General features: G+C 40.0%; 1 protein-coding gene across 1 annotated transcript; it reads right to left on the bottom strand.

The window, feature by feature from the left end:
• Positions 1 to 47,075: 47,075 nt before the first annotated feature.
• On the bottom strand, positions 47,076 to 268,721 carry SLC35F1 (solute carrier family 35 member F1). Its single transcript, XM_062488755.1, has 8 exons — positions 268,519 to 268,721; positions 139,259 to 139,434; positions 90,974 to 91,101; positions 78,466 to 78,625; positions 73,045 to 73,201; positions 69,417 to 69,469; positions 64,760 to 64,914; positions 47,076 to 47,300 (listed from the first exon to the last, which is right to left on the bottom strand). Exons 1-8 carry the CDS (start codon positions 268,719 to 268,721, stop codon positions 47,076 to 47,078), a joined length of 1,257 nt encoding a protein of 418 aa, XP_062344739.1.
• Between the last annotated feature and the right edge of the window lie 7,131 nt (positions 268,722 to 275,852).

Here is a 275,852-nt window from a genome sequence, read left to right as displayed (position 1 = left end):
GTGGTAGCAATTACTATATATGCATCAGTTTACAGATGCCTCTAAATGGAATAAGCTTTGTCTAAGATATGCATGACTGTTTAATTGGTTAAAATGTAGTGTGTGTGGTCTCATTCAGCATATTTAATACAGAGGTGATTAACAAATGTTAACATTGGAATTGCTTCGATTTAGTCATGACAACTTTTTGCTGTAGCTATTAGACAATCCCAAGGGCTGAAAACAACTGCAGATGAATGGATACTGTACCATTCTGGCTGTCAGCAAACTGTACAGTAACGTTTTGTACAGTTTCAGATAGACTTTATATGATCCTCTAGAAGATACTTACAGTAACTTCTGTATTTACGAATGTATTTTGAAAAAGATGTGGAGAGTAATGTCTTCCAACAAGCTATAGATGATGTATTCACTATATAGAAATATTTGCTATATAGAGGTAACACAGCTCAGTCATGTGAACATGATTTAGGTTGCTGAACTCTGCTGTGCAGCTTTGTGGTGTGACAGGTGTGTGAAATTGTGGAGATTTGCTGTAACCACCCACTCAGGCTCCAGCATTTGAAACTCACGGTGGTCATGAAGTCATTCAAGAGCTGAAATTCCGTCCTTTTCACTTCAAAAGATTTCCTTCCTTCCTTTGCCCTTGCTGCCTGTCTTTTGTTTCAAGCATTTTTCTTTTTGTTTTTTTTTTTTTTTCCTTGGGAAGAGTAAGAGCACAAGGAAAGGAAGAAAGCAAACCCTTTCCTCATAGCATGGGCACAGCATGCTGCAGTCTCTCCAGAAGGGCATAATTTGCTCCAGTTTTCCTTGCCCTTCTCAGTGGTGTGATGCAGGTGGAGCTGGAAGTATAACTGTGCTCTTCTCATTGATAGGACGTTCTGCTATGAGTGGGGGAAAGATGTTCTGAACTAATCTGCATTCTTAGACTGCAAATGGATCAATGGTTGTTATCTAAAGGAATGATTTACTCTGGTAGCTCATTAGCAATATTAATTCCACAGCTGCATACCTTTGTGCCTTTTTATCCTGAAGTAAATGTATATTCCCCTGGAACTTCAGATAAGTTGTTAGCGTGCTGATGACTGCACCTTGTTTTCTTCTCACCTGCCATTACTTTGTTAATAAGCTTTTATAGTAAGAACTCTTGCATAATGTCTAGAAACAGAAGTACTGAAACTAGGTACTAGGTGTACACTTCGAATGTTAGGCTAGTTGTATGCAGCTTCTTTGAATACAATGTGTGAGCAGGAAACACAAATCGTAATGTGTTTTTTCTGTGTATATTAATTACAGTATATCATTAGTTCAGTGGGGAGGAGTGTCTGGAGCTCTCTTTTAAAAGCACAGCTGACATATGTACTGGATCAGTCCCTGAAGACTGGTAGTTTTGTAAATTGGGTTCAATTTTTGAACTGCTCAGAATACCTCATATGTAAATAGAGTTGTCATGACTTAATCACAATGTGTTCATTGTAAAAAGTAAAGGAGCCACTGGCTGGCTCAGCTTTAGGCTTGTTGTTCTTGCCTCTTTTTGTAAATTTTTTTTAAAGTAGGGTTTACAGCTAGAATTTTGAATGCCAAAGTTCTATTTATTAAATAATAATAAAAGTTTTCATTGTTGATAACTGGTATTTTTCCACTGGAATTCATTTGTTGATGTTTGGGATTTGTATCCACAGAGCATAAATAAATTTTGTTACAAAAGTGAGTTTTTCACAGTTCTCATTTGTCCAGTATCTGGCATGTAACAGAAGTGACTGAATCTGGAGGCAAGAAAGGAATCATGAAACATCTTCCCAACACCTACCTCATCTTTCCTTCAGTGGTCTCTTATGCTGGAATACCAGCTGAGCAAGATCTTTCTTCCTGGTCTTATGTTTTGGGTTTGCTTGTTTTTTTAAATCAGGGCCTTGATATAAAAAAAATATTACTTCTGTGTGATAAAATTATTTTTATTATTAGAGCAGCATTCTCTGATGCTTTTTTAGACAGACGCTTCTGTTGGCCATCTTGGATACTTGTTGGAGAGATCACAGGTAGGTCTGTTCAAAAGACTAAGCACAAAATTGTAGGCAGAAATCAGTAATCCCTGCTGCATGAAATACTGCAGCTCAGTACACAAGCCAAGCAGCACTGACTTCCATGTCAAGTTGCTCTGAGGAGACATCAAAGGTTAAGGATTTTAGTCAATCTGCACTGTCTTCACAAGTGTAGAGGGAAGTGGGGTCACCCAAGAAGGTTTTTTTTCTGTTCCCTGTGATAAATCTTGGAGCCTCAGGTACTGAATGAGTCTTACATGTAGAGTGGTCTTCTCCTCCCCTCCTCACACTCCATCGTGCAGAGTGCAAAAGCAGACACTAGCTTTTCTCTTCAAAGACACTGAGAAATGCATTCTAATTAGGCAGGCATCACTTGCTTTTCTCCAGCGTTGTGACTGAAGGTTGCATGATGGGCTTCTAACTCAATTAGAATTTATTCTGTGCCCTGTGTAACAGGCTGCACAGATGCCAGCTTTTCCTGGACTGCTGAGGCTGGCCTTTTGTGAGCTGCTGGAAGTCAGGTTTAGTTTCGAAGTACAACGACTACCAACATTGCTAACATCAGTAGTGGTAGAAAATATTCTGTTACCTTTTATTCCACAAACAAAATGTAACTCCACATGTGGATAAAAATGAAGTCTTCAACAACGCTGCAAATAACACTGCAGCATCTTAAATGAGTACAATTTGCAACAGGTAAATCTGCGGTAGATTGCCTTCCTTCTGTAAATGAGGTCTGCAGGATGTGCTAACGATGCTGGGTCGTTTGTTTTGCAAATGAATGTGTTTTGTATGGTTGGAAAATTTCCAAGTGGCAAGGGAAGTGGATAGTATGAAAGATGTTTTTTAATTACATTTTAATATGTGCATATTTCTTTTCCAGCTTTGTGTCAGTTACTCCCCCTTTGAGGGCAGCTGATGCTTTTCTCCTCCTTCTCTTGGTATCACAGGTCTGAATTTCATGGAGATAAAGGCACGCTTCAAGTCATGGAGCTGGAGACTGACTGCGGGAAACCTGATAGGTTCAGCTAATGTTTTGAGGTGTTTTGATGAGCAGTTTGGCAGCTTCCCTGAAGAATTCAGCCTGAATTCTTACAGCTGTTAATAGACCAGAAAACTGATTTAATGGCCTGTGTGCCTGTGAAAGTGTTTACCTGAAGGAAGGCAAAAGGAAACCATTGTCTAGTTCTGGTTGAGAAAAATGGTGTCTCCTGCTGAGACTGAATTTTAATCCTAAAGGTGGCTGTAAGAGTTTTCTGGCTGAAAACCCCTCCTCGCATGGGATTTGAACAGAATTTACTATCAAAAATGCTTGTCTCCCCTACATTAAAATATGGGAATACAGGTAACCCCTGACTGCTACCAGGGAGGAGCCAAAAACCCCTCCCAGACCGAATGGGTTGTGAATTGAGCTTTGAGGTGGCCCCAGGTGCCAAAGGAGGGTATTTCTGAGCCCCACTGCTGCCAGCCTGTGTTGGGGTGGCATATCCAGTCCCAGTGCTGGGCCAGCTCACTGCCAACCCAGCTCCCAGGGCAGAGCTGTACCCTGGGGGAGCATCAAGAGCCAGCTCCTGGCCCCAGAACTGGTCGCAGTGCTTCAGTGTTGGCTGGGTCAGAAGCCACTTTTTCCTGGTGCCAAAAAAGCTGCCTCACCCTTTGCAGGCTGCTGAGATGCATTCACAGGAGCCAGGCAATGTGGACAACAGGACTTAATGGACCGATGCGTTTTCTAACCTTCTGCTATTTTTTATCTCATAATGGTTAAATGAGATGATGCCTAATTTATTGTAAGTTAATTGGGGGCAATCCAGCAACAGGGAGGGAGAGAGCTCTGATCACAGTAAGTGATGACACAAACTTTAGGATGATCTATCTTACATCAATGCAGAGACACTGAGCTGTTCAAAAAGCACTGTTTTAAGGTGGCCTGAAAATAATGCTGGTGCCTGGGGCAAGTCCAGACTGCAGGGCAGCCTGCAGCAGGACAGGATGGTGAGGACCTTCTGTCCTGCTGCAAACACATCCTGCTATGAGACAGGCCCTGGAGTCTGGCACACCCCACACTGGTCCTTGAAAGCCCCGCTCAGGTGCTGTGGTGGTCGCACACTGCACAACCAACCAAACCTGCATTCAGCTGAGCTACTTGAAAGCTCCCAAGGGATTTTGAAGCTCAGCTTTCACCTCAGGAAACTCAGGTGTGCACAGCAAGTTGATGGTCATCACCCTCCTGTTAATCTGGACAACTGGTTATCCTCTACATTAGATTCTGGGGTGGCGGGACCCAGTTTCTGGAGCCTCCTTCGGTCAGTAACTTTTTCAATAAATGGTCTGCTGACAAGTTAATGCCACAAAGCAGCCACGTCCCAGCAAAACAATCCCTGAAACAGTATAACCATGTGCAGAAGATCGTCAGCAGTTTTCAACCCAGCTTCTGCACCCCCCCATAGGAGCTCCTCGCTTTGGGGAGAGACAATAAAGGTCACAGCTGGGAGGGAGCTGGCACAGGCATACACTGCTCTGCTGGAGGAGGGAGTGCTGCAAAGGGCCATGATTGATGGGATGATCCCATCAGCCCCCAGACATACCTCATTATGCAAGCCAGTGACAATCAGATCATTAGTTACATTATCACCCACTGACTTGGTGCCTGGGAAGCAGCGAAGATAAGTAATGGGATATTTTTGGTTTAAATTGTGGTTTGAACATTTTAATTAAAAGCCTGTTATAATCAATCTGTTTCTAACATCCTTTCCCTCACCCTCATTCATAAAAATTAATTATCACCGTGGAAGGCCAGCGATATCCTGCTCCTGGCCAGTGGCAGCTTCAGAGCCTGGGTTTGCCACTGCCTGGGTGGCTGTGTGCACTGAGCCAGCCTAATTGTGTGCAGTCACCAGGGCAGTTTGCCAGCCCAGTGCTGGCCCATATGAAGGGTGTTGCTAGCCACTCAAGCAAAAGTGATGATCTGCTCAGACTTGGCTCTCTCAGACATCCATTTATATCTTGGAGGTGAGCAGAGCTGAAAACACCTAGGCTTTAAAAAAAACACACAACTGTCTTCTCAAAGTGCTAGCATTTTTAAAATATCCCAAATCTTCCCCAAAGTTCTGATGCAGTGGCTATAAAGGTCAGCACAAAACATGACCCCCAAATGGCTGAGAGAGCAGTTAATAAAACAGGGTACCAGGCAGCTTAACACTATGTATTTGCAGTGTTGTTCCAAAACACATTGAGAGTGTAAGAATAAATATAAAATCGATCATTATTAAAATTTAAAAAAAAAAAAATTGACTAGACTTTGCCTTGACCTTCTCAAGACCCATCACTGATCACAGCCTGCAAAAACAAAAGGAAACTTAGGCCTTTAGACACCTCATTTGGGCGTAAACTTCTTCCAGCAGCTCTGGAGTCAAAGCAGAAATGCTTCCCCTACCAAAGAGAAATCAATAATTTTAACAGAGGACTTTTCTTATTTGTTAGGAAAAAAAAAATTTAGAAAGTGCTATTCTAATGTTATTATCTCCTGGGAAATCCACACAGTGTGATGTATCTATCAGCAGAGCTCATATACTTGCAAACTGTAAAGTTGTCTAAAATCTCAATAGATTGGTTTGTGCAACATGAAGTTGGCAACAAACTAGCTCCACAAATTAAATAAAATCAGTTGTTTGTGACATACATTGCAATTGGTGACTTTGCAAAGCAAAAAAAGTCAAAGACCTCAATCTCATAAAGTAAAAACATCTAGTTTGGTAAAGAAATACAATCTCTTCTCCAATAAGAAAACATCTACACTGTTAGAGGCTTCCAGATAAATTAACCAACAGCTGCAATAGGATCCATAATTCATCTGTCCATGAGGATACTACAGGAAACAGTGCTGGAAGGCTTCCTAAGCTCAAGGTGATATCATTCACTGCTTTCCCCTTCTCCACCAACCAAATGATTTTGTTGTAGAAAACTGTCAGGTTGGTCACATGTGATTTCTTCTTCATAAATCCATGCTGATTACTCCTAATCATTTATCTTTAATGTGTTCAGAAACAGTTTTCAGCATAACTTGTTCCATCCCCTCTGAGGATCAAGGTGAGACTGACCACCCTGTAGTCCCCTACAGCCCTCTTTCTTTTCCTCCTTGAAAATGCCAGTGGCATTTGCTTTCTTCCAGTCTTCAGAATCCTCAGAGTACAAAGAGGATCCACAAAGAGATCCTTTGGAGAGCGTACTCCACAAAACAGTGGCCTTGCAATGACATCAGGCAGCTCTCTCAGCACTCATGGGTACTTCCCATTGGACCCAAAGATTTGTGCATGCCCACTTTTTTTAAACACTTAACCTGAGCCTCCTCCACAGTGGGTAAATCTTCATGGCTCCATAATTCCAAATCTGGGAAATTATCTAATCTCTTCTGGCTACACCTTTAATTTACTCACAAGTAAGAGTCTTTCCCGAAGTCCTGAGAGTGGCAAACTCAATTAAGGGAGTTAAAACTTACATGCATTTAGCAGGTGACAATGCTAACCTGATTTTTTTCCATCTTTCAAACAACTCCCAAAAGTGAAGCACAACACTCTGAAACTTCACTGTTACTCTGAACATAAACACATGTCAAACAAAAAAACCTCTAAATTCAAAGAGCTGTGGAGGCTGGATGTGCTGTTTCTGCACTTACTCATTTTTCCCTCCCCGTTTTGCCAGCTGTCTGTTTGCCCCTCTGTTCACTGCTCAGTGCTGGAGCAAAGCCTTTCCGAACATGTGAAGGAGATGCCCCATGTTGTGGGACACTCCTGACAGAATTTTAAACAGATGGGTTTCTCCAAGGAACTTTTCATCCTTCTTTTAAGGTATAGGAGTTGTGCTTAGCGTACATGAGGCAGCATAATGACAAAACCAAAGCCCAGTGTCACCTTTCACTGCTGGGTGCTCTCACAGCAGCACGCCCAGCCTGCTAGGCTGGATTTACAGGGAAAAGGTGAATTGCTGCTTCTCTCCCCCAGCCTGGGGTGGAGTGATTAAGGAAGCAGTGAATCAAGTGTTCCAAGCACATTTGATTGCTTGTCATGACCTTGTTACACAGGTCCTTTTGGAACATCACTTGGTGACTAGAAGTCACACACACAGCTATACACACACACAGGGAGCCTGCTTTGCAGCTGCATTCACTACAGTATTCACATTATTTGCATTTTGTTGGTGCTTTAGCCAGCATTGCTCCATGGCCATCTGTGGTAGGCTGAGAGAAGTCCCTCACACTGTGTGGCAGGGAACAGGAGGCTTGGATGGATGCTGAAACACAGAGCCAGGGGAGCACAGAGGAGCTGGCAGGGTCCTCACCCAAGGAGAAAAGGGACAGGGAGGAGCCTTCAGCCATGATAGACAGGTTCCATGAGAAGAGCACGGCAAGAAGTCAAAGCTGAGCCCTGCCTTGGACGTTTGGAAACAAACCATTTATGTGGCAAGTCAGTCTCAAATGGTTAAAATGGGGATAAAAGGAGCTCTCACGGAGAAGAAGTCTGAGGCAGCAGTAGTGGCATTTTCTGTGTCTTAGGTCCAGGGTTTCACACAGATGTCCAGAAAGAGTATCTAAAAATATCACACCACCACAGTACAATTATTTATGTGCACATTAATACAGAACACAACATGGTCTCTGTCTAATTAAAGCAGAAAAATCTATTACATAACCTGACCTTCAACTAAATAGAAATGTATTAGCTCTGCACTTACATATTCTAAATCTGACTTTAGAATGCTTTGAACTGTTTCAGTGTACACAGAGAAGAATTTGTTTCTTCTTGACACAAACTAACTAAGAAGAGGTCAACTTTGCATCTGTGGCATGCCTGGAATGTATTTCAGAGGCACCATGTCCTGGAAAATAGGCACAAAATGTGCAAACACAGTTCTGGCTGTTCTGTTTGGGCTGAGCTGGAGAGTTCTGGTCAAATAGCTCCTCTCAGTGCCTCAGTGTATGTGTGTGTCAAGTGGCAATTACACAGGTTCCCTTGGAAAACATCTTGACGCCCCTGGATGAAAACCTCCATGGGAACTAGGCAGCACTTCCGTTAATGAGCATTCACACACTAGGCTGTCTAAGTGAAATGCTAAAATATTAGATGCTAAAAATATTAATGTTTTTCATCTGACCACAAAATGGAGATACATCTCCTCTCTTGAATCCCCTACCACCCCATCTCAGTAATCCAGGAAAACTGTCCCACTTAGAGAATTGAGATTATTGGCATTGCACTACGCTAAATCCATTCCTCACACAATGAGTGGCGGAAGAAACCCCAGGCTTTAAAAAGATTCCTGAAATGTTTTTAATATCTGAAAAAAAAAGTTTCATTTCATTTACATACAGCATGATTTTCCTTGATCCATGGGTTCTTTTGCAAGAAGGCCTGGGATTATTTTTTTTCTCTCCTGCTGCAGAGCTGGCACAATAGTCACATTTTCTTTCAAGCACCAGAACTGCCTGTTAGTCATTAAAATCTCTGCTGGATTCCCCACATTAGGGTCTGCTAAGCTGTTGTTCAAAGATTGTCACTCTGTGTTGTGCATCATGGTGGAGTGTCGCTGCCTCATGTGCCTCCAGAGGAATGGCCAAGGGAGTGGAAAAAACAGTGCTTTGCTCAGGCATCTGGCTTTTTTGGGAACTGGCCTGCTGGGAAGGGAGTGTTGAGGGAGTGCATCACTCAGCATCTCAGTGCTGTGTTTCAGGGATTTGCCTCCCGCCCACCACAGGCAGCTGACACTGCCTTGCCCACCCTCCCTTTCTCTCCATCCACCTCTGAATTTACAGAGCATCAGCTCCCAGCACCCCTTCAGAGTTGGATCACCATGGTGCTTTTCCTCCCCATCCTGCATCTCCCAGTGGCAATGCTCACTAAGGCACGGACAGAGCAGGGAGCACTACCACAGCCATGGCTGCTGCTGCCCACTGGTGTTGTCTGGGATTTAATTCTCCTGATTGAAAGCTCCCTGCTAACATGTTCCATGGTCTGACAGTGCTTCAGACCGTGTAGGTGTAAATGGAAAATTGTAGGTGTAGAGGAAGGGACTACAAGCAACCTTGCCCTGGTAAGTCACAGTTGTGCTAATTACCAATGGACAGGAATAGCCTTGACCTTAATGGGTCACAGTGGTGATTAATAAAGATAAGTGTGATATAAGGGGTGGGTTGGGTTGTCAGGGCAGGCCCTTGAGAAAGAGGAGCCCAGAGGAAGAAAGTACCATTCAGACAGACACAAAGAAGATGAAATGAGAAGAGAGTTGCTGCAGTAAAAGATCTGCTGTGGGGTCAGTCTGGGTCTGATGGAGTCAGAGCCTGCAGTCACAGCTGAGCTGGGTGAAACCTGCATTCAGAGTCTGCAGACCAATGCTTGCAGTCACAGTCCAGCAGGAAATAGCCACAGTCAGAGTCTGCAGCTGGACCCTGCAGTAGGAGCTTGCTGTAGCCAGAGTCAGGATGGCAAAGCTGTGGAGAAGAATGAACTGGGACCCTTTTCATGTTGTTGAATGAGAGTCTGTGTCTTGGCTCACTTCTACCCCTTAATGAGAGTTCTGCTGCAACAGAGAATGAACTATAAGATATTATGAACAGCTTCAAAAGCTCAGGCACAGCTGTTTGATCCCTGACAAAGAGTGCACAGATTATACTCTTTCATTAAACTTTCTAACCAGGAGAAGAAACATCAAGATTGCAGAAATACAGTAGCAGTTCTATGAGGAAGAGTTCAAGCCAAGCAGACAGAGATCTGCAGCACTGATGGGAACAGAACAAAATGTACAGGATTCAAGTGGATAGATCCTGGATGGCGACAATCAAAAGTGTTTTATTTGCACTTCTATTAATTTCCTTCAGATAAAAAAGGGCAAAAGCATTTGACTTTGCCCCTTTGTTTCACGCCTGAGCACCAGCTGTTTGGGATATTATCCCATTCCATGGGCACAAAAGATCTAGCAAGATGTCCTTCTACCTATGTCACTTACTCCATTTTAGGGTCCAGTCTTTAGCTGTGGTAGATGAAGAATTCTATCCCTGTTACAAGCTAGACTTCCTGCACTCCTCATGTGAATGGTGACTAATGCTCCTCAGCAGCAGCAGATGCTCCCATGCATCAGGGATTCCTCATTGTGCAGGAGCATCATGAAGATGGGGGTTTGGCCTCAGTGCAGATGGGTGACACCACTCATCTTAGTCCAGCAGCCACAGTAAAATATTCCTCAGCCATGACTCAAAGATTTTTATTACCACTTAGTAATGCTTCTCCTAAGAATTGACACCCTCTGACTCCTCACCCGTGCAATACATGGGAGCACAGCAAAGCCTGAGTGCCCATCCTGTGTCCCACCTGCTGCCATCCTCCTCGGTGCCTGCCTGGCCCTGGCTGTGCACACCAGGGTGTGTCCATTGCCTCTGCTGCACCCTCTGCAGGAGCTCTGGGGAGAGGGGAAGGGACACTTGACTCGATCTGGCTTGAGACAAGGAGTGCAAAGAAGCTGTGTGAGCTCTCAGTGCCCATACTTGGCACAAACAAACTGAAAGCAAGGGTTGAAACCAATCCTGACTTAAATCCCTGTGCATTTTGCTCTCCTGCACCTTTTACTTGTCCTGTCAATCACTCTTCCCACCACTTGACACTTTACAAGCTAATGAAAAATATGTCTGACCTTCTCCTAAGGCAGACTCAATAGCACAGCTTTCCAGCTGCTGTACCCAGAGGGAGAAGGTGACATTGTCACAGTCAATTTTAGAAACATCCAAGTGTCTCTGAGAGAGGTGTCCCTTCACAGAGGGGTAGTCTTGACGAGAACACCTTTTATTGGCCAATCTATCCATGAACTGTATCTTCAAAATGGGGATTTTTATTTTTGAATGCTTTTGGTTCAGCATTCAGCATGACGCTCTTCACTGTGCAGTCCAGCAAGGAGTCTGTCCTCACTGCACACCACACTTCTACCATTGCTTGTTCAAATGGTGTCAGATACTGACCAGGAAAAAGAAGACTTCCTCTGCAAGTGAACTATCAAGTTACTGCAAAACAGAATCTGTAGAAATGAAGTCTTCAAGACTCCTGTCAATTTGTTAGCATGTAAGCATCTGAAACTAACATGATCATTATGAACTGGTGGTACTGCTCTTTCAATCACTATTACAAAGTTTTTTAAAGCAAACCAAACAAAATTAGACTGAAGAAAAACATTCAACAGTATTACTAATAGAACACTGTATTGGATTCAAGAGGAAATAAAGCAAATTCACCTGAGGAATAAAGACTATCCACTCGTGCCAACAAAATTCTGTGCAGTACAGATTCCTCATTCAAAATGCAGGCAGTACATTTCTAAGAAGCAGATCCTATTCTTTCACTGAAGGGAGAAAGGGAGAAGCCTACAGACATTTCAACAAAAACATCACCAACACAGATGTAGCTGGTTCGGTGCATGTCAGAATTGCTTGTGCCTGGGTGCCTCAGGATGGCTCAGGGAGACCTTTGAAGCACAAGGGGCCTTTTTGAGATGTCCTCTGTCATTCAGGGAGTTCTCACCTGGAAATGAGCACAGTCCAGGACAGGAAGGGAGATCAAGCAAAGGGAAGAAAATCTCAAAACACCCAATTTCAAGAAAAACCTTGAAAATGAAAAACCTGAATATTATAAGTCTGGTGTTCAGAAAACCCCAGACTAAGGTTGAATGTGTGCATGTAGCTTCTTTTCTGCCCAGCAATTTTCTCTGAGTACCCAGTAAAAACAATTCAGAGGCCTGGACTCTGCAGGAGGAAAAATAGGGATTCGATCAACCCAGTCGCTTTTATTGTTTTTACTTAGTTTTGGATTTTTTCTCTTTTTTTTTTTTTTTTTCAATTGCATTTTATTTGATCATATCTCCTGCCAGAGCTTGTACCACTTCGTTCTCACCTTGTCCAATTGGGAAGTATTTCCTTTCAGGAAAGGGAATGGAATGTTGCCATTTCAATGAGGATCAGTTGGGATAACCTATTGTCTTGGGTGAACATTTCTCTTTATTAGGGATTTATCACCAGTCACCGTTTAATCAATAACATTTTCCCTAGCAATGGACACATCAGTTATTAATGTGGGAAGGAATTTGGTTCCCCCACCTGCTATTCTGTTTCTCTTGCAAAGACAAGGGAAAAAAGCGTTTAAGCCCAGTCTTCTGTCCTTTTATTTCTCCATAGCAACAGCTGCCAACTATTTATCCTGACAGCAGAGAGGGGTGCAGCTGGCCAGGCTGCTGTGCCCCATGCAGCTCCCAGGCCCCTGCTGGTGTCTGGTGGAGAGAGGGGATGGATACACGAATAAAGCTTTTTCATGATGACAGCAAATCAACACTTCAGGCCAACTGTCCCATTCCTGCTGGGAATTTCTCTTGGTTGAAGATGGGCAACACAAGAAGTTGGCATATTCCAGCCAAGTCGTATACAGGAGAATGGTGACGTCTCAGTTCTCCATGAGGAGCTGCAGTAGATTCTAGAGATGTTTGGCACCAACTATGATCTATTCCTGCCACGTACCACAACCTGTTTTCTGCAAGCAGGTTCAGGGACTGCCTTTGTTTAGTAGTGGTGCAAAAAAATCCACATTTAATTGCAGCAGGCTATTTATAAACCTGTTATTTTAAAGCCAAGCGTGCAGCAAAACAAACAATAGTGGTCACTGCTTGTTCCTGGGACGGTTCAATCCCTCCTACATTACACTTCTACAGACAAATATTTGGAAAGAAAGCCACACCAACCTTGGGAGACCTTGGAGAGGGCATGAGCTGAACATCCCACCTGTGGCTTGTGCAGCTTCCCTCATGCTTCCCTATTCCTCAGTGTCCCAGCTGTCCTGCCCATCCCTGGGCTGAAGGGCAGAGCCCAAGTGCCCACCACTCCCATCCACAAGAGCACTGTGCTCTGGCAGACACTGTACCTGGCTCTGGCAACAGCCTGCCTTTTGGCTTTTGTCAGGAGGGAGTGGGAAGAAGGGAAGAGAAGCAGCTTGAGAGAAGTAGGCACAGCTCATATACATTTGCATAGCAAACACTGCTTCTCCCTCACTCAATTTTTGACCCTTCTGATGAGGCAGGGGGTGAAGAAGGATGGTGAAGGACAGCAAATTGTTCCACCCATGGGGGCAAGCACAGTGCTTTCTAAAAAAGAAAAGAAAGAAAAGAAAAGAAAAGAAAAGAAAAGAAAAGAAAAGAAAAGAAAAGAAAAGAAAAGAAAAGAAAAGAAAAGAAAAGAAAAGAAAAGAAAAGAAAAGAAAAGAAAAGAAAAGAAAAGAAAAGAAGAAAAGAAAAGGAAAGGAAAGAAAAGAAAAAGAAATTCAACATTTGTGCAGGATGACCCAAATTTCTCTTTTTAAATATGCATGAAGCTTTAATCTTGTTCTTTCCCCTGACATATCATTTAAATTCAGAGCAATGAAGGTGTCTATATTCTGGCAGACACTCAGCCCATTTCATTTAAGGTATTCATAAAATATTTCACACACTAAGGATGGCTGACACTACAAAGAGCAATTCCTGCATAACTGTAGAAGGTATTATGATAGCATTGACATTTGTATATTATTTGGCAATAATTTTTTTTTACAGCCAGGGCAGAACATGATAAAAGAAAAAAAAAATAGCATCAAATATGAGTACAAACCAGTTCACGTGAAGTGCCTAAGCCTTCACCCTGTAAGCTACTGACAAAATATAATCTGTTTTCTCCACACATTCATGACATTTCTCTTTTACAGGCACCACTTGAATAGCACTAGAGGTAGGGACTGGGTTTGCAGTAGCCCACATTGCCTGTCTCAAAGTACCACCAAGGCCACAGGAAGAACTTGCCATAAGATAAGCTACCACACAGCAGGAATGTGAGATAAGCAGAGAAGGGAGGAATTTGGAAGAGAAAGGTTTTGATTCCAGGCCTGATGGTGAGATCTAAAGTGAGAACTCAGGCTCTCCATCACTCCTTGTAACTTTCAGGAACTCCTTAATTTTTCCACGTACTACACACTTTACCTGGGCAGCATCCACATTTTTAAAGCAGTGGAGAGAAGAGCTATGGACTGGTAAGCTCTGTCTTGGCAGGTCTACGTCCAGCCTGTCTAGACCCCATAACCCTGATCAAAAAAGGCATCTGAAATCCATTAATTAAAAATGTGCTGTCTTGCCTCAGTGTCATTGAAATGCAAATCTCAGCAAAACATCGAGGCTAAACTGATTATTTCCCCTTTCAATCACACAATGATGCCGTTCTTACAGAACAATTTGTTTGACACAAAGCACCCAGGCTCTGGAGACCTCAAAATCTACCAGCGCTTAAGCTTATGAATGTTAAAATTGTCACATCAAAACATGAGAAATTAATTGCTACTAACTGCAGGACTTATCTGATGCACTCAATTTAAATATCAAGAATTGCTCATTTAACAGAGTTTTACATGAGGTACAATTGTAGCAACACCTTTATGATGGCAAATATTTCAAAAAGCTTCCGTAAAATCACACCCATGCTGAAATAATGTTTGGGACAGCACAGAATTCATGAGATGGGTTAATTTTAAACAAAATTTCTAGTCCAAACAGAACCAGAAATAGCCAAGTATTTTATTTTTTAACACGACACCAAAAACTGAAGTGTCTGAATTGCTAAATATCAGCATTTCAAAAAGTTCACTGCAAACAAGAATAAAAAATTCTGGCATAGATAATACATTTACAAGTGTCATATATTATGTATAAACATGCAATGCAAGTGCATGTATATGTATACATATATAAGTAATAATGTAGGCACAAAAATGTCTAACTAAAAAAACCCAAATAAACAGCCAACAAATCAGCCACCTGGGACATGATTCAGAGATTCCTGGTGAAAAATATAAAGATTCTTGAGTACCTATACAGATGGCATATTCCAATTTGATCTTTGATCATTCTTCATTTACTATCTATATGCTTATATCTAATAGTCTTTTTCCTGTTTTAAGGCCAGCATTTCTAATGTTTTTGAGTTTCTTCAAGGCAAGTTCTTTGCACTTTGCCTTACGGAGAACTGAAACACGTGGATCAAAAAACTGAGAACAAAGGCCCTAACCCAGTGTGGTTCTTACCATTGTGCTTCTTGGAGTTTCCATAAGCTATTAGAGTGTTAGAAAGCACCACAAATGTGTCCTTACAAGCAGGCTGTCTGCTTAACCTAATGTTCACAGTCACTTTTTGTGGGGATGGGGATGAAGAAAACAGATAACAGTGATTCCAACCTCCCAGCAACAATCTGCTACAGCAAGAGAGAACTTCTGGGTGGAACTGTGTCAGTGCTAAAGAAATACTGAACAAGACTGGTGAAAAGTTGCCATAGAGTTCCCAGCCAACACCACCTCTGTTCCAAGAAAGACAGGACAGCTGTCAATCTCTGACTGATGAGATCTCACATCAGAGGCACAGTGCAATTCTTCAAGTTCTACATCAAGAACATTTTTTGACTTCTGAAAAGCAGGAATTAGATCAGGAGAAATTCACCTGTGGTGTAAACCTATTTATTTCACTCGATTCATGAGATTAGATATGAAATTGGTTCCTACCAGGATTTCAAATGATGATTAGATTTGAAATGTCACTATCAGGCATTACAAAAGCGAGTAGAAAGTAAGTGGTGCTGAGCCACCTGGAGAGCAGCCATCCATCTTCCTGAAAGAAAATCATTAAATTCTTCGACCAGAAACCAGTCAAGGTAGGACTTCTAACAGAAGGACTTCTAACCTTCTGGGTGTCATGCTTTCTCTCCCTAAGAGTGGCAGAACTTACCAAATTTCATCCTGGCCAGGATGCAAAAGCTGGGCCATGTGTCCAAATATCCGTGGTCTCTGCACGAGACCTATAACAGCCACTGCTTGGAGGAGGACAGTAATTTCTCTCTTCAGTGTTGCAGCTGGCTGACCAGTTTGTGATACTATTCCAGCTGTTGGCAGAAAGCTGCTCAGCAGCTCTCCAGGTAGTATTAAATGTGCAGAGGTTCTTTTGGCTTGAATATCTTAAACCCTCACATCAGCCTTTGTCCAGTCTCATCCAGGTAGCTCTTACCACTTCAGTGGTGCTCATCAGTGGCACTGGTGGGAAGGAAATGTAGTTTTGACTTATGTAGAGAGTTGCTCAGCATGATCTAGACCGAAGCTTTCTTCCTTGCGCTGTAAATGAATCACTGTGGGGGGAGGAAAATATTAAGACCTAGTGACTGTCTCCCTGTACTCCTGAAACAGCAAACAAAAACAATGATCAATCTTTAAAAACTTGATAAACCCCCCACCTTTAAAGTCCAGTGAAACCACTACACACCCTAAGCTTTTCTGACAGGCAATATTGGAGACTTAGTTTCAGCAACTCCTTTGACAAATATCAAAACTAATTGCCTTTCTTGTGCCAGCAGACTGCTAATTTTCCCTCCTACACTGAAGATTAGAGGTGTTTTGGTGTGGACACATTTCCCCCAGGTGATATCATTGTAGATTTGTGCTAAGCTCCATGTTTCATTACCAGTGCCCAGGCTCACTCAGAGCACCAAATACGCGAGTGCTCCGCTGTGATCCACCTTCCCTTTCCCACAGAATGACAGCGTGTGCTGCACAGCAAGTTAATGAACTATGGACTCAGATCTTAATGAACTGTGGACTCAGATCTAACCTTACTTACACCTGGCTTGTGAGCAACAGCAGAGATGTTTTCCTTGCCCGAATTCCATTCTAACCTTGCAGAGTGCTGTTCTGTGGGTTCATCTTCTCCAAGTTCTGGGTGGAGGGTAATGAAATGTTTTGGAGGCACAAACTTCCCCCAGTGCAAAATGGATTGTCTAGGAAAGAACGCACAGTGGACACATGGGAATGCTGGGGAATAGCAGTAAAAGAGGAAGCACTGTTCCATCAAAATTTGGGTAAGTTCTCAAAACATATTTAGGGACTGACAAATTATAGGATCAATATTTGGAATAGAGGTTTTTATAAATTGCTTCAATTTGGCCCTCATAAAAATGAAAGCTTTCCCATAATCCATGATAGGAGAAAATGTTGAGGTTAGTGCTTAGGTCTCTTTTGAAACAGTCCAGAAGTGATGTCTGAAACAGTATTATCACACTCTGTCAAAAAGAGTTATGAAGTAGGTAACAGCAAGGATAAGCTCATATCTGGAGTCATATGCAGCTTTCCAGGATGGCAAGAAGATCAGTGGAAAAGTTAAAATCAAATCCAGAGGCAAAAGGCAATACTATTCTATCTCATTACACTTAAATTTGAAGGATTAGAATACAGATATTCACCCAAAGAGTCAATCTTGTCAAGCAAATAAGGTGGAAATGGTAACCACAATGAGTTAAATTTTTAGAGGGCTATTGAGACTATTTAGATTTTACTCTTTGGGTACACAGAGAATAGAAGAGAATAGAAGAAAATCAGGAACATAGAAAGGAAATCAGCATGGCTATGTGCCAAAGTAAAAGATAGTAACAAAAGAAAGGAAATAGCTTTATGAACAAACAATATATAGTGTCCTAATGAGAACTGCAAACTGCAGCACACGCACAAAAAATGTGCAAGGAACAACTTGTAAACTGTATTAAAAACAAACAAAACCCCCCACTGACCTACCCAAAACTTTTTTGAACCTATTAAGGTTAGAACCTAGATGAGATATGGACGACCAACATGTGATAGAATTTTCTAGAGAAAATAAATCCTAGTCAAATACCTCAGTGAGTCTGCAATTATAATTAAGTAGCTTGAAGAAGCTCCAGTGCTAGACCTACTCCCTCTTTTTTAGTAGAAGACACAGGAAGTCTTTCTCCAAGTGCAAAATTTACAGAAGGATGAAGAATTGATAGCAGAATAACAGATGAAGGAAAGGGGAGATGAACATGTGGCAAAAGGACAGAACAAGCAGTAGCAAATGGCCAGGACCTAATTGTATTTACTCTGGAGCTCTCCAGAAACTCTGAGATACAGTAGCTGAACAGCTGTAAGTGGTGTGTACCCTCTCTTGGCACCAAAGGGAAGGGAAGGGGAAAGTGAAAGCATGACAATATTCCTTGGAAGGGACAGGGCTACCACGGAGCAAGCATTCCCAGCTAACAGGAAAATTATTCTGTGCTGTAAAGAAGAGCAGAGCTGATATTTCTCATCCTTTTCAATACAAGTAAACAGGGCATCAAGTGACGCTAATGAGTGTCAAATTCAAAACCAAAATAAAGGTGAAGAGGTTGATCCCCACAGAGGAAAGAAAGAAGATTATAAACTCCTGGTTGAATGGCACTATAGAGGCTAAAAATGTTATATGGGCTCAAAAGAGCACCTGGAAGATTTTATAGAAGAAAAATCCATCACAACCTATTTCATACAAGTTACTACCTCTGTCTTGAAGTTCTCCTATGGAATTTCTGCCTGTGGCTAAAAGTGTGGTTCTGGAATTATAGCTCTCAGCTTACCTTGACCTTATCCTCTCCTGTAGGCATCTGCTGCTAAAAGCAGGAAACCTGACTATGTGCATCTTTGTTCTGGCCAAGAAAAGCCTCTCTGATTAGTCTAGCCAGCAGGAAGCAAAGTACAGAACTGTCCTGAGAGGAAAATTAGGGAATGCTAAGTCAAGTTAAAGAAATATTTTATCCAAGAGCAAGACAAAAGCTCCTATTGCACCTGTGTAATAACACCATATAGGCAGTCTCTGTTTGCTTTTAATCAGACCCATTTTCATCTTTCACTTTGGAATCTCAGACCCATTACTAAATTTCAGACAGGGTGCTAATCACTGGAACCAGGCACCCGTGAGCCTTTTTTCCCAAAAGAGATCAGAAACAAGCACAAAGAAGGCTAAAAGTTGAGATGTATTAATTAGTCCTTCTAGTGGCAACCTTATCCAGAAGATGTCACCAAAGCACAAATAGTGCTCAGAGTCCCTAGTACAAGGAACATAAATGGAAGGACTTCGGACTTGTTCAAAAGCCACTGAAAAATCAAGAAGGATGTTGAGAGAACACCTCAAAACTGTGATGACTGACCCCACGCCACAGCAAAAACTAGGTGGTTGGGCAAGGTGAAATCAGTGCCTGGAGCAAAGACTCTCAGTGCCTTAGAGAGCTTGGTGTAGCATGGCAGCAATGTGGACACTGCTGCAACTTCAAGCAGATCAGCAATTACCAGATGATATCTGAGAGGTTTAATATCATCTCACTTCTTTGTGACAGCTGAGTGCAGGTATGAGCCAGCATGACCCATCCAGATTAATGCACTGTGATTCAGAACCGATCCTATTGAGGGAAAAAGTTCAACAAAGAGCACAGAGCAGGACATCAGCCAGCAGGAATTTTCCTGAGTCTTGAGCCTTGTGTCTGACGGTTTCCTTGACCCTCTCTCTCTGGCAGCTGGAGATGAGCCCCATTGCATCACATTTATCCTTCTCTAAGAAGAAACCAAAACAAATCCACCTGATAATGGTAAAATCCAGAGGTGCTCTAGGACTGACAATGTGTTAGAGTGTATCACCACCTGAGTACCACTCTCCACAGACCTCCCTGGCAGGTGTGTTCTGGGGGCAATTTGAGTATGAATAACAGGGCTTTTAAACTCAACAGACCTTTATTCAGATCTTGTTTGTCACTGCCCAATTTACAGAATTTTGACCAGAGACTTGTTCCAGTGGTATTTGTGCTGTTATGGGAAAAGATTTTGTAAGAGGTACTCCTAGGAAATTATAATAGTTATATAATATGAGAAATCACATGCTCATAATATCATTTGGCAGGTTTAGCCTTATTTCTAGGAAACACGCTAATGGAAATGGTGTCCTTTCAAATTCTGTATTAATCAAAACAATGTAAGGAGACCAGTTCTACACTAAAAAGTAATCTGAATGTATATCTATATGGATTTCCAGTGTTCTGGAAAATTCTGTTCACACTCTGTTAGGAATAATCCATTTCCATAATTGGACTTTCAATCTACCCTATGCAATAAGGAAGACTTCTGTAAAAATTAATGCTGCTTTTAAGTCTGTACATCTACCACCTGCTAAACAAAAACATTTTTCAGTTTCTAAAAATTTACAAAATACAAGTAATGAGGTAAAAAGAGAACTTCTGTAAAAGAAGAATTAATTTGGGTTTCAAAAAATGAACAGCATGCTTCTTAGCTGAAGAAGTTCGAATTACAGACAGGGGTGTTAAAAAAATCAATTTGTGTCATCTAGCCTTGCTGCTCATGTCTGAACAATCAAGCCACTGCTTTGTTTCAGATTAAAAAAACAACAAAAAAACCAACTGTTTCCTTAGCAATCTCAGAAAGTTAAAATACAGAGCAACAGAAGAAGAGGTTTAGCTGCAAGCACATGCTTAAAGCAGTAATAAAACTGCTGTTCTACTACAGTGCCAGATCCCTAGTCAAAACAAACAGACAAAATCAGCATCTGAGATTAGGACCACATATTCCTGAAGTCCCCTAAAGGGTATAAGCTCAACAAGGCAAGAGGGTCAGGAAGTTAAAAGCACTCCTGGGGATGTCAGATGTCTGGTAATTCTCCAGTTTTGAGGTGAGGACCTGCCCGGTTCAGAGAATCCTTTCCAGAAAGCTCCTCCGATTTGCCTCTCTCTGTAAAAAGGGGATTTGCTTTCTATTTCTCTAAGTGAGAATAAGCAGAAGTGGAAGGAGTGGAGAGAGCTGGGTTTTTTAGCATAAGCTAAAACTGGACATCAGGTCCAGTTATGAACAAAGATCCTTCTCTTTGTCATATATTAAGAAGGTCAAAAAGCTTTGCATAAGGGTAAACTGACATCAAAAGCTAATGCCTGATTAGGCATAATTTGGGAGATTAGGCAATGTAAACAGGCATCCAGCCTTTCTGTGTAGAGCAAAATCAGAATTTCAGCCTCTGGGAATCTGTGTCTGCAGGTCTACCAAGCAATAAATCACTGGAAATGCACAGGCTTTTTTATAACAGCAATCCTCCTCCATTACATAAACTAATTTCTCGTTCTCTTTGTCATAAACTGAAAGAAGATGCTTGACAATAAACACTCACAACTAATTAATTTGTTGCTGTTCATGCAAAACCTCCCTGGTTACATGCAGACCTGGACCACCAGGATGATTAGGAAGTAAGATGACATTAATCAAGAAGAACCAGCATGGTTCAACTATGTAACTGAGGAGATATTTAGAGTTTTCAATTCAATAAGATTTCATTGTATAATTCTGTGAGCAAATATACTTGCAGAGAAATAAGAACAAGTCAAGTGATGCTGAAATCCACTTCTCCCTCTTTTGGTAATTTGCAAATAGATCTAGATAGTATTCTGTGTAGACATCACAGTTGGCCTTGATGGTAGACCCCAAGATTAACTTTCTTCTAAGTACTTCCAAATGCAACTGGGAGCTACTTTAAACTATTAAACTACATGCAATTGAAAAGTCCCATTTTATTTCACATGTTGATCTGTATTTTCAACCCGTGCTTAGAAGTTTTTGCAGGTTGTCATACACATAGCAATTAAAAGGATGTCATAATGAAAACTACTAGCTCTTTACACCCATTTTTATATTCTGTTCTGTGTTGTTGTCTATATTCACAGAGGATACGACATTACATACTGCTCCTTTATGATATTTTATCACACATAGCTGCCTGTTCAGATTTCTCATACTTTAAGAAGTTACAGTCTTGGAGTTTCCATAGCTGGTATACCCACGGGATAGACTACTTAAAAATGGTGTGGGAAAATGTAACTAAATAAGTGTACCTTTGATTTAACCCGGAGCCTTCCTTCTTGAAGAGGATACATTCCAGCTGATCTCAGTTTCTTAGTTTCTTTTTGGATGTTTTCACTGCAGGCAGGAAGAGTTAGAAGCCACACTATGGTGGTCATGATGATCTACTGCGAAATTGGCACCAGTGCCAGGAACAGAGATTTGAGCCGACGCTAAGTCACAATGTCTTTTAAATTAATTTGGCATCAAACATCAGAAAGATTTGTCATCACTTTCCTGTAACACAAGTACAGCGGTCTGACAGACACAGCAAAGGCTGTGGTATTTTTCTCTGTCAACCTGGCTTCTCAGTGTTCATTTTTCAAACATACCTCCATTATCGATGTTGCTCTGTAGGAGCTCTTGGAGCAGAGAGTTCCTACTCAAAACTCAGAGAATATGAGGCTGGGTGAGCTCTGCCTCCTGGTCCTGGCTGTACTGTTTGCTCCCTTAGCTGAGACATCATAGCAGTGATCAGAAATAGCAGAATTGAGACTGATGTGAGAAGAATCTATCTTTCACTGGTGAAGTACTTTGGCAGTGTCTCTGATGAGCTGTGACTCTGGCAATTGTCACCCCAGCAGTAGCAGTACTTCTTACTCCAGCCTTTTGTCCCTAAATCAGGAATTTCTCAGGGACAGGTAGGTATTTTGTCTCAAACTGCAGAGAGGAAAAAGAATTCTGAGCAGCACCATAACTAATTAGAAACTACTATTAGGAAAAATGGAAAAGAAGGTTAACAGAGCTCCTGTGACCATTCAGATGCTTAAGGAGTGATAATTAGGATAAGCTGTGGATAACTCACAGGCTTGACCTGAAGTGTGTAGTTAAGTACACGACTGCATGGAAGCCTGTATTGTCAGTCACCAAGACACTGGAGCATCCTGGTATTTCAAACATGCTGTGGTACAAAATCCTGTCTACTAAAAACTAGTCTGAACCTGTAATTTACTTTATAAGCAAATCAATGAAGTAATCTAGATTTCAGTAATTTTCTCTTAGCATAAGTGTAAGATGGTTTGAAATAAATCACAGTGAGCAGGAACATACTGGACAACCTGTAAACTTTGACATCTCAACTTACATGTCTGGCTTTAAAAAAAAATAACAAACAACAAAGCAGAAATACACATGATCACTCCTTTTTATTTGGTAAATGACAGCATCATTTCATATAAAACAGAAAAAGAACCATGCTGATCAGCTACCCACACACTTTCTTTAAAGCTCTCATGAATTGGATCAACATTTAGAAAGCACAGCAAGTACTGGCATTTAAATGATATTATAAAAACAGTCAAGCTGTGATAGTGAATATGTATCCAGCCTTTGTACATTAGTTTCCCTATGCACACACAATGTTACGAAACACTGTTCTGAAATACAAATATATGATTTTCATGGGAATTTCACAATTAGAAATCACCTCTTCCTTTACACACATGAGCGAGACAGTTAAGCTCCCCCTCTCCCCAGCACCAGCTATTCACAGAGCTGGTCCCTCATCCTGCCTCTGATTACACAGTTATGCTCCAAGCCCAGCATCTGCATCTTCCAAAGCAAAGGGCTGGCCCCAAGCTCCTGTGCACAATCTGCTTGGCCCTCCCACACCTGAATTTAAACTGAATTCGATCCTGACATAACTTGGGAGCAGCTACAGCTTTAGTCATGCTGTGTCCCTGTCTCAGCCAAGGTTCACTGCTTTATTTGTGATATCCTCTGCTTACAAAAAAAAAAAAAAAAAAGACAAATTAAATATTGTAAATCTTTGCAGAATTTGCTCAACACCAAAACATACAGTCGCCATTTCATCCTTTTTAATGTACAAGGCAGCTGCCTGAAAGCAAGCTTGGGTTGGTTTTATATTCCAGGTATTTGTAGAGCCATTGTGAACGAGGCAGTCGTAGTTTCTCATTCTGCTGGTCTGTCTCTTATGTAAAATTTGTGTAGTGTTTACATTCTTCTACACAGACTTTTAATGTAGTTGTATCTTGAAACACATACATACACACAAACTCAGCTTTCAGGCTAGTCGAGATGCATTGTTATCCTTTGAAAGACCACCGACTGTTTAATGTTTACCCTTTTAATTGCCAATTCCTCTTTAGCACCAGTCTGATCTTTTCCATTCTATAGGATGTTGTGGAGGGAAAGGGGAGGTGGTTTTGCCTTGAATTTTCAATAGAGAATAAATTTACTAAATTAACACACACACACACCCACACACACCCACACCAGCATTAGCATATGCAATCAGCTTGAATCTTCAACCCCTCATATTTCAAAGCTGGGATACTCACCTTAAAAAATGGACCTACTGCAATTGTTTGGGTGGTCAGCTTCCCGCTGACATCCTTGTGGTCCCCTCCAGGGCACATTGGCTCCTAGAGCAAGGTATGAGACTTTTCAGTGAAATCAATATTACTTTCAGTTTGCATCCCAGTGTTATCAGCATCAAAGCTGTTGGTGAGCTGTAATTCTGATTTCTTTGATCTGCATTGTTTGCCTGCATAACCAAGAGACAGGCAAACACATGCTTGGTGAATGAGCAATTGCAACATGCAAAACTTTTATTTTTTTTTTTAATTTTTTTTATTCCTTCAGGGAATGCTGTGGCAGGAAGCAAGGTCTTTGTAGCTCCTCATGCCTCCAGGACATGGGAATAGCACACCCTTGGCTGGCTGAGGAAGGAAGATGAACCCACCTGATACTTCGAGAAGAATGCAAGGACTGCAAGGCTTCCCACGGGGCAGAAAGGAACCCCCTCTCCACACTCCCCAAGGGTGCCAGTGTGTCTGGGCAAGAAGATTTTTCCTCCCCACCAACCAAAGAGGTGCACAAAGGCTTATGTGTCTTATAAAGCACATCTCATGGGAGCTAAGAAATGGCTGTGGCCATGGCATCTTCTCTCTTTAAATAGAAGAGATGATGCCTCCAGTGGGATGTTAGATTCTATCTTCTGCACTCAGGGCAACATACAATCACTCATTAGGTGACCCAGCAGCTTTGATCTACTTGGGCTAAGCAGGGACCATGCAATTCATTTTGCTCAGAAGCAGAATTTAAAGCAGAGTTTAAAACTGCAGACCCAGAAAATTGATCTTAAAAAACCACTCAACTCTGTGAAGAGCTCATAAACCTAAAATTAAAGCTTTAAAATAAATGCAAAAGCCATCATCTACTGCATTATGTTTCTCAGTTATACCAATTTAAAATTTTCACACCGAGATAATCTGAGTAGCCCCATTCCATGTCGGTAATATCACCTACACTAACACCCTGCAAGCACAGCAACAAACTCTCCCAGGCAGGAGGCCAGGTGCCAGCACCAGCCACTGAACTTGAAATCAATTTTGTCTCTCAAGTGTAACTTTATCCTTGTACTCTATGAATATATCACTGTGCACAGGGACAGCTATACACATATTTTCCAGAGATAAGTAAGATGAAACACTGACTTAATAAATTCATTTTTTTATAAACGTGTGCAGCTGTGTAACACAGAGTGGGACTGAAGCAAAGCACTGCAAAGCAGGAAGAAAGAAAAAATAAGGAGAGCTTTAAGACCTTTTAGTTTCTTTCTCTGAAAAGGAAATCTCATTTCTGTCATGTGAGCTTTACTATCTCATTGGGTGGCTGCTTTGAGGGTTTTAACCATTACTGCCTGAAGGGGGGTGGCTACAGGCTTCATTTCTCATGTCCTGTCCTCTTTGAAGGCAAACCATTACTTGCATCCCCAGTTCTTCCATGTCACAAAAATTTAGATTTACCTGATCTTTAAAGTGTCCCAAGAAAAGCGGAATTTGGAATACTCTTTGCAGCTTCCACAAACAGGGAAAACTGCATTAGCCTCCTGAGTTAATAGATGTAAATAATTGTTTTGAATATTCAACAATGGCATGTACATTCACTGAAATATTTACTTGGAATTGAAAAAAATAAAGACAATAAGGAGTTAAAACTATTTTCAGAATAAAGATATCTGACTGCAGAAGCCAGAAAATACTACTCAGGTTGGAGCAGGCTGAGGTATCTGCAGTTATTCTAAAAATTAGCAAAATGGGAGCTGCAAGTGTAACATAGCATTGAAGTAGTAGAAAATGCCCTCTTATAGCCTTCTGTTTACAATCACACTGTATATAATATGAACACCTATTTTTTTCACCCATTTTCTGTTTCACCACGAGAGCTGGTTAATGGCTCCTTCTTACCCTGGAGTCACACATCCCAGCTCGAGATCACGCTTTCAGCAGAGGCATCCCTCACAGCAGGCAGATCCCTCAGCACCTGCTGTGACCATTTGATGCTTTCAGAACAAGCAGAAGCGTTGTTTAGGCAGAGGTGCTGTGGCTGTCCTGCTCTGATGGCACTGTCATCTGGCACAGTGCCTGGCATCTTTTGATGTCTCCTTATCTTGTAAAAGCAGAGCAGCTGCACACGTGGTACAGTTTTTCCAATGAACAAGTCACAAGACTTTCAGAGGTACAACTGGTGAAAGGCTGTTGAAATGCTCTTAGAATTATAATGACAACTTATCAATGCTTGGAACAAAATCATCCTTTTACTGATTAATTTGCAGGCCCCAGGAAGAGTGTTTGCAAAATCTCTTCTGCCTTTTTAGTGTAATTTCTTCTTTATTTTCTACTGGTGATCTGTAAAAGAGGAATGTTAATAACAGCAGAGTGCAGACTCTTCTCAATTTAGCTTGTTGTCAGATAGCTTTCTTGGGAGACTAATGGATAAGAGCAAAACATTACTTTTCTCACCAAATACCAACTACTTTGACGTGAACAGTTTGAGAGATAAGCTGTCTGTGCATGTCATCCTCTGCAGACCTGTGATCTTTCTACTACAACTCTGCTGCCCACCTGGAAGCCAACTGTAAAATGCAAAATCAGCCCCTCTGTGACCACAAAGAAAAGGAACCTCTTTAGTATCTTCAGATGAGTAGACATTCCCTCATGTGAGACCTGGTAGTAAAGGAGAGCTCCAGATAAAACTGCACCCAGCTTTTATCTGCAAGGAATAGGGAAAGCCTGTATTTCAACCAGTTGCCATTAATTAGAGATCCCTTACTCAGTGCACTCTACCTCAGTAAAAAAATGAGGTCCTACCTGTGCTGCTTGTTAGCAGATACATCAGCTGATGGGCTACTACCTCCAAAAATTACATTCTAAGCAAAAAGACATGACGAGCAGAGGACACTCAGTATTAGACAAATTTACACAAGGAAAAGGACTTTTCTGACAGGCTGGAGTCACACTGTCTGAGAAAAACTCCACATCTTTTTCCAAACAAGCTGCAACACAGCTTGTTTCAAGCAGAGGAAAGACACAGAGGGTGCCACTGTCACCACGTCTGGCTGTGAGTCCTTCAGAAGTCACAGTGACACCCTCCCTGGCTTTGAACACTGGATGTTGAAAGCCAGAGAGAGCTTCACACTTCAGGGTGCTGGACAGCAAGTGGTTTTCATATGTATTTAACCCAAGAGGTACAACCGCAGGGTTCATATATGTTAATTAAAAGGTCCTCTATGGTAAACCAAAAATTGCCCAGAAGCCACACCTCTCTGTTCAAACCCAGGATAGGAGGTTGTTGCAGAATAACTCACTTGTTAGAAAAGTCCTGTATTCTGAGACATGGCCAGTGCCCAGGCTTGTTCTGTTTGCAAACAAATCATTGACAGAAGAAAAGGACACAGTGACATGTTTCTGAGAAGTCAGATTGGATGCTGGGAGCACTTGAAGCAGTGTTTGCCTCGGATGGAAGAGGAGGTGTGCCTTAAATGCAAGTGGCCAAGTTTTATCTGTGGCACTTGTGTCCTGCTAGGGGGAGTCCCTCAGGCCCACACTATATGACAACACTACGGTGACCAGGAGGTTATCAGAAGTTTCTTGTTTTCAGGAGTGCTTTTCTCTTCAGGTTTGGCTACAAGAGAGGGTGAGGGCTGGCAAGAGATCACAGCATCTAGAGGAACTCCTACCTCCTTGAGGAAAGAAGCCCAGTACACATTTGCCAGCCTTTTGAAGATACATTTCTAGATGGAGACAGAAAGCACTTTGCACTGTCTCCCCAGGACAGGGAGGAGCATTTCTCAGTGTTGAAAACTTTGTATTTCTCACTGCTCGGGTTACAGCTTTCACATTTTACCATATCTGAATCTGAAATCATCTATCGTCTTCATTGTCCTTCCAGTTACAAATATTGAACCTTATATTTTGGTTTCTTTGCAGAATACCCTCTGCTTGCTGACCATTATTTATCAATGGTAAATTGTCTGCAGATACCCAATATGCAATTATGATGGATTAAGCAGTGTGGGCACAGCTTGCTGAATCCCAAATGCCAGTGCTGATGATGCACACCGTCATGGGCTTATCATTGAAGAGGACACATCAGTAATGCAGCTGGTACTACTCTACTTAAAAATGTTCTGGTAATTAACAAATCCTGGAGGCATCTTGGAAGCTTTGGAAAATTAAAAAAAAAAAACTTTTTAAAAATCTTTCTTGAGGATACCATTCCTTAAATGTAAAGGCTTGTTTAATTTCTAAATTACCACTAACCTTAAATAAAGCCAACATCTTCCTCAAAATCCAAACCATGTCCCTAAAACTTGAATAACATTCTCAAAAAAACCCAAAAAACAAAAAACAAAACAACTCCAGTCGTGTATAAAAAAGTAAGCAAGCAAACAGCTCTCCCATCTCTAGGATGAAGGACAGAAGTTTCTCCCTAAATGGTTTGATCATTATCTTTCCTGACAGCCAAGTAGGATGGGAAGCACAATCAGTGCTGCTTTGTGCTGAGCTCTGCAGCAGTGAAGGTGAGTGTTGCTCACCTTCCACTGTTTTTTTTCTGTTTATTTTGAGATTTTTTGGGTTTGTTTGTTTTTTGTTTTTTTTTTTTTTTTTGCCTCCCTCCTCCTTAATCTTCCTTATCCAGCCTTTGGAAAGGCTATGATAGAATGATACCACACTGGTAACAACTACTCTGTAGTTGTTAGATGCAGTGAGCTCATTCATCTCAAAGCTGTTTCCAAGAACTGAGGTACATATTGATTAAGAACATCAATTGTACACTCTCATTTGAACACTGACTGTGCAGTCAAGAAGACAGAGGAAGTACTTTATCTTTATATACTGAAGATTGATTTTGTTCACTCACACTGCAAAATACTTTAAAGGATGTCACACTAGTACCAGTAGGATACTTAGGTTTTTAGTCCCATTAGATAAGGCACTGGCTTCTTTCTAAAGAGAGAGTGTTGGAAGAGTCCAGAATGAAAGGACTCAAGTGTGTAGTTCCAGAAGAAGCTCCACACGTTGGACTGATGCTCAGTAGAGTCCAAGCCTTTTTTTTCTTTTCAGCAATAATTGACCTCAATTAACTGCAAGAGTTTTCCAACTTGGAAAAACCCAGAAAAAGTGAGGTGGCATTACTGATACAGGAAGGCAAATATTATATTAAGATATGAAATATAGTGAGCACCATGTACATAATCTGAAAATCACAGCTCAGTGCTGACTTCTAATGAGATTTTGCAATTGTGCCAGAAGAGGCTTCCCCAGCAAGGGAGTAAAAATCTGAGCTGTTTATCATTTACTAATGCATACTGTTAGAGACAGCTTCTTCAAAATTTAATATTGCCATATCTATTTTGACAGCCATAATCTTGGGTGAACAACACTGAACATAATGTGATTAGCAGTTATAATTTCCGTTTGATGTGAATGTAATAACCCTAATTCAAATCTAAACCAGAAAATGAGGAACTATGGAATTTTCACCCTGACAGCTCTGGAAATAAAGAGGTAAACTATGTCCATGCTGGGAATTCTCTAGGGCTCTTGAGACTGGATTACTTGAACCTCAAGAAATACCACTTCCAACAAAGCCAATATAATATCTAATATAGATTTAACTGTAAATTATAAAGGGTGCTTGTGTTAACAGAGTAATGTAACTTTTTTACACTGCATTAGTTATCATAAGAAGAACTGACTCTGAGTAACAAATGTGTCATTATTGCCAAGCACCATTCTTGGAAATCAGAAACAACAAGCAACTGGTAGTTGATTGACAGTGTGGTCTAATCAAAGAGGTTTTCTTATTCTTTCTTTTTTATCAATTTCTGGTTTTGATGGTTTTTCTTGTGTTGCTTTAAACAACCTACCTAAGTAATGCATCTTTTTCATCACATTTTAGGAAACCATTCTAATTTGGTATGTAATAATTACATATTTACCTGTAGGCTAAATTTTTTGCAAATTAGTTTACTGCTACTGATTTCAGAATCTCTCCCCTTTTTGACAGTCAAGCTTTTCAGGCACATTTATGGGCAGATAATTTTATATTACCTATTTGTATAAAGACTTTTTTTTTTTTTCACAGAGCCAATCTCCCCCCATATCAGACATTCCTAGCAGTCCCTCAAAACTTCTTACCCTTCCTGAAATTACACAAATTTACCAGAACCAGTTCTTTTTAAGTCAGAGATCAGAGCCCAGTCTTAGTGTAGCAGTGCATACATAAACCAGCCCTGGCTGAACTCTTCTTAATCAAAGAAAGAACCACACATCTGAGGAAGACAGAAACCTTTTCAGAGATTTTTTTTTGCTAGTATTCTTTTTCCAACACAAATAACATTTTTCCTCTCCCTAGTTTTTCACACAATCTGAAATTAAAGAGGAAATTTTGCTCTCTGAAAGATGTAGTTGCTATTGGAGAGTGAAATAAAATAAGCCCCAAATCTGAAGGGTGTGTACTAGAAAAGAAGATAAAAAGTATGTGCAAAGGTTTTCCAGTGGTCTTATATGATGCACTATGCATGTAATATAAGATTGCAGATAGACATTCAACCTTCAGCTTCAGAGGTCCTATGAGAGCATCAGCAAAAGATAACTCCTCCATGTTCTGAAGATGCACTATGGGAAAGTGACAGCAATGGCTATGACAAATTATTATCTAAGGAGACTGTCAAAAACCCTGACTGAGGACCAAAGCCCTACACAACCCTGAAAGTTACCCTGTAGACATAGGATAAATTAATGTTTATTTAATAAAGTCAAGCAGACAACTCCACTAACACCTCATTCCTATGTGTCAGTCACTGACCTTGGCTGCAAGCCACAAGCATAGTTAATTAAAAGAAAAAGAGCAGTATAAACATTTAGGAAAAGTCCCATTGAGCAGCTCAGGTAGCAGATGTGATGTTCTAGCTCCTGCCACTGTACCCAGAGCACACATCATCTATCTCTTGCTAACAGTCGTATGCATGTACCTACAACTTCTGCATTGTACATTATGTCCAGTTCCTTCACTCATTGTATTGTGTTCTGCATATCCCACTCCTTGTGACTAAGGAGCAGCTGGAGTATGATAGGTGGAAACCACAGCCAGAGAAGAGTGGTGCATCCCACATCTTATATTGGTGTGGAGTTGATGTGTAGGAAGGGCATAAATGTAGCCAAAGTCCTTCTGACTTCCAGGTTAGATGTAGCTTCTATACCTTCCACAGCTTCTTCCCTTCCATTTCTTTTTCCATAGCATGCACTCCTTCTCTCCTCCTGTTGTTGTTCCTGCCCCTACATAAACAGTTATGTAGTGCTGGAAGTGTACAAGTTGGCATGTGGGCTGCTTCACATCCCTGCACGACTGCAGCGGAAGAAGGATACACACACCCTCTTGTATAAAGAATATACTTGTCTTATCCTATAAGAGCCAGATTAAAAGCTGGACTCAGAAGGTTGCATCACATATAAGTATGCAAGAGGCTACATTTTCAAGAGGTTCTGTGTAGGTCTCAGGTTTTCATACATATTTAATGCTTAAAGTCAGTCAGATAAACTTTTCTTTTGACTCTTATAAAATGTCAGTTGTCAGAAAGGCCCTAGCCAGAAATTATTCTGCATCTCAGTACTTCAGTTTTCTGTTGCATTTTTATTAAAACAGAGTAATGTCTATAGTGCACTGACACTCATTCATGAACTTCTTAAGGAGCAAATCCTCTGTTTGAATAATTGCAAATGAAAAATTAAATCCTGAAATTCAATTGCAATCTGAGTTTTTACTGCAGGCCACAATGTACTAATAACCTAAACATTAGAAAAATGGAAAATCTACGTAGCAATATAATCTCCATGGAGAAAGAAAACTCCAGATTTAGAACAAGTGCTTTTCTCATAATATTGAGCATACCTTATTGGAATTTGTAATCCCCCATAGTAACCCTATGTTTACAATTTTGGCAGAATGGTGTTTTCAAGCCATCTAACTTCGATGTCAAAACAAAATTATTCAAAAACTACAACAAATAGAAAGCAGATAAAAAGCCACCATTTGATCTCATAGTGAAGAATGCTGCGCTCATAGCCTCTGTATGGTAAACAATTAGAAGTGAACAGAGACAAATGCAGATTTAACCCTCACCTGTCTGCCTTTAATCACAGGCAATGTGAAAATATTTCAGGCCGAACATCTGGACAGAAGATTACAGAATGCTTTCATTAACCCACGACAATGTCCTCAAACTACCTGTTTTCCCAAAGTGAGGTAAGGAAATGAATAGATATAAAATCAGGGAACTGGAAGCTGTTTTTTGTAGCAGAAGCAGGAAAAGTGTTTTGGATGGAGTAACTGCAAGAAATTTAAAAATTCAGTTTTGTTGTAGAAAATATCCAAAAGTAACTGCATAGTAAGAGCCCCACACATCATGGCAATTTCTCCCCGACCTTTTTTTTTTTTTTTTTTTTTTTTTTTAACCCCCAAGCAGATAGTTCAGGTGGAAATAGAGAGTTCTGAGAAGAGAGGAAAACATGTAGAAATTTCCTGGGGTAATGACTTTTGTTTTTAATTGTTGGAGTCTAAAATAAAGATGTTTTATTGCTGTTAGGACTGGAGTCCAATTCTTTCCTATAAGAACTCCAAAATCGGTGCAGTAAGTCGTAAGTTTGTTGGTTTGTTTGTTTGTTTGTTTGTTTTAATTTGTAACCCCCAGATTAGTCTAGTGGAAATGGGCAGATAGTGCTCTAAACTCATGAAATGAAGGTGTAAAGGAATTATGATGCAAGGGACCTTAAATGCTTATGCTTTTAATATTTCACTAATATTTTGCTGATGTGTTAACAGCTGAAACTTCAGGTTTGCAATTTATTACAAAGTAAGGATAAAAAAAACCCAGGTCTTAAGACTCATGCAAACAGAATTATTCTAAGTCTTGGAACATTTAGAACTAAGGCACACAAGCGTGAGGGCTTTAAATGATCTTTCAATCACTGCTTTTCATATCTTAAGAGCAATATTAGAAGTTTTGGGTCTGAGGGGAAGACTGTACTGTCCTTGCAAAAGGATTGCTTAAGGAAGCCAAGCTGGAGAGAGACCCAGAATATATATTCTCCACCAAAATCAGCAATCAAATTATTTCTTTATTGTGGAAAGTAATGTCAGAACCAGACTTTCTTTGTTGGAGGGAATAGGGGAGAAACCCTGCACAGAACTGGACACTGGGTAAGGAATGTCTTCCTCTTTGCCATGTGTGAATGAATGCCTGTGGTACACAAATCCCTTTGAAACAATACCAGCTTTGAAACAGCCAGAAAAGGCAGTTCCTGGGGAGACCTCCCTCTGCTCAGCACTAAGAGTATGGTCCTTTTCTCCAGGCAGACTCACTGCTGTGCAACTCCTGCATGCAGACAATTGCACCTGACCTGCTGTCAAGGGATACCAAGGACTTCATTTCCAAATTAGCTATCTTCATTAATGTCTCTTTGCTTTTATATTTCAGGGGAAAAAAAGAAAATTAATAGTTATATCAGAAAATTGTGAAACAAATGTTATAATTATTTCTGCTCAAGAAATAACTTCCAGTGTTTCAAGTTTCTTGGCTGTGGTGATTTGTTTCATGTTCATATTTCCATCCTAAAATTTTCTGTAGGTCTTTGTAACAGGGGAAGTATAACCCAGTCATTTAAAAACCCAAACAGAACTGAAACCCTGCACGTCTGGTTTATGTCCTATGGTTTAAATATTCATATACCAGCAAAAGGCTAAGTGACCAAAATCAATCACCATAATTGCAAAATTTAGCTCTATTTCTCCATTTAGACTTTAGGTACAGAAATATTTGTAGCAGAAATACCAAGATTTGTCTGAATGTGTCAGCCCACATGAGGGCACCAGAAGAAAGTGAAGGGTTAAAGCAATAGGACATAGCACTCAATAACCAAGTACACAGGCATGCACAGAGCAGCCAGCCTTGTAAACACAGAGAAATGTGTTTTTGTCGGGATACAGGTCTTCTCATCTAGATATAAACAAGATGATGGCAAAAAGGCTGTATCCCATGTGCCATTCTCACCCCTCTCACACAACCAGAAATCAAGTTACAGACAGAAAGACAACCAAAATATGAAATAAAGGCAATGGGTAGCAATAGTGCCTAAGATTAATAGAAGACAAGATAAGCAAGGTTCAGAGGCAAAAGCTCATCCCACAGTCATTGTTGAGTTCTCAGAGGCACATCAAGTCCATCCAGAAATGAGAGAGAGAGAGATCTGTTGGAGAAACTGAAATATTAGTTTTTGGTGTTGTTCAGTTATGATTGTGGGCAGCTTGTGAACACTAAGTTCAGCCCATGAGACAGTGAGTGAGGCAGGTGACAGCTGTTATTTAAGGAATCTCTTTCTCTTTCTGTACAGTCTTACACAGACTTCTCTTCCATGAATTTACTACAGGGTTTCAGGGACTAGAAAGGGACTTTCTCTATTTGAAAGGAAATAAGTGACTACCTTGCTTTAAAAACGAACCCAAAACAACATCCATTCATCTGATGCCAGTTGAATACACAACACTTCAATGATACACAGCAGGAGCCTCTGCTGCTGGAGACATTTGTGCTAATTACTTTCTCCCCTTCTTATCTGCAGAGGAGAAAGTGAAAAAGAAGTGGAATTGATCACTTAAGTGCTGTGCCCAAATAACAACCTTTAAGGAGAAACTACTTTAATTAAAGCAAGATGAGCAGCAGCACTTCAGGACAAAACTGCACAGCCATCAACCAGGGCAGTGGCTTCAGGACTGCAGAGCTCACAGTAATTAAGAACAGAGATGAGCAGCTCCAGTGGGAAGAGCCTGAGCAAGGCTTAAGTCACATTGCAACCCACAAAATATGTTAGAGGGACTCACAGACAGTTTAGTCTGGACAAACAAAGCTGACCAGCACTTGAGAGAAAGGATTAGGATATTAAGTTGGCAGACAGTATATGAAAAAGTTTACTCATGGATAAGGTCCAGAAGGAAGAGAGAAAGTGACCAAGGAATTAAATTCTCCAAGACTTACAGGAGAGCTGGAGGGAGCACAGTTAAGAGCATTCAGAGGATAAGTTGTAAAGCTGAAAAGGGCCAAAGCAGAAAGACAGACTTCTAGATCTCAGGGGAGCATGCAACTGCCAGGCTGACAGATTTTCAAGGTGTCTGCCAGTTAATTGAAAAGGGTAGGTGCAGGATCAGAGATATGTTCATGAAGATCTCCCCAAGGGCTGAGCAGGAGCCATCCAGAAGCTTCAGCAACATTTGGCAGCTGGGAAGAAGACAAGGGGATTTGCTATTGCCCAGCCAACATTTGCCCAACATACCTCCAGGAAAGGCCAACATTTGAAGCTGTTATCTAGTATCTTTCTGTGGAACTTATTCCAGGTGTACAGATGCCTGAAGGCATAGTCCATCAGGGAATCGAAATGGGAGGGAGGAATCCAAAATAAAAGAGCTCATTTAAAGAGAAACATCACTTGACAGCTCAAGAGAGCAGTGCATTTCAAGAATAATTTGTCTCTTCATATTTGCCACAGTTCTCTTTTCTGCCTAAATGCAAAATCTATCAGGTTGTTCCTATTTTTAAATACAATACACAGAACATCATATATTGATTGGAGAAACAGGCAAAGATGTGGAGACCTCAGTGAGAGCAATGCACTTTTGGCATTAGTTTGTACCTCAGCAGCATGTTTAAATTTTCTATGTCATATAAAATAAAGAAAAAAACAAACATATTTAAAACACTCCCACATTTTCAGTTGTGTCCTTTAAGGGCTTTTAAAAAGGTAGGGCTTTTATATCTCAAGTATATTCCAAGCAGAGATGTAAATATACAGAAGAAAAAAAAAAGGTTGTTAAATCATGGCAGGTTAAATTATTAAATCATCTCAGTGACAAGACCCAGAAACAAGACTAGGCCCTGCCATCACCCAGAATTAGAACTGATCACTTGCATCAGCAAAAAGATGTATGAAGGCCAAATGAGCACACTACCAGTGTCACCCAAAAGATACATGGAGCAGCACTTTATTTACAGATCTGCAAGCATAATAGAAATATTTGGATCTAGTTTGATGTTTCTCCATGAGAAAATTCTAAGTCTTAGTCTTTATAAGAAACAAAGAAAATATTTTCTCTCTTGAAGACCTGCTGGAAAGCCCCAACATCTGCAGAATGCAAATGAGCACCACCTGCTGCAGCCTCAACAGGCTGAAAAAAAATTCTGCTTGTCTCTAGATAATATAAATCCAGGTAGTTGTATGTTAAATTGTTAAAGTGAAAATCACTTCTGTGTATAGAAAAGCCAGGTTCAGGTCACCAGGTGTAAGCAAGACCCCTACATAAAGATTTGCTCTGTGGGCCTGTGGGTAAATGCCACTGCCTCAGAACTGCAGCAGCTCCCAAGGTAGATGTGCTATCCCAGTAGGTGTTTTGCAACCTGAGGACAGTTCTGCATAAACATCTTCCATTTGGGGATTACATCTACTACCCTCTTCAGTGGATGGTGAGACCATCTGGGTCATTTTCTGTGCACCACACCTTTTATTTTAATGGAAATCAGAATGCCTGAGCATTTCAACAGTGTTTTTTTCTTTTCAAAGCACATTAGTGACATTTGCTGATTGGAGTAGTTCCTGCTCAGTGGCTAAAAGCTTTTGTTCAATGTACTCTAACATTTCTGCTTCACTCTTTTTTCTTTATTTGCTTTATCAAATATAAGCATCCTTAGACTCTGGTGTTAAACACTCTGATGCATCACTAGGCAAATGGAAAGGAAGAGACGAGAGCAATTGAAGCTTTACTGTTTTATGAACACACAATTACAGGGGTTAAGCCACCATACAAGATGCCCACAGAGCACCAACAGGTTTTTTTCCCCTTTTTTTCTTTCCCTCCATCTTTTCTCCTTCCTGATAAATGAGCAGTGAAAGAAGTGACATGTTTATGTCCCAGCTCTGATGCAAGCCAACTATGAGGAAAGCAGAGGAGAAAACATTGAGCATAAGAACTGGGAGTTGTTTTTGTCCAGAAATGTTGATATAACAAGACTGATTTATTTTATAAGTCTTAAAATTCTTCCAAACAAAATATTTTGAAACAACCAACAGAAGATCCCTGGCAATTCTCATTAGATTAAAGTGTCAGTGGCAAATTCCAGACACTGCTCTTACAGTGCCTCAAACACATTTTCCAATTGCCATTCAGCTTGTGCAAAGAACAGTCAGAACACAGCCAATATCTACACAGGAAAATACAGAAAAAACAAACTAGGTTGGGTTATTTTCTCTCTGCTCTGACAAATTAACCATCTTTCATGTTCACAGATTGCAAAAACCCCATGCAGCAAAAATGTTCCCTCATGAACTTTTTAAGTCAGTGTGGGGCAGGGGCTGTTTGGGGGGAAAAAAAGCCCAAAAAGCAAGACAACAGCAATATCTTGTCTGACAACACAAATGAAGCCCTTTTTCACACTATCCTTCTTGCTTGAGGAGTTTTTCTTCCATCTTGAATATCTGGGAATGGTTGTTCATTAATGGGCTTTAGCAGTGTTTGCTTTAGGTTCACACACACCCAACACAAGCAGCCCAAGGAGAAGCCACCTATTATTTTTTCACTGTGCTGTCAGAACATGTTTCCCTTTCAGACCCCGCTGAGGAGGAGGAGAGCTTGGGCTTTGCAGTGTTTTGGCAGCAGGTGAGGTGATGGACCCCTCTCCCACCCCTCTCTTTAAGCAACCCTCCCAGGCCATGGTCCCCCTGCCCCAGCCTTTCTTTCCTTTACAACTCATGTTCCTTCTCCAGCCCTTCTCCATCCCACGAGAACTCCTCTCTCTTTCTCTCCCTCTGTCCAAAATCACCCTGTTTCTCTCTTTCCCACTGCCACACCTTTACCTTTCACAACTGTGAGTCTTCTCCCTCGCCATCCCAGGGGGAAGCAGGAGACTGGACCTGGCCTTGTAGACACCTTCTTGCCTAGAACACTTCCATGTGAGCAGGGTGTAAGGTGAATTTCACGTGACTGAAAATCTCTTGGGCTATCAAAGCCTTTTTTTGGCCTTTCTTTATCTGCATTTTGCTCCAAGGCTCAGATGCTGATGAAAAAAGCTCTTGGCACCATGTATGGGCAAAAAGAATGGAAAACTCCCAAGGAAAATGCACAAGCTAAACTGGGAGTGCTAGGAGATTTTTAAATGAATGTGTAACAGCTCCCTGGTGTTTCATGATGCACACTCAGAGCAAAGTCCATCAATTTTCCTTTGCCATAATGAAGTACCCATGCTGTAGCTGACAGGGATGTTTCCCCCTTTGAAGCCTTTGCTAGTGCAGCTGCTGTGATTACCTTCTTCAGATCAGCAGCTTCCCACAGTAACTCCAATTAAAATAAACCTGTGGAAGGTGCCAGGCTGCCAGCTCTGCAGAGCACAGCCCTGTATCTAGCAACAAAATCTGAACTCAATTAGCTGTAGCAGGACGAGCTTTCTCGTGCTGTCTTGAGCACAAATCCTGCCTCCTACACCCGGGGGAAATAAAAGGAGCTCAGCTGAATCTCTCCATCGTCCCACAGAAATGAAAGTCTGTGGTAGAAGTGAAGATTGAGGTTTGGAGGCTGAGGACTCACAGTCTTCCTGTCAGTCTGTGAAGACAAATGCCAGCTCAGCCAGAGTTTGTGTTTGCACCAAATGCAGCTCAAAGGAGGCATTTGTACAAGGAGAAAGAGAAGCAGTTATACCTTGGATAAACAAGTCCCTTTATTTTTCTCTCTTTTCTTATGTTTTTAGTGGAATTAAGGCTTTCCTTGGTGAGACCAGACACAGACAAGCTGGAGAGGAAAACAAGAGCTGCAGGAGAGGAAGCCAATCTATACATATGTAAATGGATCATTAATGCCATCTCTGTTAATAATTTAAATAATTACAAGCTGGAGAGGCATTTTGCTTTTTACGTTTGTCTTTTCCATGAGGACAGAATGATGTGGATTACCCTCACTTACTCAGTCCAAATAATACAACTATTTTAGTTGCTGAATTGTTAGAGTCAGTGACCTGAAGAGTATCTGTAGCTCATTCTTCTGCCACTTTTCTTACACCTTCACTGTAAATCAAATGGCAGGCAAATGTGCATTGTTTTTCGAATCTCCTATGACTGGTTTCATACCATATTATTATGCCATTAGCTGAATATCATATAGTAGAAGAGGGGGCATTTTATTTTAATTTTAATTTTTTTAATGCCTCCAGTTGTAACGGAGTGGGGCTGAAATCTGACATTTGTAGAGAAAGTGAAAGAAACTCCTGTTCAAATATTCTGTGACCAGTAGCCTCTGTGTTGAGGCCAGTAGCCCCTTTGGCTGGATGACACTAGCAATAAAGCAGCAAGATGTTTGTATGCAAGGTCAGTGAGTAGGCAGGGGACTCACTCTATGAGCCAGACTGGGAGGTAGAGGCAGGATAGCTAAGGAATTGGAAGCTGTGAATTAATTCATTTAGGTCAGAGATTCAGAAGGGAGTGTGAGTAAATTAGACCAAAAAAGGTAAAAATCAGCTTAGCAGTTGTTTTGGCCACATGGATTTTGGTGGATGGTGACTTGGGGAAAAAAATTGTCAGACAAACTGGATAACAGAGGAGTAGGAAGCTAAGTGCTATCCTCTTCTTAATATATATCTGTTTCACTTTACTTTTTCACTGTTTACTTTTGTTTTATGTTGTATTAAAGTTAAAGGCTAAAATAAAGACTCAAATTCTGCATTTTCCAAATGCTTTGCTGGCTGGTCTCGCAGTACAGATCATCCAAAGAGGTGGTGTCACCTGAGGATACAAAGTCAAAGCAGGCCCTGCAGCACCCATACTCCTGGTCAAATTAGTCATGAAATCAATCCTGCTGCAATAGTTTTAAATGAACAAAATTTTGGGTATAATTTTGTGGGTAGTCTCCTACTCTCCTTTCTGTTTAATTGCAGTGTAGGCTCACAGACAGTGTATGGGGACATAAAGACTCATGAAATTCATTCCAATGGCTGCATACCTGGGTGACCTATTCAGCATCCAGAAATCTGTTTAATGCCAAGAACTACACTAGATAGCTCAAGCCACAGCTCACAGTGAGCCACGTAATGAGGTTCTTCAGATTACTGTTGTCATTCTTTCCCCTTCTCACTTAGGAAGTTCGTTTAGGCAAGCAGTCATTTTAAGAACATGTAAATGCTGATTGCTGATTTCTACGGACCTGGCAAGCAGCCAGGCTTCTGTGATGCTGGCTACTATAGGCAGTGGGAAGTTAAATATGCATGACCTCACATAATGTTGATCCGTGGGCTTGCAGGCATTCTGCACCTGTAAAAATCCCAGCTATTCTGCATGCAAAGTGTCTCTGGTGTTGTCATTGAATCACCTAGTTCTTCAGTGCTCAGTGATCAGATGAACTCAACACATGTTCATTATCTTTCTCTGCTTTGATAAGGTCTAGGATAAAAGAAGTCATTATTTAACCATGGTAAATCCAATATTTTGCTCTTGACAAGCATGTACATATTGCACATGGGGAGGAGGAGCTGAATTGTCATACTTTGCAGTTATGTTAAAATCTGATGAGTTCGCTACTATCAAGATGTAGGGAATAAAATGCAGTAGTTAATATAAATAATGTATTCAGCAGTGATGAATTAATAATGTATTATTAAGGTCAGGGTAGCACTGGGAAATTGCCTGAGGACATCGTACACAATAATGAGTCACAAAAAAAGTCAACGATAGCTCAAGGTTATAAATCAGAATCTAAGTAGAATAAAATTTATAAATCCAATAAAATCAGCATCAGCTAGTCTCAACCTACAAATATTTGAATAGTATGTAGGATTGACAATATTTGTATTCTTAGAGAGATTCCATACATTAGACTATTCATAAAGGGCCAAATTTTGACCTCATGAATACCAGAGGAACTTGGGGCATAATTTCCAATTAAAAATGGAACTTCTAGGATATGAAAAAAACCCCAAACCAAACAAAGAAAAGGACAAACCCAAATAGTAGCTAATTTGTGGTTTTACAGATGAAAGGATTGCACAGAATGCTGACTTTTCAGATCTCAAGATTTGCTTTGAGCCAGTTTCTTTCCTTCATCTGGTTGCTGTATCATAGCAGTGATAGCAGGGGCTCTTCTTCACAGAGGGAAATGCTTCTATGAGAGGCAGCACAGTGGTGGTTGTTCCTTCCTGCACCCAGCCAAGTGGCATCACTGGGACCACTGGGCACCTGTGGTGTTTTCTAAGGCTCTAGAAGATGCTCTGAGCATCAGAATGATGTGGCCTGAGGAAACACTGTGGGCCTTTTAGTGAAATTGAAATATCAACTGCAAGTTATCTGAGGGTTACCACTGGGTTTGGTGGTCAATTTATAGGGTTTTGTCTCCTGTTGCTGGCTCACAGCCAGTCCATTACTAATTACTGATTAGTGATCCCAGCCCTATAGAAGTAATATCTTCCATATAGCAGGATTTTTAACAATAAATACCCAGGGCATGAGCCTGCACTTCAGACTGGAGGAGGAGGATGACAAGGACAACGCTCTACTTCAATATTGTCATTACTGCTGCACTGTTGGCATTTGGCACCCACTTTGCAATTGCTGAGGAAACAGATCTAGGGCTGAACAAGCAGAGGTGCTCCCTTTCACAGAGCTTTGGCTTAGTTATTGTTTATTTGACAATTATTGTGTTTATAATTGCAGAGCAGACATAACAAAACTTTTCTAACTACAAAAGCACTGCTTCCTTGTTTGTATGCTACAACATATTGCTGGTAAGCATTCAGCCTTGGGTTTGTAATGTTTTGGAGAACTTGTTCTAAATAAACAAAAACAAAGGGAGACTGGCAGCTTTAAGCTGGTTGAGCGTCCTTTAGTGTTAAAACGTGTTTGATTTAAGAACAGAAAGATTAATGAATGCCTATTTATGATCTATTTTTAGGGTAATTCTATGCAATTACTATTCATATGACTCAAGCACCCAGGCTGAATTCTAGCCAGGCAATAAAAAGATAATTTTGTAATGCCAGAGAGTCTCTTGAGAGGATTTGGAGGAAAATGCAAATCAACTGTTAGTATGATAAAGCTGTGCACACTAACTCAGTTTCTGGAGCTCTGCATAACTTAGGAAACATTCACAGTGGAATATCAGACATCAACCAGCACATGGGTGCAGCACTGCTGGCTTTGTAGCATCTGGGCTCTGTGCAGTTGCAGTGCAGGGAGTGGCTGGAAATGAGCTCACCACTCTCCCTTCCCTTTTATACTCCCAGCAGTGAAGTATGTGAGAAATACTGATGCAAAGTTTCCCAGGGAGACATCAGGCAAAGAGGGATGGAGAGGTGCATTTGCTGGCAAACACTCTTAGAAGTGAATGAATACATGTTTATAAAATCTCTTGCTCTCACACACTAAGGATCTTCCTTTCCTGTCCATGTGAACTTTCAATGACTCAAGGTCTTATTTGTTTTCTTATCTTAATACTGCTCCTCCTGACACTCCTTTTCCCTCAATGCCTCAATTTTGTCTCCATCCTTTCTTTTCAGGACTCAGCTGGGTGTAGTGTTGCAGTGTAGGGCAGCCTGGGAGGGAGGGCTGGGAAAGGCAGCTGCAGGCACTCAGTAACCTCTGCCAGAGAAGCCCTTCAATACCATGCACTTGTCAGATTAATTCTACATTGATTAATTTCCCCAGATTAATTCTAGACTAATTAATAATTTCTGAAAGGAAGTAGAGAGAGTGGTTTTGACCCCAAATGAGTGACTATCAGGATACATGAGCTAGCCTTAGAGAAATGGCAGGTTAAGACAGAGGGTATGCAGAAGTACTCTTATCCTTCTGGACCAGTGCTCTGGGGGCTCTGGAGCCAGGTAAAACACTTGAGGATGCCTGATGGCATCTATTCTTAGACACCTCGGAAAGAGTTCTAGGTTAACCACCTCAAAAGGGGAAGAAGCCCTGAGCACAGCAGAAAAATTATTCCCTGGAATTCAAGATTTGCACCTCTGAAAAATAGTTTTAGGCTAAAATAGCAGATGGAAAACAGTCACGGAACCAGTAACCCCGCTTTCATAAAGCATTTATTTTTTTTTATTTGAAAACATTATACAGGCATTACATTGCCACAGCCAGTCCATATAGGTGCATGCAAATATCAAAATGGAGAAAGGTTTATTCAGCTTCTCAATGCAGGATTTGGGGTTGGGATTTTGTTTGCCTGGTTTTGGTTTTGGTTCATACTTCCATCTGCAGTGTCAAGATTAGTGTGCTTTATTATGGCATTTAACAATAAAATCCTACCCATGGGGTAAAATTTATATTTGTAGCTAGCTCAGGAATACTAAATGGTTTTCAAAAAAAAAAAAAGAAAGGAAAGAAAAAAGATACTACACACTTGTCTAAATGTTAATAGCACAAGTTAGCAATCTCTACACTATACATTGAAACTTCTTATGACACAGTGGTGCAAAATTTTCAATTGCTTGGTCTATTGTTGTGTGTTTTGAAACCTTATAGCTGGAACAAAGACAAGGTCTGTCTCTCAGTGAGGGTTTTCATCCGGTTTTAGAAAATGACATCAGTCTTGCTAAGGGCTGCCCAGGGCCAGCAGTATCAGAGAGTCTCAGTTTGTTCAGGCAAGGAGCTATGCAGAGCTAGAGACGTCCTACGCAACACGGAGAGTAGCTGCCGTTAGAGAGCTGAGCCTTTGCTGGTGCACTGAGGGCTCCAAGTGCCAAACACAAGCAGGCAGAAGGAACGTTTTCCTTCACTAGACCTCAGTTTTTCAGTCAACACAGTTATTTGTAAAGCTATACCACTGCTTTCCTTCGATGTCCATCCAGGACTAATGCACAGGTGCTAATCTGAGCATCAACCTTGTTTATCAGGTGTAAACACAGGCAGCAAAGCAGCCTCGCTTTGCACATCAAACTCCTCCTGCACGAGAAGCACAGGGGGTGGTGGCTGGTTGCAGTGTACTCACCAAAACATTCATCTCTTATTCCTGTCCAAGAGAGCCTTTTAGAATAGCCTGGTAAAATTGCTCCAGGTGGCACCTCTCAGCCACCCATGGATGGCAACCCCTTGTAAGGACAAACTCCCAGCCCCATGACCTGGCCAGGAGCTGCCTCCTGCCCAGCTGTTTCACAGAAGACTAACAAACATCTAGAGTTAGTGTCAGAAAAATGAGGAGGGGGAGGCTGAAGGACTACAAACATTTGGCTTAAAAATAAATACTAATAAGGAAATTAATCAAAACAGTTATGCAAAAGGAAGGAACTGTAAACATGAAACACACACTCACACAAATCCTCAAGGTTCTCAGACCAACACAGGGACTAACATTCAGAGAAAGGTATTTAATTGGTACAAAAGGTAGCAAAAAAGACTGAGACGACAGGTGCCCACCAGTGTGCCACTGGGTACCTGAGGGAGTCGTGATTGCAATCAGACCCCTTGTCCTGGGGAATGTACAAAATCCATCTTAAGTTGAAGCTCTCACAGGGCTTGACCCAAGGATCTTACCCTGCAGTGTCAGGTAATCTTCTTTGTTTTTTGTTTTTTTTTTTTTAGACTTTCCTTAATATCCCCAGAATACAGACTGTTGTGAATCTAGTGGGGTTTTTTTTTTTTTTAATCCTCAATAGTTTAAGAAAAAAAAAAGTTCAGAAACATGAGTGCTAAAAGGATTAAAAAACCAGAAGGCAGGGGGAAAATAATCATACATTTGTTAGTTTAGTACCAAGGCATCTTAGCCAAAGCTTTTGGGCTAGTTTTGGGCATGATTTGGCAATACTGCAGAACGTTCCCTCAGGTGCAACAGGATTGTGGTGGACAGCCTAAACACAGCAGGAAAGAAATCACCTCTTCTCCACAGTAAGAATAAGATACAGCGTTCTTCTGCTGTTCAAAAGCATTTTGACATTTGCCACTTCATGTCTATTATGCATATATACACTTCTCTCAGTCTGCTTCAGGGAAGTTCCTTCTGTATTAAAGCAGAACAGGACTATAAAAAATGAATGTTGCCTCAGCAGAAATTCATCCTGCTTGGTTGAACTGTGTGACCTTTCTAATCTCCAGTGTATAGATTGATTTTTTTCTTCTTTTTAAAATAGAAATAGGTAAGGTGTATTTTTCAAAAATGAAGGCCTACATTTTTGCTTGAAACAGTCTTTTTCAGCAGAATAACATTCAAATCAAATTCACCTTCTGTGCCCACAAGCAAAATATTCATCAGCCATGCCATAAACTCCATTTTCAAATACAGTGAATGTATACACACTTTTACAGCACTGTTATGTGCTTCTTAAACGCCTTCTTTCTGAAGATCCTGAAGTGTTTTAAGATAACTTGGTCCCATAGCACCTCTGTGAGGTAGGTAAAATGTCATTATTCCTGTATATAATGACTGGTAAACTCAGCCACACAGAAGGTAAGTCATGCCCAAGGATTCATGCAAAGATGTGGCAGATTGGTGAATAAAACTGAGATCTCTCCTGTATTCCTCGCCTATTGTTAGACACAGGAACGCTTAGTCTTCCTTAATTTTAAATTACAAATAGATAAAGGATATTGAAATAATTATTTCCTTTTACTGGGCTCTCAGAAATGCAAACATACAGGCAAAATGGATTTTTCATGGTGGGGACTAACATTTCTCCCATCCTGGTAAGGCTCCTGAGGCAGAAGTACAGTTGTATACAGAAGCATGGAGCACACCCTTACTATTTTCACACATCCCCAGGAATGTAAGAAAACTGCTGAATTCTTCTGCTTGCTTCACAGTTAATGAAAAAAAAAAAAAAGGCTGCACCCTGCCAGTAAAATGCCTTTGTGCTACTGTGGCAACACCAGCAGATGGTCCAGTCTTTTTGCTTGTGAATTCCTCCCTTAATCTTCCTGATTTTTACAATCTGTGGGTTTTGGTGAAAAACTGACACATTTCTAAATAACTATTGTTAGAATAATGAACCATGGGAGACTATGCAAACTGGAACAGTAGAAGGCACCCTTGATGCACTGAGTATCTAAAATAAGTGCCCTGATCCACATGATATGTCATCTTTTTGGAGGGGTACAATACATAGGAAACTAGAAAATGTGTTTTTCTTTCTACAGGTTAAAATTTTAAAAGTAAGAAATCTGTGTTGAATCATGACTACAGAGAAACTAATTCCCTGTCACCTGATGCAGAACCTTGGCCACCAGGAAATCTGCCACGGATCATAGAGAGGTCAATGCTTGAGTACTTCACTTCTGCAAATATAGAAAGGCTAAAATGCTCACCTTACACCTATTCCTAGAATAGAGACAGATATTGTAAGTTGTCCCTTCTCTGGACTGATGGATCAGATTACCTAGAAAGGGCAACTAGACAGATAGCACAGAAGAACTCATTGTATTTCCCTCACCAAATCCAAGGTGCTAGCAAAAATGTGTCAGGGTGTTGTTACCACGACTAACCCATCTGTTTTGTGCAAACAAACAAACTTTAGAGAGAAATTAACAGTGACTGCTCAAAGTGTATTTGCTGTAAAAAGGCGTTCTTTCCACAACTGGTGTGGCTTAGGCATACTATCACCCTGTGTGTGTAAAACACCCCTCTATGAATTTATTTTTTTGTAATTTCATCTTACATATTGAATATCTTTCGCAGGTAGTCTGACGTTAACTGATACCTAAACAGCAGTTTGTATTGCAAACATGCTGCTCATTTAGTAAATGAGGGACTGGCACCTCCTTGCAAGGAACACCCCAGAACAATTAATTTGTGTTTGTATGAGCTTTCCTTATTTGCTACCTTGCAGCTCACCAGTGTACTGCACCTGGTAAATACCTTTCTCTATGTACAATACAGAGATAATGGATATACGAGCTCCACTGTCAAGAGGTGATCAACAGCCCTGGGTTTAAGCAACTCTAACATGAGGCTCCTCTTCTGTCTCCTGCCCCAGGCTGGTGTATGTCACCGAAGGCTCCATCTGGCTGGTGGCTGGCAGGTCTACAACAGGTCCGGAAGGGTTTCGAAACTGCTTGTACACCCGAGGATCCTGGGCTACGTAGGTGGATGTAGAGGAGTAGAGCATCAGCCCAACAAGGATCGTGAAGAATGACAACAAGTAAAGTCCTGAAAACTGAGCAGAAATAACAGTAGAGTCATTAGACACGGCACCAATTACCCCAAGTTCGTGAAGACCCAAAGACAGGGTTAGGCATAAATCCTTGTTTTGGCGTACACTGCACAAACAAACTCCTTGTCATTTGGATGTTGAATTTTTATGGGAATGACTCTTTGAAAGTTGATTTACTCCCACCAATTCCCCTATCCTCCCTAGCCAAGAGGTAACTAGTGCCTTCCCCTGGGCCAGGCAGGTTAAGTATTGACAGGCTGGGACTTGGGAAAGCTGAGTTTTGGTCACAGATCCAAAGATGATTTTTTCATGCTTTTAGACAAGTCAGCTACTCCTCGGAGTCAAAGTTTCTCCAGCGCCAGTGTGAGGTACCATCATCTACAGCTGTCAGACAGGCAGTGGACAAATCTGAAGTTAGTTACAGCTAAACCACATGTCTGTGAAGTTAGCATGCTGTTGGAAGTGTAAAAATATTATTAACTAATATTTTCAATAAGAATTTAAAAAATACATATATACTTAAAAATATATTTTAATAAAGGCACCGAAAAACCACACTGTCTGCAGCTTGTCTTCCTTGTGAACAGAAAGAAGGTGCTAGAAGATCTAATGTGAGTTTGGACAGGATGAACTTGAGCTGTGAAACATGCTATGGGTCAACATCATGAGGTTTGAAAGTACACATGAAGGGCAGTTAACTGAAAGCTCAAGTCCACATATTTTGGCACACAGCTTCACTAGATCAGAGGTCAGCCTGAATTTTTTGACATATACAGACTTGTGTCTGAACTAAAAATACAACACAAAGAGCCTTTCTGGCAACTTGTTAGCCCTTGCAGATAAAGCTAAAGGCAACGGCAAGGTTTCAAAAGCACAGACCATTGGCTACTAGCTTTAGATACTAGGTTCTGGCTCCAGGGGGACAAAAAAATGGCTTTAAATCCATATGACCTGTCTGCTGATCCTAAACTACAAGTTATTTCTTCATGCATGCCGTGTGTGAGACACCATGAAGGACAAATTGCACAGCCACCTTGTAAAGGATATAAATTATTTGTATTCAGTGGAACTTCCAGGAGTGCCTGTCAGGAATCTGCATCTGAAAATCATCAACTACCTGCAACCTGCTATTAGCTGCTCCATGAGGTACTTCAGGATTTTATGTAAAGGTGTCTGCAAGTCTGTTTGTTAATCCTGACTGACTCTGCTTTGATGGATGCCCCATTTGTCTTTAGCACAGTACAAAATAGACAGAACAGACTATATTATCTTGGAGGATTTTGAGCAATTCTGCTTTATATGCTTAAGGAAATGATCATTGTGGAGAAAACGAATTTTACTTAAGCTAAATTTGTAGTGATGTTAATTGGTTGAAGACCTACATCCAGCCTCCTGCCTGAGGAAGCATTTGGTCATTTTACAGAATCCTCAGTATCTCTGAAAGCTTTGGTCATATAACCCATGGTGATATGTCTGGGTGTGTGTTTCCCACATCCAGTATGCATGCTCAACAGGAAAAATACCATAATGGGGAAAGTTTTAAAAGCATGTCAGAAGGATTAAAGAGTAGGAAGAGTTTTACTTTTCATCAACTTTTAATTGTTTTTTAACATGTACATCACCAGGGCCTCACGTGTCATCTGCCAGCACAATTTGATGAAACCAGCCAGCTTAGTCACAGAGACACTGTCGAGCCTCACCCTGCATTTACTGAAGGATTCCTCCCCTGTGACACAGCTCATATTGGACTGTTTAAGCTAAGATCTCCCCCACGTGGCAATCAAACACAAGTCAATTAATTTCAAAGAAATTCTGGTTGATTTCCCCCCCTCCATTTTCAGTACAATTTTTTTCTCAGCACTTTCTTCCCCTCTTTCATTTTGTGTTTGAACTTGAGTATCACTTGGCAGCAGTGAAGTAGTCTAAGCTCAAGCAAATCTCAGAAGCCAAAGGCATCTAGTTCCCATCCCTAGTTTCTCACTGTCATTCTCACTAATTTCCACCTTATGCTTGAATTTCTCACCCCAGCCAGCCAACTGGCTTGGCCCACTGCATAGCCAGAGTGCCAGCCAGATCTGTGACTGCCTTGTGTCCGGCTGTGAGGAATCTGTGGGGCTTTCAGCAGCTAAATGTGCTTTTTTTTTCTTGTTCTAGGAGCTGCCCAGACAAAATCAATTCATTTTTTACTATGGTTCATGGCTCCAGCTCTACCATGTCCCCCTCCTCCTGGCCATACCTCTCATTCCTCTCTCAGGGGCTTCCTGCCAGTGGGTTCTTTTGGCTGATAATATTCTTTCCATGGTAGTGTCCTCCCTTGTGGCAGCTCTCCAGCCTGGGAGAAAGGGTTTGGGCATAGCTTGGGGAAATCTAAACAAAGGTCTGTGAAACATTTGTCTTTGGTATCTGTGTACAGCCAGTTCAAGGAGACCTGGACTATGACAATTCCTTCCGTTTTGCCTTCCTTAGAAACAAGTTCAGGATGAATTCATTTGTGAAGCAGCTCTTGGCAACACTGAAGCAGAAGGGTAGTTAGTGAGGGTAATATAGGAATTTATACTGAAGTATATGGCAAATCTCTGTTTCTGTCAATACCCTATCAGACTGATCCAAACCCCTTTGAGATAAATGGGCATTTTGCACCTATTAAAACAGCAGTGAATTCACCAGAGCAATGGGAAGATGCAAACTTAGTTCCCCAAATAAAAAAATTGTTCACAGTACTATCCTACTCAGACTCTAGCTGAAGTCTGTAACTTATGGAAGATAAGATTTCCAGGCACACTCTACTGCTATGCAGGTTTTGGAGGTTTTTTTAATCTTGATCTGCAAACCTCATCTACTGAGATTTGCTATTAATAGGCAGGAGAAAGAAACACATTCAAAACCAGCAGAAAGAGTTAATCTTAAGAAATGAAGTGAGAGAAGACCACTTTTCACTGCCACTCTCTAAGCAATTGCAGTACCAAACTGTAGGTTCTTGGGAAGTGTGTAATTGCCCTCTCTGCCTAAAAAGCTACTTGAGAATTATATTGTGCTTCATTTTACTGAATTATCTCTTTTTACAGAAACATATTTCCCCTAAGAAAAAATATTTTAAAAATATCCTTCCCTCCATGCTAAGCAGGATAACGAGGTTGTTCAAAGAGTAACACGGTCAAGAGAAACTGGTTATCTCAGATTAGCTAATGAGTGTCACACCCCCTAAAAAGACTAAAAGTCAACTCATTTTTCTGTATTATTAAACAGTTTTACTAAGGATTTTTCATCTATACATATAGGTACATATGTATATAAACTTGCTTATCTGTGAAGCTTATTGAGAGACTGGATGACTTTGGGGTCAGCACTAACGCTCTTGAGTCCTTGGATTTGATTTTCAACCTGTGAATTTATCTTGTGAATCACAATTATTAGATGATACTCAGTTTCCCACCAATTTAAAAGAGATAATAACACTTGGTTACTGAATAAAGATGAGTTTACAGAATAGAAATGGGGAATAGGGATCCTCTGAGGAGAAGAGAGATCTCCTTCGCAGGGAAAGTGCCTCACTTACAACATTTCAGATTTCATCACTGACATGAAAGGCATCTGCCAAAGCTTTTTAAGCAGTCAAATCAAACAGTTAAATCAGCTCTACAAATCTCACCTTGTCTGCTCTTCTCTGACATCTGTGTGCCTACAAATGCTTCCTCAATCATTAGTATTCAATATGGATCATACAATGATATTCATAAATGTTAAAAAACTAAGAGAACACACACAAAAATATCTCTAGACACCATTTAGTACCTGTGGTGAAAATAACCTACAATAAACTAACATTACCTTTCAGCATGTAAAAGGCACATCTTTTGTGCCTGTCAATTTGAAGACAAACACACAAAGCAAAACCGAGACAAATACAAGATAACACGCTTAACAAGATTTGGTCAGCCTATCAATTAGAAGCACTGATTCTGGTGAGTGGACATTTCTGGTATTTATCTAGTTGTTCATTAAGAACCCAGTACTTGAATGGACCTGATTAGTCAGGTTCAGCAGATGAGTGTGGAAAATGGTGGCTTGGCTGCAGGAATAGGGGCCTTACTCCAGTATTTGCAACTGCAGAACCCCACCAGGAGAGCTACTGCAGCAGCAAGGTCCAGCTGATCACAGCAAATGTAAGGTGAAATTACTCTTTCTATTATCTATGCACAAAGTCTTTGACACTAAAAAAGAAAAGAACTCAAACATATCCCCAGTGCTGCAAGTGTAGACAAAATTTACAAAACAAATTTTAGCTTATATATGTAGCATTTTTGTTGCAAGTGAGTCAAAATTACAAGTCAAGCATCACAAGGTTCCTAAAGAAGATGAGTATAAAGGCACCAGAAAATTTAGTATTTTTAAAAATCCAGAATAAACTATTAAAACTTTTAAAATTTGCTCCCTGCTAGTTTTTATCCTCTACTTTTTACTGTCTGTCCATGTGAAACTTGCATTTCATATATCCTTAAATCACTATGGGTAAAACACTTCTACTGTTTCCTCTTGAGACTCTTATGCTTTAAAGTAATCTGCTTGGAAAGGTGGGAGAAAAGGAAGCTTCTTAATGCGGAAACGAGTGCATCACATGTAATTACACAGTAACAGAAGAATAAAAAAAAGAAAGGTAGTAGATTCATGCCTTGGTCTGGAGAGAGCGAGCCATTCTTCAGTACACAGGTCATGAATTTAGAAGGGAAAGCCCAAGGAAACGGCATGGAAAAATCACATCTAGAAAAGGCTGTGCTCACTGACTCCTGCCGAGGGAATCTGCAGACAAGTAGTTCTGGTTGTCACAGATGTCCATGTCCATGTTAGCACTGACGCCATTAGCAAAACAATATCGAAAGTGACAAAATGAGACAGATGTGAGTCTGCAGAAAAGCCCACGCAGACAAAGAACAACGATTTGCTAATTTTGGGTTTTCGCTCAGCCATCATGATAATGATCTTGAACATTATTACAACGGTTATGAAAATGCAAATTCTGTTTTATTCAGTCCATTGAACTGGAAATAGTTGTAGGAGCAGACTATTTGAGCTGCAGCATTCCAGCACTCCATTTGTATTTCAAAACAGCAGCCACACACTGAATCTCTTGGTAGGTAGTATGAATCACAACTCCTAGCCTATGGCAACCCAACTGCGCTTTTCAAGTCTTTAAAAAGGATTTTTTGTTAAAGTACTAACAGAAAATTTATAATTATCATGTTTCACAAATTTAGTGATAAAGTATGAAATGGAATAACTACATTTTTCTCTATCTCATCTGGCAGTTCTCCACATTTTGGCATAAATGAAGAAATCGGGTCCATTAATTCAAGTTTTAAATCTCAAAGAAAAGTGAGAATCACACTGATGAAGAGGGGTAAAAATGCACATATCAGGTGGAATTCATCTATTTCCATATTTCTGCTGGCACCATCCATGCTCCCCAGACAGGCAGTTCCCATCAGCTTTTTCCTTCCCATCATCAGTGGGTCTGTGCAGTGCAGTGAACTCTGCTTTCCAGACTAATTCAGTTTGTAGCATACGCTGCACAGCCCATCAAAGCTAAGGCCAATAGGTGTTCTTTCACTGACTTATGGCTTTTTCCCCTGGGTAATTTCACACATGAATACCTGAGCAGGCTGAGTGAAGGGAGTTAAAACCAAATTTCTCTCATTATCTTTTATATAGCAAACAGACATTTCCACTCTGTTTGATAAATTGATCGAGAGGCTGAGCTTCTTTCCACAGTTTTCTATTTTCACCTCCAACATAGCAAATGAAGCTCACTCTGACCAAATGCAGAAGTTGCATTGTGGGATGCACACACTCTCCAGCCATCAACAGTACCAGAAGGCTGAGGACTCTGAGAGCTAAGAATTCACACAGTGTTTTCACTTGCCTGGCTGGATGCTACAGCCATGTTACTTTATTAATGGTAACAGGAGACAGCATCCTAGTCACAGCTAGCAGCGCTCTGTGGTGACTGCCTTGGATCACAATCACACCCACAAGGATCTGACTGAGTCTGTCTTGCAGCAGCACTGTGACTTAAACTATTGCTGACTATTTTTGTCCCAGCCTACAAGGAAGATAACCTCTTTGGGATTCAGAGCTTGATCTTCTCTTCAACAGAAACTGAAGTAACCCCCAACAATGAAACACTGCATTTTGAAATCCCATATGGCGCCACACACTAGAAGGGCTGGTTTGAAACAGACAAAACAAATCCACCTGAACCTGTATGTGTCCTGCCAGATCTCTCCATTTTTAAGAAAGCTCCAAAGGGACCCAAACCACTGAAGTAGGGTTTAGAGTGCCTTCCCTGCTCACCAACTGCAGAAGCTGGAATGTCTGAGCAGAAATGTTGGATGTCTTGCTGATAAGGGCACCAAGGGGTGCTGGACATCTTCAGTAATGATCATAACTTCTGGACAGCAAGTCTGTCCTCTACCAGCAGGATTGCATTATCTTCACACTTCAGTGATCTCCAGGTATTTCTTAGGCAAACCATGAGGATAAAGTCTTAATTGATGACTTAAAGTCACTCACTCTGAACACAGCTGGGATGAAAATTGAAGTGTGTAGCTAGTTCCTCCACATCTTTGATCATCACTGAATGGAGGAGGTTTGTCTTAACACATCTCTCCTGCCAGCAGAACCCAAAGCAAGAAGTTTCTGATCTGACTGAACGACAGTGAAAACCTGACACTGCCCTTGCTGCCATTTGGTGAAAACAAAGAAGCCAAAGGAAGTTTTTTCTATCATTTCATGCATGGCAGAAAGGCCATACTTCCCAATTGTGGATGCTTGCTTGCACCCTCAATATGATCTAACTCAGATGAAATGCTGTCCATTACTATGGTTTATGCTGAATTGCAAATGTTGCACAGAAACCGTGATGACAAGGAATCCGATGAGACATTTTCTCTATTTTCCAGTTGATTCTGTTCTACTGCTTGCATATTTTACTCCATCTAAAATATCTATGCTTTCTGTCATACAGCAGCACCTTCTTTTTCAGTTCTTGTGTGATATTTACTGGTGGGCACAGCTTAATTGGTAAAACAGTGGTCAGTGGGAAACTCCTAAGCTTTCTTACCTTTTAGATGCTGAGGGTATCTACAAGGGAGAAAAATGAGGAGGGTTTACTGGCAAACTGTCATGAATTCTGTTAAAATTTAGGAAACTTAGTAGACTTCCTGGAATTCATTGGCGGAATGAAACAAACTTATGGAGAAAGTGGATAGTGTTTTGGGAAAAATCTCTGAGCTTGACATAGGCAACTGTAAGGCAAATACTGATTTTGCACAAAGCTGCATGATTTCACACTTCTCAAATGGCATCCTTCGAAAAAATTAATAATAGCCTGTCCTTTCTAAACACATGTCTGATAGGGCAAAATGTTTGTGTGAAATGGCTTATCTTCCTTTCCTGAGTGCCAGGAGAGATGGGAACGCTGCTTTCTCTTCTGTTACCCTTTGTTGCCTCTGACATCAGACACGGAGAAAAAAAATGAGCCTGTGTTCAGTACCCCTGTGGTACCAGCAGTCTGTCTAATTAAAAAGTGCAAGGTAGAATGAGTCCTGCAATCTGTTTTAATCTTATCTATCTAGAAAAGAGATTTTCATGTGAAGTTAAAACACTGCTATTGCATTGCTCTAATTTCCTCTGAGTATCCTTATTGTGGCATAAGGGGGCTTCATGTCTGGTTATTTTGTGTCAATTACTAGGCAAGAAAGTGGTAAAGGACCTATCCTTTTAAATGCTCTTAGTACAGAAAGGAGGAGCACAACATAAAAGCTTATAAAAGCAATTTCCCCTCCCCACTTTTACCTTTCGCTATTCTTTGTTGGTATTCTTTATTCTTTCACTATTCACTATTTTACTTTTCAGTATTCTTTGTTGGTTTGCTCTGTCAGCTGCCAGTTGCCGTGTGTCTTTTTGGGTTTGTGTGCAAGTGTTTAATATAGTAGCAGCTGTCTGCTGTAACTGATTCTCTATTACTGTACATTAGGCTAATTGTGCTCAGTGTGTTCAAAACCACAGTTACAGTAACTGTTTCATCTTGGATTCTTTTGTTTATATTTTTCTGCTGAATCTAACAATACATTCCTGTAGAAATCCCTTCCCAAATGGTGTTCTTTTCTCCTGGCCATACAAATGGGGAGCACTCCTATCCTGAGAAACAAGAACTATGCAGCTGCAGTGACTCTTACCATGAGTGACCACGCCAGCTGTCTGGAGGGAGTGTGACATGGCTGTCTCACGTCAGGGTTCTCTGGAGTGTGACACATTTGCTGCTGGCAAGGAGAGGCCAAACTTCAGGAACTCCAAGAGCCCTCAATTGAATCGTCTCACAGGACAGGTGCATGAGGGAATCAGAATGGAGAGCATGTCCTACGCTGTCAAGTCCAACCCCCCATTACTGCTTACAGACAGATCACATATTGCATCTGGCAAATCCTTCTTATGCAAGCATTATTAGGCCTTTTTTTTCCCATTTCCCACTAACCTATTTGAAATTATTCTGGAACCTCCTTGCTATGATAGCCAAAAAATCCGCCTGATTTCTATACATTCTCAGTTTCCACTCATATGTTCTTGTATCATTAGATCAAATAATTCTCATTTTCTCCTTGTGAATTTATAGATTAATTAATGTATGTTAAGGTTCCATAGTCCCTCCCAACCCATCAAAGCTATGTTACATACAATAAAGATTTTTTTAGGGATCTGCATATTCAGTACATTGTTAGGGGACACATGGTTACTCTGTCAAGGCTTTGGAGCAGATAAGAGAAAAAGCTGTTCGACGCTCTTGAGCTGACAGAAAAAAAGCCTGTAGCTAGAGACAGAAAAGTGCTGCCCCTGAGATGGTAAGTTGTCCTGTCCCATGGCATTAGCACTTCTCCATCAATACCAGAAATACCTAGATAAACTCATTTGGAAACAGCTTTGTCACAACCGTGCTCAAATTCTTCCCATCTGTTGCCACAGACACTGCTTCGCACTTTGTGCTTCACAGCATTTCTCAATGTCAGCCAGTTCTAGTTGCCTGATTATTCTAATTCTTCTTCCTACTGAGGGTGCCAAACCTATTACTACAGTCACTACACAAGACTGGTCTTCAGACCAACTCTTTGGGACCTCCATCAGTGAGATCCTTTGAGCACGCTGTTTCTCTCTCAGCACATTGCCTTGTCCTTTATCCTCATTAGCCAGTTTCTCACCTGGCTTCAAATCTTTTCATCACTAATCCTGTTCTTTTGCTTAACTGATAATTTTCTGTGCTGCACTGTTCAAAAACCTTGCACATTAGATCTACCTTTTGACTTTTCCCTATAAAAATCTGTTATCAGACAGACATCAGATTTAGAGGGGATTATCTATCTTCTGTGAACCAGCTTGCATTTCATCCAATTTTCCATTTATCTCCATGCCCCTAATTATGTCTACTTCTGATGTTATTTTCTACTCCATATCAAATTTGAAGTATTCAGATTATTGTGTTCTGTTTCTACCTCTGACATAGTAATTTCCATTTCTATTAAAGATGGTGCATTGTCTTCCTATTTAACACTCATCCTTCCTGAATATGACAAAAGGTCCCAATTTTGTTTTAGTGCCAAGTGAAAGGTTGTTTAATTTTGGCCTTCACTGTCCTTGCACAGCAAAACTCTTTCTTCTCTTAATATTCAAGAAGGACTTGTTTAACTTCATTCTCCCTTGCCAAGTTTGGTTTATCTTTTACAGTAATTAGATTCTACTCCTTCTCTTTTTTACCTGCACAGTATTAGTTTTCTTCTGTGATTCCTTGTTTTCTGTTTATTTCTAACATTTTTTTAAACAGATGGTTTGTCCAGTTGCATCTGGAGTTCTCCCCTATAAGTTGTGCTATTGTCTTTAAGATATAAAATTCAGATTGCTATTAGTTAAAGTATCAAAAATCTCCTTCAGATCCATTAAGAGCCTTTTTAACAGTGTTCCTTGCTAAACTTAACTCATGTAGGCAGTGGGAATAATTCCAGAAGTTTAGTCCAGCTAATAAAATTGCGTGTCAGCAGTGCTGATGTCAAGCACCTATCCCATATCATGGGTTTGAAAGCTTCCAGTTTAGTGGGAAGGGGGAGCTTAGACAAAAAGAAGATGTTTTTTGTAGATGTTCTAGAAGCTAATAAAATACTTCACTGCTTAGATTGAAACCATGTTAGAGAGATGTTTTCTAAGTGATGTTTTGTTTGTGTGTTGATCTATTCCTCCATTGTGGTAGGAAAGAGAAGCTGATGTGGGAGTTTTAGCCCTGTATGTCTGTAGCATTCAACTGATTTGGCTGGCAGAGGGAGCAACTGGAATAAGCACTTCAACCCAGTTGTACACCAAAACAGATTTAATGTATGTTCCTTCCTGGCAGCCCATAGACCATGGCATAAATTGTAGGTCACATATAATTCTTTTCACATTTCCTAGATATTCTACCTTCTCTTCCAGTCACTTCTTGACATTAAGTTTACTCAGTTCCATAACAAATCTCCAAATTTATAATAAAATTATTGCATTTAACCATTAGCATTTCTTTCAAAGATGATTCTGTCTACATCTCTGAGTAACTACTAGTCTTTGTTTCCCTATGCAAAGGTGAAAATAGCATCCAATTCAAAGAACTGTAATTTCAAAATCTTGTAGATTTTCAGTAGCTGAACCTTGTTTAAGCTTTTGAATGCAACTGCTGCCTTGCTAATTCATGACTCTTTTTTTCCCTTTCTCTCCTGTGTTGCAAATCGTTGTTGAGATATGTAACTCAGCACGTTCATTGTGCTCCCTTGTCTTCAAAAATATGCTTGTCTTGGGAAATGCTGAGGTTTTTATTTATGCTGATATTTTCCTCCACAAGTAATTACAAAACTTAGCCTCTTGGTCTTTGCTTTCATAGTCATTGAGCATCATTTAGAAAAAGTATGTTGTCAGTAAGATCCATCTCTTTAGATAGGATGACTTCATTATGTTTTTTCTGTCTGCACTCTTTTCTTGTGCAAAAGAAAAAGATAGTTATTTGCTGCAATATTTTCTGCTGTCTGCAGTTTGCAATCCATTTTTTTGTTCTTTGATATTACTCATCTTTATTGCTGTTATCCCCCAGATTTCCTTTTCCAGCTCATATTCACCAGCACCTTTAAAATCAATAAGGTTTTGTTACAGATTTATCATCCAAGAGTTGAGTCCAATAACAGGAAGAGTTCACTTAATATGTTTGAACTCCCATACTGGGTAGAAATTAAAATCTATTTACTTCCTTCAGATTGTAACAATTGCACTTTACAGTGTACTCTTGTTGTATACTTAATAGATCTCTGTACAATTCCCAACAATTTCTTCGCTAATTCCATAAATTTTACATTGTAATACTTGAAAGGTGTGACACTTAGACATAGAAAGATGTGATTCAGAAGTTACCCACCATAAAATGGGGGCGGTGGTGGTGTTTGCTTTGGAGTATTCTAAGATCAAGATGTGTTCACTTAGCATCTCTGTTTTTATAATTAGGCTTTTCCAACAAAAATTCATTTTCCTAGAAAGATTCAAATCATTTCCGTTGTGTGCAGTCTTTTAACGTGAGACCAAATTAAAAAAATCTCAAGCTGAAAGCACTGAAAACATCTAAAAAAATTGAAATTTATGATGAGCTAGTGTCTGAAAAAGTATATTTGAAATAGAAACTTTTATCATAACTTCTGCAATATGAATGCCACATCATTTACACCCTTCTTGACAGCTTCCAAAGAGCAAGTGTCCATGTTTCACTGTTCATGCTTTGCAACTAATGAATCTATTGCAAGATAGCACTGTGAAAGGAAGACATCCTTTTAAAAATGCAGTATTTTGAAAAAGCTGCCATATCTGTGCTGTGTTTTTAAAAATCTGTCAGGCTGCGCAACATCTTGGTGGGAGGCATTTCGTTTTTCCAGCTTGTACTGTCTTCTGTAATTTTACTTCATAACTTTTTTATTATATGCCATCCTGTGCCATCACATAAAGGGCGAGTGGATGGGGCCCCCTCTGTCACAGATCAAAGACACACCTAACTCCTTTCCACCTCAAGGCAGCTCTTTAAATATAGACACCTAACTATTATCTAATTGTCTATAATTTGGTGGAGGAAATTCCAATAGCTAACCAATGAAATAAATAAATTTAAAGAAATTTGAAAACTATGCTGCTTAGATGAAAGGCATGTGGACAGTACAGCTTCATGGGAGCAGAGCTGTTGAGAGGGATTCCCACTGTAAGAAATCTAGTAGTTTGGAAAAGGAAACATGAACACAGGTTTTTTGCACATTACCAGTGACATAAAGAATTAACTAGTAATATAACTTACCCTCATTATTATCAAAAGCTTAGGAGTATTCACAAGGATAAAAGCCCTGCGCAATTAAATTCCATTAAAATAGAAAGTTTATGGATCAAGCAGCTTGCATACCCAGTTTCATCAGGAAAATACCTTTAAGTATATGACTGAGAAAGAGATAGCGTAAAAAGTTTTTTTAGCCTGCACTGCCTGCTTCACTAGAAATAATGATGCACTGCTGACAGCAGCACTGACAACACCACTGTCAAAGTTTAAAATAGGTAGGTGTGAGTTCCCTAACAAGTACAAGCAAAGAATAGGGTCTTACTGACCTCAGCTTACACTTTCAGGGAAGTTTAAAAAGAAGAAGCGAGAATGTAATCTGAAGTATTTTCTCAGTTATGTCAGTGGATTGGGAAATGTCTCTCAGACACTTATGGAGGGCTGCCAAATAAAAATCAAAGTAATAAACAGTCCTCCCCCAAACCAAACCAATTTTATTTAACTCCTGCTGTCAAACCACAGACTTTGTATCCATCCTGCTCCAACAAAATCCAGGACTGCCTGAAGCATATAGAGTCAAGGTCGAAAATAAAGTTTCATCTGCAGTCATGAAACTGCAAATTCTTTAAAAGATTATTCCTTGAGTGGCAAGCTTTCGTAATTCAGGAAAATGAACTGAAGCTCACCAAAAAACAGCAGAAAAACTCACACAGGCTTCAACACATATTTTTAGCAAGGGTCAAGTTTTCACTACAGTAAAGACTATGTAAATTCCAAATTTACAGGCATTGCTTAGGATCTGTGCTGACAAAAAAGAACTTGGAACCCCCTTCCCCCAACCTTCACCCTCTCTTCTCCATCCAGAAAAACCTCAGTTTTCATGGCTTGTTTCTTGATGTAAAGGGTAGAGACTGTAATCTGCTTTCTTCCATTGGATGGATACTGTTAACATTGAAAAGTAATTTTTAGAAACATCACTGAATATCAGCAAATAAGGTTTCAACTAGTATTATTTCAGATTTCCAGTTCTGGAAGGTTTTGAGTATCATGTTTATCTGTGTATCCAAATTCTTTGTCACAGATACTCTCCAAGATTCTAAACCAAGATACATGACTTCCCTGATTCATTATGAAATACATGCATTTCCTTCATTTGGGAGTTGCTACTATATCCAAAAATTCTGAATTTTTATAGCTGCATCTTGGATAAAGTCATGAATGAATTTGTCAAGGCATAATATAATTGATTGTGCTTGGCTTGCTAGGTAATGATATAATAGAGTGTATAACCTGCTGGTACAAAACACAGTCAGTATTCATGCTCTAGCTGCTGGAAAATATAAAATAAAATAAACTGCTTAGATTATTTAGTGAGAACATAATTTGCTTAGAAAGACTAAAGACAACACAGAGCTTGCAAAGGAAAAGTAATAACTCTAAAAGTTCACATAACAAAAGAGATAAGCTGAGACTAAAATATAAAAAAGAATACTCCTAAGAAAAAATGCCCCTGTATTTATACAAAAGTTTTAACTCTGTGCACTGAGAGAGGTGGCCCTGAATGTTTTAGCACCACTGGTGTCCACATATCCATAACAAAGAATGGCCAAGGACAGTCCTGTTACTTGTGCTAAAGAAGGTGGTAAAATGAAAACAGCCAGGAAAGCTTTGAACATAAAAATTGTCTAACACATATAAAAATGGTGAGAATTTAAAAAAAAAATATTGAAGATATGGTTTTGTGTACTTAAATGCAATGGCAGTGATGGCTATTCAGCTACCAAAGAGGCCTGACACATTTCTTCATCCGCTGGAATATCTGAAATAAATTACTGATTACAGAAGAACTAAAAAGACAGCAGGGGGATGCAAGAACTTTTAAGAATGATGTATTACAATCTAGAAATCTATCTCCAATTGAAAGCTACATAGTTTTACATTTTAATGCAATAAAATCTTGAACAATTAACATCTTGAATCACACATATAACGCCAGAATTGTGTCAAGTTAACAGACTGAATTTCCAGCTTCCATGGGCCTGGGAAGTGTTCAGTGTGTTAAGAAGATGCCTGCATGTGGGGTAAGACCAGAGATGCAGCTGTTTATAAACTCAATCATGTCCTGCATGACATGTATTATATAAGAATGAAATGCTAATGAATCAAAACACTTTAAAGACAATCTTCTCTTCAGTTTGGTTTCAAAAGCTCTAAAGCTCAGTTAAACTAATTTCCTGCATTTTCCATGGATTTTCATAGATCTACTGCTAAAGGTGCAATAAACCTGTCTGGTGACAAAAGTAGCAGCACAGGGAAAAATCACAACTGTTTCTTGAAAGCCTAATAAAATTATATTCTGCAAGGGACACTAAACCACTGAGTTGATCCTACTTCAGCATAAACCCATTTGCTTCCCAGTGAAGTGGAGCTGTGTCCATTGGCCACAGCAGAACGAAAGCAGAAGGAGCTGCAGGAGATGTGCAGCTGGGCTAGGAATGAAAGCTCTTTAAAAGCTAGGAAGCAAGCAAGGCCACACAGTCCTAGGAGGGGAATTAATTCAGATCACTTCATGCCAACATATTAGACTTTGTTATTGAGTGCAAGTCACACATTTCACAGTTATGCTTCCTCAGATAAAATGATACCTGATAGCAAACCATAAAGAAAAGAAGGAGGTCATCTGACTGCAGATAAAAACATGGTAACTAAAGAAGAAACCAAATAATTGAGTGGACTTTTAAATCTACATGATCATTGCATATAGCTTCTCTCTTCAATTTTCATCGGCAATGTAAGTTTGAAGGGTGTGAAAGGAGACACTGACAGCTTGAGAAGTTGATGCTGCATTTTGGGTAAAGGTCCTTTCACAAAGCCCTGATAAAGGTCTTCTCCTTATCAACACTTCAGCTGAGAAGAACAAAGGAGAGACACATGAGTTGTATGGATTGCAGGATAAGTATAAACTACAAAAGAAATGCAGTGATGAAAAATGCCAATGACAGCTTGCTATCTACGGGGTAACTAAAGAAACAGAGTTAAAAGCATTGCACCAGGTGCTGGAGGAACCAGGACCTTGAGCTGAAGGGGCTGTCTCAGGGAGGATGAAATCTGACCAGACAAGGTGCAGAGAAGGGCTTGCTCTGAACTAAGGGCTGAGAGACAATATGATTCCTCTCTACTCACGTAGTAGATGTTGCCAATGAGTAAAAGGCCATAGAGATGCTAATAGATACTCTTGGTAGGAAGATGAATGGACAAAAACCAGGCACAAGTAGTTTTATGCTGGAAATAAGGAGGTTTGGAACTGTTGGAAAAGTAATGCTCTGAAAGTCTTCCAAGGACAGCAGTGGAGGTAAAAACCTGAATAAGTTTAAGTAACTGTCTGGTAAGTGTTTATGAAAGGAACAGCATGATACATACAGTATCCACAGGAGAATGAGATTTTCAGTTTCCTAACAATTAGAGCAAGGGGTAGAGGGGACCATCAGTTACTTCAGATATGGAACTCAACCAGTTTACCAAGACACGTGTTGAGATGGATGCTTTCCACCAGAAAAGTTTTCAGTTCTGAGCCTTCCTTATCCTTTCTTGAGCACTTTTTGCATACAGGTCTTGAAAGGAGACCAAGGTGCCATTATGGATGGGAGCTGACAGGCACTTACTGTAGAAAGTTGGGGGTCAGAGAAGCTGAAAATTCTGCCTTTCTGGCTCTGCTAATGTATCCAGCAATTAGAGACACAGGGAAGAAATTAAACCTTTAATGCACCTTTTGCCTTTCAAGTCTCTGAAGTTTAAAGTTTGTGTTTGCAAAATTGCTTTTTTTTGTTCGGTTTGAGCAATGCAGAGCACGGAGCTGTCCAACCTCTGCTGCCTTTTGGGTCTTTCCCTCTATTGAAGCTTGATTTTGCTAGTACACTGCCACCACCATTTTCAGAATAACATTTATCTTTCACTGTGTAATTTAGTAACTTAGAAACAGTGGACTAACACCACTAAATATATTTATCTATGGATATCAAATAATATTATTAACAGGAGAGAACAGTTTTCAAGTAACACCTAATTTCAAACACTTTAGGTTTGAAGCATGAGGCAGAAAGGAGAAACAATATCACCATGAGATGGAGCGGCAAAGCAGCTCGCAACCCCTACATTGTTTTCAGTCAAATTTTTGTTTCTATGCTTGCTTTTCTTCTGCCTGCAAAATTCTCAAAGCCACAAAACCAAAATAAAAGACAATAGTGATAAACAATTTTGTGTTGGATTCTGAAGATTTGAACTTCCACTGTCTCTTTCAGATTCATTCAGGTACTATTACTGTAACAAAATCTGATTTGAGTTGATTACACACTCAGAATTTTAAGGCTTTCTTTTGCCTAACACTTCTAACACAATTTAGCTATCAAGTAGCCTCCCTCCTATGAATAAATTATGGTAGAAAGCAGTTGCTTCCAGCACTGCAATGTTATTTTCACAGGATGGACACTGGGGGGGATACTTGTGAATAATGAAGTGCCATTCCTTGTAACTGGAGGTCAAATGTGGTCCTGTACAACATGGTGTTTTAAATATTAGGGGACCTGGAGGATCAAAATTTAACTTCAACAAAAATATGCTGAACATTCTGGCATTTACAGTAAGAGGTAAGCCACTGGTATGGCCAAGAGAAAGGTGTAATTTATGAACAATTTGGTTATAAATTCAGAATCAGTATGAATGAAACATCTTTGTTTCCAGGAAAAAAAAGGCTGTGGGGATTTTGGAAGAGTCCTTCCCTTCATGCTGCCACCTTAGGTCCATTCACAGCAGTTGAAAGTAACCTTTGATAAGTAAGATGAAATTAATGATAGAGTGGCTGATGAAAAGGTACTCAAATCTTAAAACTTGTAACAAAAAGATCAAATGAAGTCTCTTAGGAAACAAGAAATCATAAAATAAAATTAGTTTTACTGTAGGAAGCCTGAAGTGAAAAAATCAGCTTGCACTTTCATTGTTTAGATCTAGTAAAGCTTGGAGGCTTCTTTTGTTTCCTTGCTCTGCACTGACATTTCTTCAAGCACACTGTTACTACCCAAATACATCCCTCATTTCCACATACCTTGTAGTGGAAGAGGAATAATCCACAGAAGAGGCTGTACAGATCAGCTGTGAGCAGGGAGAGGTTGACAGCAGTAGCACTGGTTTTCTTTATGACCACTGGCATAAAGCTGTAGAGGCCAAACATACAGGCACTAAAGCCAACATACAGCAAGCCTGCAGAAGAGAAACAAGAGGCAAAGTGACCTTACAGCCTGCAGAAATTACCTCGCTGGGAGGAAGAAGGTTGTGTTTTTAGGAGAAAAAAGAATAATGCTTTTTCAAAGAAAAAAATCAAATTAATAATATGCACATATCTAGAGAGTGAAAACCATATCAACACTGGACACGAGGTCCTTTGGGATGTCCTTAATAGCAGAGTTGTTTCACATTGATGTCTTATACTACTAGTGACTACCTCATGTCCAGCACAGCTGTGGACATAATGATGCATTTGAACATATATCTAGTCTTTTTAGGACCTGAATGCTCCCAAAACCAAGCGAGTTTAGCTGAGATGGATGGAGTACACAGGATTTTCTGGGAATGGACCTAAAATATGAAATGCAGATGAGTCAGTGAGCAAATGGATGAATGAGTGAGGACAGCACTCCAGTGTCAGAGGTCCTAGTTATATTTTGCCACCAAAACTGACAAATCACAGTTTTGCACCTCTGTTCCTCTACTCCTTTCTGTCTGCCTTCCTTAATAAAACTTCTGTGAGCTAAAACTCTTTCCTTCTACATGTTTACAAAGGGCTTCACACAAATTAGATTGTTAGACACTAATATAATAAAAATACATTACAGTAAAAATCTAAATTAATTAAAAAACCTAAATAACTTACTGGGAAAGAATTCATTGCTTCAGTTATTGCTTGATAAATCCCAAGGCAAATTAATCAATATGAAGTTAAAAAACAAGCAAGCACTTTACTCATCTGCTCTCATGCAAATGATATTTCTTAAGCTGCTGTATGCTACAGAATTCCCAGCTGATATGTGCATGAGCCTAAATTTAGACTCATGCCAGCTCTTCAGAACATGTTATTGACTAAAATTTGTAGAAAATCTGACTGCCAAATTCCCAAAAGGGACTTTTTTATTAGAAAGGATAAAAAAAAGGCCATATAATGGCGATATGCATGTGGATCCATTTAGTTAAAAATACTTTAGAAAAGCTATCTAAAGGACAAAATCAGCTGTGACAGATTGAGTCCTTATGAGCATATGAACTGAAGTGTATATTCAACTGAAACAAATGCAGCAGACATAAACTATCAGTGTCCAAACATTTTATGGCATGATAAGGAATTTGAGTTTATGTTCAGAATATGGACAATCATGGTAAAAACTGTTTTTACCCATAGGTAGCCAATTTATAAGGTGTACATTGTATACTGGTAACAGAATTAAGTTTTAGGCAGTGCTTGAAAATTGATTTATTTAAACTTTCAGTCTTTTCTGCAGCAGGCAGATAATTTCACCAAATGGAGTGTAGTTTTTTGGGAAATGGGAAATTGTTTTGCATACAGGAGCATTAAGCCAACTTTTCTTTCAGGCTTAAGAAGAACAGGTCAGGCACTGAAGCCATTCTGGATCAGAAGTCAGAATTGTCAAAGAACAGCCTGCGAATCACCAGCTGGTCCACCAAGCCTTTGCCATAACACAGCTTTGCTGGTTTATGCAATCAACTTACAGTATAATTTTATGGCGCTGCCTTGGTGTTCACATTATTTGACAGCCAGCTTCACAGACTGCTTTTCCAAAGGGCATTTCGGATCTAGTGAAAAATTGCTTAAACTGTAGCTGTCCCTAGCAGAGGTCAATATAAAGTGGCATTTCATTTACAGCTTAAAAATACATGTAATATCCACCAGATGGGTGGCATTTAGTGGTGATAATAAACAAGTGAAATTAAAATAATATGATTTTCAGATATTGCTTTTTAGAGGGACAGTTTTGAGACTGAAAATATGTATTAAACCAACAGCTGATTCTCAGCCTCCTCAGGTACCCATGCAGTGCAAACAACAGCTTTGGGAATCGCCACTAGTGCTGCAGTCCCAGCAGACTCCAGAACCTCTCTGGGCAGCCCGCTCTGCTGCCTGCCTGTCCTTACCATGAAGAATATTTTCCTTTTATCCAGTCTGAATCCATCATTTGAGCTTCTGTCTGTTTTCTGTCATCCTCCTGCCATGCAACTCTATGAAGACCTCAGCTCTGTCCTTTTGATAACCTCCTTGTTTTTGATAACCTCCTTTCCACAAGCTGAATGAGCCCCAGTCCCTCAGTATTTCTCAATTTCGCTTTACACTTGGTGTCTTCACACAAATGGGCAGGATTTGTCACTAGGGACTGCTCTAAAATAGCCCAAGTATGACCAAGACCAACATGACTTGAGAACTTCTGGTCTTGTTCCTGAGCAAGCTGGTTGCACAGTGCAATGATGCACAAATGTTGCCTTTGTGCTTTTACTCCAAAAGCAAATGTTTAATTGGCATGAAATGGAATCAGTTATGATCTTCCATACTGCTTTGGAGCAAAGACCATTCAGAAATATTCAAACCCCCGGTAACAAAGGACACTTCCTTGGAGCTACACACTGTTTTTTCTCTTAAGTAAAACTGATGTGAGTTTATTTGCTACTATTTCACCTATTGCTATAAAACTTGTCATAGTCTCACATGAAACCACTCTGTCAAAACTGTAAAATCATTCTCCTTTTAGTCTGGTTGTCAGCAAGTATTCATACTTAAAGCTTCAAGGATTCAAACAGAGCTACACTGATTCACACTAAGTGTGAAGATGATGATATGTATCAGGGCAATTTCCAAAATTAACACCAGGAGGGCCACAGCCTGTTTTAAACATGATAGACATAACAGATTGGCGTTAGATCTTTATATTCAAAAATCATTTGCATCAGTTAAAAGGTAGCTCATTTGATCTTAAAAGCACAATATGGCAGATGGCAACAGGCCACCTTGAGTTATTTATTAGGTTGCCTGCTGTGACTTTATCACCACTATTCGGAAGGCTGATGATTTAACTCTGCAGGACTGCAGGTCTGAGTCTGTCACAGTGGATAACTACCCAGGACAAAGCTGTGAACTCCCTGACACAGATTTGTCAATCATTTTTGACAACCTTGTATCACTGCCAAAGCAATGGAAAGTACACCACGTGCAGTGGAAGCCAGGGAAGAACTACAGAACTGTCACCATTTAATCCGTGTTCAACTAGACCACATTTCCAATTATTTCTCTAACAAAACAAGTACATATCTATGATGCTTTCGCTAAGATGATCTCAGCCTTGTGAAGCATAAGGACTCTTCAGAACTAGCAATCAACTCTAAGGGGCATTTTGGCAGCATCACAGATGAAGTAAGACCTTATTTGAACAGCATATTTCACTGATACTGAATTTGAACAGAAATCTCATGGAAGTATATTTGACATTTACATGGATAATAGATTAATTCACTATGACCACTGATAATTCCATCAGTACCCGATTAATTGTGTTCCTAAGGTCCTTCACATGTAATGTAAACAAACACTGATGCAATTATGCTAATTATCTCAGATTAAAGGTGGCCAATACACTTATAGTACACAGTCGAGTATGTTTCTCCATGGATACTTTCAGTTCATCTGTCATTTAGTTTTACAGCTCAACCACCAAATTTCCAAGATTTCTAGGTGCAATGTTTTGTGAAAAATGTGCTGTATTTAGCACGATTTAGGATGATGAAAGGAAATTGCGAACCAAGTTTAAAGAAACCAACTGTATTCCAAAATTTGTATCCCCTCTCCTCAGGGATTCTCCACATAATCAGTTGTTTTTGAACAATTCTGAGTTGTCATTTTGGTGTTCAGTCTGAAACTAGGTAAAGAGCTATTGTCAATGGGTTGCCAAACCTTGAACCCTCTGCAATCAATCAGCTTTCTGCTACTAGTATTATTTTACTTCTATTGTCATAAATACTGAAAGAGTATTTATGACATTATAGGGACTGCCCTAAATATTGATTTGTTTTCAAAACAAATAATTCATTGGACTAATTAGAAGGGAGTCATAAACTCAGCTTCCAAACTGAAATGGGAAAATGCAATGCCCTGCTTGGCAGAACACCATTACAGCTTCATTGGGCATGAAGCTCCCAAAACTTGTCTGAAGGACGCATCTGCTACATTCCACCAAGACTATCTGGAAAGCAATTAAACACTTCCATACAGAAATGCTCCCCCTGGAAGTGAATTAATGATGCTGTAATATGCACTGCAATTACTTTTTTATTTTGTAAGGTTCCATTTTCTTTCTTTGGCTTTCATGGAAAAGCTTTGGCTCTTAATGACTACCTCATTTACTGCCCCAAAGTTGCATTGAATCTCAGAACTGGCATCCCATTATTGTTTTACTTCACGGCTGTCTGAAGGATTACCGTATAGCATTCATATACTTAACCTAATCGTGTAAGGAAGGCACAACACCGTGATGGAGGACAGATCATTTCAGATCTGGCATGAGGCATGTAGCTCAACCTTTGGTAGAAATCAGCCGAAAAGTCACAAACATTGGCTCCCCTGAAACTCTGTGCCTGCCTCCCCAAACACAGGCTGTCCCCACACCTCCTTCAGTAACCACCTTCAATGAGGTAAAGTGTGTTCTTACCTATTTGCCAGTCCCAGGGGACTTTCAACAGCTCTTTGTGTTCCATGATTGCACTAGAAGAGAAGAAGAGAAGAAGAGAAGAGAAGAGAAGAGAAGAGAAGAGAAGAGAAGAGAAGAGAAGAGAAGAGAAGAGAAGAGAAGAGAAGAGAAGAGAAGAGAAGAGAAGAGAAGAGAAGAGAAGAGAAGGCAAAATTTGATGGAAGAGAACAGAAGTTAAATTATTTCCACTCATTCAATTCAAATGCTGGACAAAACAACATAAATAACCTCATAACAAAAAATCTCTGTAGGAATCAAATGCAATCAAGAATCTGTTAATCTACTCTGGCATTATCCCTGTGCCTGTGTATTTGAAAGATCTTCAGGGCAGTAATCAGATGTGATAGCATACAATTTCCCCTGGTTTCTTTCCAGCTCTCTATATACCTGCTCTACATGCCCATTCCCCTTAATGTTCAAACCTCTTGTACTTTTCTGACTTAATATTCAGAAAGCTTTTGAATGTTAATTATTAATAATGCATCTATCTGGGTTACTCATACTTCAGAGTAGCTCTGCAGTGTAAAATAAATAGATATCACAGGCTGGTTTGGGAAGCATACTGTGAATTGTTACACACTGAGAGAAACCAAATAGTCACAGCAGTGGAAGTCAGGATAATAAGCAAAGGATGGGCAAACTTGCAAAACTCCACTCTCAGTATCTTGTAAATCTTGCACTGTACATTAACATCAAAGTCACAGATCCATAAGATCCTAAGGTTGCAACAAGTCAGCTCTTCCCAATCCAGGCAAATAGACTCTTGGAGATAAGATATCTCCCAAGCTAGGTCTTCACTTTCCCTATCTGTGTGATTTCCAGATAAATCCTGCTGTGCAGAACTCTGCATGCTGATCGGAACCCTATTTTAAACAAGTATAAAACATGGAATTATACAGATTGAAAAACAAAGTACCTGGTAGAAAAGGTAGAAGGCCAAGTCTAATAGTAAAACTACAGAAGCTCAGCACCTTCCATATTAATCTAATCTAAAGAGTTGTGTCCTGGGAATTTTAATTTGCTTGCTGCTGATGTGAGGAAAATCTAACATTGTGTACAGAATAGTAAGATGATATTCTTATAGGTGCCTTTGCATGCACAAGATATATGTCTCCTTTATCAGTAATTCCTGAAGAATAGAATGAAAACAAACTGCAATGACTCTTAGTCTGGAAAAAAAAATCACATAACTTAAACATAGGAACATTGTGTTCATCTTATTGCTTAGCCAATACAAAAGATGTATAAAACAATATGCTATGGCTTGTGATTCCTTATGATCTGTGAAACAAAGAGGGGTAAGAGAAACTTTGCCAGAAGTGGCCATTTAGTGATGCCAGAGGCACTGAAGAATTGGAATCACAATGATTTTGAAAGGTTGTGGTAGTTGGAGGAGGTCCCTGATGACTGAAAAGAGACAAATGCAACATTCTGTTTAACATAGAACAAAGAGAATAGCCTGGCCAGCCTTATGCTAACCTTTGGAAGATTATGGAACAAAGCTACCCAGAATCCATTTGCAGGAAATGAAGAAGACAAAAGGATGAATGACAATGCATACAAGCTGCAATGTGGAAAACTGATTAAATGTCAAGAGAAAAAAACTTGTCAAAAATTGGAACCAGTTGCCCAGCATGACTGGCAGTCCCATTCTTGGAGATACCAAGAAATCAACTGAACAAGGTTCCTAAGCAACCTTTGAAGCTAGCTTTGAGTAGGAGCTTGAACCAGATGTCCTTCAGGGGGCCATTAGAAAATACGCCATGTTCTGATTATGTGATTCCATCAGATTACCTTGTCTCCATTTGCTGGGTAATTGTGACATCCACAGGTCTTGTAAACTAATCTCTTATTCTTACACCCTTCTTTAATCATATTCAGCATACTTTCCACCATGTCTGGATAATCAGCCAAGTCATTAATTCCTTGTTTCCCCTGACACCTTCGTTCTTCCTCCTTTGCTGCACAACAGGCATTATGTGTGTTTATTTTATGTTACAGTCTAAGACTCCTACAGTTTAGAGGATCTGAAGGTCCTACATTGCACCAAAGTGGCCAGTAGTTTTTCAAAGAAAGAGCCTGCAAATTTAATGTGAGGAACCGGCTTCTCTTTGAAGTAAGTGTTACATTTAGTTAGATTAAATCTCTGTGAACACATAACTGTGACTTCTGCTATTCATCACAGGTAAAGGTAGGAAAAAGGCACAAGTATGAACTAAGTGTTGTTGGGTCTCCAGAAGGTGCCCAAAAAGCACCATCAGCAAAAAGCTGCAGAGGCTGTTGGAGAAAAACCTGTTGGAGGAACTTTTGGGCCAAAGGTTAAATTGAAAAACCTTAGGGCTTTCAGCAAAAAGATGGTTTCTTATTGTTTCCTTCCAGTTGTGTCTTCCTTATACAAAGATGTCTTCTTCCAAAACCAGATCCGCACCAGCAGAACACCTCACAGACCCTGAATTGTAACTAACTGCTTGGGTCAAGAGGAAGTAATGGTACTACAACTGAATTCTGGAATACAAGACATTTACGTGACAGTTTACACACACAGAATGAGATAAGGGCACTGCTTTGATGTCCTCAGAATGTTAATATCTACTTAATCACAAACATATTTAAAAAATGGTTTTGCCAAAGATAGTAGGAACATTTACATGCTCTTAAATTGCATATTTTTTAAAAGGGAACTTCTTGCATGGCAGTTAGTTAATATAAATAATGTTACGACACTTGTTCAGATCCCAAATAAACATATTAAGCTTTCTAGCTAAAAAAAATAGAACTATCGAAGTAGGAATTGTTAGGCTGTATTTTTTTTTCATCAGTCTCTGTTCTTAGAAGCAGAGTAGCTTAGATCTGTAGAGAAGAAACTTGTTTTGGACTAATAATCAAAAGCCATTCTGTGTTACAAGCACCAGTGACAGACTTACACAAAATGCAGCAATCTTGCAGGGCTACTTTGACATCAGTCACAGTACTGCAACATTGGAAGCCACCTTCCAACTATTAGGCTTGCACTGAGATGCTCATTAGGTACATGTGGATATAGGCCAGACTCTGTAGATCCTGAAATCATGCAACAATCTCCTATGTGCTAAATATTTCTTATGTGAAAAGGCCATTTTCTTAATGGCTTTTTCATGATTTCTGACATATCATAAAGTAGTTACACAGAACAAGTGAACCAGTAAAATACCTTCTGACTGGATGTGTTTTTTACCTCTTTAGAAATCAAAACAACTTTTTAAAAGTATAAAACAGAACCAGAAGAAGCTGTAGATTTTGTTATTCACAGCTCACACTAACACATGAAGTAGTCACTTGTCTTCCATCAGCAAGATGGTGGAATGTGTCTTCTCCCTCTTCATGTGACTACTCAAGGACACTGGCCCTTGAATTAGAGTACTTGGGTAAAAAGTGTGTGTTATTATTCAAATCACCAATTTGAAATATGAAAACCAATGCAAATTCCAAGATTAGAGGACACCTGCTCTCCACAGGAAGGGGTGAATTTTGAAGAAGTGGTTAGTGTGTCTCAACAGAGGCCACAGCTGCACTAATTTGAGCCTTTGTGGGCTCACACCTGCCCACTTACAGCTGAATTCCACTGAAGAAGGAGCCAAACAGTCCGATCATGCCCAGGAATTCCACTCTACTCAGATTTCGGACGATGTACTCTTCACAGACGTTTGAGATGCCATAGAGCGTTGCTCCACCAAGTACTAAGAGGTCCCCTATCAGTTTGTTTTCACCTAGGGATAAAGAGAAAAAAATCAGAATGCCTCCAAATGACCACCTTTTGTCCAAAACCATTGCATGTTCTTCCCTACCAATTTAATTCCTCAGTCACTATGTAGCCTTATCTGGGTTAATAAAATGAATGCAAATGTTCTGTCATTTCAACAGTTTTCATTCAATACATCAGCCAAGCCTAGCAGAGATAAAGGGAGAGCATATTCCTTGCTGTAGAAAAAAGAAGCGAAAAAATTCTGAAAATCTTATAGGAAAAAGTATAGAATCCAAGTGACACTTTTCAGAGACTGGTCCTTTTTACTTTATTATTACTACCTATTTTTTTCTTTGCAGAGAGAATGTGCCTCAGCTCTATAGAGCAGTTTGCATCTCATCTTGAAATTTAACTAGTCTAAAACATGTTCAGTACTTAGATCTGAGGACAACTGAAAAATTCTGTGTACCTGTGAAATGAGTGAGGAAATAATTACAACCTAATGTTGACCTCATTTTCACATGGAGCTGTTTGAAAAGAAAGGGAAGAGGAAAGATGGGGTGTAGACAGGGTGATGATAATGACAGATTTTTAAAAAAGGTTCAATTAACATAGCAGTACCTAATGCATGCAAATGACAACAAGATGTATTTTCAATACCTGCAGGTATACAGAATTACTAAAACATTTTGTCATCAAAGACTGCTTGAAAACTTTTTAAGTCTTGGATGATTTTATTATTGGGTGTTGGGGAGAGCTGCAGTGACATTTGATCAAGATCAAGTTCCAGCTTGAAAACCGAGGCCCCAGCTTTGCAAACTGGTGCATGCAATTCCCTCTGCACATATGGCTTGTTAAATTATTTCTACAAGAGCTACAGCTTCACAAAGCTGTCAGATACTGCTGTAGAACCATATTCTGAAAGGCTGATATAATGGATTTTTCTTTGAAAAGTTTCAGCAGAAATGCTGAAGTACTAAACTGCATTTTTTTTGAAAAGAAACCTCGTTTTCTTTTAAAATACCATGGTTTATTTTTTTATAACCTTTCCTTTTAAAGTTTTATTTCAATTGATTCATAAAATATAAAATGCAGTAAATAAAAATGGAAACCAAACATTCTGACTGGTTCAAAATTATCTTTTAAACGTTTTTCTTTACTGAGTTCTTTTAAGCCTTCAGTTATCATTCCAAACTGAAGTGCTGAAATTTCTACGAAGAAATCTATGATAATAAAAATGTTCATAAGAGGACAGACCAAGGGTTCATTAATCCTGTCTCCAGCACTGGCTATAAGCATCAGAAAAGTGTAAGTTGTTTAAGGACAATAGGAATGGAGTAAAGTGTAAAATATTCCCAGTAATAAACCCTTAGTTTCCAACTAAGTTTCCAACAAAGTTTCCAACATTTTTCAGGTCAGATTAGATGTGGCTTCTGTGTATTTAACAAGCATTACTAGATTTGCTTTTCATAGACTCAACCAGCCTTTCACTGAATTTCTATTTTGAATGCTCCTTGACATTTATATTTGACCATTTACCATTTTATGATTTGGTAGTTTTGTTGTTGGTATTTTGTTGGGTTTTTTCATCATTTTAGACTTCTTTTGCAATCAGTAATGGAAGATGTTCTTAATTTAAAATAACCATCAACACTTTACAAAACTTCTTCATACCCCTGATGCATTCCATGTTTCATAGTGGCTCCATTTATTCCTCATTGAGCTCACTTGTTTGGTATTTATTACAGATACTCGCTGACACTTCAGGGAAGTATTGCTGAAAAAGCTTTTGACCTTAGAGCTTCTGCTGGGACAAAAATATCATCCTTTTGCATCTGTGAAACAAAAGCAGCTCAAAGGCTGAGCATTTTCACACAGATGGGATGGCCTCAAGCATCACACCCTGATAGCTCTTCCCAACTCATGCTGAGTGTGAGCCTCAGCCTTCAGGGCTTTCCCAGAAGAGGGAGCCCAGATCTCTTCAGAGCACCAGATTCTGACAGTGGAACCTCCTCTGGTGCTCAGCAGCACAGGGTGGCTGAGGAGAGCATAAACAAATAGGGAAGTACAGAGGGACTTTTATCAGCCAGTTCTCAGTAGATTAGGCATTTTCTGAGATAGAAGTCTCATTAGACCATCAAATTTAATAAACCTTTAGGGATTCTTCATCAATTAGTGCAAAATCTGCATATTTTTGGCCTATTAAGAACTACTTCATGCTTTTAACTTTCACCCTGGATACCTCTAAATCATATCAGTCAACCCATAATTTTCTCAGAAATGTTTAAAAATCACTCTGCATTGACCCTCTCCATATCACTGAAGACTTCATATACCTTTACAGTATTGGTCTCTTTTTTGCCTTTTCTGAGAGATGGATTGTCCCAGTCTGGCTACAGTCTCTTCATCTGAATTCATTTTATGCCCTTGAACAACTTTCTCACCTTTCTCTATAGCTTATACAGGCTTATTTTCTGATGACTTCTTTTTTTGAGATGCAGTGACTAGAGTCATCCATGGTACCCAAGGTGTTAGTGCATCAAAACTTTATATACTGGTGCAAAAATGTTGTAAAATATGTTTTTGCTTTCCTTCCTAGCAATTACTATTCCAGTTGTCAAATGCCTTATCTTTGCTTCCCCAAGAGGCTGAGAATTTGGAACTTTCTCCCAAGACTGACACAACCTTATAGGCTTGTTTTCATGGACATAATATTCACTGGTTTCATTGCTAAGGAATGTGTGTCAACTAGAGGCATTCTAAAGACTTTTAGGATAATAAAGTTGTATTTGACCAATTTAATGGTGTAATGGTCATTCTTCAGAAGATACACAAGGCATAGCCTGGCAAAACAAGTTTTACATTAATGATTATTACCATATTTAATATTCTGTGGAGAAGTCATACAGCCCAGAGCAGAGTTAGTGTTTTGGGGAGCAGTTATAGCATTATAGTGTAACACAAATCTTTTAAATGTGAATTGTGTTCTAACACAATTTCTTTTCACACTCCCAACAGGCTTCTTTGTCACATTTTTTCCCTAGCCCCTGCCATTAAGAGGTGCTTCTCTTTGCTTTTGATTGTAGTTACCAATGAACATGATCACTCTCAGTACGTCCCATTTGAAATTGAACACTGATACATGTATTAGCAGGATTGATGTGACTGGTTTTCAGAGACTGTTGTAAGTTAAAGCTATGAAGTACTTTGAAAAACCTGGATGAAACATTTAGACCTGTGTGGCTTAGACCCCTGTGTCTGGCAGGAGCAGAAGTATGAAAGTAACTCATGGGTATTAGCTCAGAACAATGTTATTTTCAGGTATACTTGGCATGTAAGATGATAGAGCTCTTAAACACTTAAGAGTAACAGTTTCTCCATTGAGTAACGTGCAAAATATAAGTAAGGATACAGTTAATAATTGAAAGCATGTGTGCACACTGCACCTAATTCCTGCAGATAGTTTGAAAAATACCTACTGATCTCTCAGTAATATAAAATCATGTTCCCTGTAAGAGCTGACAGACTAAATTACCTTATGCTGTGGGTACCTAGCAGAGCCTTATGGCTCTTCTAATACAGTAAGCAGTGTGGTCAACAGGGGCACACAGATATCAATAGTTCTTGTCCCCTAAAATGTGAGATAAACAGAGACATTTACTGAGGACTAACAAAGCATCATTGCTTTTGGTGTCTTCCTTACTTTAGTTTGTCTAGTCCTAGGAAACATTCTACAAATGGTGTACAACCCCTTAATGAAGAGTTCTAAGAATTTTGGGGTTTTTTCTGCCACTAATTCTTTTTGTTTGTACATTTTAATGTGCAGTTTTAGCCTTTCAAACAAATTAAACTAAACTATTTTACTTTGTTAAAGATAGCATCATTAGTAACATCATTATGCCACTAAAAAAAGTAAAAAAGCTGGTCTTTCTGCATCACAATAAGCATGGACACAGTTTTTCATGTGTAGGTCCAAATAAAAAGGCAATAATGAATGTTAACAGATTTTTCTAGACAAATTTACTTAACAGCTATATGCATGCTTTAGTAATGAACATGGAAAAATAACATCTAATTACTGCAGTTGGATGGCAAAGTGTCAGCGTTCTTCAGTCTGTTCCTTGTCTGCTTCCACTGCCCCACATGCTCCTGCTGATCCATAGCTGACCCACTCAAGCATGTTACTCTCTAGACTGCTGGGACACAGGATGTTTCTTCTGGAACCCTGGTTTGAAATTTCAATCCCTCAGAAATCAGCCATTCCCAGTACATCTTTGGCTGGCAGATTACATAGTATAGAGTATACTATTTCTTTTTTAGCTGGGGCAAGGTTACTTCTGGAGGAGACCAGTAACTAATAGTTTCCTTTCAGGATTAAGGACAGAGATAAAAGGGGGCAGGGAGATATGGCAAGCACTGTCAAATTCTCCATTGTTTTATTTAGTAGCATTCTGGCAAATGCAGTTTTTACAGAACTTGCATTTGTATTCAGAAAGCTGAGTCAAGAATTTCAAATCCCAGTGCATTATGCTCTGCTCACAATTCAGTGCTCTTAATTAAGAATGAAAACTGTGCCTAATTGACAATCTTTGAAAAGAATTTCCAGCCTTCCCACATCATTTGGCTTGGCGCTAGAGAAATCAATGTGACAGGGGAAGTTGATCGATGAAATCTAACTCTGTTTAGTCTGCATTAATAGATACACACACATTATTCATATGATGCCACATGTAAAAAAAGAACATTTTACACATAAGGATGCTCTTTTCCAAACTGCTAGTCCAGTCCCAAAGCTTTAGTATGAGACTGTGTGCAAAACCCAACTGGTAGTATATAGGTTCAGTATCTTTTAGCACCTACCAAATGACCCCACCTCTATAGAAAAACAAGCAAAGTTGAGGAGAAGTAAGAGCACACAGTGGATGTGAGAGGTGCTTATGACCCAGAAATGTAGCCAATTTAAAAAGGAAGCTATTGAGGTGCGCAGTCCAACAGCTAAGCCAAAAGAGAACGAAACTACAAATATTTAGCTTGTTCCCCCAGCTCACAGAAGGTGACGTGTTATAAGACACAGGGCCCAAGAAACCTGTTCGCAACACTGTTGACTTGTAACCATTGACCCCTTTTTGCCCTTCTGACAAAGAAACTCTGAATGGTGCAGTGCTTTGGATCCATGAAGGTACAGAATTTCTTGCCAATCTTCCCTCCTTTTGGCCCCAGTCTGACACACACTGGTCAATGGCTTCTCTGAACAGAGCTTGGCCATACAACCCATTCATTCTCACTTACCTGCTCCTTGCTGTCTCCCAACGAGGACATCTGCTCCTGCCATGCAGCCCATGCCCAGAATGCAGACCACAATCCCAATGAAATGTACTGCCTTGTATCGTACCAGTAAGAAGAACCAGGAGAGGAGTATCACCACTGGGATGACAAAACAGTCTAGGAGCTGTCAATAAAGAGAAGAAAAATCAAGAACACATTGACGTGCCAAAACTTTGCCCCAAAGAACTAGATTTGCCCCAAGAACAAATTCTAGCAGAGGGAAGCAGGGCTATTTAGTTTGTGATGGAACTATTTAGTAAATGCACTTTCAAGAGAAACACTTTCAGACACAGGGTAAGACTGTCCATGACAATTCCAAGAATTCAGGAGAGCTCCTGCTCTACGATAACACTCACATGCACTGCTCTTGGACTCAGATGCATATATCAAAGCCATGGGAAGAAAACCTGGGCCAAAAGAGAGTCACACCACTCCATCTGGTTCTCACCTCTGGTGATTAATAGACAAGGACTGAAGGTAGTTTTCCTGCAGTCTAGACATATGCTTTGATTCAGTCATTTCAGGTCGAGATATTAGGAATGCTCATAACACACAAGTTAACCAGATTTATTAAATCTGTCTATATAAATCAGGGGGGCTCTGCATGCAGAATGCTTATGAAAATCTGGCCCCTGTGGTGACTGTTATCTCTGTGAAAATAGAGTCCCATATGCCTTTGATGGAAAAAAAACCAACCAAAATCCCATTTTGCGTGCAGTGCAAGAAGCTCAGTCTTCTTACCAATATACCCTTGGAAAGAGCTTTCTCAAAGAAGTGCTATGAAACACAATTTTTAATTGTTAGGGGGTTTTTTCAGAGACATCAAACTATAGGCCCAGAGAAGATGTGATAAAAAAAATTAAAGGCACCAATTGTTTGTGAGAGGACCTTCAGATTTTCAAATTAAAATGTATTTTAGAAACTAAACCAACTACATGCCACCAGGAAAAAAAAATCCTGTGTAAGAAACACACAAACAAACTTGACTTTAATCCCACTTCCTAAAAGGATATAGGTAATGAAGGGTTGCAATTCTGTGGACTAATGATGGGATTTAATGAATTGTGCAGGATACACTACTGTTCAATGCCAATTGATACAGCATGCACCAAAGCTATATGACATGCATCTTCTTCCTAATGAAAATGCCTGGCACAACTAAAGAAGGAGAACTGTGAACTGTTTCTATAGTTCTGAAAAAAACACTCCAGATACCTTTATTTTAACAGTGTGTTACCTTTATTTTAATGACGTTTAATTTTTCTTCCCTTTGAACCCATCATCATATTACCTGCTTTTTCAGTGTGATTTAGCACTAAGGACACCGTTATCAAATAAAGATCAAACCCCCTTTAACTTCTTTGTCCATCCATGTGTTATTTGAAGAAAGAAAGATTTTTGGATTATTCCAAGAATTTTATTGCTCAGAAAGCTATTTTTTGCATGTGAGATACATACATAATAAACACTATATTTGTGGGATGAGCAAAAAAAAAAAAAAAATTTAGACTGAGAATCATTCCCCTGCAACTTTCTTTGAAAAACAGGAGCGTGCAGTGAAAACCCACCCATTTCAAAGATTTCCCAGACAGTGAGAGGCAAAAGGCTTCAGAGGAAAACCAGTTTATCAGTGGGACTATGCTGTTCTTGGCAGACTTAAACAGTCCTAAAGAGCTGCAGAACAGATGAGGGAAATTACAAATGGGAATGGTTGATGCAAAAAGCAGGTTCTGCACTTAAAATGAGAGCTAATCATCTAAAAGTCATGGTCAGGCCTCTCTACTGACAGAACACAAAAAGCTCACAGCTATCCCTGAAGGTCTGAATGTGTCTAGCACATTCCCTCCCAGTGTGGCATTGAACACATGAATATAACTTATTGTTTTTTGACCTCACCACAGTTTTCCATCACATAATGTGTGGCTAAAAGAATATGGAGGCTCTTTCTTTAACAGAAATCACATGGAGAATCATAGAATCATAAAATTAAAGAAGGATTTGGGCTGGAAGGGACCTTGAAGATGACCCAATTCCAAGCCCCCTGCCATAGACAGAAACAGCTTCCACTAGACCAGGTTGTTCAAAGCTCCATCCAACATGGCCTGGAAACCTTCCAGGGATGGAGCATCCACGGCTTCTCTGAGCAACCTGCTCCAGTGCTTTACTGTCCTTTCAGGGAAGAATTTCTTCCTACTGTCTAAGCCAATACTGCACTCCTCCAGTTTAAAGCCCTTACCCCTTGTCCTGTCACTACACGCCCTTATGAAAAGTCCCTCTCCAGCTCTCCTGTAGACCTCTTTAGGCACTGAAATGCTGCTACAAGGTGACCTCAGAGTTTTCTCCATTCTGAGCAAGCCAAATTTTCTCAGCCTTTCCTCAGAGGAGGGGTGTTTCACCCCTCTAATCATCTTTGTGGCCACCTCTGGACTTGTTTCAACAATTCTATGGACTTCCAGCGATGTGGGCCCCAGAGCCGGATACAGTATTCCAGGTAGTGTCTCATCAGAGTGGAGCAGAGGGAAGACAAGGGGCAAGGAACACAGGTTCCACCAGGAAAGGTTTCATCTCAATAAAGAAAGAGGGTTTTTTTACAGTGGGAACGAATTCCACAGAGACATGGTAGGTTTACCAGAGATTTCAAGATGTGACTGGACATGGTGCTAAATAATCTCATCTAGGCTCCCTTTCCCACAAAAGGCTGGACCAGTTTGGAGGGCTGTCTCAAGCTGGGCTGTTCTATGAGGCTAAATTATTCTATGGTTTCAAAAATTGATTGTACCCCCTGCATGTGTACTTCAACATGCAAATCCCACTAACAGTCTTCTAGAGGAAGATTTTAAAAATTCCTCTCATTCCATAAATATTTAAACTTACCTATGCTTTTGAGTATGTGAATGGGTGTCTTTTAAGCAGTAACATGAAAGGACTTGTGAACAGAACCTTTCACAAATAAACAATGCTGATAACAGCTAGAAAATGCCTCCTTGGGCTGGCAGTCCAAAGTCTAATTCACAAATTGTTATTTGGAATCCTGCAACATCAATAGATACAAACATGAAATGTAGGTAATGTTCACTGATATTATACAGTTCTTAAGTGGTGCTTAGTTTATACCTTTAATTAAACAATGAGGTAGACAGAAATAAATTAGATTACTACAATGTAAACAATAAGATAACCTAGAGAATATTACCTAACTCTTTTTCAGGTATTGCTTTAAATTTCACTTCCCCAGGACTAAATTTGCCCTGCCTTTTTCTCCTCAGATTATCCTGTCTAGTACAAGAAAAAATGCACATGTATTCCACAGACAAAAGATGTGACATTGAGGATTACCTCACCTGCAACACAGCTTTTTTTATTGATGGGGGGGTTTGCCTTTTTTTTCTTTGTTATTAATTATTTCAACTATTAAGAAAAAATATTATAGCTAATTGTAATTTTTCTGTCTATAAAGCTTTTACAATAACAAAGACAGATTATACTTAGCTGAATTTCATTTATAGTACATAAAGGTCTGTTGTTTATCAGTGTTTCTCAAATAATTACCTAGATATTATCCTTACTTTTAATTGTTTATTTAAAAGGGACTACCTATACCCTGTCATTAAGGTAAATTAATGACTCATCTGATATTAATCAATATTCCTGTTAATCACAGAAGTTATTATGTCTCACTAACCTAAAAGAAAACATATTTCTCCTATGTTGCCATAGGGTGCTGCAGACCACGCTCTTTGACACTGTTGTTGTTTTTCTGTGTCTTTCTTTAGTCACAGTTCTGAATGGGGCTGATTTAGAAGGCAGGATACAAAAATATGCAATCTATTGATATACTGTCCTATAAGAAACTTATTTTTATTATAAGAATGTTATGTTGTTGTAGAAACTGAAGATTATTATTTTATTATTATTATTATTTGACTCCAAAAGATAACACACTGCATGCAAGTCTGTTGATGAAACACAATGTTGAAATCTATTTCCTCTGATTATGTGTTTGTTAAATTATACTTGTGAATCAAAGACAAATACTCTTTTGCTAACAGTAAAAATCCAGTCTCTGGTCTCACAAATTCAGCATGTGGGGAAATCCGACATGTCTCTGCATATCTACAGCAAGAATTTTCTGTTAAATCATTGGAAGGGAGAGCTGGCAAGCTTTAGAAGAAAGGTCTGTAATACAGAGTGTGAACTGCTGATCTGCAGTGATATCAAAAAGAAAAAAGCTGGTCAGCAAAGTCCCTATGGGAACAGCTGAGCTGAATCTTCCTTTTTACACATTCATTGGATATTTTTCCCCCCAGTTATAAGCCCTTTTTTTTTTTTTCACATTAGAGGTTTCTCATTAGCGCTGCCCTCCAGCAAATCATGCGGAGCATCAGCTGCACCACCTACTTACCCTGCTCTCCAGAGCAGAGGGATCAGTAAAATCAGAGGGACCATCAAACATTGTATGGTCAAGTGCACATGATGCCTACAGAATTTCAGCATCTGACCTGGAAATTTTAATATAACAGCAAGGGCTACATCCAGTAAGAGACATAGCTTCTGTTACTTACTTACTGTGTTTTTTTCAAAGGAAGAATGGGTTTGCAACCTGTTCAAGGGCTTTTCCTCCTCCAGTTCTCACACCACCTTTACAATATCACACACCCTTGATTCAACAAAAGCAGCTGAGATGTGAACCCTCACAGAGCTGGATGCCAGCTGCCAGGGGAGCTGTGTTGCAATTATGCTGCCCTGCGACCAAAACCTGCAGGAAAGTTGTGGATGCTGGCAGCATCTCTAACAGGATTATTTCAAGCAATTCAAATACAAAAAGGAGCATTGTTTTTATATTTCATGTTTCTATTTGCTATCTCATCACAAATTTACCACTTTCTTGCATAGCTTTTATTTAATCACAAAATTTATGTGAAATGATTGACTTTTTGTTCAGCCAAAATGTACAGTACTTCAGGTATGGAGACTGGTGAAAGAACCAGGGATGTAATTTGGTTTAAAAAAATGCACAAACATGTATTTCCACAATGTGGGAAGAACAAAAGCCAGAAGACTGCTCCCAGTTTTCTCCACTTTTCCCACAAGATCTCCATTTTTTTCTTGATGCTTCTAAAACTGTTCCTATCAGTTTCTTTAATCTTTAATTCTTTAATCTGTTCTTAGTGTTCTCTTTTCCCCTGTGGACAAAGAAACTCACTTAAAACTTTGATTAATGAAAGGTCTTCACCTCTATTTGATTTGTATGTATTAAAACCTGAGATGAGGAATCTCACAGCTTCAGCTTTCTGTGTATACAGAAGGAGTTTAGTGGCTTCTTGAAGTTATGTTAAATGAAAGGTGGTGGTCACCAACTGTGGTGATCCAACCTACAGCTCCTCTGCTCTAAATTCTCTACACAAGGACATGCTTTACTACCAATATGAATAATCACATCTTGTCTCCTTCAAAAAAAAAACCTCTTAATCTCTTCTCTGTACACGAACTCCAGCTGTACTTATACAGATCTGCTCAGCTACCAGGAAAACTTAACAAAAAACTGACCATGGAAACAGTCTTTCCTTTAATCGACTTCTTCCTCTGATTCTACATACCACTGTCACAAAAAGATCATTGTAAGACAGCTCTGCCAGCAGTCGTGTTTCTGCAGAATCGCCCCCCACCCCCATTTTTTGTTCAGCTTCTCTCAAAGGATCAGCACTGGATCAGATCATTTTCTCAAGGTTACTCATTAGAAACTTCTCCATGTCATCACCTGCTGTAACCTGTGTGGGGGATGAGATCCCAGCCTAAGAAAATTCATGGATCTGTCCGACAGGAAAACCATGCTTTTGCATGTCACCTGCCAGAATATGCAAAATGGGCACAGGAGGCCAGGACCTCTGCTCTTATAATGGGCACAGCTCCACTGAAATTAATGAGATTTTGCATATTTACGTTAGTAAAAAGTTTGGCTCTGGGTGAATTTTGCCAGTGGAGGCAGGAGCTCTGGATACCAAGAGCTCTGTTGACTTCAAACTCAGATGCAGAGACCCATGGATACTGTAGGGTCTAGCTGGCACAGCACAGGTATGTAACAAGTTAAAAAACAACAGTAACTCAAAGTCTGATAATAAATCAGATGCTAGATAAATGAATCTCACGGCATAAATGCACACTTCTGAAAGCAACACTTCTGAAAAATGCTGATCTGCAAACTTTACTAACATTGCACTATCTCCTCACTGCCCTGAAGCAGAACAGGAAAGTATGGTCAACTTTACATTCATAGGGTGGGAGGAGGAAGTGAAGGAGTGGAATTTATCTCTGCTTTTGGGATAATTCACATCAGCAGTCACCAGACAAAGTGGATCAACAACTTCAACATTGCACATCCCCTGCTCCCCACCTCCCAGATTTGCTTCAAAACCATCTCAAAGCTTCTGCTTGAATGTACTTTGAGTCCACAGGGACCAAGAACAAAGTGAAGTCTATTGCCATCCAGCTCTCCTATAATAAGCACTTACTGCTGACTCCTTTCCTTTTCTGGTGGCAGTTGTTGAGATATGAGAACTGCCAGAGGTAATTGGAAGTGTGATGTACTGCTGAGCCTCGCAGTGATCTAAGAGTAGTTGAGAACATCAGCATCCTAGCTTTATAGCCTGTCTCCTGGTGTCTATAAATCCCAGCTTTTACTAGCTTTGTTTTCATCATGCCAATCAAAGGCTTGATTGCCCAAGGAATAAATTACCGGATAAATCGCTATTTGGAAACATCTGTCTCTTCTTGACAGTGCCTCTCTTCTTGTGACATTGAGTGTATACTCTGCAGTACTACTATGCAAGGTGTTGTAGAAATAATCCAGATTTCTGTGTGATGTCCTAACATAGAAAAAGGATAGAGAGTGCAACATGAGTGTAATATGGAGATGGTTAGAAAAATGTATTGGAGCAAGGAGAGCTAACTGATTTGTGGAGAAGGGTGAGGGCAGTCTGCCTCATAACAACTTGATATGATGAGAAAGATTGTACTGGAAGAAAAGGTTACAACTGTTAGTATATAACAGGCTTAGTGGAAGATGCTATAGATTTGGAAGGATGTATGTGTGTGGTACACTGTAAATGCAGTACAGGCAAGTTGAAGTTAAAACATAGTTTCAAGGAAATTTAATATCTAGATCTAAATAACTGCAGTAACTTCGGAATCTTTTAATTCCCTCTGGGGAAAGCAGTTTCATCTGTTGGGTAAAACTGTCTCTAACAGTATTTAAAACATCCTTCTTTGAATAGTTATTAAACCTTCCACTGGCCTACACCAGGGTTGTTCTAAAACCCATTAGGATAAATACGACACACATTACCACAGGCAATCCTGAAAGTTAGGTACATAGCTTTTAAAACAAATCCATGGGACCAGGTGCTAGTGTACAAGGGAGTGCTCAGTGTATGTTCTGTATCTGGTACAGCTGACATGCAAGAAGGCTGAAAAATGTCAGAGTAATACAGTAAACAGAAACTAAAGATCATTTCACAAGTTTGGACCATCTGGGGAATCAAGACACATCTGTCTGATAACATTAAGTGTGACTGATCTCTGGCACATCTTGAAATAGGTGGGTTTGGATATCAAATTGATCCACTTACAAACTCCTGTGCCTTTTAATTTATGTATACTCACTTTAAGAGTACCCTCTAAGGGACAGTTTTCATGCACTGGCCTGAGCATTTTAATGGGCATAGGAAGCTTGAGTTTCCATCCCTCAGCCGACTTGGAGTTAACTCAAGTTGTTTCTTTAGGGCCATTGCTTTAAAAGCTATGACTTTATGAAAAAAGTAGCTCCACAATTACTATTTGGAAAGCACTCTAGGCTTTCTGCAAGCACTTGAGGCATGCTAAGATCATATATAACAAACTGAGTTCCTTGGGGTACTTTGATGTAGGAATACTGAGCTTTCAAGTTTTTTAATGGAGGCAGGTATTTAGGTATCTGTCTGCATCAATACAGAATCACTCTGGGCAAGCAAAGAACCAGAGCTTAAAGTTACCAAAGGAGCAACCTGCTAGGTTCAAACATGTTTTCATGCCCTGGGATCGTGCTCTGAGCAGCAAGGGAAGGCATAATACACATCCACGACATTTTAGATTTGTAGACAATTAGATGTGAGTTTCTTGCATTGTTCCATTGAACCCAGTTGTCTTTGCATTGCATTGCTGATGTGTAAAAGGGGTAACTTGGATTTTATCCCTAGCAAATGACCTACACCTTGATGACTGAAATATAAGTAGTGCATCGATTTTCAATCTAAATTCTATGTTACCGAAGGGAGGTATTTTAGTAGTTTGTTGGGGGGTTTTTTAAGAGGAAAATTATGTGTTTCTAGGCTTCACAGTACTTTGCTTTCATCTTATGATGAAACTGACTGCCACATTCTCAGATAGTAATTATAGAGTACATGAGGATTTGAAATAATCAGAAGCATGTCCAAAAGTAAAGGTTAGGTACCACATTCATTTCTGATTTGTGCCTACGTGTTCTCACTCACTGTGATTCTGAAGCCATTTGGAGTAAGATATGTAGGAAGGTTTATTAGAAAATCCTGTTTTTCCCAGATCAAAGCCAAAGGAGAATCCTAAAATATAGGAAAATTTGTGTGTGAAACACTGAGCAAAAGTAGGGCACCATTTTCAGTCTTTTTGTGGAACCATGATGAAATAATACCAAATATTAAAAAACAAAAAGATGGAGTAAAAACTAGAAACTCTGAAAGTCCCAAGAGTTTAAAGCTACTTGGCAAACAAAGCTGTTGAATGTTATGAGTTTTTTGGTGAAGCTGAAATCAAAGCATTTGCAAAAAAGGTGTATATTTACTTTGTAAAAATTTACTTTAAATTTGTATTTAAGCTTTGGCTTTCTGATGGGACCAGTGTGATGTGTTTTTTGCGTAAAAGCACCACAAGCACTCTACACTTGAATGTTAGTTTTGCATGAGGGAGCAGAGATGCCATGTGGAAAAAAGGATATGCTCTAAAACTGATTTCCTACCAAAATGGTCCATGTAGCAACATTATAAATATACTGCAAAACTTATCATTTACTCAAGTGACAATTTCAAAAACTCTTACATTTTATCCATCAGAAAAGCCTTGATGTACATCCTGTTGAGTATAAAATCCCCCAGAATTGACTTGAAGGGCTCAATTCTAAGCCCAATATATACACAAGCGCAGCTCCCACAGCCTTCAGTCAAAGCATGCTGATTTGTGGCAGGTAGCAATAGCTTCTTGGGTCTCAGTCCTGAAAGGATTTGAACATTTTTTGCTATGTGCCAGCAAGCATTTATGGCCTCACAAGTAGAGCTCCTGCAGGATTAGGGCTTTTGGGACAAAGAGTTCCTTTCTCTCGAGAGTTCTCCTGTTTGCTTCTTCAAAAATCAGATTCTAGAAAAAGATTTATTTTCTTCATCTTCTATTTTCCACTCTTTCAGTCTTCACTTCATACCAGGACACACTTAGACCAATAATGAATAATTTCCTGAGCTTCTTCTGTTTCTTCTTTAAATGAAATAGAGTGCTTGGCTACATCTCAGAAAATGTAGCCATTTCATTTGATTCAACATCTTAATGCATTACCTCATACTTGTCCCATTCTCATCCTCTCTTTGGGCTTGTCACTTAGAAGCTCATTCATATTAGGGCAAGAAATTAATTTAAAATGCAGCAGGTATTCCCAGACACCCCACATGTAACCTAGCAAATAAGGACAACTATGGGAAAAGGTGACCCTGCATTCACACCAGGCCTGGAAAAAAGCTTGACAGCATTTGAGTTCCTATTCCTTCTTTCAAGCTACATGGGAAAGAAACCTGAACTCTGTTGTAATTTTTATGTGGAAGAGGTCTAAAAATGGACATGACATTGTTTGTGCCCTCTGAGAGTTCTCCTCTGACACTCCTCTCTCTCTCTCTCTCTCTCTCTCTCTCTCTCTCTCTCTCTCTCTCTCTTTCTCTCTCTCTGTTTAAAAAAACATGGATGATTTTAGCTAACAGATTCCTTGTTGAGGAACAGGCAATGCCCTTGTACTCTCCTGCCTGCTTCCCCATCACACTGTAACTTTTGATCTCTTGACACAATACACTAAAGGCCATGCTCATTGCATTGCTGGCTCAAGGATCTGCATCTTCTGGAAGATGGGGTTCACAGGTGGTCTGGCCAGATGGACCTTTGATATGTGCTTGTTGGTGGCTTTGAGAGATGGGATTTAATGACCTGAATCACCCTGCTTATTTATACTTGCTGTGAGTGAATCGCACGAAAGAAGCAATTCAGTTTGCTTTTCTCTTCGAGGCTTTTAGTGGCAGTAAAATCAGAGAATATGAGGTTTATATGGATTTAAGCTTTATTCTATACTAAGTAATCAGATTTGGAAAAGTGTTAAAAACAATATTACAATGTCTGGGCATGTTTCAAAAAATCCTCAAACCCAGATTCTGATGCCAGAGGCACTTGTGAGTATTTAGCATAAACCTCACATTCAAATTCCTTTAATTCATAGTTTACTTCTATCTTCGCTTCATATTCAGTTAAAAAAGCTCAGGATTTTCCAACACTGCTTTGCAGCTATGGAAGAAATGTACTCTTAATTAGCTCTGATCCTGCAAAACATTAACTGGTGCTCCTTTATTTTATTAGCTCTAATGCAAACTTCAGGCAAGTAAGGTGTAAAATACATGCAACACTGCCTAGTGTTGCTCAGTTAGTTAAAAATAATGTAAAGAGGCACTAGGCTTGTTTTAGAACAAGTAGCAATGAAGTATTTGATGATTTCCCAAGACAGAAAATTTCCAGCATCTTAAAAATGTTTCTATTATTCACTTTTCCATAGAAATGGGAAGATGCCTGATTCTTTTGTGTTTTTATATATAAAATATCCAGATTGCATCTTTGAAGAAATCTGTACCCTAGCTTTTGTCCACTGCACATATAATCCTTTAGCAGGGACTATACTTTTTGATAGCTGCAGTTAAGCTGTTATATAACACATCTGACGGCCTGCATTGAAACAGGACTTCCTCAGAAAAACTGCATTCATTTTATTTAATGAAAACTTTTGCACTCTGATCTAATTACGGGATCCTAAACATCCTCTGTTTGGTTTGCTTGGCAAGGCTGTGACAGCAGGAGGGGGCCACAGGGGTGGCTTCTCTGAGAAGCAACTAGAAGTTGACAGAGATAATGCCAGTTTTCTTCAAGATGAAGCCACTGCTGGCCAAGGCTGAGCCCATCAATGGCAGTGGTAGCACCTGTGGGATAACACAGCTAAGCAGGGAGAAAAAAAGCTCAACCCTGCGCAACAGAGACTGCAGTCAGAGAGAGGAGTGAGAATATGTGGGGGTAGCAACTCTGCAGACACCAAGAGCAGTGAAGAAGGAAGGGAGAAGGTGCTCCAGGTGCCAGAACAGAGATTCCCTTGCAGCTCGTGGTGCAGACCACGGATAAGACAGAATGTCCCTCTGCAGCCCATGGAGGTTCATGGTGGAGCAGAGATTTACCTGCAGGCTGTGCAGAGCCCCATGCTGGAGCAGATCACTGCCCAAAGGAGGCTGTGATCCCATAGAAACACTCTGTTGAAGCAGGCTCCAGGCAGGACCTGTGGACCCATGGAAAAAGAATCCCACGCTGGAGCAGGTTTGCTGGCAAGACTTGTAACCCTCCCCCTCTGAAGCTGCCTGTTCCTGAAGGGCTGCACCCTGTGAAAGGGTCCCGTGCTGGGGTAGTTTGTGAAGAACTGCAGCCTGCAGAAAGGACTTACATTGGAGAACTTGGTGGAGAAGTGACTCCTGATAGAGGGATCCCACACCGGAGCTGGGGAAGAATGCAAGGGATTTGGCTGGTGACAAATTAAACTAATTTGCCCAAGTTTAGTATGTTTTACTTGTGATGGTAACTGGTGAATGATCTGTCCCCATCCTTATCTTGACCCACAAACCTTCCCTTATATTTCCTCTTCTCTGGTCCAGCCGTGGAGGACAGTAATAGACTGGTGGTGAGTAATAGAGCTTTGGTGGTCACCTGGTGTCCAGGCAGGGTCAACCCACCACAGACCTTTAGAAACTCAGATCTATTAAGGAATCCTAAAAGAAGTGCTTGTGTTTTCTCCAAGTACAATACAAAGTGAGAAAAACATTTCAGCATTCTGAAAATATTTCTTCAAAGGACAAAATTATGTAGATAATGACAAGAATGTGATTATGAATGGTCTAGCACAGAGAAATAAAATGAAAGTCAGAATGCTTTTGTAGAGTTTGGAAGATATTGAGTAATAAAAACAGTCCAATATGAAAAAATGTGTCTTACAAGTCAGCATTAAAAAGTACACAGAAGTCAGAGGCAGCAATAAGCTGTTGGTTTACTGAAGCCAATGGATACTACATCACTGACCCCACTGGACCTATTATGTTACTTCCAAAGAGGAAATCCTTTGAGTCCTTACCTGTACACTGGTAAGAGTCGTGTATTGATAAGCTTTGACTACCAGGTAGTTGGCTTCTATATCTATTATCCCCAGGATCATGTACTTCCACCATCTCCTCTTCAAAATTGCCAGCAAGTTTTCTTCTCCTGTGGTAGAAAATAAGAACAATTATGTAAGAGTTAGGTTTACATGCCCCAAATACATGCCTGTCCAGAAAAATTATCTAGATCTCTCGCATTTACACTAAGCAGTTGAAAGCCATCATATACAAAGAGGTACTGCAAGGAAATGAAAACTAACACACCCTATTTGTCTAGCAGATATTAAAAGAGCCGTCCTGGCAAAGTAATATGTGAGGGTCAGGCTGACACTTCACTTAAGATGTAAATTCCAGCAAGAAAAACAAGTTCAGGTCGAGCAAACCAGGTATGTGTTCTTACCTTTAATTTTATATATACACATATATGTGCACATATGAAGTCCTAAAGAATGGAGCAGTTTATACATTTATACTTTCCATAAACACTGATAAAATGTTGTGTGTTGCACATATCATGCAAGAGGTTTTTTGCCAGGGTGGGAGATTATTAGTATTTTTAAATATGATGGAATATTAGAGCAGGAAAGTAACAGCATCACATTTGGGAATACAGCAGATCCTGTTCCACGGATGGTTATTCTGATCCTAGAGGTTCAAAGTATCAGACTTGTTTAGAGAAAGGCTGCACTGAGACCTATATTGGGTGACAGCTACTCTGCTCCCAGAATCTTTTTTCTGAAGTAGGCAGGCTTGCTGCCTTCTGTGGGAACCCTGTCAATCACCCAGTATTTATCTTCAATCACTTGAAAACTGACACTAGAATACAGCCTGCAGATCAAACCCACAACTTTCAAAAGGTCAAAGCATTCCTCATGGTAGACTAGGGATTATTATTGTTCCCCATTCAAAAGCAAACAGCTCATTAATGAGGGTGAGCAAACCTGTAACTTATATGCATTACAGTAAGTTCCACACATGATGAGACTTCACTGTGAAAGGGGCAGACTGTGACTGAACACTCTATGACTGGAAGTCTTTCAGAGTCTGTAGCCTAAAAAGGGACCTAAGTAGGGTTTACTTGTACTGCCAAAGTACTATAAATGGTATTTCAACTGTCTTGAAACTTTCAAAGCAAACCCCACCATCCTGAGATTTTTCATATTGTTGTAGCTTTTCTAAGTGCCTGTGATCACCAAAATGGATGATGGAAAACACAGAAGAAAAGGATCATTATTGTCCATTGCCAGAACTTGCTCAAGCTTCCCAATTCTCCTTCATCATTTTCCTTCATGTGTGTTCACTTTCTGGTTCAAATGGAACCAGTGATACGTGGGCTGCTATACCATGGCAGAAAAAACAGGTTCTCTGTAACGTAGGTATCTCAGACCTTCTAAGACCCAAACACAGAAAAAACCAGATAGTTATCTAATAATTATAATAATAATAACTTCAAAAGTAAATTGAAAAGTCATAGCTGTTCAAGCTTGGACATGATGGGTGACATTAACAGGTGCTCACACATATGCTCTTTCAGTGAATATTATTAGGCAACAGCCTAATTATTTGTTACAGTGATAATGATATTGACTGCAAAACTGTAAATGCTAAAAGTCTTCTTTTCCCTTTCTTCCTTCTTTCCTTCCTCCCCCCTCTTCTTCCTTGCCTCCCTCCCTTCTCCTCTTTCTCTCTCTTTCTCTCAGTAAGAAGCAGAAAAAATTGCAGAAATAAGGTGGTGAGTAGTATAATACTTAAAACAATGAATAAAAAGTACATTTAATCATATCGCACTTCCCTGTCATACTTCCTAAATCCCATCCTTCAGACGTAATTATGACTACATCTATGTACTTTTGTGATGATTTGAGCATGCAGAACTATTTCCATTATTTTTAGATATATTTAGGGAGATGTTTCTAAATGAGAATTTGAGATTAGGTGTCCTAATTTCTACTGAAATCAGAGTAAACCACACAGATAAGTCCTTTACATGTACTGAAACTGTATCTCAAGTTTTTATGCTGCCTAGACAATGCCTTTAAAGCATCAAGTGGAAAACAACAATGCAATGGAAAGATGTGGTTAACATTGCAGAGTAATTTTTCATTCTAATTGTAAAGATGAAACTAAAAAACTCAAATATGTAAAACTGCAGTCTCTATTTCAAGAGTGGAAATCCCATCTGAATCCATTTTTGTTACAACTGGACTTTGATGAATCCAGTTTTCTCTACAAAAGCAGAGAGAAGCAGCAGGCTCAGGAACTGCACTGGCAATAGGTTGCCTGAGCCAGGACTATGGACACAACTTAAAACCTGTTTGTGCCTGTAATTTGCCAGTGCTTTCTTCAATTTCCAGCCACAGATCACTGTATTGCTCAGATGTGGCCAACTAAGCTAGCTTTAAAAATAAATGCATGGCCATGACTTCTGGCTAATGGGTAAAGTTAGAGTTTACAGCAATGGGAATTAAAATGGGAATTTAAATCTGCAATTTAAACTGGCACATGCAGTTCTCTCTTTTTGGTTTCTTGATTCTTTCTTTGCTCTTGATGAAAATAAGAAAAATACTTGATATATCTTTAATACAGATCTCTGAGATATTCCAAACTGCAAAAGGGCAGTTTCTGCTGAGAATGCTGGGCAGAGCAAAAGGCTCATCAATCACTTCCAAAGTGGGAGACCATTTGGGGAGATAGGCAGAAGGAAGATGATCCTCTGCAGTGACTGTCAGTCTACTGCTATGGACAAATCAAGGCAGAGGCAGTGGAGTCCTGATTTTGACAGGTGGCTGAAATGAAGTCACCATACTCAAATGTACCAGTTTAGCAAAAAACACCCAACAAAAGTCAACAGTGGAAATAACCTGGAGAAGGTGTGGGGCTGCCAGTAGGACAATTCTGGCACCCTCAGTGAATTCAGACAGAAAAGAGAATGGAAATGTGGGAGTTAAGGAGATAAGTGGGAAGCCTTGACTTGTGAAGACTAAAAGGAGAAGCAGAGAGAATCAAGAGTTTTATTCAAAGATTCACATCCTGAATAGAAATAAACATTGTCTTTGCGTAAAAACAATGATAGGAACAAAAACATAACACTTTATTAAAAACAAAGCAAAAAGAGATAACTTTTTTTTTTTTTTAATTTATCTTCCTCAATGACAACTCAGAGCAAACTAATTATTCAGGTCTTTTGAGCTGTAAGCATAGTAGACCAGAAGACATAGATAATTACACCTGAACCAACTGGTAAAGCATTTTAAAGGATTTTCTTCAGTTAACTTTTTTTTTAACATGATTTGATTAGAATGAGATACAGTAGGAAGAGAGATTATTTCAGATGGTGCCTTTTTGTTATTATTGCAATACATCTGTGACTAGGACTTTCAGCCAGTCATATCAACAAATATTAAACCATAAAGTGTGCAGGTTAGCTTAAGGGCAACATTTCCCGGGAGACAGAGCACATATTGATGCCAGTGAACATGCATTTATGTAAGGGCATACAGGAACACTGTCTTCAGACACTGCCTTCTTTTGATGGAGGTCCTCCTTCAAAAAACAAACCTCCTGACTTCATTCAACACTTGAGCTTCTGAAAATTAGGTCTTCATATTCAGTCTAATCCAAATGTAATGTAGGTTTAAAATAAGTTGCCTATTAAGAATGTATCAAGTTTCAGAAGTCTAGCCTTGTCTTAATATAGAGAAATAAAATCCTTATCTTCTTGCTCTTTCTACAAGGATATTTTAAGTTTCAATTTTTTTACTAATTTTGCAGTGAGAAACACTTGATAGTTATATATACAGAGGAGGTCTCAGTGTTTGGAAAAAAAGCTAAAGCTTTGCATCTGCTGGCTTGAATTAAAAATCAACAAATAAGCTGCTTTGTAGAAGAGATGGTTTTACATCTTGTAATAAGGATTTACCCCTGGGGGGTTACAAAATTAAAAATAAATTAGAGAGAAAATTGAAAGAGGCTTTAGCTGTGCAGTGTCTACCAAATATACAAATATACATGTACAAAACCCTTTTTACATTCACCCACACAGCCACAGAAGTACAATAAAAAAACCCAACAACCATTAAGACAGCAAATTCCCAATTATTTTGTATGGGCTTGGGACACATGTAGAATAACAGCACTGCTAGACAAAAAAAAAATAAATCAGCATATCGCTTCTCTTTCATCTACTGCAGTCTCTCTCTTTTAGTTGAGATGACAACTTGCTTTTTAGATCAAGATCATGAAAGGAGCTGTGCTCTCCTTCTTCCTTACAGAGTTTAGCAGAGAGATCTAAATGAGTGCAGGAGAAGGGGGAAGGCAGACTGGGGAGAGCTGCCAGGCATGCTGCTCCTCCCCTGCCTCTCTCAAGAGTGGCAGAGTCAAGTGCTGTGTGGTAAAGAAGCAAAAGTCTCACAAAGGATGAAGATTATAGTAGGATTTGCTTATTACCTCTCTGTTTGAAAAAGAATCTCAATTACAAATCAAAATTACAGGATAATTGTCTATTTTTGATTTTTCACCCATTATAGCCAGTCTTGCAGATACAGAGCTTCACCAGCACCAATGTTGTTTCTCTACAGCCTTTGCAGACATCCAGCCCTGCTGCAGGACTGCAGAAGGAGGCAGTCAAACGGGGTTACACTGTGTAGGGGTAACACAGGCTTTTTTACAAAGCCAAAAGGCTCCCATGCCTGAACAACAGAACTTTGCTTGTTTTCTACTTGGTCAAGCACCTGGTTCAGGAGACTGAAGGCCTTCTGTAGGAGACTTCTATCTCTGCACAGAAGCTTAAAAGCGCTGTTCGTCTACTGTGTGACTTTACATACTCTGACCCAAAAAGGTTTCTTATTTCCTCATATTCACTTGTATTACTGATGACTGCTTTATGGGAATACTGTTGCCTGAAGGCAAAACACCAACACTGCTAAATTATTTACACAATAGAGAAAATTTACTCTTGCAGGAATACTCTACCAGTCCGGCTTCCCAGAACTCATGAAAACACTCTGTTCCCCTCACAAACTGCTTACAGGCTGCACTGCTTTTTGTCCTATACCATGTTTTCAGCAAGTCTTTGGGAGATTGCTTCCTTTTGCCTTCTCAGAGCATCTCATCTTATCCAACCTGTTCCATTCACAGCTCCCTCCGGCTTCCTCTATCAGAGTGGGAAAACTGCGTTGGTGTCACAGCCCTGAGTTGCTGCTGCAACTGGCTCTCACATGTTCCTGTTCTTTGCCCTGCTCCAGCTGGAGCTTGTGGGGCCTGCACAGTGAGCCAGGGCAAAGATATGCCTAAAACCAAAGATTTAGAATTTTCAGATTAAGTTTTAGACTGTGCCCTGAGCAGTCTGCGACCAAATCCATATTACTCTTTGTGGGAAGCAAGCACCAAGTAAGCAGATCCAGGCAAGGGATGAGTTTCTTCTTCTCTGATACAGGGCAGGCTTAGACTATTAACACGACCCAACACAGCATTCCCTCTACTAGGTTATAAACTCAACTGAAGTGTTTAGACTTGTTATTTCCTTTCAGAGATTTTGCAGAGCAGTCTGTTTTGACCATGAATGTAAATCATAATAGTTATAGGATCTAGGAATTTGAACATGCATTTTCATAAAACATGAAAGGATTAACTTTTCCTGCCTTGATTTTGATCCAGCATAAGCTCTGTTGTTAGATCTTACAATCTTCAAGTGTCTTATTTCATGAGATTACTGGTCATTACTTTAAGGGTAATTTACAATTTAAATTATACAAATAAAGTAGCTGATAATTTTATTCATGCCTCAGTTTCTCTCCTCCTGCCCACCCACTAAACTACATACGGTTTTCACTTCGGTGGCAGAGACAAGGTTTCGTGTCACTACCACAGGTTACTGCAATGTCCATGTCCAGAACCACGTAAGACCTGAAGAAAGCTTGGAACAGTGCACTGTTTCAAAAAACAAACTGATAAACTGTAGTCTGTCTGGTTTTGTCTTATTCTCACACAAAACTGCTTCAAAATAGGCTGCTGGACAGATGATCATTGTAGATTCCTTCCAACTGCAATCTCTCCTCTCCTCTCCTCTCCTCTCCTCTCCTCTCCTCTCCTCTCCTCTCCTCTCCTCTCCTCTCCTCTCCTCTCCTCTCCTCTCCTCTCCTCTCCTCTCCTCTCCTCTCCTCTCCTCTCCTCTCCTCTCCTCTCCTCTCCTCTCCTCTCCTCTCCTCTCCTCTCCTCTCCTCTCCTCTCCTCTCCTCTCCTCTCCTCTCCTCTCCTCTCCTCTCCTCTCCTCTCCTCTCCTCTCCTCTCCTCTCCTCTCCCCTCCCCTCCCCTCCCCTCCCCTCCCCTCCCCTCCCCTCCTCCTCCCCTCCCCTCCCCTCCTCCTCCCCTCCCCTCCCCTCCCCTCCCCAGAAAATTTTCACTATGATTACACATACAGAGCAAAAGCTTAAGGTATACTAAATACAAAGAGAGAATATTCAGGCCAATATTGGTTTCGTTTTTCCCAATACAAGTGCAAAATGTAACAGGGTGTAATAAAGAGCATGTGGATTTTTCAAATCTTGTCCCCACTGTAAAGCAGAATTCCTAGTAAGGAAAAGGAATAGCTTAATAACTGTACCTTTTCAAGACAGGTTCTTTTTACAAGGTTACTTGATTTCACATAACTGAAGATTTTTCCTTTGTTTTCACCTATGATCTTCCAGAATATAAATATGTTACTACTAATTTGTCAATTTATTAAGCACTCTCGCCTTCTCTGCAATCAGACCCTTTTTCATTGCTTATCCTCTTCTATCTAGTATGAAACAGCTTACAGCAACACAAAGGTTTCCAGAAGAAAGAAAAAACCCTCATCTTCAAACTTCCTAGAGTGTAAGTCAGATGATCAAATGAAAGAAATATATATGTATGTATCTGTACATGTAATTTATAAATGTGTAATTTGCATTGATAATTTATCCTTCTGGATAAACTTGGGCATCTTAATCATATTCACAAGATTAATTAAAGTCAAAAAATAATGAAAGAAATAATATTCATTGTTTAAGGCAGAGGAATCAGTTAGGATGCATGAGTTTTCTTCTTTTATTCCACCTTTCATAGACTCATTACAAAATGTTGGTCCAGCCACCTACCCACTCTGTGACATTTTTTCCCAGCAGACAGTTATGAATAATGAATTACCTACTTGTTATTCATGATTCCTACAAATTTTATTCTCCAAAGCATGAGATTTGACTGAGATAGTAAAAAAAATAAAGACCCAATGAAAATTGTCATTACTATTAACCATACATAGATCAAGCAGACCCAACTGAAACTGAATATGTACTCTTTAAAAGGAAGAAAGAAAAGAATAAGGAAGTCAAGGAGTGTGTATCTTTCTCCATTCTCCATCAGTAATGTCTGAACACACTGATCCAATTTAAATCTAATCTGACAGAGAGCACAAAGATATTACTTCCTATAGATTTAATAGTTAACTGAGCAGAAGAAAGAAAACCTAACATTGACACCATGTACAGGCTTGGAGGCACTCACACTACTTACTAGGCACCAAAGTCGGGACTCTGCATCTTCTTATCCACCAGCTCATGCCACAGGAGCCACAAATCCCTAAGACATCAGGGAATGCCCATTCTGTGGATCAAGAAATTGCTACCTTGTAGCAGGCATTGTCATGAAATATGAGGAAGGACTCTATCCAGAATATGGCACGCATGAAGGAGAACCGGTTTTTTTACAAGCTATGAAACCTAGAGATATCTACTAAAAAAGAAAATTTTCTGCTGATGACTACCAAGAGGCCAGCACTATTAAGAGGAATAAGGCTATTGGTGAACAACTGAAAACGAAAGTGCTGTTTATTATATTTATATTTACATACACACTCCAACCCTGAAAATTCTTGCTAGTTTTACAACAAATTAACTGACATTTAAAAGAGCATTTTCACATAGAATAGGATGGGAAGTTGATGATAAAGAAGCAATGCTGGCAGAATCAAACTTCATCTGGAGTAAAAAATGTTAACCAAAAATATGTAAAATCCTAAATAGCCAGCACCATTTCATGTCATTACCCAGGGCCAAGGGGAGAACTGAAGAGTCCAGAATACATTACGGCTGGCTGTCTCTAGACATAAATGGCTTTACAGATGCCCCATGATCTCTAGAGGTATTCCAGCATTCTTCTGCATTAGAAGTTTGCAAAGAGACACTAAGTCCTCTTGGAGTATTTATTTGTGGTACAGCCATGGAAAAATTTAGGAGAATTATGCCCCTTCTGGAATTTTCCTGACACCACTGTTGGTGAACTGGAATAAAGTTTGCTAAACTTCTGAATTACATATTAAATATTATCTCTGGAGGAAGATAGAAGCTTTGGAAACTTCTCATCACCATGGGTAAAACCGTCACTTTAGAACAACCACAGATTATTCAAGAAGTGCCACTAATTACACATGAAGTAGAAGATGTAGGAGCTTCCACTAGTTAAAGCAATTGTGAGGCCAGTCCAAGCCTCCAAGGTGACCAGCAGCAGAGGCCAAAGAGAAGAACAGAAGACACATCAATCCATTGTGGCTCCTTCATTGTTGGCCACAGCATGAGCACTTTGTTTTATGCATGGTGGTAGTTCCAAAAGGCTTATTCAAAATGAGTAAACCCAGTTAAAAACACAGAAAATGCAGGCATGAGCACAAAGGAATATGTGAAACACTATGGCTTCAAACAACAGTGAGAGCTGGTGCATTCATTTGCCTATGCCATGATACTTCCAGGAGTCATACACACCAGAAATCTCAATGTTGCATCTGTAATGATCAAAACTACTAAAACCTCCCATTGTTTATATCCTTTGCAGCATGACTAGTGAAGTATGATACTATAAGCATAAAACATCACTGAATCATGCTAATTAATTTACGTAAAGCATCACACTGCCACCATACTAACTAGACATCTACAGGCAGTTCTGCTGAAGAAACTGGCTATTCATTATCACATAATCATGAATGAAATCTCAGAATGACCATTAAGATAAGACATGAAGCCAGATATATTTTTTAGATGACACATTGATTGGAGCAGGTGATATTTTGCTGCATACCTGTTATGTACCTAAAAACAGGGTCTTGATATAACCCTTGAAGATTTAGCAGTATCAGAATTATACACCCATATGTCTACATAAAGGAGAAAGAGATGTGGGAGACAACAGGAACCATGGAGAGCAGCCCTCCATCCTGCACTTCTTGCCTTCTGAACTGGCAGAACTGGACTAGAAAACCTTTACAATGGGATCGGGACTGTAGCATTTCTCACAAGAAAAATACAAACTTTCCATTATTCAAACTCTATAAAAGGACAAATCAGTAGGCTTACAAGGAAGCTCTAAGAGGTGCATAATCAGAGTAGTCAACTTCTGCATTTTTTTTTTAAGTCTTTCACAAGCATGGTGGTCATGACCTGCATGTAAGTGCAATCATACCCAGAAGGTGGTGAAGATTGATGCAATACAGTTCAGGCATTGTTTCACTCTAGCTAGAACATTAAATGTTAATTGACTGATCAGTGTGTACTAATTTACCTCCAGTAAATTGGTCAAAGCAGCTTTGTACCAGGAACCAAAACTCACCTGGTCCTGGTCTTACACAAATTAATGGCTGGACTACAAAGTGAAACCCAAAAATCTACAGACAAAAGAAGCACTTTGTCCCTGCCTAATGCAGTCTTGAAGTCTGAAAGATACAGAATCTAATCACTGTAGCTGTGTTACTGAAACACCGAAGAGTTTGAGGGTGAGACTGATAAGCAGTTAGATGATGTGATAACAAACTGGAGGTCTGCAGTCCTCTAAAGTCTGGCAAAAGAGTACCTGCAGTGTGATGTACCTGCAAACTGAGAGATATTCCATCAATACTATTATGAAGTGAACTCTGCATCTGGTAGAGATTGTGCTCATGCTTAAGGTATCAAAAGAATAATTAACTGAAGATAACAAGCATTATCTTTCCATGGAAGAAAGTGATAGCCAATAAAAGTATGATAGAGAAATCCAGTATCTCATAAAATATATGCCATAAAGTAGTGGAGTTTGGGTCCAGGTATCATACAGTATGACAGCTAATGCCACTATGGTGCTGCTTAATCAGTGGAAGACTAGTATTACATTTGGTACTTGTTATCCTACTGTAATAAGAGAAACTCCACTAATTATCCAGAAACTGAGCTGTGCATCTTGGAAAGGTCAAGCAGGGTTTTAGGAAGAGCTGGTTCTAGAGGCAGAGTGTGGAGCCAGCACATAAGGTGGTGCTTCTCAGAAAGGTGCTTTGGTGCCTGTTGGGGTTCTGATCCCAGGAAAACTAGCAGTTCTGGAAGGGCAAAAAGAGATCAATGTGGGAGGCAGCTACTGGAAGATGCAGCCAATAACCTCATTTTGGTTTCAGAATAAATGCAAGTAGATCACAATGGTATTAAGATCACTCCTGAATTAATCAGCTCTAAGTGTCTGTCATCCCTGGAAATCTCAGTCACTTTCTGCACAGTCTTCTGTAATGTGTGCTACTGAATCATGCAGAGCTCAGCAGGATGCACTGAAAATTAAACATCTCCCACTCTGTAACTTTTTGTTGTGTCCCCTGCCCAGTTGTTGTCAGGCAGGGGAAAGTTACAAGGTTTGTGAGTGCTGGCCTTTCAGGCACTTATCTTCTCACAGAAACCTGTAGTTTCCAGCTGGCATAAAAAGACCAGGAGAAGAGCTCAGACTTTTTCCGCAGACTTTATTATCATCTGTGAAGGGGTCAGGCTACAAATCCAAAAATGGGGGATCACACATGTACTTTTATAGGGTTTGGGGGGATCACACATATACTTTTATAGGGTTTGGGGGCATCACAATTAAATCAATGGAAAACAAGGTTAACACATTTTGGCAGGCTACATTATCTTTCTTTGTTTGGGACAACCAATTATAAAGAACGAAACCTAACCAATAATATTCTAAAAAGATAAAAAGAAGAGCTTACATTTTTCTAACATGAGTCATTCTAAGCAAGTATTTTTTTCTTATCTCAAAGGAGATTCCAGGGGGCTGTCACAGGACTAATTGCAGAGGGATTCATCTCTACACCACTCCTCCTCACCAAGAATTCGAGAGAATGTGCATCTGCAAACACTGATGAGAAGTATACAAACTTGACATAGCAGCTGTGAGGAGTGATTGCACCTCTCTTGATTCCAGTTGATTGCCACAAAGCTCAAAAAAATCTCCAGCAATAAAAAAGCAGTGATACTTAAAATAAAGAAACTTATAAAAAACTGTTTCCTTTACCTGATTGTTGATTTATAAGCAAATTGCTAAATATCTCACTGGTGTTTGTTGCCTGTGTTTCACAGGTAATGACGCAGTAAAGTTTCCACACTAATGCAAGTAAGACCTAACTAGACATGTGTCCAATTTATTTATAGGATAGGAAATATTAATGTGCTAGGAAGATATTCTGGCTGATAAGAGCAACATGATATTCTGTAATGTGAAGCTCAGGGTTAGAATAAAAAGAACTTGCATCCTATGAAATTAACATCCAAGCAGAAATTCATCAACCAATCAGGTAGCCAACCATTAATGTGTGAGTTTTGGCCATGTATCACAAGTAAAGGATGCCCCCTTACACATCCAGCTGGTTACTTACACACCAACAGAACCTTTACTGTCTTGTCATCTATCATTTTATTCAGGAGCACAACTTTCTATGCTTACAAGCATGCATATCTGACTCAGACACATATCCTTTGACATCAATCCAGTTGTGCAAGGGTCATAAAAAATTTTTTCTTCCTTTCTCCCATTCCACAGTTGAAGCCCAGAGGCAGTTCCATCACACATCAACTGTTCAGCACATGAAAGAAGGGAGTTAAGGCACCTTCCTTGCACAAGCTGCTAATAAAAGTAAGAGTGCTGATGGCTGGGAAGCACAAGCAGAGCATAGCTCAGTTGCTTAGAGCATGGTGCCAATAATTCCAGGGCTGTGGGTTTGATAAGAGTTGGACTCAATAATCCTTCCAGCTTGTAATATTTTGCGATTCTGTGTCTGATTTTTTATATTCTATATATGAGGGTGATGCATCCAATGATGAGAAATGCATAAGCACAATGATTCAAGAGAAAGGAACCATTCCAAAACTAGCAGTCACCTTAGCAATCCCATCTCTCAGAAAACCCATCAGCACAGGCAGAATGAAGGTATATCACACAAGATCAGGCAGCCAGAAAGGGTGAACAGGCTGTCTGACCCTCTCAGAGGAAACATGTGTCAGTGTGGAATACTAAAACTTCATCATAAAGGCCATGACAGGTAAGTATGAAATCTGGTTTGTCAACAACAGTAAAACATCTTCTGTGAGAGAAGTAGAATAATAACCTTTCAGGAAATGCAGTTAATAAAATAATTCCCATAAAAAACTGGGTGGCATCCAGCATCAAGAAAAGCTTCTTGTAAAAAAAAAAAAAAATTGATGGAATTTTTTTAATGGAAGAATCTTTAAAGCCGATGGGTTCTATTTGTAACCCACCAAACAAGAGTCAGTAAACATCCCATAACTATTCCCATTCTTTAATACTCAAATATGCATTCACCATTTTTTTTAAATTGTGATCCTTATTTTTCTGTAGCCCTGTGCCCAGGGAGTGTAATCTGGGTGAGGATGAGTTACATCTGCTTTGCTCAGTGTGGCAATGGCTCCACAAATTGCACAACAGCAGAGTCAGGGCTTTCTGTGATGTGGGAGCAGCACTGGCTCTTCCCAGTTTACATCTTCTACACTAAAATGTATTCCTATGTGAAGGTTCAGCCCTTTCAGCCAGCTTTACCACTGACAGTAAGACAGGCCATATACATAAGATGTGAGAAAGGTTTCAGGTGAAATTTGTGCAGGGCAGCCCAGGTAAGTTAGATGGTTTGGGTCATTCACACATTTGTGTATTTCTAGTTGCAAGAACCAGGCTGAGCTCATATGAAACTCTGAAGAAGCAATTAGTGTTCGAAGGCATAAAATTCAAGATTGCCAGACAGATGGCAAAGGGAGAGAATGAAGGTAGCATGTGGACACAGTTGTGCTGCTTGGACATATGCCTCCACCTGTTAAAACTATACATTCAGTACCTGCATAGGAATGGTTGCTTATGTACTTTCCTAGAGCTGATATTAAGCTTTGGAAGTAGAATATCCCCAAAAGACCTGGGAGCCACCACAATTTATAGGCTGGTCATGAGATTTCTACCAGCAAGTAGTGATGCTGATTGTACCCACAAGTACACCAGTAGGAGTTCAAAAAGCCCATGTTTCTATTTTGTTTTCCTGCTCTCCATTTCTCTTTCTCTCCCTCTTAAGATTTTCATGGAAAACCAGTCAGCTTTTCCATGGTCTGACAGAATGGATCAATTTATTATCCTGGTCTTTACTGTGTTCCACACATGTGTTACTACACTCATATATTCTCAGTAATTTCATCCTGGTAATATTCAGCATTTCCATAGAAGATCTTTGCTGCTCCTAAGTGAGCTAGAAGACACCTCCAATGGGATAATTTAGGTTGCTTATAGGGTTAATAACATTTTGGTTTGGTTTCAAGCATATAATCTTAAATTGTTTCCTACATAGAAAAAAAATGCAACAAGCCATTTTTAGTTCAATAAACAGAAACCATCAGCACGGTCTTGTGTTGTGACAGCAAAAGACTACAGAACTCTCCTGACAACCTCTCTATTTTTTTTGTCTCTTCTTATGCCTTGCTCTATTTAATGCTGCTGAAGAGGAATGCATAATATCTGGTCATAAAAATACAAAATTTCTCCTTTAGGAGAAAGAATGGCCTAATATAGTTCATCTGTATGATACATACGTCACCTTTACAATTGTATCCAAGACAGATAATATTCAGGAAAAACAGCTTTAAATAAACAAAGAAACGAACAAAATGCCTCAATATGTAGGTCCAGGAAAGCATATGCTTTACCATATGTGTAGTCAAGATATTGAACTACTTAGGCTTATTTACTGCCAAATTCTGAGTTTCTTAAAGGCACAAGATCCATAATAGCTATTCAGGTCTGCCGTGATCTTATGCATCTTGTCAAAAAAATTCCCGCTTCAAAATGAATGACTGCATTTATAACTGCTTTTTTGTTTACATAATTTGCAAATAGGAAAGGCTAAAAAAGTCTTCCTGGGATTCAGACTTCTGCATCAATTTCACCAGTCAAAAAGCAATAAAATTTGCTCAGACAAAATCAACATATTTTTATGATAATTGATTACTGCCTCCAGTGAGAAGAATGTGTAAACGTTTTTACATTAGAACTCTGTTATATTTGTTTTACAAGTCTGATGTTTAATTTTGATTTTTAGTTGATTGATTTTGTATGATTTTGTTTTATTTACATACTTTTTAATAATTTCAGAGAGGGTCAGGAGAAGCAATATGAACTGATGCACTCATGGTCTGATATTTGTAACATGAAACGTGTCAAGAGAACAGTTGAAATACTTAGTATTTTTATCCCATCATCTTTATAAACCATACAATAAATAGAGATACTTTGTTTTCAAAAAGAAGATATATCAAAATAAATAAAATAATATTGCAACTAATCACTAGTCAGAATATATTCTGATAGGTGGCTTCACATTCTCAGCTCTTGCGTCAAACTTTCTGCCTTCCAGCATGCAGTCCTCTGTCAGAGAAGAGGGCTAAGGCAGATGGATGGCCTCACCTAGGCAGGAAGGATATAATTCACACACTAGTCTTTATCATCTTATAGATATCGTGTTTGCCTACTGCAAGGACAGTGTCAGGTAAAGAATTTAGACTAACTATTGGAATAGAGTCTCTTTGAAGGAGAGTTTAATACCAACAGGTCTTTAATAGCTCTTGTAATCAGTATTTTGTGAGTTGGAAACACACATGCATATGCTTCCAAGGGTTGGCTTGATTCGAGGTCTGAAAAATTCCAGCATTCAAATGCAAAATACTCCCCAAAATAATTATGTTCTCTCCTTCTTTTTCCAGTTCACCTTGCATATTACTCCCCAATTGGTACTTTTTTTTTTCCCTACACGCCCACGCAGCTTTACCTTTGCTTTTTCAAACTATTTTGCTACATTCAAATATGAATGTATCCCACATTCACACACCTACCCTTGTGGTTAGCCTGCAGCAGTTGAATCTTAAACCTTCCACCATTTGACTGTTTGACAAGTGGCATCAGCCTTGAGCCTGCTATTTCACCTTATGTATCAGGAACTGGCCTTTCTAGTCATGCCTTTATGGTCATGCTCATCAAGTCAGCAGATTTACCTGCCTCCAACAGAAGAGAGCAGGGCTGGCTGTGCCCAGCTTCTACAAGATAGCAGCAAATCCCCTCTCCTCTGACAGTTTAATTGACAACCATATAGGACCCTTTCTAACAATTATATAAAGAATACAGTTTTCCAGTCAGCAGAAGTCATATGGGCATGTCTCTGAGCACCTGATCTAGCTGAAGATGTCCCTGATCATTGCAGGGGTGTTGGACTAGATGGACCTTTAAGGTCCTTTCCAACCTGGACTGTTTGATGGTTCTATGATTCCAAACAACTCAGCTATTCTCAATATCCTCAGCATCTGGAGCATTACAAAGGCTCTGGCTACCACCTGTCACCTCCACTTTCCTCACCAATGCCTCTGCCTTCAAAAGCCAGAGAAAGCTACTCAGCCCCAGCAATAAACACAACATAAAAATTAGGATTTTGGTAGGTAATTTTAAGAGCCACTTTACTGCTACATGACTTTACACTCACCTCACTGCAAAATACCAGTAGGTGCTTAAAGAGCAAGACACAGGGCTGGATGGAAGGAATATCCCTTCCATCATAAGCCTGCCTCTCCTTTGTAGAAGAGAAAATGTAGAAGAAAAAAAGTTCCTGCATAAGAGGACTACTGAAATGCTAATCTAGCATGCCTTCAGTATTTTTATTCTTTACATTTCTGTTCCAGTAAAAGATAGTTGGTTTTCCTTTTCCCTTAATAAGTGCTTCATACTGTAGCACAAAAATTTGGAAACCTGGGGTTTCACACATAAACTTGATTTAGATGGGAGTGGAAGGAGGTGAAGGGTACTACCTGTGGTCTGAAAGGTGAGTGGAGTGGCATTTATACAGAGAGAACTGAAGAACTACATTTTAAACACCACAGTGTTTAATGCACCATAGTGCATTAGTACCACTACCTTCAGCTGAACCACACTATAATTTCATCATATGAGATGAATGCAAGCTTTCCCATCCAGCTATTGCTGTTCTTCAATCTTGTTTTCTTTGAAGCTGGTCTGGATATGGAGGAAATCAAGCAAGTAAGAGCCCAAATTCTCAGGCTTCTGGACTAAAAAGGAGGAATTGCTCGTTATATGGGAAATCCTGATTGGGAGCACACAGGTAATGAATGTCTTGCCACGTGAATTTCTCAGGTCATCAATCTTCTAAATATGTGAAAAAACATATTTTAATTTTCCCTTTGTGTCTCCTTGCACAACAGCTCTTCCTATGGAAATGTGTCATTCCTGACTTTCCAGCAGCGCCTGTATGATAAGGCTATCAACTTATACTCACCCAGGGTTTGAAAAGTTTTTCTGCTATTTCCTGCAGAATAGGTGGAACTTCTGATGGCAGGTTGTCAGCCTAATGTGTACTCTGACAAGGGTTTGCTCTGCAAAGTCTCTTCTTCCACACAGGTCCCACTGTCACCTGTCCACTGGAGCTGCCTGGCTCCATGCCCTGCAAGACACCACTCCTGACAACTCCCCATCCAATCCTTCCTGGATTTTATAAATGACACCTCAAAAAATGTCCTATGCTCATATTCATGTTTAATTCCTCCTCCTTAGACAAGCAAGGCAGCTCATGAGAGCTCCCACTGACATCCCCTGAGCTCTCATTTCTCATCCGCTCCATGTCTAGCACTTCAACACAAGGCAGCGACTGAGAAAAGGAAGAAGTGTCTACCCAAATATTGTTATGCCTGCTTTATAGTTCTACTTTCTATGTATCTGCTTGACCATCAGTCTGAGCAGCAAGGTGCAATTTAAATGAACTGTTGTCATTTATACATGAGCTGCCATTTAGCTGCCCATTAGAGGAGAACAGCTTTAAAATATTGTGATGAGTCTGTTAGCTTCCCTTAATAACATCTTTCAAAACCAGCAGTGATATTGTCCTAAAAAAAACCCTTTGTACTTCAAATTCTCATCAACTCTATCAGTCCTAAGAGCATTACCCAAGGTTTGAGCAGTTCATCATCTCTATTACATTCATTTACATGCTATTGTGCTTGACACTAGATAATAAGGGCTTATTCAGCAATAGTTCATTTTTTTGATCTGGTAAATTTACTACAGGCCTTATTCTTTAAATTGATTTTATTTTATGGTTTTTTTGCTTTTCCTTCCCCCCATCACTTGCCCTCTTTTCTTGCGGCTTACGTCAGCTCAGACCTCTGAATGTAAAATAGTAGGGGCAACATTGACTTTTCAGTTACTATACTTCCTGCTCTGATTCTCTTGACCAAAGGCTCCCACTTCAATAACAAAAGGACCTCCTGTTTCCTTCAGACATGGTGTGAAAGCTTTTATATGTAGGCACCATTTAATGGATGACAGACATCAGTCATATTTCTAGTGTTAGGTCTATTACCACCAAACACAGAAAACTGGCAATGGGACTGGAAAAGATCATGTTTTCCCACTGAGACTCACACCCATGTATGGTCCAATTTATCAACATGAACTTGACATGACACATTGGTCCCCTCCGGAAAATGTTCATCTGAACACTTGGAAGTGTTTGTGATCTGCTGGTGTTGTTTAGCAGCTGACTGCATTAGGCTTATGCCGTGGCCATCGCCAGCCTTTGGGGATACTACAGGCAATTGTTTAGGCTCTGTAAATTAATTTGGTAGAAAAGGACATTGGTTTAGGTATATGGCTGAAATTCTTTTCCCCTCTAAAGATAAATAAGCCAGTAACTGTGGAAAAGGCAGCTTGCCTTTGAGTTTTATAGAAAACAAACTTATTTTAACATCATCATAATTAAGATAAAACCTTTCCATAAAATGCACACCAGTGTATTTAATTAAAACAGATCATTTGTCTAGTTAATCTGCAAAATTCAAGTGCTAGCTTCTGCAGATTAAATATATACAGACACATTGAGCCTGGGCAAGGGCAGTAATTATTTTTTCTGCCATTAGTCTGCCGTGTATGTGACCAAAAAGTAGCTTTAGAGACACCTTCATCCTCTTTCCCTACAGGCATGTTTGAAGGAAATGGGAAAGCGTCCCATGCTTGCTACATGTTAGAATCTGAGATTGGATGGGGAAGAAAATCACCTGGTCTTTATGATTACCTCCTCTTTTACAGCCAAGAATTTAAAGAACATTTAGATTACTTCACATTTGGAATGGCCCTGCTACAAAAAATAAAGGCGACTGAATTGCATCTGCTAGGTCCAGCTTCCCATCCCCCATCCCCGAAAAACACCAACCCAAATGTCACTTGTCTGTGCTGGTTCTCACAGAAGGCAAACCGTATGTTACATTCCCAGTGTCCGTACACTTCTGCAGCTTCTAAATAGCCAACTCCCCTGAATGACTGCTGGCCAGATTTTGGTTCTCTTCCAGCGCTGAAAGGCAGAGAGGGTAGGAGATGTCCTGCTGCTACTCTGCTTTCATTTAGAAAATGGAGAGGCTGTCTGGCTGCCAACTTGTCAGTGCAAATAAGTTCCCTCTGCAGACTTTATCAGATGAATCCCAATGTGAAAACTTTTTACATATGAATTGCTTTGCAAGGAAGGCTCCACTCTTTTCAGAACAAATAAGGAAAAGAACATAAAAGAAGTGAAAAAGTAAAGAACCTGCACTGAAAGGTCACTTCAAAGGAACAAAATTCCACATGGCCTCTTTCTCCCGTTCTCTTTCTTTCCTTTTTCACAACTGGCTCTCCAGCATCTACATGCTGCTTCCCTAACTGCAGCATCGTAGTCACCACATGCCTCATCAATGCACGATTAATTACTCCTGTTAATCAAAGCTGAAAGGCTGAGGGAACTACAGTGCCCAGCAGATCAGTAATGGAAGCTCTTACTCTCACCAGACCAGAAGCCCACCAACAGCACACTAGGTGAGCAAAGACAAGAAGAGCCCATAGCTATCCAATTTTCAGCAGCCTAGGCAGAATGGCCAGCTGAAAGGACTATCAGTCTGTAAAAGACAAACACTTTTTCTGGAAAATCACCAGCACTGCAAATGGTAGCGAAGACTGTGGTTATATTAAATCAATATTGTCAGTTACATTATCAAATATTAATCTAAGATATTAAAAAGGGGAACATTCCTCCGCCTCTGCCAGAGACAGCTTGTGTAATCAAACACAAATCACTTCATTTCAGTTCCTCTCAAATTTCCATCTGTAAAACAGATAATAATATTTTCAACCACTTTAAACAAGCTTGTCTCTCTGGGCAGGGTCTCTGGCCACCTCTCATAATACACAGCCACATCCTCACGGAGACAGACACCTCCAGAAGCCACTGGCATGTTGGCATGTTACAGACAAGACACAGAACTGAAGCTTCAGGGTCTCACAGCTTTACTGGTTGCAAAGGGCAAAGAACTTGTGCTAAAGAGAACAATAGGGTAGATTAGAGTGCTTTAGGTAAATTTTTGTCTTAAAATCAGCTGACTCCAAAAAGCATTGTCCTCAGCCACTGAAAACCGCTGTTGAGAGAGACACCAAAGTGTTATCAGCTCTCTTGGAGGATTCACAGTGCTAAGGGAAAGCACTGCAAGAATGGGTGACAGTGACACAGAGTTGCCAAAAAATACCCCATGCAAGACCACACATTTCTGTCACAAAAAAAGGAGCGTTAAGGACAGAAGAGAGGCACCAGATACACAATTAGGGGTTCCCTGCTCAAGCAGGGTCTTGCTAGAGTATGCTGCCCAGGACTGCATCTAGATGGCTCTTGAGATATTCTGACCTAACGACAGGTATATATGAAAGAACATAGACAACAAGTGCAAGTAAACCACAAAAATGCCACCTCAGCACATACATCCTATTTCTGCCAATAGTATTTTAGCACCCCAGAATACTGCTGAAACCTAAACTCCTTATTAAATTTAAGCACTTGCCTAAATTGCCTGATGAATTGAGATGAGCTGATGAATTGAGATGAGCTGATGAAATGTGATCCCAGAATATAATAACTGAAGGACAAGGAAGCTTTGAGCCTGGACAGTCATGGAGAAATCTTGTTCTTCATGCTCTTGAGAAATTCCTGTACCAGATTTATGTCCGTCTTCCTAAGAACATGCTGTGGATGGAAAGTCAGGTGAAGTGACTATGGCTCAGCAGAAGGACTCTGGGTGAAGTGGTGCCCAGGCCTGATTGGACATGGCCCAAGCAGAGTCAAACTTGGATAGCAGTGCATAGAATAACTACAATAATCCCTGTTTGTGGTGATAATTAAAATTCTCTAGGAATGGAGGCTGTGTTTTCCAAGATTTTATGATTTTATGGTGGATTCTTAGCCATACATTATTAAGAATTTGTAGACAAAGAAAACATGAGAGAAAAGGGACACTGTTGATGGATTACCTCTACTTTCTTTACTATGGCTGATCTTGTCCATTAAAATAAACTTGAAGCTGAACAGAAACAAGCAAGCTAATGTCTGTAATAAAATAATTGCCAGCAGAGCATCTACTTCATAAATCTGCATGCGAGAGGTCTAAATCTTAAGAGACAGATTAGTTTTCATTACTTCTCTTCTAACATGACAATTCCAATGGCCAATTATTTTCTAATGTGTTTGCCATAAGCTTCACACAGAATTTATGTCACTTCTTTAGGCCAAGGCTCTCACAAACAGAGATGTCAAGGTTTGTATATGTTAGTACATCTTATGTGAAGGCCAGGATCAGTAACAATAAAGCTTCACAAATAACTATTTATGTGGGGTGCTAAAGCACTCAAAAATAAAGAGATGCACTGTTGCAGGTCAGTGAAAGAAAATTTTGGCCATTAATACAATCAGTTGAACAAAAAGGCCTGAGTGCAAGATCTGCACTTCAAGTGGAAAGTCTCAGCCATTAATGATTCCACATCAGACAGGTTCCCAGTCTCTCTCAGAGGGAGAATGGACTTCTCTTCTTTGGGGGGCCACTATAAAGGACATGTGGGAGGTGCAGGTCTTATCTTCCATCCTGGGGAAAGACAGCAGGAATGAGAAGGGCTGTGGGATGCCTACACTGATTTGAGCTATGGGTCTGGTATTCCAACACACAGTGGGGATCACTAACTGGGAAAATGCGTGGGTTGTGTCATAAGGATACAATACCCTCCAGCCAAGAGCAGCTTAGCCTGGTGCTGCACAAACACAGCTGTTTACACTGCTCTGCACCCCTGCTGTCACTTGGGCTGAGGCAAGATCTCACCACTTATGGGACACAACAACAGGAAAGCAAAAGAGAAAATACCTATCTCCTTTTGAGAGGGATTGGCTGGAGAACTAGAGAGGAAGGGAGCAGGGAGCACCAGCTGAAACACCTTCACATCCAGACAAAAGCTAGCAGCCAGCCAGATTCTGCTTTGGTTTTGTGAGTGGACCTCCCCACAGTTGCTCCATTCTGTACTTGTTTCACTGCCTGTTTGGCTGATCCCAGACTTGCTGTCCATCAGTGAGGCCCAGAGGGCTGTGATGGGAAGCAGCAGCCTAAAGGGATTTTATTGACTTGAACAGAATTACAATGGAGGTTTCAGAGGTGAGGAATGCAGCATCGGCCTTATTTCTACTATTTACTGTATTTTTATTTTGTTTTCCAGATTGTCTTTGTCCTACCTGTAACTGTAACTAATAAGATACATCTGCAAATGCTGGTCCAGACTTTCAGCCAGCCCTTTAAGACCTAAGGGATTATTCCAACTTAATAAAATCCTCCTTTCTCTGTAGAAAATGACAACCTTCTACCTGCTTGGCTGACAGTGGCACCATAAGCCACTGTAACTGAAGACCAGAAGCCTGACAGAGAGACTGGGTTTTTTTTTTTGCTGCTCTCTATCAAAACAAACAACAAAACCAGGTTTTGCTGCTAAGAACAAATGTAATTTATCCACAGGTTCTTTTGTTCTGTTCAGAGCTATGTTTCCTTAATCTATATTAAATTGTTCAACAGACTTCTGAGTTCTATGAGTGGTATCTGGCAGCTGACTGCTACCCAGACCAAACTTCTCCCCAGCCCATAATGACAGCATATCATTGGTGCTTGTACCCAAAATCAGGTAAGTTTCTGAAATTAGGGAAACATTATGAATGCTCTGCATTGAAATTAAGTGGTGAGATCCAGCAACTATTGTGCAGTTTTTCTTTCCACCATCTCTGTGTTATTCCCAACCTGGAACGCTATGCAAAGCAATAGCCAAATCAGTCTCCTGTGGGACTGCATTCTTTAATTGGGCATGGGACCGATTTCCTTCATGGCTGTTCTCAGAGGAGGGGAAGCCCCAACTCGACTCTTGCTTTTCCCCAAGGGAGCGAGAAAGAGGAGGGAGACAGGGTAAACAACAGCTTCAATCAGCCACACATGCATGAAACAAAGGGAATTTTTTTTTGCTGCACAGCCAGAAGAGGAGGGGTCTGACTGGCATTCAGACTTTGCAGCATCTCACTGTGGGAGAGAGGTCTTCTGCAGTCATTACTCTCCTACGGTGCTTGTTATTGACAGCGCTTTCAGCTGACTCTGGCAGAGAATAAAAGTATCCCTCTCAGTAATATCATTCACTTTCCCTGCTTGCTGTTCCCCCAGTCTGTGCCTCTTCCAGCGCACATGTGCAGCTGATACTGAGTGAACACGGTGACCTCCTCTGAATATGCATAAATGCTAAGGACTGTCTGATTTTTTTTTTCTCTGCTGCCATGGCTGGCTGAAGCAATTGCCTAGCCAGCATTTTGCTGATGAAAGAATGCACCAGTTTGCAACTGTTAGCCCACAGATGGCCAGCTCATAAGTCTGGCATCCAGGCTTGTATTTAGTCTCATAAGCAATTTAGATAACATATAGTTAAAACCGATGAGACAGTGATAGTTAATTAATGTGCATCTACTTTTATTTTCTTAAAACATTTGAGAGATACATGGATGTGCTGAGCATGGAGTAGATAGCAGGGAGAAGAAAATGAATGCTACCAAACTATGTTTTAGAATTTAGCTCTGTAGTGCTTAGCAGTCAGTGTGCACATCTGAAGTATATTGGATGAAAACGCAGATTAAAGAACAGGCTTTAATCCCACTGGAGCTATGTAGATCCAACACTGCTGAACTTCTGTAGGTTATGCACATGAAAAAGGCAGATTTACCAGCTCCATTCCTTTAAAATTAAAATGGGGGTGTCCTTGCAATGATGAGTAAACACAATTAATTTTGCTCTTGATTGTTGAACATAATGCTCTTTAGTTGCTTTCAGCTTTTTAGCACTTCAGATTATTATCTGAAAGCCGTTTCTTTATCCATGAAAAGTTAAAGGCTCACTTTTTAATTTTAATAGGAAATGATTAGTATATTATTTACACTTTAAGACCAGAATATCTAAAATAAACATAAAACTGATTAAAATACCAGAAGAAACAGCACTGAGGTCTGCTGAGGGTTATTTGCTCTTCTGATAAGCACTGTTATGAGGAAGACAAAGAAAATGAACAGTGCCATTGCCTGATGAGTGCATTTACACTGAACTTGCTTCAAGGACCTTATAACACAAAAGTAAGCTTTCAATTAATCACAGACAAAATTTTAAGAAATCAATAAGTCAGTGAAGTATTTGGGAATGTCACTGTACATTCATTACTCGCAGTCTGCCTCCCTTGTAGGATAAAGTCACTCTCAAGTCATCTTTGCTTTGCCCTCCTCCCGCTTCTATCAGTGAAACTTGAACATTTCTTATATTCCTTTCATTTGTGCTCGTGTTCCTGCTAGTAACCTCACACAATCTGTTGGCCACTGACTCCCTGGCTGTTCCAGCTGGAATAATGCTTCCAAATGACTGTACCCACCAGTGCCACCAACAGAGAGATCTGAAACAACTTCACTCTTCCTGCCATGCTTATCACTTGCAACAGGCCTCCTGTGAACCCCACCAAGCACCCAATTTTCATCTGATACAAACTGTTGTAGCTAAATTAGAATAACTGTTGATTCATCCTGTGTAATTCATATCTGTCCTTAAATCCTGAACACAAGTATTCCTGTTGGCAGCCAGAGTAATAACAAAATTTACCTTGCTAAAACTTAGAAATAATCTGGGTTTCCATTGTAAGTTGCTTGTCATTACTGTTGATTAAAGTCTTGGAGCTTTTGTAAACAGAAGGTAGTTTAACAGAGTCAAACACAAGAATATAATGGCAGGGATGAAGGATCAGAAGTCACCTCTGGTGGTCAGTATTACTGCTAATAACTGCCGTGTCTTAAGAAAATGAAAATAGTTAGCTGCCCAGTCAGAGAAAGCAGATGAAGCAGGCAGCTGGGAAAGAGGCAAAAAAAGAGAGCATTTTAAGGACTTTTGTCAGGAAACAGAGGTAAGGAATTTATCAGCACTGAAGTTTTTAGTGAGCTTTCAGCAAAACTGCTATTACATCATAGTTTGTTAGATAAAGTGAAAAAAACCCAGCTGAAAAAACCCCGCCAAGTTTGTTAGTTCTACTAACAGTACAATAAAAGAAGAGTCACTGGAACAGCTTTGTTGTCCAGGAAGAAGTGAGCATCTGCTTCTGCTGTGACCCCAAGAGACACTTGTCCTCTTAAGTGTCTGCAAGGTCCAGATAGGATGCCTGAAGTGTTACCCATGAAATAAAGAAAAGAAAGACTGAAAGACTGAAAGACTGAAAGACTGGGGAGCTTGGAAAGAAAGGAAAAAACAACCCTCTAATAAAACTAAAAGTAACAGTCAAAATCTGATAGGAGTGTTCATTAGCAAGGCTAAAAGTTATTGAAAACTTTACTAGATAATTCAACATGTAATCTTCTTTAACTGTTAAGTTGCCTTAAAAATTTGTGTGGCATAGCAGCCATGTAGCAGTTCCTCTGTTTTGTGGCAAATACAAACAAAAAGTGTTAGTGCCAAGTTCAGTCAATAATCCTTGAGTAGTGGTAAGAAATTCAATAAATCATGCTTTATTCCACTATTAGAGATGTAATCCAAGGGCATGAGATGTCGTACCATACATGTCTCCATAGTATGTGACTTGAAAGAACCTACACACAGTTTATTTATTTTATTTTGTTGTAAAAATTATATATTACTTTTCACATATAAAACCCAACTGTTTCATTTTGGAAAATATTGAAAGGGTAATCTTGGACTTTCAAAGAATGAAACAGTGTGAAACATTTGAGAAAAATAACAAGTTCCTAAAACATTTCACTGCTGATGATCAATATTTTCTTTGTAAAACACTGCATGTACAAAACCAGGGGAAATAAATTCTGTTCAAAGCCAAATACCTTTGAACTGAGTTAAAGCTCAAGTTCAGGGTTTGTTTTTCAATTCATATTTATTTAAGGAACTCAACAAAATATAGAGAAATTCAAAACAATTTATATTTTTAGCAATAACATTTGAAAAGTAACCTAGCAAACACTACAAACCAACCAGATCTATAAAATACAACTTCCCCTATAGCACTGCAAAGGCAATTTCAGATTTAATCAGAGGAAGATGAAGGACCTGCTGTTGAACACAACACCTGCCTATATCTTCAAGTGCAATTTTTCATTTGAATTGTTTCTAGTAACAGGTGATTGTATTCAAGCACACAGCAGCAAATTAAACAGATGAAAAGAAATAACTGATCCTTCAAAAATCACTATGTGCAAATTATCCTTTTAATTACTGTAAACTGAAGACAAAAAAAAAAGTTTGACTAAGGTTGATTTTTAAATCAAGGGTCAAGTCTAGTTGTTGCCCAATGACAAAACAATCCTTACAGGATAACTGCCATCATTTCCATGATGAACATGTCTAAGCCAAAACTCTGAGTTATCTCTGTGGACAGAGCAACTACAGAAAACTGGTATTAGTAATAGCTTTTAAAGAGACTGGTAGAAGTCCCAAACAAACAAACGTAAAATTCTTTTGTTTTTCTTTCACTATCTAAAAGGGACAGTTTTTTCTGCTGAACAGGTGATTAATGGACTCCTACTAGTAGGCAAAGGATGCATTCTAACAAAGGATGTGTGAGACCAGGCCTGGCCCCAGCCTTGGGCTGTCTTTCCTGCTGCCACACTGCTGGATCCTGCTCACACATATATCAGGTAGAAGATGAAGCTGCTTCTTGATAAGAATAACCTTAGCTGATCCCAGACTTCAAGTGGGAATAAAAGTGCAAGAAAAAGGAAAGACAGAGCAATACTGAATCTGACATGGGACAGATTATACTGCAAGGAAGGTATCTTTCTGTCCTCTTGTGCTGGGAAGCAGTAGGTATAGATACTGTTCAGCTAATACTGGTACAGTTAATAAAGTTCGGGGAAACTTGAATGTAAAATTCTGGATTCAAACATCTACTGCCTTAAAACCCTCTTACTGAACACTGTTTTGCCTGATTGGTGTTACGTGTTTTAGAGCTCAGGATGTGAAGGACTATATTGTGCATGATTTTCTCACATAATTACATTATATAAATCTGCACTGCACTAGCACAGAAGTCAAATGGTTTCAAAGTGTCATTTGAATAGGCCTCTTTGTATTTCAAACACACTTGCATTCCCTGTCTGTTAGATTATGTCATAATAATCTATTCTTTAATAGGGTAGTTCCAGTTTCTGGGTCAAACAGGCACTTTTAACATCCATTACAAAAATAAAAGCACTTTTAAAAAAAATTAGAATTTATCTATTGGTAGGCAACATTTCTTAGATGCCTATGTTCTAAATTTTAAATGAAGATAGAAATTTTTACTGCTTTCATCTCAAAGAGCTTTAACTGATGAGACAGCTGTGAATGGAAACCTATCCATGAAACTTATGTTGAGCCAAGTATGTCCAACAATCCACTACCAAGATGAACAGAACATGCTTCTTCTCTCTGCTCATAAAAAATGTATTGTATGTTAAGCACCTATTCTACAACAAAACTCCAAAAAGAAGCTACCAAACTGCAAACCACTAATAACCTGCAAGGAAAGTTTCAGCATATTCTTTGCAATGCAAATATGAATGAACCATAGGTCAGAAGTAACTATCCTTTGGAGTCTGTCCCTTCCTTATTGTAACTACCTCACACCTGGTTCATTTACAGCAATTGCTTCCATAGAATACCTTCCTGAGAAACTTGGCCAGTTTTAATAAGGATTTTGTCCTGGAAAATTTAAATGGACTGCTCTATTTTGTTTTTTGTTTATTACTTTTTAATCGCTTATGTTAGATTAACTGCATCACAAAAGAACCTCGTGGACAGAAGTGACTGTCTCTCAACAACAATTTCTTGACTTTTGTATTGGACCACACCAGGAATCCGCCTGAGATGTTCTTAAAAGCAATTAGGGTATTGGCTATATTGGGAGGCCCTCAGGGTTTACAAGTTCTCTTAGCATGAGACCAATTTATGGATGCTTAAGTTGTAATGAAGCAGAAAATGTATAGAAAAATAAAAAATTTAAAATATTTAAGTCTCTGGAGCATGCTTCTGACATATTGTCAAAGTAACAGAGTACCCTATGATTTAATAATAGGCTTTTTTCTTGACAAACACTAAAAACTTCTTTAAAATTAAACAGTAGCATGTAAAAGCTGAAAAAGCAGGGCTATATTAAGAGAAACAGCAAGGAACTTGACCCTCCACCCAGCCCAGAAGCAATAATCCGTAAGAGCTAACAAACTCCACATAATAGAGATGAAGTCCAAAATTTGATCTTTAGAGAAGCTGTCAAACAAAACCTCATTAAATCCACAAGCACCGAAAGCTCTTGAAAAGTATACATGATGCTATAAATTCAAGCATTCCAAAAATGTGATGAAGTCTAAAGTTCAACTTTTCTTTACAAATTCTGCTGTGATAATTCTAATTATGGTGCTCAGAAGAATAGCAGTTTTCTGGGCAAATATATTTATGTTTTGAATTCAGCTTTCTAATTTTTTTTTTTTAAAGAGTAACAAATCATGAAGAAACATCTACTAGTAGTCTCACGTACCCAAAACAACAGATTGGGGAGTTTTAAAGGACCCTCAAGAATGGGAGCTATTAGGTTTAAGAAATGTTAAGACAGCATTTATGTAACTAAGCTGTAACCCTGGAAGCCAGAAATCTAAAAGATAGTAACTATGTTCTTTGATATTAATGTTTGTCATAGCTTTGTGCAAAATGCTGCAAAGGTGGCACTAATAGATACAACAGAAATTGCATTTTCACATATTTGAGTTTGTTTGGGGTCGTTTTTTTGTAAGATGACCAAAGACAGAAGCCAGCTGCTGGGGCAGTGCTGTCACCTGAGCTGCAGTGGGGGTTGCTGTCAGGGTTGGTGTAACAGACCAGATTATTCTCTGCCTCTCACCTTCTACTTTGTTTAAAACATGCTTTTAAATTCCTTTTGAATCGAGTGATCAGTACTGACTTCTTTTCCCTCCCTAGTGCATTTAGATTATTAATTGGGAAGAATGCCCAAGACTGATACACAGTCATTCTAGGCCACTTAATTAAATTTCATTTTATTCTGGTTGGGTGATGAGTATTGACCAATTTGCTTGCAGTTATCTCCTGGCCTATTTAATTCCTTTCAAAAACCTGCTCACCAGCACAGTGAATCTCATTCTGGTTATTAACACTACAAGGAAATGTCCCATTTTGGTTTTGTGAGCACTTTATTCTCACCAGAGTTCAACCGCAGAATTGATGTTGCACCAGGTGACTTGCGCTAGAGATCCAGAAACAGCAGAAATACCATTAGATGGTGGTATAGGCCAACTGGGAGGGAAGCAGGAGATGTGGAGTGATGCACAACGGGAATAGATATCCAATCTCCTGTACAGGGCACAGAACAAACCTAGCAGCAAGGTGCAAAGCCAAATGGACTATGCTTTCTATTCAAGAAGGTACTATAAATTAAAAATTGCATCTTCTTTTCTCAAAAATATTGCCCTATTTATAGACTAATATTAATTCTATAAACTTGCACAAACCACAAGACAATAAGAAGCTCATTTGAACAATCTACTATTGAGAACACTGTAACACACCTGATTAACAGAAATGGTCCCTAAACTCCTTGAATGCAGTTCTTTTTTTCCTATTTATTGCCTACTTTTCACCTAGCACAGAAGTCAGCAGAGTCAAATTACTGAAAAGAACAGAAGTTTTACAATCTTATTTTACACTAGAGGACCCTCTAATGAGAGCATGGAAACAAGTACCCACAGGAGAGGAAAAACTGTAGGATCCCCTAGTTTTGTTCACAAGAAGGACTCACCAGAGAGACTAAAATGCTTGCATTTATACAGTGCCCTTAAGTGTTATTACTTATTACCATTTATGTGATTACAGGCTGTGTTCATAGCAATAAAATAAGGCTAAGCTCGGGTACTACTAATAGCCCAACTAATTACACTGCTATAAAATGTTTATGGGTCGTATAAATTTCAGTATTATTACTACTATGGCATGACACTCACAGGCTTTGTCTAAAGGAAGGTGTTGGAAAGCCAATCTCCATGTGCTCTATTTTTACTTTAATTTATAAGCAATTAGTGAAGACAACAGGCTACAGGACCATTCCCACCTGGCTGTAGGATCAACTTAATTCATGTCTACTGCAGCTACAGAAGAAAAGCATTATCATTATGGATTCCTGTTTAGAGATGGAAAAGATCAAAAGGGTTTTTTTCTCATTTCTATGGTGATTTAAAATGCCAGCAGTATTCCTTTAGCTGTGCCCAACCCTGTCAAACATCAAGAGTAATCTGCAATATTCAGCTGGAAAATTAAAAACTCTCTCATCTTCTACTTTGTGAATTTGCTCTTATTAATAAAGAGACATGACCTTACTTTTATCTAGACTCAGAAATAGCAGAAGATCCATTTAGGCAGGATACACACCAGCTTTAATGATATTGCTTTGTAGAATACTTCACGGGTTCTAGGTCATATTACAGATAAATTCAAAAGGGTCAGAATGATGCTCTTTGGTGTTGCAAAATAAAGAAATCTTCCCAGAGATTATTTCAACTCCTTGAGTAAAAGTAGGTAGTTGAAGGCAGAAAATATCATGGAACTCCAAATTTCTATAGGGTACAAGCAAGAAGACTCTGAATATGTTCGACACTGTTCTACCTCCTGTATCAAAACAAACCTAAAGAAAGAGGATAATCAGCAGGGGAAGGAATCTTCTAAGAAGCTAGCTAGAGCTGCCAGTAGGGCATTTGAACCAAGCAGGAAGTGTGAAAAGGAAACACAGGAGAGCTTCTCGATCAGGCAGCTTTTCTTGCATGTTACCACAGAAATTGAGCTTTTTAATATGATGGATTTAACAAGGCAACTGGGAACAGCAGGGAAGGAGGAGCTGCTCACTTACTGGAGCCAGAAGACAAAAGGCAGTCTGCCAAGGCCAGACAAAAAAATATTGACAGTGATCATCCAGAATCAGGAAATGAGGATTCACTGTTACTGGAAGGAACACACTGCCACATACTGTTGCTGAGTGGGAGGGTGAGATGGTAAAGTCATTACAACTGGTTTTAGAATGAACAACTGGGGCCATTGGTGAGGCATCAGGCCACCAAGACTGAAAGGGATCTTATAAATTGGATTGGAAATGCACATCACCTAGTACATAGCTGTACCTATGTAAATCTTCGCACGACTAAAGCCACAAGACCTGCAGGATATTCTACAGGATACTGGATTCCAGCTGCAATGCCTTGTGACCCATAGCAGGCATGTAGGTAAACATAATTGCTTCTGTACCTTCCTATGAGTTTGTTCTACAAGGTAACTGTCAAAAGTGCCAAATAATATCTTGTCCTTCTTCACAAACTGAACCTGCTGCCAGTAGATTTTCTTCCTTTTACAAGTGGAGGGAGCAGGCAGCCATCATAACAGCTCTTCCATCAGGCTGCGCGCTTTCGGTGGCATGGGACACTTTGCACTCAGTGGAGGCTATACACTCTATTATCCTTCTAAAAGCTTGGATCAGTGGACAAACTGCATGAATTGGGCATAACATCAGCAGCACTGTTCAGTCTTTTCACTCGTTTGACATTGTTTTATCTTCCTCTGGCCAAAAAGAGCACAGGCATGTGTAGTCCCCTTTACAGAGTGCCAACCACTAAGCCTATCATTCAGGCAGGCACCCTTCTCAGTACAGTCAACCACAAACACACAAGTATTTCTTCAATTTAAATATCTCATTCAAAATTTGAGAGAGCTTACAGAGTCTCATTATACTGAACACAGTAAACTTGATATTATAAGAAGAAATTGAGATTCCATGTTTGAAAATTTTCTTTGCTAGCATGTAAGAAACATAATTCTTATGAAACTCAGAGGAGGTATTTCAGGTTGACAAACTAAATGGGGGTTTTAAGAAAAAAAACTGGACATATTTATTATCATGAATCTCTTTAAAACAGTGTTCTATAAAAGCTGGCAGCACTGTTCTGTACAAAGCACAATGTTTGGCAGTTTGCTTCATTGCCTGTGCTGATTTTCTTTCCTGTTCGCAGCAGAGAAACAAGAATAGGATTACACTTTAAACAACTTGTTCAGCATTACACACTGAATCAAAGCTAGAAATAGAATTTTGACACTTTAAACTTGTTGTGTAATGCATTTGAACATATGGCTTCTAGAATAGAATAGCTTTTAAAGGCACTCAGCAACCACAGTAATGGACGGATGGACAGATAGATAATCTGTGTGCCTCTGGTGTGATTTACTGCCTTGTAGGAACCTGTGCTGTACAGAATCTGCAAATTCCCTAAGACCGTGCTTGACTGAACTCTAACCACAAGGGGCACACCTTTCAAACATAACTTCATTGGTTTTATTTCCATGGCAGCAGTTGTGAAAAGGTTATCCTGCTCAGATTAACTGCACCAGTATTTGTCATGAAATGTTTAATCATCAAATATCTATCAGATACTATTCATATTTACTATTTTCCAAAAGACAGAAATGCAAAATTGTCTGTGTTACTAGAGCATATAGCTCAAAAGCTGATTGGACTCTTCTGTGTTAATAAAATGTCTGACTTCAAAATAGTCTGCTTCCTCACAAGTCATCTGTACAAAAAATTCTCATTACAGCTTATACATAAATCAAATCCTTGTGAAATTTCATTCAATTTCTGTCTGTAGTTTGGATATGGATGCAATCCATTACTGACAGTGAAAACGTAACTCTGTGACAGAGAAAATGTTCTAAAAGGCAGGTACTTTTCTTTTTCTCTTGCTCTATGGTACATATTTCACCTTTATGCATTTGATTTTTTCAGACAAAGGCCCTGAGAAATTACCTCATAATTTGATTTTATTGTTTTATTTGTTTTGATAGCAGCATTCCTTGTACAACCCAATATTGCTGCTTTGATGTTAATTTATTTTCTCCTCCTAAAAATAGTAATCAAGTTTTATCCACATGAAAATGTATTGGAATAAAAATTGTTCCAAACATATTAATGTGAAGTAAGTACAAAAGAAGTGAATGCCTCATTCAGAATCAAATGCACCATCTGAGGATAATTTCAAAGATGTGATCAGTTAAGAAGCTATTCCCATCCATAGGTAATATTTGGAATAAATTACAAAAATGCTTATAAGATGAAGACAGGGAAGCAGGGAGTGGAGTCAAACACAAATGAAAGGATTCCAAAAGAGGAAATCAAAACAAAGAAGAGAAATAAAGCTTTGGATGGCACTGACAGTAGGACAAGCAGCATAAAAATTATTTTGGTATGGCAGGGATAAATGGAATCAGCAGGGAATTCCTCTGATCACAGATGTGACACGGGGCTCTCAAATAACACAGAAGATTCAAACTGCTGTTCTCCAGGCATGCTGAGTCACTCAGCTTTCTGCAAGCCTACATCAGTGTTTTGGTCTCAGCTCCCACAGCTGTTTATAGCTTTGTTTCCTTGATTTACATGTCTATTTGTCTGTTCAGGCAATGTCTTCACAGATTTTGTTTTATGCAACCTCCAAAATTTTCCAGAAGGCTACAGAAAGATCATAATGTATTTACGCTCTGAAGTTATAATTAAAAATTGGTTTCTGCTGCACTTTGCTTTTTGCCAGGTTCAACCAAATTCTAAACATAAATTCCATGTTCAATCTTGTGGCTATCTTTATTTCAGCCTTAATGTCATTCAGTCGTTTCAACCAGAGCTGGACAAGATCAAAAGACAATTTTTCTATGAACAATTATTCCCTGAAGGAGACAAGGACTTAGACAGAGTTACCATCAACTCTTGTCCCTAAACAGCCAAACTCCCCACAAATTTGGAAATTGGATATGGTTGGTCTGGTTAGTAATAATATAAAACCCAAACCTTACTGCCCAAACAACCACCTTGTAACCATCAGTAGACTGTGCCATCTGCAATTTCAGGCACCCAGAACATTTGGTTTTGCAGCCTGTGCCTGCTTTTGAGTTTGACAGAGGGAAACCACAGATTTCTATTTCCACATGCAGGAACAGAAATCCCTTTTGCTCCTCTCGGTCATGTCACCACTGGAAACAGAGCAGTTGGAGCATTTACAAGAGATGATCACTGTGCAGTGTCACTTTGTGACTCCGGCGCCATTCAGAGTTGGGAAACCAGAGATCAGTCCTCCAGGAAATAGCCCTTGAGAAACTGTTCCGTTTAAGTGCCTCTGTCTGCTGTCCCTTTCCCCAGCAGTTACCTCAGAGTCCTTTTGTCAATCAAAACAGCAAAACCAGAGTTCCAGCAGTAGTATTTCAAATCCTTTCTACAGTGACACACAGCTAATTGAGTACCAATTACCCATGCTGGGAACACTTCACCACTAGAGGGGAAGAATGACCTAGGCAGGTCTCAGGTAGGAATCTGGGCAGTGCTGGTGGAAACACTTCTGTGTCTTTCTTTAAGAAGAAAAGGCTGACTGCAATCTTTGGAGTGTTTGTTTGGTGACTGTACAGTTCTGCCACACACCCACTGCCCTGGTGCTTAGGGCATAGTGAATGGACCAATACAACAAAAATAATCCTCTTTCTAAGAATGCTGCTGGGCTTCAAAGATTGTTTTCAGAGCAAATATCTGTGTTTTCTGAGCTTTCCCACCTTGCAGATGGCTGACAACATTCCTAAGAACTTCTTCCCTGAAGCCTCTTCAAACTCAATTTCTCATGTTAATATTTTACTTACCTACAGATGGTACCCCCTTTTGAGAGGAAGCATTGTTTGTGCTTGGCAAAACACTTACAGAAATATAAATCTCCTAATTTAAAACCTTGCAACATGATTTCTTGTTATCTCTGGAAGATACTTTTCTAATACTGGTTCTTAAATTTAGTAGATGATAGCTATGCAGTGAGTGGTTCAAGTGTGTCGCAAAATCTCCTCTGCAAATTTAACTTAGGAGGTTTTACTACTTTTTATGATAGTAAATATATATTGCTTTATTTATATTATATTATATTATATTATATTATATTATATTATATTATATATAAATATATAGAAATAAATATATATAGTATCACTAGGCAATATAATTTTAGAAGAAAGTGAAAAAAAAAACTTTCTCACTCTTAAACTCTTATTACTTATTACTAGCTTGAAATACTTATTACTAGTGTATCTATTAAAATACTTACTGTACTTGCTTTGAAGTTAGCAATGTTAATAGGTAATAAAGTTAAGTTGTAATGAAGAAATATAGATTACTAAATTCCTTGAAGGAGAATGCTTTATTCCTGAATGGCACTGTTGATATGGGATGTGATTTTCAGTTGAAAGTCATTATCAGCAATTTTTTCATAAATCTTCACTGAAGATATAAATTTTAGCTTCTACAACTAATTAATTCCAATTAACTAATATTAATCTTTGTCTATGAGACTGCAAAAGGCAATGACAAACATCACTGCTATTGAGCTCATCACCTGCTACTTCCTTAATTCTACAGCTTTTTATACCTGCCCATAATCTCTCCCTCAATACCCAGAGAGAATTTTTTTACTGTTATAAATTCTGCTTCAAGTGTTGCTTACATCTATAACCAATAATTGGTCAAGTCCATTAAATACAACCCTGTACATATCAGATTACATCCATAAAACATTAAAAAGAGCCCAGAAAAAGATAAAATAAAAGCAATAGTGGAAAATATTAAGAGTATCATAGATAATTTTTGAAAAAACATACTCAGTTTATCTCTTAATATTGTCATTAACAGAAGATAGACTGTTCCCTCACCAAAGCAGGATTCATTAAAATTATGGAAACAAACAAAAGCTTCACCAAATGCATGTACACAACAGGGAGAGCTGACAATGAGTTTCCATTTTTACATCACTCTTCAAAATATTAAGAAAAAAGAAGATGCCATTTTGTCAGGTTACTGTACAAAATCTGAAATATTCCAATCTGGACTAAGTTGCTGCTGTACTATCAGGTGGGCACGTAAAGAAAAATGAAGGTAATCGTGGAAATTTCAATCATAAACGTGTGTAAATTTGAAGACGGGATTTTCTTTCTTGTTGGCTTGTGTTTATTTGACTGTTTAAGTGTGAATTTCTGGTGGCACATACTTATAAATATTTTTAAATACTTGGTATGTACATATGTTTAGAAATACCTATTGATAGAAAGCATCTTGTACTTTTCCATACAAGATCATTGACATGACACCTCCACATTTTAGACTCCCTCCTTTCTCTACAAAGAAGGCTATCACTGTCTTCACTGCTTGACAACTGAAACAAGCACTTTGCTTTTACATCAAGGCTTTTTTTACAAAGGTGATTTTAAAGAGAGATTAATCAGCCATAAAGATGACATGTCTTCATACAGCTTTAGGCATGGATACAATCCTTATAGAAAGAGACACTGAAATACAGCCTATGTATGAATGAGTCATCCCTGCTAAAAATGTTTCTATCATCAAGGCATAGCAACAGTGCAACTCCTTCACAGACACTCTGGGAACTCTTCCTTGAATCAGGCACTTTTGTTAATAGAAAAGTAATGCATACAAGGGGAATAGATAGATAGATATGTATACATGCCCAAACTTCTGTGTTGCCTTGTATCTTATGTTTATTTCAACAGGCTCCTGAAAAGATCTTGGTGAGTGTGCTCTCTATTTTGAAAAAAAGATTCTATTGAGCAGTCATTATATTAATGGCAAAACATACTATCGTAAATACCACCGTCGGTTGTCTTCTTAAAAGCAGGTTGTTCTGAGATATGACTTGAGTTCTCTCACCTTGAAGCAGCAAAACATTTGTTTTCTGCAGTGTGTCATTTCCTTCAAAGAAAAAAGAACCCTGTTTCTTTTTTTATTGGTTTTATTTTACTCCATGCTTCAGAAAATAGTCTTCTGATAAAAACAGACTATTGTATATTTTCTATGCAAACAACGATAGAAGAAACAAACACATCCAATATCCTTGCTAAATTAAAAGTGGCTAGATTCCCACATTTCTAATATGCCATTCACCAGAGAAAAAGTAGGTGGGTTTGAGTACACAGATCTCATACAATCATGCACTGCAATTTCACAAGCATTCCAAAGTATTATTATCCATGTAATTTCAGTGTTACAGCTGCAGTGTGGGGAGAAATGTAAAAGCTTTAGACCTGTTTCTGCTCAGTAACTTCTAGTGATTTTTATTTTCCCCATAGATCCTCAACAGAGCACTTTCTTAGAGAGAGTCTGCCATAGATATAAAACACCAGCGGGAAGAGGAACATGTCACTTGGGACGTGACAGTGGTATGTGCCATTTGTGCTATTATTGGAAGAGGAACTAAAATACCAGGGCATGTTCTTTTTGATGCAATGTGCTTGGCCCTTGGCAGGGTTTCTCCACCTTGCCCATCTGACATGCTGTGGTTCCTCACACACCAAGGCAGGACCATGTCCAACACCCACCTAAAACTCACTCAGACTTCCTACTCTAGAGCTGTTTCTGTAACTTCAGCTCCTGCCAGCCTACCTGAGCTACCTGGTTTTCTTAGAAAACACTCAACCCAATGATCTCAACTCATGAGACCTTGAGATCTCAACCCAATGATCTCAACCCAGAAATTACTGCTGTCTGCCTGCTTCAACAGCTAAGTTCATGCAGACCTCTTATCTCCAGGTTTAGCAGTGACCAGTTCCCAAAAAGCATTTCTACATCAGGTTTGGCTTAGTCATGAGAGCATCAGAAGTTCATTGGAACCCTTAAGTGTTTTTGATGGTCTCTTCAGCTCTGGAATACAATCTTAACACAAGAAATTTTTTCTTGAGACAAAATTTAACCTAACTTAGTTTTAGCACATTACTGCAAAAGACTCCATAGGGTCCTTCACCATAATCCATGCATTCTGGAATTCACATCCATGCCTGGGAAGAGCTCACTGGTGACTTGGTTCCCATGGAAAGCTTGGCAATTGGCAAGTTTCTGTTCCCCTTGTGGCATTTCATCTCTCTGAATTGCTATAAAAGCTGTGAGCAGACATGAAATGTTCCTAGTCATGCTGTGGCCTGTTTCTTATCGTATGCCTGCCCAAATGAGCATGAAATCTATCTCAGGAAAACATGAAGTTCTGCGATCTTAGGATGATAAGCAATACAAAATAATTCTAAAACACATAGTTTTAGATTTTTTATATGTACACATGTATATCATTAGATGCGTGTGCATGGAAAGACTCCATCAAAATAAACCACCTCAGATCCTTTTAAATGGAAACAAACCTCTTACATGCCAAACTTAATCAATAAGGGCACTACTTGTTCTTTTTCTACACCAAGCTGTTGAAATCTTAATAGGACACTTGAAAGCACATTCAAACCAAAGATTCTAATGAGCAATGAAAACAAACAGCATATATCAAAATTTATGGTCACGAACATGCCACTCCCTCCCTTATATGATCAGTGATGCAAATCAGTACAGGTCCATTTTATGAAAATAGTGACAGTCCATCTCCACCCTGGGGTATTAAAACCCCCTTTAGAATCAGGCAAAACAAAACCAAGTATCAGATCACAGAGAGATAATCAGAGCAGCATGGACAAGTGATATTGTGTAAACATTCTAGTAGCTGCACAAAAGCTAGTTCATTAATATTTAACTCAAAAAGGCACAGGTGCATAATTTTCCTTTGAAATCTTGTTTGCTATATTTCTGTAGCAGTTACAAAAATATCCCTGTGAACTGGCTGTCACTGTGATATAACTGAAAATCTGAGGGGTAAGTGCTCCTTTGAGACATGCACATGGCCTCTCCCTCCCCTGTGTATTTGGAGCACTCACTACTGCTGTCAGCAAAGCTCCCACCTTTACCTCAAAGCTCCCTCCTCTCATCAGGGAAATGTGTGCAAGAAATGGAGGAGCCTGACAGACAGCATATATTATCCTTCTCCTTTTCTCTCTACCGTTAAATCAGGAAAGATAATGTAGGGGGAGGTTCTAACAGAACTGGTTGGTAATGACCTTGAGCTGCTCTGCTCTGTAGTGAATTGGGTCTAAGGCATCCTCAAGGTTTGTGAAGCAGTGTTGCAGCCAAAGGGATGCACAGGCTAAGAGGCAACTCCCCAGGACCCTGCATCCTGAGCACCTTCCAGAAGTGACTTGGTATCCTGTGACCTGTGCTTGACAGCTCATGAGCAGAAGGGAGTGCACACAGCACAACTGCAACTTGAATATTGAGGGCTACATTTATAAACCTTCTTTCAGATGAAGCCGCAATTATTATTACAGCTCTATCATCCAGAAATGTAACAGGAATTCAAGGCAACCAGATGCCAATAGCTAAGAGTTCAGCCAAATATAAAGCAAAAAATGCTTACAAAGTGGCAGATAAACTTACAGGATATTTGTGTATTTTTGCCTCAAAAATGTACTTAGTTGTAACAATGAACATATTTATTACCTGGTAGCAAGGGACATTAAAGAAGACAAAATTACTGCCTGTGTTAGGACTAAGTATTAAGTGTGAGGCAGAAGAATAAATTGAGAATACAGCTTTATCCTACTGGCATATCTTTTTATTCCCTTGATTCATGCTGTCTTATAGTCCTTATTTTAGAAAAGGTAGTACTTCCAAACCTACAGAAAGGATGTGATCTTCACAGGGACTTTGGTGCAAGTCTTGTGTACTCGGGCTCTTCAAAATGGGATGCTATTGAGTCTTTGATTTAATGAAAACTTAGGAATCAATTCAATTCACTGCAGGGATTGCTTTGTTCTTTCATTATGATTCTTTTTTAATGAGAAAGACGATCGCAAGGATAAACTATTCCTCTGAATTTTTACACTAATTACATACAAAGCACCATTCTGGCAAAGTGGGACTTATCTCCTTCAGGCAATACAGTTATCATCTTGTAACCACACTTCAAATCTCCCATATGAACGCTGGAGCTACGTGTGCTGAATGTGGATCCTGCTGCCCTGGCTAGCTGCTTGGCCTGATGAATGTTTAAATATTCCATAAATCACAAGGAAATACTGCATGAAACAGCAAAGACAACCCTTGCATTCTGCTTACAGCTGTAGGATCAAGGGTGCACTATTTTATCAGAACCATTAACTTTCCTCATTGAAGTGGGAAAGGATGGTTGGTTTTGTGAACACTACTTGAGATGTTTATGTATTAACAAGAGCCAGATCCATATACTACCTCTATAAAGGACACTTATCCCTTAATTCCACTAAACATCAGGTGTTTGTGATTCAGCTCACATCCATATAAGACAATTTATTGGCATACTGTGAGGCAATATGGCCTACATAGGGAGCTTCATTACCCTCAAATAAAATTACTGAGAACAACATTCACCCCTCTGCAATACCCTGATACTGTGGACTAAGTTTCAAAGCTCAATCTGGGCTCATGGCCATGGTATCTCAGCACTTCCAAGGCTGTGCCATACAATACCTTGCTTTCTACCTGCTCAAAAGCCTTGATTCTTTCACCTACAACATCTGTGCTTACAAATACATGCAATGCCATCTGCAGAGATGGGGACAAAATCAAGCAGCAAGATGCATGAGTGGTAGAAACTGCAGCTCCTTGGAGCTTCCTGGAGCCTGCCCACTCATCCTTCTAGTGATGACGTTTGTCTTCCCAAACAGAAACTCACAGATTTGTGTTCAGATTGGCACTGTCTTCAAAGGACTGGCAGGGCTCCTGGAAAAGTAAGCAAGGAGGGAGCTTCCCAGGCTCAGCAACAAAATCTAAATCCTGATCCAAACATAAATGCTTGCAAATATATATTGCAGATTTGCCTGTCAGACTCAGGTGCTGGCATCACTAAGGAAAGCATGACAGCATGAAATGTCTCATTGTGATGATTTTTTGATTCTGCTAAATTCCACTAGCTACCTGTGATTTTGTAGCTGTGAGCTGAGTAACTGCAATGTTTCTCATTTTATTGCATCTGTGGCTTCCATTTATGGACTTACTGGCATGAAATGGCCACAGCTGGCTAAATGTTCCTAAAATGAACGTACATTTACCTCGAGGGTAAAACTTCCTTTTTCTCAAGTAGTGTACTCAGTATAGACATTGCCTCACAGCAAAGATACAGCATCTTGATGCAAACATGGTTCATCACCCAGGACTTTGGCCAGCCTAAAGCTCAGCATCCCTTTCATGCTCACTGCACTCAGTGCCTGTAAGGTTTGCTCTCATAAAATATGCACCAGTCTTTGAACCATGGTGAAAACCTGAATGCTGTGTCTGGAAGGTACTGGCTGAGGGCATAAACTTGGCAGCCAGAAAGGTGACAAGGTCTGAGCTTCCTGAAATGAGAGTGATCTGAACTGCCTGATTTGAATCCTGCAGGTACTTTTTTACAAGGAGAGGTACCTCTAGTGCAACTTTAAAACAAATTCATTCTCTGTGTGGGAAAGACCTCCCATTCCCTCATTTAGGTCAAGAGAATGGTGAGAGAACTCCCTTTTCTTCCTGTGTTGTTGTCTGCATCAGCAGGCACGGGAAAAATAAGGTGTTCCTATCCTTTCACACAATGCCCTCTTGCAGCTTTTGCCTCTGATGGCAAAAAGGATACTTCCTTGAGCATCAAAGCTACTTTGAAAGCAACCTCATAACAAGAGGTCTCTCAGGGTTGAATAAGCTGCATCAGGGATCAAGGGATACTACTACAGAGAATGCTACAGCACGGATGCTTGATTAAGCCAGGCCTTTATTGCTTTGGGGTTATCATGATTGTATTAGTGATTGCATCATTAAACCAGGACATACAGTGCTCACGCTTAACTGCTGCAACCTGCATCCTAGAGGAACAGCACTTTCCAATTTTCAGCTTGTATGTGCTATGGGACGTACGTGATTTATTCTGGTGATACCATTCAAAAGCACAGAATGTGCCACTTTGGCCAGGATTAAGAAAAGGAAAGGTGTTTTCTAACACAGGATTCATGCTGTGGGTTTGGACAGCAGGTGCCTTACCTAACAAGCAGGAGAACCTCATTGAAAGAAATAACCCTAGAAAGAAAAAGCTGAGGGGTTTTTGAGGCTTTACCTGACATTTTATTTGCCCTATGTTTGGGGCCAGGATTCCTCTCTGTAAGTGTCTATTGTACCCTGATAAACAGCTGGCAAAGCTAAACACACCTGATGAAAATGAAAATTGACTAAACCCTGAGATGCTTGGTCCTTTGTGTGAGTGGAAAGGAGCAGCAGAACCAAAGCAGAAAGCATCTTCCTGCTGGTCGGTGTAACAAGAGCAGTTGATAGTGAAAAAAATCCCTGAGGATTAAAAAATGCCATCCAACCTCTCTGCTAGGAATAGCCAAACAAATCAAAACAAAAGACAGAGGTCCAGTCTACTGTTTTTAACCCTGTCTTTGTATCTCCAATCTGGTCTTTTTTTTTTTTTTTTTTTTTTTTTTTACTCTGCCTTTCCAGATATGTGGAATAATCAGACTGTGCTGAAATTGCATCTGTCCCAGTATTATGGCTAAGAATGCAAGAAGACTTCACTGGACTGGGAAGGGAAATTCTATGGTTTAGAGCAACTATCATAAAGAAAAAAAATCCCAAGGCTCTGCATGAAAACTTCACATATCTGAAAAGTTTGACACCTCACTGAATTGTTATCACCTACAGAGTAAAATAATGAAGGTTCATTCAGCAGCAGCAGCAGTCAACATTTTATAGCAAGAAATTTTAAAAACTCAATTGGAAATAGAATGAAAATTCAAACACAAACACAATTGTTATGTAAATGGAACTGAACAGAAATCTGGCCCTAGTCACACTCTGTTTTTCCCAGCTAGCTTGCTGTGGTGTCCATGATGTGATAGGCAAATCCCAAATACATAACATATCATAATCCTTGCTACTCTGAGCACACTTTCCAAAACTGAAAATTGCACATTACAAAAAAAAGATCTCTGCAATTTGAAGTCTCTGTAAATAGGCAGCATTCTAGTTTCATTTCTCCTAAAGTACAGAATTCTCTCTGAATGTGAAAAGGGCTCTTCAGATCCCAAACAAAGGGACTATTTGGGTGACCATTTTCATAATAAACATATCCCATACGGTTTGGCATCACTAATTAGAAACCCAGAGTAATTAGGAGAAAGTGCATTACAGACAGCAATGTGTAATATAGCAGGGTGATTCTGCACTGCTGCTATGAGAATACCAAAGACCTGAAGGTCATTATTTTTCACTGTTTCCAAGCCACACTTGCTGCTTGTGTTTCATTTTTACAACCGAGAATGAGTGTGGCCCCTTGAACTTGGAGGGCTGTGAGAATCAGATTCAGAGAATGGTTTGGGTTGGAAAAGACCTTGAAGATCATTCAGTTTCAACAGCCCTGCCATGAGCAAGGACACCTTCCACTAGACCTGGTTGCTCAGATCCCCATCCAACCTAGCTGGAACACTTTCAGGGGTGGGGCATCTAAACCCATTTTCTTTCAGTTTAAAGCCATTTCCCCCTGCCCTATCTCTACATGCCTTTGTCAAATGGAAGAGATGGGCCAGCTGGACATCCCTTTCCCTGTGGTTCAAGGGCAATGTCACAGCTCCTTGCAACATCTGACACGTGTTTGCAGGCCAGTGTGTGGGCCGAGTTGTTGCCTTGAGAACCCAAGGACCCCTTCTATCACAGGTAGATAAGACAATAAAGCTCCTTGACTGCAGCTCTGAACATTTTATTTGACTGGAGGGATAACCAAGCTCTTTGTTTTACAGCAGTGACATAAGTATGCTTATGAAACTGAACAATGATGAAATAGACCTTTTCTAATCAAAATCATCCTCAGTGAAGAGGAAATTCTGACAGGATCAATGCCTTTCCAGAAGACATTTCTTCTCAATGGTACAACATATATTGTCCAAAGTACATGATCTCTAATATAGTTTAATCAACTTAAATCATGCACTTTGTTTGTTTCCCAGACAAAGAAGATTGTTCTTACTGGCAATCGACAAAAAAAAAGGTGTTGGTTTAAAAGAAATTCTGTTATGTCTACCTAAGTGCATACTAGCTTTGTATTAATATACCTTTACTAGTGGAATGGAATTAAGTAAAAAGAGACATTTACCCTTTCTATAATTCAATAAATAGCTGATAAGCACTGCACTGAAAAAAAGCAACTCCTATATAGTGCTCTATTTTCCTTCAATCAGCTGGTTTTGGTCAACTTTGGTGAAGTAGGAGTGATGCTGGGGAGGGGTACCATTATCTAAATGGAAATACATACTTGGATAGCAGACACATCAGGAAATTACATATGGCAGAGATACTAATGGCATAAACCACCCTGAGATAGAAATGCTTAAAAAATTATATGTCAGTAACAGGTCTATAATCTTACCAGTCTCACAGGACCTCTGGCTTACTCAGGGGCACAGATCACCTTTAATTATATGTCAAATCTAAGACATTACTGTAGGGAAAACTCTATTTCCATTGACAGATGATATAACCTCATCACTTGGCCTAGAAGCAGAATTCATCCAGACATACAGAGATTCATAAAAAATGGTTCTGAACTAGCAAGTTATTGCCATCCCTTAGTGTTGGTAGGCTGAAAATACTCAGTAGCTTGTTGCACTACAATTCAAGGAGCACCTTGCATTGTGGAGCCCTAATGACACAGAATTTGGCCCTCAAGGCTTTATGGTTCCCATCTGTTCAGAAGACACTTCCATTGCCCCCTCATTTCTTCTTTTCCAGAATAACAAAAAAAAAATAGCAGTTTCAGTTTTTATTCTGTTTTTAATGATGTCTAGAAGATGTGGTGTTTTCATTTGTAGCATATGTGACGTGGCTTTTAGAAGTAATTTATTTTTGGTGGCAAGCTGCTGACACTGCTCCCATGTTGGCTGTTAGCAATTAACACCTTCTGGTCCACTATGGACAATTTAACACTTACTGCTTTTTAAGGTGCTAAAACTAATCTCCACCAGCTCTACTTCCCATAGCTCCATTTCACCCATTTGAGGCTTTTCTTACTGATAGGCAAGGCTTGTCTTTTCCTCGGCTAATAATGGCACATGACCCAGAGGATACAGGGAAGTATCCCTACAAGACTTTGTTAAGCAGAATCCTCTGCTAACAAGGAGACTGAGGTGAGATAATACGTGTTAAAACCTTCTCAGAGGTGTTAGCATGGACAAATACAAGTTTTGGCTGTGAAAACAACAGGCATGAGTGGAAGTTACCTCAAGAGAAGGAACTGAGGATGTCCTGGTTACCTGTTAGATGTTTGGCAGATTTATTTTCATCAGCAAAATCCAAGTTTAGACAAATTCTTTCACTTTTTCAGTATCTATGCCTGAGTGGTATCCATGTATCCGTGAAAATCTCACAAGAAGAGGTCTCCTTCAATGCTTTTGTCACTTTCCATTTCTGGCCATGAGAACAAAGTTACAATAATGATGAAAAGCCTTACTTACATGGACTTCTCTGCTTAAAACTATTGAGTCCTATTGAGTCCAGTTTTACTCCTTGAAACTTCTCTTTTCTGGGGGCTTTGGGTTTAGTTTTGTTTTTTGGGGGGGGCTTATTGGGTTTGTTTTTTTTATTGTTGGGGTTTGTTTGGTCGGTTTTTTTGGTTGTTGCTGTTTCTTAACATGGAAATGAAGTTTTAAACATTCAGAGATTCTGACACCTGCAGGACTGTGCCTCTCCACTATCTGATCATAAGTTGATTCATTGCAAGGTGACAGTCCTAATCTTTGTAACCATTAGAGTGAGTGCTGTAGTAAAATTATTTTTGAAAAAAAATCTCAACTTACAATATGAAAATGTAGTGGCTGCTGCGGATGCCGGGCTAACTTTAGCTGCTGGAAGCTGAGCATTCACTGCAGAAGGCTTTAGTCAGAGAAAAGCTCCGGAGCTTTAATCATCTGCTAATGACGATTTTCAGAGACCAGTGCAAATTCTACCTTTTGATTATCACTCAGGAAGTATATAAGAACAGTGAGAGACAGCTAAGTCAAAGGGCATCCAGAGTAAATCAAAATTTGGAAGAAATTTGGAGACTTTGGAAGAAGTCTCTAAAGAAAGAGGAACTCTTTGTGTCTTGAGGAAATTATAGTTTTCAGTCCTACAGTGAATTCAGGGCTTCTTTTTGGCTAAAGTGACACCTCCTTAAGCAATGCATTTCTGGAAAAATCCCCAGGATTAAGAAAACAAGGAAAGAAAAAGACAAAGGGATGTAATTATTTTTTTACTACAGATCAATTTATGATGGTTTGGTTTCTGAAATAGAATTATTTTAAAAATTTTCAGTCTTGCATAGAGAGCAGAAGAGCCATACTTGAAAAAAAAGTTTTTTGATGACGTCAGCAATCAGGACAGAATAATCATTAATATTATTATGCAATTTCCATATGTTAATGAAGCCACCTGATTAGAGCTGCTAAAGAAACTGCCTTAATGGAACAAACACGGATAATGGATTTGAATAAATAGACAAGCAAAAAGACAATGTCAGGCTCAGTCAGCTGGCAACATTAAATGCCGAGTAAATAAATAGGCTGTGTAGCGCTATACCATCCAACAGAAATGTTATGCTGAATGCCTGGATCACTTCTTACATGGCTTCTGTAGCCAATTTTAATTTGGATTTTTTTTGGATGAAGCCATCTTTTTTTGGGTTTTTTTGACAGCTCTTTTTCCAGACAATTCCACGGGTACTCTTCACATGTGCTCTAGTTGTTTGTATGGTCAGTAATCAACCACAGGCTTTTTCAAACACCTTCCCTAGCCCTCCTCACTTGTCCAGAAAATATTTTCCACGTATACCTAACACTTTTCCACCTCGTCTCCAAATCTATCTTATTGTCACAACAGATATTTCTAACAAACTCCCTTTAGTCCACCACTATATTTTAAACTGATTCAGAAAATTATTTATAAAGTATCTTTTTAATACCTATTTATATATGAGTAAAGCAGAGTGCTTGATAGCATTTTTTTAGATGTCAATATACACCAGGCATCAAACATTATTCCAAATTAGCCTCTGTAATGCACAGCAGAATGCAGTATCTATAAGGGGATACCCTCTCACAAGCCAGCATTTTCAAAAAAGTAAAGTCTATTTTAGAGTCCATATAGGGACTTGCCTTCCACAGTATCTAAATCAGTCCAGAGAAGGACATTTCTGGGACAGAACTTGTGAACATCTAGGTAATCCTACACTCAGAATAATTATTTTTAAACACAGTTCTCAAAAAAGCTGCTACTAATAACACATTTTAAACCTTTGGCAGGGCAAAGTATGTGGTGATGTTTCCCCCTACACAAACTGAAATACTGTGAAACACTGCCTGAGCAATCTCTCCTTATATAAGAGCCAACATTTCCTCTGCACATTGGCTTTTATCACCTCTGAAAAAAAGTCAGTAGGGACCCATGTTTATAAAACTTATGTTGTAATATGCCTAAGCGCTTTGTGCTGGAGTACAGAAGTATATTTTTGACTGTTCTATTTTTGCATAGAAACTAAGTCCTTGCTGCTTTGGAACACTTTTAGCATTGTATCACAAGATTGTACTATGAGTGAAGAACTTAAGCATCAGGGCTGTTCCCAAAACCTTAGAAGATGAAACATCAAAGAACGATCCAAAAATCATTGTTCCTGTAAGAAAACATGAGTTTTCAGTATGCTGATAAATGTACCACGGCTAATACATTTTGTAGTTGTTATCCTCCGCAGAGCCCTACCCCCCTTATGTCAGAAGAACACATGGTATTTTTTCTCTTTTATTCAGCTTATAATATATGTGTTCTATGAAGGTGAATAAATGCAATTACAAAAAAGAGTGGCTGAGAAATGTACTTAAATGCATTCACTTCCCACACCTCATCTAGAAATGAAATCTCAAAGAAGTAAGGGGTGTGCAGGAAAGGCACAATCCCCCATATTATATACAGACTGTCAAAGACAGGATCATTAGACAAACATTACCAAAGCATACTATAATGCATTTCTCATTTTGGAGGTCAGATTGGTTACACAGGCCCCATGGCAAAGAAGTGATAGGGCCACAGAGCTGCTCTGCCCAAACATCCCCCTAGAGAGAGAGCACCCAGAAATCCCTCCCTTCATCTCCTACTTCCCAATAGCTAAAATTCAGCTGCTGTTTCTTTCTGCCTGGAAAGTGAACTACTGAACTGCCATGATCAACAACTAGAACTAGCAAGCTCTTCTCTGCTTGCATCTGAGCTCTTCTTAGTCTATATAAGATGTAAAGCATACTAGTATTTCCCAGCAAGGCAAGAACAATCAGAATACAAAAGTACTGATGTTTATTTTAGCTTTTAGGTAGCATCCCAGTCCTTGAGATCTAATGATTCATTCTTTGCTAATGAAGATTTGTTGGTGTTTTTTTTCAGTTCATCCAATACACATTTCTAAGTAATGTAAATGTGGAACAAATGATAGTGGGATATGTGTCTAAATCATACTGCTTGTTGTTGTTCTGCAAAAGCCTTTATCCCCACTGTTTTCTATAAAACAGTTTCAGAGAGACACTTACCTTGTCTGACAGCTAGTGTTGTCGTGTAGACCAAGAACAGAAGGATATAATTGAGGAAGCTCTGGAAAACAGGTGTGTTGGCATGGAAGTCTTCTGACAGATACTTGCTTGTGAGACCAATGCCACAGATAAGGAGGGAGAGTACCTGGCCAAGTGCCACAGACAGCAAGAGATCCCTGAAAGGAATGAGAATAAACAGACATAAAACACTCGGCCTCCTCACTAAGGAGGAAATGCTCATCCTCCACCAGAAATCATGTTCAACATTCCTGGGACATGGAAGAAACATGATGCTTCAGTCAACAAGGGGACCTGCTGGGTATAGCCAACATAACATTTCTATTATTTCTGCTCTTATCATGAGCGTAAACATTGTGCCAACAGAGTAGCTTTTATTCACACGTTAAACAACAGCAGATGGCACATCCCTACCATTCAATTTTGCATTTCACATTTCACAAAGGATAAATTATAATTTTAATCAACCAAAACAGAGTACAGCTTCCTTTGACCATCCTCCTTAACAGAGAGACCCAGGAGTATCATTCAGACACAGTGGGAAACACAGCTCTTTCAGGATTTAGCAGCCAAAGAGAAAAATAAGATAAAGGATCATGTTTCATCATGAAGATGAATATGCATTTCATCATATCAACTATTCTTTACATCTACTACAAATATATTTATATTTTCTTTCATCTATCCCACTGCTTACTTTCTCTTCTGCTTGATGGGAACACGAGATTCCAATTTTCCTCTTCCTGTCTCCTGGTTTAGAAATGTACTTTCTGGTTAGGCTTTTTACTTTAATGTGATTTTCTTATTTTTCACCTCCAGTAGCTTCTGCATTCTCCTATTACAACCCCATTCTCTTTCCCCACAGGTCTCAAATAATTTCTTCTTTTGTGTATGTTCTCTGTCTTCCTATAATTTTCTCTTTACTGCAGAAATTGCTATATCTGAAAGACTTTTTCCCTCCAAATACCTCCATCCCTTTTACTCTTCTTGTAGAATTTATTATCTAACCACACAGTCCAACTGACTAAAAACAATCATCCTTTTCCAAATTTTGTCACAAGATGTCCTATGCCCACAACACAGGAATATCTGTATTTTTTAATTACCCTTAAGAGTTTTCCCACGAAGATGTGCCAGCACTCTCTTGCTGACCATGCCTGCTCTACAGCTACACCTTCCCATACAGAAGAATGAAATGCAAAAATGTTGATCTGGTAGAGAAGCAAGCAAAACAATGCCAGGGAGAGCAAAAGGGCATCCAAAGGGGACATCTAGTCTGAGCCCTGCCCACTGTTGCTGTTGCTGTCACCAGCCCCCAGAAAAGAGGGGCTGAGCTCTCTAGGGGAAGACATGAAGGAGAGGAGCATGCTCTGCAATGTCTCATTTGAACCTGGAATGAGGAAAGGGAATTAAGCAATCGTAAGGGCATAGAGGAAGGAGGGCAGCACCTTACTCAGCTACAACAGTATTTTTCTGCCAGACAGTTAAAAAAAAAAAAAATATTGCTTCAAGGCTGCTTTGCTTTCCCTGACAGATTTCCCTGACCTCGGCTCTCCATGTTTGGCAGTGATGAGCATCTGTGCTCCCACAGCTTGGTAAACTCAAGTGTCAAATTTGTTTCCCTTTTTCTCATAAACAATCCGCCCACTAATGTGTCACAGTGTCAGTCATGGCATGATTTAACCAAAGAGACACTGGAAAGCACAGGAGTCTGGGTAGTTATATTCAGCTAACATACCTTGCTAACAAACAGCCTGACACACAGAGTAAAGAACAAACTTTATTGTGCTAAGCCCTGTGTCTGATGGGAGACTACTGCATAAGTAGCAAGTAAGACTCTACTACTGCAACCTCCACTTTCACATTACTCACTCTACTGTGAAACATAACCATGGGAAGCAAACACACTCGACAGTGGTGACATCCAAGACCATGATACAAATGCTGCCTACACTATTGATCCTCAGTTGCTGCTGTTACCTGATCTGCTGTTGACATGGAATAGGAAATTTGAATAGTGACTGCCATTTAAATCCACATATTAATCTGCACATTTGTTTACAGTTCTTCATTTAGCTGGATATTGTTTCCTACATCCTTCTATAATTAAGTTTCATGCAGGGTTGTCCTCTTGCCTACTGCCATTTCTGTAGTCTCATTTCATTAGTAAATTAGATGTTTGAAAATCTGTTGCCCACTTTACATGAAATGCAGGTGTGTCTCTGTATCTCAGCTGTGCCCATGAGTGAAAGTTGCATTACTTGCATTGTGGGACTGCACCTGCTCTGAAGAGAAGCATGTTGGATCCTACTCAGATTTTCATAAAGCTAAACACACCCTCTCTCAGGAAAGGATTCTCACAATAACATATTTCTTGCTCCCTAGGGCTGTTTGCTCTTGGGAGCCATACCAATCATTACATTTTATCCATACTGGTGGGAAATTTGATGAGGTCTTACAAAAGGCATATGTTTTAGCTCAGCTCTCTATTCAGGTGTGTCACCAGGCCCAACCAGTCTGTACTGACATTTGTATCAAAAATCCAACCAACAAAACCTGAAAAACACCAGGTAACCTGTGTTTGATAGCTGTAGCCCTCTCTGGTGTCTGGTGTATGTTTTAATTCTCTCATTGCTATTTTTCAATTTCTAAAACAACCATATTTTTTCATAGTTGATTCTTTGCCAAGTCATTCAACTACATCTACAAGTAGAAGTTTTCCTAAAGAGTCAATATGTACAGCATGTACACACACACACACACACACACACACACACACACACGCACAGACTGTCCTCAGCTTCTGCATTTTACATTTAATAAACTTACAAACAAGAAAGTAATTCAAATTTTATGGTCTTATTCCTAAAAAGTAATCTAGAATAACTTCCTATGTCTTCTGTCAGTTACAAAATATGTCCAAAAATCCCCTTGCTATTGCATAATTTAAGTCATCAATGAACACAAAGGGTAATTGGAGCTGAGTAAATATAGATACAAACAAAAATCAAGACTCTGAACCTAAACACCTCCAAGTCTGTAGGTAAAGGTTGAATCAGTATAATCTGTGTAACTTGAAAGACCCTTTGAGTAAAAATTGTCTTTTAGACAATTAGACAAAAACAGAATGTAAAAACTACAGAAAACAGAATGCAGAAAACTACTTCGTGGGAGTCCAAGTGCAAGTGGTACCATCAATGTCACTGTCTTTCAAAACACTGACTACATAAATGATATTGAGTACATACATACTGCTTGTCTCTGATTTTTGCACACATTTGGTATTTCTAATTATGTAAGAAAACTCATTCTGAAATCAAGCTGTTGTGCTTCTCTTCCAGTCGACATAGTTAAACATTTCATGGTTGATGGATAACACAGAAAGATAGAAATCTTTTATTCTTATTTCATCAGTGCAAAGAGTAGCATGTTAGATATTTAAGCAGAACTACTTCAAGTGCACATGAAGTGCTCAGACCTGAAGCAAAGGTAACCTATTTTATAAAATTTCACTACTCCCAAGTCTGTTCATGCCCACATTAAACTCTCCTGCCACACCTAGTAATATGCCCATTACAGACATGAATGACAAGCAGGGGCACAGAAGATTTTGTGTCCTTCCCTTTTCTCACCACTGTAGGCTGTGACACACTAACCATTACCATGGAAAACAGTAATTAAATGAAGAATAAGAAAGAGAAAGCAAATCACAAGATCAATAAAATGCTCATTTTTGCCTAGGATAAAAATCTTCATTTTTGTCTTGGCCAAATGGAAGAGAACAACTCATCTCTTTCCAAACAGAAAAGCGGAAGCAAATCTTAAATTACCTGTTTAAATTGGTGACAATGTCCGTGGCAATATAGAAAAACACAAATTTTTGATAAACCTAATAACCAATGTAAGACACCTGAATTTTACAAAAAATGCTAGCAACATTAACTGTATTTAATTTTTTTTCCCTGCAAATGATAATCCAATAATACAAGAGTCTTAACTCCTGAGCCTTTAATTCCCAGACCAGAATAAGAATATACCAAATCTTTTTTAAGAAGCAGCAGCAAGCAAACACTGAAAAGAAGATTTCAATGGCTGTGGAAAACCTGCAATTTCCTTCAGACAAAGTAAAAAGATACTAACTCGGTGCTGTCATCTCTGGCACTCATAAGTATCTCCCCCATAAATCATAATGCTGTTGAAATATGCAACATGGCTCCTATGTGCAACAGGAGATAGGAGTGTTCTACTATTCTGTGTTGCTTTTCATATGCTCCACCACTCAAAGACTGGCACAAAGGATGATTTCTTCTCTAAGCCTTTGGTCCATCGTGCTGGCTTCAGTAGCACCTTCATTCACTGAGGAAGCAACATTCATTCATACCTTGAAGAAAGGCTATGTAGTTTGATGGCCTTCAAACAGTACACCAAAAATAGAGTGTCAGTACAAAAAGCTTTATAAAAGTGAGGGTTTCTGCCTTTCAGGATCCAATTTCTCTTTAGCTGAGAGCTATTCTATTTCTCTGCTTGTGTTCTATTTAAATCAAAATAAAGCAATTATTTAAAAAATCCCATTTTCCCTCACTAAAACCAACAGTACTTCCTCAAACCAAGTTAAAACAGGGCAAGATCTTCAGCTTGTGGTTACACTTCGATCTCATAAATGCATAGAATCATTGAATCATTTAGGCTGGAAAAGGTCATTTAGTCCAATCGTTAACCTAGGATCAGATGGGTATTTTGAAGTGAGAAATAGGTCAGAATTACTCCTAAACCTCCAAGTGTCACGTTGCTAAGTGGGTTTTTCACAGCATAGTAACAGAATTTTTAAAATACTTCTTTATTCTCTCTTTAGAAGTGGAGCCAGAAGACAAAGCCTCATCTTTACATTGGGAGCTCTTTAATTCTGTTTAAATGTCTGGGCTGGTAGCTGCTGTGCATCCTTTTCACTTGTTCCTCCAGGCTAATGGAAATTTCTGTCACTCGGTATCTCCTTCCCTATCAGCCACGACAGAGACAAAATTCTGAAGGCAGACATTCTCATATCAAAGAACTTTGGAGCTAGTGCTTACTTCCTTGCACATACACACTGGTGTAATAAAGTGTACTTAACAGCTAACTGCAGGTTGTCTTGTAATTATTTTTCATGAAGTTAAAATATTTAGCTCTGAATACCAGTTCATTCCCATATCTTCCCCAGAACATATTACCACTGTTCACAACAAAAAAGCAAGGCAGTGCATCATTCAGAAGGAGCCACACAATCACAGCTGCTGTATGCTGGAGAATCAGCAACATGCAGAGGGTGGCCAAGTGATTTAAACATTCAGGCCTATTTAATTGACACTAAATCCTGTCTTAAAGCACTCTCCATGTCAGTTTAATTTAACTGCTTTCCCTCCTCTCTTTCACACTTATTTGGTATCTTTCTGCTGGTAAATCCCCACTGCATCAGTTTTAGAGTATCTCAGATGGCAAAGAACAGAGGCTACCACTACTTTTAAACTCTAGTGTGAGGTGTGTTAATCCTTCAGTATGCCACAGGCTCCAGCAGACAAGAGAGTGGCAGTGTGTTTCGTGAGCCAAAATTTTGCTAGAGGAACACATCTGCAAAGGCTGCTTTATGGCACTGTTAGAAATGGCCTGCAGGCAGGAGCACACTTTCTCCAGGATGGCAATGACTGCCACACGAAGTTACCTCTCCAAATGTTCCAAGCGTGTAGTTGAAAAAAGAAAAAACAGATACACTTCATTCAGAGACTGATGACTGCTATGCCGTAGTGAAGTTGATGATGTCTGTCACAGCACTGCAATTTTGCCAAGCTTCTTCACTTGACTGCATTTTACTGTGTTTCTATGAAAGCGTGAGGAAAAATAAAACAAGGTCTTAAAAACTTCACATTGATTCAAAGTAAGCTGAAGTTACGCCTCTATAGAAATCCAGTCAAGTTTATTTAAATGCTTACAGGTGTATGTGGGATCTTATCTGGTAGAAATGTTGATGCTTATTACCATAGAAAAAACAGGAACAGCACATGTCAAAATCACAAATACTAACTACCACCACTAGCATGGAATGTGACTGTGTTCACTGCAGCTGAATTCCTAAGTTCCCACACCACCCCCCATTTGAATGGCTGCTTAATGAGGACACAGACATTACTTCCATATTTTGTGCTTCACACTTAGCACTGACATAGGCAGCTTATGAAAGAATAAATTAACAAGATTTGTTCTGGACAATCAACTGAGCTCTCACTGAAAGCTAAAGCTGCAGATTTTCTATTAGCTTTGAAGCATATGAAGTCTCCTATTAGTCCTGCATTGTTCTGAAATTGATTGCATCTAGAGAACAAAATTCTACACTAATTTTGTATGGAAACTTGTCTTTTCTTATTTTCCCCTTATTTTTACATGCCTGTTACACAGGCGAGAAATTCTACAAGTTGGCACATGCAACCCTTCCCTCCTCTCTGCCTCTCTCAATAAGGTAAGGATTGCAGCAAGTATCTTCAGTAAATGCATCAAAGCTGCTGCACACTGCTTTAGAGCAATTTACAGAAGCAGTCCCAATATTCTATAATTAAATGTTTACAGCACTTAGAGCAAACACATTGCCCAACACTTATACTGATAATAACTTCATGGGCTGATTGTGCCATGACCAACTACTCCCATAGTCTACATTCTCTGCAATCATTCTAGATGACATCTCAAGAAAATACAGTGGATTTGTAGGTCTAAATAAAAGACACTTTTAATATTTCTGGCAAGGAAGAACAAACTGATGCAAAATATTTTCAGATTGTAGGCATCAAGCCATTGCTGAACAGTGAAATACCTAAGTCTGAATCCCAACTAAAGCCATGCACTGCATTAAAATACACACAACACTAATATTAACCAATAAATCAGAGAAACCCACACAACACCAAACCTATCCATCATTTAATTCCTACTGAGTCATTATTTTGAAATCTTTATTGCATTTATGTGATGTAAAGGCTCTGTGCTGGATCCCAGCACAAAGGGTGGGTTTTCCACACAGTGATTTGCAGTCTACTTCAAGGTCCCACCGAGGCTTGAAAGAAATTCTCTGTGCAATAAGCTGGGGGTAGGAGGGGAGCTCTGCACCTTCTTGATCTCATCATCCTCTCTTGCCACCTCCCCAGCAACTTGTCACTTGCACTGCAGCTCTGGATCAATCTCCACAACTTCTTTCCTCAGCAGGGGACAGCCCTGAGGGGCAGAGAAGGGACAGCCAGACCTGGACACGCAGCCAGCGCTTCCCTAGAGTTGAAGGAGCCCCAGCAGCCACTGCCTTGGCTGGAAGGACACCCTGGGCATGTTTCTTATCCTTTGCCTTTTGGCTTTCCTAGCTGCTCTGAGGCTTTTCTATTCAAGATATTAAGGTTCTAAATTGTATTCAGATACAACTGGGCTTGATTTTTAACTTAACTTAACTGGGCTTGACCCCTCTGGGGACATCACTTAAAATCAAGGTGTAGATACATCTACCTCAAAGGTGTGGCAGACTCAGCCTCTGCTGCTTTTCAGTCATAGCTTGAGGGACCAGCCCAGATCCTAGACTTTGGATGAAAACAAAGCCAAACCACATTCAGCAAGCCTTGGGAGTCTCTGAAGCAGTTTCCTAAGATGAGCTTTTACCTAATAACTGTCCAAATTCTTGTGTATTGCCAATTACAGCAATTCTTGAAAAAGGGTTTAATTTACCATACACTTATACCCTGACTTCACACACATACACATAAATACGCTCCTAGTTGTGTGTGTTTTACAACAATTTAGTAACTGGAATTTTTAAAGACTATTCTCACACAGATAAAACATAACCCTGCATGTACTAGTTAACTATATACTGTTGAGGCATCTGCTGCACCAACTCTAAGTGCAAAGAAGGCACTCCTTTTTAATTATTATTATTGAATAAGATATATGTTTAAAGATAGCAAAGGAAAGTGTGGTGACAAAACTTCCATGCTATCATCTTGATGGAGTCCAGTGCTAAATCTTTGCAAGCAAATTGGAGGTATGGTGTGTGTGTGCGTGTGTGTGTTGGTGCATTTTGGTTATAGTCATCTTCATCCTACCAGTGAGCTAGCAAAGAAAATGAAACATGCTTATCCTAAAAACATGCCTTGGTTTTGAAACAGCCATCTGCCTTCATATCAGAAATTTCCTGGTTCATTTTCAGGGAGAAAAATCGCCAGACTTGGAGCCCCCGAGGCTTTTTTCTCTTTAAGAATGATGGTCTCTCCATATACAATTCTTGGCAACTTCTGAGCCTATACTGGATAGACTGAAAATATTTCAATCCTTCTGATGAAATCAAAAGTATAATTACAGATGACCGTGAGATAAAAGAATTGCATTTCAAGATACTTTAGTGAAATAAATTGACTGAAGCTAGCTGCAGTCCATAAATTTTTATAAATTTCATTATCTACCCAAGTATGACTAGAGAAATTAAGACATATAAATATATAAATATGCAAATATTTGATCTTGATTAGAACAACAAACGACAGATTTGTTCATACAGGAGCTTACAGAACTAGTTACAAACACCAACTGCTGAATATAGTACTTCTGAAAAAGTAACTTTTTCTATCATTATCCAGAAATTAATACAAAAGTGATATTTTCAGTCTTAGATATAGAGTAAGGGACTCAATTATGTATTAAGAGCGAGCTGTAATTTCTCAAACTAGAAATCCATGTGACAGCTACTGAAAATACCACATTTTTGCCATGAAACTTAGGCAGTCTTTGGGCTGCTGATCAGTTATTTTTATCATTCAAGAATAAAGCACACAAATGGATGTGGTTTCGACACAGATGTTTATCTTTACTCTGTTCTAAGTGCACCAGTCTGAGCTTTCAGATATTGAAAGTAATGAGGATGTGGAAGGACTGATGGCTCTGTCTCTTGTAGAAAAGGAATTCACTGTCAAATTGCATTAGCTCATCTCACTTGCAGTGGTTTTTATGCCTAAGGCTCAGGACATTATAAATACAGTGATGAATATCTTTAGATAATATGAGAAGGAGTTATAAAGTTTCAGTTCAGTTAAGAACATCAGCTCCCAGTTTCCTCAGAGGAGCTGAAAGCCTACACTAATAGACCTAGATGATTCCCAGCATCAAGGAAAATAGCTCACCAGTGCCCAAAGTAGTACAACGTCACTTCTTACTGCTCTCTTGCCATTGCTGCACGGTGCTAATACCATTTAAACTGATGGGGGTTTATGGACTCTTACAGATATTGAGAGACAGTTGATAAAGGAGGAGATGAAAAGCATTACAGCTCCTGCTGTACTCCTGCCACTGATAAGCCAATCTTGATTGAGTGGTCTGATGGAAAACAAGTTCAAATGACTCAAGATTTCTCAAGTGATAGATGCTACTGTAACTTAATTCAGTGTTGTCAGAAACACAGAAGTATGAGCTTGGAGTTCCTAGAAAATAGAATGTATGTGAGTCAGGATGATGGATGATTTCAGATTTTTCCTGATGCTCCTGGAAAAAATTGTTTCTGAATTTCTGTCCCCATAAAATTCATAACTCTAAGCATATGCTTATGTGTGTATTGACTGTCCATCTACAATTAGGTAACTAAAAAAATTATAGCTTACTTGTAAAACTGGAGGTCAAAAAAAGACAGGTGTTAGTATCAGAAGTGCAAAAATGCATCTATGATTAACATGGAGAACTAAAACTACTAATTCAATTATTACAAGACAGATTTTTTCCCATTTTTTAAATATCAATGCATTTGCAAAATAAATAATGATTTTTCATTCTAGAGAGTGCTTAATATATATTGTAAATATTTAATTTAAAAATCAGATTTATCTGCCTGGATTCTGCAAAACTTTTTGCTTGGATAAAACTAACTACATTTAAAATTTCAGAACACAATGATTACTTTTTTTTCCCTCTTGAATATTCTTCCAGAATTAAAAAGACCCTGCTTCTGTGGGCAATATTTTTCCCCAAGTAGGCATATGCAATTCCCCTAAGTTTGCATCGTTTTTACAGTGAGTTTCTGCTCCATAATCTATGTCCTTGAAGCATGTAAAAGAAACCTTAAGAAAAATGTCCTTAAATTGGCCGCTGAATACTGGCCCCTTAATTGCACCCCTGGTACAGAAAGACAAAGGATACCCACATCAGCATTTCAACAAGGACAACACTAAGCCATTGCACACTTTTCCAAATCTCCATCTACTTCAAAGGAGAGATGCTCATGTGCCTGTGGCTCAATCTAACTTCAGTTCTTTAAGGCTCTGACCTTCTTTTGCTTTTTCCCATGTGTGGGTTGTATTCCTGCTATTTCATTCTGCAGCCCCTCAAGCAGGAGAAATGCTCAAAGTTGCTTGCTCATGGATATTATGACAAACACAAGGACATTAAAATTTTATGCATTTTTCCCCAACAGTTCTTTAATGCATGGAGGTCAGGATTTTCTCCCTTTGGGTGACTTTCTCTATCCTATTCTTGCCTGTGAAGCCTGTATAGCAAGTTTCAGGGTGGCGTAACTCCATTATGAAGAAACAGAAAACACCCTCAATAGATTTGGCACCAATCTGGTTGTTGATACACCACAGGAGGCAGAATATGTGAGTACAAGTCTTCAAAATCAGACCCCTGAAGCCACTTGGGCAAACAGTTTAAGAGTTTGGCTGCTTTACTGAGCTGGGTGTCACCCTCTGGAAGAGATGTTTCTGCCCTGGCTCTAGAGAAATTGCAGAGGCACAGCTGGAGAGTGAATTCCTGGTATGGGTCAGTAACTGCCCCAGAGATACAGTAATGAAGGGTTTCAGCAGGCAACATCCTTCCTGGTCCAGCTGGATCAGTTGTGAGTGCTCTACTTGCAGGACTTGAAAGATGTTGAGTTTTCTTCTCTGTCTGCTACTGCTCCTTTCTGAAAGCAAGGTACATCTAAGGCATTTTGAGTTGGGTGCCCAAAACTGATTCAGCAATAACCCAGGGGTGCTCTCACAGGTCCTCTCTGCCTTCCTACTTCTAAGATACAGAAGGGTATTGAAGGAAAGGAAGCACTTGGTGAAAGGGGACACAGCAAAACTAGCCTTACAGAGAGGTGGAGTGCATGTACTTCTCCTTTTCCTTGCTTTTGCTGTTTGTTCAATACACAGCAGTGATAATCATTGCTAAGCCAAAACTACAGAAGAGGTCCAAATTTCTGCATCTGCATTCTTCTGCATTCTGCTTATAATTCAAAAAGATAAAAGCTATTTTAAGTGGAAATTACAACTGGAGAGAATTCAACTCCCACTAAATAAGAAGTCAAACAACACTAAGTTTTTCATTTTAGGAGAAAGTGTGGTGCTCTGGTTTAACGCTCTACCCTTAGGCTCCAAGATAAATCTCTCCCTTCCTCTCTTCCTTTCAACTCAGTGAAACAGCACGACTGCCTCTGTCAACACTGTAAATTTACTACAGACCTGACACATGATAATGGAACAGGCTCAGCTGAAAAAACATAAGCCACTGATCTCATTTTTCCTGTTTTATTAGAGTTCAGAATTGCAAGGTGTTTGAAATAAATAAAAATAAATAAACCCTAAGTGGTCTGGGAAGTTGCCAGCTGCAGATTTTTAGAGAGTCAAGACAGAGAAACTCCTGGCCTACAGAAACCTGCTGGAGTGCCAAATGTATGACCGAAGTCACTTCTGACCTAAAGAAGGAGAATGATGAATCATTTAAATTAAAATGAAAACTGTGAAAAAAGGGGAGCTGTAAAGTTCTCTTGAAGGAATAAACCAAGCAACATTTGCCAGAGCATTGCTTCCTGCCTTCCAGATTGTTTTATTGCAGTTTCTTCACAATAGCAGCATCTAAATTTCAGATATGCAATAAAAGAAAACCAAGTAAAAGATTTTCTCAGTGGGTACAATTTTGCCTTGCCAGTACTGAGCTGTAGAGGCAGTTGAGCAGGGCTGTAACTCAGGGTATCCCCTGATATCCCATCTCCTTCCAATATACAGGGCAGCAGCATGCCAAAACACACCCTGACCCAGGAGAACCAGAGGACCCAGAGGATCTTTTGCCTCCCAGCCATATACAAGTGTGGTCATAACCTTCAGCTGACAAGTTTATTTTATTTTCTCTCCCAGCACAATTCACATCAGTACTTGCAGCACAGAGAGCAGGGGGTCAGTCTGATGGTAGAAAAGTGAGAGGAAAAATCAGGGATGAAATCCTATTCTGGGTAAGCATGACATATGAGACACTCTGCTCTAAAGTTTTAGACTGCTACTGTTACAAAAATACATGCATAAACTTATAATTAGTACTAAAAATATTAGGAAGAATTTCTGTGTTATTCAAGAGCATTTGCTCTGAAGCAGAAATCATCCTTCTGAAAGGCATCTAAGACTGTAGTTATAACTGAAGGAAAAAATCCAGTCATAGCTCTTCATTTCCTTGCCTTTCGGAACTGAAGTTAGCCATTAAATCAGATTTCACTCTAATGATATGCATTATGTTTTCCATTGATGGCTTTTTATTCTTCCTAGTAAGAAATAATACAAGTTGAGAAAAGCCAGAAATTCTCTTAAGAATAAACTGCATAAGTGACTCAAGTGACACACCCATCATATACAGTGAACATCTGGGCTAAGTGCTTATGTTCATGTGGGCCATCCTTCAACGTGCAGATATCTTCCATGTTGCTTTTGAGCAACATGCACTGCTTAATTTATGTGTGGAAGGGATTGTCTGACAAGAGCCATACCAAGCTGTAAAGCACGTATAATTCAGAGATGCAACAAACTACCTTTTAATTAACTGCCTTCATTTACTTATGGAACAAAGTAAAATTTAATTCAGTTTGAATTAGATTAGTTTGTATAAGTCAAATGCTCTTGTTTTCAAAGCCCAGTTTGAACACATGCATCATCCACACTTGTAGCTGAGCTAAGCAGGTGCAACAGTCTGTGACAGGTCTGGCTGTGACTTTGGAATGAGCTTTCCTAAAGCCACTGCACCCACCCCTGAGTTTCCCCTATTAAAATTTTGCTTCAGGTCTAACATCCCAGTGGCCTGCCCAAGTGGAAACAGGGAAATTCAGGTAAGACTGAAAAGCTGGTGATACATGTGAAATACCATACCATGATTTACCAAACAGGATGTCATTCTGCTTTTTCAGATTCTGTCTGAAAGGGGTAAAATGAACATGTCTTTACAAACAGACTGTGTAAATCTGCTTGTAGGGAGGGCCAGGTACTTACAGAGAAGTAACAGAAGAAACTATTAGTTCTAGAAAATGTTACTAATCAGTATGGACTGTTGTTCAGCCAAGGCCATGTTAAATCCCTGAACCTAGAGAAAAAGAACAAAGACTTTATTGAATTATGAATAGCTTATTTCTTTATTTTATATAACAAAAGGGGGTGCATATTACAGGAGAGCATGGAACAGGCAGTTCAGGGAGTCTGTACCTTCTGAGTACTTCAGCCAATGCAGAAAAGGAACAGGGTGATGTGGCTGGGAACGTAGGATAAAATCAGGGTTGTGTCACCCAACAATCTCAGAAACCTCATGGGAAATGCCCCATGGCCTCTCCCTTTATCCAAACAAAGTTACAGGACTCCTTTGTCTCCTTTTTGGACATAAACCTCTGGCATCATGGATTTATTTTCCTAACATCTTCATTGACAAGATTTATTTTCTTGGGAAGACAGATGGAAAGGACATCATAGAAGACTGTTTTCAGATGCAAAAATATCTTTACCAACCAAAACCAAATTTGGCAGGACAATGGCCCTTCAACTGTTCAAATGAAATTGATAAGGATGATAATTTTCCTAGTGAATATTTTCCTACTGCTCCCTAAGTCTGATTACTAGTCCAAGTGCCTGGACAGACATCAGAATGCCTCACAAGGGAAATTATCCAAAGAAAACAGTGGCAGTCAATGAGAAAATTTTGGTATCAAATCATGCCACATTGCTGCTACAGCTTTCTTACTCCATGCACAGGTGGGCAGTATATGGCCCTTCAAACAGGGCAGCAATCTGAGACCCAGACACTATTTTTTGCTAGTTTACAGTTTACACTGTTGGGAAGTATCACACTTTACCTCTGTGCATTGTACAACTACGTGAGCTACATAATATCTTCAGTATCATGTTGAGGTTACATATAAATAAATTTATTTTTAAAATAATTTCAAGTTCAACTAACATGAATATGCAGGAATACTTGAGAGATATCATGGGACCAGATAAGAACAGATTAATCTTGTAATTAATTGTGTGCTTGAATTTAATTTATACGCTTTTATTATTTAGTACCTGTGTCAACCACTTAATCTGCCTGCAAATCACTTCTTTATATAATATTAATGAAACATTCTATATTGAAATTCATCAAACTATGGAAATCAGATATTAGGAAGACTCATTATATCATGAATTTATCCTCTTCTGGTTTAAAACAGTTCAAGACCTGTGGCTTCTGAAACCACTCCTTCAAGAAGAGTATTTCAGTTCCACAAAGAGTATTCATAGCAGAATGAATAATGTCTTTTCATAGTCAGAGATCAGAATTAAAAATCCAATTTACACTGTGGAACAAGCTACAACAAGACTTTGAGAAGGAAGAAATAACAGTAATATTAATTTCAACGTAAACTTTGTACAAAGGTCAATGATTTTACAGCTCCGTACAGATGACATTCTGAGAAAATGAAGGTAATACAGATTTATGCAGTAAGAGACCTAAAAATTTTTCTGTGCAGCCTGCTCAAAACATTTCATATCCAAAGATAGAGGTGGGACTGCTTGGGGTGTTGAGGAGCTGCTGACTGAGCACAGGGAGAGATCAAATCAATGAGAAACATCAGAGTAATCACTTGTTTAATCTTTGCTAAATTGCTTGCTTAATCTTTGGGTTAGTCTAATGAATGTTTAGGGCATTCCTGAACTACTCAGTTGGGAGAGCACACTGCAGTATTTCAGAAGAAATGTCTGGAAATGAGAATAGTTGGGAATTGGCACTGTTTTGAGAAAGGGAAGAAATAGCTAAGATGAGAACAACCTGCCTGCAGGGTCCTTTGGAGTCATCCTGGGTCTGGCTGGGATCAATTGCCTACCTTCCTCTCAACCCATGATTTTTTTTATTTTACTTTCTCCCCTTGAACTGCTGAAGTGAAGGAGTGAGAGAGCAACTTGGTGGGCACCTGTCAGCCAGACAAGGTCAATCCACCACAGGAGTGGAGAAGATCTCATTGCACCTCTTGTCCCACCTTAAGACACTTCTGCCTTCCCTCTGCCTGCGCCCAACACCAGGAACATGGAAGGTGTAGCAGCAGCAATCATGCTGAAGCCATGCTGTCTGCTGAGCTTGTCTCCTACCAGATCCAAGCAGTTAAAAAAACCCAGCAACCCTGCACCTTCTGACCTTGTGGCAAATACTTGTTACTCTTTCTATTGTGTCAGATTATTTCTGCAAGGTCAGACAGATGAATCACTTCAGTAATCCAGGATGGCTTGTAGGATGCAAGCTATGGTGCTTGGTTCAGAGGTATTACCAACCCTTGAAGTGGGGATCAGGAAAAGCAGGCAGAGGTCTGTAACTGTGGGATTTTTTTCAGCACACTTAGATTCAGTTGTGCCACAGACCTCCCACGGATATCTTCAGCTCTCCCTGCCTCAATTTACTCTCCACTGTTGTGTCTGTTCAGATCAAAAAAATCTCAAGGAAAGGACTCCTTTATATATTAAATGAGCACCTACCGGAAAGCCTTTATTTAGAAAGGAAGCAGAATAGGAACAGAGGGGAAACACAAAAATAGCCTCCACAAGAAAACCCAGTGGAAGGTGTCTTCCAGTTTTGGCACCTCCTTGTTGGCAAGACCTTCTTGTCCCGCAAAAAGTATGTTGTATTGTCTCTTTGTAGCTGCAATTTATTTTTTACTTGGGAAAGCTGAAGCCTTACACTTTCCTCTTTTCTATTTTCAGCAAACCTTTTGTTGTGTGACACCTTTTGGTTCTTTGTAATAAAAATGCTTTCATTGCCTGGATATATTGATTTTCAGTTTCCTGAAGCTTTGTGCTTTTCTTCTATGGTTTTGCTGACACAGCTTAGGCTCAACCTCACAATTCCATTCCCCCTTGCTTCTGACTGAACAAACAGTTCACATCTAACTTGATAAAGCTCATCAGGCATTTAAAAATTATGTCCATTCAGCTCCAGCCTCCTCTTTTGTCCATTCTTTTAATCTCTTCTTTCCTTCCTTCCTCCTCCCAGTGTTGCAGGACATAAATTGAGTACAATTTAGACTGGTTTTGTTTCAAAAGGAAATCTCTGCCTTGGTGAGCTTGTTCTGCAGATAACTGGCCTGTTGAGATAGGAAAACGGATAATGGTTTTAAACTAAAATGGGGGACATTCAGACTAAACACTGGAACAGGGTACCCAGAAAGGTGGTACCAGCTTCATCCCTGGAAACATTCAAGATCAGGCTGGATGTGGCTCTGAGCAATCTGATCTAGATGAAGATGGCCCTGCTCATTTCTGGTGGGTTGGACTAGAAAAGCTTTAAAGGTCCCTTCCAACTCAAACCATTCGATGATTCTATTTTGTGTTGCAAGTGTGACAGCTACAATTGTGATCTATACAGGTGTGATTTCATAGGAAATTTCTTTTTCTCACAAATATACAGGTACTGGGGTCAGAATGTAACTTGTGGAAGAAATTTACATTGACAAAATTCAATGATGGCATGTCTAGTCTCACTAGAGTTGAACTTGATGTATGTCTTTATTTCTTGCTTCAATCAATCGAAAAAGAACATGGAGAAAAACAGATACTTTAAAGTGAAATCTGAGTCAGGTTGAAAGTCTTAGCAGCCAAACATTTTTCCTGTCACTGTCAATACCCTGGAGAAAAAATACAGACAATACAGACTGCCAGGGTGCTTTTTTTGTTTCATTATCAAGCAAACAAAAATCAGGCGTAATTTCATACCCAAAGTATGCAAGCTTCACAATTTGAGAAGAAAGTCCCACAGGGAAAAAAAAAAATTCTTCATACATCTGCTAACTCCAGATCTATTACTAAAACCTAACATTTTCATATTTTTGTATCTCAGAAGATTTCCGTGGCTACCTGCTAAGTGAATTCCCTCAAACTCACCTCACCACGCTTATTATCTCAGACCTTTCAATGTTCAATACAATGTTTAATGCTTAGATCACTTTTAAGAAGAGTAAACCATCACAGCATAGATGTCAGACAATACAGAAGGCAACCTCCACTTGTATTTTCTTTAAAAATTGTTTCTTCCTCCTTAAGAAATCTGAGTTTCTGAATTTTTTTCCAGCAAATTTCTTTTGATCCCATTCAAGAATTCAGGCAGCTTCACATCAAACAGCTAACTCAAGCAGCACAGGGTATTTAGAAAAATACACAGCTTGATACCTTTCATGCTATGGTACAATTAAAATGGAAAGAATCCGTTCATGCAATCTAACCTTGGACATCACACACCAAAATTTCTACAGAGCAACTCTAGAACTAAAATCAGAACTTCTTGCACAAAATCCTCCTTCAAAAAGACATCCAGTTTTATTTAACTTCAGGGCATGGGAACTCATCAGATTCCTAATTAAGTTGTTTCAAGGAAAGCTTATTTGAACTTTATTTCCAGCATGAATTTTCAGAGTTTCAGTGTTCTACATCCAGCTCATATTATGGCTTTTGTCAGTTACCTGCTGTATGAAAAGAAGTTAAAGTGGGAAAAAGAAAAGAAAATTATCCACAAACTACAAGTTTAGCTGATAAATCAGAAATAAAGCTCAAAATACATTGAAGAAAAATCACTTTATCAGAAGAGCTTTATGAGGGACCAGCAGCTGGCTGACCCTGTAACCAGTTGTGCTTGTCATGACCTGGCATCCTGGCTAAGCTGCTTCTGGTTAGGAAGGTACTGCAGAATAGGTTTTGCAAATAAAGGTTTTCCCAGTGAATCTGTCTGTTACAGTGACAGCTAACATGTTTGAAAAGAAAATTAAAATGAATACAATTATTGCAGGTATTCATTCTATTTTCTTTTTTCTCCCTTTAATGTATTTTTGCATTAGACTATGTTGAGGTGTGTGTAAGTTCCAACAAAAACATATTATTTACATAGATATGTAAAGAACATAATAAGCTATAACGTCATCAGGGATCCACACGTCCATTTACTTTTACCTCCAGTATAAGACAGATGACAAAATTAATGCCTGTTTGAATCAGAGTATATATTTTATAAAGGTATCAAATACTGTCCATTGTTCAGCAATGGAGAGACTTGAGAGTCTTGACAAGTTGCTCCAGAGATTATTTACCTAACTACTAAAATCTGTGTCTATTACTTCAAAGAGGAATTTATGTAGCATCAGCTTTCACTCTACTACTGCTTCCTGATGCTCTAGTACCAATTTTTGTTTAACATACACAAAATTCTATCAAGTTACTTTCTAATCTTATTTTTCTTTAATTAAGCAGGCCAAGCCTTTCACTATAAAATATTATTTCTTTTAGCACTCTTGTGGCTCTCACTTAAGACTTCTCTAGTTGTCAGTGTCCTTCAGTCATGGACAATGGAATGGGACAGTGTCCCAAAGCCAGTCATACAACAACCAAGACCTCCTCAATATTCTCTTGTTCACACATCAAAAAATCTTATCATGTCTTTTGCATCACACACTCACAGTAGAGGTCATACCCTGCTAACTCCACACACAGTGTCTCAACCTTTTCTGATACTACTTTCTAGGACAGAGAACAATTCTATCAGCATGGTCCACAGTCTTTACTCCTATATATAGTCCTTTTACTTGGCCTCATACAGACTCCTACTGCTTTCTTGCATTTTGTCCATAACAATCAGAGTAGACCACTCTGTACAATAGCTTGTTCTGTTTATTATTAACACACCCCCTAACTTTGTGCCACCTGCAAATTTTGTGTGGAATAATATTCTCTCTTCTTTTACATCCACTGATAATAATGTAAAATAGCATACAATTCATCATCCTCTGTGATTTAGAAATATGTTTAGGTTTAGAAACTGACACTATGCCAGCTTTAACACTACCTAATGTATGTACTATGCTGATTTTGTATCATTCTATTTTCTTAATCAAAACATTGTGTATTAGCAAGTTGAAAAGGCTGAGAGTTGAAACAGATTATTTCTAGACTGTCCCTAAACTAGCAACAACCTCAGAAAAAGCAAAAAGCTATTTTGACAAAAGGTATTCACCATAAACCCACACTGATTAGAACTAATTACTTTAACCTTTCCTTAATATTTGATTAATCAGATGCCAGAGCTGCTGCAATGTCACATCAGTGGCAAGGTGATAGGGCAATGAATACTTGAATCACCTCTTTGGTGTTTAATAAACCAGTATAACAGCAACTTATTTCTTCTTCTCTGGACCTCCTCACTGTCAGCCAGCACCAACAGCACAGAGCCCTCCTCTGGATGCAGATTCCACAATCTCACTCATTTCCAGGTGTCCAGCTTCTGCATTATGTCTTCCTTAGCTACCGCTGGAACAGAAAGTGTTTTGTTGTTGCCATACAATACACCACCTGGATTTTTCAGAGAATCCTACTTCTTCAATTTTTCTCTTGAAGCAAAATGATCAAACAACTTCCCCCTTCCCTGCAAAGACAGCACAGTCACCTACCCCCAAGCAAAGCACAGCCACTTCTCCTCCTGCTTTCTGCCTCTCCTAGCCTCACATGCTTCCTACAGTCCTTCGCCTTTTACTGCACATCAATTCCCATCTGCTCTCCTTTTCTTTCATTGGTTATACATTCTAAGTCTTTTTGTTCATTTTTTTTAATGTAATCATGAAAGCTCAACTGACTGGAAGGTAGAATATTTTGGGTGCTCTTTTAAGAAATGCTATGAAACACTTTACAGGAAAACAAAAAAGAAGTCATGAGAATCAGCTAGAGAATGTGCTCAGTCAAAGAAATCATTTCAAGTAATGTCAAGACTGGTGGCATTTCTCAGCTCCATCAAATGTTGAAACTTTCAACCCCAAGAAAACTTCACTGTAGTCCAAATCAATACAGTTCTACCTCTGTCACAATTTTTCACTATATGGACTGAATACTGTTTCCCAAAACATTTGCATAGGGATGAACACTCTGCTATGCTGATCCATAGAGACTGTGCTTTTATAGTTCACACTTTGAAGTTTTTCAAGATAGGTAAGAATAACTCTTTTTAAATAATTCCCCACAGCAAGTAAAGAATGTCATAACTGTGAGAAGGGTCATTAGAGTTACAGGAGTCTAACTGATCTGTCCTGATAATAAAAGACTCATTTTCTCTTAACAAACTGAAGGTTTTGCACTTGGATGTGTAAGAAGTCTATACTTTTTAAAATTTATTACAAATTGTAAAAGTCATCTCTGCAGAAAGAATGAGCAAAATTAATTTTAAAATACTGCTTTACCCATCAGAGAAGGACTTAAAAGGAAATTAACTGCTGGAAAGTTCTTGTGAGGCTCTTCATGCCATAGAATGAAATTTTGGTTTCCCTGAGATCAATAAGAGAGAGATCAATGCTGACTATTGAACCACAGGGTTTTAGCTCCTTATTATGGCCTGCATTGCCTTTTGAATTCATTGTAACAACAGCTGGATTCAAATTAAAATCATTCTCCCTCTTGCTCCACTGAAATAATAGTTGCGTTGCTCTTCAGTGATCCAAGGGAACAAACCTTAATTTCACTGTTAAAAATAATGGCATTTTACCAGTAAAAATATGAGTTGATTCTGGTTTACTTATTCTCTAAAAATAATGGTTTCTACTTTGATTTTGATAAAGAGTGTGTAGTGAAAGCAAAAGCCTAATTTATGTGTACTTTACTAAGAAAGTCACAGAATTGTAGAAATGTTGATTCAAAGGGATGCCTGGATGTCATCTAGTCCAACTTTCTGCTCTATCACCACAGCAGATTAGAGCAGTCTTAGTTTTGCTTACCCTAGGACTTAAAAACCTCCATGGATAGATAATCTATAACTTCTTGTACTGTTTCTGTACTACATTACCCTCCTAGCAAAGAGTTGTTCCCTAATGTCAAGTCCAAACCTGCCAAGCCACAATTTGTTCTACTGTGGCTTTTCATGTTGAAGTAATTTAATATACTAGAACCAAATATAAGGCCCAATGTCACAGGACACTGCTTGCCAGATCCTCCCACATAAGTGAATGGGAATTAAAAAGCACTCAGGCTGTCAAAAGAAAGTGGTTGGCTTCTCAGAGGCTTTTTCCATGATTCAGCAGTATGTATTTAACATAAATAATGCAAAGGCCATCAGTCCATATTTCCACAACAGCCAGGTCAAAGCACTGCATCCCCCTGTCAATGTAAATCAAGGCTGCACTCCGGGCAGGGTGCAGGGCTGGGCTCTGTTTTTGTTCTAAAATGGCTCAAAAGGCTGACTGCTGTTTTCTTTCACTTATATTTCCATTAATAATGCCAATTCTTTTCACGTGCAAGGTAAAACGTTACAGACATGTCATATTTTGAAACACAGGTGTGTGCTGTGTTCCAAACAGTTCCAAATTCATAGCTTCAAACGCAACTTATATCTCACTTGCCTCACTCATGTAAATGAATGTTCTTGATGTAAGTGAATAAATATGGCCTTATACATGCCTTATTCTCTACTTTCATCCCTTCTAGTTCGGTTTGCTGGCATGCACTAAAGGAAAGAAATAGTATGCCAAGATGTGGAAACCCATAATCTTGATAAAGAGGATGTTGTTCAGCTTCTGTGGGAAGTTTAGCTGATGGAAAGAGATGAGAAAAAAGCTTCTTTATTCCCTTTTTTTTTTTCTTTTTGAGGACTGTGACTGCTACATGGACATACAAGGCTATCTGTAAAGAGTGAAAAAAAATAGAAAAATAGCAAGGAGATGAAGCAAAGCACGAGTATGCAACTCTTATAAAGCTATCATTTAGAATGTAATTAGAATTATTTGTATTTCTGATTTCAGCAGCCCCACCAAGTAAATTTCCCCTCCTAGTACTCTCAGCTTTTTGAAAGGCTTCATAAACATGCAAAGAATGTGTCACTGCATTCTGGGTCGATAGGCCTTCCCCAGACATTACTGTATTTTGTCCTCCATTTGTACTAAGTGTGCTCATCTGGTCAGCCCCAAGCTGAACTACAACCACAAAACCAGATATGCTTGCAGGGCAGTTTAAATAAATATTAAAGCTTCATTTCTCTTAGGAAAAGGTGTTGAAAATGAAGCCAACAAACACTATGAAAGGATATAAAAATGGATGTGATAAAAGGGGGACTCGATCATCTGTGCCTCATCACTTTCAGGACAGATCTCCAGCACTAGGGGAGGATGAAGCGTAAATGGGTATACCCCTGTCCTCTTGGGTTATCAATTTTTTTCAATTCAAAGACTTGATCCCCTACTTCATGAGCACCATTGTGGAAGGGGCCATGATCCACTTTTTTCTAAAGACAAGTAATACATTCCTGCCTTTCTTTATCTTCTTGACACTGGGTCTATTTCTAAAAGCAAACATGAAGTGACTTAGCTGACATAGTGAAAAAGATAATTGATTAACCATGTCCTGGATGAATTATCAGCAGCAATGAGTGAAACCCACCTGCATGTAAAAAGTCTACAACATGGCTGGACTTTTTAAGTGTGACTTGAATGGTGCCTAGGCTTTCCTTATTTATCTTTTCAAGTGGATGCTCTAGTCCACCTTAGAAAAAGTAAACAGAGTTTGGAGAAAATTGCCAGTTGGCACCTTGTGAGAATTTGATAATTAACAAATGAAACTGAAAAACTCCCTATATTACGTGAATCCTACGCAGCCATAAAGTCCTCTTCTTTTGGGAAGAAACAATAGCTCTTTGTGTGGAATGCAGAAATATTTCAATGAACAAAACTATGAATTTTCCTTTTGCTCTTGGTGAAAGGTAATGATTTTGCTCGATGAATAAGCTTTTAACATTTTAATGCTTAAGAGAAGGAAGTATTTGCATTTAGTGTCCTGCCCCATTTTCTCCCTGGTGGATGCTAAGCTCTGGCTGTCCCCCTCCTCAGGCTTTTCTCAGTGCTCTCCCTCTTGACTCACCAAAGTCAATTTTCCCATGTTGTGATCAGCTCAAAGCACAGCTTTCTGGTCTGAAAAGGAAATCTTTCCACTTAGGAGAAAGGATGGTAATTATGTTAAATGAATGTTAGCATCTTGCTAATGAATGCATTGCATCTCTCCTAAACATTTCTGGAAAAAGAAACAAGCAAAGAAACAAAAAATAATCAGACATGCCATTCATTTACCAGAAGTATTAATTACAAGTAATTAGAAAAAGTGACTCATTTTTAAAGTACACAAGATTCCTAAAAGGAAATACAAAGATTTCAGCAAGAGCTGAAGAGATAAATCTGTATGAAGTGGATAATCATGTGCAAAAACGACAATATTACATACACAAAAATACAATATTACATATACAAAGGCTTTAATTTTGAAGGAAAAAAAACCAGTTATGACTTTTAAATTTACACTGATGGTAAGTGATGGTTGCCATAAACTATCAGTATCAGATTATTTTCACTGTCCAAGATCTAGTTTGCATTTACCTTGACTCATTTACTATTGAATCTTGTCCATCTTTGTTAGACTAAAGATTTCTCCACCATTATTTCCTGCCATTTAGGTCTTCACTTACAGATAGCCCCTAGGAGAGTTATCTTTTCTCTCTAAGGCTTTTTCCTTCCAGCAAGCATTAGGTACAATAGCGAATTAAGAAAAAGCTTTACCTTTTTTCCCCTTTGAAAACCATTCTAAGCTCTCACAGAATTTTAGTAACATTGCCTACATTTAAACTATGAATTTCCAGTGGCTGAATGTATGTAAAAGTTAAACTGAATGGAACAAATTAATCAAACTTCTCTCTTTAATATTTTCCAGTCTCTCTTCTGATTCTTTTCTGAGTCACCTTCACCTGGTATCAAAAGCCTGGCTGAGCTGTGGCTCAGCTCCCAGCAGGTCACTGTGGCCCTGGGACACAGCCTGGCCTGTTTTACCAATACCATCATATACCTCAGGAAGCTCCATATTTGCCCATCCCCTATGGTGCTCATTTAGCAGGTACACCTCATCTCCTTTTTTTTTTTTACTGCCAGATCTCCCTAATATTAAGGCACACATAATTTCCAGTTTGCAAGTATAACATTTTTTAATTCACTGGAACATAAAATACTTTCAGCAACAGCAGGTGAAAATATATGTATATGTTAATCCCTTCATCTTGCAAAACCCTTTCACGTTAGTTATCTATATCTATATCTAAAATTCACAGCTATTGAATAGCACTAGGCAGCATTACAAAATCAGGCAGGAGAGAAAATGTCTGGCCATGCACAGCAGGAATGATGGAAGAGAACTCAGCTGGAGAAGCTGCTGTGCAGGATGGGACATTCTTGCCTGCCTCAGCCCATGTGCCTTTTTCAGTGACAGAGTTGGGTGCAGCATCCCAAAAAGTGGCACTAAGGTGCCCCTACTTAAACATTCCAATGAATGTTTAATGTCTATTCTCCCTTTACTGAATCTTTAATGCCAATATGTATAGCATGAACCAGAGAGCAGGAGCAAAGCTGTCAGGCTACTTTAATCCCTGCTGCATGTGAGGTTTTTCAATATCCACCAAAAAAATATGTTCTAATATTGTTATACTTAAAATTCTGTCTAGAGGAGAGAAAAACAAATGAAGGGACTGGGGGAGAAAAGTGCTTACAAAGCAATTGGATACTCTATTTTGCTATAGTACATTGTTACAGCATCATTTTGCTCTAAAGGTGATACCAACTGAAAAAAAAATCACTGCCTGGCATTGCAAAGGGGAAGTGGGAGATCCTTTTATTGGTTCTGCAATTCCTTGGAGCTTTATTCAATGTGTGAAGGACTTGCTTTGAAATGGGATCGCTCCTCTCCTCAGAGGTCCTGGTGGGAATAGTAAGGCTGTTTTTACAGAACTGCGGGATGAATCCCCAGAAGTGTTAGAGAGAGCTCTGAAAATGCACTAGGGCTCTTAAAATACACATATAGCAGAACTCCATACAGCAATTCATTGTACACTCATATGCACAAACATGGGAACATGGAAAATAACAAATAATGTAAAATTTAAAAAAGAGGGAAATGCAAAAATTAGTATTTCCTATCACTGTTACTTAGTTTAAGCTCACTATTTATTTCATAGAAATGTTTTATATTTTAAATCCAGCATGTTCTTCCAAACCAGATTATATTGAAATGTATGAGAGCCAGCCAAACAGGTTATTGATAGCATTGCTGAACTCGGCACTGTGATTTCCATTTGGAAACATTTATTCTATCATGACTGCTCAGACAGAATGGAAAGACATTATCTGACATGAAAAAAAATATATCTACATTTGATCCTCAGTAAATTTGAAGGAATAGGGTTTCTCTTCATGGTTCATCACCTTTATCTGGGAGGTTGATTTTCCTACATGCAGTTTTATTTGTTCAGCAGTTTAGAATGAAAGGAACATGTTAAACCATCACTAGAGAAAGATTGCACACAGTCCCTGAAAGGCTTCTCCTGTCAAATACTCTGTCTTGGAAGAGGAATGAAGTCTGCACAATGATGATTTGCTTTTGAGTCTCACTACATACAGCAACTCTTCTTTGATAATTTTACCAGTATCAAACTATATGCTTTAAAATAATTTCCAAAAACCCACATATTTTTGATGAGCAATCAAAAAAAATTTATTATTTTGTTAATAAACTTGCTCCCATCTTCCTACAATCATCCCTATGTATTGCACAGGGACGGCGTTTTGAGATCACAAACATCCCTGGGCATGAGTCAGCTAAAACACCACCGGTTGCCTCCTTGTTTCCATCTTTCTACCCCTCAGCTTACTTGTCTTCCCCACTATCAGTTACTGTCAGCTCAGCTACTTTGAAGTTCTGCAAGCCTGGAGACATGAACCACATGTATATGCTATCAATAAAATTAAATTCTACCTTTTTGACCATTATTTGCCAAGTCCTCTCCATTATGCTAACGCAATCTCCCTTCTACTTTTGCTGTGGGGTCTTTCCCCCAATCTTCTACAATCTCTGGATTTATTTGGTTATGTCTCTCTGCTTGATATCAAAAATAATATATATGTGTGTGTATTTATATACATATATAAATCCAATTTATTTGCCCATGTTTTGCAGTCCAAATCTCATTATTGAAAAGAAACAAATCTGTATTCATACTGAGACCCCAAACCAACTAAGCATAGAAGAAAAAATAACTCTTAGGTGAAATATACCAATAGGCCAAAGAATTATTTGAAAACTTTACCTTAAAATTTAGAGCTATTTATAGACAAAAAAAAATGTTTATTTCATACTCTGGAGAAAATTATTTTGATACATGTTATGTGTAGTTCATACATTGAAAAAATATTGCTTTTCTCCATGGCACACTCAGGACAGTTCAGGGACAGATTTCAATGGATAACAACAGTCCATGGACAACATTTCAATGGACAACAGCACTTACGTTGTTAGCTAGTACATCTCTGAAAGATTTGGTGCTTTTTTCCACAATTTATAAACTCTAACACTGTAGGCCAGGTTGTTAAGCTTCGTGTGTAAGTGATCCACTCCATTAGGTCCACTGAGATACCTCAATTTCAACCAACTTGAAAATTGTACTTTCTTACTTTTGTGGACATAGTAATTGACCTTGAGAGGCATCTTTTATACCCTGAGCACAGAACAGATGAGTGTAATGACTTCTTTCACACGCTGTAAATGCGTGTGCCCTGAAGGACTCTCAGGTGGCTCTGGACCTTAGCAAGTGTACATTTCCTGAAGTCCACATCCAAACCCCTATTTGTTAAGGACAACCTTTGTGTCTCTGGAGTCATCCATCCTGTTTAAATTGGAAAAGCTTAAACAAAATCAGAGTTGTTTTGGTTTTTTTTCTTTCTGTAAAAAGGGAGAATAATTTCCCTGGTGCCCTGTCCTATCAGCAAGTGTTGAAAGTCTGCATTAAGCCACAGAGGCTCTGCTGTTACAGTGGGGCAGACATCATCTAACAAAGCAGGAGTAATGTCCACAGCAGGGCAGCTGAGGGTGTTGGGAGAAATGCTGTGGGTCAGAAAGTTTAAGGTGCTAGTGAATGCAGTAAAGATTCTGCAGGTCCTCCAGGTCAGCTCTAAGAAATTACATTTGTACATCTAATAAGCAGGATGAGTCAAAACTGACTGGTCTTATTCAACCTAGCCAAGTCCTAGTCTACTTCCCATTCAGCTCACCCATCTTCACATGGGTGAAGTTGCTCACCCATTTCCTTGTCAGACTTCAAAGCTCTTTTAGGCAACCCAAGTTCTGCATTTAGGTATTCCCTGATTTAACAGATGCCCACCTGCATTCTTGAAGTTAAAGGTTGGAACATGCACCTGTGGTGTGACAGACTGGAGTATGATCCCTCACCAGCTTTGCTGCACCTTCCTTCCTCAGCATGGGCTTCTACTATGCCCTGTTGATGCTGTAATCAAAGGCACACACACAGCAAAAACTACAATGTGAATGGATGTTTGGGTATTCCCTTGGGTACATTAAAATTTCAGTCACATGTAGGATTGGGGGATTTCTAATTTCGCATTTTTAAGACTCCTTGTAATGTGATCATTATAACTTCCTCTCCCCAGGTGGCAATGCATGTACTACTCTGTTCTTAGCAAAAATAATTTTTTGTCCTTCTTTGTAAATGCATATCTCAACCTGACACCTACTCTAGGAAACAGAACTACATTTTTATTATCTAGACTCCAAAACAATGTGCTTTCTCCTTCTTATTATTAATGAAACTTGGAAATGAAGACTTAAGAAATTATATGGAAGAATAACATAAAAGAGGAATTGAATAGCAAGAGATTTAAGATTTTTTTTCTTGTATTGATGGTATATTACACAATAAATCCTATTTGTATATCCAGAGCACTACACTGAGCAACACAAAAAAAATTTGCTACATGACACATACTTGAAAGGGAAAAAGTAAGATGAAACTTTGGAAATTCAGTGTTCTGATTACATTGCATAGTAGCCTCATTTAACTCACTTTTTAATCACCATTTTGAAGTCTCTGCCCTTTATTTTTAGTGTGAGTGGTCAGCCTGCTTCAGAAGGAGCTGAGCACTGACATTATTCTTTCCTCTATCCCTTTATATATCTAAATTGAGCATTAATTCTGTGTCTATTCTGCTGCTTCTTTTGACTGATTCATAACTGATATAATTGAGCAATAATACATGGCAGAAAAATACCTGTGAGTATCAATATCCTACCACAAATGAGATACTAAATTTTAACCACCCAAGAACTGCTGCAATTGTCCAGAGATAGTTTGAATTTCCTGTGCTATTATTAAGAAGAGGAATCTAACAGACATCGAAAAAATTAGGAAGACTGGAAGGTTTATGTCAAGTACTTTCACAATGAGTAGAGATGGTTGGGTCAACTTTGATGGTCTGCTTTTCAGCTGTTCCTGGCCTAGCCTCTCAGAAATTCCTGGTGAAATCCTCTGCTTCCACTTTCTCTGAGAAGCTTGCTAGAAAGCCTCAAACTGAGCAGATGAGGCTGAAGGCACCCACAAAATCAAGCACTATTCTCCAACCATCTACTTCAGCGAGAGCATTAATGATGAGAAGTAAAGAGCACCACAGGACACAGTGCTGCAGTTAACTTTCCATTAAAGGCTCAGCCCACTCTTCCCTCCTTGTCCCCAACAGCGGGCTTGCAGATTCATCACTAAGACAACACTAAGAATGCTGCGGGCACAGAGCCCTGGCTCACAGCCAAGGGACCATGAACTATTCATCCAGGAATTATTTGCAACTGTGTAGAGAAAACTAGCGGGGCTTGGATCCAAACTAAAGATGGTGGGAGGCATATCGGTGCTGAACAGGAGCTCCACGTGCACCTATGGACTGCCAGGCTTGCATTTCTATGGGCTGCTGTCATATGGAAGGGAGGGTACAACTGCTGCCCAGGGGCACAGGGGTCTCCACAGGCAGAGGGCAGGCAGGCTTGTGTGTGGAGAAACAGGAGCATTCCTGGCTGTGATGGGTCACCAGGCAACACAACTTTACGAAAAGGAAATCAGGTGAGAAATTTTCCTTTTGGCCAATTCATGGTGACAGCAAGCCCAGAGTGATTTGGCTTATGAAAGATAAGAGATGGGTGGGCAGGAGAGGACTGGGGTGCCTGGTGGCCTGACCTCTTATTTGTAGGAGAGCAGATACTGGTTTCAGTCCATGAACTGCTCTCATTTTCAGAGCACAACCATTGAGCAACCCTAAAATATGCCAGTGTACAAGTAACTACAGAGAGCAGCCATTTGCACTGATCATTTATTTTATGAGTAACTAAAACACAGCAACAGCAGAGAAGCACAGGCACCAAGTCTTCTCAAAATTTTATCACGTTTATTCTCCTACAAAACCCTTACTCCTCCCCTATGCTAAAATTTCTCCTGGAAGCAGCTCCTTTTCACAAATTCCACCTTACTTCTAGTTCAGCATTACATCAGGTTTTTTATTGCCTTTTAAACATTTCTAGTGTTAAATTTCTAAAGCCCAAAGTGTCCAAGGTCCTGAGATTCGAGGCCAGTGCGCATTGCCACTATTCAGAAAAGGCTTCAAAAATGCCTGCTGCATTTATTTCCATGGCTTTGTTGTACACATGTGAGATGGTAAAACCCTGACACTGCCCCACCCAGCAACCTTCAACGCACCTAGAGCAGCTCTGACACTTGCAACTTGACAGCCACATCTACACACCCAGACAGTTGGATTTTCTTGTTTTCAAAAGAAAAATTTTGCACAGAAGATGGCATTTGTCAACACCAAGATAAAACATCCTGATAATGAGCCAGAGCCAGATTGTGCTCAGGCATTCATACCAACCAGAAGAAAAGACATGGCGGGGGGGAAACCCCAACGAATCACTCAAGAGATATTCTTTTTCAGGCTCTCACAGCCAAAGCAACCTACAATAGTCACCACTGTAGAAATGCCTGCTTGTTGGCATGAAGGCAGGTATGAGGGAGGGCTCTGACTTCTACTGAAATTTTAAAATTAAACAACAAATACCACTTAACCACTAAACATGAGAAGTACCATTTTCAGTCTAGGGGAGAAACATTGTATGTTCATGCAAATTTAGGAAGCAAAACTCATTTTTTCTCAAATACAATAGGAGTTGGCCAAATATATTTGAATGAAGACTACCAAGTTGATCATTTGCAACCTGTGGACCAAAAACAGTCTAACACAGATTGAAGAAAACCCTGAGCAGCTGTAGGCAGACTATGGTTTGTTTCAGCTGAATCCTGAGAACACACTTGCCATCCTTCCATATTACATATGAGTTAACAGTATACACATGCCAAAATACATGCAATCATGATAGTTTATATTTGGTAATCTGGGCATAATTATCCCAGCACATAAAGAAAAGCTAGTAAGGGGGAAAAAGAAAGAAGAAGGAAAAAAGGCAGCTCTGGTTGTTTTTGGTCCACCAACATTTTCAACAGGGTTAGCAGAAGAGGAAAAGAAAAGAGAAAATTAGAGGAAAAGAAGAATAGAAAGAAGCCTTACAAAGTTTTCCCACTATTTTAGCAAGAATGCAAACAGTTCTGCTTCCAGCAGTAGCACAGCCCTACCTATGAGCCATGGAGCTACAAGTTAGCTCCATAGCACTACTCCATCACCCAACAGAAGAGCAGATATGATGTACAGTGTAAAAAATTCAAGTCACCAACTGACAGAAAACAGCAGGGATACAGTGTCTAGCACAAGGACAATGAAGTCAAGATGAACTAGAAAAGGAACACCCTGGGCTTCTGAAAGGGGATTAGTCCTAAATGACTGGAGACATTGGTCCTGAGAATTACAGCAGGCTGTCACTAGGCATACCAAAAGCTATGATACTTGTAAGTGTATTGCCCTTGGCAGGTACTAACTGTCAAGTAAACACCAACAGAGACAAAGAAATCCCAGCGGATGGCACAGCCATCAGGCACTGGGTACATCCTGCTGTGCCACCAATGTTAGGGCTCTGGTGCTTCCTTAGTGTGGTACAGCAGCTAAACCTTTCTTTCAAGACTGTATTGTAAATAATGCACATTTCTGGCTTAATGAAAGGAGAATTGCATGAGCTGTGCTTTTGTCCTGCCTTATCCTCCAACCTAAATAACTGCTGAGTCAAGCTGCCATGCTCTTTGCTCTCACAGTGCTTCATAGTTAAGCTAAATTCAGGCTAGTGATGCCTGCTCTGTTCTTAATCCAATCCAATCCAATCCAATCCAATCCAATCCAATCCAATCCAATCCAATCCAATCCACAGAGCAGCTACAGCATATTTATGAGTAGACTCTTCACTATCCTTCTGGTGTCTTTATATCGCTCTGATGGTGACCAGGAACCATCTCAGCTGCACATCTCTGCTGGAGCACTCCCTAAGAACAGATGATTTCTCTGCTCAGTGCTACTCTACTATCTCTTGACCTCTGCCTCTGTCCCCATCAGTGTCAATACAGCCTGTTCAAACCCACTGGTTTCTCCACTCCCTTGTGTTGTTATCACATTGCTGTCACTTCGCTAATGCTGAAAGACTTTGCCCAAGTTTTCTTAAACAATTATAACACAGATCAAATAACACAGAGCATAAATGGCATTACTCATGCAACAACATTGGAGAAGTATCAGATTATGCTAAGAGAGAATTTGGTTCTTCACATGAAATTTTCTCATAACTGTAATGCATCTCATCTCCCCATATTTTAGTAAGCTTTGGACTCCCATTGCATTGCATAAACAGACAGTACTGTAATCTGCAATCTCCTTACAGGTCAAATCCTGGTTTTCCAGACACAGAAGATTAATTTCACAGAAGTCAGAGAAATGTTCTTTCTGAGCACTTCTGTCTCATACCTTTTTGTTTTTTTAGATACTATTAAAACAGCCATTTCATCTACCCTAATATATGCAATGCCTTTACAAAATTAAGAAGAGGACTACGAAAAGTGATTAAAATAGTCAAGTAAGAAGGCATTTAAAAGGAAACCTAGAACTCGTCAGGCAATGCACATTTGGAAAGACAATATAAAATAGTTTCATTTTTATTACTCAAGAGGGGGTCTTTTCCCACGTCTAAGATTCCCTTGACAAGTAGCTTCTTCTGTTAGGTCCCATTTTCAGAGTTCAGCAAGCACCTTCCACTTGGGCTCTGCCTTACCCCTGCTGGTGAAGTGCACACCTTACATCTGCGTTCCTCAGACTCAACAATGGCTGAGGCAAAGGGAATAAGAAATTACCACGATTAGATAGACTGCTTCCTTGTTGAAATCATGAATGGATTGTTATTAAGAAAACCATATTGGTTTGTTGTGTTTTTATGATGAAAACTCACTTCATCTTACTTAGTGAGAGAAAATGCACCTGCGGTAGACACAAGAAATGGAAAGTAGGTGCAGAATGTGGGCAGTAACTGCTGCTTACACCTGTAGGCAGCAGGAAAAGTCTTGCACATAACAAATTTAGAATTTAGAACCATAAAACTTTTCTCATCCTAGCTAACTGCAGTCAAAAGCAATGTACAGATGGCTGCAGATGCTTCAAGTACAGGCTTCAGATAGAAAAGATAGCTATGAAGTTATGAAAACTCTGAAAAAATTTCTCAAAGAGCTATTGATAACTGAGTTCTTCCTGCAGCAGTGTCTGTTTTTCTGTTTGAGCAATTGAAGAATTTTACCTTTGATCTCAAGCATAGCTTTAAAAAAAATTCAATTCACAACCATTGTAACTTTTAAAATTTGTTTCCACCAGATAAGCAACTGTGCAGTTTGTATCATCAAACACTTTTCCATCTTATAAATAAATACTTACTGCATTGCTATTACAATGCCAAACCTGATGATAGCCAAAGGGATTATAAAGAACTCAAAAGAAATCTATCAGTAACTATAAAATCCTCTTTTTTTCTTTTTCTCTTTAAATAATCTTTTAATACAAAGACAAAGAAAAAAATAAACTGGGTCTTATCTCCTTTGCTTCCAGAAGCAAAGCATACCTTCAAGTCCATCTTACCCAGCCTGGATGAAGAGACATTTCTACAAAGCACCCACTGCATCCCCACTCCCCCTACAAATTCTCCCATGGATCATCTGTGATCAGATGAACAAGATGTGTACAGACAAGAGAAACACGTGGGTAATCTTTAGAGCATTCTCTGTCTTGAGAAAACAGATTCTTGACTATATATTACAGCCCAGGGAAATAATACTTTTAAAGCAATATTCACTTTGGGCTCCATTTTATTTACTCCTGTCAGAAAGGAAGGAAGGCCACGTACATGAGGGTGGATGAAAAATGGATTTGCAGAAAGAGAGTGAAAGGGTCAGAAATGTTTAGTAGCTTGGTAGATAAAGCAGTATTTTGAAAACTAAGAGATGTTTGGAAAAGTCTCATCAAGGACAGTAAAGAATTCATTAAATTTCTAAAATAAAGCTATCTAGCAGATTATTTCAATAGAATTAATGCACCATTTTGTGACACATTGTCCTAGCTAACAATCCAGGATGTGCCCAAAATCTATTCTATCACCACCTTCATGAACTGTTAATGGACCCATCAATGCCTTGCCATGACCCATAGATAACTCCCTCCAGGAGCGATCTCTGTTAATGGGTAATCAAGGACTTACTGCATCCCATTGGGATAGGCTCCACTCAGAGGGAGGAGCCAAGGATCCTCTCCTGGATATAAAGTGGGATTTGGGCCCTTACCCACTAGATCTTCTGCAGAGGAAAAGGTCACCAGACCTTCTCTACGAGATCACTGCTTCAACTAGACTGCTTCATCTGGACTGCTACCACCAGCCAGGGATTTTCCACCATTCCAGCTTGGTGCTCTTGGAGTTCCGCACCGGAATCAGACTGCCCCAGGTTTTGTAAAACAAAGCCCCTCAAGGTCCCTAGTTCTGTTTACTTTTAATGTTGTAGTTATTATTGTCATTTGTTTGTCTTGCTGTACATATTAGTAAAGAACTGTTATTCCTATTCCCAGACCTCTGCCTGAAAGCCCTTTAATTTTCTAGATTATAATAATTTGGAGGGAGGGGATTCGAATTCTCCATTCCAAAGAGAGGCTCTGCCCTCCCTAGCAGATACCTGTCTTTCAAACCAAGACACACATGAAGCCAAGTTTTTGACAACCTTGTTGTTCCCTTCCTCTTCAGTGTTAGGCAGCTCTGATTTGCATGCTTAAGAATCTTGAGTCTTCAAACCCAGAATGAATGGGATTTGAAGCCCTCATCCAGTATCTACAAGTTGTATGTGTGTGCTAATGCACAGGAAAGGAAAATGAATAGGGATGTGGTTGATTTTCCATGCTGCTAGGAGGGGACTTTGACTCCCACTTCTTCAGGGCAAAATCCATGAGATTTCAGTACTTCCATAAGAGGATTTTCTTGACCTATTATAATTAATGAGAGATCATTTAGAAACTGAAGGTTTCTATGGTCAATGCTGCTTAGACCACTACAATGGAAGGATTACCACTGACTTCAGTAAGAGTAAAATTAAGTCTTCCATTGATAAAAATTTATTTATTGTACAGTAAACTTCTTTCAAATTTCTATGCTTATCTAGAACATTCACATACATTTTATATATGAAAAACCTCCCAACAACAAAACAGTTCTTAGTATTAATAAGATAGGACCTATACATTGCTGTGAAAATGCAACACAACATGCACACAACACAGCATGTGTGCATGTGTATGCATGTACGTTTTCGCTGCAGAGTGAACACACAAGGTCTCTACACAAATAAACAAATTGTAACACCCATCATTTATCATCAACTGGAAATAGGCTTTCACTCATACCTAATAGTGACTCATGAAATTTTTTATTTGCATCACTGTCCTTTTTGGTGTCTCCTTGCTCAAGAGTGCTGACCCCAGACTGCTCATTGCCATTTTACATGCTGATTTTGTTTCTTGTATGTGAAGAAAAGAGTAAAATGTGGCATTGCACTGGCCTTTGCGGCCAGACTTTGTGACATGCTTTTTTGGTACCCAGTGCATTTCAGTTCAAGAAGACACAGCACATGCTGGAGCTGGGGCTGAGATGTTGGCTGCCTGGACATTTATCCCCTGTCAGTTAAAACACCTACAGTTTCTTTGGCTCATCAGCAGCTCCTGCCACCAGGAACACTGACAATAGCCATTCTTCTCTGCAAAGGCCTGAACTAGATTATCCCTTTTTGTTTGTTTGTTTGTTTTTCCTACACCAGAATCTTGCATTTGGATGACTCGTGAGCAAAATACAACAGCTGCTTGTGGTGCTCTGAGCCACCCTAAAACTTGAGGGCCCCTTCTCTACTCAGGAGATCAGAGGAGAGGAATATATATGCTCCCAGCTCCAGAGATTGCTCAAAAGGCAGTCTACAGTCCTTCCTCAGTGACACCCAGTTCAGCTGGGGAGGCTGCTGGACATCTGCAATTCTGCCCACTGTGCACTAGATGCCACTGCACTGATTGTTTTTAGCAGGCAAAGAGCCATTGCCTTTCCTCTGGCAGCCACACTCTACCTATTAGGAGGCTACTGATTACCACTGGCTTGGAAGTTCAACACACTTAGTCTAGCAAAACTCCTAGCATTCAGGACAGGGATACCTTTGCTTTGCAGGTGACAAACTGGGATACAGAGACTACAGCATGATTCAGCCATGGGTTGGGTATGCAAGATTGACAGTGCATGGACTGAGGCAGCAGTCACCTGCACTCACCACCAGACTGAAGTCCCAGAGTAGATTTCTGCCTCTCTCCCTCTGCCAGTGATGAAGCCAGATGGAGTGCAATGGTCACACACTGGCACCAGCAATGGAACCAGCTAATTGCAAATAGAATCCACAACGCATAGATGTTCTCACAGCCAGTCTCAGTTTCTCAACCTCCTATTGCCTGCTCAAACTCCTAGACATCTTCCCAGGAACCACCTCCACAGGTCTCACAGCCAGGCATCCTCTTGCCTCTGGGCACATCTCCATGTTCTTTCAACAGCATAACTTTCTGGTGATGAGGAAGGAAAGGCATCAGGAAAGATTTCCTAGGAAGGCTAGAAATCTGCTTCACTCAAGGTTTTTAAGAGGGAGGTAATGGCAGCAAAAGAACATGGTATCCCCAGATTGTTACACACCCCCACAACCCTACCTCCCCACTCCCTCCCTTCTTTCTCCCCTTCCAATGTCAAAGCAGCTCTATGGTCTGGGATAAGGAAGAGCTACTGCAACTGCTAGTGGCTCCACAAAGTAGCTATGGTGTTGAGAACCTCTGCAGTACACGAGCTCTTTAAAAAAGAGAAAGCCTTATCTTCCTTTGATTCTGAGAAGGGATAAACAGATCATGGAGGGACATCAGTTGCTCCTCCTCTACAGATTTCCTGACAGGACACTGTCTGACCCAGATATGGCAGCTTCTCACAGATACCACACAGCAATCCCAGATGCCTTCCACACTCTCCCTCCCACCTGCCACACTGGACTTTTACATGAACCTACTCAAGAAAGATATAATAAGCCTTGTAAATGTCCTTGTCCTATGCCTGACAAAGTGATGCAGCACATTCACCACCTGCTAAAGTTTGTGCAACCTCTAATCAATAATCTGTCATGTAATTCACTGGAAACAGCTATTTACAGCTGTGGTGACAGGGTGCCACTGGTATTTGGAGGACATCTCCTGTAGCAAGAGTGAACCCTGGCTGAAGGGGGCACAGCTTTCCAGATTTTAAACCCTGCATTCTACTTTCCCCCTTCCAAGACAATCTAAACTCTTGGTTTAGGGACAGGCTAGAAAACACAGCTGCGTTACCTCAGTGCCAAGAAATATGGCATCAGTCCAGCATCAGCTGAGAGCATTTGTACACCTGAAAGGCTTTTTTATATTTGCTCAGCCAACTGAGTTAATTTGCAAATTCTGTTTCTACAGCACATTTTGCTGTCTTGCAAGAGCTGAGCAAATGAAATTAAGGACTCTGACAGAAGCAGGTTTTATCTCTAGGCTAAGCTGTATGAAATAGGAAACAACCAAAGTCTAAATTGAGGTCTACCTCCAGGTCTAAATCAATTAATCACAAGATCTGTCAAACTTAGAGCTATGTTTAAAAAGATTCAGCAATGATAAGTACTTGAGTCACCTGTTTCTTGCCCAAACAGTGAGTTTTTAAGACGTACTTTTATGTCCATGGTAATCTGCAGTTCTGTTTCTGTTCTTTTTTATTTCTACTCAACAGATGAAAAGTCTTGATTTTCTATGCTGTGCGAATTTTAAAGTTTACCCTCTCTTGGGCAGCCACTGGACAGGTCCCCATAGTGGAAAGAAGGCTGGTCCCAAAGATTTCCAAAGGCTGAGGAAGAGTTCAACAGAGCCATCCATGTTAGCCCAGCCCTGGGCAACCACAAGACCCAGGACTGTCCTGCAGACGAATGAGCCTCGCTGCTAATCAGATTGGGTCCAGCAGCCCCTCCTTACGGTGCCCATAGTTCTTCAGTGTTCTGCAATCAGTAACTCTTGCCACTGCATTGCCCCCACCACTGCATTTTCCCACAGATCCTGCACGTAGCTTCTTCCCATGGGGCCTCCCAGACTTCCCTCTTTCCTCCCGAGCCCACTGGAGCCAGCAGTCATGTACTGGAGCCAATACCTCACTAGTTTTCTTGCTCTTTTTTGGGCACTTGTAGTGTCTTCCTTATAGTAAGGGGCCAAAACCTCCACACTGTCACAACAAGATTTACATTTGCACTCTAGAATAAGTGTAAGATGTATTTTTCTATGATGGTTATTAAAGATTTTACCTGGGTGATACTGTTTGTTTTATGAATTGGCATATTTTGCACAGTTGATGACAAGCATTGCTGTCACAGGTTTATCAGCTATCACTTGCTGCCAGGTACATAATTCTGTAAATGAGATTTATATAAACTCTCCCGCAGAGTAAGCCTATGCACACAAGTGCCACTGAAAGTGCTCTCTTGCTTTTTGCTTGTAGGTAAAAGTGTGTGCACACCCATCTGACATTCAGGCCATAAACAGCCCTTGCTGCTGAACAGGGAACTGTAGAAAAAAATACAAAGCTGCCTGCAGGAATGCATGTAGTATTTTGCAAATCTGTAGAAGAAAGAAAACAAAGAAAACTGGGAAAGCCTGTAGGCAAATAATCTTAAACGAAACAGAGAGCGAGAGAGTAGTTACTAGAATAATAAGGCTTTTCTTACATTTTAACAGTATCTCTAACATCAGCATCCAAATGATGAATTTTACCACCCAAAACCAGAGTGACACATTTAGTGGCTCATTGTTTTGAGCCCTCTCGTAAAATTTACAATTCCAAACACAAATCACATTCATTTTGTATTCCAGAGCTCAAAATTGGTTCAATCCGATTTCCAATGACAGTGCACCAGTGCTGCTCTAAATATCTGACATGATTCAGTGTCTTTTGTAGTGCAACCAACTCTTGCAGAAGTTTTACTCCATGTTTTACTGCACTGTAATGCTTTCAGTTGATGTGTCTTATACAGGTGCTGGCATCAGCACATCAGCCACACTTGGAAAAAAAAAAATATGCTACAAAGGCCAGCTGGTAGGCGTTGTATAAATCTTTGGTTACTGGCTGTAATGCATTTTAGGCATGGAAATTATTTGGAGCCCAGGCCAAACAGAATAGCCCCCACCTTTTTCTCAATCACCATTTCAACCACAGAGCAAGAACCAGAAAATGATGCAAGCACTTCTGCACTATTTCAAAACTGGCTCAGCTTGTAACAGCTCAATTAGAACCAGAAAGTCAGAATCAATCAACCAGAAGAAATGGACCAGTATGGACTTCAATTGGTCCCTCCAGCCGGTCTCTGGTTTTTGTTGTACTTTGGTTTCTTCACATTCTGTAGTCCAGCAAGGGCATGGAAATTACTATGTATGAATTCATATGGACAAGCAGGCTTGGCATCACCTTCTAATATTTGTCTTTACATTCTTGTCCTGGTTTTGGGCAGAACCTTTCTCAGCATTAATTTTTGCAGTACCTAGGAGCCAGCATGGCCAGGTTGCTCTATGACCTCATGTCATTGCCTGGAGCAGGGTTTCCTTTCCAAAGAGACTCTCTTTGGGGAAGAAAGGGCCACTCTCAGCTGAGGAGGTATGGTGGAGGGACATTGGACCAAGCATGAGCGTGATGCAGAAGAGAAGCAAAGGCCTCTCAGATGAGACATCTGTGGTGGCCAGATCAGAGGTTAACATAATACTACTTTGCAAAAACACTTCTGAAAAAGAGACAAATTTTCTAAGGTACAGCCTGGTACTTTGAGATACTGCAAGAACAGTTTTGACAATTCCATCACTCACTGTAATTTTATTTGCTGATTGATCCCTTCAGAGCCTAGAGTTACTTCTCCAAGGAGTGGCTGTACTGTGGTCTTCTCTTTTCTAATATCCTTATAGATGTACCTTGCTCTTTTTTTCCTGTCATCATTTAAGTGAACACACCTGAAGAACAAGCCTTCTAGGCTGCTGATCATGAAGAGAGCTTTTGCATTACCATTTCACTTAAAAGAAAGGAAAGACAAGGATTGACAACATAAAAAAAATAAAGAAAAAAAAAAACAACAAAAAGCCCCTCATGATATACCAAATAGAAAGCCTGACATCTGATGACATCAGTGAAATGAAATCCAGCTGACAGCTTTAAAAATCCTAGATGTCATCTGTCAGTGCTCCTTTGAACTCAGGGCAATGCAGACATGTATAATTAAAATGTGCCTGTTTTATTCACTGGGGCCAAATGTGAACTGGAAGTCATCTTTCTAAATAAGACTTATATAGGAGTAAATTCAGTCAGATAAAAGAAAAAAAAGTCACATCAAAATTAAATACATTGTAGAACAATTTCACTTCTGCCCTGTGAAATGCAACACAGCTCTCTTCCTCAGGCTAAGTATGTTGTGTAAAGAAGAAATACATGTCTGTATATAGGCCCTAGGTCACCATGATATGCTAGTACATACTTGAAGATTATATTACATTAGAAAATCTCCTAATTAGAGTTCAGAGGATTCATGCAACCCAGCAAAAAAACTCCATATGAATACATGTTATAAATGTACATGCACACATACAAACACATATACGCTATTAGTCGGTGTTTGCCTGCCAGTGCTCTTTGCACACCTAATTATAGCATTAGTCATCTTAACATTTTCATTACTCTTTCTAATGCATACTGGGCTGCAGTCATCTAAGACATACAGCTCCTATAGGAAAAATGTGTTTTATGGAACCACTGTCTCCAATGTACAGCTTAATAATGTTAAAAAGATATCAATATAAAATTAATGACTAAATTTTTCATGAAGGGAGTGTTACTTTCCCACCTAATTGTGGCTTAAGCAGTTATTTCTCTATTATTACCAAGGTTCTAAAACTAATGTTGAGTAGCCCATTGTATGATCTGATGGAGAATGCAAATGACTCTTGGCGCTAACGACAAATATCCTTAGAGAATAAAATACCTTCTGGACACTGTGCCATTTTAATCTGACTGGTTGCATTTCAGCTAGTGTAATGAAATCTTTTCTGGTGGTGTTTGGAAAAACAACAATTAAATAAGACTCCAGTTACTTTTCTGCATCAAAGGAAATATTTTCTGGCTCTGTAACTTCAAGTCACTACAAAGCAGAAACTTCCTAACTGGTGCCAGGCCTCAATGTCAACATACCTGGCATCAAAAATCCAGCACATTTATCCTTGTGCAACTGCACGAGCAGTCAAGAGCAGCATGCTGATGTGAACCATGGCTGGCTTTGCTGCAGTTCTCCCTTCCCCTAAAGGGGAGAGCAGTCTGTTCTCAGCACAGTACAGAAAAGCCAGAACGGTCTAAACAAGAAAAGTAGTGTTTTAACTTCTGAAATGCACATGGCAAGTGTTTGCACTTCTTCTGCATTCCATCTAATGAATTTGTAGGTATTTCAGACATCCACATTATCTGTATTCTGTCATGCACAATCCAACAGTGAGTATTTGTTATATAAAGGGAGAAAACACTTTGCTTTTCTTTCTCTTGCTTCCCCATCCTCTTCCATAAAAGTGCAGGAAGAGCCGACCCAACAGTCTGAAGAAATAAGTCTTGCATCTCTCAAGAGGAAGCACATCTTGGAGAGCATGTGCACAGCCTCCCCCACACAGTCAGACCAAGGTGCTTCTGCTCCAAAGGGATCCAAATACCCCCTTTACACCTCCTCATCCTTTCCTAGGAAAGACGTTTCCAACTTCCTTAGCTACTGCAGTTTCAACTTCTGCACACATCCTTACCTGTGTCATATTTTTACTGATCATTCCTGTACGTCTAAAATCTCCCCTTGCCCACCTCCACTCCTCACATAGCATATGCTCCCATTTATGCCTCTTTCCAAATGTGATTTCTGTCACCTTGGAGGCTTTCTAATTCCACATTTTACCTATGTTATTAATAAAAATAGATTTTCTTCATAGACATCTTACTTGCCTTTTGCTATTCTCACATTACCTCCTCATTCCTCATTGATTGCACTCCTCACCTTAAAATACTCTCTTTAAAATATTAAATATATCTTCTAAACACTCCTTTTTCACCGAAGCTTTTTTGCTCCCTGCCACACAGAGAGGGATGCTGTCTTACAACTTTTTTTTGCACATTTGCCCCACTGCAGTCAGTGTCTTTGGTGCACAAGTTATCTTTAAGCCACTATCTGTTTTCTCCTAAAACTGCTCAACCTCCAGGTTCCCTAGTGACTGCAAAGTCCTAGGTGACTGGCAGATCAATAATCCTATTCTAGCTTCTCTAGGTCTAGTACAAAACAAAAAATGCAGAAAAAAGCTATTCCTACACATGAGTTTGCAAAGATTTACCACCCAATTTACCACATACAAAGCCTGTGATTTCCCACTTCAATTTGTAAACAGCCCAAATTATTTTCAGGACAATACGAACATATTTCCTCCGAATTTGCATTGTGTCTGATGACTTAGAGATGCTTTTGAACAGAGTGACACCTCCCACTCTTTTTGTTAAATATTTGCTTTTATGTGACTCATTTTAATTCATCACATTTCTCCACATTGATATTTACACTTTTTCCAACACTGACTTAATCACAATAATTTATTTCAAAGGTTTGGCCCAACTTAACATTGTCTGTGATCCAGTCCTGCAAGAAAACAGAAAACCTTTACCTGATGGGCTGTCCAGTGAAGTGGTGGAGTCACCATCCCTGGAGGTGTTTAAGAGAAGACTGGATGTGGCACTTAGTGCCATGGTCTGGTTAACAAGGTGGTGTTAAGTCATAGGTTGGACTCTATGAGTTCCAAACTAGTTAATTCTGTGATTTTTTTTTTCCAAATAGGCAGAACTGTACCAATTAACAGCTATCCATTCATGTAAGGATTTATGTACTTGTGTCATTAGGAACAAAACAGAATGTTTTTAACTGAATAAAATGAGCTGATTTATTTTATCAAAGGGCCAAAGTAAACACCAGTGCCCTTAAATTGGCAAAGAGACACACACCATAACTATGTTCTGGAAAAGTTGACAGAAAGAGCAAAAGAACCTTTTCCCTCCAGTTTCAGTTGAACTCTTTCCACTGACTTGACTGTACTGGGCTGGACTGTACAGCTCCCTGGAGGCTGAAGAATGAAGGTGCCTGACACCTACAGTTTGAAACCTGAGGAGGGAAACAGGCAGTGACACTTTACTGAGTGTATGGTCCCATTCAACAAGTGGGCTGAAGTCTTGCGTCATATTTCTCACTTTTTTAAATTAACATTTTTTTATATCAGAATTCCCAAGGCTCTGGAGAAATTAGCCATTGTTCATTTTTTAAAATTATATTAGCAAAAGAAATAAAATTATTTTTGTGGCAAATTCAGGATGCTTCAGCCAGGCTTGTAGAAGAAAGAGTGCTCTGAGCTATTCCTTTGTCTAAAAGATCTTTTGCTTTGTGGTAGATGCTTCTACACAGCAGGGAGCATGTAGCCCAGATCCCCTTTAATTCTTCTTGACTAAACCCAATGACAGCCCTTGCTCCTGACAGAGCCACAGGAAGTAGAAACCACTGCAGAACATAAGTGATGATGGTCTAGCAGCTTAATTAGTGGTAGAGATGTCAAACTGCCATCCACTCTCCAAATGTCCCTCTGCCACTTGCCATAAGCATTCATTCCTGAATAAAATCAAAGACTTTTAAGTCCCATCAGAGCACTTGGAAAGGTGGCAAAAGCTGGCAAACCTTGCCAGACTCCCCCCAAACTTTGTGGGGTCCACAGCACAAACAGCAGCTGTAAGGTGATAGCTAAAATATCCATAAGGAATAAGGACAAGGATTTCCACTCTAAATGAGATATACACACTGCCAGCTTTCAGTTCTGACCTAGGGGTTTTGGAGTGGGTTAGGACCACAACACAGTTCTTACACTGAGACAAAAGAATAAACTCTACCGTGATCAATGTTCCCACACTACCTACCACAATGTTACTTAACTGCTGAGGACTTAAGGACTTAAGTAAGGTAGAAAAAAAAAAAAAAAGCCTCTGGACTTCTGACAGACTTGTGCCCATGGATGCTGGAAACAGCTTAGCCATGGACCTTAAAACAAGGAAAATGAAAAAAAAAAAAATTAATGAAAACCAGAGATGACAGCTCTTCTGCAACATTTCAACACCTCTTCTAACCATGGGAGAAGTACCAAAGATGTTAAAGGGTGTTTACTGATAGTATGAAGCAGCTCTGAATTTTAAAAAATACACATAAAAAAAAAAAATCCCTCCAAACCTTAAACTTTCAAGAGTTCCACTTATATTCTGGATATTGCAGGCAATTCAAAACATTTCCTACATTTCCCATTACTCCTTGCAGATATATCCCATCCAGTCCTCAGAGCAATGCAATAGAAAACCAGCACAGCCATATCTCCTGACAGACTAAAAAATGTTTTCTGTCAAATCAGTTGGCAACAGCCATAGAGAGATTAGTTTCTCTCTATCTTATACCATACAGTCTCTCCTCCTAGAAGTTCAGACAGCAATTGCAAATTTTATTTGCCACACATCCTAGCAAGCCTCCACCAGCAATGCCTGTCTGATCTAAAAGGGTACCACAATTAATCAGAACAAAAAGTATATCAGGCCAGCTGACAGCCAGGCAGGAAGAAAGAGTAATGTCCCAACCATGAAATAACGCAGCAACAAATTTTATGTATGGTTTCATTTGTTAAAGTCCCTTTCCTTGCTGACATTTAGACTTTTTCTCTAGCTTAATTTCTTACAACATGAGAGTATATCTTGAAATTTCAAGGTCAAGTGCAATGCCTCTACACATATTCCTTGGGCTGGGTTCAACTTGCAAGATCTCTCTGCTGAAAAACACAATTACACCAGTACAGCTTATCCCCTTTTTCTTTGTAAGCTGAAGTACATAACCCATTCTTTTAGTGCTGTTGCTGAACTCACACAAAGGCAACAAAAAATATTTTAATCATATCCATATTATATATTATTGCCATGAACTTAATTTTGTAATCACAGTGTAAAAAATATATTGCTACTTTTTTAAAAAAAAAACAACTGTTTACATGGTTAGACAAAACCTCTCAAAGCAGTTAACTATATGGGAAAGAACTGAATTATTAGCTTGAAAAAATACTTCCAAACCAATCTGTCGTGTACAGTAATTTCTCTTCCATAGTTATGAGAAAGATGGGAATGGGAGGAGCTGGGTGAACACATTCTAGATGTGGCTGGTCTCCTGTGCTGCACAGCCAAGAGAAAAATGAGCTTCAGAGAAGTGATCTGGAAGAAAATCACCCTTAGGCTTCCTGCTTCAAAGGGCCAAATAACACCAAATTTCCCATCAGGGGTTAAAGTCTGCTGGGCTCTGACACAGTTTTGCTCAAGGCCAAGTGTCTGACTCCCCAGGAAGGACAACCACCTATTCTGCACCTGCATCCACACACACACACACGGGGCAGCACCACCGTGCTCCCAGCACTTCTCTGCAGCCCCACAGCCAGACCCCACCAGAAACACAGGCCTTACCTTTGTAAAACACTTATCCTGATGTGATGCCAGGGCATGAAACACATGAAGACTTACAAGGTACCAAACACAGATTGCTATCCAGGGGAAGTTTTCCTGAAGTTTTCCTTTTCTGCAAATATTGTCTCTGACATTTTATTTGTGCATGTCTTCATGCTGAAGTAATTTTCCTGTATAACTGTGCCATCTCACTCCTTGGTGACTTTTTTTTTTTTAGTCTCAAGTTAATTGACTGCCAATTAACTGAAGCTATTTAGAAAAACAAGTCAGAACTCTCCCCAAACATCTGTAATGGACTGCAAATATTTGCAGTCTGCCTTAATCTGATCCCTAAGGTAAACTAGAAACATTTGTAGTATATGTTTTAAGATTGCTATAATTCATGGTAGACAGACAGCTTTTCACTTTCTGGAGAAGCTCATCATTGAGTTGATTTACCCTTTGGCTTTTTAAACTGTGGGTTTTTTTTTGTAAAAACACCAGAAACAACTTCTGAAGTTCCAGCTCTGGGCCTACTCCTTTATTTATTCATCTTCCTCTGAATAAATTTTTCATTTAAAAAGTTCTGGAATTTAACTATAATATATCCCATAACTACCCAAAGATCATTTTGAGGATCTTAAATTCTAAAATTAAAAAAAAAAAAAAATTGTGCACCTGAGTAATGTGAGATACAGGGAGCAATTTTAGGGTTACGCATAAACCAGAATACATTATCTATATAAACAATCACAGAACTATTCTGTAATTTGTGCTACTTGATTATATGCAACCTGTAGTAGATGATTTTGAACCCACATCCCAGTGCCTCCTACAATTTATTAATGCCAAAGCATGGATATATGTAATCTCTTGCTTCACCAGCATTTATACTCTGTCGACACATATGTTTACTTTCTTCATTGGAGAGAGATATCATATATGCTACAGTAATCAATTTTTCTCAAGTTACAGACTAAAATTGCAAGAAATTCTTTCTCCATCCTCACCTGAACAGACCCTTTAGTCAAGAAAATAAATCTAAAAGGGCTCATACCAATTTTGTTTTCCTTTTCTTAATCAAAATTCTCTCTCTTCAAGTTTACGCAGTGTATAAAGTAGCTTTTTTCAAGCTGAGGAACAAAACTGCCTTCTTGAACACAGTAAGTGGCCAGGTGAGTAATCAGAGTTAACTGTGACTTCCTTATGTGAGTGGGAGCTATCAATAATTAAATGTAGTAATTTAAAACTTCAGTAGCTAGTTTAAAGTTTGCTCTTTAAGTGCTTTCTCTATATACAGACTCATATGTATATCCCCATCCATATAAAGTAGTTGAGAGGGATCATGAAGCAAACAGAGAGGAATTTTCAGAAAACAGTTACTCACCTTTGCATATGATTGTGTCCCTGAATCTCAAGACCGTGATGCACACTGTGATTAAATAAGGATTATTTCCTGTGACTTCCTAGTTAGTAATAAAGAAATCTCTATGTTTACACTGAAGTTCACCAAAATGCAGCTATATTTAATATACTGTTTAGATTAACCTACTACTGTTGCTTTGAGCTGGTGAAGTGATAGAAACATATAACAATAAGAATAGTATATATAAGAATAATTAGACCAAGTTGCTTCATGGGTATAATCTAAGCATCTGCACTCCCAAATATTTTGGTTTTAAATTTCCTACTAATTCTAGCATTATGCTGTTACACATAATGATTAGAGGATATATTTAAAACATGAAAACTATTAGTAAAACATCCATTTCAAGCCAAATTAGCCTTCCCAATAAAAGATTATACATTTTCCCCTCACATTTCATTTACTGTAGTCACCTGACAATTAAATTGTACAAGATCCTCAGAGCTGTTTAAGATTTACATTCATAGATATCTTAAAAATGTGTTACCCATTTTAGCCAATAATGTATAGGACTGGATTTTCAGAGTCTGGAATATTTTCTTGCTGGCCCATCTGATTGCAACAACCCATAACCAAACTTCTCACTTTCTGACAATCCAGGCTTTCTGTTAGCAAAGCCCTGAAGTTCCATAAAAAAGCAGCCCCAGCAGCTGAAGAACACTGGTGGAATGTGATTTCCACAAACCAAAAGGTAGACAGAGAAACCAGAAAACAGATGCCACGGTTGGTGATAAATATCTGCCTCTTATTACAAAAAAACTGCTCGTTGCATTGTGTATGACCTTTAGAACTGTAGAGAGAATCCCAGACAGGGTGGCTAGAAGAAACAGGCAGACTAAGGTGTTTAACATCTGCTGCACAGGGGTATTTTAATCCTACAACACATCCTGGAAGATTCAGGCTATGTGTTTTGGGACCTTCATCATGGCTTTGATGAAGCTGATGCCGTGATAGTCTCTGAAGTTTTCAGGGTAACACTCACAAGGCTGACAAGATCCCAGAATTCATAATCAAGTTCTTCCCTGTTGGAAGCCTAGACAACAATAACTGCAGTGGCTCTACCAACGTGCACTCACACTTATTGTAGCAGCCATGGAGCCTGAAAGCACTCATGGGGTCCTGTGACTTCTAACTAGCAAAGCTTTTTTGGCTCTGCAGAAAAAGTCATTAGTACTCGTAGCAGAGAAGTTTGCTTCAAGCTACTATAGTATCTGAAAGACCATAGCAGTCTCAGTTGTGAGCTGTAAAAGCAATACAGACACGCCATTTTTTTAAAGTGAGAACATCTGGAGATGTCCAATACAATTATGTTTTTCCTGATGATGAAGCATAAGGTTAAGTGGCACAGCTTTAACAGCTGATGTAAGCAATTCGTGCAGCCTGTCAGAACTGTGCATCCAATTGAACAACAGACAATGGGTGGGGAAGGGCTTCTAAAATACCACTGTGAAACAAGTAAGATATAAAAGGTGTATTTAAGAAGCTATTCTTTGTGCAACCCCCAAATGCTCTTCTCCCAGAAGGAGTCCATACTCCCAGAAATGAACCTCAGCAATGTCAGGAGAGGCTCTCCCATTGACTCCCAGTTGTGGGTGCTACCCCAGCGCCAAGCACACAAGCAAGGAAGTGCCATCCACCCAGAATAAGCCACCAAAACAAACAGCAAGTGAAAAAATTAAGGAACTGGCAGACTCACAATAGCTTTGTCAGGAAGATGTGTGACAGTAGCTGCAGATGAACAATTTTTATTCCTAAATCAGGGTGGAATAATCCATTTTTGTGAACCCAGGAATAGGAAACCCAATACAAAATAATTTAAGAAAACCTGTAACCATTTTTGAGTGCACATGAGCTCATGATTCAAAAGGACTAAACTCATTAAATAAAAAAAAGGCAGTTCACAAAAACACAAACACAGTTTCAATTAAAGAAACAGGTTGCACAATCCATTACCTTAAAAAAAATAAACAGAAGGGCTGTCAGCACATCTAAGATATTAGCAGCTTCCCTTCATTAACTCCAATTGCTGTGCATTAGTGATTCCAGGTGACGAACAGATGATGAAGCCTTCAGTCAGGCTGGAGCAGAGGTGGATTCCAGGCACCTACCTAAACTTCCCTTTGATCATTGATAACATCAGCCTTGACCCCGTACAAGCCAGGTCAAACCATACTGTTAGCAAATAAACAGAATTTCTGTGTGTTCTTTGAATTCTAAGATGCCCTTAAGAACACCCTTCACCAGTGCTTGGCCCATGGAGCAACTGGAGATGTTTTCATAGCTGCTGGTTTACAGTTCACAAATTGATCAGGTGAGTAGATGAGACAGCACTTCCTTCTGAGTTTGCAAGTATAGGGTAGGTTTGTAGACTTTGTACTCTCGCATACAGACGATAGATTTACCTCTGAGATGGTATTAATGAACTTAGGTTAAAATATTTATCAGGAATCAAGCCACACTAATGAACAACATACAGCAAAGAACTGCTTGTCTTAAATTTTGATTCTGCTCCTCTATGCATCTGGAGAGTATTAGTACAAGAAACTTTTCCAGCACATGATTAAAGCCCTCTGAAGTGAAAAGAATATAAGCATAAGCCTAAAGTTAAGTGGATACTTATGTAGCCTTCCTAGACAAGGAGTGCAACTGGGCCACAATCTTTAACTGTATATTATGATCTTATATTCCTCCAGTGTTATGACATTTCTTAAAGGCTGATAAGCATCTATATCACATGCATTCTTTGGCTGGAGTCAAGCATAACTCACGAAAGCAATTTTGTTTCACACTAAATTTTACTTGCAGGTCCTTCTCTAAATTAATCAAAATTAAAGTGTCAGTGTGGGTTGGTTGCACACAAAGCCCATTTTGGCTCACATCTCCTGAATTATCATGGCTTTACAGAGAGGATTCTAAGACCTGTCAGTCCCTCTGAACTGGGGAATTCTGCTGTCAAAAGACCTGTGGATACCCCACTCCCAAAAGAAATATCAACTGCATCCACACTGCAACAGCTTGTGTGGTACCAGTGCTTCTTCCCAGAGACTGCAAACTTTTTCTGTAACCTACCTTTCTTTCACACTAGTTTTTGATCACTGCTACCTCACCAATGGCACATATCTCTTCTGGCCTCTGTTATAGAAAGCAGATTCCCATTGTCTTTCACCCCAACCTCTTGACATCTTAGAAACAATGATCTTGCTCAGAACAACAGTATCCTGCAAGGTGTGCATTGGTTCATATATGTACACCCACACACATATATAACATAAAAGAAAAATCACCAAATTCACCAAGAACTCAAATGGATCAGTGCTATTCTTGTATCTGCCTTTTACACAGCAAGATGATTAATTTCTATTTGTAGAATCAAAGTAACTGGCTGCTTAACAAAAAAAAACTCAGTACATTAAGAGAAGAGGAAACCATACAACTAAGTTCTTGAACTTGGCTTGTGGCTGTGACCAGCCAAGAGGAATGGTGGGATGTTTCTAGGTCTACCCAGTGGTCTCCAAGAAACTGTTATTCACTGTTATTCAGATTGGAGACAACGGGATTCCCAAGCATGATATGGCTTTCAGGCCAGCAGGAATAGGAATGCTTTCCCAGGAAGGCATACTGACCACTGGTGTGCTCACAAGTAGACACCTTTCTTGAGCATCTGACCTGAGCATATTTACTTCTTTGGCTGAAGCTATTTAAAGACCAAAGAAAACAAAGAAAGATAAGAGAAGAACATGCTCTGCCACTATTCATCTTACTCAGGAGGTATTATCAGACTTAACTAACAAGAATCATCAGCTTCAAACTTTAACTTTCGTATCTTACAGCAAGAGCTTTTAGCTGCTCATAAAATGGAGGCAGATTACAGGTTACTTGTAAAGAATCCTTCCCTTAGGCACACCCTTCTCACCTCCAAGCAGGTCTTGGACCAGACCCAAGAGTGGCGCTAGTTTGGGGCTGCTCTTTTACACTGCATTCATGGATGAATAGGGACCAGATACAAAGGCGGCATTGAAACAGCTTTGTTGGGGAGGTTGTAGCCTCGCTTTCCTCCTCCAAGCCATTCTCCAAGGCAGGCAGCTCGCGTAGGAACACCGTGTTACGGACGGAGTATTTTTAAAGTTCCAAAAATAATTCCTGTGAAGAGTGAGAAATGGCGTTTGAATCCCGACAGAGCAACAGACAGGATGAAGCTGGATGGAGGACACACAGATCAGAGACAGAGCAGTCATGACAACGCTACTGAATATCAGAGGACCCAGACAAGGTAGAATATCTTCAGTTTGGGGAAGAAGGAGGCTTTTTTTTTTTCATTCTTTCTTTCCTACACAAGACTAAAAAAGAGGAAAAAAATAGCAGAGGAGTCTTGATAAGCACAGATTTCCGAGTTATATCTGCTCTGAAAGCACACTGAACAAGTGCTAACTTTTTTGATTTAGTCTTTAAAGCCTGCTTATGAAGAGGCTTGAGGACAAAGAACAGAGCTGTTAAATAAAAGGCAGTCAAGCCAATCAGAGAGGCACACCCAAGGCATTTCAAATAAACATCCCAAAAGGCATCTACTCAAAACTTAAGAGATTACCTTGGAAAAATTTTTGAAACTGTGACTCAGACTTGAGCAGATAAATAGAAGAGCTATAGACCATGCTCTAAAGAGCTGCTAGGCTTAGATCTCCATTGCTGTCTCAAAGGTTGGTTGCAGGTTTAGTAATGTTGACAACAACTTTCCTCAAATGGCACGTTCTGGAGTTCATCCTCCCATTATATTTTCATTGCAGTGAAATTGAATTAAAACTGATCAAACAATATCTGAGGATTACAGAATATTTTAAGAGGATGTTCTTTCACTTTGAGCTAAAATGAACCATTGCCAAGGGCTGGCAGAAAAACAGCAAAGAAGGAGCATGATTAAAAAGGAAAGCACTATTACAAAGACAAATGACACATTCTGAATGTCAGCTATTTAAGATACTTACAGACCGTACAAAAATAATGCACTGAGCTACTGAAATGGTGGACTTGGGCAGGCATATGAGATGACAAAAGGCACCATGGCTGTTGAAGTGGGAAAACCCTTCTCTTCTAGGCAAGAAAAATTAGAGAAAGGCTTTGTATCATGCACTGCTGCTAATCTATCAGGGCAGAGAAAGAAACCATCCCAAACAGCAGCTCTCACTGAGGTGTCAGGGGCAACACATCTTCACGCTTCACTCCCCCTCTTAATTCTCGCTGGCGTGACCCATATGCTGAGACCCCATCTGTGCTACACATGCAACATACCTTTTCCCTTGCACTGGGTGGGAAGTGGGAAAAAATCCAGGAGCTCGTCCAAAGGGCTAGAAACCTCTCTCACAGCAAAAAGTAACAAGCAGAAACAGCTTGTTTTATTTCCCTGCTTTTTTGAAGGGCTGTGAAAATTTTAAAAAATGTATTAAAAAGAAGATAGGATTTTCCATTAATCCTTTCAATAAGTTGGTTAACACCTTGACTAACAGCTCTGCTCAAGGCATTTTTTGGGGGGTGACAAATCCTAACAACATTAAAGTATGATTTGACCTTGATTTCTTTTCTGTTTGTTGGTAGGCTTAAACATGAAAATCCGAGTGCCATTTGGGCCAGGCGATAGCCGTGGTGGAAAACTGCAGAACTAGGCTTTCAGGAGAAAATTTTGCTGAGTGCACCCTGAGTGTTTCAAATGGGATATCCAGGTGGCAGCACTAACCTACCCCTGAGGGGGATGCCCAGGCAGGCAGTGCCACCTCAGCAACCAGCTGGGATAGATGGCAGAGAGCAGAGCTGGAAACTGCTGCACCACCATCCAGCATGACTGTACCATAGCCAACATCTCATCACTTATTAGGATAAAGGAAACCTATTTAGCTGACATTTGCTTTGTGTGCCATTAAGCCAGACTCTGCCTTTGCCCACACTTGCCCAGTTGGCACGTATGTTAATGCACAAAAGAGTACAGACAGGCACCCACACTGCAGCAGCCCTTCCTTTCAAAAAGGAGCTAGGCCTGGCACTGCCACCCCAGGTCCTGCTTTATTCCAACTGTAAATGGCTTTTGCAGCGTGCCCAACTGGCACGTCCTTTAAAATTGCAGCAGGGGGTGGGATGGGGGGTGTTGGCTTTCCTTACTGAATTAATCAGTTCTGAAGAGGCCAAATTTGCAATTCAGAGAGCCAGACTTGTGTTAAACTGCAGCCTTGACAAGGGAAATGGGAGGAAAGGAGCCTTTCCCACACCTTCTCCCAGCACCATTCCATTCCAGGCAGAGGCATGAGGCCAGCCAGGGTGAAAACTGTCTCCTGCCAACCCAGGTGGCAGCTCAGCACCACCCAGGATGACACTTTCTGTCACACATACAGCTGTCCTGGAGCAACCATGCTGCTGTCACCTACTTGCTCACCACCAGACTTAAAACAGCTGCTTAATAACAACCTTTGTTACTCATTACTGGTTTAAACCAGGAATTCAGAGGAGGAGGACAGATTGAATTACTACCTCCCTGAACTAGACTGCCTTCGGCTAATATTATTAAAGCTTTATGTGAAATAATACAGGATGAATGCTGAACCTCTTTATTGGTTTCTGGGTAGACAGCTTTAAATGCTAATCATAGCAAATTAAATTAGTTCATTTGGCTCCTTCAAAGGGCCATGTGATAAGGTAACTTTGGAAGACAATACTCTTGGAGGCTGTGGCTCTTATACTTTTCACTGGGGCAATGTTAATCACCAGAAAATGTAATTACCTCGTTGTTGCTATACTCATCTGTAAGAAATAAAATGAACTCCAGCAACAGGAAGACATGAAATATCCATCTTCTTGAATATTTATCTCATCTATTTAATCTCCTCTGAACACTGAAATCTTGGTTAGTAGGTAAAGTTCACTACAGAAGACGAACATGTTTATAACCAAACTAATATTTAATATATTTATTAAGAAGTCTCCACAATGCAGAGAAGTATCCAGGTGAACATTTGTTATTGCCATCTCAAAATTTCAAAAAGTCCTTGCCAATAACAAACACAAGCTTGGAACTCCTCAAGATGATTTCTCACACTCCTCATTACTGCACAAAATATTCTTCATATCTCCGTTCTACATCTGGACAAGCTGAGGCAGAGACATGAAATCCTTTCTCCGTAGCTTTTGATAGAAAAGCTATCAGACTCTGGGCAGAGGTTTCTCATGAGATCTTGGACCCTGTTTTGCTTGCACCTTTTTTTCCACAGAACACTGCTTGTTTTCTACTGCTCAACACTATGTTCAAAGCCTGAAGGCTACTGTCACTGGCCAGGTGTGCTGGTCAGTTGCTTTTATCTCTTCTACACTTGTGGGGCTGTCATCTGAACTACAACAGTGCAGTTGAAGCACCACCAACACCACTCTGCAATGATACTGGTATGAAAATTTTCTGAAAGATGACTCTGTTGAAGTCAGAAATAGAAGTCATGCACAGATCATTGGCCAAAAAGTGTAATTTGAAAACACCATGTGACTGGCCACTGAAATTCATCACTCAGTTTCCATCTCTGGCAACAGCCTGCTCAGGAAAGCTCCTTTCCATTGTTGCCAGGCACATTAACTGTACTGGTTACAGCAGCACAACTTATTAACCACATAGCAGGGGGATTCTTTCCATCCATCTTTGCCAGGGACATCAGCAGCTCCCCAAGAGTGCCTGTTTTCTCTCTTTACTTTTTGTTTGGTTGGTTGGTTTGGGTTTTTGTTTAACATAAGCATTTGTTTACACTGATCCTGTTTCCCAAATGTGGCATTTTTTTACAGAGTGGTTTTTCATTCAGCTGTCCTCTCATCTTCTCCTACACACTGCTGAGCGTGACCCCAGCTGGGCTTGATCATTCATTCTGTCTGTCCTGTGTCCATGACAATCACTCTCACCTTCACTGTAATCTCATGGACCTTCTACAGCCTCACCTCTGCTAAACAACTGCCCACAATGTGAAACACTGAGGCCTCAAACTCTGCAAGCAAGATTAGCACCTGTCCCTTCCCACACCTGCAGCAGGATTTGTGATGCTCTGACTCCATTGGTTTACAAACGTGGTATAGAACCCTCCTGCTTCTTTCTCCTAACCCATCCAAATCCAGCATCTAATAGCAACTCTACATTACACGACAGCCAGGAAAGGAAGTGCACACATCTGGGTAGTTTAAAATGGAGAAAATTTGTGCTGAAAAAAACTCAGTGAACCCAGAGGAAGCAACACCCTCCATTGGCACAGCCTGAGACTCTCACTAGTTGCTGCATGGCAGTGGGGCTCTGTCATAGCCTGCAAGTGATGGCCTGGCAGTAACATTTCTGAAGTACGTGAAAACACTGTCCTCTGAAAATGAATATATATATGTGTGCGTGTGTGTATATGTGTATGTATGTATAATCCCTATCTTTCCCTTTCAACCATTTTAGGAAGGCATGGAATTTTCACAATACCTTTTATGTGGAGAAAAACAGGAAAAATGTTGAAGAATTATTACTCTGTGGTATCTTACTAGCCAAGAAGATAGTGAAAGGACCTCTTTGTGATAATAACGTCACCACGAGGCACTTTTAATCAAGAGCAAACTGACTAAAATGTTCAGCCTGGATTGATAAAATACGCTTTTGCCTTAAATATGCAATCAATCAAAGTGACACAATTACCTGGCCTGAATTAAAACACTTGGTGATTTGTACCTCCAATGTAGACAACTCCAGAAATACAATTATCCTGTTAATATTCAGAACTAAAGCAAAATGCTTCTGAACACTTAATAAATCTTCAGATGAGAAATTTAATATTCAGTAATATGTTATATTGGTTTTGCTTCCCGATGTATAAGTACCAACTTGTCTCTTCAAAAGCAAAGCAAGACTGACAGCGTTTCTTAATTGAGTTGGAAACTTTGTCAAAACACTCCACACCACTTCTTGATACAGGGTGAAGGCAGAGAAAGGGAACCTTCTTCAAGCAGAAACAGTTGTGCCAGGCCAACTTTGAATGGACAGCCTGCACTGTAAAGGCCCTGGAGAAATCCCATGGTCATCACAGTTTGTTGAGGACAGAGCAAAGACTTGAAGATCTGGTGATTCTCTGTTTATTGGATATTGGCCCAAGCATAGTAAGGCACCTTGGCTTGCTTTTCAGTGATATTATCAAGCTGCAGAAGAGAGTTTCACACATTGAGGTAAAAATGAGATATATGCTAAGTGTTTAAAATATGGTACATAGCTTTTTTTCTCCATTATTTCTTCTTAGTATGAGTTATAAAATACAATAGTAACTGTTAGAAATAGTTGCAATTAGGGTAAAAAGACACATTCTTGCTTTCACCATTGAATTAACCAAATGTTCTCTCTCTGTCAACTAGAAATGAAAACACGATCATGCAGAGTACTAATCAGCATTAATAGAGAGATTAACTGTACTTAAATCACTAAGCTTAATATAAATGTTAACTTCAGTTACATGTCACAGGCCATACATCACTGTCACAAGAAAACAGCCAGCTTGCAAGCTGCAGATTAGAAGATAATGAAGCAAATATTATTGTGATCAAATACAGCCCTCAGCCAGAACACAGCAATTTTAGATCAGCAATGGGGTTGTAACTAAGAGCATTTGAGTAAATTCTTTTTCAAATTTCATAGAGTAGTGATTTGGGTTGAAAAAGCCTTTAGAGATCATCTAGTTCCAATCTCCCTACTGTGGTCAGGAACGTCTTGCACTATACCAGGTTGCTCAAAGCCCCACCCAACCTGGGTCTGAACACTTCTAGGGATGGGGTATCCACAACTGCTCTGGGCAACCTGTTTAATTTGCAAAAGAGAATTGTAACACTTGATTGTGGCAGCAGTCACAAGATGTCTATGCTTCTACAGCAAGACTGTACCCCTGAAGGAATAACAATTCCCAAACAACAAAACATCGCAGTAAATTTGTCACATTTTAAAATGTTATTTAGAGTGAAATCTTATCAGGAAGGGTTTTGTTCACTTGGGAGCACTTGTCCATCATCATGCTGCCTCTAATGAGTGCACACGAATTCTCAAGTGGTGGCAAGCAGGCAAACCAAAAGGGAAAGTAGACCATAACACACCTGTACATCACATTTGTACCAAACCATTACTGAGTAAAAGGCAAAACCTCATTTCAACATCTGCCAGTTCTGGAAAGTGAGAAATGGGGTAAGAGTCTTCACTGCAGATGAAAATGAATCAGCTCCATGCATCAGTCCCAGGGAGCTGGGGGCAGATACCTGCTCCATTCTGAAGGGATCAAACAAGACACTAGGCTACTTTCTCACAGCAGCAATGCTGTGACATGGTTTACATCATGATGCTGCAGCTGAGAAGAAAAAAATGTCTCAGTACTAGGTTGTAAGTCAAACCTAGTAGTTGGTAAAGATATTTACAAAATATAAAGCATTTGACAAATACCCAAGTTGACAGCAAGGACGTGGGGAAGGGGAATCCCAGACTATTAGAAAATTTTTTCTCCCAGTGTACAAAATTTCTAAATAGCTGACAATACGATCAACATATCTTCCTTTAGAAGCCTAAGAGGTCATGCACCACGCACCACAAAATTTCATTGGACAATCTTAGTTATTTTATGCAATAGAATATTACTTTTGATTAGAGTTTAGCTTTGCAATCTGTATTTTAGCTGATCTGTAGAAAGAACATGATTTTACAAGGTTTAGATAGCAGCTTTAGAGCTGTAGCAAAGTCTTTTTGCACTAAGAATTTTTGGTGTGTTGAAATTACATTTATCATGTAAAGAGCTGAATTGATCACCTTTGCAAAGGTATAGTCTATTTAATAAGATATGCTGTAATCCAGTGCTTTTGCACACATATACTTACATAAAGTAATAATCCTCTCCAAATCTAATCCAGAATTATAATAATGTAATCTTTTAATTAATGGATCTGGGATAAAATAAATGTTTGGCAAGTAGAAATGCAGAAATAGTAGCTACCCAAGTCACTCAAGTGCTAAATACATTTAAAAGAAAACCCCAAACAAACAGGAGATAAGAGAGAAGCCAGAACCAGGGCTAAGCATAGGAGGAAAATGTGATGGTGTTTTTGTGAGAGGCAATGCCGTGCAACCTTGTGCTATATATCCTACAAACACAGAATGGTTTGGACTGGGAGGAACCTTGAAGATGATCTATTCCTAACCCTGCGTCACGTGCAGGGACACTCTTCACTAAACCAGTTTGATCAAAGCCCCATCCAACCTGGCCTTGAACACTCCCAGGGATGGGGCACTCACAGCTCCTCTGGGCAACCTGTTCCAGAGCCTCACCACCCTCACAGTCAAGAATTCCCTTTTAGAATCTAATCTAAATCTACCTTCTTTCAGTTTAAAGTCATTACGTCCTGTCAAAAGTCCCTCTCCAGCCCTCTTGAAGTCCCCTTTAGGTACTGGAAGGTGCTATGAGGTCCCACCACAGCCTTCTATTCTCCAGGCTAAATTTCCCCAACTCTCTCAGCTTGTCTCTATAGGAGAGGTGTTCCAGTCCTCTGATCACCATGGCTCTCCTCTGGCTTCACCCCAACAGGTCCACATCCTTCTTTATGTTGAGGGCCCCAGAGCTGGTTGCAGTACTCCAGGTGGGTTCCCACAAGAACAGAAGAGAGGGACAGAATCACCTCCCTCAACCTGCTGCCCATGTTTCCCTTGCCACATTCCCTTGAGCCCTTCTCCAAAGACTCAGAAAGCACAGAAAAGGCTGTCTAATAAAAAAAAAAAAAAAACAGTAAAAAGGCTACAGAGCTTGGAAAACCTCATTGTGAAAATGGAATTGGTTTAGTATTAAAAAAACCTGATTATACTCTATAAATGCTCTTATAAAAAAAAAGACTGTTCCCTAAAAAAGTATGTTTTAATTAAGTTGAGAAAATGTGGAGAAAAGCCAGATAAATTGATCCTAGCTGCTGAGGCAAACAGCTGAGGAAGATCCCACATTTTCTGTCTGCACTCTCTTCAAGACAAAGCTGGGCGCCCTTCTGGAAGGCATGCCTGACTCCAAATCAAATTTGCATTCTCACAATGAGAAAACTCAGCAAAATTGTCTGTCATGAGCTTTCATCTCATGCTCATCAGCATGACTTTCTGGCTTGAGCACCTCTTCATCTGAACAGACACCACAGGACTGCCTCCCTGAAGACTGGCAGCAGAGACTCCTCCTTGGCTTGACTTCTCCTCAGCAAAAGCATAGAGCAGCCCAGATAGAGTTAAATTAATTAATGAGACTAAGAGAAAACAACCAGAAAAGAGCAGCTTTGTAACTTTTCAAAAGCTTTTAAAATTAAAATTTTGTTTTTTGTGGCTGTGGTACATCACCTTTTAGAGTGAAAAGAGAACAGTCAAGTTCATAACACAAATACTGATCAAAAACTTCTAAATTCTACTCTTGGACAAATTCACAGATTCAAAATTTATCTCAAATACAGGCATCATTCACATTTTCTGTATGTTTTTATTCTATCATGGGTATGGATTACCGAAGCTAGTCACAGGATGGAAAACATTCCCATTAAACTTTCTAAGAATATTAAAGCAAATTTCATTCTAAACACGTAAATACTTCTATCCAAAGTTGTGCCAAATTTTTCTTTACAGTCTTCCTCTTACAGTTATTTGACTTTTTTAAAAAACTATAAACATTATTAATAATTGCAATAATTTCTATGGATAAGGAAGAAGCTGGAAGTCTTAGATTTTAGGCAAAATAGTTGTTATTCTGCATCAAAGATATTACAGTCTTATACTGTTGGTCTAATTGCCTTCACTCCTTTCTGTTCTGCTCTTTGCTATAATAGCTCTATGCTTCATTGACCTTCCCTTATTTACATCAACTGTACCAGCCATTTACCTTTATTTGCTCCTCTATTGCTACATTAAAACAATTCAAGAAGATTAACTATCAAAGCACAGGCTGCCTTTGCAGAAGTCATGCTATGTTGACCCCGTCTTACCATGATTTTCCAGCTGCTTGATAGCAGTATTTTCTTTTTCAGTTTAATCAGTTTGCCAGATACAAAGACAGGGCACACCAGTTTATAATAACCTGGATCACCTTCAGTGCCTATAAAAAATGTAGACACCAGTGTGCTCCTTGCCAGGGCTCCCATACACATTGTTTTAATTGGAAATAACACAATTTCATTAGTCAGCAGGAATGTTCCCCAAAGTGTATTTTGCCAAATTCAGTGCAGAGGCCAGGCTGATGCTGCTCTGTGTATCTGTAGGAAACAGTACATCAATAGTTATGGCTACAGTGCAGAAAGACAGCACGAAGAAACCAAGGCTGGTCCCCACAGAGCACCCAAAACAGGAGCTAAAGCACTGGAAACGGAGCTTGGGCAGGCAGCTGCCTGTGGCTGCCTGCACTGTGCTGTGCACAACCCCTCGGGGGACAGCTGGGATGATGCTGCTCTGTGTGGTCCAGAGAATTAAAGGAGTTGTTTCTGTCATGTTCCATAATGTACTTTTCTTTAGAACTGAGCAAGGAGTACGAGCCACATAACTGTGCAGGAGTCTCTGGACAGTGGTGCTGACACACAGATCATGGAAACTTTGGTGTCTTATGAAAATGTTGGCAGAAAATTCCTATACTTCTTGCCATTTTTAGAAGCTTCTAAGCCTTGCGTATTGATTAGTTGGGGATCTACGGAAAGAAGGGCTGCCTGTCAGTCGTGACTGAGCCCACCAGACACCACACCATGGCATCTGTTCAGCCCTACCTGCAAAAGGCAATGTGATAAATCTGCCTGAGCAATTAAAACTTGACAAGCTCTTACAAACTTAGCAAGACCAAAGAAAGCTACTACTCTTTTCAACATTAAAAAAAAAAAAAATACAGGTAAAGCATGTCAGGAAAAACTGAACATTTATCCAAAGTCATTTCCTTTTCTCGTCTGGTAAGAAAACAAAATATAATTATGTAGCTGACCTGAAATATTTTTGTTTCTGATTGAGTAAGCTAATTCACAAAAATTAAATTATTCATAGAGTATTATTTTTAAAAATTTGTGTGTATGACAACCTTGCCATGTTTCAAGTCTCTAGTCCAGACCCTAGAATTACCAGACACTTTGAAATTTATTTTTTCTAAATCTGTTCTACTGTGTAGCTGAATGGCTTTTGCAGAAGTCAAGCAAGCAGATATGAACTCCCTCTCACACCCAGATTTAGCTCCCACTGACAGAGGCAGTCAGATGGGAAAACTTCAGCCCACTTGGGTCAGAAGTTACAGCCTAGCAGAGAGAACCAATTTCAGATTGACACCATTAGGTAATACCAGTGACAATTATAATGAACAATGAGATACTGCACAAAACCACAATGTGCCCCAATGCACTGAGCAGCTCTAAGGGATCCCTCACCTGACATACCTGTCATACAGTATTTCTGCAGCCATTAGAGATTGGCATGCTAGAAAATCATCCAAGGATTATTAAAACTCTACAGCAAAAACATTTCTGGAAGCAGCTCTTCTTAAAGTTATCAAGTTAATAATTCTTTTATTCCAAAAATCTCAAAGAATCTAAATCAACATATAAATTCTTTCAGGGCACATTCACAGATGGAAGCTATAGAGGCTATGGAGAAAATAATTAACTAATCAATATGGTTAATTAAAACTTCTCTTTTACTTTATATATTCATAACTTTTAAAGATGGTCAAGTTTATTCTTCCTTCACTTGTTCTTTTTTAAGGCTCCAGAGAAAAATGCCAACCTCTAAGAAATATGTCATAGCAGGTTTGTTAACACTGTTCTTCATTAAGCCTTTGTAATGCCTGACTGATTTTAGCAGTGTGATGTGTACAACTAAATACACAGCAGCTCAGTAAAACCAAACGATGAAAAAATGCACATTTACATTGTCAGGTATCTAATATGTAAATGCATTTATTAACTGGACTCCATAATCTGCTAATAGAATACAGTTATTAATGATGCAATCACTGGGAAAAAATAGGCCTATGAATCCATTAGATAATAGTCTGTAAAATAATTAGTTGCTTCAGAGTATTTCAAATCAATGCACTCAAACTCATTTGAAACCTTCCCAAAAAAAGAAAAACCACAACCCAAACAAAACCCAAACCTGAGTGTCTTTGTGCCTAAGAGTATATATTTGCCACAGCTTAATTTAATTGAAGCAATGAAGTGAGATATATTCATTCCATTAGAAAAACATACCAAGCATCTTCCTCACCAACATCTTAGGATGACTTAAAAGCCTCATTTTGAAAAGTGTGGTTTTTCAGACACCTCTCTGGACCATCAGCAAGCTACAAGAGTAAAGTGGTGCCATAGCATCTATACAGACCTGGAAAGAACTGGTGACAAGAGTGTTCAGCTGGGCTGATTTGAGCCTACAATTTGCACATCAAGTGTAAAGAATCTGTATCAGTAAAAGAGGTACAGGCTGTGCCTATATGCCTGTTTAAATGCCTGCCTACCCTGGAAAACCCTCCCTTCTATACTGCCTGGCTATAAAGGAATAAAACCTCATTACATATCCACAACAAAGCAAGGCACAGAGCAGATATTGACCTTAATTGCCAAAAAAATGGCACCAGCGAGGAGAGTAAAAAGGTCACTGGGGCACTGTACCCTCTCTTTGTGGCTCTCCTAATCAATCCAATGGAAATACAGTATGAACAAGTTTAGGGTGTCCATTATTTTTCAAGGCAGCACCTGGAAAACTGATGTAATTTTCTCTTCATAATTATGGCATCTGCACTGCAGACTGATAAAAGTTACAACATCAAGCGTGGAACTACAGTGATCCTTGGGATTTATGTTCTCATCTGGGTACCAGAAACTGCACAAGCATGTCTGCATTGGAGAAATACATGTCAGGGGGCAGGAGTGGAGAAAAGAAGGGGTTTTAGGGCAGGAGTGCACATCAACCATCAGAGCCTTTCTCCTACTAAGGGAGAAACAAATTTCCCATTGGATGTGAGTGGTAATATCTGGAACATTAAAAAAAAAAATCAGAATCTCCATCCTAAAACTTGGATTTATCCTCTACGGCTTCTGCTAACATCTCAGAAGACTACTTTGGAAACCTCCTTTGCCACTCCTTATATGAAAATTACTATAAAGATGAGAGAGACAAGAGACAAATAAAGTTGTTTATTCTCACAACTTGTTTTTACTGCAAATGTTCTTGTTCTGTGCAGAGAACACATGGATTTGTTTTTTGTAGAGCTCAAGCTAATTTCTTGTACATGTTACAAATCTGCTCCAAGGCAGGAATACTTTCAGGTGGGCTGTAGAGGAAAGATGACAAAAGTCTCATGATACTGCAGACTGTCTCAAATATTAGGTTTAAAGCACTAGTGTACTCCTGGCACTCCTTTATTGTGAGCTGGGAAAGTACCAGTATTCATCAAAACACAGCAGGAGTCAGCTCCAAAGCCAGGTACCTGACATTTAATCTACCAATAAAATGTTGCTGGTGCACAGTGTTTAGGGCAGCCAGGTTAGCTGATAAAGAGCCCTTTTCATCCTCTGCTGTCTGTAATTACTGCATTCCTGTCGGGAGCAAGCAGAGCAGCCCCTGTCCGGCACATGCAGCAGTGCAAAAAGCACAGGGTAAATTTAGCAAAGAAAACCCTGTTCAAAAGGAATCACCTACACCAGAAAACCTATTAAGGAAAACAGGTTACTGCTACAGATCAACAAACATCACACCTACTTAGGTGCAACTCTTCATGGCCAGTAATTCAAATCTTTAGCAAAGCAGTTGCTTAATAGCACCTGCCAGCAGACATAGAAAAGGGAATGGGAAAGCAGAAAACAGCACACAAACAGAGTCTGGCTGTGCTCCAAATGTGGTGCATGAGGAAGATTCTGGCTCTGCTTCCTGAGATGACCACTGCACACCTCCTCCAGCTTTCTGCAGTGTACAAGGTTGGCTGCAGAAGTGAGCTTCATTGAGCCAAGACAGAGAGCAAGAGACTTAATAATGAAAGCACAGAATATAGATAAAAACAGGGTGGGGAAGAATGACACTAGAGGGGGAAAGAAAGACAACTTTCAAGAATTTCACCTATCTTTTATGGCTCCACCCTCTAAACACAAGATAGACAGAATTAGTCTACTACAGCCAAGAGAAACTAAGTGTAAAATAACTATATATATAACATATATAACTATATGTCTAACTAATTTTAATAATTTTATACCACTAAATATAGGAGCTTTCAAGGACATAATGAAACAACAGCATTCAACTTATCCAGTGTCACTGCTCTTTGCAAGAGGGACCCAGAAATCTGCTTTTGAACCATGCAGTAGAACATTACTCATTTGAGATGCTAACATGAGAGCTCAAGGAACTCCAGAGAAGCTAGTGTAAAGCATTATAGGGCAGGGATTGCCTTGCATAGCGGGCAGAAATCTGTGGCACAAAATCATGTGGAATGTGCCAGTAGTGAAAATCTGCTAAGCTAAAAGATCTAGTTGATCAGCAAACTAAAAAGTGTGTATTGGTTCTCTTGTGAATTCTTTTAATAGAATACAAAGAAAATTCATCATCCTATGCCCAGGGAAGGTGCCCCCACCAACAAAGCTCACTATGGCCATCTTCTATATCCTTTCCTATCACCCTCAAGCAAGTTTGAATTCTTGGGTTTCAGCCTTGTAAGATGTTGTGGTAGAACTGTGCAGGCAGTATTACTCCCAGTCCTGAGAAAATTAGTAGACTAATCAACCTCCTTGACAGTCTCTCAATTTCATTTTAAAACCAGCTAAATTCTTGTTTAGTCTAAAGAGCCAGATGTATTGAGCTCCTGGACCAAACACAGTTTGGCAGTCTGCAGAGAACTGGAGGCAGACTCCAGCGGAGCTGGAGACACAAATGTATCATCTACCATTTTACCTGAAGATGTATATCACAACTTCACCAATTTTAAATTCAAGGAGGACTGGGTAGTAGGAGAGGGAAAAGATGACCTAAGAAGGAAGGCAGGCAAGCAAATTAATATTTTAAACTTTACAGAGAGCATGTGCTTAAGTATCCCCACATCACATGAAAAATTCTTTCTTCAATGCCCTCGTATCACTTTCATGAAAATTTCTTCTGCCTCTTAGTTACCATCCCAAGTAACAACCTGAACAGAAATCCCTGTAGGCTTTCCATCAAAGCACTATACTCAAGTATTTTTCCCTCCAGTTGACAACATGAGTGACAAGAACAGTAGCAAGGCTCTGCATGTATCAGTAATTTGATTCCTGAGGAGCCAGCAATCCATCACACAATTCTTTGGCTTAGACCCACCCCCCTCCCCAAAAGCTGCATAATCTATTTCTGTGACATCTCATGCTGAACAGCTTAGCACAGGTTCCAACATAGCACCAGTTGTCTTTGCCAACTTCCATCACACTTGGCACTTTATGGATGCTCCTCTGAAAGTAATCAGTCAAAAAAATGTGATAAATAGGTAAGGAATCTCAATACAGTAATCAGGGCCAAAAAAAATCATGGAAGTTGTACTTGTGGCCTTCAGAAAGATGTAGATTCTCAAAAAATGTTATTTTAAGTGTGTAGCCAGTGGGAGTCAGCAGCTTTTAAGGTCATGCAGAATCTGCCACCAGCAGAATACACACTTTTATGCAAAGAAAAATTGATACTGCCTTAGAATGCAATATATGAAAAAATTACTTGGTAATGGATGTGCCCTGAGAATGAGAAGGCAGAGCGAGAAATTTGTTGCCTGGAGGAGGCCAAAACTGGAAATGGTCTGCTGCTTTTAAAGTGAATGACAAATCTCACAACAAGGACGAGCGCCATCACCTGCTTTAGCGCTCTGCTGTTCTTAACATGAAAACTAATTCTGCACCAGGTCTACTGATAAAAAGAATACCTTGAAGAGACATTATTCAACTCTTTTACATGCTTATTTACTTCTAGCTAGTCTACAGAAAAGACCATTATGAAGATGATAAATAAAAAGAAAAAAATTCAAAACTTAGGAAGGAGCAACTTCGTGAGTTGGATACTAATCCTATGCAACCCCATCAGCAGATACTTTTTGGTCTCATGGATTTCACTATGGAAACTTCACATTTGCTTGATAAAGATTTTTTTTGTACTTTCCTTTAATTCCTTTACAATAGTAACACAAATATAAACTACATATATAAATAAATGCTTTGAGAATATCTTCGTAGAATCAGAGTCTTGATTTCTACTTTTTTTAAATCGCTATAACACTTCCCTTATTTCACAGGCAAAAAGAACATTTTATATAAAAGTAGTCAAGAGGATGCTTCTAAGTTGTCATTGGAGTTCCTCCATCACAATCCATCAATTTTAGCAGATAATCTCTATTTCCATCACAGCTTCCCTGCAGTTTGGCTGATTTTGTCAGGCATGTGACAGAGACTTCACTTACACACATTTTTATGTAAAGTGATATCTGTGTACCAATTTAAATCCTGAGGAACAGAAGTGTCCTGTAACTTAACAGGTAATAGTCCCACCATCTCTGTCCACCCAGACGAAAGTGGGAATTCAAATCATCTCTCTGACATAGCGTGAGAATGGACATTTTCTGTTCCAACTGATTTATTGCTAATCTTTGTCTCTTTCAATTTCATCAGAGTGACTGGAATAAAAATGCAAATCAGACTTTCACTAATACTTTCAGTGGGCATGGCATTTACAAAAGCAATTTCCATTAGGGGCTTCTAGTCATGTACTGATAATTTCAAAAATAAATCCATTTCAGAATTAAAATTTCCACGGTTGATTTCTTCTTAACTTTGTATGCCTTATTTGAAAATCTGGAGAGAGAAACTGTACATTTAAGAGGTTGGAGGCTTTTTCAAGCATTTAATATTTGTTAAATAAATGATAACCATACTTTCAAGCTATCAATCTGACTTCTGACATTTGGTATACTGAGGTTTTCTCCTCAAAATCACAGCTGTTAATCTTGCTACAGTCATGTGACTGAATGAGGAGCAGGAAGCATCCAGAACACATCCCCCTCTCCCTGTGCCCTGAGGCTTGCATTGCCTCCACACACCACCACCAGCCCCTGCCCTACAACAGTGTCATGGATGCATCTTCTGGACCCAGCCTGGAAAAGACAAATGACTGCATCAAAGACCAACAGCTGCACATTCAAAGAGTTCAAACAGTCAGATCACTTGAAAGGACCTGGTTAGTGCCAATTATATCCCTAAAGTAAGGTAATTAAAAAGGAGTAAGGTTATATGCTATTTCTTTTTCCAATAGTCTATTTATCAAATGCAGAATTGACAACACTTGAGTTTGGGTTTGTTTTTTTTTTTACTGATTAGGAGTTAAATAGAAAAGGAAGTATTAATAGTCAGAAGTGTCAGTAAACTTTTAAGCAACTGTTCCACTACTGATATTAATTCAACCTTATTATGTATAAACAGTATTTTTTGTCTTGTTTTTTGCATTACCTATACATCTCAACATTGTACTACATTTTACACAATTTAAAAATATGTAAAATGAGACAATGTTAACCCTCTTAACACTGCTGCTGGACTCTTACTTTCTGGTGTTTAGTGATCTGTCTTTTTGCCTCAGTGTTACTTTTACAGTTTAATATCAGTAACATACAGTTACATATCAGCACTGCTTTGATCCTGAACAGGTCTATCTCCAGCACCAGATTCTTGCAGAAATAGCCTGATTTCTGATCACTTACTGATGCTGGGCATTCCTGAGCAAATGCTCAGCCATTAGCACAAAAGACCTTCAGCCCAGACTGTGAGGAAATTTATGCATCTATATTTAAATGTACATCTTCTTGCGCTGGCACTATTCTCATATAGATAAACATATAAGAAATCAAGACCAAGAGTAGGCAACTTCACTTTGTTTTTGTGGAAAATCATGAGCTGACACCAGCATTAACTCCTTCTTTCAAGATTTTTTTTCCCCAGCGAATCATGAAGCAAGCAATGTTTTCACAAAATCCTTAACAGAGCCTTGTAGGAAATAATTTATATTTGAAATATGACTTTCTTATTATTTCCAATATATTTATGAAATTGATTTAAGAATACAGTTAAAAATTAAGCTTTTGAAAACATGCTGCAGCAATAGTTTGCAATCAAAAGAGTATGTCAGGCATAAAATGAGGGTTATATGAAGCAGATGCATCAATTTTAGAAGAAATGTGTGGACAAAATGAAGAAGTACACACTAGTGTTAGGACAGCATGAAATGCAAATGATTTATACTGAAAACAGAGAATATAAACTATGTTTCTGAGATGGCACAAGAAAAAGATAATAAGAAAGTCTACTGAATGTAAGTGGCTAATGAAAAGAACAAAATCAAGACTATTTCAGATAATGGATTCCATTTTTATAGTCATCTGATGCCCAGCATACAGAAGATGTGACTTTTTATTTCAAAGCCTGAAAATCTTTTCATAGAAAAGATTATTCTGGGAGGTATTGAAAAACACCTGGAAGACAAAACAGTCATTGGTCACAGCCAGCACAATTTCATGAGGGGAAGTCCTGCTTGTCAAACCAATTTCCTTCTGTGACAGGGTAACTCACCTGGTTGATCAAGGGAACCCAGCTGCTGTAATTTTTTTGGACTTCATCAAAGCTTTTGATACTGTCTCTCACAGGATCCTTCTGGCCAAAATGTCAGGCACACAGCTGGATAAACACATCATGCCATGGGTGAGCAGCTGGCTCACCAGTCAGGCACAAAGGGTTATAGGGAATGGGGTGACATTGGACTGGTGACCTGTCACTGATGGGTTTCCCACAGGGCTCCATCCCCAGCCCTGCACTCTTCAATATTTTCATAAATGACTTGGATGCAGGACTGGAAGGGATACTAGGTGTACTGATGACACTGAACTGGGAGGAGCTGTTGACTGCCTTGAAAGCAGGGAGGCCCTGCAGGGAGACCTTGACAAATCAGAGAGATGGGCAATCACCACCTGTGTGAAGTTTAAGATGGCAAGTGCTGGATTCTGCACCTGGGATGAGGCAACCCTGGTTGTGTGTACAGACTGGAGAACAAAATAAGCTTATAATGAGTTTTATAATGAGATCTATTCCTGCTACCTGCAAGCAACTTGACATGTATCCCATTTTGAAGAGGGGAGACCAAGGAACAGCCATCAAAATGCAAAGAACAAGGAAAACACAGAAGTTGTAGAATCCATTAAAAAAAACCTTTCAACTGGCAATGCTGCCGATTAGCGTAAAAAGAGCAAGTCCTCCTCAGTATCCATAGAGATCCTAAGAGCAGTCTGTATCCTGAGAATGAAGTGAAGAGAGTGATAGTAAGACCAAGAGGGTGTAAAACTTCAATAAAAGTGCTCAGTATTTGACACTGGCTGTCAGTCAGCAAGAAGGAGCCTAACCACTGTAACAAGGGCAGCAAACCATTTGTGGAAAAGTCATCCTGTATAAAGGAGTCAGATTCTTAAGAAAACCACTGCTGCCAGAAGAAGAACAAAACCAAGAGCCCTTTTGTCATTCCCTGAAGATTTGCAACAAGCATATGGACTCGCATTTGCTCACTTGTATTGCGAATCTTACTTGAATATGTAGATTGAGTGTCTCCAGATTTTTATGAAAGGCCATCATTTTAAGCCTAAGAATAAACAATCTGGGCTCTCTTCCAGAAGATTTAAATTGTTTATTTTTTGTAAGAAGGAGAGCCTCCTTCAGCAGAAATCAGTCTCAGCCACCATATCCACAGGCAAACCTTCTTAGAGGAGTTTATGCCAAGCCAAACAACTTTACCCACAATGGTTCCAGGTAATTTACTAGAGAAAATTAGATTTTTCTGGCACTATATTTAATATCTTCACTGGCTAGAAATCATCCAGCATTGAGCAGAGGTTAATGAAAATCAAATCTAAACTTCAATAAAACTTGTGAATCTCTAGAAAAAGTGCAGCCATTCTCACTTGTGACTTAATCTCTCCTCTCAAGGAAAGTTTCCTGTGGTCTCAAGCAGATAACTCATGCCTGTGAACAGGGGTCAAACTCACATCAGTTTGTTTAAAACAGGGCTTTTCCTTCTTGTGACATGAACTGCTCCAGCCTGACAGGCTTGCAGCCAGCCACACTGCAGTGCTTCCTAACAAGCAGCCAGCCCGGCAAAGCACCGCATCCACAGCTGTTTGGTGCCATCAGCAGGGCTGGTGGCTGGAACCAAACTCCTGCCATGGAGATGGATACCTGCTTCTAAATTACAATTTGCAGATCCATGAGTGACTCATTGAATACTTGCCAAGATATTATCAGCATTAATGAAAACCAGAGACGCACACAGCTAGAGGTCTAAGAATTGTGTGAGACCCAATTATCCTCTGCACGTAGGGCTGGGTTACTACTTGTAAGGCTACCCTTCCAATAGGCATCCATCTTCGCTCTGCCAATAAAAGAACCGGGTAATAAAGCTTCTGGAAACCTGCATGTTGCTTTAAGCCCTATTACCAGAAATAAATTTCTTTTACTTTCAAAATCTGTGTGATCTCCTTCTCTCTTCTAACTCTTTCCAGTATTGGAAAGGTACTTGACATTACAAGCTCTTAGCAATTTTGAAAGACTACTCAGAAATGCTACTTCATCAACAATTTTACCAGTAGCCCAGTAAAACACTTGAAAGCAAAGGTTTTTGGGGTTTCCATTTTGTTGGAGTTTTTTTTCACTCAGACTTGTCCTTTTTTGTTTGTTTTTGTCAAAGCCACAATCTGATCAACTGTTGCTTTAATTATTTTACTTGAGTCTCCTCCCATAACTACTGATACTCTCTGACTTGGCCAACAAGGGCCAAGAATGTTGCTAAAATTCTGTATGTGAAAAAGTTAAAAGAAGAACACCTTTATTAAAAAGGGAGATGATCTGCTCCTTCAGTGAAAGTAGAAAAAAATTAAAAATCACTTTCCAGAAAAAGTAATCGAGAACAGCATTAACGTTATTAACACTTTGAGAAAACTTGGAGAAAGGTAAAGAAAAATGCATAAACAAGGCCTGAGAATGGTAGAGAAAAATGTATAAAGGCCTGAACATTCTTTTTCCTACTACTGTATAGTATGTGTATCATTTAGAGCAGTAAATGCCTTATGATGAGAATCCATGAATCTTGCACACAAGATACTCCAATACACAGAAAGTAAATAAATAATTTAATGTACTCATAGGAAAATGTGGAAAGTGACTGTGAGCCATGAGATTTTTGGGGGGAGCAATATGCTATCCCCTTTTTTTGACAACACATTTATTATATGAAAACATCTACATAAACTGTAATCATATTTCCAATAAACAGTTAGAAGACAGACATCACTAGGTCGAAGAGTATAAATTAGCTTTACGCAGTCTAAGCTGTAAAGCTGAAAAGCCAAATGCTTAACATCATGTCTCCCCGAAGTGACATTTAGTTCATCGTTCCCATCTTCATTTGCTAGCTCCATATGCTGGCTCTCACTTTCCAGATTTCTCACGTTCACCACTTCACGAGCAATGTCTATAAGTGCACACTGAAATCAAACTGAAGAAAAACCCTGAGTTGCTGCTTTTATGGAACTGCTTCTGCCCAAATGGGAGACTAAGTGATGGGTTTGAAACTCAGGGATGCAATGAAAAGACAGGAGAGCTGAGATGGGTGGCAGTGCATTTAGGGAACACATGTCAGTGTCTACCCAGTGACAACACAGTGATTCCTTCCAAGGTATGGGGTCATCTTCCCATCCTGCACACTATCATGGTATGCAGGAGAAACTTGTGTCAGGTGTAAAGTTTACACCTAGCAAAAATACTTCCAAATCTGACAAAAACAAACAAAAAAAAACCAACCAAAAAAAAACCCCACAAAAAAAACCTTAAAACTTTTCTACTAACTCTGGTTCGGTGATTTTCAGAACTAACCAATGAAACCACAATAGTGAGGATATATTAAAAGGTTGATTTGTCACTAGTGTCTTTATTTTATTTGGAAGCAAAAAGACACAAAGGTCTCCCCAGAGTTTTTGAGTCCATCTATGAAGCGACTTTCTGATTTTCATTTCATCCAGGTTCCTGAATTACCACCACAATTTTAAAGAAGGCACAAAAAATTGTAACAATTTCAAAAGATTGCATCAACTTCAATAATTCCCCTTTTTTCAGTTCCATCATAAATCAACAAGACACTTAAGTCTTTATGTTGAATGGGAAGATCCCCACTAAAATGAAGTCTGAGATGATATAGCAAATAAGCCTGTCTACAAGCTGCATGAAATAAGACTGTATCCTGGATGGTTGGGTTTGGCTGATGTTGGATTGCTGCTTATGGAAGGACTCTTAGAAACAGAGTGACGTTTGTTGTGATACGACACCTACCTGTCACTTTTCATTTAAAGAAAGTAATTAGACAGAAATTTCATACACCCAAGAGCTGCTTCAAAATTCATCACAATTTTTAATTTTTTTTTTTGCCTAATTCTAGCATTTTCTACTTTATTATTCATGGGCATCAATGCTCTTTTTAACTGTTCTATTCATTCAAAGTCCAAGCAATCATAAAGGAATCTCTAATTTTAATTTGGGTGTTGTAGAAGTCACCAGTTTTCATTTTCATTTTGGCCCTTTGATTTAGTGAGAAAAAAAAAGGCATCATTCTGTAGGAAATGCACTGAAATAAAATCTTGTTAAAAATTAAAAGACTCCAAATTCTGTACCCGTAGCATACTGCAATAAAATGAAGTGATTGTAATGGCGGGGGGCACCCCACCATTAAACACACAAAGAAAAGAAAAAAAAAAAAAACAAAAAACCACCAACTCCATGTATGAAAAGCAAACTTTGAGAAAAATGTTTTAGATCTGTACCATAAGATTGAAGACCTGCAGTGAACTTAATTGCCACAGCAATCACATGCACCAAACTGATGTGATGCATCACTCCAGGCAAAGGAGGACCAGTACTGCTATTTAAGCACTGACAGCTGAACACCAAAATCCTGTATTCAAAAAGTGTCTGTTGGGCTTCCTTATTTCCCTGGGGTACATTACCATGGGTGCTTCAGCATGTAGCATGCAGCATCCTTTTTCAGTTCCCAGCCCTGTTAGAAAAGAGGAAAGGGCAACCACTGCTGCTGACACAATCCAAGCAGTGCAACCATGAACCACCATGCTCCAGATCATCACTGTTATGTGAAAGTTTACCAAACCTGACTCAGCCTTAAGGGCAACCTCAGACCTAGGGTAAGTACAAAACTGTTTTTTCTAAATAATTCACCACCCGCCTCTACCTTTTTATTAGTTCCCTTTCATTAAATTTCTTTTTACAAGCTGCAGTTCCTGCTGCGAGAGCAAATATATCCAATATAATACTACACTTGGATGAAGGATGGTACAGAGTCCTAGGGGCCCTTTGCTATAGCATCTTGCTTGAGGTACTGCGGTAGACAACCCTAAAGATTCAGGGGACTTGTTCAAACTAGTCCCAGTTGCACAAAGTAACATTATGACTCATGTAGAAATTAAACAGAATAGAATTAAGTTCAGCAGGGATCTAAAATGCTCACAATTTTGAAGATGTCCATGCAAACATAAGCAAAACATGTGCACTGAACACATGCCAGGGAGGAGGAAAGGTCCCCCTTGGATGGCAAGGGCAGAACTTGCACAGCTGCAAACCTGACAGTCACACTGGTGCGAAGCCAAAGCAGCAGCACACTGATCAACCAACAAAGTAAATTAAACTCTCCTTCCCCCTAAAACTTCAAGGGAGTGATGGAATACTACTTCAACCTTGGCTGAGTCTCCTAAAAACACAAGCAGCAGCCTCTAGTCATCCAGTAATTTGCTGGCAGCAGCATAGGCACCAGCCAAATCAGGCGGAGAGTGAGGAGACCATGTTTGGGCACAGGATGGAGTGTGAGGGACCACTTTCTATCCTCCCTTAACTCCCTAACTCACCTTAGAAATGGGAGTGAAGGGCATGCAGGATATTGACAGCACAACTGCAAATGTTCATCTAACAGGTTCATAATATTCCCATTTCCAGCCTTTTTTCCCTGTTTTTTTTTAATCTGTCACAACAGCACAATCATCCTTGAGAATCTTTCGCCTTATGAACCCTACAAATTATTTTTAACACTTATTATCTACAAAAGCAAAATGGTTCCTTCATGTCTGTTTGCACACCCTTTTAAAGTGATAAAACCTTTGTTAACAGGCCTTCGACACACAGAAAAATGGAAAAGATAGTCAGACTTAAGTAGTAGCTATTACTCTTTCCTAAAGCATCTGAATCCTGTTAAGAAAAAAAATCGTTCCAAGAAAGGGATTTGAGAGGGAACAACAAGGAGCCCCAAAACATACAAAAAAACTACTGATGCTTTTCATTTGTTGAAAAACAACAGGGGTAGCACAAAATCCGATTAGCTGTTCTGAGATCCCAGTTTTATTTCCCTTAGTTCTGAGAACATTTGGCTAGGTTTTCAAGGATTTTCCTACAGGACTCAGATCTTTCATATGAATATTGGACTGCTTATATCCCCACTGCCAAAGTAATACAGCAAGACATTGCAAGGTTCAATATGCCCTGCATGGCTGAGCTGAATTCCTATTAGATGCTTAAAAGAGAAAAACCAAGGGAATAAAATGAGGACATGTACTAACAATGCTAACAGGAGTCAGCAGATGGATTAGCTTTGCAAGGTGGGACTAGTGTACAACAGTGAAAAGATGAAACCTCTTGTTCTCCAGCCTTGAAAATACCTTTCAAGATGACATCACAGGAACTGTAAAAGTAACTTCTCTTTTATATGTGTGTATATATGGACACAGGAAAAGCCAAAGGAATAGGGCTTTATAGATGAGCTGAAAATATTTCCAAACCTTGTGTGGGAAAACAGCCTAAAAACAAAGCAAGAAATGGGAAACTAAGGAATAACTGAATGAGACAGCAATACAGGAAAGACAAGGAAAAGAAAGTAGAAGTTGTTCCTCATTCTCTCAACCTTAAAAAAAAAATGTTGTTTCTCAAACTTTTTAACATACCTGTATTTATTTCAAAATTATTTATATTGTATCAAAAACTATCTGTCTGCATCAGCTCCATATGCATATATATGTCAGGTCAACAAACAGGGCTTGGTTCAATCAAATTGATTGCTAAATTAAGAAAGTAGTTCCAAAACTGGCAACCAAAAGCTGCCCTCAGCAGGCAGTGCTCCCCTGGCTGGTGCTGGTGTCTTGCACCCAGCCCTGGCTTGGGAAGCAGTGCTGGAAGCCGAGGTGGTGACAGCACACCCTGGCTGACCTCCTGCCCACCCCACCTTCACTCCAGTCAGCTTCTCCTCCCTGCCTGACCCCAAATCTCCTGCCCATACTGCCATGTCTTCTTTTCCCTCCCAAACTAACTGATACTTTTTTGGCTGGCCATCCCTATATTAAAGAGAAATTTGAAAAAAAAAAAAAAGATTTACTTCCCCCTACTATAAAAATGTTCACAGAAGCTTAACCTGAACTGCAACTTTCCTCACATTAGGAGGCCGTGACAGTAAATGAAAAGCTGTGCATGCTTGTGGTCTTATTACAGGCAGCTATACTCCATGTCCTCTGGATAGGTGTGGGCTATAAAGAAACAATTACTACCTTTGATCATATTGAATGACTCTCAGGATAATAAACAGAAGTCACTGCTAGAAATACTAAAGGAATTTCCTTACTATTTACTGTTTGCATAAATGTAGAATGGAAATTGTTCCAAGACCAGGAGGACATAAGGGCTTCTGCTGTAGAGACAAAAGACCTTTTTTTTTTTTTTTTGAGAATACCCCAAAGACAAAAGAAACAAATATTAGAGAGAGACAAAGAAAAGGTCTTCCAAGACTGATTCAGAGCAAAACCATAACTCAAAGCGTAACTTCACCTTCCACGCAGCATAAGCAGGAGCTGCAGCCAGAAGGGGTAACTCTGCTCCTTCCTGCCCCTGGACCTGGCATTTTCACAGCTGTGAAACAGCTCAGACCCCACCAGCTCACCCAGCTGCACCCTATGCAGCAAGACAGGGAGCAAGTTTTTTTTTTTCTTGGGCACCTGCTTGCTCCAAAACACTCTGTAATACACAGCTTCTAGATTTACAGTCTTTGACCTAACAAAATATTTTTTTCTGTTAAGTGTTTAATATCTTTGTTAAGAAAATGTCAGAGAAAGATATTTAAACAACTACTTGGTTTTGATTTGAAATGAGAAACTTGAAAACAAATCATCTCCCACAGTTTTGGTTTCTGTGAATCAGCAGTTTCAGACAGAAAAAAAACTCTGGCTGGAAAATTCCTGACAAAGTTTATTTCAGTTGTGCAGCCATGCAGTTAGTGGCTGCACCAATACTTTATCTGAACTGCAGCACCCAATTTGTTTTATAGTTTCTTCAGCCACATGCTGAGAGCTTTGATAATTTATTACTTAAGCAAAACCCTACTGACTTATGAGTAAGGATTAAGTGTTATTTCAGCATCCTTAGTTGCCAAGGTTACTGTTGTCTTTGCTGTCAGAACTGGAGAGCAGTTGAAGTACTCCCTCCATCCCCCAAACCAATCCAAAACAAATCTTGCCAAATAAATGAAATGCATCAGTGATCCATGGATAAGCACATGCTTCTCCTATATAGAACCACCTCTTCAGTGCTCCTTGTCCCATTATGAAAAAAATCTCATTCTAATCAAGTGCTGGTGCCATGAGGCAGCAGAACTCAGTCAAGCAATGAAGTGGAGAAAATTAGTTGTATTAACAACTAATGTACACATGAGTTTCATATAATCCTGCACAAACTAGAACTGAAAGGGCACTGGAGCAGAAACAACAATGTTGATGTCTGACCAGGCATATTTAAACAAAGAGAACTACTTTACTGATCCTCATACTCTATTATTATTATTGCATTAAGAAAGTAGAGAAAAGCAGGCCAAAAAAATAGCATGAGGTAGAAAAACAGTGTCTCATATGGTCTTTTTGGGTGCAAAGCCTTGAAAACTTTTATTAAGATCACAAAATCAATATACTATTATTGACAGCATCACCTTAGCAGCTTTATGGTCTTTGAGCTGTCACTCAGTGAGACCACAGACTAAAACAACTTTTCCATTACTGGTTCTTTAGTACTTAGGATTTTGTGTCTAAGAATACTTGCCTGTATCTTAAAGATCTCAGATATTATCTACTACCTTTTATATTGCCTTGGCTGACATGCTCTGCAACAGTAAACAGAAATGGCAAGGCTCAGCAAGTGGACAGCTAATGATGTACAAGGAAAATGCAGGACAGAAGCAGCACATTGTGCTCCTCTCTTGCCCCAGAAATGCCTGAAAGCAGAGCAGCAGCCCTCCCTGATCCCTAAACAAACATCCTACTTGCACAGGGAGGAAGGTTAGCCTTCAGACAAGGCTGAGGAGGCTCAGAAAATACACAGAACACAGCATCTTCTATGCACCATGTATACAGCAGTCCAAACTTGAAGAAAAACAGGAAGAGGGTTTCAGAAATGAAAGAAACTAAGATAAATGTGGCAATTGAGTAGCTCTCTCCCAGCAGCTCCATGTAACTTTCGCACATTGCCTAAGCTAATCTTCTATGTGATTGGTGCTAAAACTGTTCTAGCATCACTTACACTGCTGTAATTAGGACTTCCTTTCCAGGTTATCATTTCTGCTCCTTCAGACTCAGCCAGATCCACTTACATCCACTTAGTAACTTGTAACTTACGCCACTTCATCTGTCAGCTCTGAATCCTGCACAGTAACTTGCCTGCTCGTGCATTTAAATTGAGCTTGGCCTTAAATTTTGTAGTGCAAGGAGCCACTTGTTCCTTGCTGTGGCTCACACATCTCTCACTTCTTCTTGGACTACTACAGCCCCAGAAAAACAACGTAAAAAGGGTTGATTTCAAGCACTTCAGGCAATGAATACCTTCTACAGAAGAGCACTAAAATGACACCACTGGACTAGAATAATGTCACTTCCACATTAGGGATAATACAAAAAGCCTGCTGTTGCTGATAGAAATGTAATTAGTAGGAGTTCGCAGCCTTGCTTAAATCACCATTATTTAGAAGAGCCCTCTCTCTGTACACCTGCTGTTGGGCTTTTGACACACTCTGGATTTGAGAATCAGCAGCAATAAAAGGAGGAGTGTCCCAGAGGAGAAGCACACAACCATCGTATGAAATCAGAGGGATGTCATTAGCTGATCACACACCAGACCTTGCTGCTGTTGTGAGCTCTGGCAGCCACCAAGGTATGTTTGTGACCTGGGGCTTTGTAGCGTGCTGGGAAGGGAAGAGGGGGCAAGGGGAGTTGTGCTCCAAAGGAGTGCTGCGATTTCTGTTCCTGCTTTACCCAGCTGTTGAGGAGGCGTTGCTACTCTGCCAGGCATCCCCAGTATGGGCTGGTACCATGGGCAGGTGTCAAATTCCTTCTGGGCCACCTGAGAAGAACACAGACGCATCTCTGAGCAGGATTGCGGCTCTTTTATCTTTTCCAATCTCCTGTTTTTTCTGTTTATTCTGATGAAAGCCACAGATGCTGACAATCTTTCCGACAGTACTAATTAAAGGCGATAATTATAAAATCTTCGGGAAAGTTCCTGAGCTAAAACTTTAACCCAGAAAGATTCTGCATTCAGAGTTAATGGAAGGTAAGAAAGGGGGGAAAAAGAATAGTCTCCAGGGTAAACAAAAGAACATTCCAGAAGTTAGTGATGTAGCCAGACTCATTCTAGCATTTCATTAACCACACACCTTTGGTAACACAAATCGTAACTCTAAGTTGCCTTTAAAACTGAAGTAAATAGTAAATTTCTTTTATGTCTTCTTGCAATTTCTCTGCTTCTGAATCTAATCTTGTCATATTCAAAATGTACCTCATCTTTCCAACATAGTGCTTCTGAACTGCCAATTACTCTGACATTGATTTCCCCCCACCCCTCCCAAAATCTAGGCTGGAATTTTACAGACCTTTACTTGGTGTAAGGAATGTTATTTTGGTTTTTATCTTTCTGGCACATCAGCCTAGTCCTTTTACTTTACTAATTGATCTGCTTCTATTTTACATCACAGCATACATACATTAAAATAAACTCATAACTGAAAACAGAAATTTTGAGGGTTTAGTCCTCAAAAAGCAGCCTACAGAATAAAAATTTTTGTTCTCTAAGGAATACAAGTCTGGCAGTTCCAGCACTGTTTTGAATATTTTATTTCTTTTTTCTTCAGGGAGTTTATTTTCTACTCTCTTGACACCCTGCATACACCCCCATACAGTCTTCCCTATAACCTTCAAAATTAGAATAAAAGAAATTATGCTATCTCTTTGAGGTTTTTAGCAACCTTTGATCCTATTGGTTATGCAATGTTCACTTTCTTCTCTGGTGGGATATAGAGAATAAGAACCTTTCTGCACTCTGCCTGCTTACCCCAGAGAAAGGATTTGGCACAACAAAAAGGTGGAACAGCAGAACAATGAGACAGTACCCACCAGACCCTCCTCTGTTTGCCACCTGCATCAGATCAAAAGGGAAAAAAGTTAGGTTTAGAGCAATGAGCAATACATGTACTTTTCTTATTAGAACTTGTTGCTTGACTTTCCAAATATCTTCTTAGGGATCTTGGGCAAAAGACAGGTGCCAAAGAGATAATGAACCAAGAGAAGGGGCATCTTAGTGGAATAGGGAAACCAACATAAAACACCACTGAAACAGAGAGAGGAAACTGTAAGCTTACACGATTACTGAGTTTTAAATTCTGCTGGCTATCTCATTATTTCTAAATCTCCAAGCCACAAGGACTGTGTCTTTCTTTCTAAAATTTTATAACTGAAAACATTTATACAAAATCTCAGGTTATCACAGCATTTGTAATAGCTCATTAAACACAGCTCTCATACTGTTTTGGTCCTTCCTGTTCTGATATTTGGGTGGGTACCACAGAGGAACAGTGTGTCAGGAAGGCACAATGAGTCCTCCCTGGATTTCACTGACCACACACCAAAATCCCAGGATGGGGGTATAAAGTTCTTCAGTTCAAAAAACCTGGAGGCAAAGCTGGTTTTAATTAAACTGACATACTTTAGATATTTTATAATAAATAAATTGATAAATTGAAACAGGATCTCAAAAAAAAGGCCTGCACTTCTTTACTTAAGGCAACTTTAATATGAATGATTTTCATAGCACCCTAAAAGCTCAGACTGTTGATAGGAAAGGTGGTTTTCTGGGAAATCAATGCAAAAGGAAAATTACATGACATCTCACCCCATATGACCCTGAGATTCAGGAGCCTAGAATCAGTTTAACACTGCCCTGATCAGCATTCTGTTTGAAGTTCTTTCTGGTATGTCATATATGGAAAAATTGGCACCTGAACAAGCATCAAAGTCTCCCAAATTGGGGATTAGAGTGAGCTCATCCCATCATGGTAAGAACTAGTCTTTGTTCCCCGTGTGACATCTTGCATTAATAGAAGATCATTTTCTCACAATCACCACCATTCATCTGGAGTGCAATGGGGTCTGCATGGAACAACTCCTCATTGAATTGCAGAAAACAGGGAAATAACTGCCGAGTTTTCCTGGTTACGCCATTGATATTTAAGGGCTGTTCTCTGTGGGGACGTAACAGCTTAACTCCAAAGACGCTGCGACCTATTTCCATGATTATTGCTGCACTAATGAACAAATGGTTTCTAAAAGGATATAGCCACAACACAAAACTCTGGAGAAAGATGGACACCCCTAATAACAGGGTGGGTTAGAAAAAAAAAACGTTACTCAAAAAAAAAAAAGTGTTGCTTTTTTAAATCTGTACTGAAAAACAAAGTAGATGTTTGTGTATACAGAAACAAACAAATACTTTCATATTGATCCTGTGTTTTAGCTCTGAATCCTCTTGACTTTGAAGCTATTCTAGCAGCATCTTAGGTTTGGAGGAGATAAAAGGGTAAAGATATGAAAACACATACATTGTCCACATGCCCAGCTCTACCATGGCTGTAGAAAGTGATTAAAGAAGTCCCTACTAATGTCAAATATATCCTTTTCACATGACAATGTCTTCAGTGCTGCATCTTTTTCGCTAATGAAAGCTTAAATCACAGACAAAAACGTCATTTTCATTGAAAATCTGGCTTTTCATCCTATTTGGCACCAGGGATATCAGGACTAAAAGGGCAACAAGATCACGGAAGCCTATGAATGAACTTAAAATAGCGCTTGAGCTCATTCAGGCTCTGAGACCCTTGTTATACACAAAAAAAGCATCCAACTTGCTTTCTTCATGAAAGCACAGTTAGATGATGCAGTTTTTCATCCTTAATAAATCATGCTCAGTCTCTCATGGCTGTGGATTGCATTTGAACAGTACTAGGTGGGAGCCCATTTCAGTCATGTATGTGAAAAGCCACTCTCTCTTGAGAACACACATATGGAAAAACACTTAGATTACTAAAAATGTGCACGTTTTACTTGAGGGACCAGAGGCCTCTGGGCTCCTCTGTAACTTCGGGCTGGGCTAAACAGCTAACAGACAAGGCATTGTTACGAAAAAACTTTGTTCAGAACAACAGAAGTGGTTCTACCTCTGTACGTGACAGAGATTAGATGTTCTCCATAGGGTCCTTAATGATCATTTGCCAGGTGAATGTCACAAAAGTGCAACCAAGTCCAGCTGTGCCTTCCCTAGGGAGGGAAACTCTTCACAACACATGTTCTTTATATCATGCTCCTTATATCAGTTTCTTTCCTTTCACTGTAATTTTGCCATGTAGATTTCCAAAGTAATTTACATCCACAAAATATTTAAAGGAATAGATGCTAACCACTTAAATATATGACAAAAAAGGAATTTTCACCTTTCTGACTTTAGCCCTGCAGTGTCTCACCTAAAATTTGCATCTGTGCATACTCTATAGCTCATGGATTAGAAAGATACCTCTTAGGGGGTTATTAATCTCGTGCCTTGAACAGCTGTATCCATCACTACAGAGGAAAATCCTCGTTCCCCACAGATCTCATTGACTTGACCAGATAGTCCATCAGCACTTTAAAAGCCTTTCCTGGGGAAGGCATTATTAGGACTGCTGTGTTCCCCAAGATGCTGTGGTCCTGTTGAATTAGTGCTTTCCAAAGAAACAGCAGTTTGTGAAAATACAAAACCAGCTCCCCTCACTTAGGCCTTTCTTGACAAGGAACTAAATCAGCAAACCTCTGCAAATAGTTTTTTCAAGTAAAACAATTTTTAAAAGGTATTAACAGTTCAGAGACAATTCCCTCTAGCCACAAATTTCAACCACCAGCCTGCATCCACTGCTGATCTTTTCTGCACCCCAAACAAAAAAAGCTTTGCTCAAAATGCAGCAGCAACCTCTTTGTAAAGTGGCCTGCAACAGTTCCCAGCCTGTAGATTAATACATTTACAAGTTATTTTGCACAGCTAACCAAAATTCACCTTGGGTCATTTCCAGGCTAAAAAGTTGGAGAGGTTGGAAACAAGTCCTTAGCAACTTTCTCTTGATGGTAATGGATTAGTTTCAAAGAAAACCAAAGAATATGCAATTTCTATGTTAATCACTGAAGATCTGTAGGTGGCAAACCCTGGAACGAGGATTCCCAAGAAGCTGTGGATTCTCCTGCAGACCTTTTCCTCTGAACTAAATCCAAGCCATGAGCTCCCTGCTACTGCTTGAAGTTAGTCTGACTTTGGGCAGGAGACTAGACTGAAGACTGTCAGAGATCCCTTTCAACATGATGCTTCAATGATCCTTTAAGGTCTTCCAAAATTTATATTATATTTATATTTATATTTTTGGATACACATTCTCCAAACTGAGTTTGTCACGGTGGATGAAGCAGTTAACATTAAGTATAAAAGTATTTTGCCTCCATTTCTATTTACATTTAAAATTTTTCATTGCTGCAGGGTGGTTGTGGTTGTATATAAAACAGCCTTTCAATATAGGAGAATTGGAAGTTTTAATATTTTTTTAACCCATAGAACTTCATAAATATGAAAGAAAATATATTTCTTTGAGCTTTTCTGTTTGAGTATAACATTCACTTCAACGACAGAGAACTTAAATAAGTAAATATACATCTGAGAAATGTATATATACTGTAAATTTTCTAAGATAGGTCTGTTTTGTCTGCATTTGCACTATGAAGCCCTGACTTTTCTGGACCTTACAGGAGTTATTATAACACAGGAGTTAAGTAACATTTCAAATATTCCACCCTAATCACATTGAAGCCTACAGTTTTCAGCAAGGGTTGCAGAAGGCTTCAAGATTTCTGATTTGCAGTAAGTCTATTCAGAGCTGTGTATGATCTCACCTCTTTGTGTTCTTTTTCTGCAATCAAGATAAAAAGCATAGGCACATACATGTTCTATAGCCTTGAATAAGTCAGTGAAGCTGAGCAGTTCAAGCTTTCTCCCCTGTTTTTTAAGTAACCAAAAATCAACAGCTAGACATCGTTCCTGGGCACGCATTTGGGGTCCTGTGTTCTGGGATGTTTTCTTGCTAAATGTCAGACAAGGGATAGACATCAAACTACACATGAGCTATTTTAAAACACCCTTAAAATTCAGTGGTGATAAAGAAGTACTTTTAAGAAACAATTAATTATTTTTTCCTTGCCATTTGTAGTGGGTTGACACTGGCTGGATGAAGTGCATCAGTGCCACAGATGCCTTCTCTGAACCATCTGTATAGAACAGTGCAGATACGAGCTCAGGTTTAGGTGTCTGCCTCTATGCTGATCTTTCCGAGCACTTCTGCTAGTCTTAAACCATGCATTACCCCTCCCAACAGATTTTTCTAATACATCAACTTCTCAGCTCAGAAATGTTATGAAATAAAACCAAGAATGGCTGGGACAGAGACACTGGATGATTTTGTGGTACACCAGCATACAAGAGTATGATTTTCTATAGTTACTGATAGTTATTCCCATGCTGCCTGAACTTGCAATTGATTGTACTTTCTAGAAATCATCTGCCACACAGAAGGAAAAGAAAGAAGAATTTGAAATCATAAATGCTTTGACAACACCAGTGCCTCAATGTTATTAAAAGGGAATCCCTTAAGCATTTTTCTGACCTAGTTTTCCTATTTCTGCTATGAATTACCAGAATGAAGACAACCTTTGTGACCCTGGACTCAGAATCATGGGATAATCCTTAAATGCTACCAAAAGATTGGTGCCTCTTGGTGTCTATCTTGACATATGGAAACAGGGACAGACTTTCACGAACCATAAAAACTGAGGTGCCTGAAATCACTGTTTTTTTTCTGAAATCTTAGAACATAGCCAGCTTACCTTCTTGGCACATTTGCACACCAGAATTTCCTCATTGTACCAAGCAGAATTATCTTGATTCTATTTTTGCCTCATTCATTCCTTTCACATTTGTGTGCTGTGCTACAGCAGTGCAGTACAGCTAAGAGGATCACTATAGCAAAAAAAAAAAAAAAAACCAACCAAAAAAACCACACTAGCAACAACAACAAAAAACCCTCTTACTGCTTCCTTTGACCAAACCCTTACTCTCAGAACACCACTACTCATGGGTTTGCTCAAAATCCATCCATGGAATTTGGAAAAAAGTAACAGCCACTTTCAGTGCAGCACACAAATGACGCAAACAGATTACCTACATGTTCAAAATCCTACAATAACAGAACTCTTTGTGACAGAGAAATTCTCCCCTTTCTAAACTAGATTTAACAGCCTGGTTCAATTAAAGACCTAAAAAAAAAAAATGTAGCAGGAAGAAAATAATTTTTCCACCTTTCTTAGTTCCATCACAATGCCAAGATTTGTTTTATTCATCTCTGCCTCGAAGGTATCTCTGTCAGAGCAGAGGGATGTCTTTCCCTTGTCCTTTCTGGGCCCAGTCTCCCGAGACATAGACTTCAATAAAAGCTATTGATACTCAGCAGGAATGGACTTTTGTTAACAAGTGGTGGAGAAATACAATCCTAAAACTAGGAACTTTGCTGCCAGCTAAGTGAAGACATTAGCAAAGTGATTCAATATATCCAGGGGAGCTGCATTTAAAGCACCAGTCTGCTGGGACCTCCTACCTTCCTCAAAACCCCGCATTTGATCCTAATCACCCTTCTTAGCTGCTTCTCAGATTCCTTCCTCCAGCCATTTGTAAGGTAAATTCAGCAGAGGAAAAGCTACGTTTCACTCCTCGAATTTCATCGGCTGTTCCCAGCAATTTCACTGACGTCCCTTTTATGGTTTTGCTGTCACTGAAGCCTCCAGCAATTCCTTCAAACTCAAGGCTTTGGCTTAGTCTCCATGCCCCTTGACCTATTTAAAACTTTCAACAGTTCCCACTCTACACAATATCCCAATCCATACCATCTATTCTCCTCCTGCTACTTCAGTGCCAGAGTCTTGTCTAATGATTCTTGGTACACTTCTCTAAAAAGCACGAATACTCCATTGCTTCCTCCCTTTCCATTCATCTCATTAAGTCTGGGATGAATGCTATCAGTTTTATTTATTTCGTTTCCTGAGGGAGTACATTATAAGTCTGTGCAAGTGGGATGCAGGAAGGGAGGGTCTCTGCCTGCCTGTTCCCAGCTGGGCACACTGCAGGGGGTGGAAGCCACTAGTGGGAGCAGAAAACTGCTCCTTCCCCAAAAACAGTGGACTATGCTAACCTGGGAAAACCTTGCAAGCCACAGGGCATGCAGTAGTAAGACACATGGAAAGGATGGAGGAGCCAGGTGAGCATCTTAGAACACCATTCAGCCTGGCTTTAAATACTTCCAGGGATGAGGCATCTACAATTTCTCATGGCAACCTATTCCAGTGCCTCACCACCCTCACACACACCCTTTGAGGAGACTAGATTATGTCCTTCTATTTAAATTGTTCCCATTCAGAAGTCTGTATTAACAGAGGTAACTGTACCTTGGTCACTTTTAACATCCCTCAGTCAATAGTTGGGAAACCTCCACGTTCGCACCTTCCTGGATCCATCACGTGGAGGTTGTATCCAAACTGCCCTATTTGTCTCTGAAAGATTAATTATACCCATGGAGACCCTCTGACTCAAATTTCAGCAAACGTTACTCTCTCCTCAACTCCAGAACCCACTCCTGCCATGAATAAATTAAAATGTCACAGGTGGGATAATGTACACGTACCCATCTCAATCCATCCCACTCTTCACATTGCTCTGTAGACCTGAAGGCGGGCAGGCATCAAGACACCTCCATTCAGGGGTCCATGTCCAGGGATGCCCCAGTCGTGTACACTACCATTCTGATCCATGCAGATCCAGTCAATACAATCACTGGACAATGATTCAATTAATGTTGAAGTCAACACCTAAGGCACAACCCACTTGTCACAAACATCGCACACAGACCAGGCACTAAACAATAATTGTTTAGTGTCATTTTCCCTAGAATACCCCTCCTAGCTCCCACCTGCCTATCCAGAAGGGCACGGGGCAGGTCTCCTGCAGCCTGTACAGCACCTACCCCTCCATGAATATATCCCAGATCCCCTACAGCACATCTCAAATGCCATTATATGTTTAGGTAATTGAATTGAGCCCATACTGGTGAACAGCTGAACCACTGCTTCCAAGGCTTTGCTGACCATACAGACTGATAGTTCTGGCCCAGTACAAACTGTAACACTCAGGGTGGGTCTCCTCACTCAGCCCATGTCACACCTGCTGCATCCAGGATCCACTGGCAGCACTTGGTGCTTTGTGGCTGTCAAAGTAATTCAGCAAGTAACAATAGCAAAAAAACATTTGTCCTTCTTTTATTTCACTATACAAATATTTACTTGCTAATCTAAAAATCAAGTTGGACATTCTCTAAGGATCCATCCTGTACCTTGCTCATTAGAGGAATGGAATGTGAAGTTTTGCCCTCAATGAGAGCAAACATCTGAAGCTGCCTGAAAAGGAGAAATTCTTGCAAATCTAGCATGATAAATAAGTCACTTATCTTTCTTTGCATGAATAGATTCATTATGTGCAGATGTTCAGTGCACATCTACAAGGTTTTATGGATGAAAATATCACGTCATTATTGTACTGTCTGACCAGAAATGAAGCATGGACTAATGCTATCAAGGAAATAAATTCATTAATTAAAGCTTCCTGTGTTTTTGAGTTAGAACCCCAGGTGAATCTCAAAGATACCTGCAAAATGAGCAAGAAAATACCTGGAGATTCTAAATTACTCTTGTCATGAATAACAATTCATGAAAAAATAAAACTGATTTTTTCATCCCACTGCTGTCACTATAATATACTTTAATCTGCTTTGGTAATTTTTCTACAACATCCAGAAAATCATTTTAAACTGTACCCTAATAGATCTTCTCAAAGACAAAGAAAAAAAAGAACTACAGGGGAAAAGCTAATTATAAATTGTATCTCAAGACTTTTTTCTTTTAATTTTATGACAAAGAGCTCCTTATTTTCAAATCTTATTGCAGCAGAGTACAAAAGTTGTCTTTCAGACATGACTGACATCTGCGCAAGTTAGACAAAACAGTAGCTCAGAAGCATATCCATGTACTAGCAAGGACTCAGACCACCACCACAATTATGAGTTTGCTAATTTCTTCAACAACAGACATGATCTAAATAGCAAGATATTCCCTGGGGCAAAAAATACCTCAAACACTGCAAAAGTGGTGCTAGGGCAAAGTAGCTAATGAAAGAAAAGTGTTTTATGGCCTGTAAGACTAGTTAACCACTAAGTTTTTTCTTAGGAGAGTTATACTTCAGGGAACATGGCAGCATATTCTCCCCACTGTCATGGCACAGTGGGAGCCAGGACAACTGGGAGTCCCCTACCAGGACAGGGCTGCCTTCCTCAGACTTTCTTTGATTAGTCTATAATGCTATTTCCTGTTGAAATGCACAATTTCTGAGGGAGAGAGACTAGGAAATACTTTTTCTATTAACAACAGACTGAACCTGGCAAAACTGAAAACTTCAGTCAACAAAGGGTGTATACAAAGAAAGAAAAAATTAAAAAGCTTTAGTAAGAGTATAATGCCATATTATCACAATGGTACAGAGTTAACTTATGTGCATCCTGCATCTGATGCTGAGGTGCCACAGCAAAAGACAAAGAACATAAATAGAAAAACACTCCATTACAGGTACCCAGCTCTGGCTTGCATAGGGTGATTGGGTTTGCAATTCTTCCATTTCTTTGTTAATTTGGCATGTGATTCATGGTAGGACTTAAAGCACAGGCATGGTGTCACAACAGGGTAAGGAAAGGTGCTAAGTGGACCGCCTTCACCTACAGCACAGGACAAAGAGCCAGAATATATATTCCCAAATCCATGAACACTGTACATAGCAAATTAGCCCTACCTACTCCCTGGCCACCCTGGTGTTGTATGAGATTTGCAGGACTCATTCATTCTAGTGACTGCCTCCCAATTGCATGCAACAGGTACACTGCCTGTTTCCAGTTAAGCCAGGCTCAGACTAGGAAAGCACCAAAACAGTAATTCTACTGAAGGCAATAGATCCAGTAATAATGCTTAAAATTAAGACTATGTCTAAAGAGCTTTTGCATTCCTTCCTATTAGAGCTTCCTATCACCAGCTAAAAAAAAAAAAAAAAAAAAACACCTCAAACAACTGGTAAATGAAAGCATCCAATGTGAACAGAATTCTACTACACAGTATTTTGTTTCCATAACACAAGCTATGGCTGAAAAAGATACTAATTATGGCACTAATACAGCTGTATTAATTACGGCTGCATTAATTAGAGCAAATTCCTGTAATTTAACTGGGTTGGCACTTAGAAGTGGTGGTTCAGTTATGATACATTTCAGACCTTTGTCCATTTTTTCTCAACATATTGGTGAACTTTTAAGTTAGCATTGCAGGGCTTACACAGGTATCCATTCCAAGGAGATGGTGTTTCAAAAATGTTACATGTTCAGCTGCCCTTGAGTTATCAAGGGAGCTAATAAAACTGGGTAGAGGGCAGAGCTCAACCTGTTCTACCTGTTAGCTGCTGCAGCCCAGGATTTTGTCTCTCCTTTTGGGCCTTCCCTGACAAATGTCAGTCTACAACATTCTGAATTGCTAAAAAATTGTTTGAACTCAAAGTGATAATTTCAACAGCCACAAAAAAAAAAAAAAAAAAATAAAAAAAAATCCCAGAACTTCCCTTTACAGGTTACATGAAAAAGGGTAGGAGAAAGAAAACCTCTGAGTCAAGATTTCTCAAATCCTTGGGTCTGCCAGCTTTTAATTAGCCAATGCTCTTTTTATTAGAAAAACTCAACACTGCAAGACATTTCCTATGCAAGAATGGGACAAAATGAGCAGGAACCAGACCTCAGCACTTAGCTGCCTATGTATGCTCAACATCTCAAGATTTTTATGTTTCAATATATTTGCCAGACAATCCCAGTTCTAAGGTAGCAAGCAGCTAACAGGCTCCTCTTAGCAACTGGAGACTTTGGCATATACTTGAAGCATTTAAGGTCTAGTAGCACTCTGCATCTTAATATGGAACTACATATACTATCTTCATAATTTAAATTTTAAAAACTTTGAATAGATAAACAGATATGAATAACAACATATGCAAACATACTGTTCCATTAGAATCAGTGTTGTACATAGCTGTATATTCTCAGATTAATTCTTAGCTAGACTACAGTAACTCAAAAAGACAGAAAACTAAAGACAATCACTTTTAAATAGCACATAGCCATAATCTAATCTAATCAGATTTTGGGAAGTTGTCATGACTAATTAAGTGTCTCTGTCTACAAGAACATACATTAACAGAAAACTCTGTGCATAAGCACGTATTTATACATGTCCACGTGCGATACCCGAATTCATTTAGCAGGTCTCTGCTAAAATACATGTATACAAGAGAAAACTAAGCAAAAATATAATCCTAGGCTGGACTGAAGAGGCAGCAAAGTGGCTAAAGCTGTAGAAATAGAATGACAACACAAAAAATTATTTTACTTCTAAGCAAGTAAATTGCCAGGCAAAGACAATCTCACTAACAAATATTATTACTAGTGACACTAGACAAACTTTGATTAACAAAATAAATGCAAAGAAAAATATGCTGTCTCAAGATACTACTGGCCTGAGAGAAAATATTGGTTACAGTGAAGTTTGAGACAAATTGCCTACATGTGGCACACAGCCTACATGCACATTGATTAACCTCCTATGAAAAAAAAAAATCAAAAAATTAATTTCCTGTACATCAGCCAAAATGCACATCACAGGACATCCAGAACAGCATCAGGGACCCAGACAATCAATTACATGTATCTCAACAGTCATTAGGTACCCTACTCCTTTACATTATAAACCACTTACAACAGTGTACATTAACCAGTGGACAACTTAACACAGATACCTGTCTACTGTAGTCCTGATAGTCAGCTTTAAGTACAGCACTTAATATACCACAGGTGATATGCTGTCTGAGCCACCAAGAGCAGCTGTTAACTGCTGTCATGGCAATGAAGCAGCAGGTATGGATATACCCCCCCGCTGGTCTGCTCCAGTTTAAACATAGGGAAAATTGTCATTATCTCCTGAAGAGTGACCCAGAGATATTATTCACCTGTGCTGCCCGATAGCTTAACACTACTTTAGATTTGAGCTGCATTGTACTTAAGATAAGAACTCCCTATGCCACTAGATATAGGTAAAAACTAATTTAAAAACTAGTTTATACTATTGTAACCCACGTAAATTATGTGACCAGGCTCTCTACCAAAATTCACTTCTGGCATGTTCTGAATTAGCAGCACAAGCCACTTGTTTCTTTTATGCTGTAAATCACAGTCAACTACACAAAAGCCTTCAGGTCACTTTGGTCAGCTTGCCCAAAACTACACAAAACTTCAGCTATTATAAAACTCTTCTAGCGAAGCCTAAATGTAGCACAGTCATTACTTAAAGCAGTAATGGGGCAAAATCTAATCGACCGGAATCTGTTCAGGGATAAAGTCTGTGCAAAGAACTCTGATTAATGCTCTTCAATCATAATATAAATTGGAGGCCCACAACTCTGGGAGCAAAAATAGCTCAAAAAATTAACTTTTTATAAAGGAGAGACGGCTAGGTGATTTATCTTCTGTGATCAAAACAATACACTGACTTTTTGCTTTGTTATAACCATTAAGGTTCCCTCATTCAACATTCTGAACTGCCTAGTGATAATTCTGCCCTTTACTGTGCATGTTAGTTCAGTGGTCACCTTCTTTTTTTCTTACTCTTACCATTTGTTGCTGTTTCTCCTGGAATCTTGACACACAGGGTCCACATCAAACCTTTAGCTTCATAACAAATTGTATGTGTCTGGCTATTTTTCTCTTTCCCAAATGCATAGCAATCGCTATGCATTTACTCAAACTGAAATTTCTGCCCAGAATTGATGAAAGAATGAAGCAGGTTTCAAAGTCCTCAGCTGGACTAGAAATAGGAACAACCCTAGCTTTAAATTTCACCTGCATTCCTCTATGAAAAAAGCACTCAGATGGTACTATGGTAGTGACATTTTCTGCATGATAAAGGAACTAATCTCTGCAAAACAAACACAGAGATTCAAGCAGAAGGCGTAGTTTCACCTAGTGATACCACCAGTTCATGTTGCACTTCCAAAACACACCTAAGCTGCACGCACAGACCTACAGAGATTAAACCCCAAAGCAGAGACTGAGAGCTGCTGCTCATGAGCAGTCTCCAGCTGACCAAAACAGCCCCTAGTAAAACGAAAGCAAATGCAAGGAAAAGGTGAGGCTGACTCTAGTCCGGAAAGGGGTGAGGTCAGGTTGCTGCAGGTAAGGAGGTTTCAAGAAGCCAAAAAAGAGGCATCTCTCAGATAACTGGGTGGCCTGGGTAATAGTCATAGCACTTGGATTCTCACTGCAAAAAAAAAAAAAATCTGATGAACTGGAATTTAATTGCAACACAAGAGCAGTCAGGTTTCCCATCTCGTATCCAGATCTCATAGACCAATGATGGACACATTTTCATTTATTTAGCCATGTCACTGACATTTGTTGATTGACACAGAAAAAAAAAAAAAAAAAAACAAAACCTGAGTATTATCACACGCTATCTCTCCCCTACAAAAACAAGAAGAATCCAGCCCACTCCCGCTTCCTCAGAAACCCAGCAGCCACAGCACAAAATTGTGGGTCAGTACAATGGAGCGTGCAAAAACTATAATCCTGTCACCAGAGAGACTCCAGAGAAATTTAATCTCAAATTCTAAAGAAAAAATAACCAGAAACAGTCAACTAGTAAACAAATAACTTCCTATCAGCATCAGTGATGTTAGTGCCTTGCACCCCAGAATTTATTACTACATCAGAAAAGGAAAAACTAGCAGATTTGGATTTTTAAAATATTTTCTTTACTTCTGCAAATAACACTAATTAAATGAAAATAGAAGGAAATTTTTAAAGGATAGTGTTCTCCTTTTTTGTCTTCAGTATAAATGCCAGCAATTCATTAAAGAACATGTGCAGGGAACCAGAGCCAAAGCATTTTTACAATGGGAGTAAGTGAACAGGAGCTAAGGTCTACTAATTATACAGGACAAGGAACCCTTTCACCTTTCCATTTTATGGACCATTTTATGACTTTGGCATTACATGAGATACTGCCAAAAGGAAAAGAGAAGGGTTTATAACTACTGCATCAGCCCAAGTAATGTACACAATATTTAAGCACTTATTTTCTCTCTGCTTATTATCCTCTGGTGACTAAAACTCTCCTGTTCTGATTCCCCCTCAGGGTATTAGCATGGAGCTGTATATAGAAAAAAATCAAGCCACTGCATGCTGCACAGACTCCCAAGCAATACTAAGACATCCCTTCATGAATTGTTGCTTCAGCTGAAAAAATGGATAGTTCACACTGAAACTTTCTAGTGACAGAACAAGTGCTGTCCTGCAGCACAGGCAGCATCAAAGCCTTCTTCCCCCAATGACTGGCCAAAACTCCCCTAAAACAGTACTAAGGGCCACTGCTGTTGGGTGAAAGTATTACTGATTTTTAACCTTTTCATTCATGCCTTCGGATCTCAACATCAAATTCTACATTACAGCAGGCAAGACAAGCCAGCTTACACTGTCTCACCAGCAGGTAACCAAACCAGCTCCCTGTACATGAGGTACTAGTAATTTTATTTTTTTTTTTTACATTTTACTACTTAGTTAACTATATCATTTACCTTGGTAAACAAATTATGAAACACCTCCATTTTTAAAGATTTCAGTACTATGAAGAAAGGGAAGAAAGATACTGAACAGAGGATTCTTCTCTGAAAGCACCAAAGCAAAGAACTCAGATAAGTCAGAGATTAAATATATGGTACTCTCCTGACCCAGATATAACTGGAAGACTTTTTGTCACTCTAGAGACTACTCTCAATTGTCACAGCAAAAGCACCACCACAGAGTATATCTATGACACTTGATTTTATACTGCTACATGCCTAAAAACGACCCCAAAAAGTTAATTCTAACCAGTGTGACACTGTAACTGATGGGACCGAATAAACCAAATACAGCCAGAAACACATCACTGAAGAACTAGGACTATCAAAGAAATAGATATCAGAGGATACAACCCTTTGGTGGTTCAGACATAGCTTTCAACCACATTTCAGCAGATGACATCAAGCTTATTGTCCAAGCTGCTGCTTCACACCACACTGGATATCTGAAAATTTCATTGTTAAAAATTGCACACTGGAAAAACACAGAGCTCTAACACTAACTGTTATTAAAAGTTATTGTTATTGAAGGCATTATGTTGACTTTCACAGATGAAAATTTTATTTTGCTTGTCCCACAATTTGGAGCTTCGTTAGTTGTAGCCAAGTCCAAATCAGGAGCCAAGATGACACCAAGGTTCCACGTTCTGTGAGGCATATTACAAGAGCAGCTAGGAATAAAGGGATGTAGTTGATGATGTTTCTACTCACTGCAGGCGGGTTAGACCAGAGGGTGCCTTTAGAGGCCCCTTCTGACCCAAACTATTTTCTGAAAATGCAGGCTTATATATTGCAAGTTTGTTATTTAGATAGGGATTAAGTGCACTAATTTATAACCTTGCAAAACTTTATGATCTGTACAAACTAACACATCCTGAATTAAGAGGTCAAAATTCAAATGAAAAGTCTCTTTGAGATATAAGAAAGCTACAAACTTTGGGAAGTTGTCTTTTCTTGTCCCTCGCAGGTATTAATACTCCTAGGAAAACTGAAATACACACTGAAAGATTATTTCTCTGTAAGAACATGACCTTTGAATAAAGAGTAAAATTTTCAAAGTCAGAAAAGACATTAAAATGCCTGACTCTCAGTGAAAGCCAACAGGAGCTCAGTGCCAGACTGTCATTTATATTTTATTCTAATGAATAGCAAGAGCTCAATTATAGGCCATCATGGACCATCCTCAACATTTCAACTGACTTCAGTGAGGGAAGGAGGAGAACAGTGGTTGGGCTTTTTAGTTAAAACAAGCACACTCAAAACAAAAAAATCCACCCCACCAAAGTGTTGTGTTCAATGCAAACGAATTGCTTTCATGGGAAATTTAATTATTGCAACCTTAATCACTAAAAACTGTCGCCTGATCAGAGGGACTCTGCCCTCCCCAAATCGACTGAGGCCACGAACACTGAATTGAATTCTAGCGGCTGCAGTGTACAACTGACCTCCCACTCATTAGCAATCCTGCTATCACCAAGGTTCTGCAGTTCAGTATTGCTGAGAGAGCACCCAAGTCCTATATTCACAGGAAAAAACATATTACTGAACTTGGTCTTCAACACCCACTGCCTCTCCCCGCAAGCAAGCAAGCAAAAGTGGGCAACATCAGACCTTTGTCACTCTCTTTTCTTTTTTCTGACATGCTATGAGCAAAGCACAAAGCCTGAGTTCCTGCACTAACACAGAGCTGGCAGCACCAGCTCTCAACTCCAGTCAATAGGCAGGCAGGCTGCTCTAAAGTCCCCGCACCAACCAATTTGAGATGCATGAGCTCCTGGCAGCAAAATAATTATTTCCTCAGACGTTCTTATTGTCTCCAGCACGCCATGAATTCTGTTCAAGTTCAATGTCAATTTATCACTCTACATTACTAGCAGCAGCTGACATCATGGGTGCAATTGTTAAAGAAAAGGGAAATTATTTCTGCCCTCATACATTTAGATTCCCTTCCCCTCAATAAGTGCAGTGAAGGGAAAAAGCTTTGAGCAATCTGAAATCGCAGAATGACTCTTTCTATAAAAGCATTGCACTTGTCCAGCAAACCTCTCTATCTGCCACCACTGAATAATATCAGGTACCAGAGAGACCTGAAAGGGAATAGGGAAAGGAAATATGACCTGCAAAAAAGGTAGTATTTTTAGAGTTCAATGCAGTTTATTCCCCCTCTAATAAGCAGCACATTCTTGGGCTCCATACAGCGGGGTGCAGAGTGTCTGGCCCCTCTCAATTAAAGCATGGCAGTGTGTGCTACTTACTAATCACAGCCTGGCACAAAATAAAGTGCTCTGCTGAGGGAAGACCTGCCAGCACCTCACAGGATGGAGCCCACTTGCCTTCCTGTCATGACCCTGATACACTGCATGACATGATTTTGCTTGGAAATATATATATATTTTTTAATTAAATGGAGTAGTAGATGGCTTAAAGCCAGTGAGATCTTCACCAAAAAAAAAAAAAAACACCAGACTTCTTACACAGGACGTGTTAACCTGCATCAGCACAAAATTATTTTACCTTTGTGTACCATCAATATTCAACTCCAAAAAGCAATTCAAAAAGCTACCATTTCAACAGAAAACTACAACACTGAAGGACAGGACTCCTTTAAAATAGTAATTCTGAAAGTTGGTAATACTGTGGGTTTTTTTCCAAAGGAATCAAGTAACTTTTCAGATGTTCAGATGAAATGAGTGTCAAATCAGTGCTTCTTCATGGAATCCAAAAATTCTGTACCTGCCCTTGAAATCTTTGATATGTTTGACAATATGAAAACCTTTCCAAATGGAGTAAGTGTTCCCTGGCAATTCAAGAGATGGGGGGGGGGAGTTAGAAGTGACAAGACTGCATTTGACTCACCACTATAAGGGAAAATAGCAACACCTATTTAATTCAGTGTGCTGAAACCTGCAGTGTGGATGGCACAATCCCACTGGCAAGCAGCTGCAGCCCAGCTCTTCTCTATGCCCACTGGCAGGACAAGGGGATGTGGGCACCTACTGAAACATCTTAAGACACCTTCACTGCAAGAGAGGTCAAACACTGGGATAGGTTGCCCAGAGAGGTTCTGGAGACCTGAGAGTATAACAGGCCTGTGTGCCTACCCACAGTATTATTACAATTTGATCAAAGGATAAAAAGTTCTCGTTACCTTTCGATACCAGATATTGTCACAAGTGGCACACAAATTCTCTTCTATTAGGAAATTAATCTCCATGGATTTAGAAACTTCAAAGATGCTTCATTATTGATTGCATAAGCTAACTTTCTGTGTCTTGAAGGATTTTTTTCTTTTTTTCATGTTCGCTCTGGCCAGATTCTTAAGCAGGAGCTTTGCCTGAACACAGTAAGTTTTGATAGCCTAACAGATGTCCACTCTGACTCTGTACTTAATATTACAAGCTAAAACACTAAATCCATAAGTACTTGAATGCTTATGACTTTGAATCCTGCATGACTCATCCTTCAAGGCAGCCTATGACAGTCCAAACTGCCAAAGCATTCCTCTGTCACCCTGAATTTCCCACCTTTGCTGCACATTTTCCAGTTTCTCATCCTTGGACTGGGTTGAGAAGGCAGCAGCCACCACAGAGCTGTAGCACAGTACCCAAAGTGGTCCTGAGCAAATCCCTCTGCTTACTGAAGGGGTAGGGAATTTGCAGCACATGCCTGCATTATCAGAAGCTCTGCTCTAGAAGGAGGAAGCAAAGGCATTTATAGGTCCCTCATTCTGGCAACTGATACATCCTTCATATGTAACCCTAACATTTGAAGTTCCCTTTCCATGCGATTGTTTGCAACTAATCATTTAGATTTCCAATAACAAATTGCAAACCCAAAATGTCCTCACTGGCCATCCTGCTATGCTGCTAAGGTTCACTGGCACAGTGGGAACTTGCTCATCTGCCATCTGGGCTAATGAAGTTACTGAAACTGTTGTCATTCTCTTGGTGGATCACCTCTGCAAAGAGAAAACACTCTCTGCCATGAGATTTCAAGTTAGATGGAAGCTCAGCAGTGACGAGGTCCAGAAAAACAGCGTCCTCTTCCAGACCTGGACAACAGTGCTGCCATGCCAATGTATGCTCCTGCCCACGTCTGGAAAACATAACTCCTCTTATACTCTTACCTTTGCCCTGTGCCCAGCCTTTATCTCCTTCCTGCTGTTGGATTGTTCTCCTTTCCCACGGCCACCCATATTTTCTTATTTCTCATTTTCACACGAATCTCCCTGACAAATTATCACCCTTGAGCAGCATAGTCTGTCTCAGACTCGCCCTCATCCTCCAAAAAAACAGTTTCTTCCAGTCTTCTCTGTCACATCCTTTCTACATGTGAGGCAGGGCTGGAAAAAACATCACCCCAGGGCAGAAATGAGCATCATGCCAAGGGGGACCAGTGCCAGGCCCCCACCACAGGCAGAGGCAGCAGCCCCGACCAACATACTTTCAGAGTCATTCCAATGTACCTTCAGCCTCATGGAAGCTCTGCCTGCTAAAAAAAAAAAATCACCCTTATCTTCCCCTTTTTTCTCTTTTCACATTCTGTGCTAGTCAGAGCAAACAGAGCTTGAGTTGAAACAGTGGAGCAGAGTTCAAGTAGTATGGGCACCCACAGGAAGAGTGTGATGGGGAGCTAAAGGACAGCCTTAAGGTCAGGGATTCTTAGGTACACCTGGTGGCAACATAAAGGAGATTTACCTGCTTTTCTAAAAGTAAATGGATAATCCCTTACTATGAAGGAGGGTGCTAAGTATTCATTAAAACTAGATCTGTAGGATTTTGCTTTGTTATAGAAAAGCAGATCAATCCCTTCATCTTTTTTCTTTTCAGTACTTACATAATTCGCCATTAGTACTACTGTTTATTAAGAACAAGCAGTAAAATGAAATGCAGATAAAACCAAAATTCATATATGCTGTTGTAGTACTTATTCTTGAAGTAGCTAGTAAGGTCATTTCTCAGTTTACACAAAGAAGCTGGGAAATACCCAATTTCCCACCAAATCAAGGCTTTTTCTGTACTACTTTAATTTAGTCATAGCAAGGCCTAAAATTTGCAGAGATAATCATATAACAAAGCAATTTTACATCACAGATAAATTAACTGTAGTTGCATGTTATGGAATAATTTTATCCTGCAGAGGAAAATAAAACTACAAATACCTCAGCATTTTGAGTCAGCAAGACCTTATGAAAGAAAAGCAAAGACAATCCAAGTATTTAGACTCAAAACTAGCTGATTTCTGAAGAATAAAAATTGTACTTCGACTACATTAAAAAAAAAATCATTGATTATTTAAAAAAGTTTATTTGAAGACTTGAGGCTTGACCTAAGTGATGTTCTTGCTGTTTGTAAAACCAGGACAATGTAAAAATGCAAAGGTGATTCCACTGCAGAGAAAATAAGCTAAATTGGATCTCCATCAAATCCTGACTTTTGTCTCTATTCTGTTATATATACACACACTGCAGTCCTTCAGCTTTTTTTCATCCAAATAAGCCTAAAAAAAGACAGGAAAAAAAAATAAAATACAGGATATACAATAAATTTCCTTAACTGCAAGATGGAAGATGTATAAACCTGTAACCCTGAAAAATCTATTGTTTCTCCTTCTCACCACAGTCTTTGACAGAAAGTTGATGTGCATTTGAAACACGCATCGATGAAACATCTTGGTAGTAAAAGGAAAAGTCAAGCCAAAGGAAACACTGTAGGAACACACACTTAATACACCATTTTCACCTCCAGGTTAAAAAAAAACACCGGAGGTTCACAAGCAACTTGTATCAATACAAAATCAGCTTTGCATTGTGGTTTATGCAACACTTTAGTGCACATTTAGGGGGAAAAACTCCAATTATTTCTACCAGATAGTCTCTAAAACACAGTTTAAGAGAGTTAGGAGATTAAAGACACTGAAGTGTTTTCATATGCTATTGGCAGGTGGTGTTTTGGTTTTGTTTTGGGTTTTTTATTTTAATGTGCAGAAAAACCCTCCAGCCAGCAAGGATCCATGCAGCTGGAAAGGATCCTTCTAAGCTGGATTATGTGACAGTTGGTTACACTTATTTCTAACACTTGCCTGTGAGGTAAAATGCAAATACAAAATCTCCCAATTACTTATGATCATTAAAGAAAACATACAATTTTGGGCTTCTGTAGTCTATTGTCTTGGAGTCCTGGCCAAAATCCAGCATCAGTAAGTACATTGAGATACATTCCATTACCCTTAAGATGCATTCAGCAATAGTAACTTGTTTTCATTTTCCTTCCTGCATTTACAGAAAAAATTATGTACATGCTGTGTGTGTGAGAACTGTGGCGAGAATTTTAGTGAAGTTCTACACATGTATGGAGAAACCCTTCTTCAGAAATCTTTCCATCAAATCCATAAATTACAAACAATAAAATCTTGAGTAACCCTACTTCATATGATTAAAAATATAATTAGTCTTTCATACAGCAAAGGAATACAAGCTGGGAGACAGCAGTAGCTACTGCTCCCAAATGGACAGGGATTATATTTATCACCAGGATAAAGGAAAAAAAATATTGTTCTCACCAGCTACATCCTTCAAAAACAGAAAGTGTAGCTTAGAATACCTCTGTGTACATTTTAAATGCACTGAAGTTATGGGAAATCTGCAAGAGAGACTGATTGTTCTTTGGTTTTTATTTAGAAATTATTGTTATGCTTAAAACAAAAGTTTTGGTAAAGCAAAGAGACATAGAAATATGAGAGCAACAAGACATGAGAAATTCATTAACTGAAAGGAGAGAAGCATGAAGGCAAGCATGAAGATAACAAGGTCATTAAGAAGCATGACATAAAGGACCAGAGAACCTAGGGAGAGGTAGAAAGCCAGGCACAAAGGCAGGGGGGAAAAAAAAAAGAAAACACACAGAAAGCAGGTCAGGACCAGGAGTTCACAAGGCAACCAAAAGGTACAACATTAGAAACAAAATCAGAGTTGGAACATGATGCCCCATATAACATTCACCCTACTGCAGAGGGAGGAACCCCAGGGAATATTCTCCTCACCAACCACTAGAAAATCCTCTTTCAGCATGTGGGGTTTCCTCTGACAAAGCAAGAGCCCAAGTGACTGACCCACTCTTATTTATTAAGAGTTTATCCTAACAAAGGGATATCCAGCACCTACAACATATCCTAGCTAGACCCTGGGCACAGAATCACTTCTTCCTATGCTTCAGCCACCACTGAAAGAGCAAGTCACACTGCACCTGACCCCAATCCCACCAAAGGCAAGGAAAAGGCTGCTGCTTCAAATTACAAAAATTAATAAAATGTTGAATGCTCAAAGGAACACAAGATACTGGCTCAGACCCTGCCCTGGGCTACTATCCAGGTGATGGGACCTGCACCCCTTCACAGCTGCCTGCCCCACAGCACAGGCTGTGCTGCCCCTGCAAGTCTCTTCAGGTGCTCCTGAAACTGAGAGCACTGTAAACTCTTATCTAGCACAAAAAAAATAAATAAAATAAAATAAATAAATACTTTAAATTCATTTTGCTTTAAAAGAGAACTGCAGGGCATTTTATAATTAGCTACTAACCCAGGGAGCCAATGCTGCTGTGTATCTAGACTTTTTATGAAATGGCTAACTATTCAGAGAAGGGATCAATGAGAATAAATCACTGTTTCCCATTGGTGCAGGCTGATTTTCCTGATGTCCCAAGATTTACAGCAGCCTGAAGAGCTGCATTAGCTACAGACCAAGCAACTTCAATGTCTAGCAGCTTTAATGCCAAATAAAAGTATTCAGCATCACTTCAGCCACAGCAAAATGCGTCTTTTGAGAACTCACTGGGCAAACAAGTGGTGGAATGATACTGTATAGGCAGAGAAACATCCGGTTGATAAAGGTTTCTAGGAGTACTGTATTTATTACTGGCAACTACTGCAATATGGCAAATGCTTCCTGCACACATGGTCCTTGCTTACAAAGCTCAAATTCTATCTTCTCTGGTACAAAACACATAACTGAACATAAAATTAATCACAAGAAGAAACAATGAGGGGAAGAAAATTGTTCTTTCAGATCACAGGTTTTATAGATGTGGTTATCTATTACATTTTAACAGCATGAAAGTGAGTAAATCACCTCCACAAAAAAAAATCCACAAATATATACTTTGGGGTCTATAATATTTCTTGGAAGTATTATTTGCTTTTTGTTCCTCTGTCAGCATGCATATCACTTCACCAGCCTCCCTCCTATTTCCTTTCTCTCTGGAAAAGAACACTTCCTCCCTTGCCCTAGAAAGTATGAAACCTTTGGAACACAGAAAAGCTCATTTTTCCACTTCATCAGATGCTGCTCCTGTTCAAACACATCTCAAGAAATACTGCCTGTGTTAGTGGTCTGCACACTCTCTTATTTTCCCATGCCAAGAAGTCAGCTAATAATGCCAGAGACAGAATTTCTTCCTGCTTCTGTCCAGTTCACATGAAAGTCAGCTGTGGTTGTTGTATAAAATCACGTAGAAAAGCAGGGGAAAAAAGGGCGATGCCAACTTCAGTAAAAAGAATCTCTGTTCTCCTACATAGCCCTTCAAGATTTAAAAAGGAAAAAAAAAAAAAAAGAAAAAAGGAGAAAAAAGCAGCTGTAGCAACATTATTTTACATTGAAAGCACAAATCAGATTCAGAAACCATTATAGCCCATAGCCCATCTGTGTCTAACATCAGAGGCCCTGGTACTCAGTTATTTTACTGCTTTAGCTAGGGATGCTGCCCACAGCGCCTTCACTGGTTTGCTCTCTCAGCACCAGTGCAGCCTGCTCACATCCCAGCATCAACCCCTGGCTGCCACTACAGCTACCAGCACTGACAGCTCTCCTGAACAGCACTGGAGGTGGGATTTTGTTGGCAGGAACTGGACCTCATACACCAGCACTGAAGTTTGGCAGCACGGGACTCCCAAACTTTGAACCACATGTTTTATCACAAGAGTTAAAGCCAAAGGACAGGAAGAGCAAGGGAGTAGTTCAAAGCCACATCTGGCTGCCACTTGGAGAGATCAGCCTGGAGAAGGCACTCTGAAATACATAGAGTGCAGATGGAAGCAGCAGCCAGTTTCATCTTGTTAAACCTCCTCTGGGGAATGCTGATCCCCAAAATGATACAGTGGATTATTTAGGCTTGCTGTGTGATCTTTAGAGTACCCAAAATATGTATGCAGGCACGCAGAGATGTGTTTAGTCACGCACTCAGTGCATCCAGGTGTCTACAGTTCACTAGTTACTCCCTTCAGAGAAATGTGTTTAAAATAAATGACAACTTCCCTTTCAGTAAGATTTACACCATACGGTCTGTATTCAGTGGAAAAGAGCCAACAAGTGGGTTGAGTTACAGTTCTCCTCCTCGGGGGAGGAGTGGAGGGGGGGGGAAATCACAACTTTTTACTTTGAACATTTAGATAATGTTTAAAATAGCCTGATCTGTTATCCCTCTTTTCTCAAAACATGCAACAAGCACCCCACATTAGAGAAGTTCCAAGGAAAGGTTTCAAAGCTGTTGATAGCAGCACGCCCCTCTGGAGACTAAAGAGTACTCAATTTTGTTAAAGATAGAAACTGCTGCTCTAAATATTCTGGAGGGTAACAACTACATTTTACAGGACCACTGTGGAAATTTTAAAACAAGGCTTCAAACTTCCTCATTAAATTTCATGTTCATTTTTTTTAGCATTGTCATTTCTGTGCATAGTCGGTGTTTGGTTTTATTTTAAGACAACAGTTAAAGAAAATCCCATTTGTAAACCTGGAAAACTTGTAATGGGACATAAGAGTCCAGAGAACTCAAAATTCCTCAAGATCTAAAAGGAGCATCATTACCAACTCACAGCTCAGGTTTTGCACTGTTTTTTTATTTTAGCTATCAACATTTGCAGCTACTAGAGTGTCAGAGAGCACGAGACCCAACCCCTCTCTACAACTGACAGGATTAATTTGATTAACTTATCGATTGGATGTTTTATATTCCCCAGAGATGGTGAATATTCTTTTTTTCTTGTAGGGACATTAAACTATTAGAAAAATCTTTTGCTGAACGTATTTGGCGAGATAACAAACCGTTATTAGAATTAGCTACAATTATTGCAGCTAAAGACAAGGGAGAGCTTTCCTCTCTCAAATTTATAGTTTTATAATTGAGTATGTCAATTAAGATCTAACCAAGATTTAGCAGGCAGCAGCTGAGGGTGATTACTACAAAGTCATTGAGGTAAAGATATGTGCCTTATTTTTCTAGTAGCAGAATTAATTTTATCTAGCCATTTTGTACAGCACCCATCTTCTTTATGCAACTTTGCTGCTTATTTGCAATATACTAGACTTTACATTAGCAGGCCAGAGGATGGTACTTTCACATCATGGAAAATTTTATCATATATGTTGTTAAAAATCCCCCCCTTTTATCTAGCTATGGGAAAACTGAATGTATTTTCCTTTTTGTGCTCTCGTGATGTTATTTATGGTACCACACTTCCAAGTAGAAGATAGATCTGTGTGTTACTAGATGGACACTTAAGTCTGGCATGGTGTCAGACAAAATCTGAATTGCAGAACATCCCATTGTGATTTGTGGTTTTTTAGATGCATAAGTTGTGGCCAAATTAGAGCAAGTTTTCACCAAGACAAAGTGGATGGTGTCACTGAGCCTCCACACCAACTCAGTATTAAGGTCTCACTGAAAGCTCTAAAGGGCTCTGCTGATGGGAGACCCCCATTAAAATTACAAGAATTATTAAGTGACATAAGTCTAGTACTCACTGCTGCTTCTCTGTAACACAGACAATCACCTAAACTTACCTAAAATTGATAGAAAATAAATCTGAAGGAACACATTACCTATTAGCAACAAGGATTAGGTCTGCCCACTACCCCCAGTAACTTATTCACCAGCACTAGAAAGATCCTCATCTGCCTCCAAATATGAGGCAAAACATGGGTTTATTTTTGCTGTTCAGAGCAGTAAGATTGTATTAGCTATACAACAGCCCAATATGATCACACAGCAAGGCAGCATGAAATATAGCAGAAGTACAGGGGCTGAAAGAAGGAAATCAATGGGTATTTAAAACACCATTTAGTTGATTTACCTATGGCATGAAGCACTGTCGTTTAAAAATCTCTCATGGAGATGTCTCTTCTCCAAATAAAAGCCTGTACTAAAGAGATTATTTACTAAAAGGCTTTTAAATGCTGCCATTAAAAGCAACACATTAAAATCAATTAAAAGGTTTTATAAAAACACCAGTCTTCTTTTTCATTTCCTATGCTCTTGCCAACATCATTTTACCCTTCATACTCCTGCTAAAGCCAACAAGGTTCTTTCACCCAGTTCACATAGCACAAAGGGAACCATACTGTAGGTACTACAACAAAACCTTGTTCTAGGCACCACTCAGCTTTTCACAGATAGGGGTGGATGTGTGGGTATGTGTGTGTCTGGGGGCACTTTCATTTAACTTTAGAGCTCTCCTGCATAACACAAGTTTACCTTGTGTATATGTTGGGGAGAAAGTAGACTGAGTCTCATCAAGTAGAATTTGTCAAGGATTTTTGATTACTCCCAAAAGACAAGAGCAACCTATTAATTTAGGAGTAGAATGCATCCTATAAAAAAAGCCATAAAAAATCACTTCTTAGGTTACTTGTCACTCTTCCACAAAAGAGAGGGAAGGCACAGGTATTTATTAAAAATGCACCTAAATTTGGAGTTTAGAGTACATAAATTTAAGACAAACAGACAAAAAAAAATATCACACTGGCAATTTATCAGTGAAAATTATTCAGCTTTCAGCACTTTTCAGATTACAGGAATAACTCATGTTCCTGATTGTGACAAGTCTCCTTCAGGTAGCTGAGCTTGCTTAGGTGAAAAACACAACATTTGCACCGAGGTAAAACTGATGGCTGCACCCCAGCTCACATCTTGATATAGCAAAAAAAAAAAAAAAAAAAAAAAAAAAAAAAAAAAAAAAAAAAAATATATATATATATATATATATATATGTTTATTCCTTCTCCAACATTTTTTACTTTGGCTAACCTTTGAGGAAATACTGTTCCTCTTCTCTTCCAGCATGAAGATATATACTCTATTAAGCAGTGCTATATATACCATAATAGAAATATGTCTACAAGGAAAACTTCTCAAGCCTCTTCTATCCATCAGCACCATGAGGCTGAAGGTCAAAGCATCATGGATTCAGGCCCTAAAATACTGGGGGGGGGGGGGGGGGGGGGGAGAAAGAAAAAAAAAAGGTGCAAGCTCTGCATTATTTTTCTGCTCAGAGCATGAAAAAGAAACAGAGAAGTCTCAAAGGAATAAAATTTAAAATTCCATTTAAATCACAAACTAATTTAAGAGTTCCACTTGTAAATCTCAGAAAATCATCACGTGTTGAAAGTTGATGTGGTAATTTGAAAGACATGCAATTCTCCATTCATAGCCAAGCAGTTGGATTATCTGCTTTGGAAGAAAAATTTCACGCATTCATAGCCTTGGAAGGCAACCGGGACTTCCATGGGAAATAATAATTGGACTGGGGACAGCGAGACCTCAAGATGGTGCTTCTCTGCTAATCCAGTCAAATTTCACCCACTGGTTCTAGATGCAATATTTGCTCTCAGGCTGGTAGGCAAAGAAACACCTACCTCACACTCAGCCTGTTTAATGTTTGGCTACTAGGACATTGCCATTGTTTCACATTTGTGTTTTGGGGGGGAAAAAAAACCAAAACCAACCAAACAAACAAACAACACACTACTTTAACACCCTACTTTTTGCCCGGTAGGTTGTCGGGGTCGTTTTTTTATCTTTCAAAGCAGCTACAAAACGCTGCCTCCCTTCCAGGTCTCTGCTATGTTCCTGCTTCCCCATGCCCTCAACTCTACGGAAAAGTCCTCAAGGGCCCCCGAGTTCACGCAGCGTTTTGTGAGGATACATTCCTTTAACACAAGAGATTTAAGAGTCCGAAAAGACAACTTCCCAGCAGCTCAGCCGAAGTGGCAGAGGGCCGGGGCAGCGGGATTTGGAGGCGGCCAGCCTATGGAGGGGGCCGGGATGCACTCGCACAAAGGCATCACCATCCTTTCATGCCGGGGTTTTATCAATGAACCGCGCGCATTCCAGGCGCCGCTCCCCGCGTTGCCTAGCGGAGGGACGCTCATTGAGGCTTCTTTCATCGCGGTTTGGGATCCACAAAGGCGGGGGGACCAGGGGACAGCGATGCTGAAAGCGGCCCAGCAGCAGCACTCGATCAAAGGAAGGAGGGAAGGAGGGAGGGAGCTGCAGCACCGCTCCCATGGGCGCTGTCCCACCCGCCCAGGGCCGCCCCGCTCCGCTCCCCGACACGGGAAACCTGATCCCATCACTGCTCCAGGGGAGCGTGGACAACCAGAGCCACTGCTGGGGGTCTGGTACCTGCCCGTGCACAGGGAGGGTGACGCCTGTGACAAATTAGACTCCTGTGCCGAGGGAAACAGAAAAATAGCACGCCACAGTCACATTTAGACCTGATGCTTCTTACACAAATCCCCCAGCCCTCTCTTTAATAACTCTAAAATGTCAGGTTTGACAAAGAGCTAAAAAAAATATTGATATCAGAGCTACAAAGGATGTTTTATATCATCTGTACCTCTCTCTTCCTCCCATCAGCAGAGAATTATTTCTTCCAAATGGGTTTGGGAGGGTTTTCTATGATTTAGTTTGGATGATATCTCTTCTTCTGAAAGATTAGTCCACATACAAATAGATACCTCCATCAAATCCTGTTTTCTACTACCTTGTTTTTGTACCTATCCTATTAGTTCTAATTTTGTCTTTTTTGAGATGTCCCAGAAGCCTTCTGCTACAGCGCAGAAAAAGGTAAGACTTCCAGATTATGTCCCTTAAAAATAAACATAAGCAGCACATAAGGCTGGCTAGTACATGTTCTTTCACATCCTTCAATGCCCTTACCAGAAAATAAATACAACTTTTTTTTATTTTCCTCCCTAGGAGCACACAGAGCTAGGACTTCACAGAAAAAGACAATATCACAGAAACTTCTGGTGAAGGAAACCAGGAGAAAAGTTAATTAAAAACTAAGGAGCTTTGGGGGGGCTAAATCAATCTTTGATATACTGGAGGATACAAATCTCTTTCAATGCATTTTGGGACTAATTTTTATTCTAGATCAGCCACCAAAATTCAACTCAAAATATAGAGAAGTAATATTTTATTTAGGAAGCTAATAAATCTTACGTTAACCTTATTACTATAGCACATGGTGAACAGGCAAATTTTGTGGTGAAGCTGAGTATACCACTCCACCCCGCATAGAAACCAAAACATTTGGGTATTGTGTGCTGATTTTTTACCTTCTTCAGAGACCACATAAAGTGGAAGCATGGATTTTTTGAAGCTCTGTAGGACCAAAGACTGGAAGTTTCACTACAAAACACATTTTTCTAACATGCTCTACACTGATCTTTATTTTCCATATGTTAAAGACAACCTTTTTCAAATATTTTGAACTGAAATTTCAGGTTCATTAACTGCAGTTAACATGAATTTGCCAACTCTTTTCTCTTTGTTCAAACAACAGTCTGCAGAAAATTTTTGTAACCTGACATCTGGATCTCAATCTAGTTTATCTGGGTTTATGAATACACATTAGTCTATCATATCACAGCCAGACCACTGCATTTGTAGATGGCTATTTCCCTCTGACAAGGGAGAAAATTGTGTTCCATCTCTGAAGCAGTAAAGATAACGATGCCTCAGAGATGCAGAGCTGAGGCACAGAACAGAGGTTTCCACAAGTTAAGGAGGACGTGGATGTGCTGCAAAGCAGGCAAAAAAAGTGTTCTTGCAGACACATCTGGATCTGAGGCTGGACAAAAACCTTTTGCCCAGGTTTGTTTTACAGTTACCAGGGCAACTTTAAAAATGTAAAAGCTCTAGAAGTACTATGTTTATAGAATACTCTCAATTTTACCTCTACTGAGAGGGTACCTTCTATTTAAAACCAGGGAGGTCATTCTTATTGTGGAAAGTGGTAAGAAAACTGAAGGAAGGTAGTGAAGCTGTCAGCAGAATGGCTTTTCCCAGTTTTGAGGTTGACCCATGAGTGTTCATGTGGTCAGTTAAAGCAATGAATATTTCAGATTAAATCCTAGAATACCTACCCAGCTGAGCTCACTACTAATTTGAAAAGTCATAGCAGTCAAGGGATAATTGTATATAATCAGGCCATGCAAGCAAACAAGGAGGCAGCTTATTTACAGAGACTATTCTGTTGGCAAGAAAGAAAGCATTACCAAAATTAAACATAGAGAACTTGATGCCAATATTATACATAATTCAACAGCATCCCATTTACATTGCCCTTTTATGTTTTTCTGAGCTTGCAGTGAGAGAAGGAAGAAAGTCTTCCATATCTGTGCCATGGCCTTTCTAGCCTCTCACTCTCCTTGCCTGCCAGTATTTACAATACAAATTAGAAGCATCTATAAATATCTTTCCTGTTTTTTCATTAAATAGTCCAAGTCTCCTGATAGAGGGCTAGTGTTTGCATCCAAGGGGGAAAACCAGAAGCAAACATAGAAAATGCCTTGCTCAAAAGGCATGGACTTCATATCAGAACATGGGCTAAAACTAAAGAAGCTTTTTTCCTTTGTTCATACCACTGCGTTGTAATTATCCCATTACAACATTAATCTTTTCAGCTACAAATAGCCGATTTTATGTATATCCTTGTTATGTTAAAACTGCTCTTCCACAAGAGGAGATGCTGTGCCTCACCTGATTTTCTCTGCAGCTGGAAGATCTATAGCCCTGAGCAGATGAAGCCAGAACAGGAGCGCAAGGCGCTGCACGTGATGACAAGTGAGGCTGCTGTCACAAAGACATCATTTGCAATCCAATGGTTCCCACATCAAACCATTTCAATTGCAAAAAACCAAATCTTAGTGTAAGTTTGCTTTTATTTTTATTTAGAAACATTGCCTTTATAAGACATTCTAAACAGATTAAAGCCATGGGAAAACAGACACAGCTCACTTCTGCTTTTCAGAGCCCCTTCAAGCCTACACATTTAAGTAGGGCCAAACAACTCCATGACAGCTCAAAGAAGTTGGGGAGAGGACACAGGCTAGTGACTCCTCCCAGCAGGCACCAAAGGTGACTGTGCTATTTCAGTCTCAGAACCCTGAAGTACTTTCCCCTAGAGTCCTGAGCATCTGACCCTTGCCTAAGAATATCTTCCTCTGTGAGAAGGGTGAGAAAAAGAGGCAGCCAGGCTGGGGAGAAGAAAGAAGGGGAAGCTCTGGGTGAAGGGAACAGCAGCCACACAGGGAGCAGAGGAAAAGGGACAACTAACTAATGCTTCACAAAACTCAAAGAACTAAAAGGACAAAGATAAAATAAAATTGTTTTCCAGGCCAGATGGAGCTGGCACAATGCTGCAGGGCTCTGTGCTAAAGCCACCCTCTGGGAATGGGGCAGGGCCATGGCTGGCAGCAGCGACACAAGTGACAGCAGCAGATCCCACCATGCACCACAGTGGCTCCTGCCAGATGTCTGGTGGCCCTAAAGTGGGGAGAACTCAGGGGTTTTAGTAGTGAGAACTCAGAGGGTATCAAACAAGAGCAAGTTTCTTCTTGCATTGCCAGCAGAGGTAAAGAAGCTGTTATCTATCATTCTGCTGGTTTCAAGGTCCTGCAGCTGGAGAGCACTCTCTGCTTCCTGCCATCACAGCAGGCTATCTCTTCCCAGCCTCCATCAGCCTCCTGGCACAGTCGCACTGGGACATGGAGGAATGTAACCCCAGAAAAGCCCTGAGAACCTGGCCCACCACTTCCACAAAGGGGAGTCCTGGCACAGCAGTGGATGCAGGAGGAGGGAAAGAAGTTTCAGGACTTCTGTGAGGATACACAGTGATGGCTGAATAGGATGCACTGCACAACACCAGGGCCTGTGTAATCACACTGATGTATTCAAGGCAAGCGTTGCTCACATACACAGGGCTGCCTGAAGCAAGAACCCCATTGTACTATTACACTGTATTAAAGGGGAGAAAACCCAAACAAACACATTGTATTGGAAAAAGAAATTAAAAGATACTGGCTTGAACAGAGTTCCATGGAAAAAACGGAGCAAGAGGCTATGTTTGATAGTACTGGCAGCAGCATGGGTGTGGGCATACACAAGTTCAGGTCTTTGCCTGGATCACAGCCATCATGATGCAGAGCCACTACAAGCATGGCTTGTACAAGCACACAAACTGAAACCTGCTCTATCTCACATTCCCTGCAAGCCAATTCCAGATGCCAAGAGGGGGCTCTGACTGTCAGTGGCAAGGCAAAGCCAGAGGATGTTATTTTCTTCTCTGAGTAGTACCTCCAGGGCTATTAGTAAGTTGAACAGGTACTACCTCAAAAACATACTGTCTTAGGGCCTTTCACAGTCCTCTGCTGACCAGGAAGAATGTAGACTGGAAAAAGGGTTTTCCACACCACAAAAAGGAAGGAAGGGAGTGTACTGCTATTTAACTGGTTCTTGTTCTTCCACACAGGAAAGCTGATGCTGGAGGATAAATAATAAATATAAACAAGACCTTAGCCTGCAGGCCTTGAGCAGCAATCCTGCACACTTCCAGTTTAAAACCTTTTGATAAGGGAAAGACATAATGGCTGCAGAGCCGTAGATTGGGGGTTGGGTCCATTTTGATTGCTTCCCCTGGAGCTGCTCCAGCTTGACCAATTCTGAAAGATCATACATGTTCACCTTATACAACATGGAACACACTATTTCTTCAGCCACGGCTTAATTATCAACAGCAGCACCTGATACTCCTCAAGCACTGAAATTACAAATGAAAAGCAAACCAATATTATATACCTGTGGTCCTGCAGATGGTACATTCATGTCTCTGTAACCAGTCTCTGGGACTAAATTAGTCACCCAAAACTAGGGTACATAGCATGCACTGAGTGCACACAGCTATTAATATTTCTGATAATCAAAGTTACCTGATCTATTTTAGCACATTTGACTCTGATGTGACATACCAAACAACACCAACATCTTGCCCACTGTCTTCAGAAAAAGTAATTGTAAGTTTCCTCAGACACATGTTCTGTATAAAAATGTGTTTGTATCAAGGTGACATTTATCAAAAAAAGAGAGACTGTGCTGAATCGCACCTCTCCTTTTGTTTAAGGTTAAGAGAGAATATTGTGGATTTGATAACTTATCCCTTTAAACTTGTTTCCCTTCATGGGGTTTGGTTTTTTGTGTTTTTTCCTTCCCTGAGAAGCAATATTAAAGGTAACAGAGACTTAAGTGCCTTCAAGGAAGAAAAAAATCTTCTCAAACTTCTGGATATATCTACCATTCTAATAATGTACTGAGGGAGTTAGGACAGCCTTTCCAATGAACAGGGCTTTAACATACAGGAAGACTTCTAAGAATATCTGCATTCACTGCTGTTCAGGTTTCTGGACTAATGACATAGGAAACATCTATTTCTCTCCCATTACCTCGGCAAACGGGCAAATACAGAGCAGAGTCTTGCTGTAGGCTGAGACACCACAGTAATTCCCTGCTGTTCTTTTTTAAGGTACAAAGAAAAGCCAAAGACATACACATTATGGTCTTGTACAAACCTCCCAATAAAAACAAAGAAACACAAAACAGTCCATGTACACCTCATGAAGACTATATTTCTTACACTTCCCAGGCATGCACAATGGCCACATGAAGACTACGTGCACAGAGCTGGAAGGCACCACATCCCTGTCTATTTTACAGTTGTTCTTCAGAAAAATTCCATGTCTCACCGTGCTCAGGAAAGTGAAAGCCAGTCTAAAATCTATACTAAGTTACTCTGGCTTTTTTTTTTTTTTCCACGGGCAGGAAGCAGAAAACCTCTCCATCCCATTTCTTTGGGGCAAAAGTAAATAAAGGTGCCTAAGGAGCAGCTTTAACTAGTCTTTCAGGCAATTTACAGGGATCTGTAGTCGGCACCAGCCCTTAAAAGACACGATTAATTGTCATAGCAACCAGGGCAGGGGAACCACACGCACTTAGGCTGGGATACAGGGACGGCAGTGTGCCCTCTTACCCACACACGCATCTCAAAAGGGTAACCGGCTCCTCGAGGGGTTCATTGTTTGGGCACAGTTAATCCTCTATAATAGACCCTCTTAACCAGGCATGGGGGACTCTCCCCTTGCCCCCCCCCCTCCTTCCTTCTCAGGAAATATTGAAACCATGGTGCTGCAGTGGCTGCGGAGGGAGGCTGCACGTCGGGGCAGGAGGAGGAAAGGAGAGAGACGGACAGGCAAAGGAAACAAAACCGGGGATTATCACATACTTTGGGGTCTAGCTAAGAATTCATCTTAAGAACTGACATACTGCTTTTTTCTGCATTGATGATGTATTTTCTTTACTCATACCATAAGTCTTTCATCTTGTTTCCCTCTTTCAGGACATCACTGAGTTTATAAAAACAGATAATGTGGTTCATTGGCATCCCTGCCTCGACAAGATCAGAGCAGAGCCATGGTTATCAGGAGACACCAAAAGCAGCAGGTCCTCCCCTCCATGATAACTTATTTTTATGCCACAGAAGCATACTTGAACACAGGCAAAATAAGACAGAGGTTTTTGTCATGTTGCATTTCTCCACTCCCAACAAATGGGATTCAAATAATGGCAGAATTTACCTGAAAGCTTCTTCTCTAGTTTCCTACCCAGTCATTTTGGTACCAAAATGCAAATCACTGTATTATGCCCTGTAGAAAAGTTGCTGGGTTTGGTGGTATTTCTTTGTGTAGTTTTGCTTTTTTGGAGTTTGGTCTTTTTTTTTTTTTTTCCTGGGGGTGAGAAGGGTGATGTATTGTTATTTTGTTTTCTTTAAAAATCAACAGAACCTGTACTCCTACTAATAGACACCTTCCCAGTCTGAAGATGATCAGTCCCTTTTACTCCTTACCCATGCTTTTGGTGCTCTAAATACAAAAGATTTGCTTGCTGCAGGAGAGAAATTGTTGTGAACTGATAACATTGGAACCATGCAGCACCTTTATACAACAGTACTGCAAGTGAAAATACAACAGCTAGGAGGATACAGGATCAATTTGGGAAGCAGGACTAACAATAGAAATGCTTCCAGAAAACTATCTATTCAGTACAATCTTGTGACCATTCCCAAGGTGGCCAAATTGCTGTATATTTTGCTCTTAAGGAATTATTTTGGTAACTGAAGTTATGGGATTATATGGGATTATATGAAGTTATGCAGATCAGAGGCAATTGGTTTTGGGAAAACTTGTGCATGGCTGTTGGCTCCAGGAAGAAAGAGGTCAGGGAATGGCAATAAGCCTCCAAGATCACATCAGCCAAATAAAAACAGCTATTCACACTTTACTATAGGAGAAAGCTATAATACATCACCTGCCATCATGGAAAGGGAAACAAACTAGTTCAGTGGCCACGATTTTGACCACCACTGACTGGGCTATTTTTCTAGTCAGCTGCAGTGAAGAAGTTACTGCACACCTTGGCAGAGAGGCAGAAGTGAGTCACAAAGCACACAGGAGCACTGCTTACACCAGATGTAATGATTTTAGACCTGCTGAACATGTGCCTTCTCTCTTATCTACTGTGAAAAAAAAAAACCAAACTGTTCCATGGATAAGGCTCCCCTTCCATTTTCCAGCAACAGGGAAACCCAGAGTATACTTGCACTAAGGTTTTTCACATGCCTATCTTCACTGAACTCAGACTCACCTAAAAATAAATAAATAAATTTAACATGTCAATTTAGAGCTGCATCACACCTCCACCATCACCTCTAACAGCAGACATTTTTTCACCAGCCCCATTCAGAATCACACTACTTGGTATCTGACAACCTTCTTTTTCCTCTCTGCTATACTCACACAACTTCCCCCCTACCTGAAGGAAAAATTGGCTACAGCTGATTGTTTACCAGCTGTCAATAGCCAAAGGGTCTCACATGTTCATTTTCTCAGGAACATCAGCGCTAAGGTTTGTAACAAGAAGGTAGGAGCAAGCTGAAGATTTTGGCAACAAGTAGTTAGTTCAGACGTGGTGTTACAACACAGATAAGCCAAATAAAAAACTTGAGACACAGAAAGACATACTTTCCCTTCCTTCTTTCCAGTTTCTTTTACCTCCCATCCCTGTTTTCCTCACCTCCTCTGCCCTTGCTCCTCTCTGCTCCCTCCTCACAGCCTCCTTCCTTTCATTATCAGTCCAGGCACTAGTTTAATCAAAAGTTAGCTAAAAACCCAGCTACAACAGCAACCTCTTTCAGCTGGGTTAATGATCTGTGATTTTAGCAATCTGCCTGTGATAGAAACTAGACCTGGCTTAGCAAAACAGAAGGAGTAATTTGAGCAGGAGCAGGGAAGAGAAAAAAGTGCAATCTCCTTTTGCCAGTTCATGATGCTCTGTTAAGAACAAACCCATTTCTCAGCCTTTGCTCATGTTTACTTCACCTAATTCTGTAAAATGACTGAGAAGATGAATTTTCATGAGGTAACTTGTGACCCTCCCTTAATAATTTCTAGGCATCAGTGAAGGAGTGATGGATTTGGAGATGGTTTCTTCTCTCCATCAGTGCTTTTTTTTTTTTTAATGGTCTCCTATTAAACTAAATCAATATGTCTATGCATGTGTGTTATTCATATACTGCACATATTCACATTGTAAGTATCTCAAATAATAGTTAAGATGCAAATCTCAGAAATTATTACAAGCTTGACTCTAGTATATTCTTAGCTCCTTCTCTTTTGTTAACAGTTTCACATGCGACATGTTGAGCTTCAGCCAGGATCAGGTCTTCGTCAAATGACTGCTCTCTGCTGCCATACACATCTCTAATGAAATCAGTGTAATTTGTCTTTGAAGGCAGGAAAAAGGGTTAGCTCACTAACACACCTTCTAAGCTCTGTGATGGCAGCACCTTTTTGTGTCTGGGTAACTGTTGGGGGTTGGTTCTTTCCCTTTTCCCTCTGTGGAATTTTCCCCATTGTCATGCTAAGATACCTGTTGACTGGGCCCTGGTGGCAAGGGGGAGGGGAGAGAAGAGGGAAACACCTCGATATCCAAACATCCAGAAGAGCAGACTGAAGGCTCTGGCTTGGCCTATTTCCCCCGTGGAGTTGGGACGAGAAGGACGATCGCTGCCTCTGACCCATCACTGCCATCCCAGCATTGGGAGCCATCCTCTCTGCTGTCAGACCCTGCCCTGCTGCCTTCTCACTGTGAACTACCACCATCCAGCACTCTGCTGAGCATTGGGACCCACACCGTGAGCGGAGAGCTCTCTCTCCATCTCTCTCTCCCCCTGGGACAGCGCTGCCACCACCCCCAGCCCTCCTGCGGCTCTGCGGGACCCGCCCGCCCCCAGCACCGGGAACTGCAGCTCAGGGAAAAGGTGCCTGCAGCCAAAAAACACTGGGACTGAGTTACTGTTCTGTTTGTGGGTAATTTCATAGCTGTTGATGTTCTTGTTTGTCTTGTTAGACATTCTAGTAAAGAACTGTTATTCCTACCCCCATATCTTTGCCTGAAAACTCCCTTAATTTCAAAATCATAATAATTTGTAGGAAAAAAGGATCACATTTTTCAGTTCAAAAGCAGGCTTCTGCTTTTCTTAGCAAACACCTGTCTTTCAAACTAAGACAGTAACATGGCTTGTGGAAACATCTCCAGTGTTAGGAGAATTTCAGCTGCCCCAGACTCCACTTGACCTCACCCGTGTACCAGCCTCATAGTCCATGCCTGTGTAGCCATGTGATAAACTACCCTGGAGATAAGATCCATCTGGAAACACAAACCAACAACAACAGAAACTTTTTCCCACTTTTCCCCTCTGAAAGAAACACTTTCCCACTTTTTTTCCCATCTGAATCAAACCACCAACCTGTTTTTCAATGGTACTTTGCCAACAGTTCCACCAGCAAAACAAAGGGGTAAGAAGCTGGGGACAGGGTCAAGAAGAAGAAGATAGGGGTGGAGCAAGGAGCTCTTCTGCCACCTGCCAGAGCCTAATTCTGCAGCCCCAAATTCACTTGACACTGCTGTCAGCCCCAGGTCACTTCAGGTGCTCTTGAGAAACTTCTTGTTTCTTGGGAGAAGGTACCTCAGGAAAGTTAGATATTTTTGAAAAGCTGTCAGTCCCTCATCTCTCAATGCCTATATGTACTGCACACATTAGTAATTTTGTTTCTTGGCAAAGTTTGCCCATAAAGTTTCAGAGAAGCACTATAGTAACTGCAAACCAGATGCTTCTGAGTACTATGCTCTGTTTTATAGCACTGTGTAGCATTTTACAAGCGTTAACCAATCAATAACTCTTCCAGGTAGTTAAGTTTAATTGTCCCTATTTTACAGGTGCTGAACCAGACCCAGTGAGGTTGAGAGATTCACCCAGGGTCAAAAAAAACCCCAAACAATTGTTGTCTAATTCTGGACTGTAAATCAAAAACTACTGTATGTAACTTCTCTCCAAGTCTTTTAAAACACAGTATTTCCCATCATCTGCTGCTGCAATACAGCTTCTCCTGAAAACGAAACGGGCAAAGCCTACCCCTCTCTGTCCTGCACTGCACACTTTGGTAAAGCTGCATTTTGTCCACCAGCTGTCCTGTAACTTTTAGTCTTGTGCAGTCAGGAGGACACAAATTACCCTGCTCTGGCTTTGGTCCCAAACCCCACAGCTGGGTCAGGCATACAGTATTCATGGGGCAACTTACCACTTTTTTAACCCTGATGCCTGCTTCTGCATCATACCTATATATGACATTTTTGGGGGTGATTTTTTTCCCTTCAGTTTCCCTTTATGACCCGGCTGATCCTTTTGTGCATGCTGTATTTTGTTTATCAGCTTGAGCTTTTAGTGCCCAGTAACTGCAGTGGTGCACAAGCAGCAACTACATCAGCAACAGTTACATATAAGCCAAAAATTGGTCAGTACACTCAGTGAATACAGCAGTTTTTACTGGAGAATAAGAAAGAAAGACTGTCTGGAGAAGAGTGAGTTTCACAGTTTCACTTTACAGACCACTGGATGAAACATTATCTCTGGGCGTATGCAGCTGCTGGAGATTTCTCCACAAAAATGTCTGGTGAGCTGCTTAGAATTGCATTTAAAGGCTGGGCTGAGACAGTCTCTGCAATTCTCTTCCTGAGAGTTGCAGACCATTTCTGGTCCATCCAGAGGAAGGAAGGACATTATCCCCAAGCACCACTAGAGCTGTGATGGGAATAGAAATGCCAGTGTTAGGACTCTCTGAAGACTTGTCTCTCCCTGCCATCAGTGCAGTCTTGAATTGCAGCAGAGGCAGAGGTGATCAAACAGCTTTCTTACCCTGTATTTCTTCTGGATCCCACTTCTTTTACTTCCCACCATGAGCTTTCAACAGCTCAGGCTCTGGAAAAAAGGGAACGAGTTCTACATCAGTTGCCCATTTCAGCTGCTCTTTGCAACTGCTCCTCGGCCAAACACTGCTGCTTCTGAAAGATAAATGCACGCATGGCCGCTGCTCAAAGAAAAGCATGCAAATACACCACATTTGGCAGGCAACTTCAGATAAGTTACATTTATACCTTTGTGCCCTGTCCCACTTTGGGCCTGCCGCACAGAACAGCAGCCAAAATGCATCTCAAAGATTAGGTCTGGTCTCAGAGCCCTAATTTTGCACACCTAAGTTACTGGCAGACCAAATGATCATGACTCATTTGAAGCTTGATGCATGGCATTTTGTTCAAGCAAGTGCCCACATAAATGGAAAAAATAATCATTAAAGGACAAAGAAAAAAAAGACAAAATTGTTGGAGTGTAATGGTTCATGATAAATGGCAGCTAAATACTCTTGGGTGTAACAGTGTTTTGAATGTTAGTAAGAACATTCATAAATGAGAAAAGAAATTGGTATTGATTCTGTGGGCTCATGTCTCAATACATCTATAGGTTGTAATGTAGGAATAAATCTGATAAATTAATCTAGCTGAGTAATAATAAGTTCCATTAACACAGTAATGCATACCAAATCAATATGTATGGACAATTTCAGACATCAAATTTAACAGAAATTCTTCTACAAGTTAGAATGTGTTATAATTTATTTATTTATAATGGGAAGTTGATTTCAGTTAACTAAAAAATGTCACATGCTTACACACTGTCACAGACAGAATTTTTCAAGTGAATTACTAGGGAATTACTTGGTGCCTTAAACTCAAGTAAACTCTCTAGAGCAAGAGCAACTCTGAATCCCAGAGATTTTGCTTGGTTAATATAAATCCAATGAAACTCTTTCATACCTGCCCTTCAACCACCATCATGGCACTGCATCTTACCTTGACCACTCTGCCTTAGTCCTTGAGTGCAATTCTGCTACTGCACAGTTGTTCTGCTGGCACCATTATGTTTAACTGAGAAAAAACTTGGAATTTTCAGTGCCAGTAAGAGGTGCCTTCATACATGCATGATAACCATCACACCACCTTGCCCCTGTGATTCTAGATTAAATCCTCCAAATGTTCTGGAATCTACTGAATGTCTCTGAAGATATTATTCCCCCACCACAGAATTGACCCAAAAAGAGAACCCTTAACTATACTGTCAAAAAATGCTGGTGAGAACCAACAAAAAGCAAAGCAGCTTTGTCAGAAAAGTGTGAGGAGGCAGCAATGGAGCAAGGTCTCCAGGGCTACATACAGATGCTGTCTGCTCTGGGGCAAGATGGACAGCACTTCTGCAAGTGCTGACAGTCCTTTTTCTACAAAGTGTCCCAGCTAAGCACATCAGGCACCTGACAGCTGAGGTCAGGTATCAAAATCTGACTGGAAGTTACCTGTGCATGTCTGGTAGGTTATGCAGCAAAAGGAGTGTCCTGGGGTGACTTTATGATGCTGAATTGTACCCCCCATTCAGCTGTTTACCCCAGAAATAAGTTTGGTGCCTTTACAACTAGATCCAAGAGCGAAGGGGGAGAGCAGGAAAAGTGGTGGATTTTTTTTGTGGCTGTTTTCAGAAACACAGAGGTAAGAGCTTCAGCTCTCTCTCAGTGTGTGTTGTCTGCAGCACGGACAGGAGTGGGAGAGAGCTCTCCTTTGCTTTTAGTTAGTTTTTTAGCCAGCTGAGGAAGTGAAGTTGCCTGGACTGTGGCTTTTTCTTTTCCTGGACTTTTCAAACCTGCTCTGGACTGAAAACCCAGAAAAAACCACCAGGAGCTCACACCTGTGGCCCACTGGGGCCAGGATGTGGCATTTTCCAGTGCAGGAGGGACTGAGAGACCCTCAGTGAGCCAAAAACACCCCGAGAGGACTCTCTCTGAACTACAGAAGGACTTCCTGAATTTGCCATCTCTTCAGAATAGTGAGAGGTTTTATTGTTTAATATTCATTTTTTATGCTTGTGAATACTTTGCTTGTTAGACAAATAGTTTTTTACACTTTTCTCAAAGGAGGTTTATCTCCTGAACAAGTTTGGGGAAGGAACGCTCTATTTTGCCCTTCAGGGAACCATCCCTTTGTAAGTTCCCTTCCAAATTTGTCCCAAACCTGGAGAAAAAGGCACTTCAGTTGATCATTATTCATCATATTTGGGTGATGGCTTTTTCCCCACTATATGGGATGAAGCTTGGAAACTTTTTCTGTCCAAGGGTACTTAATCCTCATACCCAGCCTGATGAAAATTATATCTACAACATTAAAGTTTTACTTCCTTCAAGTATCAAATCTCATACCCATTAAAATATTTTCCAGCTCCCTGCTCAACTCTTCCTGTCCTACTTGCTATTTTCTGTCCTTTCTCACTTTCAATCTACCCAGGACAATCCCTACAGACCTCAACATACTAGCAGCAGGGAGTTTAAAAAAACGTATTCTAAAGCATTTCAAGTCTGTAGTAGCAGCAGCAGAGAGATAAAAGGAAAGCAGCAACAGGAAAGAAACCCTTAGTTTCATTACAGCACTCAACTTCAAGTAAGATGATATTTCTGAAGGCAAATGGCCCAAATCAGGCTGCAGAAGCCACCATAAATACTGGGCTGTTTAAACTCCATAAAATACCAGGGCTTAAAATAATCACAAGGTAATTAATTTAATTTTAAAAAGTATTTTCTAGCATTTGTCTCACCATCATTGGGTAAAAAAAAAAACCCAAAAGATCCACACAGAATAATATTGCACCCTAGGAAAGCCACAGAGGCACCTGGGCAGACAAAGAGTGAAATTTTGGTAAAAAACAGAAAGCATCAGACAGGGTACACCTTATGCCCTACCCCTCCTTAGAGCATTTGACCCCTACTTTCAGTGACTCACTTCAGGCCTCCTCTTGAAGAGTTAGACATCTACCCCTTCTCTTAAAAAAAAAAATAAATAAATAAATAAAAGGAGAGAAAATTCCCCCCACTTCTACCTTGCAGCCACCACTCTTATTCATCCCAGCCCAGCTCCCTCAAACTCCCCCTTTCCCTGAAAAGCCCTGACGTAGCCACCTCAAAGCTAAGGACCAGAATTTTAGTTATTAGCCTGGAGAGATCCAGGAGTGGAGCTGTGGAGCTCTCTTCTGCTTTGAAGAGTTGATTAAGAGGTACCAGAGCAGGAACAGATTCTGGCATATCCCTTCCACAATGTCAGTGGCTTCTTCTCTATTTCTCTAAAGATGGGGAAAGATTTACATGCCGCTTAACTCATATTCCATTTCTACCAAATGGAAAGCAGAAAAAGCCAACACTCATCAAAAAAACACTTGCCAGATGAGAAAACTAATGAGAATAAATGTGGCACAGAAGACAGCACCCTTTTAAAATTAGTGCAGCTGAATTATGTGCAGTGAAGCTTCTGGACACACACACAACAGCTCCTTTGACAAACAAACACCAAAGAGGACTAAGTAAATTAATGGCCATCACTGTGAATGTTTCAAATTTGGTTTTCATTCCATCATCAGCTAATACTGGCTTACAGGTTGAAATTAACCCTAGGGTTATGGTCTTGCTATTGGACATAAGCTACTTATCTGTATTAGAGATGTAGCAATCTGTTTCAAGCATAGCATGCTTTTGTAAATTAGTACCTTGAAGACTGAAATGCCTAGGAAGATGAGCTGGGGCATAGAAAAAGCATCTTCTAGTTGTAAACTTTTAATTTTCAAAATTTCTCATGCTTTGCATTAAGACAAAACCATGACCTTTTGAGGTTCTTCATCCCAAGGGAACCTCACAGTACATGTGCTCACAGCAGCCTTCAGGGATGCAGAAAAGCAGAGTTAAACATGGTCTCCTACATAAGCACTCCCATCACCAGATTACCATGAAGTCTTACTTGCTCTCCAACCAAAAAAATCTGGATATAAGAAACCTTATTAAACATGCAGTCTCGAGAAAGACCAATTCTTCTTGACAAGGTTTTGACTCATCTACATTTTCTGTTAGGAAAAAGAAGTTATGGCAAAAGAGAAGATTCGCTACCCAGCTCCGAAGTTCCTACAGGTTGCCACAGGTCAGACCTATCTGAAGGTGGAGTGCGACCTGTCATATTACATGGGGAACAGGCAGTGCAAGAAAGGTGACAACCACACCAAAGGGAATCTGAAATTATGGACTGAAGTTACTTCATCAGCTACAAACAGAAGAATGGCTTAATAAGCGTCCCTGTCTTTTTACTGTGAAGCTTGCATGGCATCATTTGTGGACAGAACTTTCTGGTGAGATTACGGGTCACCCACATCCTCTAGGAAATTATCTGGCCATCCCCATGTGCCATGGCACATCCCAAAAAGCCGGCACAGTCCTTGCAGATGTAGGGCACAGTGTTGCTGTACAGATACAGCCAAACTGTGGGGACACTCCCTCCTGCACTGAGGAAAAGGTGATGCATGGGAGTCAAACCTGCTACCTCAATTGTTTGGTGTCTCTGAGAAAAATGACTGAGAGTGAATACATATTGAAGAAATGTTTTCTTAAATCATGAGAAAAACCAAGTCGGAGAAAGCTGAAAGACAAACTTCAAAACTTGAAGTGTTTTCAGTAAAAATCTCAGCTAGATGGATGACAGACATAAATAAGCACAGACAGGTAGAGTAGGCAGTTCACAACATGAATCTCAGAACCACCAATACTTACACACTTTACAGTCATAGCAATTTATGAGTCCCCATACAGCTGTTCTTGCAACAGGTGATTTCAGCTGAGTTTGAGCTCAGCTCACAAGCCTTTGAGCATGAGACTTCCGTTGTTGTTGGGCTTGGGGGCTGATTTTTTTGTAATTTTTAATGTCAAGCCTCTTTAGCAACTTCTTTTTCCTAAACCTCCCTGGTAATTAGCCCTAATCAGTATTCAAGTGTTAATCTGTAAAGCTATCTGCTGACTTAAAGGAAGGGAACACCTCACTAATAGCCCCAGTGTTTCCCTCTGCCTGCAGAAACAACCCCGATAAGGACAGAGACTCCAGCCATCTCCAAAGAGACAGAGCCACAAAGAGCCCTTCTGATCGCTGCTGGCATCTGGCCTTCCCCTCATTAGCACATTAAAGATGCTCTGTCCATCCCATAAGAGCCACTCTGTCCATTCCTCCCGCTTTCTCTATGGAGCCATTTATGGTGCTGCTCCTTTGAAACCCCCCTAGTTCAAGAGGCAGTAAGGCCTTTCCCAAAGCCCACAGCACAGCCAGTGTCAGAAATTCCCACTTACAGACAGGAACCCAGTAAGTAGCGGCATTTTGAATGTCATAGGTAGACAGAAGACACCCACATATTCTGCCTTGCCGAATTGCCCCTCCTAGGAAAAGATGGGTTTGGATTACAGGGCATTTACAATATCACATCACTTCAAACAATTCCTACATCAGAAAAGGACCAGCAAGGCTTGTATCTCCTGAAGTGTAAATTCTCAGGAGCAAAAAACAAGGCAAGAGGGACAAAGCTTCCCAATCCTGGCTTCTTAACCTGTTAGGAAATGACACTCAGATACTTTGAAAGCAAACTTGGACAGATTTCCAGGGCATGGTGCATCAAAATCATGGAAGATTTTTGTACTTTAGCTGATCTTCGCTGTTAAATCAAAGCATTTTGAGTGTAGTATGGCATGCCAATAAGTAAGTGTGCATTCACTGAAATAAGTTGTCTGGAGAAGAGGAAGAGCATCTTTTTCTCCCATTTTACAGGTATTTCCCTTATGAGCCCTAATCATTGGGAACACATATAATTTGCAGAAGTTGCTTGCTTACAAAATGATGATCATAAGTAAACTAATGAGAAAAGGAAAGAATGGACAATTCTTCATAATTTCATTTCTTTATCTTCAGGCAGGATGCTTTCCTACAGGTAGATATGACCTTCCCACTTCCTAAACCAAAAAGAATAATACTAACAGGCACAAGAAAGCCAACCCAGTTGCTTTATCTATGCTCTGATCTCATTTTCTTTGACTTACTTCAGAATGGTATTAATATTTTTACCTAAAAGGAGAACTGTGACTATCTGAATTGAGCTCTGGCTCATTTTTCTACTGTCACTGTTATTCTGGGTGAACTTTGAGGAGCTATTTGTACTTTTTAAGAATAAAAATCCCTAAGGAAGCAAATTCTTTTGTTTTGAAGAAGAAAGGAAAGCAACTGAAGGTCATGAATACTCACTCTTTTTTTGGATTCAAAAATTATATGTTTGATCGTTGACTTGCTTTTCATTAAGGAAAAATGCCATAAATTATTTGGTTTGTTTGCCTCTCTGATCAGTCAACTGAAAGACATTTTTGCTTTGGGGCAATGAAACACATCATCTCAATTTTATTATTATTCGTCTCCAAGTTCCTTTTAGTACATAAAATCCCTATGTATGATTTATTATGCAGGTGCATGTTATTGGGAAAAAAAAAACACATTGGGTTATAGCTTTCGATATTTGCAGTTCCATTTAAACAGCTTCCATCTCTGAAGAGTTAGAAGCTTTGACACACAGTTCAAGTTCAAAGTTAGTCAGCTAGTGGGCCAAACTCTTCCTCAACTCCAATATCAGGGAGGAATTGGGCCTGTAACACACTAAGAATTTGGAAGTTTTACTGAGAATGAACCCAAACAGATGAGCTTTCTTTCAAAAAGAATCTAAATTGCTTTTCTTCAGATAATTTTGTTCAATACATCACTGCTTAGTTTAATGCATTATACTTGCTAGAAACACTTTTTTCATCTTTTTCCTAAGACAGGAATTAGACCATGCACTGGCTTTATGCATAAGGCTGAAATTTATTTGACAGAGTAAATAAGTGAGCAAAGAAGCACAGAAAGTCATACTGCTCCATAGACAACTTTTGCAATTTACTAGTGCAGAGAACATAACTACAAAGCTATTTAAAAGATGAGATGGGACTGAATGACTGAAATAACTCTTATTCCATTTTCTGATTCAAGTTGAGTATGTCTCTAACATTCTGATATGATTTTTAGGAAACTTCTGATAAATACAAAGTGCCATTCAGCAACTGCCAGCAAGAAAAAGCCCATGAAGACAACCTTGAAACAGCAAGATAAGGCACAGCCAGACTTTATAACTCGTATTCCTTAAGGAAGTGCTAAAAGATAGAAGTGGGTAAACCCAGAAAAATGCATGTGCCATCTAGCTTAATAAAAAAGTCCTTGTCAAGGAAAGCAATACAGTAGCAATACCTTAGACATGTCTCTGGAGACTTGAGTTCACCAACACAGCTATGGTATTTTTTGTTTCCAGGAATAATCTCATTTACTTAGCTAAAATAACTTTGTCATAGTATCTAAAGATACTAACTCATTTTGCCTGCAGAAACTTCATTTTCCCTCCCTGCCCTGCAGCCCAGGACTACAGAGATAATGCCCGTGTATAAGCAGGTATCTCACTTGTTGGCTTTCATTTAGAGACAATTTGCAAGAATTCCCCTAAAGAAATTACTTTGCAACCTGCTCCCTCTGTGCTCCAGCCATGTTTATTGTCTGTCCAGTTCCTCTCAAGAGCTGATAATGAGACTTCCCAATGTGAGATCAATCTGTAAATTGGTTCAAAAGGTTTCAGAGGCCACAGGAGAATCTGCCAGGTAAGTCTCTACCCTACAGATCACCCAGGGAGTGCAAGAAAGGGAGACAAGCTGCCTCTTGTTCTGGAACACAGCTAGGTGGAGGGAGCTGGGACCAACCAACAGGTACCTGCATAGGTGCTGGGGCGGAAGCACAGAGAACCACAAAATTCCAAACCTCATAATTTATTTTCTATCTTCCCACTAGAGGTGGGAGTCAATGAGGAGCAATTAATTATTAAGTGGTCCTCTACAAGCAGACAGTTTGTGGAGTCCAGTTTTGGCTTCACAGAAGTTTGGGGAAGCAAGCAATCAATCAGCCAAGCAGCCATCATTAATCTTCCTCTTCCCTGCAACATAGCAGGGCACAGTCAGTCAGGGACACCTGCTCAGCAAATGTCACAAGGAAGGTACCAGGCAGGGCCCTGCAGATGGGATTTATGGACCACAAGTGTGAGTCATGGGTCCCAGAAAATATCTGCAGCACAACACTTCCCCTTAATGCAACAGCAGCTCAAAGCCATCCTCTCCCAGCTCAGAACCACAGAACCCTTAAGGTTGGAAAAGACCTCCAAGATCCTGGAGTCCAACCATTAACCCAGCACTAGCAGGTCCACCATTAAACTGCACACCTAAGCACCACGGCTCCTTCAAGGGTAACAGCAAGTTTGATCCTCTTGCAGCATGTCCTATTCACCATTACTGGCAGCCCAGAATTTATACACAAAGTATTCCAGTAAATCCCATAATTGCACTGAGCATCTCCAGTCTTTCCATTCACTTTTGTGTTTTAATTTCTTAGTGCTTTCTTGTTATGGACAACTTTTCCAGAGTGCAGTGATCACTAAAATAGACTTTTACAGGCAGTCAGCTCTGCCTTCAATGTGTTCTCTCTCAAATACCCTGCAGGGGTTGTTCCAGTGTTACTCTATTACCTTGGGATCTACTGAGTTAACAGAGAGGAGAGGTTGAAAGGTGAAGGTAAAATAAGTTTCCATAGTTTGCAAAACAATTTTAAATAGTTTTAGTAATTTAATTTTAATTCCTGAATTGCCATGGAAGGCAATTCAGGAATCAGCAAGTGCCTGGGTAACCAAACTCCTACAAAGAAAGTGAAAAATAAACAATGATCAGTTTCTGCCAGTGTCTATGTCCTTTCTCCTGATGTCTTGTTTCCTCCTTGACTGCACCAGAATCTGTCCCCTCCCTGGGTACAGACTTCTTAGCAGGGCTTCTTGTGACAGGACAAGGGTTTTAAATGAAAAGATTAGATATAAGGAAGAAATTTTTTTATAATGAGGTTGGTGAAACTCTGAAAGAGGTTGCCCAGAAATGTGGTAGGTGCCTCATCCGTGGAAACAATGAGGGTCAGGTTGGATGTGACTCGGAACAACCTGATCTAGTTGAAGATGTTCCTGCTGATGGCAGCAGGGATTGGATTAGATGACCTTTAGAGGTCCCTTCTGACCCAAACAATTCTATGATTCCACCAGCCATAAACATGTTTCTGGCAGCCCTAGTTTTTGTCAACCTTTTTATTTGAGGTCTGCCTGAAGATCCCCTACTTTGTGTAGCAGGAAACAGAAGCACAATGAATCTGTCAGGAGCCTTCCACTAATGGGTCTCAAGCAAATGGTGCACACAAACAGACAGCACAGAGAAAGTGCTACCCTCTTTTTCTTATGGGAGAAAAACAATTGGAAAAGCCAATATTTGGTTTGTTTGGGTCTCCTACTTCTTTAGGGATATGGCTTGCATATTTCTTTCTCTCCCACATGTATTTGCAGGCTATTGTTTCCATAGTGAATCAAAATATAAACATTGTGTCAGAATTCATTTCACTGTATCAACAGTAATACTGATGAAAGCTGTAAGGTTACATGGAGACATCATTTGCCATGTAAAGTTGAAAGAAACTTAAGGAAATCTAACTTTTGAAAAATTTCCATTGCTACACAATGTGGAAGGGGCTAAGAATTAAAACATATTAGTCATGTGTCTTCTCCTTCTCTATAAACCACATAAATTTGGAAAAATTTTACTCTTATTTCATGTTTGAGGAGGAGATAAGAACACAATCATGAAAAAGTGACTGACTCCTGTTCCTTCGGCTGCTCTTCTGGGCTATGGGAGATCTCATTTCCAGGTTCAAGTTTATGAAACAGAACAGATTTGAACTTTGGCCACCACAGCAAATTTCTACCCTTCACCCCTGAAAAAAACAAATAGACAAAAAACAAAAATAAAACCAAAACCAAACAAAACAAACAAAAACCCCCACCACAACCTAGATATTCTCATTTCAATCATGCAACCATATATAAAGAACAACAAATATTGATTTGACATTTTATCTACAGCTCAGTCATATACATGCATAAGTATGGTAGCTTTTTAAACTGTATGAATTAATCCAACACCTCCTAGCTATGAAGAGGTGGTCAATTTGATGATTCCCCAGAGGTCATAATTACCACCCTGGCACAGGACAGCCTATTGCTTTTGTATCTGATCTCTTCACCACATCTTCATATTTCCCTTGGTGCCCCTAGGAAAACATATTTTCTCTAGTGTCTTGTTTCAGGACCAGCACACACATCAAGGTGACCAAGCAGAAGGAGGGCAGGATCTTGCAAGCACAGGACGCTTAAGATGACACGGACTGACGAATTTAGTCAATCGTAGAGTACAGGGAGTTGCAAAATGCATGTGGACAAGAAAAGGTGTAACTGAGTTGAAGCAGCTCTTACTTGTTTCAACTTCTTTTCAACCCTTGTCATGCTCAAATAACAAAAGTATTCCCTCTGTCACTGAGGCTTTGGGGAATCCTCCTGGAATGGTAACAGTTAATTAACTGCTTGTAATAGGGATGCTCTGAAAGCAAATAGCTTCACGTATTTTTAACAATGTAACACTTGTAGGAATTGTAATTTTTTAATATTCAAAAGCTTCATCTTCAAACCGAATACAGCCATTTAGAATAGCTGGGTTCAGTAGCTCGTCCATGTTACATTAATCTGAAACTAAAGCTGGGACAATGAGACCAAGGCTGGTATGCACCATCCCATTGCTGCAACTGCTCTGTTTAGCACGTAAGTCATTAGGCAGAAGTGATGGCTCCAGCTGGCTTTTCAGACAGGAGCTCCTTCTGGGGAAGAGCAACCAGTTAGGCACTGGATGGCCTCTGTTTTGTAGTAAAACCCTCTGCCCTAATCAAATGCAGTGCAAAAGAAACAACCGGCAGAGAGGGGAGCGTAAAGGATTAACTAAGATGGTTCCAGCGTTTTCTTGTGCCTTCGGTGAACAATTTACCCGGAGTACCCCGCAGTTTTCCTACCGTTGCACTGAGCGCTCTGAGCCACATGCAGGGGCGAACCGAGCGGCTCGCCTCTCGCCTGCAGCCCCGGCGTGCTGCGAAGATCCCACACGACCCCACCCGGCACCCCGGAGCATCGGGCCGCGCCCGGCCGCTGCTGGCGGACCCCGGCCGGGAGCCCCAGGGGCCGCCCCTGCCCTTTCCCTTTCCCCTTTCCCCTTCCCCTTCCCCGCCGCCCTCTCGCCCGCCGCCCGCGCTTCAACTTCCCAGGCGGCGCCTCCGCCACCGGCCGGGCTGCGGCAGCGGGGAGGTCTGCTCCCTCCTCCCGCCGCCCCGAGCCTGTCCGTGACGGGCCAGGAAAGCCGGAGCCGGCGGGAGGCGCGGGGGCCCCGCTGCGGAGGCTGTGCCTGTGGACACGGCAGGTGCGACCGGCACCGGCACCGGCACCGGCACCGGCACCGGCACCGGCATCGGCGGGGAGGGCGCGGGCTGGAGGCTCACACCGCCGCTCGGAGGCAACAATGGGCCGGGGGAGGATCCGCGCCGTCGCTCCCTGCCTGCTTGGGGCTTCTGTGGGGAAAGGCGCTGACAGCCCATGCCATCCCAGCACGGCCGAGCCGAGCCGAGCCAGCCGCTCCGCTGGCGCCTTCGTGCCCCGCCGCTCACACCCCTCCAAGCGGGCCGGGCCGGGCCGGGTCGGGGCCCCTCCGACGGCGGCCCTCGGGACCTGCGCGCCCCAGAGCGAGCGGCACCGTGCCGTGTAGCCAGAGCCCCGCTCCATCCCCTGGCCCTCACCTGTTCAGCACTTTCCTGATCCTCTGGCGCACGCTGGAGGAGGGCGCGGAGATGCCGCTCCTGCCGCCGCCACTGCCGCCCTCCGCCGGCAGGTTCTCGATGGTGGCCACGACATGGCTGGGCTGTGGCGGGTGGTGCGGCGGCGGCGGCGGCTGCGGAGTCGGGGGGTGGCGGTGGTGGCGGTGGCGCTCGGGGGAGAGCATCGCGGCGGGGCTGCGCCTCAGCGGAGAGCGGGGCGCATCCCGGCGGGAGGGCGGCGGGCGCTGCTGCCGCCGGCGCTGGCTCCCTCGGCTTCCGGGCAGCGCCAGACCCTCGCCCGCTCCTCCCTCACTGGGCTGCCATGCAGAGAGGGGCGGGATGCTGCCGCCGCCGCCAGCGAGTGCCGCTCACGGCCGACGAAGTGGCAGCAGTTTGGCGACCCTCCTCCTCCTCCCACACCCCCCGCGCCCAGCCGGTGCCTCCCCCCGGCGGAGCTGTCGCTGCTGCGCCGCCTCGATCCCCTTTGTTCCCGCTCGCCACCGCCCCGCTCTCCGCTGGCGCGCCGCTGCTGCCGCGGCACGGCACGGCACGGCACGGCACGGCACGGCACGGCACGGCACGGCACGGCACGGCCCGGCCCGGCCCGGCCCGGCGCGGAGCCCTCGGAGCCCCCGGGAGCCCCTCGGAGCCCTGCGCGCCGCGGTGCCGCCGGCCGAGCGCGGCCGGGGCCGCCAGGGGGAGCCCGCGGCGGCCGCAGCGCCGGGAGGGAGCCCCGGGCAGCGCGGCCCGGGTCGGTCCCGCGGGGTCCCGCCCGCCCCGAGAGCTCCGCCGGCCGCCAGCTGAGCTCCGCGCTGGGGGGCGAGGGGAACCGCGCCGGCGGGGCCCCGGACTTTGCCGCGTTCAATGCGCGTCTGTTTTCTTTGGGGTCTTTAGTTGTCTTTTTGGGGTGGGGTTATTTTGGGGTGTTAAATTGTCTCTTTGGGTTGAGGACGCTCATAGCTGGGCGGCGCGGTACTTCCTACGCTGGCCGGTGCTGTGTGAACACCCGGGAGTTGCCGTACACTTGTCTTCTGAAACGCGGCACAGCCGGTGTCGTCTTCAGCCAACTGGGAGAAGTGTAAAGAAAAAAATCTCCTCTGAACAACGCCCTTGTTCTTACACTGCCGGAGGCACGTAAGGGACTGAGGGAGGCATGGCAGTCGCTGAGAAGTTCAGAGCTCCATATATTTTTCATAGAGACAGTGCACTTGAAGTTCATGCCTGGGCGAAGCTTGTTAAAGTGTTGTGTTTCTCTCTTTCAGATACTGGGAGACTCTCCAAAGAGAAATTGAATGAACGAAGGTTCAATATTTCTTACTCTAAAGATAAAAATTTTTCGCTTCAAAAACTGAATTAAGCTCATAGGATGTGTCTTTTTTAATCATGTCTCTCTGAAACATATGACATGATAATTTTGCTGAGTCCTTTAAGTGACATACATTTGAAATCTCACCTTCTTCATTCTATTGTCTCCCTCTACTTATTTTTGTCAAGGATTCTTTCCCTATATTTTATATTTCTGTTTGTGTGGATCTTACACAAAGCTGTGAAGATGAGATGAGCATTCATGATAATCAGGGAAATGTGGTTGCAAAGCCATGCAGTGTCCCCCAGGGAAATCAGATAGATGCGATACTCAAAATTATATTTGACTTTGTTTGTTTGTTTGTTTGCTTGTTTGTTTGTTTGTTTGTTTGTTTTTAGGGGTGTTTTTTTTAGTTTTTAGGTTTCAAGTCAGCAATGTCTGTTTCTAGAAACTGTTCCTTTTGCCAGTATAAATGTTTAATATGCCGGTTTACTCTTGAGTACCTCAGCAGCCTCCGTCTAACAGGTCTTCAGATGAGATCCGGTGGAGCATGTTGCTTTACCAGAGGAATGCTTTTGAAGATGGGGCTCGCTCACTCGAAATCCTGTAAAGTTCATTCTCTGTTCCGGGCAAACAGCCAGCTGTTTTCAGCGCGAGCCGAACCTCAGTTGAATCCGATTATGCTACTAAGAGATTCTCCTCTCTCCTATTCCCCCCATGGCAACCACATGTTTCCATAAGTGGATAGAAGATGAGGTTCATTCTCCCTGGCAGCTCTTGGAAGTGGAAAGGACAGAGGCTGGGAAGCTGCAGCCGGGCGGTGCGGGGTTTGCTGCGGGGCTGGCAGCCCGCTGCTACCGTCTGTGCTGAGAGCCGGCACCTCCTGGGTCCAGCTGCAGCATCTCCCAACTCGCACACTCAACTGCGTCCTGCGCACCTCTCGCACCTCTTTGTTAATATCTCCATGCCCTTTTTAAACAGGCTGTTTCTTCGCGCTGCGGCTGGACGAGAGTTCTGGGAGCACTCACTGTGACGGTGGGAGAGGGTTCAGGACAGAGACGTGATCACTTCTGGGCGCTCAGTGGCCATTTCAGATTAACCCGGCAGCTGAGCGGATCAGAACAACAGTGCTTGTGTAAGTTTATTCCCGCTGATTAAACCAAATGAGTGTATACCTGAAGTTCAATTTGGGATCTGCCCATAAACGGGGGGGGAAGAGGGGGGCGGGGGCTGTAGGGAGGTCCTGTCCTCAGAGCAGCCCCCTTACTGGCAATGCAGAGAAAAACTGCAGGCTGTGCAGACTGCCCTGCTGCCATTGTGACAAATGGATTTCTTGTACATGCAGGTCCATCATAAATACAATGCCAAACTTTTGCGCTGTGTCCAATGAAATTGTTTCCAATTACTTTTCAGTTTGTCTCACTACCACACCACAGACAAAGCATTACACCATCCCATGGCTGCAGGCTTTTAATATTGCAGCTTAACCATGTAGTGTTTTTCCATGGTTAGACAAAAGTACTGGGAGGAGCAATTGTACAGGATGCATTCTGTTTAGTATTATCAGCAGTGGACTGCATCAGTAGGTACTGATAGAGAGCAGCATTTTTTAACATTTTAATAATTGTTCAAGATGCTATTCCTGTGGCTCAGTATCCCTCAGTCCTAGCAGTCCTGGCCTGATTTCAAACAAAGTGCTAAGCATGCTCTGTTCCCTTGTAACTGTTACTTCCCATGTTGACAATTCGACTATGGCATGTCTGGCATTTTCATTTATGTAACACCCAACTGGAGTACTTTTACCAGAATACAAGCATAGAATCCGCATAATTGTGGAAATTTAATTTTTGTGAAGCATTTATCCCCCTGCAAGTGAACATGCTAGAGGTTAGTCCAATGACTCCTTTTTGTTGTTTACCCTGAAGAAGCAATTTATGTTTTAGCACTGAATCTGGTTTCAAGTGTAGGTTTTCCAATATTGTCACATGAGCTTAAACCCAGACTCTCAAAGGCAATGAACTATCTCAGCCTTTTTGTTCTCCAACAGTCTCCATGAATAAAAGGAAAAAAAAACCTCTCCATGGCCAGAGTTCACAGGAGATCAAGTCCTTTAAACGTTTGAGTTTTTGTCAATAAAGGTGTTCAAATCTGTTATAACAGCAACCACAGTGACTGCCTAACACACTGCCCAGGGGCCTGGCCTAAGCCTAAATCCTTAAACCGGATGGGGAAGTCCTCTCCTGGGGCTCTGATCTCAAAGCTGTGCTTTGATCCCTCTGGAGATCTGGAAGGACCTGTGGCACGACCAGTAGCTAACCAGTAACTAGAGGCACAACACAGTACCAGTAAAACTTGTAACTAGGGCAGCAGTACTAACATAGAAGAAATTTTTATAAAGGCATGTCCCTGTACCTCCAAGTAGGTTGAACAATCTCCCTAGATGTGAGGACCTGGGCTTTCACTTCAGATTAGCCAAATTTTAAAGATTTTAAACTCAGTCTTTCCTTTTCCAGCTTAGTCTCCTGGAATTGATGAAGTTGCTTTTTCTGTTGGCATCCCTTTGTTCCCAGTTCCAAGAAAAGAACCCCAAATTTCAATGGTTGCATTTCTGTGGAACAGCTCTGGGTGTTGTATTCTCAAGGCTGTTTGTCTCATGGGGATTCAGACAAATTAGACATTTCTGTCACATTTTTTCAAGGACAGGAAAACTGAGGTACTGAAGCAGCTCTAGCCAAGACAGGACATACCGTCATTTCTCAATCAACTACCAAGGGTGCCAAGAGGAAGAATCATGATCTCTTTCTCATCCCTCTGAATGACTATTATATATTTCCTGTTTGATTTATATCAAATGCATAAATTTTATGTCGATGCATACATTTTAATATTTGATATGACATTTTGTTTATCTTAAACCCTTTTATTTTATTAAAATATTGTTTGATTATGACTAAGAAATCAAATATTACTTTTTTTTCTTTATCCCTGGAATGAAATAGTTGCAGCTGGAAGGGATGAGATCTTTCATTAACATACTCTACTGCAACACCAGATGGATCAACATTAGCTCAGAGCCGCAATTCATCCCACTTATTCCTGCATGGCACTCCAGAGAGGGTTTAGTCATATTTCTGGTGAGTTTGGGTTGAGCACCATCCTGAAGCTGTAGTGCTTCTGTCTAGCTTATTTGAAAGAAATCCAGGTATCTCTAAGGCAGTGCTGCATTGGGAAATGGTGACAGCCTTTTTTACAGTGCTTTTGGGGGACAAGCAAGAGCCAAGGAGGCAAAGTGTTGGTGTGCACAAAAGCCCTTTGCTGAAAATCCTTCCCAGCCTCTTCTTGGACAGAGTTAATTAAGAGAGTCCAACTACTCCAACCACCTCCCAACACACATGAAAAAGATTCACAGAAGTGACAAGTTTCCCATGTGGGAGGTTGACTATGAAAAGAAAAAAAAAAAGAAGGGTAGAGCACAGCAGCACAACCTTAATGTTATTCCTCAGCCTCCATGTGCCACTGTCCCATTTTGGCACCACTGCTAGAGATAATCATGGCCTCACAAGACAACTTGTTATGAGATGAGAAGTCATCAGTCATGAATGATGAGTGTAGTGTGTCTATTCATACGTGTTAGTAGATGTACTTCTATGGAAAGGCTACATAGCTGTGGGGAATATCAGCACACAGCTCATGTACAGTTCCCAGCCAAGAACTCTGCATTTCATGAAACAAGAGGAGAGGAGCATGGAGGCACAGACAGAGCTGCTCTCCCCACTGGTTCTCACTTCCTTGTCTTGCATGCAATGTGAGACACCCCACCTGCACCACAGAGACAGTGAGGAAGGTTGTGGGTGGCAATGTCTATTATTCACATCCATCATAAAAATACTTTATATTTTTCATTAGCTGCAGGAGCGAATATAACAACTGACTAATAATTTTCATTCTTGTAGGGGAATATTCACACGCACCCACAGAGACAGGGAGAATTGCATTGCAATGCCTTTGGAGCCTGAGACCAAGCAGCTGCATCTATATAAAGAAGATAGATTATACAATACAGAAAAGGTAAAATTAAATAGAATTTATTCATTTCCATCACCTTGTGTGAGCAGCAAAGGCACAATAAAAAGAACAATAAATAATCTGTGAATGCCTGAGCTTACAATAGTATAAGATTCACAAGCATTTCAGAAGCAGAACATCTGGAATAGCTCAGTTCCTCTGGAGGGGAGTGGGGAGATCTCCTGCCTCACATGTGATTGCCTCTTCTTTGAGATTTTCTTGCTTCACTACTGCAGCAATCATTCCAGCACTTTGTCACAGCCGTGCAATCACCGGCAGCTTTTTGACAGTTGCAGACGTTTACCTACTTGTCCTCTTCCTAATTTGCATAAACATAAATGAATCCTGCAGAGATTAATTAAGAGCAGTATTAACTTTCCTGCTTTGCTTGTAACAGAGGTCACTCACAGACTCAAAACCTCAGACTGGAAAGAGAGCTGAATCTCTAAAGCAACAACTCATCAGCTTATCAACTCATCAGCCCAGGAAGCTGCGGGGAGGCAGACTGCTATTCCCCTTGCTGATATTCAGGACCGAGAAAGCAAGTGGAAAGAAGTCCCTAACCTGGTAGCAAAACAGAAATGAACTTATAAGAAATCATGTGTTGGTGATTTTGTGCAGGTCGGTGGCATTTTCAATCTACTTGTCCTTTTCAATAAAACTACATTAAAATTGCTTTTATTTGTTTTATTGTGTGATTCCTGTCCTTCCTCATTGCATTAGCAAATGTTAGCCTACAGCATGCTCTGATTTAAGCATCTCTACTTGTCCAGAAATAACAAGTTTTTTAAATAATCCTGTTCCTCTATGTGAAAACAGTAACTATTTTCAATCTGTTACTGTTCAGCAGTCAGAAAATGTGATACACAGATGAGAAAAATCAAACCAATTCCTTTTGATTTTGAGGAAGCAAGTCTTGGAAAATCCATTTCAGGAGAAATATGACAACTTGATATTGCTTTATTTCCTTACTTATCTGTACTTTATAGAAAACTCCTCAATCCTGCAGGATCTTCTCTGCCTGGGGGATATGGGGAGAAGGTTAGGGGCATGCTTCAACACACAACTTGGGAAACATTTTTGGAAATTACACATCTCACAGCAGAGGTGATTTATTAATCTGTTTGCTAATCAGATAATTAACAATATGTCAAGGAGAGGTCTGGGTTTCCAAGAATGAAGCTGCCATTGGACTGAGAGGCATTTCACTGCCCTGGTTTCAGCATACCATCTCCATAGAGCAGTAGCTCAGTAGAATGTAGAGGCCTGTGATGTACATGAGATCATCTAAGTGATCTCAAGGTCCTCCTGGCCATGCCCTCTCTGGGTAATCAATGTCCAAACAGCACTCAAGGTGAGAGGCGATGGAAGCAGAATGATAGAATCATTTCAGTCAGAAAAGACCTTGAAGAACACCAAGTCCAGCCATTAACTCAGCACTGCCAAAGCCACCACTAAACCACGGCCTCAAGCACCACATGCACATGTTTTTTAAATGCCTCCAGGGCTGGTAACTCAACTACTTCCCTAGGCAACCTCTTTCAATGGTGAACAGCCCTTTCAGTGATGAAATCCTTTTTAATATCCAATCTAAATCACCCCTGGTGCAACTTTTCCTGTCAGCCTGGTGCTTATTATGTGTGATAAGAGACCAACCCCCACCTTTCTGCTACCTCCTTTCAGGCAGCTATAAACAGCAATAAGGTCCCTCCTGAGCCTCCAATTGTCCAGGCTAAACAACCCCAGCTCCCTTGGCCATCTCTTGTCAGGCTTGTTCTCCAGACCCTTCACCAGCTCCACTGCCCTTCTCTGGCCATGCTCCAGCACTTCAATGTCTCTCTCTTTTAGTGAGGGGCCCAGAACTGAACACAGGATTCAAGGAGTAGCCTCACCAGTGCCGAGTACAGGGGGCAGTCACTGGTCCTGCTGACCACTCTGTTTCTGA

This window comes from Cinclus cinclus, chromosome 3 (assembly GCF_963662255.1).
Source record: "Cinclus cinclus chromosome 3, bCinCin1.1, whole genome shotgun sequence".
Lineage (NCBI taxonomy): Eukaryota > Metazoa > Chordata > Aves > Passeriformes > Cinclidae > Cinclus > Cinclus cinclus.
The sequence above is the reverse complement of the archived record's forward strand: the minus strand, read 5'-3'. Positions and strand labels throughout refer to the sequence as shown.

What these genes read in the sequence shown, in the direction of transcription:
- SLC35F1 (XM_062488755.1), bottom strand. Translation starts at nt 268,721, where the DNA reads ATGCTCTCCCCCGAGCGCCACCGCCACCACCGCCACCCCCCGACTCCG. An exon ending in ATCAGGAAAGTGCTGAACAG is followed by an intron (nt 139,435 to 268,518) that starts GTGAGGGCCAGG and finishes CATTCCTTTCAG; the next exon opens with GGATCTCTTGCTGTCTGTGG. An exon ending in CCCCTGGGACTGGCAAATAG is followed by an intron (nt 64,915 to 69,416) that starts GTAAGAACACAC and finishes TCTCTTCTGCAG; the next exon opens with GCTTGCTGTATGTTGGCTTT.